Source organism: Rhinopithecus roxellana, chromosome 2 (assembly GCF_007565055.1).
Source record: "Rhinopithecus roxellana isolate Shanxi Qingling chromosome 2, ASM756505v1, whole genome shotgun sequence".
Taxonomy (NCBI): Eukaryota; Metazoa; Chordata; class Mammalia; order Primates; family Cercopithecidae; genus Rhinopithecus; species Rhinopithecus roxellana.
The window spans coordinates 31168985-31457342 of NC_044550.1; the positions used below are offsets into that span (position 1 = coordinate 31168985).

Sequence of the window (288358 nt, forward strand, 5' to 3'; positions counted from 1 at the left end):
TCTCTCTTTCTCTTCATTCTATATGATATTTAAAGTAAAGAATATGAATTTACTTTGTTTATAAAACATCAATAAAAGCTTTTTATTCATAAGTGTATTTTTATAAGTATAGCCCATAGTATAGAATTTTATATTTATAATTCAAAAGAAAATATTGGCATCAAAATAATTTATTAATAAATATATAATCGAGCTACTTATATGATGATAGTGTATTAAACTCGGCAATCTTCACAGGATCTATCATCCATGAATGCTGTAACCCTTTTCCAAACATTAAAAAAAAAAATACAGGTAAGTGTTTATTCTCTTATTTTCTGTATTGAAGGCACTGAATAATTTAACAAAGAAGTGCAAAAGAAAAACTAAATGTGGGAAAATTCTTCATTTTGGGAAGTTATTAGTAGTAGGGTATATCCAGCCACATACAGCAATCCAATTCCCCAGGAAACTTCAAAAAATGATAACCATATTACTCTGAGGACAGGACAACCTAGCATCAAGAATGGACCCAGAGAATATGTTAGACATATTGTCTAACATATAAATAAATGATAACCTCAAAGGCTAGCAAAGACACTGTAAATTAATAGTAGATGGATTACATTTGTCAGTAAAAGCCTTTGATGAAAAAATTTCTATACTTGCCAGTAAAGAACCACACAGAGCATATGGTTCACTGAAACAAGATAGAATTTTAAAAAAAAAATCAAACCATGAGTAATCTGTGAAATTACTAACATTTAAAGTTTCTTCACAGATTAACATAACATGAAAATTAGTTAAAAGAAAAGCTCTGAAATTCACTGTAAAGTTTAAGTTTGTACTTAATTTCCAATAGAGTAGACTGCTGTCATACTAAGAGGGATCATGTAGATTTTTCTAGAAGCATCATTTATTTGAATAGCTTTGACCATTTAGATACATTTAGAGTATTTTTATTTATTATAAGGAAAGTGAATGGCTTTTTAAAGGGGATTCTTAGGCTATTTTTACACAAAATAATTTTGGTAAAAATAGTACACGGTGAGATTGTAGGAATCAAGAAGTGTTGGTCATACCTTGTTCAGCTTGCATTTCTCTTGTTCACATGCACTTTCTGCTTTCGTGTTATTGAAAACCACAGGGCTTTCTGGCCATTAAGTTCTCAGGGTCCATTCCTGATGCTAGGTTGGTTCTGTTTATATTCCTTTCTTCCCTGCTATACAGGCCTTGGGGCTGTAGCCTCCTTTATGATGTTACCATCTTCTCTAATGCCATCTTCTCTAATGCTTGCTGGCCTTTAGCTAATTCTGGGTATGTAACAGGGAAGATAGGGTCTCTCCACCTCCCCACTTCCTTGCTGCCCTGAAAACAAGTATATTAGACACTTTTCATTTAAGTTTTCCTGTTATTTATTGTGAGGGAGTCTTGATAAAAATAATCAGACTAAGAAATTTATAAATTTGAAGAGAACTTTCAACATTTTAATGCATGTTATCATCTTACAATTTCTGATATGGCTAGCAGGCCTAGAAACGCTGATGGATTCCTGTTTTGTTCTTTTATTTTGGTGGCAGATTTTATGTGTTTCTAGCCTTCTGTGTCTAAGCCTAAAAATCCCTTTCTCTATGAAGGCCTGCCTCTCCATTATGTAGACCTGAAGACACAGAACAATAGGGGTAAATCAGGGCCAGTGTGAGGGCACCTGTCTCAGGACTTTCCATTCTTCCCTCCTTTTTCAATGGCCTCACAACTCACCATAGGACAGTTTCCCCTATGATATTACCACACCTAGAAGCTTTCTTTGAATAGCCATGTTTCCTGGATGACTTGAGGATAATATAAAATATAAAAAATCTAGAATGAGCAAATGTTAATTTTATTATTGCAAAATGCCTACTGCATCTGAGACAAAGGTTATGGGTGTCCTTATTTTAGTCCAAAGTGCTTACTTCATCCAAGTTAATATTATATGTAAGTCACTAAATCACCCTTTCTCGCCCAACCTTTCAAACTTCTCCCAGTTTTATATCCATCCTGCCCACACACCATAACCACCCACATACCATGATAAGTAGCAGAGGCATTATCTGGAAGCATGGGAGGGTGAACTTGGCTTCCAATGAAGTCTTAGAGGCCAAGTCTTAAAGTTTTGGCATCTTATAACATGGACACATCCATGAGCATGGAAAGATTCCAGATGCGTCTAGGCTTTTATCGACACCAAAGATAATGTTAGATTCTTTATCCATGTTTAATATCAATGTGCTAAATCAACAGCAAATTTCCATACATCCTTCGTGTTAACTAGAGGAAAAGTAAACTCAAAAATGTTCTAAGATAAAAGCAAGTTACATTATTTTTAAAATTTTTTAAATTAAACCTTTAATTTTTAATTTTTGTGGGTACATAATAGGTGTATATATGTATGGGTTATATGAGATATTTTGATATAGGCATGTAATGCATAATAATCACATCAGGGTAAATGGGGTATCTATCACCTCAAGCATTTATCCTTTGTGTTTCAAATGATCTAATTCTACTCTTTTAGTTATTTTTAAAAGTACAACTAAATTATTTTTTACTATAGTCACCCTGTCATACTAGCAAATAACAGGTCTTATTCATTCTGTCTATTATTTTGTACCCGTTACCCATCCCCACCTCCAGCCAACCCCCTGCCACTACCCTTCCCAGCCTCTGGTAACCATCCTTCTACTCTTTATCTCCATTAGCTCAATTGTTTTGAGTTTTAGCTCCCACAGATAAGTGATAACATGCAATGTTTATCTTTCTGTGCCTGGCTTATTTCATGACCTCCATTTCCATCCATGTTGTTGCGAATGACCGGATCTCATTCTTTTCTATGGCTGAATAGTACTCCATTGTGTATACATACCTCATTTTTTAATCCATTTATCTGTTGATGCACTCTTCAAACATTGCTTCCAAATCTTGGCTATTGTGAATAGCGCTGCAATAAACATGTGAGTGCAAATCTCTCTTTGATATACTGATTTCCTTTCTTTTGGGTATATACCTAGGAGTGAAATTGCTAGATCATGTAGTAGCTGTATTTTTAGTTTTATGAGGACCTCCAAACTGTTCTCAATAGTGGTTGTACTAATTGCGTTCCCACCAACAGTGTACAAGGGTTTCCTTTTCTCCATATCCTTGTCAGCATTTGTTACTGCCTGTCTTTTGGATAACAGCCATTTTAACTGGTGTGAAATGATATTGTAGTTTTGATATGCATTTCTCTGATGATCAATAACATTAAACACCTTTTCATATACCCATTTGCCATTTGTATGTCTTCTTTTGAGCAATTTCTATTCATATCTTTTGTGTACAACGCCCCCACTTTTTGTTGAAGCAGGTCTCACTCTGTCTCCCAGGCTGGAGTGTAGTGGCATGATCACAGCTCACTGCACCCTCGACCTCCCAGGTTCCAGTGAGCTTCTCACCTCAGCCTCCTGAATAATTGGGACTACAGGTGTGCACCACCATGCCTGGCTAATTTTTGTGTTTTTTGAAGAGATGGGGTTTTGCCATGTTGCCCAGAGTGGTCTCAAACTCCTGGGCTCAAAAGATGCACTTGCCTTGGTCTCCTGATGTTCTGGGATTACAGGTGTGAGCCACACCGCCTGACCTCTTTTGCTTTTTTTTTTTTTTTTTTGAGATGGAGTCTTGCTCTGTTGCCAGGCTGGAATGCAGTGGCGTGATACTGACTGGCTCACTGCAACCTCTGCCTCCTAGGTTTAAGCTATCCCCATGCCTCAACCACCCTCCATGCCACCACACCCAGCTAATTTTTTGTATTTGTAGTAGAGACAGGTTTCACCATGTTGGTCAGGATGGTCTTGATCTCTTGACCTTGTGATCCACTTGTGTCAGCCTCCCAAAGTGCTGGGATTACAGACGTGAGGCACCGTGCCCGGTCTGCCTATTTTTAAAATCAGATTATTCTATTTTTTTTACTATAGAGTTGTTTTAGCTTCTAACATGTTCTGGTTATTAATCCCTTGTCAGATGGGTAGTTAGCAAATATTTTCTTCCATTCCGTAGGCTATCTCTTCAGTTTGTTGGTTGTTTCCTTTGCTGTGCAGTAGCTTTTTAACTTATGTGATCTAATTTGTCCATTTTTGCTTTGGTTTCCTGTGCCTGCCAGGCATTACTTAAGAAGTCTTTGCCCACTCCAATGTCCTGGAGAGTTTCCCCAATGTTTTCTTTAAACAGTTTCATAATCTGAGCTCTTTAATTTTTTTTTTTTTTTTAAGATGGAGTCTCACTCTGTCACCCAGGCTGGAGTGTGATCTCGACTCACTGCAACCTCTACCTCCCAGATTCAAGCAATTCTCCTGCCTCAGCCTCCCAGGTAGCTGGGACTACAGGTGCCCGCCACCATGCCTGGCTAATTTTTGTGTGTGTGTGTGTATTTTTAGTAGAGACAAGGTTTCACCATGTTAGCCAGGATGGTCTTGATCTCCTGACTTTGAGATCTGCCCACCTTAGCCTCCCAAAGTGCTGGGATTACAGGTGTGAGCCACTGCACCCAGCCAAACTCTTAGATTTAAGTCTTTAAAATTCATTTTGATTTGATTTGGGTATAAGGTGAGAGATAGGGGTCTAGTTTCTTTCTTCTGCATATGGATATCCAGTTTCCCCAGCACCATTTATTGAAGAGTCTGTCCTTTCCCCAGTGTATGCTCTTGACACCTTTGTCAAAAATGAGTTCACTGTAGATGTATGGATTTATTTATGTCTTCTCTGTTATATTCTACTGGTGTTTGTGTCTATTTTTATGCCAATACCATGCTGTTATGATTACTATAGCTCTATAGTGTAATTTGAAGTCAGGTAATGTGATTCCTCCAGTTTTGTTCTTTCTGCTCAAGATAGCTTTGGCTATTCTGGGTCTTTTGTGGTTCCACATAAATTTTAGGATTTATTTTTTTCTTTTTGAGAGCAAGCCCCATAAAATCTGGCCATAAACTGGCCCCAAGACTGGCCATAAACAAAATCTCTGCAGCACTGTAACATGTTCATAATGGCCCTAACACCATCACTGGAAGGTTGTGGGTTTACGAGAATGAGGGCAAGGAACACCTGGCCCATCCAGGGTGGAAAACCACTTAAAGGCATTCTTAAGCCACAAACAATAGCATGAGCGATCTGTACCTTAAGGACATGCTCCTGCTGCAGTTAACTAGCCCAACCTATTCCTTTAATTCAGCCCATGCCTTCGTTTCCCATAAGGGATACTTTTAGTTAATGTAATGTCTATAGAAACAATGCTAATGACTGGTTTGCTGTTAATAAATACGTGAGTAAATCTCTGTTCAGGGCTCTCAGCTCTGAAAGCTGTGAGACCCCTGATTTCCCACCTCACACCTCTGTATTTCTGTGTGTGTGTCTTTTATTCCTCTAGCGCTGCTGGGTTAGTGTCTCCCCAACAGAGCTGGTCTCAGCATCTTCCATTTCTGTGAAGAATGTTATTGGTATTTGATAGCAATTACATTAAATCTGTAGATTGCTTTGGGCAGTATGGACATTTTAACCATATTGATTCTTCCAATCCATGAACATGGAATATCTTTCCATTTTTTTGCTGTGTCCTCTTCAATTTCTTGCATCAATGTCTTATAGTTTTCACTGCAGAGATCTTTCACTTTTTTGGTTGATTGCTAGGTATTTTATTTGTAGCTATTGTAAATGGGATTATTTTCTTGATTTCTTTTTCAGATTGTTTGCTGTTGGCATATAAAATGCTACTGATATTTGTATATTGATTTTGTATCCTCCAACTTTACCAAATTTGTTTAACAGTTCTAATAGTTTTTTGGTGGAGTCTAGGTTTTTCCAAGTATAAGATCATATCATCTGAAACAAGGATAATTTGACTTCTTCCCTTCCAGTATGGATGCTCTTTATTTCTCTTGTCTGATTACTCTAGCTAGGGCTTCCAATACTACGTTGAATAACAGTGGTGACAGTGGGCATCCTTGTGGTGTTCCAGATCTTAGAGGAAAGGACTTCAATTTTTCCCCATTCAGTATGATACTAGCTGTGGATCTATCATACATAGTGTGTCCAGAATTGGTGGGTTCTTGGTCTCGCTGATTTCAAGAATGAAGCCGCGGATCCTCGTGGTGAATGTTACAGTTCTTAAAGATGGTGTGTCCGGAGTTTGTTCCTTCAGATATTCAGATGTGTCCAAAGTTTCTTCATTCTGGTGGGTTCGTGGTCTCGCTGACTTCAGGAGTGAAGCCACAGACCTTTGCAGTGGTCTTACAGCTCTTAAAGGCAGCGTGTCCAGAGTTGTTCACTCCTCCCAGTGGGTTCGTGGTCTCGCTGACATCAGGAGTGAAGCCACAGACCTTCAAGGTGAGTGTTACAGCTCATAAAGGCGATGTGGACACAAAGAGTGAGCAGCAGCAAGATTTATTGTGAAGAGCAAAAGAACAAAGCTTCCACAGCGTGGAAGGGGACCCAAGTAGGTTGTCGCTGCTGGCTCAGGTGGTCAGTTTTTATTCCCTTATTTGCCCCCACCCACATCCTGCTGATTGGTCCATTTTACAGAGAGCTGATTGTCCATTTTACAAAGAGCCAATTGGTTCATTTTTACAGAGTGCTGATTGGCACTTTAACAAACCTTTAGCTAGACACAGATCACTGATTGGTGCGTTTTTACAGAGTGCTGATTGGTATGTTTACAAACCTTTAGCTAGACACAGAGCACTGATTGGTGCATCTGCAATCCTTTAGCTAGACAGAAAAGTTCTCCAAGTCCCACCAAACCCAGAAGCCCAGCCGGCTTCACCTCTCAATCCTGCCTCTAAACAGGACACCCTAGCTGCTATTGGGAATTGGCCGATGACTGCTCTAGCTACTTCCTGCTGGATAGGGGCAAAGAAGGGGCCCTGCAGTTGTAGTGTCCTCCAGAGGGGAACTCTTTAGGCCAGTGAAAGGGCCAGTGGGTTGCTCCAGGGGTCCTCAGTAGAAGTTGTTAGTTGAGCTTATTTGGGGTTCCATTTGTAAGACCATCTGTAGTTTGATGGCCTGCATCCTAGAGGAAACAAATTTGACAAGGAGGTAAAAAATACAGGGCCTGAAGGCAAGTAATAGCAAGATGGCTGCCATGGGACCTAGAAAGGGGACAAGCCATGTTGCCCAACTCCAGAGGTTGGTATAAGAGTTTGAAAGTCGTCTGATTTCAGAAGCCTTTTCCTGTGAATGCTGGGCAGCATCTCGTACTATCCCTGACTGGTTAGTGGAAAAAAACAACACTCTTCCCCTAAGAAGGTGCAGGGTCCTCCTTTCTCAGCAGCGAGGAGGTCTAGGCCTCGGCAGTTTTGGAGAGTCACTGCTGCCAAAGAGTCTATTTGGGATTGTAGAGTAATGATAGATTTCGTTATTTCTTGCAAATTGTCTGAGAAATCCTTTGAGAGTATGTGGTAGTAGGATAATATATGTTACACCGTTAACTTTTAGTAAACTTTACTTTTGTTGAAAACCTTGTAAGTTTGGGGTTTTAATTTTTCTTTGCTATTAATAAAACCTCATTCAGTCCATATTAACTTAGAAACGGTATAGATGACTCCTTCCTGATTCTGTAAGTACTTTAAGGTTTGGCTGAGTGCAGATAGCTCGCAGGTTTGAGCAGACCAATTATTAGGCAATTTTCCAAACTGCTTCTACAAGAGTTTCGTTATCACTTACTGAATACCCATTGTATCTTTTTTCCTTAATGATGGAGGAACCATCTATCATCCTGTCCTGAAGGGAGTTCCTCCTATGTCTGGTCAGACCTTTGTATGGTAATTAAGATTTAGATCCCCTGTTAGGAAACCTGCTGGGTTAAGGATTTTTGATAGGAAAGCTAGGGGATGTCAGTGGCCTCAGTGATTTCGGGCTATGCCCTTGTTCGCACTGACAACAAGGTGGTATTGGAGTGTTATAGGGTCACGGAAAACACCTTCAATTACAAATTATAGGTTTTATTTATTTATTTATTTATTTATTTTTATTATACTTTAAGTTCTAGGGTACATGTGCATAACGTGCAGGTTTGTTACATATGTATACTTGTGCCATGTTGGTGTGCTGCACCCATCAACTCGTCAGCACCCATCAATTCGTCATTTATATCAGGTATAACTCCCAATGCAATCCCCCCCATCCCCCCTCCCCATGATAGGCCCTGATGTGTGATGTTCCCCTTCCCGAGTCCAAGTGATGTCATTGTTCAGTTCCCACCTATCAGTGAGAACATGCGGTGTTTGGTTTTCTCTTCTTGTGATAGTTTGCTAAGAATGATGGTTTCCAGCTGCATCCATGTCCCTACAAAGGACGCAAACTCATCCCTTTTTATGGCTGCATAATATTCCATGGTGTATATGTGCCACATTTTCTTAATCCAGTCTGTCACAGATGGACATTTGGGTTGATTCCAAGTCTTTGCTATTGTGAATAGTGCCGCAATAAACATACGTGTGCATGTGTCTTTATAGCAGTATGATTTATAATCCTTTGGGTATATACCCAGTAGTGGGATGGCTGGGTCATATGGTACATCTAGTTCTAGATCCTTGAGGAATTGCCATACTGTTTTCCATAATGGTTGAACTAGTTTACAATCCCACCAACAGTGTAAAAGTGTTCCTATTTCTCCACATTCTCTCCAGCACCTGTTGTTTCCTGACTTTTCAATGATTGCCATTCTAACTGGTGTGAGATGGTATCTCATTGTGGTTTTGATTTGCATCTCTCTGATGGCCAGTGATGATGAGCATTTTTTCATGTGTCTGTTGGCTGTATGAATGTCATCTTTTAAGAAATGTCTGTTCATATCTTTTGCCCACTTTTTGATGGGGTTGTTTGTTTTTTTCTTGTAAATTTGTTTGAGTTCTTTGTAGATTCTGGATATTAGCCCTTTGTCAGATGAGTAGATTGCAAAAATTTTCTCCCATTCTGTAGGTTGCATGTTCACTCTGATGGTAGTTTCTTTTGCTATGCAGAAGCTCTTTAGTTTAATTAGATCCCATTTGTCAATTTTGGCTTTTGTTGCCATTGCTTTTGGTGTTTTAGACATGAAGTCCTTGCCCATGCCTATGTCCTGAATGGTACTACCTAGGTTTTCTTCTAGGGTTTTTATGGTTTTAGGTCTAACATTTAAGTCTCTAATCCATCTTGAATTAATTTTCGTATAAGGAGTAAGGAAAGGATCCAGTTTCAGCTTTCTACTTATGGCTAGCCAAGTTTCGCAGCACCATTTATTAAATAGGGAATCCTTTCCCCATTTCTTGTTTCTCTCAGGTTTGTCAAAGATCAGATGGCTGTAGATGTGTGGTATTATTTCTGAGGGCTCTGTTCTGTTCCATTGGTCTATATCTCTGTTTTGGTACCAGTACCATGCTGTTTTGGTTACTGTAGCCTTGTAGTATAGTTTGAAGTCAGGTAGCGTGATGCCTCCAGCTTTGTTCTTTTGACTTAGGATTGTCTTGGCAATGCGGGCTCTTTTTTGGTTCCATATGAACTTTAAAGCTAGTTTTTCCAATTCTGTGAAGAAACTCATTGGTAGCTTGATGGGGATGGCATTGAATCTATAAATCACCTTGGGCAGTATGACCATTTTCACGATATTGATTCTTCCTATCCATGAGCATGGTATGTTCTTCCATTTGTTTGTGTCCTCTTTTATTTCACTGAGCAGTGGTTTGTAGTTCTCCTTGAAGAGGTCCTTTACATCCCTTGTAAGTTGGATTCCTAGGTATTTTATTGTCTTTGAAGCAATTGTGAATGGAAGTTCATTCATGATTTGGCTCTCTGTTTGTCTGTTACTGGTGTATAAGAATGCTTGTGATTTTTGCACATTAATTTTGTATCCTGAGACTTTGCTGAAGTTGCTTATCAGCTTAAGGAGATTTTGGGCTGAGACAATGGGGTTTTCTAAATATACAATCATGTCATCTGCAAACAGGGACAATTTGACTTCTTCTTTTCCTAACTGGATACCCTTGATTTCTTTCTCTTGCCTGATTGCCCTAGCCAGAACTTCCAACACTATGTTGAATAGGAGTAGTGAGAGAGGGCATCCCTGTTTTGTGCCAGTTTTCAAAGGGAATTTTTCCAGTTTTTGCCCATTCAGTATGATATTGGCTGTGGGTCTGTCATAAATAGCTCTTATTATTTTGAGGTACGTTCCATCAATACCGAATTTATTGAGTGTTGTTAGCATGAAGGGCTGTTGAATTTTGTCAAAAGCCTTTTCTGCATCTATTGAGATACTCATGTGTTTTTTGTCTTTGGTTCTGTTTATATGCTGGATTACGTTTATTGATTTGCATATGTTGAACCAGCCTTGCATCCAAGGGATGAAGCCCACTTGATCATGGTGGATAAGCTTTTTCATGTGCTGCTGAATCCGGTTTGCCAGTATTTTATTGAGGATTTTTGCATCGATGTTCATCAGGGATATTGGTCTAAAATTCCCTTTTTTTTGTTGTGTCTCTGCCAGGCTTTGGTATCAGGATGATGTTGGCCTCATAAAAAGAGTTAGGGAGGATTCCCTCTTTTTCTATTGATTGGAATAGTTTCAGAAGGAATGGTACCAGCTCCTCCTTGTACCTCTGGTAGAATTCAGCTGTGAATCCATCTGGTCCTGGACTTTTTTTGGTTGGTAGGCTATTAATAATTGCCTCAATTTCAGAGCCTGCTATTGGTCTATTCAGGGATTCAACTTCTTCCTGGTTTAGTCTTGGATGAGTGTAAGTGCCCAGGAAATTATCTATTTCTTCTAGATTTTCTAGTTTATTTGCGTAGAGGTGTTTATAGTATTCTCTGATGGGAGTTTGTATTTCTGTGGGGTCGATGGTGATATCCCCTTTATCTTTTTTTATTGTGTCTATTTGATTCGTCTCTCTTTTCTTTTTTATTAGTCTTCCTAGCGGTCTGTCAATTTTGTTGATTTTTTCAAAAAACCAACTCTTGGATTCATTGATTTTTTGGAGGGTTTTTTTGTGTCTCTATCTCCTTCAGTTCTGCTCTGATCTTAGTTATTTCTTGCCTTCTGCTAGCTTTTGAATGTGTTTGCTCTTGCTTCTCCAGTTCTTTTAATTGTGATGTTAGAGTGTCAATTTTAGATCTTTCCAGCTTTCTCTTGTGGGCATTTAGTGCTATAAATTTCCCTCTACACACTGCTTTAAATGTGTCCCAGAGATTCTGGTATGTTGTATCTTTGTTCTCATTGGTTTCAAAGAACATCTTTATTTCTGCCTTCATTTCGTTATGTACCCAGTAGTCATTCAGGAGCAGGTTGTTCAGTTTCCATGTAGTTGAGCGGTTTTGGTTGAGTTTCTTAGGCCTGAGTTCTAGTTTGATTTCACTGTGGTCTGATAGACAGTTTGTTATAATTTCTGTTCTTGTACATTTGCTAAGGAGTGCTTTACTTCCAATTATGTGGTCAATTTTGGAATAAGTGCGATGTGGTGCTGAGAAGAATGTATATTCTGTTGATTTGGGGTGGAGAGTTCTATAGATGTCTAGTAGGTCTGCTTGGTGCAGAAATCTTGTTCTCCATTTGCTTGGTAGATCTTCCTCCATCCCTTTATTTTGAGCTTATGTATGTCTCTGCATGTGAGATGGGTCTCCTGAATACAGCAGACTGATGGGTCTTGACTCTTTATCCAGTTTGCCAGTCTGTGTCTTTTAATTGGAGCATTTAGTCCATTAACATTTAAGGTAATATTGTTATGTGTGAACTTGATCCTGCCATTATGATATTAACTGGTTATTTTGCTCATTATTTGATGCAGTTTCCAATACAGGAGCACCCAAATTCATAAAGCAAGTCCTTAGAGACTGACAAAAAGACTTAGACTCCCATACAATAATACTGGGAGACTTCAACACTCCACTGTCAACATTAGACAGATTAACAAGACAGAAAGTTAACAAGGATATCCAGGAATTGGACTGTAATTTGTTGGCAGTCATGCTCGATTGGTTCCCCATCCTCTGGGAGAAAAGTGGCAGGGTTGAGGGCCACACACATACGTATTTGAAGCACCAGTCCCTTAAGGAGTAGCACCTGGTATTTAAGTAGGTGGTTGTCTGATAGCCGTAAACTTCCTTTGGCACCTAGTGTGCCATTTACATCATGAGTAGTCCAGACAGTGAGATCCTTCCCTTGTATTATTTTGATAGCCTCTGACACTAAGACAGTCACTGCCACAACTACCTGTAAACAGTGAGGCCAGCCTTTTGCTACGACATCAGTTTCCTTACTTAGGTATGCCACTGGTTGTGGGGTTGTCCCACGAGTCTGACCTGCTGTAAGCAAAGCTGGGCCTTCGATCTAGACATATTATACCCTTGATTAGGTAGAAAGTTCAAGAGATCTAGAGTAGCCTGCTGGCATGAGGCTTCCAAACTGGTAGCCAAAAGTAAATCATCCACATACTGAAGGACCAGAGTGCCTGGACTTGAGAAGTGGCCTAGATCTTGGGCCAGTACCTGACCAAACAGATGAGGGCTATCCCTAAACCCTCGGGGCAAGACCATCCACGTAAGTTGGGACATGTGGTCTGTGGGATCCTCAAAGGCAAAGAAAAACTGGGAGTCAGAGGGCAGGGAAATACAGAAGAAGGAATCCTTGAGGTCCAGAATAGTGAACCATTCTGCTTCCTCCTGTATTTGAGAGAGCAGGGTATAGGGGTTGGGTACAACTGGATATAGAGGAATTACTGCCTCATTGATGAGTCTAAGATCTTGCACTAGTCTCCACTGACTGTTTGGTTTTTGTACTCCTAGAATTGGGGTGTTGCAGGGACTGCTGCATTTCCTTACTAAGCCTTGAGCTTTTAAATGTTTAACAATATCCTGTAATCCTTTATGAACTTCAGGCCTTAAGGGATATTGCCTTTGATATGGAAAAGTGGTGGGATGTTTTAGCCTCATTTGGACTGGGCGGGCATTTTTTGCCCTTCCAAATTGTACTTCCAATGCCCAGACTTCAGGGTTGATTCCCTCCTCAAGTAGGGGACAACAAATGAGTAATTTGTTCCCCATATTCATGTAGATAATAGCTCCAGCTTTGGCTAATATATCCCTCCCTAATAAGGGTCTGGGACTTTCAGGCATAACAAGAAAGGCATGTGAAAACAGCAAAGTCTCCCAATTACAACTGAAGAAGTGGGAGAAATACCTGGTTACAGGCTGTCCCAGGATTCCTCGGATGGTAACAGACCTTGAGGACAGTCGTCCAGGACAGGAGATTGTCACTGAGAAGGCCATGCCAATGTCCAGGAGGAAGTCAATTTCCTGGCCCTCAATGGTTAAACATACCTAGGGCTCAGTGAGGGTGATGACATGAGCTGGCGCTTGCCCTGGGCACCCTCAGTCCTGTTGTTGGATCATCTGGTTGGGGGCTTATGGCCCAGAGAACCTTTGTCCTCTGGGGCAGTGTGCCTTCCAGTAATTGCCTTGGCATAGTGGACATGGACGAGGGGACGGCCTGTTTCTCATTGGACAATCTTTTTTAAAGTGTCCTTGAAAACCCACACTGATAACAAGCCCTACCGGGTGATTGGCCTGCTCCATTTTCTGTTCTCTCTGAACCACCAAGGTTTGTTTGTCTGAGGGCCATGACTAAGGCTGCGGCCTTTCTCAGATCTTGCTTTTTCCTTTTGGGCCTGTTCTTCTTGGTCCCTATTACAGAGCACCGAGGTTGCCAGGTTTAATAATGCCTCCAGATTTTGTTTAGGGCCCAGGGCTTGCTTTTGGAGCTTTCTCCTGATACCTGTGACTGATTGGGTGATAAACTTATCTTTTAGAATCAATTGACCCTCTAGTGAGTTGGGTGACAGGGCAGTATATTTTCTTAAGGCCTCCCATAGCCACTTGAGGAAGGCAGAAGGATTTTCTTCCTTTCCCTGAGTTATGGTGGACATCATTTAATAATTCATGGGCTTTTTCCTAATTCTCCTTAGTCCTTCTAAAACACAGGTCAACAGATGTTTACTACTCCAGTCCCCATGATCTGAGTCGAGGTCCCAAGTGAGGACAACTTGCTAACCAGTAGGGAATTTGTCCCTTTCTTCAGCTGTCATTCTATCATTTACTTGACTAAGATACCAGGTAATTCCAAACTCTTGGGCTGCAGCTAAAGCTGCATTCTTTTCATTAAAGGCCAGGGTTTGATCTAACAGTAGCATGACATCTCTCCAAGTGAGATTGAAGGTCTGCCCTAGACCCTGTAGGACATCTATGTACCTATCAGGATCATCTGAAAACTTCCCCAGGTCTGCCTTGATCTGCTTTAAATGACAGAGGGAGAAGGGGACATGCACCCGGGTTGGGCCAAATTCCCCTCCCCCTACAGCTTCAAGGGGACATAACCAATAGCCTGAGGTGTTTTTTTGTGGTCCTTTGGAGATTTCTTTGCTTATTTCCTTCTGGGCAAGGAAGATTAGAGGAGGCTTATCATTAATAGGAAGGGGAGCTATAGGGAGGCTAGGATATGGGGGTAAGCTGAGAGGTCCTCCTGTGGGATGTAAATTGCAAGCTTTGCATATTTTTGTATTCTCCTTCAATGAAAAGAAAGCTTGGACATAAGGTATTTCATTGCATTTGCCTTCCCTCTTACAGAAAAGGTCAAGTTGCAGGATAGTGTTGTAATTTATACTTCCCTCAGGTGGCCATTTTTCCCCATTAGAGAGAGCATACTGGGGCCAGGCCATAGTGTGGAAAACAATGAGCTGCCTCTTTTTCAGGGTTTGCAGATCAAATTGGTCCCAATGGCTTAGGATGCATTTCAAGGGTGAGCCTGTTGATGCCTGAGTGTTTCCCATCTGAAAGACAAAATTGCCTGTGGTTTTGGTTTGTTTGTTTCTCCCCCTGCCCAAGAACCTGCAACGGTCCCTGGACCCTGCTGATCAGAATAGTTGCACTCACCGATGCAGCAGCAGAAACACCTTTTGCCCAAAAACCTGCAACAGTCCCTGAACCCTGCTGATTGGAATAGTTGTGCTCACCGACGCAGCAGCAGAAACACTAGTTTTCCCACTAGACCACAAGGAGGACCATGGAAAGTCAGATTTAGAGGCCCTCACCAACGCATTCTCAAAAACCTGCACCCTTGCCTGTCCTCCTAGACCACAAAGAGGACCGAGAAAAATCGGATTTAGTAGCCCTTACCAGCACATTCTTAAAAACCTGTTAGAGTCCTAAGCGTTCTCCTGTTAGTATTGGGACTTTACCTCCGTCCTATAAAGACATTATGCCCCAAAAATGAAGTGGAGGGCCATACCCTGAGGGAGGGAAGGGATCTCCAGGGTTGAAAGAGTGACGCCTTTTGTCTTCACTTCTCATCATATGAATAGGAAGGATGTTGTTTCTGAGGCTCCCCATACCCTAGCTTCAGGAATAGCTTTTGTTAGGCCTGCTAGTCTGAGGAGGGGTCCTAAAATTACAGATAGTCCCCATTACAACAGGGCTTTGGGCAAAAATTATGTCTTCTGATTGGCAAGTCCAGGTGCCTAAAGAAGGGAATAGAGTCCTGGAGTTTATACTAGAAATCATTCCTACAGGAGAAACTAGAAAAACATCAGAGACAGGGAGTGGTTTTTAGAAGCAGGACTAGCCTCAGAGAAGAGAGGCAAGAGGAAGTTTGTCTGACAGGCATTAGGACCCAGGAGGCAAGGATCAGGACAGATAGGATAGATGGACGAGTCCCACTTGGGCGATATGACTTTGAGAATTCCACTCATGGCCACAGGGTCAACCAACTTATTGTCGGGACCCTGGAGCTGAATGGCTTTCCTCTGTGTCGACCCTCAGCTCAGCCCAGAAGTACAGGAAAAGTGGAAGCTGGTTCCAGGCAAACCAATGCTCCCAACTCTGAAGAGTTGGGGGTTGTTAGAGAGCCCATTCCCAGAAAGCCTGACCCCATGTTTTTAGTCCAGTGGCTGTGCTAGTCACTTTTAACTGGCCAACAGATGCCCTGTATTTAGCCCCTGAATTCTATGGAAAAATTGGACACAATAGCAAGCAAAAGGGGTTCGATGGTACTCACCACTTGGCAATAGGCGATAGTCCCTTTGTGGTCACCAAAATGTGTCCCATCTGGGTCGCCAAAATGTGTCCAATGTTCAGATGTGTCTGGAGTTTCTTCCTTCTGATGGGTTCATGGTCTCACTAACTTCAGGAATGAAGCAGCAGCAGACCTTTGCAATGAGTGTTACAGCTCTTAAAGGCAGCGTGTCCAGAGTTGTTCATTCCTCCCAGTGGGTTCGTGGTCTTGCTGGCTTCAGGAGTGAAGCTGCAGACCTTCATGGTGAGTGTTACAGCTCATAAAGGCAGTGTGGACACAAAGAGTGAGAAGCAGCAAGATTTATTGTGAAGAGCAAAAGAACAAAGCTTCCACAGCGTGGAAAGGGACCCAAGCAGGTTGCCACTGCTGGCTTGGGTGACCAGCTTTTATCCCCTTATTTGACCCCACCCACATCCTGCTGATTGGTCCATTTTACAGAGAGCTGATTGGTCCATTTTACAGAGAGCTGATTGGTCCATTTTTACAGAGTGCTGATTGGTGCCTCTACAAAACTTTAACTAGACACAGAGTGCTGATTGGTGCATTTACAATCCTTTAGCTAGACAGAAAACTTCTCCAGGTCCCCACCCAATTAGCTAGACACAGAGCGCTGATTGGTGTGTTTTTACAGTGTTGATTGGTGTGTTTATAAACCTTTAGCTAGACACAGATTGCTGATTGGTGCATTTACAATCCTTTAGCTAGACAGAAAATTTCAAGTCCCCACCCAACCCAGAAGCCCAGCCAGCTTCACTTCTTAATAGCTTTTATTATGTTGAGGTATGTACCTCCTATCCCAGTTTTTTGAGAGTTTTTATCATGAAGAGATGTTGAATTCTATCAAATGCTTTTTCAGCATCAATTGAAATGATCATATGATTTTTATCCTTCATTCTGTTGATATGATGTACCGCATTCATTGATTTGTATATGTTGAACCACTCCTTGCATCCTTGGGATAAATCCCGTTTGGTCATGATGAATGATCTTTTTAATGTGTGTTTGAATTGAGTTTGCTAGTATTTTGTTGGGAATTTTTGCACCAGTATTCATCAGTGATACTGGCTTGTAGTTTTCTTTTCTTTCTTTTGTTTTTCTTTTGCTTTTTTGAGATGGAATCTTGCTCTGTCACCCAGGCTAGAGTGCAGTGGTGTGATCTCAGCTTACTGCAACCTCTGCATCCTGGGTTCAAGTAATTCCCCTGTCTCAGCCTCTTGAGTAGCTGGGATTACAGGCACTGGCCACCACACCTGGCTAATTCTTGTATTTTTCGTAGAGACGGGGTTTCACCATCTTGGCCCGGCTGGTCTGGAACTCCTGACCTGTGACCCACCCAACTCAGCCTCCCAAAATGATGGGATTATAGGTGTGAGCCACTGTACCTGGCCTTTTTCTTTTTCTCTTTCTTTTTTTTTTTTAATGTGTATTTGTCTGGTTTGATATCAGGGCAATAGTGGCCTCATAGATTGATTGTGGAAGTACTCCCTTCTCTATTTTTTGAATTAGTTTGAGTAGGATTTGTATTTTTCCTTTAAATGTTTGGTAGACTTCAGCAGTGAAGCCTTCAGGCCCCAGGCTTTTGTTTCCTGGAGGACTTTTTTTTTATGGCTTCAATCTCATTATTTGTTATTGGTCTGTTCAGGGTTTGGATTTCTTCCTGGTTCAATCTTGGTAGGTTGTATGTGTCTAGGAAATTATCCATTTTTTATAGATTTTCCAATTTATTGTCATATAGTTGCTTACAGTAGTCACTAATAATCCTTTGAATTTCTGCAGTATCATTTGATAATGTCTCCTTTTTCATCTTTGATTTTATTTATTTGGGTCTTGTGTCTTTTTTCGTAATCTGGCTGTTTGTCAATTTTGCTTAACTTTTCAAAAAATCAAATTTTTGTTTCATTGATTTTTTTTTTTTTTTTTTTGATGGCGCCTTGCTCCGTCACCCAGGCTGGAGTGCAGTGGCATGATCTTGGCTCACTGCAACCTCCACCTCCCAGGTTCAAGCAATTCTCCTGCCTCAGTCTTTCTAGTAGCTGGGAATACAGGCGCAAGCCACTATACCTGGTTAATATTTGCATTTTTAGTAGAGAAGGGGTTTTGCCATTTTGACCAGGCTGGTCTCAAACTTCTGACCTCAGGTAGTCCACCCGCCTCAGCCTCCCAAAGTGCTGGGATTGCAGGCGTGAGCCACTGTGCCCATCTTTGCTTCATTGATCTTTTGTATTGTTTTCTTCATTTCAATTTTATTTATGCTCTGATCTTTATTATTTCTTTTCTTCTACTAATTTGGGGTTTGGTTTGCTCTTGTTTTTCCAGTTATTTAAGATGCATCACTAGCTTGTTTATTTGAAGTTTTTCTTCTTTTTTGATGTAGGCAGTTATAGTTATAAACTTTCCGCTTAGTGCTGCTTTTGCTGTATTCCATAGATTTTGGAATGTTGCACTTCCATTATTATTTGTTTCAAGAAATTTTTTAATTTCCTTCTTAATTTCTTTATTGACCCACCAATTTTTCAGGAGCGTATTGTGTAATTTCCATGTGTTTGTACAATTTCCAAAATTCCTCTTATTATTGATTTTATTCCATTGTGGTCAGAGAAGATGCTTGATATTATTTTAAATTTTTTTAAGACTTGTTTTATAACCTAACATATGATCTATCCTTGAGAATGATCCATGTGCTGAGGAAAAGAATGTGTATTCTGCAGCCATTGGATGAAATGTTCTGTAAATATCTATTAGGTCCATTTAGCCTATGGTGCAGATTAATTCTGGTGTTTCTTTGTTGATTTTCTGTCTGAAAGATCTGTCCAATGCTGAAAATGGGGTGTTGAAATCTCCAGCTATTATTGTATTTTGATCTATCTCTCTCGTTAGCTCTAAAAATATTTGCTTTATATATCTGGGTGCGTTCTCCGGTGTTGGGTGTTTATTTATTTACAATTGTTTCAGCCTCCTGCTGAATTTACCACTTTATCATTATATAGTGATCTTCTTTGTCTCTTCTTATAGTATTTGTCTTGAAATCTGTTTTGTCTGGTATAAATATAACTAATCCTGCTCTTTTTTTGTGTGTGACTTTCATTAGCTTGGAATATCTTTTTTCATTCCTTCATTTTCAGTCTATGTGTGTCTTTATAGATGAAATGTGTTTTTTGCAGGCCAAATTACAATAATATCCTGTTGAATAAGTAAGATATTGATAGCTACAATATATATATTTCTATTTATTACTGGCTCTATTAGTAAATAATTGAAAAGCAAATAGGAACATCAAGGCATCATAAAGGCAGAAACTCAAAGAAGCAGCTCCCCCTAACCTTGCCCCCAGAGGTCTGAGGGAACAAAAAGAATATGTCGGAATTAGTAAAACTTGGAAATTTGAAGGTGGGAATTTGTGGGGCCAGGTCAGACGTCTTAGGAGGAGGATGCCGCTCAGCTATTGCTGGAGTCTTGGAGGAGGCTAGAGGGGACTGGTTCTGCAAGTGTTGGAATAGCTACGCACCGGAATGAGCAGCGGCCAGTGGAACTAACTGCAGTAGGAACTGGAAGCAGGTAGGAGCAAGTCCCCTCTCTCTTTTCTGGCAATGCAGTCTCTCTGTCTAGTGCCCTCTATTGACAGACATGACATAGAGCAGGCAAAGCAGAAAGGTGATTTGAGATTTTGCGCTGAAGCACCATAAAGATGAATATGGAGGAGTGGGTTTGAAACAGACACCGTTTAATAACTGAAACAAGAAACATTAAAATCTTGTGGAGCATATCTGGTGGGTGGCATGGTGAAGGGACAACAAAAGATGACAGAATCAGGTTGGTAAGTGTCAGAGAAGGACACAGGAAGTTTTAAACAGTGTCAAGTGTTATGACTGAAGAAAGATCTTTGTTTTATGGTTGAGATTTGGCTGAGAATGTTTATACAGTCACTGAAACAGATGCTAGGATATAATCAAGTAGATGGAGTACTTATTGACTACTCTTTCAAAACTTGGAAACAGGAGGAAGGAGGGAGAGGAAAGAACAACCTGAAAAAGCAGGGTTAAAAAAAAGTGATTTTTATTTGAATAGGAGAAAGAGAACTGATAAAGCATTTCCTTAATAAAGAAGAGATGCTCTTTTATAATTAAGGAAAGCAATGGGTGAAGTTACGAGGAAAATAAGAAAGTAGAAAGAGGGTTTGTAGGATAATTGTAACCAAATCATAAGGTAAATGATAAAGTGTTCTGCTGAGAATGAATGTGGCTGGTGTGGGATTGGAACCCAGGAGAGTGAAGCTGATTCACAACACTTCATGTGTAGAATTTAATAGGGACAGAAACATTTCACACCAGAGACTGTAAGAATCTAACAAAATGATTCGAGAAACATCTGAGCCAAAGTCAGGAGTAAGAATTATAAACCCTTTGATGCGTGTGCATGTTTCTGTCTCCCGTTTTGTCTTTCTAGCCCGTAGTTTTCCAATTGCAGTATTATTGACATTTTGGACCAAATAATTCATTATTTGCGGTGTGAGGCCATTGTGTGCATTGTAGGATGTTTAGCTGCATCCCTGTCCTCTACTCATTAAATCCCAGTAGGAATGCCCTCCCACTCCCCAACCCCCATACTATACTGGCCATCAAAAATGTCTCCAAACATTGTCAGATATGCCGTGGAGGAAAAATTACCCTTGGTTGAGAATAACCGCTCCAACACCACAAGAATCTCCAAGGCTTTGCTGATTTCTTTGCTCCCAGCACAGTTCTATCTCTAAGCAAAGCCCATATTCTCAGTCTCTTGCCCTTCTTTGGAATCTTGGCACCGCCTGGCCCTAGTTGATTGAGCACTTCTTAGCTTTACTAGTACTCCTTTGTGGGAGCTTTTATTTCTGCTGAAAAATATCCCCTTTGATATGGTTTGGTTCTGTGTCCCCACACAAATCTCATATTGAATCGCAAGGTGAGAGGTCATCGAATCATGGGAGTGGACCTCCCTCTTGCTGTTCTCATGATAGAGTTCCCACAAGATCTGGTTGTTTGAAACTGTGCAGCACTTCCCCCTTCACTCTTTGTCTCTCCCCTGCCACCATGTGAAGATGTGCTTGCTCCCCCTTCACCTTCAGCCATGACTGTAGATTTCCTGAGGCCTCCCCAGCCATGTGGAGCTGTAAGCCAATTAAACCTTTATCTTCATAAATCACTCAGTCTCAGCTAGTTCTTTATAGCTGTGTGAGAATGGACTAATACACCCTAATATCCAGAAACAAAATTTCAAAGAACTTTTTAAAGTTACTCATTTCTTTAGTTCTCCTTTTTTTTTTTTTTTTTTTTTTTTTTTTTTTAAATCTAACTGAGGGGTTAGCCAACTGCAAGCTAGGGGCCAAATACAGCTGTTACCTCTTTTTGAAATAACGTTTTATTGCAATACATTTACACCCATTCATTCACATATTACTTATGGCAACTTTTGCACTAAGACCACAGAATAGTTTCCATGGAGACCATATGACCCCTGGGCCATAGTTTTCAAACGTTTGCTCTAGACCTTAGACACTTTAAAAGAACCAAGAATTTGTATCTACAGAATCTAATATATTGACTTCATATTTAAATTTTCTTAGATTTATCTAAAAATATATATTTAACTTAATTGTTTTCTTTCAAATGACTAGATACAATGAAAGATCTTACTGTATCTGCCTGTATTATTGTGTTTTGGGTGAGCCAAATGCTGTGGTTAAAAAATAATGCCAAAGGGTTTAGTTTTACGATTATAGAGATAATTCCTTGTGGTTCATATGAGTTTCTTTCTTTCTTTTTATTTTTCAGTCTTAGACTGCCCCTCTAACCTTTACTACCTTGTTGCAAAAGTGTAATTATTTGTTACAAAGAGAATAGGACATAGTGAATGAATCCTTCAGTACAAATCAGTCATGCCTACTGATTTAAAAACTCAGTATATTTATTAAAAGTGGTTACTTATTCATCTTTTCCCATGTATCTTTTTTACATTAAACATGTTACATGTTGTTTGACCTTCTTCTGAAAAAATGTAATTTATAATTTATATTTGATATCTTTGATAATTTTGTGCTTGACAATGAGAATTTTTTCTATTTAGCTTCTTTCAGAAGTAGATAGCCTTCAAATTGTTACCCTTTTCTACTCCTTTATTCATAGGCAAAAATGAGGTAGAGGCAATTAGTATAATTGTATGTCACAAATAGGCTCAAAAACCAAGGAAAATAAATTATTTATTAGCTCACAGTTGCTGAGATTAGTTGTCCTTGTGCTAAAGTAATATTTGTGTACCTGTCTGCCAATACAATACAGGGGTTGTCTGTCTACTTCCACTTCAAAATCTTAGAATTTTTTTTTTTGATGAGTAATCAAACTGGAAACATCTTATAAATTTTAATAATGATTTGTTCTACTAATCTTTAATGATGAACATCATTAGTCAGACATTATCCTGAACACATCTGTATCTTGAATGTTATGTGTGTATATTTGTCATTCCATTAATTCTGTGACAAAAGCACATTTAGCATGCTATAAATCCTACTAGTGTTTAAATAAAAATTACTTGAAACTCTGAAACAGTGTTATTTTTTGGTTTTGGGTTGCCACTGTACCTGGGTAGTCTCCATTATTTATTTATTTGTCTCCTGAAGGCTATTGGTAATCCTTAATAATTTATATGCCAGGAGTTCCTTGGTCAAAACAGTTTTCTCAAATACCTAGTTTGTTTTTCAGATGAACACTGTTCTTAGTAGAAAGCATGCCTCTGCTTTATTAGATCTAAAGCAAAGTACCTTGCATCATTCCAACATCTGGAGTTCATTTATTATTAAGGCAGGATAAGATGGATTTGGAAAATATGAAGTAAAATCAGTTTCAATGATCATTATCTGATTGTGTTTTTGGACTGAACATTTCCCTCCAGTCAGTCTCTGTCATGTTTAACTTTAAATAAAGACATGTACTTCATAGGAAAAGAAGTTGCAGTGACCTAATCTACTCCTCCCCTCCTTTCATTAAAAAAAAAAAAAAAAAAAAAAAAAACACTACGTAGTTAATGAAAAATATTGGAGTAAGGAACAAAATCTTATTTAAATTTTTTGCGCAATCGTTCTGTTGAATTTTACATATTAAAAAAATTAGATACTCTTGTTAAAACATTGTATTTCTCCAAAACTATAACACACCTGGTCTAGATTTTATTGTTTTTCAAATTGATTTTCTAAATTTGGGTGATTATTGGATTTTTAAACATGCATTCATAAATCATATATATAAGAAACAATGTATCTCACATATTTCACCTGTGAATTAAATTTTCTTATAATAATAACATTACATTTTAAAATTGTCAATTTGTGCAAATTTTCATGTAGGTTAATGTATGCCTTTCAAAAAATTTTTATTTTTTTTTGAAATTTTATAAATATTTGGCAGAGCAGATTACTTTTTCAATAAAAATAGTAATAGAAAGTCTATAACTAGAAATAATGAAATGAGATCTGGAAGCTGTACTTTGAATGACAGGCAAACTTTTCCTTTTAGATGCTGGTGTAATTACCCAAGTTAGAAAGAAGGAAAATGGAAGGAAATACTTTATTTAAGGCCAGATTCGGCAAAGTGCTAGAAAACAAAATACAGGAAAATACCCTGAATATGTTGCTAGGAAAATGGCCTAAGTGACCTCCTTTTACCTTTTCCTATGTGCCACTGATGTGGACAGGGGGGCTTAAGAGTCTGGCTTGCTTTCCCACTGATTCCAGCATGACATCAGGAGATGTGCTTGCCTGGCTGTCTGTTGTCGTGTCTTCCCAGAAAGTTTAGCAAATGACACTTGGTGGGGCTTAATGTTTATAAGCACTTTAGGATTGCAAAAAGAAAATTATTGTTACTATTATTATTATTTTTGAGACAGAGTTAAGCTCTTGTTGCCCAGGCTGGAGTGCAATGGTGCTATCTCAGCTCACCGCATCCTCTGCCTCCCAGGTTCAAGCGATTCTCCTGCCTTAGACTCCTGAGTAGCTGGTACTACAGGAACAGCCACCATACCCAGCTAATTTTTGTATTTTTAGTAGAGAAGGGGTTTCTCCTTGTTGGTCAGGCTGGTCTCGAACTCCTGACCTCAGGTGATCCGCCCACCTTGGCCTCCCAAAGTACTGGGATTACATGAGCCACAGCACCTGGCCTAAGAAAATTATTTTTAGAAGTGTAAGAATTATTGTTTTTTGTCACTCTACTTGTTAGTCAATAAAAGTTGAAATCTGGAAATACAAAATTTAAACCAGATTTAATATGTTCATTTAAGCCTGCATTTAGTGTTTCCATTTAATTCAATTTGATTCTACGCAATTTCATTTCATGCATATTCACTGAGGGGCCATGATTGCATTCAGTTAACTCAAAACCTGAGGCCTATAAAATTGGTTCACTGGCCATGTTGGAAGTTCAAGAGGTTCCTCTACTTGAAGGGCAGGAAAAAAAACTCCCAAGTTCTTATCTGGTTTAGCAATTTCATTAAGCCTGGATATACAATACAGTGGAAAAAAACTTACAACTGGGAGATAGGGCAGCTGATTTTTCAGCAAATATTTTTGCGCTCCTAGTAGGTTTCAGACACCATTCTAAATGCTGGGGATTAAGAGAGCTGAAACAAAATCCCAGCCATGGTTACCTTGCTCATTTCATAATTCTGTTCAAAGGTATGATGATGTTTCTACAAATTCTTGGTTCTGTGAGAAACATACGAGTGAATGAGAAACATTCTGCTTCAAAAAGTGTTATCACTACAAATAACAACAACAATAACAACAGAAATAAACGGAATACCTCCAGTATTCCAGCAGGGTGTGAGCATTGACTTTCCTGATCTATTGGCAGACTCAGGCCTAATTCCCAAGCCTGCTACAGAGTTGTGAGGAGTAATGAAACCTGGTCAGCTGAACACTTACTCTTCAAACTCAGTGGTGGCTGATTTACTCTGCCTGCTCAGTGCCTGCTGGCTGCCTTGTAATAATTAGCAATTTTCTAGGAAATTCCTCACTTTTGGGGGAAGCCTGCAGCACTAACCCACAAGGAAAAGTCATTTCCTTCCAGAAACTCTCAGCTGCTAGCTTGGAATCCTTCCCCCTTCAGAGGCAGCTTTGTTTCTATCCAGAGAGGACCATTGTAGATAGCAAAGGGAGGGTTTAAGGAAAGATTTATGAAGCAGTTGTTATACGTCAGGCACTTGTTTAAAAAGCAGATGTTCCACATTTTCTTTATCCAGTCTATCGCTGATGGGCATTTCGGTTGGTTCCAAGTCTTTGCTATTGTGAATAGTGCTGCAATGAACATACACGTCCATGTGTCTTTATAGTAGAATGATTTATATTCCTTTGGGTATATACCCAGTAATGGGATTGCTGGGTCAAATGGCATTTCTGGTTCTAGATCTCTGAGGTATTGCCACACTGTCTTCCACAATGGTTGAACTCATTTACATTCCCACCAACAGTGTGAAAGCATTCTTATTTCTCCACAGCCTTGCCAGCATCTGTTGTTTCTTGACTTTTTAATAATCACCATTCTGGCTGTAGGGCCTATGGGGGAGGGAGAGTATCAGGAAAAACAGCTAATGATGCAGGCCTTAATACCTAGGTGGTAGGTTGATAGGTGCAGCAAACCACCATGGCACATGTTTACTAATGTAGCAAACCTGCACATCCTGAGCAAGTATCCCAAAACTTAAAATAAAACTTTTTTAAAAAAGCAGATGTTTAAAAAATCTTATTTATCACTCACAGCAAGCTCAAAAGAGGAGAATACCAAGGTTCAGAAGACAAGTGACAACCAGGACTGTGCAGAAATTAGCAGCAGAGCTAGGGTTTGAATTCATGCCAAGCCTTGGCTCTCACACCTACCTGTCTTACCTCTGGAAAGAATATATACTCAGCATCTTGTTTGGTCAAAATATTTTTATGATTTAAATTTATAACAACCACTAATAGTGCATCAACACCAAACAGGTCAAATGTCACCTCCACATGACAGAGAGCTTTTCTTGGAGTAGTCAACCTTCCTCTACCACATCCCTCCCCACAACTTCGTATCTTTCTTTTTCTTTTCCTTTTTTTTTTTTTTTTTTGACGGAGTCTTGCTCTGTCACCCAAAGTGCTGGAATTACGGGTGTGACCCACAGTGCCCAGCCTCTTTTTTTTAAAATAATTTTTTCCAGATCCTGCACATACCATGTCTTTATTTTTCTTCACAGCATTTGCCACCATGTGACAAAACATAGGGTTATTTGTATTTCTCGTCTGCTCTGCCTACTGGAATATGTGCTTATAGGAAATTTGGACCTTGTCTCACTTGTTAATTTCTACATCCCTTGTGCCTAGGACAGTGCCTGAAATAAATAATAAACAATTGTTAGGTGAATGACTGGGTCAAAGCAGGTTTCTGAAGGCAGAGTAAATAGCAAGCCTATGACCCGTTGAGAGCACAGTATGGTTTAGTCTGGAAAACATCTTTCAGTGCAACAAATGTAGCAATTTGTATCATGCTTTTGCCTTAATCAGCTAAAAGTGATTCCCAATTTAAGAAATTTGGCTGTGATATAAAGCTTACTTAGGAATGCATTGGCATCATTTATTTTACTTATTGGGCATTTTTTTTTCTTTGCATAAATGAATGGGGTACAAGTGTAATTTTTTTATATGCAGAGACTATGCAGTGGCAAAGTCAGGGGTTTTTAAGGTATCCATCATCTGAATAACATACATTGTACCTGTTAGAGAAACAGGAACATAAGAGAGCCAGGGTGACACTATTTTAAAATCAACTTTGTCTTAAAACAAGCAAGGCACATTCCTTGCCAGTCACAACCCATGGTCATAAGATGTTTATGGCTTAAGAAGCAGCTTAAAAATACCTGCAAGGACAAACTCCTATGACAACAAAAAAAGTATACAGATGCCCTGATATTGCATAATAATGCATGTTTTTAAAATGACTACAGTCATGATTTGATGTACTTACTCATTAAAATGGCATTAATAGTTTTTTTTAAGTTAGCAAAATAATAAATTTTGGCATGCTGTCAGCCCACCCACACGCAGAAGTAGCATAGCTTTTACGTAGATGTAAGAAAAACTTAAAACAAAGACCAGGCATTCCTCCTCTTGCTTTCTGAGGATGCCCTACTCTGTATCTGAGTACCTTTCAGTGAACTATCTTTCCTCATTGCGCTCTGAGACACCTTGAATTCCTTCCTTCATGAGATCCAAGAACTCTCTCTTGCGATCCGGATCATACCCCTTTTTCTGGTGACATACCCATTAAGTAATTTCTCATCATCCACCCCCTCTCACGCACTACCCCTTTTGAGTCTCCATTATCTATCATTCCACACTCTATGTCCATGTGTACACATTATTTAGCTCCCACCTATAAGTAAGAACATGCAGTATTTGTCTTTCTGTCTGAGTTGTTTTACTTGAGATAATGGCCTCCAGTTCCATTCATGTTGCTGTAAAATACATAATTTCACTCTTTTTTATGGCTCAATAGTATTTCATCGTGTGTGTATACACACACACATACACACACATTTTCTTTCTCCAGTCATTCCAATCATCCATGAAAGGACATTTAGGTTGATTCCATACGCTTGCTATTGTGAATAGTGCTGCAATAAACACACAGGTGCAGGTATCTTTTTGATATAATAATTTCTTTTCCTTTGGGCAGATAGTAGTGGGACTGCTGGATCAAACAGTAGTTCTAATTTTAGTTCTTTGAGAAATCTCCATACTGTTTTTCATAGAGGTTGTACTAATTTACATTTTCACCAACAGTGTATAAGTGTTTCCTGTTCTCCACATTCTTCCAATACCTGTATTTTTTTTTTTTTTTTGTCTTCTTTTTTCGGATTCATGTAAGATGATATCTTATTGTGGCTTTAATTTGCATTTCCCTGATTATCAGTGATGTGTAGCATATTTCATATGCCTATTGGGTATTTGTATGTCTTCTTTTGAAAAATGTCTATTCATACCCTTTGCCCATTTTTAAATGGGATTATTATTATTATTTGATATTGTTTTTGAGTTGTGTTCCTTGTAGATTCTAAATATTAGTCCTTTGTTGGATATATGGTTTGCCAATATTTTCTCCTATTCTGCAGGTTGTCTGTTCACTTTATTTCTTTTACTGTGCAGAAGCTTTTTAGTTGAATTAAGTCCCATTTGTCTATTTTTGTTTTTGTTGCCTGTGCTTTTGAGGTCTCAGTCGTGAATTCTTTGCCTAGTTTAATATTCAGAAGAGTTTTTTTCTAGGGTTTCTTCTGCATTTTTATAGTTTCAGGTCTTTAATTCATCTTGAGTTGATTTTCATATATGGTAAGAGAGTCCAGTCTCATTCTTCTGCATATGGCAATCCAATTTTCCCACCACCATTTATTAAAAAGAGTGTCCTGGGGGGCAGAGCAAGATGGCCAAATAGAAACAGCTCCAGTCTCCAGCTCCCAGTGCGAGCCACACGGAAGACAGGTGATTTCTGCATTTTCAACTGAGGTACTAGGTACATCTCACCAATTGTACAGCACAGACAATTGGTGCTGGTCAGCTGCTGCAGCCTGACCAGCGAGAGCTGAAGCAGGGCAAGGCATCGCCTCACCTGGGAAGTGCAAGGGGGAAGGGAATCCCTTTTCCTAGCCAGGGGAACTGAGACACACGACACCTGGAAAATCGGGTAACTCCCACCCCAATACTGCGCTTTACCAAGGGTCTTAGCAAATGGGCACACCAGGAGATTATAGCCCACATCTGGCCGGGAGAGTCCCACACCCACAGAGCCTCCCTCACTGCTAGCACAGCAGTCTGCCATCTAACGGCAAGACAGCAGCCAGGCTGGGGGAGGGGCGCCCACCATTGCTGAGGTTGAAGTAGGTAAACAAAGCCGCTGGGAAGCTCGAACTGGGTGGAGCTCACAGCAGCTCAAAGAGGCCTGCCTGTCTCTGTAGACTCCACCTCTGGGACAGGGCACAGCTAAACAACAACAACAACAACAAAAGCAGCAGAAATCTCTGCAGACGCAAACGACTCTGTCTGACAGCTTTGATGAGCGCAGTGGATCTCCCAACATGGAGGTTGAGATCTGAGAACGGACAGACTGCCTGCTCAAGTGGGTCCCTGATCCCTGAGTAGCCTAACTGGGAGGCATCCCCCACTAGGGGCAGACCAACACCCCACACCTCACAGGGTGGAGTATACCCCTGAGAGGAAGCTTCCAAAGCAAGAATCAGACAGGTACACTTGCTGTTCAGCAATATTCTATCTTCTGCAGCCTCTGCTGCTGACACCCAGGCAAACAGAATCTGGAGTGGACCTCAAGCAATCTCTAACAGACCTACAGCTGAGGGTCCTGACTGTTAGAAGGAAAACTAACAAACAAGAAGGACACCCAAACCAAAACCCCATCAGTACGTCACCATCATCAAAGACCAGAGACAGATAAAACCACAAAGATGGGGAAAAAGCAGGGCAGAAAAGCTGGAAATTCAAGAAATAAGAGCGCATCTCCCCCTCCAAAGGAATGCAGCTCATCGCCAGCAACGGATCAAAGCTGGACGGAGAATGACTTTGACGAGATGAGAGAAGAAGGCTTCAGTCCATCAAACTTCTCAGAGCTAAAAGAGGAATTTCGTACCCAGCGCAAAGAAACTAAAAATCTTGAAAAAAGAGTGGAAATATTGATAACTAGAATAATTAATGCAGAGAAGGCCATAAACGAAATGACAGAGATGAAAACCATGACACGAGAAGTACATGACAAATGCACAAGCTTCGGTAACCGACTCGATCAACTGGAAGAAAGAGTATCAGCGATTGAGGATCAAATGAATGAAATGAAGCGAGAAGAGAAACCTAAAGAAAAAATAAGAAAAAGAAATGAACAAAGCCTGCAAGAAGTATGGGATTATGTAAAAAGACCAAATCTGCGTCTGATTGGGGTGCCTGAAAGTGAGGGAGAAAATGGAACCAAGTTGGAAAACACTCTTCAGGATATCATCCAGAACTTCCCCAACCTAGTAGGGCAGGCCAACATTCAAATTCAGGAAATACAGAGAACGCCATAAAGATACTCCTTGAGAAGAGCAACTCCAAGACACATAATTGCCAGATTCACCAAAGTTGAAATGAAGGAAAAAATCTTAAGGGCAGCCAGAGAGAAAGGTTGGGTTACCCACAAAGGGAATCCCATCAGACTAACAGCAGATCTCTCAGCAGAAACTCTACAAGCCAGAAGAGAGTGGGTGCCAATATCAACATTCTTAAAGAAAAGAATTTTCAATCCAGAATTTCATATCCAGCCAAACTAAGTTTCATAAGTGAAGGAGAAATAAAATCCTTTACAGATAAGCAAATGCTTAGAGATTTTGTCACCACCAGGCCTGCCTTATAAGAGACCCTGAAGGAAGCACTAAACATGGAAAGGAAAAACCAGTACCAGCCATTTGAAAAACATGCCAAAATGTAAAGACCATCGAGGCTAGGAAGAAACTGCATCATCTAACGAGCAAAATAACCAGTTAATATCATAATGGCAGGATCAAGTTCACACATAACAATATTAACCTTAAATGTAAATGGACTAAATGCTCCAATTAAAAGACACAGACTGGCAAACTGGATAAAGAGTCAAGACCCATCAGTCTGCTGTATTCAGGAGACCCATCTCACATGCAGAGACATACATAGGCTCAAAATAAAGGGATGGAGGAAGATCTACCAAGCAAATGGAGAACAAAAAAAAAAGCAGGGGTTGCGATACTAGTCTCTGATAAAACAGACTTTAAACCATCAAAGATCAAAAGAGACAAAGAAGGCCATTACATAATGGTAAAGGGATCAATTCAACAGGAAGAGCTAACTCTCCTAAATATATATGCACCCAATACAGGAGCACCCAGATTGATAAATCAAGTCCTTAGAGACTTACAAAGAGACTTAGACTCCCATACAATAATAATGGGAGACTTCAACGCCCCACTGTCAACATTAGACAGATCAACGAGACAGAAAGTTAACAAGGATATCCAGGAATTGAACTCATCTCTGCAGCAAGCAGACCTAATAGACATCTACAGAACTCTCCACCCCAAATCAACAGAATATACATTCTTCTCAGCACCACATCACACTTATTCCAAAATTAACCACAAAATTGGAAGTAAAGCACTCCTTAGCAAATGTACAAGAACAGAAATTATAACAAACTGTCTATCAGACCACAGTGCAATCAAACTAGAACTCAGGACTAAGAAACTCAATCAAAACTGCTCAACTACATGGAAACTGAACAACCTGCTCCTGAATGACTACTGGGTACATAATGAAATGAAGGCAGAAATAAAAATGTTCTTTGAAACCAATGAGAACAAAGATACAACATACCAGAATCTCTGGGACACATTTAAAGCAGTGTGTAGAGGGAAATTTATAGCACTAAATGCCCACAAGAGAAAGCTGGAAAGATCTAAAATTGACACTCTAACATCACAATTAAAAGAACTAGAGAAGCAAGAGCAAACACATTCAAAAGCTAGCAGAAGGCAAGAAATAATTAAGATCAGAGCAGAACTGAAGGAAATAGAGACACAAAAAACCCTCCAAAAAATCAATGAATCCAGGAGTTGGTTTTTTGAAAAGATCCACAAAATTGATAGACCGCTAGCAAGACAAATAAAGAAGAAAAGAGAGAAGAATCAAATAGATGCAATAAAAAATGATAAAGGGGATATCACCATCGACCCCACAGAAATACAAACTACCATCAGAGAATACTATAAACACCTCTATGCAAATCAACTAGAAAATCCAGAAAAAATGGATAATTTCCTGAACACTTACACTCTCCCAAGACTAAACCAGGAAGAAGCTGAATCCCTGAATAGACCAATAGCAGGCTCTGAAATTGAGGCAATAATTAATAGCCTACCCACCAAAAAAGTCCAGGACCAGATGGATTCACAGCTGAATTCTACCAGAGGTACAAGGAGGAGCTGGGACCATTCCTTCTGAAACTATTCCAATCAATAGAAAAAGATGGAATCCTCCCTAACTCATTTTATGAGGCCAACATCATCCTGATACCAAAGCCTGGCAGAGACACAACAAAAAAAGGGAATTTTAGACCAATATCCCTGATGAACATCGATGCAAAAATCCTCAGCAAAATACTGGCAAACCGGATTCAGCAGCACATCAAAAAGCTTATCCACCATGATCAAGTGGGCTTCATCCCTGGGATGCAAGGCTGGTTCAACGTATGCAAATCAATAAATGTAATCCAGCATATAAACAGAACCAAAGACAAAAACCACATGATTTTCTCAATAGATGCAGAAAAGGCCTTTGACAAAATTCAACAGCCCTTCATGCTAAAAACGCTCAATAAATTCGGTATTGATGGAATGTATCTCAAAATAATAAGAGCTGTTTATGACAAACCCACAGCCAATATCATACTGAATGGACAAAAACTGAAAAAATTCCCTTTGAAAACTGGTACAAGACAGGGATGCCCTCTCTCACCACCCCTATTCAACATAGTGTTGGAAGTTCTGGCTAGGGCAATCAGGCAGGAGAAAGAAATAAAGGGTATTCAGTTAGGAAAAGAAGAAGTCAAATTGTCCCTGTTTGCAGATGACATGATTGTATATTTAGAAAATCCCATTGTCTCAGCCCAAAATCTCCTTAAGCTGATAAGCAACTTCAGCAAAGTCTCAGGATACAAAATTAATGTGCAAAAATCACAAGCATTCTTATACATCAATAACAGACAAACAGAGAGCCAAATCAGGAATGAACTTCCATTCACAATTGCTTCAAAGAGAATAAAATATCTAGGAATCCAACTTACAAGGGATGTAAAGGACCTCTTCAAGGAGAACTACAAACCACTGCGCAGTGAAATAAAAGAGGACACAAACAAATGGAAGAACATACCATGCTCATGGATAGGAAGAATCAATATCATGAAAATGGCCATACTGCCCAAGGTCATTTATATATTGAATGCCATCCCCATCAAGCAACCAATGAGTTTCTTCACAGAATTGGAAAAAACTGCTTTAAAGTTCATGTGGAACCAAAAAAGAGCCCGCATTGCCAAGATAATCCTAAGTCAAAAGAACAAAGCTGCAGGCATCATGCTACCTGACTTCAAACTATACTACAAGGCTACAGTAACCAAAACAGCATGGTACTGGTACCAAAACAGAGATATAGACCAATGGAACAGAACAGAGCCCTCAGAAATAATACCACACGTCTACAGCCATCTGATCTTTGACAAACCTGAGAGAAACAAGAAATGGGGAAAGGATTCCCTATTTAATAAATGGTGCTGGGAAAATTGGCTAGCCATAAGTAGAAAGCTGAAACTAGATCCTTTCCTTACTCCTTATACAAAAATTAATTCAAGATGGATTAGAGACTTAAATGTTAGACCTAATACCATAAAAATCCTAGAAGAAAATCTAGGTAATACCATTCAGGACATAGGCATGGGAAAAGACTTCATGTCTAAAACACCAAAAGCAACAGCAACAAAAGCAAAAATTGACAAATGGGATCTAATTAAACTAAAAAGCTTCTGCACAGCAAAAGAAACCACCATCAGAGTGAACAAGCAACCCACAGAATGGGAGAAAATTTTTGCAATCTACTCATCTGACAAAGGGCTAATATCCAGAACCTACAAAGAACTCAAACAAATTTACAAGAAAAAAACAAACAACCCCATCAAAAAGTGGGCAAAGGATATGTACAGACATTTCTCAAAAGAAGACATTCATACAGCCAACAGACACATGAAAAAATGCTCATCATCACTCGCCATCAGAGAAATGCAAATCAAAACCACAATGAGATACCATCTCACACCAGTTAGAATGGCAATCATTGAAAAGTCAGGAAACAACAGGTGCTGGAGAGGATGTGGAGAAATAGGAACACTTTTACACTGTTGGTGGGATTGTAAACTAGTTCAACCATTGTGGAAAACAGTATGGCGATTCCTCAAGGATCTAGAACTAGAAGTACCATATGACCCAGCCATCCCATTACTGGGTATATACCCAAAGGATTATAAATCATACTGCTATAAAGACACATGCACACGTATGTTTATTGTGGCACTATTCACAATAGCAAAGACTTGGAATCAACCCAAATGTCCATCAGTGACAGACTGGATTAAGAAACTGTGGCACATATACACCGTGGAATACTATGCAGCCATAAAAAAGGATGAGTTTGTGTCCTTTGTAGGGACATGGATGCAGCTGGAAACCATCATTCTCAGCAAACTATCGCAAGAACAGAAAACCAAACACCGCATGTTCTCACTCATAGGTGGGAATTGAACAATGAGATCACTTGGACTTGGGAAGGGGAACATCACACACCGGAGCCTATCATGGGGAGGGGGGAGGGGGGAGGGATTGCACTGGGAGTTATACCTGATGTAAATGATGAGTTGATGGGTACTGACGAGTTGATGGGTGCTGACGGGTTGATGGGTGCGGCACACCAACATGGCACAAGTATACATATGTAACAAACCTGCACGTTATGCACATGTACCCTAGAACTTAAAGTATAATAATAATAAAATAAAATAAAATAAAAAAGAGTGTCCTTTTCCCCTGTGTATGTTCTTGTTTATTTGGTCAAATATCAGTCAGCTATAAATATGTAGCTTTATTTCTGGGTTCTCTATTCTGTTCTATCGATCTATGTGTCTGGTTTTATACCAGTACCATGCTGTTTTGGCTACTATAGACTTGTAGTATAATTTGAAGTCAGGTAATGTTATGTTACTAGGCATTTTAAATACTACTATTGCAGCTGTTTAAATATTCATTTGATATTATAAATGTAAATGTTATTTATATTTAATATTACTGGCTTCCAGAAGCCTAAAGGCAAAGCAGACATTTTAATTCACCTTGTAAAGCTATGAAGGAAGAGATGGGATAGGAAGAATGATGTGGGAAATTAAATGGTCAGAAGAGGGCCAAATAAATAATAACAATCTAAAGACTGTTGATTTTATCTATGGAAAAATTACACAAATTAATCCCTGTTAAAAGGCAAGATTCTCTCCTAATTTGTGTGACTTTTTTTTTTTTTCTTTTGAGATGGAGTCTTGCTCTCGCCCAGGCTGGAGTGCAGTGGCCTGATCTCAGCTCACTGCAAGCTCCGCCTCCCGGGTTCAGGCCATTTTCCTGCCTCAGCCTCCAGAGTAGCTGGGACTGCAGGCGCCTACCACCTGGCCCGGCTAGTTTTTCTGTATTTTTTAGTAGAGACCGGGTTTCACCGTGTTCGCCAGGATGGTCTCGATCTCCTGACCTCGTGATCCGCCCGTCTTGGCCTCCCAAAGTGCTGGGATTACAGGCTTGAGCCACCGCGCCCAGCCGACATCTTTTTAAAAAATCAAAATAAACTAGAACTAAAACCAGTGGACACTATGTGATACAACTATGCATCTGATATATCTGAAACTAGCCCTGTGACTGAACCATGGCTCTTTTTATAGCTGGGTAAGTTTTGTTGCGTTTTCTCCCTGCTGTGGACCTCCTTGCTGTAAGTAAACTGGGAAAGAGTAGATAGAGGCTTTGTGGGGTCTAAACTGTTACAATTCAATGGTGGTGTGGAGGGCTTTTAAGAAAAAGAATACAAATTATAATTATAAAATTAGACATGAAACTGGATATTTATTTAAAATGAGAAAAAAAAACCAAAAATGTCAAGTTTTTAAAAAGATAATAGATACCACAAACACACAGCTGCAAAAGTACACAAAATTCAGATAAATGACTGTATTTTTTTCCAACTTTTAGTTTAACTTTGGGGGTACATGTGCAGGATGTGAAGGTTTGTTACATATGTAAACGTGCGCCATGGTAGTTTGCTGTATAGATCATTCTATCACCCAGGTATTAAGCCCAGCATCCATTAGCTCTTCTTCCTGATGCTCTCCCCACCTGACAGGCCCCAGTGTGTGTTGTTCCCCCACCATGTGTCCATGTGTTCTCATCATTCAGCTCCCACTTATAAGTAAGAACATGCGGTATTTGGTTTTCTGTTCCTGTGTTAGTTTGCTGAGAATGATGGCTTCCAGCTCCATCCATGTCCCTGCAAAGCACATGATATTATTCCTTTTTATAGCTGCATAGTATTCTGTGGTGTATATGCACCACATATTCTTTATCCAGTCTATTATTGATGGGCATGTAGATTGGAATAACAGTATTTTTATTAACCATTTGACATACTTTTTTTCTCTATTTTTTTGGTTGAGTATTCTGATATTTTATATGACAATAATTTTGTAATATCATATTTTACATTAACCTCTAGCATGGTTTATCAAAATTGGTTTTTTATTATTGATCATAGGATTGTACGCAACATGCAACTTCCTATACAGATGTCATCACTGTAACATGGCTGCAGGTTTGTGCCCCAAAACACAGGAATTCCAATAAATTATATTTCTCATGATAGCCATAAAAATGTATGATGTGATTATGATTGTGTGTGCTTGCATTATCTAGCATGTTCCTGAAAAGGGAGTCCTTTGTATGTGACTACGCCTTAATAAGAAATGAATCCTTCACTGACATTTTTTATTTTTGATGATTAGAAGCGTTTTCCAAAGATTACCTTCTGGCTCTGTACATGTCAACCTTTATTTCTCCTCCACTACCCAAATACTTACAGTGTCAGCATCTCACAATGTGTTGGTGTTGTGGTAAACCTCTGCCCTTTAATGTTTCCACGCTGGGTGAATTGGCACATGATAGAAGTATGACTGGAAGCTGTTCATTTCTTCAATGGGCAGTGGCAATAACTTTACATGAATGCAATTTCAAACCACATACATATATTCCACTAAACCCAGACTGAACAAATCCTCAACTCATCTTCCCTTTAGCTTGGATTCCAAAAATGCTCGCGGCTACTCCAGTACCATAAGACGGGGAAGTTAGAGTTGACAACAATCTTAACCAAATTTGGTTTAAATATTTTACTTTGGCAGATTTTACAAAGGCATACGAACATGTGAGTACATGCTGGGGTCCTTCAGATTCTTGAAGGGATTCTGAAAGTGAGGGCCCAAGAGGCTCAGCTTCATCAGCGTCCTATTAAATTGTTCTCTGGTAATAGGTAGGAATCCACCACACTTCAATTGCACTAGTCTATCTGTTCTTTGTGTTGACAAAGCATGTTTTTGCCCTGCCTCCCACTCTTCCGCTTTTCAAGTTCCTATCTCCTTGTCAGTTTGTGTCTCAGCTATTTGTGTCCCAGCTCAGGGAGGGTTTTTTGATCACATTATGTGTTATATTACTCTCATCACGCTCTGCCATATCACACTGCTTTATTTCTTTGTTAACCCTCATTTCTCTCTGAAACTCTTTTGTTTACTTATTTACTGTCTGGCTTCTCCAGTAAAATGCAGTCTCCAAGGGAGGAGGCATCTTTCCTTTGTGGTTCATAGGTATGTCACCTGAATTTAGAAGAGCACCCAGCATTTATTTGTTCAGATATTTTCCTACCTTCCTTCCTTCCTTCCTTCCTTCCTTCCTTCCTTCCTTCCTTCCTTCCTTCCTTCCTTCCTTCCTTCCTTCCTCCCTTCCTCCCTCCCTCCTCCTCCTCCCCCTTCTTTTCTTCTCTTTCTGTTCTTTGTCTCTTTTTCTTCGGTCCCTCCTCCCTCTTTTCTTCGTTCCTGCCTCCTCCCTCCCCTTTTTCCTTCCTTCTCCCTCCCTCCCTCCTTTCTCTCTCTCTCTTTTCCTTTCCTTCTCTTTCCTCCTCTTCTTTCTTCTTTCTGTGTTCTTTTTCTTTCTCTTTTTCTTTTGTTCTTTTTTACTGTTCTTTTTTATTTTTTTCTTTTTCTTTCTTTCTTTCTTTTCTTTTTCTTTCTCTTTCTTTCTTTTTTCTTTCTCTTTCTTTCTTTCTTTCTTTCTTTCTCTCTCTCTCTTTCTCTTTTCTTTTCTTTTCTTTTCTTTTCTTTTCTTTTCTTTTCTTTTGTCTTCCTTCTTTTTTTTGAGACAGGATCTTGCTCTGTTGCACTGGAGTGCAGTGGCATGATCATGGTTCACTGCAACCTTGACCTCCCAGGCTCAAGTAATCCTCCAACCTCAGCCTCCTGAGTAGCTGGGACTACAGGTACATGCCACTATGCCCAGCTAATTAAAAAAAAAAAAATTTTTTTTTGTTGTAGAGACAACGTGTCTCTATGTTGCCTAGGCTGGTCTTGAAATCCTGGGCCCAAGCGACCCTCCTGCCTCAGCCTCCAGAAATGCTGGGATTACAGGGAGCCACTGCACCTCACCTTCAGACGCTTTTCAAATGAATGAATGAACTATAAACCTAAAAGCACATAAATGTGTTTTGTGTTTTTAGTTTGCTCAAGAATATTATTTTACCCCTTCTTTACACCATAAACAAAAAATCAACTCAAGATGGATTAAATATCAAACCCGAAACTATAAAAACCCTGGAAGATAACCTAGGAAATACCTTTCTGGATATAGAACCAGGCAAATTTCATGAGGAAGACACCAAAAGCAATTTTTACAAAAACAGAAATTGACAAATGGGACCTAATTAAACTAAAGAGCTTCTGCACAGCAAAAGAGACTATTAAGAGAGTAAATACACAACCTACAGAATGGGAGAAAATATTTGCAAACTATGCATCTGAAAAAGGTCTAATAAGAATCCGTAAGGAACTTAAACAAATTTACAAGCAAAAACTGAACAACCCCGTTAAAAAGTGGGCAGAGGACGTGAACACTTTTCAAAAGAAGACATACACGTGGCCAACAAGCATATGAAAAGAAGATCAACATCATCAATCATTACAGACATGCAAATCAGCAACACAATGAAATACCATCTCGCACCAGTCAGAATGGCTATTATTAAAAAGTCAAAAAATAACAGATCCTGGTGAGGTTGTGGAGAAAAGGGAACACCTACACACTGCTGGTGGGAGTGTAAATTAGTCCAGACATTGTGAAGAGCAGTGTGGCAATTCCTCAAAAAACTTAAAACAGAATTACCATTCAGCCCAGCAATTCCATTATTGGGTATATATCCAAAGGAATATAAATTGTTCTACCATAAAGACACGTACATGTGAATGTTCATTGCAGCACTGTTCACAATAGCAAAGACATGGAATCAATCTAAATGTCCGTCAACATTAGACTGGATTTAAAAATATGATACATACACAAAAAGGAATACTATCCAGCCATAAAAAGAAGGAGATTATGTCCTTTGTAGCAACATGGATGGAGCTGGAGGCCATTATCCTCAGCAAACTAACGCAGGAACAGAAAACCAAATATCACATGTTCTCATTTGTAAGTGGGAGCTAAACTTTGAGTACATATTGACACAAAAAGGGGAACAATAGATATCAGGGCCTACTTGAGAGTGGAGGGTAGGGGGAGGGTTAGGACTGAAAAACCACCTATGCACTATACTTATTACCTGGGTGACAAAATAATCTATGCACAAACTCCTATGATATGCAATTTACCTGTATAACAAATAAATAACTAAAATGAAATAAAACAAAAGAATATTATTTTATCACTTAAATCAATTTACTTCAGCCCTAGTTCTCCATCTCACTGAGTAGGTGGGAATGCCAATTCAGACATGGTTAGGGCCCCCAGTCCCCAGGCTCTATGAACTGAACTTTTTTGTCTCCTCCAAAATTCATATGTTGAATCCTAAATCCCCAGTATATATTTGGAAGTGGGGCCTTTGGAAGGTAATAAGCTCATGAGGATAGAGCCCTTGTGAATGGATTAGTGTAAGAAGAGAGATACAAGAGAGATGATCTTTCTCTATGTTTCTGCTATGTGAGGACACAATGAGAAGACAGTCATCTACAAACCAGGAAGAGAGCCCTCAACAGACACTGGCTCTAGCAGCACTTTGATCTTGGACTTCCCAGCTGCCAGACCTGTGGGAAATACATTTCTGTGGTTTAAATCGCCCAGTGTATGATACTCTGTTATGGCAGTCTGAACAGACTAAAACACCAGCGGCTGCAAAGGTCTTGGGGTTCAATAGAGCAGCAGGTAATCAATCATTTGCCCTCACTGGTCACTGAACTGTCAGTGGTTCTGGCTGGCAGTCAGGTACCTAACTGCAGCTTTTGTGACATGCGTGTGGCTGAAGAATGTTGGCGGGGTTGGCAGCCCTGCCCTTGATGTCCACCTTCTCCCGAGACCCTGCAGCCGTTTGCCTCTGAGGCCTGTCGTCTGTCAGCAGCATGGAGGTCTGCACTACTCGAGAGGCCCAGGTGCAGCAGACCATCCCTGTTAGGACGGAATCCTTCCTTCCTTCTCTCAGTGATGCTCCCCTTTCTTTCCTCTCCTTCTGAGACTCCTCACATTATCATTTCATGAAGGCTAGGCCTTACAAAACTGGGAATCACTGTTACCACCTTCTTTTCCTGCTCAGCAAAAGTCCCTGAGGTAAGGAAATTGTAAGGGTCTGACTACTTGCTCGGAATAGAAGGACCAACAAAATGATCGAAATCTGAAAAATTATTCTGTCATGCTCATTTTATATACTTTGTGCATTGGAAATAAACTAATAGGCAGTTTGGCTATTTGTATGCTGTGCCTTCCTGTTATGGGGGGAATTATGTCCCTCTAAGTTCATATGTTGAAGACCTAATCCCCAGTACCTTAAAGCTCCAGATTTTAACACTGATTTTGAGGGGTAAAATTTAGTGGCAGTTCCAAATAATCATGACCCATGAAAAAAATGATTTTGTTCATTTAAAATCATAGAAGCTGGCTGGGTGTGGTGGCTCACGCCTATAATCCCAGCACTTTGGGAGGCCAAGGCAGGTGGATCATGAGGTCAGGAGTTCAAGACCAGCCTGGCCAAGATGGTGAAACAACATCTCTACTAAAAATACAAAAATTAGCTGGGCATGGTGGCAGGCGCCTGTAATCCCAGCTACTCAGGAGGCTGAGGCAGGGAATTGCTTGAATCCGGGAGGTGGAGGTTGCAGTGGGCTGAGATTGTGCCACTGCACTCCAGCCTGGGCAACACAGCAAGACTCTATCTCAAAAAAATAAAAAATAAAAATTATGAAAGCCACTATTTAAATTTTATTTTCAGTAATTCATTGACATTACATTTTTCCTTAAAAATTATCTTTACTCTTTCTGATATTTCAGGTAATTCAGTATTACTTAAAATATAAAATATGCAACATTTATTAGTAAAAACAGAACATGACTGTGTTTGTGAAAGGGTCTTTAAATAGATAATTAAATTAAAATGAGGTCTTTAGGGTGGGCCCTAATCCAATATGAATGGTGTTCTTATAAGAAGAAGAGGTTAAGATATAGACCTGTCCAGAGGGAAGACCATATGAAGACAGAGGGAAGTGACCATCTGCAAGTCAAGGAGAAAGACTTCAGAAGGAACCAGCCTGCTGACACCTTGACCTCAGATTTCTAGCCCCCCAAATGTGAAAGAATAAACTTCTGTTGCTTAGGCCACCTAATCAGTGGTGTTTGTTATAGAGCCCTAGCACAGTAATACACTGTCTTATGCCCTGAGGGGGAGCAAGGCTACAGTCCTGGGCTTTGTGTAAAAGTAAAGCCTCTATGGCAGAACTTTAAATCACTGGCAGTAGTAGCAGTAGTAGTTTTTCCCTAAGCCACCTTCGGCCTCCAAGTGAGAGAGGGCACACAGATCACAGGGAAAATGTTTTGGGGAGGGCCTGAGGGCGTCTTCTTTCACACTGCTCATTCCCTCATTGGAATGCTACAGAGCACCACCCCACCTGCTCAGATGGCTTTTCATGGAGGGGCGCGTGTTTCATTCCTGGAAACCACACAAGTATTCCAGTTGCATCAGCCCCTAGTGTGCCCAGCCCATGATAAATGCGTGATTCTCCAATAATCAGAGTTGCATAATTATTAAATATAGGCCCTCAAGTGTTTATCCATCCTGTTGATGATCTATTTATCTATCTGGCACTTATGATAAAGTTCTGTTATGTGCAATTAATTCCAACCAGCATGTTTCTTTCAGAGGTTAACAACGAGCATTTAAAGACCTTGCTGTCTTTGTCTTGGATATTAATTTCTTTCCCTATACATAATTTTACCTCTTATTGTTGTTGGTCACTTTTTATTGGGGGGAAATAAAATGAAACAACAACAAAATACATTATTTCAAAGCTCCAAATTTTAACACTGATTTTGGGGGGTATAATTTAGCAGCTGTTCCAAATAATCACAACCCATGAGAAAATGATTTGATTGCTTAAAAAATATAGAGGCTATTGTTTAAATTTCATTTTCAGTAATTCATTGACATTACATTTTTCCCTAAAAATTATCTTTACTCTTTCTGATGTTTCAGATAATTCAGTATTTCTTAAAATGTAAAACATGCAATATTTATTAGTAAAAACATAAAGTAGCAAAATTATAGTCAATAGACATTGAGTCAACATTGTCATTTCATTCCTTGACATTACAGACAAATGCCCTTCAATCTTTTGGAAAAATAAAATGCCTAATATGTTTATTTATCTCATCTTCATTATCCTAAAATATGTGCTCTCTCTCTCACACACACAACACCCCCCACCCACCTTTATAAAGCATACTTTTTGAAAATGAAGCTTTTAATAGACATGTATCCTAAGGGGGCTTTAATATGTGGGGTTTTTACTTGTTGAGCCATTCAAACCATACTCACATAAATATATTAGCTAATGCTGTAAGATGCCTGCTAGTTTTCTGTTTTTTGGTTTTTTTTTTTTTAAGGCCTTTTAATAAGCAGGAAGATTTGATGGCCTAAAAGGACAGGAAGACTTAGGCTTGCTTTAGATATTAAAATCATGATGCATCTTTCCCGGTTTTGCCATTTTAAATTTCACATAATTTTATAATAATGTTTACTTCCTTGCTGTAATGCTTTATTTTTCTCCAAAACTTTTACCATTTTATTCATAATGAAGAGTAACTTCTAGTTCTTCGGATAATTAGGAAGCAGTCATAGACATTAGCTCAAAATGGAAAGTAATGATGTTTTTTGAATGAAAATTGAATTAGGAAAAAAAAAAAAAGAGGCACAAGCCAGGCATAGGTAGCCAATATGAAATTATTGTAAAATAAGTCATTCCTAATGGAATATATGTGCTTCATAATGTGCTCTCTCAGTTCATGTTAGGCCCAGAAATCTTACAGTACTATCAAAATGGGGAAAGATAGAATAGGTATTATTTGTTAAATAAATAATTACTCGACTGAATGAATAAATGGTAGTATAAAACAAAGTATCTGATACATTGTTAAATCATTAAAATGGCATAGAATTAGAGTTAGTCCCAGAAGACCATTGTCAACACGACTTTAGCCTTTTTTTTTTTAAGAAAATAGATTTTTTTTTTTTTTTTTTTTTTTTTTTTGCTCTTGCTTTTATTCCTAAAACCCAAATAAAATAAAAGGAGGCAGGCTTGTGTGCCCTTTGATCAGGGCTCTGGTTTCATTTTTCTACTCATTTCTCAGTTTCACCCTGTTGGGTCTGGGATTTGATTTTACTGTCCTTACAGGCTACGAAATTAGCTTGTTACTGTTTCATAGGTGCTGGAAGAACATATGAAACTTCTGGGTCAGAGACAAAAAACTTTATTACTCAGAGCTCTGCAAGCAGCAGAAACATCAGCATGTTTGCAACAGTTCACCTTGCCCTAAGTCCCATAAGCGTGACACAATATGACCCGGATGGATGCTACACACACAATGGGTTTGTATCACAGCTAGGGGGCACTGAGCTTAGATAATTCATTGCTTTTATAATAATGAGTTAGCAAATCTGCTCTTTGTTTCAGATTGAGTTATTATCTGTTTTCTCAAGTTGCTTGCTGTAAACATAATCCTGAGAAATGGCTCAGGAAAAAAGGCATCAGGACTTTGCATTCTGGCATACCCAGGAAGACATATAGAAGCACTAGAGACCCATGAAGGACTGTCTCTCCAAACATACCTTGTGGTGGTTTTGTCCTCACATTGACTTTCTCCATTGGCTGCTAATCAATATTCATGGACAAGGGGCCTTGCCCTGACAACTATCCAGAAAAGTCTTGAGCTTGCCTGTGATTGGCACATACATGAATTAATCACTCAGGCCAAGGGAATCTCCTTGTTTTGGCCTAGGTTTTGTATCCATCTCTGTGTTAAGGAGGAAGAATTACTCTGATTGCCTTAGATCAACCACACTGCTGGGGTGGGAGGATCGATTATACCTAAACCAATAGCTACTAAGGAATGGGAAATAGAATGTTAGGGAGGTGGCCACTACCTATTCCGCAGGTCTCTAAGGAGTATAATTGAGGAATTTTGGTCTATTTAAAATGTTCCAAGTCTAACAAAGTAAAGAAAAAAATAGGCCGGGCGCGGTGGCTCAAGCCTGTAATCCCAGCACTTTGGGAGGCTGAGACGGACGGATCATGAGGTCAGGAGATGGAGACCATCCTGGCTAACACGGTGAAACTCCGTCTCTACTAAAAAATACAAAAAACTAGCCGGGCGAGGTGGCGGGCGCCTGTAGTCCCAGCTACTCGGGAGGCTGAGTTAGGAGAATGGCGTGAACCCGGGAGGCGGAGCTTGCAGTGAGCTGAGATCTGACCACTGCACTCCAGCCTGTACGACAGAGCGAGACTCCGTCTCAAAAAAAGAAAAAAAAAAAAATTAGAAAACTTTGTATCTCTTTTCTATGTCTTTATTCTAGGAACTCTTATTTAACTGTTTTACTCATATTAATTAGGCACCAATCATTCATCAGGAACTATTAGGCTTGGGGATAGAATTCTGAATAAGTCAACAATGACCCTTAATCTCACAGGGTTAATAACCTAGCATAGGATTCGGACGATTTAAGAGACCATTAGACTGAGGGAAAGTACAGAGTGATAGTAGCACGTGGAAGGAACACCTAACCTGGACACCGGGAAGGTCGGGAAAGGCTTCCTGGAGAATGTGATCTCTAATCTGAGGCCAGAGAATGAGGAGGAATTATTAGGTGATTTATGTGTGGGCAAGGACTGAATAGCTTGGAAAAATGCCTAAGCAGGTGAAACAACAAAGCAAGTTTGAGAAAAGAACAGTACTTCTGTGGGTCTGAGTCATAAAATTCAAGGTAGGGGTAGGAAACAACAAGGTGGAAGAAGTAGGGAGTGGGAGGCAGAAAGTGTTTCCATGTAAGAAAGTTCAGACTTTATTCTGGGAGCCCTTTGATGATTTGAACCATTAGGAAAAATAACATAGACATTATATTTCAAAATTTCACCCTGGCTTTAGAGTAAAAAATGAATTGAGGGTGGAAACAAGCCTGGAATAGAGATAGCAGTTAGGAGACTGTTGAAGTCCAGGTCAGAGATAGATGTGGTCTCGGGAGAAGGAAACGAAGGAAGGAGCAGATTTCTAAACTATTTAGAAGTTAGATCCATAGGTCTTTTTTTCCCCCCTCAGATGGAGTCTCGCTCTATTGCCCAGGCTAGAGTGCAATGGTGCTATCTCAGCTCACTGCAACCTCTGCCTCCCAGGTTCAAGTGATCCTCCTGCCTCAGCCTCCCGAGTAGCTGGGATTACAAGTGTGCCCCACCACACCCAGCTAATTTTTGTACTTTTAATAAAGACAAGGTTTCACCATGTTGGCCAGACTGGTCTTGAACTCCTGACCTCAAGCGATCTGTCCACTTTGTCTTCCCAAAATGCTGGGATTACAGGCATGAGGCACTGCACATGGCCAGATCCATAGGTCTTAATGGATAACTGGATGCATGAGATGAGCATCAGGGAATACATAAGACCTGGAGGCAGAATAGCAATGATTAAGAATAGGTATTAGGAGGCCAGGCGCGGTGGCTCACGCCTGTAATCCAGCACTTTGGGAGGCCAAGAGGGGCGGATCATGAGGTCAGGAGATTGAGACCATCCTGGCTAACACGTTGAAACCCCGTATCTACTAAAAATACAAAAAATTAGCCGGGCGTGGTGGCGGGCACCTGTAGTCCCAGCTACTCAGGAGGCTGAGGCAGGAGAATGACATGAACCTGAGAGGCGGAGCTTGCAGTGAGCTGAAGCTGAGATCACCCCACTGCACCACACTCCAGCCTGGGCAACAGAGTGAGACTCCATCTAAAAAAAAAAAAAAAAAAAAAAAGAATAGGTATTAGGGCAGACAAATTTGGGCAGACAAAAGTTCAAACCCTGGCTCTATCCCTCAGGATTTAAAGCATAGTTAATTACCAGTAAAAGAGGAACACTAATACCTATCTAGCATGGTTGCTTTGAAAATAAATACAATATTATATTTCGAGTTCCTGGCACAGAGTAAATCTTTGATAAGAGTGGCTAGAGAGGCAAGAGGAAAGCCTAGAGCTTGCTGGGTCCCAGAAGCCTAAGAGAGAAATGATTTAAGGAGGACACTGTCATTAATTTCAGGCTAGACTTAAGTGGGTTGAGGAGCAGAAGGGCCATGAAAAAGGGAAAAGAACAAATACGAAAGTGTTTTTTTTTTCTTTGTTCTCAGAACTCATTTAAAAAAATTTTTACTTTAAGTTCTGACATACATGTGCGGAATGTGCAGGTTTGTTACATAGGTATACATGTACCATGGTGGTTTGCTACACCTATCAACCTGTCATCTAGGTTTTAAACCCCGCATGCATTATGTGTCCAAATGCTCTCCCTCCCCTTGCACCCCACCCTCCAACAGGCCCCAGTGTGTGATGTTCCCTTCCTTGTGTCCATGTGTTCTCATTGTTCAACTCCCACTTATGAATGAGAACATGCAGTGTTTGGTTAACTGTTCCTGTGTTAATCTGCTGAGGATGATGGCTTCCAGCTTCATCCATGTCCCTGCAAAGGACATTAACACACTCTTGTTTTTATGGCTGAATAGTATTCCATGGTGTATATGTGCCACATTTTCTTTGTCCAGTCTATCACTGATGGGCATTTGGGTTGGTTTCAAGTCTTAGATATTGTAATTAGTGTCATATGATGTCCCTTGTAACTATTGTTTAAAGGAAAGTCTGGGAAAGTCAATTCGTGTTTCTGAAGAGAATCAAACTGGGGATGAGTATCTGGCCCTCATGATCTTCGAAGGGTCTCTTCCAGTGCCACAATTTCTGATTTCATTGTCCTTACTCCAGTGATGAGCCACAGATAAAATCACTTGATGCCTTTGACTTCGGGGGAGCATGGGCTGCACAAAATGTTCATTGTACCACAGGTCCTTGAATAATGACATTTTATTCAACATTGTTTCATGACAACATTGATGAGAAAAAAAATGTATTTTCAGCTGGGGCCACTGTTTGTATGGAGTTTGAAAGTTCTCCCCATGTCTATATGGGTTTTCTCCAGGTCCTCTGGTTTCCTGCTACATCCCAAAGCTGTGCTCATGAGATGAACTAGTGTGTCTAAATGGTCCCTGTCTGAGTGAGAGAGAGAGAGAGAGAGAGAGAGAGAGAGAGAGAGAGAGTGTGTGTGTGTGTGTGTGTGTGTGTGTGTGCGCCCTCTGATGGGATGGTCAGAGCTGTCCAGGGCTGGTTCCTGCCTTGCGCCCTAAGCTGCAGGGAGAGGCTCAAGCCACTGGAGACCCTGAGTTGGAATAAGTGGGTTGCAGGAGGAATGAATGTATGGATGCAAACTATTGTCAAATAAAAATGCATAAAATATATTATAATCACACAAATGAATGACAATAAATGATTCTGTATGGAATTGCTCAGTGAGCCTGCTATATTTGTGATGGTTTTGAACTGCATTGTGATAGGAAGTGCTCCTTGTAATTTTCCCTTTGCAAACATTTGTTCCTTGATTGAATCCACCACTACTACAGCTGCCCTCACTCACTGATTCACCAAAAATTGGGTCAATGATTGTCTTGTTTTTGTTAATCTTTCTTAAATGCACGTGTAGCTGACATTTCCATGTTTAATATTAGAAGTGTTTTAATCTTATTTAGAAGTTTGGTGATGTCTTTGTGACCAGAAATAGACTGTAGGCACTTAACCTTGTTTTTATCAATCAGTCTATGGTAAAATTGGTTTTAAAGTCACAGTTTCCATGAACCTATCTGTGATGTTTTAAGTGAGAACTTACTATATATAGTGTTTCTTAGTGCTGAAACAGGCAGTGTGTCTGGAAATCACATTTGTTTGGTACCACAAGTAACACAAACTAACTTTCCCAGGCTCTTCCTTATTTAGTATGCTTTTATGTGGATGAATGTTATGGAAAACAAAAGTATTGTGGGAAAATTAAAATGTCCCATTGTACATTTTTGGCAGATTGTATTCAGATTTAAAACATTTAAATATTTGGAATATACAAAATCCACTTTTATATTGGACCACCCAGATTCATGATATGGGATGACAAACTATAAAAATAAGAAACCTGTAGGTGACATTGTACATTTTATGCAGTTGACTAACTGTTGGGTTTAGGTTTAGGAAGATCAGCAGGAAGAAAGAAAACAAAACACGTTAAAACTTAACATACCCAAAACTATGCAACAGATGTAGTTATAAGAATGTAGTCTCCAGGAGAAAAATTCATATTCATTCTCTCTCTTTCTCTCTCCCTCTCTGTCTCTTCTCTTCCCCCTTCTCTAAATATATGGTTCAGAAAAGTACTTTTCAGAGTTGGAGGTTTATTAAAAAAAAGTTTATGCTTTCTTTTGTTTCCTCTTATAGGAATAATTCAGGACGTTGCAGACAGAAAAGTAGTAATTTAACTCACTTTAACTCTTTTTTTTCTATTCCATTCATAAATGTGACAATTCTCAAAACATTTATTTGAGAGAATCTAATTCTCTAGTAGTTGAATTCCCAAAGCTCATACTTCATGACGTCATTCACGGCGTGGAGATTAGACCTTCATGTGTCCTTTACTATTTACAGAATTATTAAATGTAAGTGTTTCAATCATATTTGTACCTTTAACCGCTTGAATTTGATCTGTTAGTGCAAGAGAACTTTGGCTCTCCCGTCCTCCTTTCCCTTACCTCGCCCCACGTGGGGACATCCTCCTGTGTGTGAGGCTGCTTTCCTTTCCCTGAAGGTGGGCCGAGCAAAGGAGAGTGACGCAAGAGTGGGCTGTGTCCTGGATGCTGCGAGCGCCTCTGCCTCCTTGAGAATGAGCCCATTAGCTGCACAAATTCGCAGCGGGCGGCCGGGGCAGCGGCTGCAGCAGCGGCGGCGGAGGCTCTGCGTTACCCAGTCCTGCGTCCTCTGCAGGCGCCCGAAGCTGAGTGCGCATCCTCTGCCGCACCCAAGCTTCGTCTCTCATTTCAAGCTCTTCATGCTGCCCAACTAAAAGGAAAACATGGGCACGGGGGATTTTATCTGCATTTCCATGACTGGAGGGGCGCCCTGGGGGTTCAGATTGCAAGGTGGCAAGGAGCAGAAGCAGCCCTTACAAGTTGCAAAGGTAGGACCTGAACGAAGTGTCACGGCTCTGTGCTAGGAAGGAAGGAATGAAAGCAACCTGTTGATGGTGTTTTCAAGTTCTGATGCAGAAGTCTAAGTATTAGTTTGATTTTGCGGCGGACATTGATTTTTCTAGGATGTGAGTTGTTTTCTAAGAAACTCTGGAGAGTAATGGACCACATCCTATGTAATAAACTTGCGATCGATGAGGGGTAGGTGGGAAGAATGCCATATTTATCAGCAGAGGAAAAGGCCTAGTTAACCATGTTCTTCTGACAACCAGCGAGACACTGGGGAGCGTTTCTTCCAGGCAATTTTAGAACGTTCAGTTGAGTTATTGTTTCATGTCACTTCACTTGGCTCTGGCAGAGGAGAAACGCTCAGTTCAGCATAACTACTTTGCTTGGCTATTTTGGGGACTCATATAGAGCGTTGGTAGTGACATTTATTATGCAGCATTCATGAAAAGGCCAATTTTGGGCAATAATTTTAAAAATATGATGAAATGGCATAAAATCTATTTAAAAGAATACCGTTTTAAGGATTTGACAAATAAATGCAAAAATCCAAGTGCTGTATTCCTTCTTATGTACTCTTTTATTCAAGATCTCAAAAATAAACTTAGAAGATAATCTAAATATATTATAATTAACTAAGAGGTAACTTTGTAACACATTAATAAAAGTGCTTTATGCTTTTATTGCCATTAGATTGCCTGCATTACCAGTTAGCCAGAGGGGATCTGGTATTCTCTAATTGGCATTCAGCTAAAATAAAACTTAAAATGCACAAAACTAAGCAAACTTTTACCTAACTTCATCATCAAATTGCAAATTATAGTATTGTATTGAAGAACATGCAAGAGCATGGGATTAATTTCCTACTTTATGCTTATGTTAAAAATGGGTACAGATCTTTATGAAATACATGGGCCATTGCCTTTGTAGTTATTGCTTCCCTCTGGCTTTTACTTTTTTTTTTTTTTTTTAAGTGTCCCTTGTGAAGAAAGAAGTTTCTTTGAAACTTCTTTTTGCTTCCAGGCATCCATCTGAAAATCCTTTCGTAATGTGATGGTGGAATCCTGCCACCTAGTGAAAATTGCGAACATCAAGAATGAAGCATAAAACAGTAGATGAAAAGCAGAGTTTTTATAACTGGAAAGTTCCTCCGAGGTCTGCAGTTCAACACATGAAGTTTAGATGAGGAAAGAGCCCAGGGATGTTAAGTAACTTGCCTTGAGTTTTCAGCTTGGAACTGGTAGAGTGATTAAAGGCTCAGAAAGGTGGTTTTGTTGGGTTCCTTTAGGAGTCAATAGCAGGCAACCTCAGATAAAATATGAATGCCCAATTTAGCATATGTAGAATTCATGACACTGAAGCAGATTCGTCCTGAGTCTAGAATAGCAGTTGGCTGGCTCTAGGTATGAGATTTGGGTTCTAATTCCAGCTCTGATCTAACTTGCCGCCTGGCCTTAGGAAAATCTCTCACCCTTCCTGTCTCATCTGTTCTCTCTCTCTCTCTCTCTCTCTCTGTGTATGTAGGGAGAGAGAGACAGTTTTAACTTAGGTAGTAAAGAAGTAAGGAAGAAATTGGACTGTGCAGTCTATGAAGCTCTGTCTTGCCCAAGTATTCTACGATCCTTCTAGTGTACAGTTTTAGAATCACTTGCCTGCTAATTGAAATATGGGGACAGAGTGGCTGAGTGCTGTTGTTCTCTGGTGGCTCTTTGGCAGTCAGGCCTGAAGAGTAGAGTGGGTAGTGGGTTTCTTCTGAGTTCTCCATGTGCGATTTCAATGTGGAACCTCCTTGTGGTGACTCACTGAAGAGCTGAAGCAGATTGCTAGGAAAGGGTGCTGTGGAGGAGATTCTCTGCTAATGACATCTCTATTGCCAGGATTCAGTAAGGTTGTTAGGCTATGTCAGAATCCAGTCCTACACTCCCCCCAAATCATCCTTCTTAAAATATCCAGCAATACATTTGTGATTTTCAAAAGATCATTATTGAAGCTTTATTTATTTATTGAAGATTTATTTATTTATTGAAGATCATTATTGAAAACTACAAAAGCTTTGCTTTTGTAGTTTGTGATACTATAGTTAGAGGTATAAATTTTAAAATATCCTTATGAAAGTATCTGGAAGTTTGCCTTAATTCTTGTGTGTTTGTGTGTGTAAGAGAGAGGGAGAGAGAGAGAAGAGAGAGAGAGAGAGAGAGAGAGAGAGAGAGAGAGAGAGAGAGAGAGCGAGCAAGAGACAAACTGTAGTCTACAGCCTACCTTTTGTCCGTATGTTAAAAAGACTAAAGAGCTATCTATAGAAGATGTTAAGTTCTAAATTACCATGGCAAGGCATATTTTTGTTGATCTTTTTCTTTTTTTAGTTCAAATGATTATATTCGATTTCTTATACTAGCATTATTTGTGGGAGAAATTCCTTGGAACAAAGTGCTTATCACTTTCTCTGTTATACAGCTATTGCCTCACTATGATAACTGTATTTTATTTTAAACATTAAGTCAATTCAGATCTAGTCATGGTATCTCACTGAGTTCAAGGCAAAGTGAATGTTGCTTGGGCATACACTTTCTCTTCTCGTAAGGACTGGTGATAGCTTGTTAGGACTGGATGCAAGGAAAGAGACAGAAAGGCTAGAGAGATGGTTGCTGTCAAATCAAATGTTCACAGTTTTGAATAACATGCACAGAATTAATTTGGGAGTTGAAGGAAAACTTAAATTTTCAAAGAAAAGAAAATTTCAGCAAGTGCTTGAACCATGCTCCTTAAAATGGGAATGCTACAAAGCAGTTCTGTAGACAATAACACATTTTGGCTTGCTGTGAAATATCTACATATTTAGGTTTTTCATAATTCTATATAGAGTAAAAATCTAACAGGCTGAAATAGTGTGAAAAAACTCGTCTAATGTTATTAAGAACAATAAAAATTGAATAACTTTATAATTCCCAATAAATACCTTTATAGTGACATATTTAGTCACTTCTGAAATATGTCCAAACATGTTTAGTATTTGGTTAGCTGGTTGAACTATATACAAACCCCCAATTTTAAAGATAAATAACAGGAATATTGATTATCAAAACCTGTCATTGACATTTAAGCTCAATGCCACGAAAATCTGTTTTGTTTTAAAAAATAAACTGAATTTTTATAAGGCCCAAATAATCAGTAACATAAGCTTGTTTTTAAAATGTTTATATATCTTTTAATTTATATTCTAAATATATGTGATGGGAGGCAAACATTTCTAACACTGAGTTATAGCATAATACTCTGCAAAGTATATTTTCAAGAGATTATAAACAGAAACAAATTTATCCAAACAGAAAACCACACTGTGTGTGCAGATGGCTTTACAAAAAGAATGTGAGCACTTCTTCTTTACAGAACTCTCTCTTTTGGGACATATACTTATCTGGCTCTGTCTCAGGACATACTTTTGGCAAATCACTTTGAAAAATCCTCATATAAAGGAGTGGGGAGAAATTTTTGTTTTATAAAAAAATCTTATCTGCAATTGAAAAATTACTCACATTTTGAAAATAATTAAGAAAAAAATGTTCAGACTGTTTATCCGTTATATGTTTTAATATAGTTAGAAATTTATTTTTTCTTCAAATCTTATATACCACTGTAGTATGCATTTTTCTGAATTTAGTTCAAAATTTCAAATAATTGTTCATTAAAATTGAGGTGACAGAGTATAATCCTTCATTTAATAAGGCCAACATGGATTTAATAATTCTTATCTATTATTGTATATGTGTTCTTTAAGATTTTGAATAAAAATGTATTATTTACACAAAACACCTTTCAGATAATATAATTCTTTTCCCTTAGTGCCATCAGTAAGGTTTTTAAAATGTTTCAAATAGAAGAATTCCAGAAACATAGGTATTTCTAAAGGGGGTAAAAGATTTTAATGTGTTCGAGTGTGTATACTTGAAAATAAATGCTCCTTCCTATATATGAAAACTAGTAATATCTTTATGAAAATATGCTTAATCACTTAATTTTTAAATTGATTTTTTTTTTTTTTTTTTTGAGACGGAGTCTCTCTCTGTGGCCCAGGCTGGAGTGCAATGGCCGGATCTCAGCTCACTGCAAGCTCCGCCTCCCGGGTTTACGCCATTCTCCTGACTCAGCCTCCCGAGTAGCTGGGACTACAGGCGCCTGCCACCTCGCCCGGCTAGTTTTTTGTATTTTTTAGTACAGACAGGGTTTCACCGTGTTAGCCAGGATGGTCTTGATCTCCTGACCTCGTGATCCGCCCGTCTCAGCCTCCCAAAGTGCTGGGATTACAGGCTTGAGCCACCGCGCCCGGCTTAAATTGATTTTTAAGCCCTTTCCAGGAATTTTAAAGCCAGACATGCTTATAGAAGTTAATGTGCTCTAGGTAAATCTATTAAGTAGGTGATATTTAAAAATCCTTATTTTGGAATAATATATTTTAAGAGAGAGTTCTGAAAGATGACAATGAGATAAAATATTCACTATGCATGAACTTTGCCATTAGCTGGACATAGCACATATGTAGCTTACATGTATCAAGCCCTTGCCATGTGCCAGGAAAAGTTGCAAGTGCTTTGCTGGTATTATCTCTTCAAATGTTCCTCAAAACCTAAACAGTAGGTATGAGAAAGGCTACATTGCTTGCCAGTGGTTAAGCTACAAAAAATGATGAGATCTGATTTTTCTTCTTCCTCATTGGTGGCAACAGGTGCCTGAGAGGATAAAAGTAGGTTAAATCGGTCCCAAAAGGAAAGATTATTTAAAAGAAATGCCATAGTTTGTGTACAACCCTGATTTAATTGATCTGGGGTTCACCCTGGACATCAGGATTTATAAACACTCCAAAGGGAATTGTGATGTGTGGTCAAGATTCACAAAAGCTGCTATAGAAAGTTGAGGCCAAAAAAAAATCTGATGTTCTACCGCACAGCACGGTGACTATAGTTGATAATAATGTATTGTATATTTCAAAATAGCTAAAAAAGAGGAGTTTAAATGTCCCCATCACAAAGAAATGATAAATATTTGAGGTCATGGATATGCTAATTAGCCTGATTTGATCATTCCGCAATGTATACATGTTTTGCTACATCACGTTGTACCCCATAATACATGCAACTATTATTTGTCCATTAAAAATAAAATAAAACTTAAAAAAGAAGATATATATGTATATGAATATATATTATATATATTTTGCTGGTTCATGAAATCATCATCATCAGTCATCTAAGATTCTTTACTGCTCTGATGTTCTATAATTGTCATGAAAATTCAAGAAAAGGTTAAAAAAAAACAAAGTGAGGCCAGATAGGTCCCCACAGGACTTACTGACGGGTGGTGGCACGTTATGTCCCTTCCGCCCTTCCCCACTGCCTCTCTCCTAGTCAACTTAAGAGGAAGACCAGAGAGAGGTTAATCATTATCTGGGTTTTTGGCACTGTGAGCAGGTCATAATAGTGGTGGGAGGATTTTCCCTTTCTGAAGCCAGAATGGATGGGCTGCCCGGGTCAGCAGGAGTGGGGAAGAGGAGGTATTGGGAAGCTCCAAAATGATTACTGTAAAGATCAGAGGAACTGGCAAGAAGGGGAGACTAGCAGTTTATTCCCTGGTAGTTTGTCTTCTCCGTCCATGGACTTGCTAGCCTCCCTAGTGCCTTCATAAGTGGGAGTGGGTGCAGAGTGTTGGGGGAAAGTCGGGGGAATAAAACTGCAGAAAGATGCAGGGGGAAGGAGAGTAGGAGAAAAAGGAAGAAGGAGAGAGAGAGATAATATGATTTGCTTTAAAAACAATTACCTTTGTTTAATACTCAATAAAAGTTCAGAGTTTTTATTTCTAAGCTGAGAGTTCTATACTCTGACAGTAACATTCAAGAAACACTTCTCTAGGCTAACTGAAACTACACATCTGCCTAATACCGAAATGCATCCCAGGTTACTAAAGTACTGATTCACATTTAACAAAAAGAGAAGAAAAAGGAAGAGGGAGAGTATACAGCTCTTGTCATGCCCAGTCAAATTTTCATTCATTCTGCCTAGAAATATTAGTTTCAACATGATCATCAATGGAAGTCACATGAGTTGGTGATAAGTTTTCAGGACTAACATACATAAAGAACACGTGATTGATATGAACCTATGTGATGTAACTGATTTTTTTTAAGGAGCGTCAACTCATTCCGTTATAAATATATATTTCTTCCAGTAACTGCTTTTGACATGATAAAGATGAATCCCTTTGTTAGTAATATTTTGGGCAGATCTCATCATTCCTGGTGGCTTTTAGTTATTAAAACACTCAACTTTAATTAAAGCTTCAGTCAACTATCTGACTCTAAACTCTCTCCCTAGTCACGGTGGCCAGGCTTGTGGCTCCAGGGTGTGGCATGGAAAGGAGGGTGTCTGCTGTTTACCCATATCCCTCTAGTCCCTCCATGGTTGAAGGAAAGAGGAAAGATTTGAAGAGGAAAGGGGCAGATAGATGTATTTATTCATAACTGAATGAGGTGGCGTTTCTCTCTTCTTTGGGTGTTGTGCTTTTCTGGTTAATGTGAATGGCCATTAATGTCCTCTCTGAGGCTGGTGTCCAAATTCTGGAGCATGTGTATGGTTTCTTCCGGGAGAGCTAGAGGGCCTCATTAGTGTACAGCCCCTAATACAGGAAATCAGGCTTCTGACAATCTCTTCTGTACCTCCTACAATCCCACTGTTTCATCAAGATACCAGCTTGCTCCTGCTAGACTCTGGTTGAGTTTGGCCTTTCTGGGTAGGGCCTTGGCAAGATGGTTCAAATCTAGCTACCTTTTATGATAGTCACTCACCCACAGGAAATGCAAGGATCCTTGCCTTGCCAAATGGGGAAGTCACTATGCAGTGTCATTATAACATACACATTATGCCTAACTGGATATTTTGCATATTTTTCATAGCAATCATCTTAATGTAGCTTCCAAAATAACTTCTGTCAGTTAATTAGTGTTTAAGAATATAAACTAATTTATATATTTGGCTAAAAATATTTCACATGTGTATATCTTATAATTTCTGAAGTGTCTTAATATATGATATCTCTTTTAACATTAATTCGGTTGATAAAGTTTTGTAATTCTCAGTTTATAGATTAAAAAAACTGATCCTGAAAAATAAATTAATTGCGAAAACATTATATAAAGAAGCCCAAAGTTAAATATAATTCTTTCTGTCTATTAGGGGCGTCATGCTACTCCACTGCCTCTACCTGGATAAAAAGAACAGGCTGTCACTTAGTACTGGTGAAAAGTGCAATGACTTCAGTACAGGGTTTCTATGAAATAGAATCTCACCAAATTTAACCTTATTCCTTAAAAACATTGATAAGAAACTACTCTTTGTTTAATGGGCCGGAGGAAGAGGATTATAGGTAATGTGCAATGGGAGAAAGACTGAAAATGGAACCAGTCTGCTTATCAATAAATCTGAATAATATATAGACTCCAAGTTTATTACGTCTTTTCTAAGAAATTCATGATGAAACTGAATGCAGTGAGGTTCTTATAAAAGGAAATGGAGAATTTCTGAAACAGGTTCATTAAACAATTCTGAAGAGTAAACGCCTTCATGAAGTTAAAAGACTCGTCTAAGAAAGAAAATAACATCTGCTCTTTTGAGGGATATTTTTGACAACCTCAATGAGAACATGTTTATGATTTTGGATTACTTTAGGCACTTAATGTTTCTGAATTGTCTATCATTCTTTTCTGTTTTTCAAAAGCAGGGATGGCCAGAGTCTCAACAAACTGTATCTTCAAGTCTTTGTGAAATTGTTTGCATGTGGCAGATTACTGGATGTCGTTTCCTTTAACTAACATATAAATCTGGTGTGTTTCAGATAAATGAACAGCGAAATGTGGTGGATTTACCATTTGGAACATTGTGAATGAAAATTTGTGTCTCTAGATTATGTAACAAATAACTATTTCCTAACCATTGGTCTTTGGATTTTTATAATCCTACTCACCAATAACTAGCTTCTCCTCTTGTATTTCGAAGCAGTGTGGGTACTGGATTGATTTAAAAAAAATGAAGGATGAGCTTTCCGGAACAGAATTATGGATTTATGTCTGTATTAGTTCATTTTCACACTGCTACAAAGAACTATTTGAGACTGGGTAATTTATAAAGGAAAGAGGTTTAATTGACTCACGTTTCACATGGCTGGGGAGAACTCAGGAAACTTACAGTCACGGCAGAAAGTGAAGGGGAAGCAAGGCACATCTTACATGACATCAGGAGAGAGATAGAGAGTGAGTGGGGGACTGCGAAACACTTTCAAACCGTCAGATCTCATGAGAGCTCACTCACTATCATGAGAACAGCATGGGGGAAACCATCCCCACGATCCAATCACCTCCCACCAGTTCCCTCCCTCAACATGTGGGGATTATAATTTGAGATGAGATTTCAGTGGGGACACAGAGCAAACTATACCAATATTTTATCTGATTTGACCTATAGATACGCCCCCTTCCTTCACCCTTCTTCCTTCATCCGGTTTAACAAAATTTACCTTCTTAAATTTCACCTTTTCAGGACATGTTATTTTTATCCTAGGAAATCTGTAATCATGACCAATGACTGCCATTTAACCCCAAATATCTTCTTGTCTTTAACAGTATCTTCTGGAGAAATTTTTATTTAAGAAACTCATATATGACGTTTACTAGGTGCCAGGCGCTTCTTGAATAACCGTTTAAATATAATGACAGAACTCTGAGGTTACCCTTAGTTAAGATCCCCATTACAGGGGCACAAAGAGGTTAAGTAACTTCTCCAGGTCACATGGGTAGTTTAGACCAGAGCTGGGGTTCACATCTAAAGAGCCTGGATCCAGGGCTCGTGTTCTAAGCTCATACACATGTCACTTTTGGATCTAGTGTAGTTTGAACAGCCAGTTAAGACAGGAAGACGGCATCTCAACAAGAGCATGCTGGAGAGATTTTTGTGACCCCTTAAACCAAACCTGCTTTTCTTGTTCTGACATTAAGTATAATCTCAATTATTTAATGTTAAATCATTTTATTTGAAACTTTTATTTCCAAAATGAATAATTTAGGAAATAAAACAGAAATAGGCTAGAAACATTCATAATTCTGTCTTCTGAAGGATAATTTTCTTTTATTTTCTTAGCAAGATTTTCCATGTCTTCTTGAAAACTATGGCATGATACCTTGTTTTTGAAGCAAAAACTTTCAAGCAGCTGACCATTTTTGAGAATTTTGTTATGCAGTTCAAGACATATCAGAGGTGAAATTATTAAGAGGATATAAATCCAGGGTGTTTTGCTGGCAGTCTAGATACTGATTTTCTACCTCCTCAGTAACCTCTACTCCATTTCCTGCTCTGTATTCCTGCTCCCACCACCTCGGCTCAGGTCCTTATTTTTGTCTCTTAGATAATTACATTGGCCCTGTAACTGGTCTCCTTGTTTCTGGTTTCACATTCCTTGAGTTCATGCTACACAGAGCTGCCAGAGAGATTTTTCTAAATCACCTGTTATATCACTTCTTAAAATACTTCAAAGGCTCCCCATCTCTGTCATCAAGATAACCATAACATTGGTTTATCTTATGTGCAGACATGGGTTAAGCACTTTAGGAATTATTTTGTTCCTAATATTCCTACAATCCTTTTTGTTTTTTTTAACAGTGGAGGAAACTGAGGCTTAGATAAGTTAAGTAAAAAACTGAATATCATATAGTTAGCAAATGGCAAAACGAGGACAGAAGCCAGTTTGATGACAAAGCCCATGCTCTTAGCTGCCACCCTGCAGTGGGGCTTGTTCACAGACCGATGGCCCCGCTGTGGCACACGAAGCTCTCTGTGATCTGGATGCTGACAAACTGTCCAGCCCCATCACCTGTCACCCTCCCAGAAGTGCATTTAGCATTTGAAAATACCACGATTCTCTCAAACACTGTTCCTCCCTGGTTGCTTCATCCCTGCTGTGTCCTTGGCTGGAATACTTGTCCACCCCATCTCCTGGCGCCTTCCCTAAAATGCTTGGAGAAATTTTACTTACCCTGGACATCTCTGTTAAAGTCAGTTCTCTGAGAGGTTTGACTCAATTGTCTAGTCAGAGGGGAGCACTTGCTCTTCCGTGTTCCTGTGATCACACACTGCTTTCACCTTGAGCTCCCACATGCAGCCTGATGCTGAAGCTTTTGTTCACAAGTCTGTTTCCTCCATTAGACCAGTGGTAGCCAAAAGGTTTGATTGTGCCTCTTAAAACAATTTTGAGCATATCCCATATACAGGGTGAATGTACATATATATGAAATATAGTATATATGCACATGTACTGATGGGCTATATTTTATCTATAGTGTAAAACATACCAAAAAGAAAACTTTAAAACATGAGATAAAAGGTGAAATAAACAATATTTCAAAACTATTTTTATTTTATTTTCTTGACAATAGAAAATGTCTTTTTATTCTCGCTGACCAGACTTTTTTTTAAAGTGAGAACAATGTTATTGACAGACTTTTTCAGATTTTGAAAATCTTGATGTGACCCCATGGGGTACAATGATTCAAAGGTCTAGTGAAACTTTAATTTATTTCAGTTCTTGAGTTTAAAGATTGTCTTAGCTGAAATGATAATCTCTTAATATATGCAGGTGTACACTGAATAAATTAATCATTACCTGATAATCATTTTTCATTTTCATCAACAAATAATGCAACTATTTTTGTTGCAATTTGACCAGTAGATTTTTCATTTTCTCTGATGTCTACCCTTTGTTCTTACAAACTAATTGGAATAGGTTACATTTTTATTTTTGTATTAAACCCTGACTGTACTTTTTTTTTTTTTTTTTTTTTTTTGAGACTCAGCCTCGCTCTTGTCGCCCAGCCTGGAGTTCAATGGTGCCATCTTGGCTTACTGCAACTTTTGCCTCCCAGGTTCAAGAGGTTCTCCTGCCTCAGCCTCCTGAGTAGCTGGGATTACAGGCACCCACCACCACCCCCGGCTAATTTTTGTAGTTTTAGTAGAGATGAGGTTTCACCATATCGGCCAGGCTGTTCTAAAACTCCTGACCTCTGGTGATCTGCTTGCCTTGGCCTCCCAAAGTGTTGGAATTACAGGCGTGAGCCACCGCACCCAGCCTGCTGTACTTTTTATTTGAAAAATATGAAATCAGGTTAGAAATTCTTCTTCCTAGTTAAATGTGCTATTATGGCGTTTTAAAGAATAATACATTTAAGTGATTTCCAGCCCCAAATCACTTAATTATAGAAATATTTTCAACAATTCTGTTTCATTTCTTTTTGAAGTTGCTTTCAAAGCAATTCATGTTAGGGAATGTATCATGCTTATTATCCTAAAATGTGTGTCAGGTGACCAGCAACTAAAAGCCACTTGTCATCACAGAAAACATCAACAAATTTGGAATATTCATTTATCTGTTAAATAAAACTGAAATATCCTTAGGTTCCACAAGTATTTTAAGGATTTGTAAGACATACCATTGGAACCTCAGTGGTACAAATTTCTGTATGATATAAAACTTTTCCTAGTCACTCCCTATATAATTGGTACGTTTGAAAGATTCCAGTGTGGTTTAAATGTGAGTTTCTATAAAATTACTCATATTTATGACCTCCTGTAGCACTTTTCCACTTCTATTATTTTGCTGCATGAACTTGCCTACAAGTAATGCATTGAATGAATTTGATTTAAGGCACCTCTGTAATCTTACCCTAGAATCTCTCTATATATAGGTAGGTAGGTAGGTAGGTAGGTAGGTAGGTAGGTAGATAGATAGATAGATAGATAGATATTTGTCAATTCATCAATGATTATCAGTGTACATAGTTTTTCTACAAAATATTCATTTTCTTGAGTTAAAGACTTCATTTACTTTTGAGAATTTATCTCCAGTATCTTTCTTTCTTGGATCCCCAAAGAAGTAATTTTTTATTTCAATATTGAGATATAACTTAGAAAATGCCATAAGCCGAGGTATACCAGCAACATTTTTTTTAATCAACCATACAGCAAACTTCCGCCAATATGTAGTTTGTTTCAGTATTATTCATACTAATTTTCTGGTATTTTGTTTTCTTTGCATCTTCAACAGTACTTGCAAAAAAATACATTTTGTTGCCATATTGTATTATTTTAGCCATTTTTAATTTGTACCCATGAAGATCTTTCTAAACATTACACTTGGCTTAAATTCTGTTAAGTTTTAAATTGAGTATTGCCTTTGCTGAAAAAACAAATCCAGAAGTTTTTCCTGCTCAGATGTTAGTTTTTAAATAGCTTCCTAATCCCAATTGCTTCACAGTAACATTAACTAAACTAACATCATAGGACACAATAAGGCAAAGTTCCTCTGTCACATATTCCAAATAACCCATATTCCAAATTATCTTCTTGATAATTTTGAATATTTTCCCTACCTGTCACATAGGATTAAGCAGTAATGGTATTAATCTCATAATATGATGAAGAGTATCCATAGGAGCAGAGCGGAAGAGTCAGCTCTGGCTCTGCTGTATTCTTGTTGTTCTGTTGTGCTTGAAATGTGTTATTTTTAATTAACAACTTCCTTTCAGAAATATTTTAATAGGAATCATTTTGTGAGAGTCGATTTCCTTGAAACTAAATAATTATGTGGAAAATCACTTAATCAGACACAGTAAAACATAATATGTTGCAAAATACTGAAAGAGAATGAGCTGACGAGAAACCCTCCACCCTTCTGGGAGGTGAGTCCCCTTTTTGGTGAGGTCACCGAAGCACTGTGGGAAGTACATAACTGTCTGGCCCACAGACCAGACTGGACCAGGATACCACTGTCAATTCACATTGTAAAGTAGATTCAATGTTAGTTGGTGCTCATTTCCTTTTCATTTTGTAGATGAAAATAAATGTGCATAAGAATCCAGTGGGCTTGTTAGATAGTTGGGGGAAGAGCCTTCCAGGCACAGGGTTCTAAAGGTACAGGAGCCCTGAGACAGAAGTGTGCTTGATAAGGTCAAGGAACAGTAAATGTGCCAATGTAGCTGGCACATATTTCCATGACAAATTGTTATGAGAAGTCCAGTCTTTCACAGTGGTAAAAATGAAAAAGTCTCTCTCCTGGGAACTCTGGCCATGTGGTTATTTTCCCATCATTAAATAATTAACACACTGGTCTTATAAGAACAACTTTGCAATTAGATCTTTGAATTTCCTCTTTATCCGTTTCGGCTTCTCATGATGTAGCAGCCTACTGACCTGTCTCTAGAGCACCTGTATTAGTCCATTTCACACTGCTGATAAAGACATACCTGAGACTAAGTAATTTATAAAGGAAAAGAGGTTTAATGAACTCACAGTTCCATGTGGCTGGGGAGGCCTCACAATCATGGTGGAAGGCAAAATGGCAGCAGACAAGAGAGAATGAGAGCCAAGCAAAAGGGGTTTCCCCTTATAAAACCATCAGATCTGGTGAGACTTACTTATTTACTACCATGAGAACAGTATGGGGGAAACCGCCCCCATGATTTAATTTTCTCCCACCGGGTCCCTCCCATAATACGTGGGAATTATGGGAGCTACAATTCAAGATGAGATTTGGGTGGGGACACAGCCAAACCACATCAAGCACTTATTTAAGTGAATAATCACTACAACCTTTTATGTAACAATTCTGATAAAAATAATATTAAAGTAATATTTTCTCTTCATCTGAAGTGCATTCTCCCAGTGTGAGAAGAGGAATTTAAGTAGTATTGAGGAGAATTTTAATACTTAGATCCTGTTTGTTTTAACCTTGACACCATATCTAGAGCAAAGTAGAGTTTTGCTGTATTTTCTAATGTGTCTTAATTTCAGTTCTCCTTAAAAAAGAGATAACCCTATTTGGATATTGTTTGGAAACAAGCCCATGGAAAGGATAAAAATATTTCAGTGCTGGTTACGACTTAATGTGTAAATTTAAAGACATTTTTCAGAGCTTCAGTTTCCTCATCTGTAGAATAAGGTACTATGTAATGAAATTGCTGCCTTTGTAGGTAAAAAATATTGGAATATTACTCAGTTTTATAGGTGAGAAATCTGAGACCCAAATAGCCAGTCAATAATATAACTCAAAAGGCTTTTTAAAGACTGTATATTAAGATGATTTCCTTGAAACTAGATAATTATATGGAAATTCACTTAATCAGGCACAGTAAAACATAATATATTGCAAAATGCTGAAAGAGAATGAGCTCATGAGAAAGCGACTTTCTCTTTCTGTGTACCTGGCACACAGTAATCATGCAGTAAAGGGGTTTGTCTTTAGTATTGTTATTCTAGTTAAAGGAGGAAGTAACTGTCTTCTAAACAAGTTTTATTTATTCAAAAATTAAGAAAAGCAGTAGTCCAATTCACTGAACTCCGGATATACACATAAAATCTGTAGCACAAAAGCCAGTTAGAACAATTTGTGATGACACTTTCACCCAGTGCAAGTTTTCATTTTTGATAAATATGACATTTCAGAAAATGTTTGCGGTATCAGTTACTAATCAAGGTTACTTTGTTATGCAGTTTAATCAGTTTAAGACACAGGATCCTAAAATTATGTATTTTATGTGGCCAAATACAATCAAATGATTGTCCCACTTAAAAATGGTGCATTTTTTTTTTTTTTTTTTTTTTTTTAGGCAGAGTCTAGCTCTGTCACCAGGCTGGAGTGCAGGGGTGTGATCTCGGCTCACTGCAACCTCTGACTCCCTGGTTCAAGCAATTCTCCTGCCTCAGCCTTCCGAGTAGCTGGGATTTACAGGCACACGTCACCATGCCCAGCTAATTTTTGAATTTTCGGTAGAGATGGGGTTTCACTATGTTGGTCAGGATGGTCTCGATCTCCCGACCTCATGATCCACCCACCTTGGCCTCCCAAAGTGCTGGGATTATAGGCATGAGCCACCGCGCCCAGTCAATGGTACAAATTTTTGAAAGGAAATATCTCAAGCTATAATTAATCGCATATAATTCTGTTGAGCTCTATTTAGAGCAAATGGACTTTCTTTCAATATATTAGTCTTTGTGCCTCAGTTTCTTCATTTGTAACACGGCGATAGTTATAACGCTCATTTCCAAGGATTGTTTTCAGGATTAGAAATTATACATTCAAATCACTTAGTACTTAGAAAACATTCAAGAGTTTAAAAATTATTATTAGCATGTTTGCAGTTATTCTAATTTTATCTCAGTAACTTTTATGAAATTAAGGCATATCTGCTGTCTTCTCTTCAGTGATTTTTGAGACCCGAATGTCATTGGAAGGGCTCCTGTAGTCCTTGAAGTCCCACCTTGTGAAGTGGCATTTAATAGTTTTAGAATGCTGCCTCACATTTGCTGAATAACCTATTGCCCTTTAATTGGAAACAGCATATGGAAATCATCACGAAGAGAAGAAATCATTTCAAGTGCTTTGAAAATATAAAAGAAAATAAATTGTTCTTGGTAAGTAAATATAGGACACTGATCTCCGAATAGTCAGGAAAATTCTGTGCCAGGGCCTTTGGCAAAGGCTAATGAGGATTTTGTTCCCTCCCCCACCTCCACCCCCACATGCTTGTCTTCTAAATTACAAGACCTTATTACTATATAAGGCTGCTTTTTCTAAGTAAATGATAATACATTCAACTCCTTGGAGTTTTTAGCTTTTCAAACAGTGGTGAGTTATTTTCATCAGTCAAGACCAAGCTAAAATGAAAACCAAAATCTGTGAGAGTCAGATAATACCATAGAAGTTACCTTTATTTTATTTTTTTTTCTTTCATGAAAAACATAGCGTTTTCCACTGGATGGTGCTCAGCATGATTGCTATTAGATTGACTTGTGTAAATATTATATTACATTTATCGGTTGCTGTAGGGAGTCAAAATGTAATGATCCATTTTCAGATCTCCAATCTTTTGGCTGCCGGCCTGCCAGATGGGGAAATGTTGATCAGAACAATTGTATCTCAGTGCAGAGCTGTGGTCAGGGAGAGGAAGCTCATTACTCCATCCTACCCCCATGCCACAATGACCAGATAGCTTCATGTTGACTAGGTTACTGTGGATCCCTTCAGCTGCAGGCACAGGACTGAGAGTAGACACAAATTCAACTAAGGATCCCATCATGTTATTTATTCCGTTATGTTCTTCATGATATCCAATTACCCTGACCTTTCTTATTTGAGCTGGAAAATTCCTTCTTCTTTCTATTCATGGCTCCCATTCTCTTAATTCCCATTCTTTCTTTATCTAGATTTTTGAAGTCTCTTCTCCCTGTAGCTGCCTGAGCAAATTGAGACATTGAACCTAATATTGCCTTACCTGCAGAAGAAACAGAAGTGATACCTGATGTGTGTGTGTGTGTGTGTGTGTGTGTGTGAGAGAGAGAGAGAGAGAGAAAGAACACAGGAAGTCTGGCATATGTCTGTCTTAATTGATTTTCATGGAACGGTAACAACATAGTATGGAAAATTGTTTCATCCTAATAGGCATTGTGTGATTTTCCAGGAGTGCATTTCAACAGTCCAGCACATCTCTCATAGAAAATCCCTTTTCAGGTTTGTAAGACCCTTTACTTCCTTTCATTGTACGTGTCCTCCTCCCTTTCCCCAGCCAACCGCGCAACTTTCCTATCAGACAAGCTTGTTTTGTCTAGTGAGGCTGTTCTCATGTTCTCCTGCATGTGTCATCCTCATTCGTCACTCGAGTCTCGAATTCTCACCTGGGCTCAGTGTCCTGGAGCCAAGGTGGCAAGGGAGACTGCAATCATTGGAATGCGTACCTATTTGATACTTAAACAAATATTATTGTTTTGATATAGCTAATGTTATGATATAGGGGCTTGTTCCTCATTGGTATTTTTAGTTAAATGGCTTGCATTTTTTGCACTTACATTGTCACCCTGCTCTTTGAAAGTAGGAACCACATCTTTTCATAGTTCTTGGCATTTTCCAAAATAATGCTCTTCAAGGTGAATGATTAACATATGTCACATACATGTGTAACTAGATACTTAAGGCAGGCTGATATACCTGTTGAAAGGTTGTTGAATAAATGAATGAATGACTATATATCTTTTACTGTTTGTTCAAGAGTGGTAACTATTGAAAAGTCTGATTTTGCTGAAGTTTTATCTGATGCTTTTTTTTTAAATAGGCAACTTATATAAAGAGTAATTAGAAGAGTGATATGTATGTTGTACATATGTGTGTTCAGATTTTTCATGTAATAGTATGTAGCAACAAGATGCAAATCCAAGAGCTTCAGTGAAAAGACTGTTGGTTGAACTGAGAATCAGGAGACCTGAATTCTAGGTATGAGTCTAATTTCCCTCGTGTCCATTACTTTAACTGTATCACTGACACTAAGTGGCTCTCAGTTGCTCTATTTATAAAATAAAAAAAATTTAGAGTTAATGATTTTAAGGTTCTTTTTGGTTAGAGCTATTTTAAATCAAGACAATAATGAGAGAAAGAAAATGCCAATGAATGGTCATATTTTCTCAGTGAATTTGAAAAATAAAGAAATGTTTTCTGGAAATGATAATTATTTATACAGTATTGTATGGGGATTTTATTTGAATTTCTCCAAATTATAATTTGCATCTTAGTTTAAAAAAAAGAAAAACTCTCAAAATGCTACCAATTTAATGTGTACCTTACTAGATCTTTTTTTATGCCTAAAGTGGTATTTCAGCAAATTACTATTGAATTCAGCATTTTCCAATGCAGCTCCTTTCTAATTATTTTGTTATTTTTATTTTGCTTAGGAAACAGGTTGCCCAGGCTGGACTGTAGTGGCACCATCATAGCTCATTCCAGCCTCCAACTCCAAGTGTTCCTCCCACCTCAGCCTCCTAAGTAGCTAGGACCACAGGTGTGTGCCACCACACCCAGCTAATTTTTTTTTTTTCTATTTTTTGTAGAGACAGGGTCTCGCTTTGTTGCCAGCGCTGGTCTTGAACTCCTAGTTTCAAGCTATTCTCCCACCTCAGCCTCACGAAGTGCTGGATTACAGGTGTGAGACACTAAGCCTGGCCCTTTTGAAAAATAAATGCTTAATTCTTTTCTTTTCCTTATAACTTTTAAAAATAATGAAGCAGTTCCCCAGCATATGAAAATGTAATCAATTTTTTTTTTAAAAAAATCATTAACAGTGCATGGACTTAAACACAATTGATGTTTTTATAAATCTAACTTCTTTACTCAAACTTTGGATCCAATATGATTTATAGCTTTTATGTTTTGTTTCCCTTCCCCCACTAGAAATCCCAAAGAAACAATTGATACAGACCGTCTTGTAGAGTTAAAACCATTCATTTCCATTATTAAAACTGCTACAATACTCTGACCTGGCTGTCTACTTCTATGAAGTATTCAAATTTGATGGAAATGGGAGAAGAGAGGATGTGCTGATTCCTTAAACCCCTCATTTGGGCAAATATGTCAAAGAGAAAAAGGAGTCATTGGTATACTTGGACTTGATTAGTCTAGTGCCACATCTTAAAATGCACTATTGTAATCAAACCATGGCTGTGTCCCACAAATGACTTCTTTACAGTCTATACTATAAACCCCTAAAATAACTAGAATTGAAAATGGCTTTAATTTTTGGAACATAAAAATGACATATTGTCATTATAAAAGTAAATCAAACATTACAGAAAAGGATAAAAATAAGTAAAAACTATACCAGCCAGAAATACCACATTATTAACACTTTGGGGAGCCACTTTTCAGACCCCTCTGTACACACAGCAACTCACAATCACTCTTACTTTCCATTCCATGAAAAAGAATGGTACTTAATGTGCTTTGTTATTAAATGACACATCATGGACATCTTTCCATGCCCATGAATTCTGATTTACATCATAATTTTTTTTTTTTTTTTTTTTTTTTGACACAGAGTCTGGCTCTGTCGCCCAGGCTGGAGTGCGGTGGCCGGATCTCAACTCACTGCAAGCTCCGCCTCCCGGGTTTACGCCATTCTCCTGCCTCAGCCTCCCAAGTAGCTGGGACTACAGGCGCCCGCCTCGTCGCCCGGCTAGTTTTTTGTATTCTTTAGTAGAGACGGGGTTTCACCGTATTAGCCAGGGTGGTCTCGATCTCCTGACCTTGTGATCCGCCCGTCTCGGCCTCCCAAAGTGCTGGGATTACAGGCTTGAGCCACCGCGCCCGGCCTATATCATAATTTTTAATGGCTGTGTAGTATTACATTATATAGATTGACCATTATTGACTTAACAAATTCCCTATTGAACATGTAATTTATTTCTAAGTTTTAACCATTACAGATAGTGCTGAGATTAATACTTTTGTATATGTAAAATATATTTGTGCACTTTTCTGATCATCCCTCTAGAACAAATTCCTAAATGTGGAGTTGCTTAGTATGAGAATATGATAAATGATGGCTTTCTTAAAATTATTTCCTTTCTTTTATTTTATATTTTTGTAAAAATTAAGAATATGTGAATTAATTTGAAGGCTGTTTTATACATAAAGAGAACTTCTCTTGTCATGTACTTGTTACTCATTATATTGGCCAATACAGATTTCTTTTGGTTGATAAAATAAGTGTATGTCAATGTTAAATAATCTAGGTAATATACTTCCATTTCTAAACATTTAAAAAATATTTATAGTGATTTGTAACTTTAAAAAATGACTTGAAAAAATTTTTGATAGAAAAAATTTCTCACATTTTAGTTTGATTAGATTTCCAGATCGTTTCAGGATAAAAAACATCCGTAAGTATGATCAGTGTTCTAAAAGCAATGGGCAGGAAGGTATTAAAGCTTAGGAAGTCTGGGTTTGCAGCTTTTCATGGAATTATCACGACAGGATAAATCAAATAAAAAAATCTATCCTAAAAGTAATTAAATTCTGATATGTCTGTTTTGGGAGATATGTGAAAACAGGTTGCGCACATGATAAAGCCTTATAGAACAGGAGTTACAAATGCCATCATATCACTGTCCTACTAAGGTTATAGAATCCGTTTCAAGAGAAGGCCATTGAAATTTGGATCTTGTAATTATTTTTTTGTTCTAATTCACAAAAATATTATAAAAAGTTTTATTTTGTTTTTAATATAGTTTACATAATTTAGTTTTAGCATCGTTTAAAGGTTCCTGACCTATCTGGTTGTTAGAAAAAGGAACTAAATAATTTGTTTCTTAAAAGATTGGGCCCCCATAACATAAAGCCATAGAGGAATGACCATCTTCTGATCCATTGTTCAATTATCTGGCACTGCAGACGTACCCCTCAACATGCCCAGCAGCCTGACCTGGAGTACTGATCCATGGGAGTGACCCTGCAATGAAATATGGACACGTGGCTCATCTGTACCCTCAAACATCCTTGTGACATTAACAAAAATACCTGTGACTGCAAATTCACACTGAGGGATGCCTAGTATGGCAGATAAATCTCCTTTCAGGGTTGTGAAACATCCGGGGAATGAGAACTGACATACATGTAGACATCTCTTCCATTTACATGGCTCTTAATTGAGTTTTGAATTGGTAGTGGGGCTGGTCCTGGGTAAGCCTAGGCTAAAAAGATGTCCCTGCGGGTATTGACCTACAGGAATTGATATGTTTGGGGGTGTGGGAGAAGGGAGAGCATGTGTGGGATATGAAGATGCCTGTTCCCTGGACTTGCTCAGGGACACTCGGGAGAGAGTAAGTGGAGAGAGAGTAAGTGGGAATTTAGGAACTGTTTTCCATTAAACTCAGGACACTAATTGTGCCAGAGTCCACGTGATAATGTGGGACACAGCACTGTGGAAGGGTGTTTTCTCATTCTTTTTTCTCATACAGTTTTGATAGGGGCAGATGTAGAATAAATTGTGGGCCCTGCTCACGCCTGGGAAGGCTGGAGTATAGGATGTGAGTGAACTTATTCCTGTGCATGGAGGAGGAGCAGAGGGAGATGCTGCATCTGTTGCCGGAGCTCTTGAGGCAGCAAACTTGCAATTACTAGTGTCCCAGAGGCATTGCCGTTACACTTATATCTGTGTGATTTCCAGGGCCCAGCCTGAGTCCATATCTCTGACTCTTGACAGAAGTTGGTATCCACATACCAAAGGTTATCTATAAACTAAAATAATTACAAATAAGACAACACCACAATTGTACCGTGGCATTTACTGATCACTCACAATGTGATCCTGATCTCTCCCGTTTGTTGAAAACAGATGACCTAAACATAATTCCACCTCCTTCCCCATTATTTTTTGTTTTCCATTTTCAACGACTGTTTTACTATGACTCCCAAACCATTTATCTAGCTGAAGTATTGACGGCTCACCAGTCCCTTATGGATTGTTGTGTTCCATCTTAGATTTCTGTCTTTGCAGAAACACATGTGGCTATTTCTCACTGTCGTTTTATCTAAAAGATTTTCCAGGTGCGGAGTTTGATATGATGCTTCTCCTCTCCTAAACCCTGACTTGTAGCCTCCTTATGACAGGAGACATTATGAAAAAGATGTCAGTGGAGAATGAAGTGAGAATGAGATCAACTTTGTTTTTCCTTTCTATGCTGTGATTGTTTTTCCCTCTCTCTGAATTTGCTTTTGACCTTGCATAACACGCCTATACTCGTATCTGAAAGGGGTGCGTTGCACCGGGAATTTCCGTTTTTACAGCTTTCAAAAATCCCTTAATTTTTATGAGCACAAATGTTTAGAAGTTACTTGTGTAATTATGTGTGTGCATGTGTTTATGAGAAATATGGTGCACTTAAGTATTGCAAGTTTCTGCTAATTGATAGGATAGGCTCGGAAAACCAGTGTGCTGATTTCCAAACAAAGAGAATAGTGCTTTTAGGGACTGGTGGCTTCAGAGAATTTTCACCAACTACCTTCGGCATTTCATAGAAAAGCTATATTGTTTAAAAGTTTAGCATGTGGGTGGATGAGTGTGATTCTGTGTGTGTGTGTGTGAGTGTGCAGTCCAATTCAATAGTTCATTTTGAGTTAGCTTCAAAAGAACGCAGCACCAGAACAAATTCTTGTTTCTTATTTATGTATCCAACTACTTTTCTTTTACTTTCTTTTTCTTTTTTTTGAGAATCATCCTTTAAAGTCCAGTTGTTTTCATGACCCCTCTCCAAACAAAACATGAGTACTTTATTTTCTAAAATCGTCAAAGCCTTGTGCTGTCAATGCCTGTGCACTTGGTGCTTAATCATATAGTGTTAATTTATTTCGACTTTTCACAAGTGTATGTACTTTTCCCCCAAAGAAAATGGACAGTCTCTTACAGACAGGGAATAAACTTTATATTTCTTTTATCTGATGATTTCTCACACATAAAAGATCTTTAATAAGTATCTAAGAGATCTATCCTGGATTTTCCTATTTATTGTCTGTCCTTTAGTCCTCGGATGAAGGAAAGATAAAAAAATTTTTTGGTTTAAGAAAATCTAATTGGTATGAGGATGAAATGTTGAAGCTAATGCATCTTTGAGTTGAGATATCAAATCATTTTATGCTATGCCTAAGTCCATTATCAGGGATAATTGGGAATTGCCTGCATTATAACTGCATGAACTGCCTTGGTTATCTATTAATATGGATCAGTCACAAGGAATTTCTCTGCTTCTCTCTTATAAACTCCAGATGTATGTCTGAGATTAATTCAATCTTTGTTTTCCCCACTTGACCATTTGTTTTTCTATTGAATCTAGTCACTTTTCAAGCAGCTGGAGTGGAAATACCAGAATGTTCTTCTCTGATGCCTGATCCTTTCATTCGTTCTTTTATTGTTTTATTTTCTTTGTGCATGCAGAAAAGTTTTTTGGCATGTTCCTATGATAGCATTAAAAACTCTATTGTCTCTATAGTTTGCATGAAGTCTCTGTGTAAGAGTCAAAGGAAAACTATGCGTGAAAGATCATAGGGAAGGTTTTGCCATTTCACCATCATGGGAAGAAATAAGAGATACCAACATTTGGAAGCTCTTTAGATCATTGATTCTAGGAGTTGAGATGAGATGTGAAGTAAAAATTATTTTGTTTACAAATCCCATTTTCATTTAGCAACTCCCCTCCAACCCCATATTGTATTTAGCTTCATTGTAGAGCTATTGTATTTAGCTTCATTGTAGAGGTAAATACAATGAACACACAGATTTATATGGTAAAGAGAAATTTCCCTCAAGGCACAGAGATGAATCACAGGTTAAGCCAATTGACAGGATTAAGTCTAGGTGCAAAATAAGATTGATTGAAAAATGCCAATGAGTGAAAATTATGGAAAGCATTAACGGGCTCATAAAATCTTAGAATTTGATATAACCTGCCTCTAGATAGAGGACGTCTTTTTACAACATCACTGATAAATAAACCACTAGCCTTTAAAAAATTAGTTCTGATCACGAGATCCAATGAAATATAAACAATTAATTGTTGGTCATCATTAAACAAAGAAATTTGTTTGTTTGTTTGTTTGTTTGAGGCAGGATCTCACTCTGGTTGCCCAGGCTGGAGTGCAGTAGAGTGACTATGGCTCACTGCAGCCTCAACTTCCTGGGCTCAGGTGATCCTCTCATTTCAGCCTCCCTAGTAGCTGGGACTACAGGTGCGTGCCACCAGACCCAGCTAATTTTTGTATTTTTAGTAGACACAGGGTTTCACCATGTTGCCCAGGCTGGTCTCAAACTCCTGGACTCAAGTAATCCACTTGCTTTAGCCTCCTAAAGTGCTGGGATTATAGGCATGAGCCACAGTGCCTGGCCAAAAGGAAAAAAAATGTTTAAAAATTTAGGTAAAATCTTCCTCCTTATAATTTCTTATTGATTTAAGTTCTGCCTTTAGTAAAAACTTGATTATATACTCCTTTCTATGACAGCTGTTCAAATAAAGACTTTTCTATAAATTCTAATCATTAATTTCCTCTAATTATCCTTCGAATGGAACTATCTACCTGAAAGCCCTAGATAGAACAGTACATGCAAAATCCACGTTTAATTTAAAGAATTATTTTTTAAGGTAGTACCAACAAGATAGTAGTTCAGAAAAAAATAGGACTTTAGGGTTTTAGTTGGGCAAGGGATTCAGCAGTTATAAAACAATCTCAGACATAATTAATAGAAAAACTTTTAGCTAAACACATGGTTATTATTTTTGTTTGTAGCTTCAACTTCATTGTAAGAATCATTTTTTCAAGTAATTTTCCAAGTTAGGTCTATGACCTTTAGAAGAGTTATTTCAAGGCAAAATCAACCATACTTCCCAGGTTTATGGATTCCCACTAATTGTTAGCATCAGCTTTTGATATTCATTTTAATTCAGTAGCATATACTTACTGTTTGCTTTGTGCAACAGTACTATGCTAGGTTCTGGGGTGAATAAGACATTATTCTTGCTCTTAAGAAATTTTCATGGAAAAGGCAGATTTATAACTATTATACAAGATGACAAGGCTTTAGGGAGAGGAATATATTAATATAATGTATTATGAAATACAAATCATGAAAAAAATTAGTTCTGCATAGTATCATCAGGGAGCAATAAAGAGAAGCGTTAACATTCAAACCAGACCGTGATGTCTGTATTGGACAAAGAACTTCCAGACCTAGGGAGTACCTGGAGCAACGACACAGAAGGCTTGCAAGATCATGGCATGTCAGTGAATGGCAAGATGTCTGTAGAGACTAGACTCTTTCAAGAACATTTTCAGTTCTGGTGCTATAGTTTCAGATTCAGTATTGTGAGAAAGGTTAGTGAATTATGCATAAAACAGAATTCAAATAGCTAGAATTCAAAATGCCTATCTTGAGCCTTCTTTCATGTATTGTTTTGTTTTTTTGTGTGTGCACACATAAAAATTCATTGGTGTGTTCCTGTAATAACGTTCAAAGCTCTACACTCATTTTCCATAGTTTGTGTGAGGTCTTTATTTCAGGGTCAAAGGAAAACATTGTGAGAAAAGCCATAATGAAGATCTTGCTACCTCATCATCATGGAAAGGATTAAAAGACACTTTTACAACTTGTGAGTTTATTAACTCAAAGAACCAGGTTTAAAAGTCTCTGTCTTCTTCCTTTCAAATGCATCATCTTATTCATTAAAATTGTTTCTCCCAAATTCTTACTAAAGATTTCTAAACAGGGAGGTGACATCATCTGATGCATACTTGAGTAGATGACTGATGGCAATGTGGAAATGGATCCAAGGGTGGAGCTTGGAGAATGGTGATTACCATACGTTATGTGAGAATTACTAGGATTCTAGATCACCATAGCACCAGGGCTGAAAAGGAAGAAACACAGACAAATTAGAAGAATATAGGATATGGATGGTGGGGTCAGGAGAGGAGTGGACAGTAATTTGATTGTTTTATCTTGGATGACAAAGGGATGGATGTTGGGTTTATTGAGAGATTGTATTAGAGGAAAATGAGCAATTATAGAAAAAGAAAATAAATTTAACTTTAGATTAAATTGAATTTAAGTTATCTATAGAACATACAGAAGGAGCTGTTTAATGCAGAAATAAGAGTATCAGTCTGGGCTCAGGAGAATGGCCAGGGCTGGAGGAAATCTAGGGATAATAGCTGAAATACATGAGGTAAGAAGCCAAGAGAACAGAGTATGTACAGAAACTTGGAGAAGACCAATGATTAAAGTATGGACAGAGAAAGAAGAGTCAATGGAAAGAAGTTAAAAGAAGTCACTAGAAAGATAGAAAGAAGATAAGTATTTCTGGTAAGTTTAAAAAGGAGAGTATTTCAAGGAATGAGTTATTAGTGACAAATATTGTGGTTCAATGAAGAGGATGGTAAGAAGACTATACATTTGATATCTAGGAGGTTTTTTGTGATCTTTCTCAATAAAATGATAGGGATGGAAGCCACATAATAGTTGGCTGAGAAATGAGAATTAGAAGAGAGCAAGTGGAGACATAGAGTCTAGACAATTATATTTAAAGTTTGGCAGTGAAGGAAAGACAGCAAATACAATGTAATTGGTGAGGAAACAAGGAGAGTGAAGATGGCACCTACTTGAGGGAAAAGATGGCCCAGGAAAGTGTTTCTTAGAATATTGGTAGGAGAGGGAGAAAGAAAGACTGAGTAAAACAGGGTAGTTACTCTTGTAGCAAAACTAGTGGAGTTAGAAAGGATTAGAATCCACTGAACTTTGTACTTAATATGTTTATATTTTATATACTTCATTTTGATATTTGGAAGTATTCATTATATGATGAAAAATACTGGATGCAAAATAGTTCTACAAAAAAACAGAAAAATCAATGAATAAGGTCATTGCCTGAAAGCCTTCTAAAGCATTTGAGCCATGGATCGTGAATTTTTAGTTATTTAAATTTATTTTTTAAATTTTACTTTGGATAACAGGAATATAGAGCTGAAAAATCATAATTCTTAGTACATATCATGCTTCTTAAATTATTTCTAATAATATCATAAACGTATGTAATACCAGCTCCCCAAATAAAAACTGAGATAATACCTGATGTCTGACATTAAGGACCTCAACCCCAATATTATCACCCTGCCTCTCCCCACCTGAGGTAACTGTCATTCTGAATTCTGTTCCATTACTTACCTTTCTTTTTATATAGTTTTACTGAATACATATTCCTAGGAAGTAGATATTTTTATTTTAGTTGGTTTTAGCTTTGTAAAAAGGGTACCATGCTGTATGTAATCTTCGGGACTTGCTTTTCCAGTTAAGATATTACCATTAGGATTTATCCATATGGCTGTAACTCTGGTTAATTTATTTTTTCTAACGTGTAATATGTCATTGTGTGACTATCCCACAGTCCGCTCACCATTCTCTCGTTGATGGGCATCCGGGTTGCTCCAGGTTTTTGCTATTGTGAACATGTGTTACTAGAACATGTTTCCTGTTCTACATGAGCAAAGACTTCTTTTAGTTGTATACCCAGGAATGGAATTGCTGGGTCATAGGTTTGTGAATGATCAGGCTTAGGAGAAAAAGCCAAACTCTTGTTCAAGTTGATGCATGATTTTACATTTCCACCAACAACATATAAGGCATCCTGTGGCTCTACAGCTTCTTAACACTTCATTAATTTATTAGACTTTTTATTTTTAATTTTTTGCCATTTTGCTGGATATAAAATGGTACCTCATTGTGGTCTTGATTTCTGTTTCTATGACTACCAAGTAAATTAAATATCTCTTCATACATTTATTGGCTGTATGTTCTTTAGAACATTTTTGTATTAAATTGTTTGTGTTCTTATTGATTAGTACAAGTACTTTATATAATTTTCACATTACACTTTTTCATTGTATATATGGTGAATGACCTTTCTACATTATAACTCATATTTTCACATTATTTAAGTCTTCTTTTGATGAATTACGATTTTAATATGTCAAACTTAGGGTTTTGGTGGGTTTTTTTCTGAGACAGAATCTTGCTCTGTTATCCAGGCTGGAGTGCAGTGGTACAATCTTAGCTCACTGCAGCCTCAATCTGCTGGGCTCAAGTGATCCTCCCACCTCAGTCTCCTAAGTAGCTGGGAATAAAGGCACGCACGACCACGCTGAGGTAATTTTTGTATTTTTCGTAGAAACGAGGTTTCACCATGTTGGCCAGGCTGGTCCGACCTCCTGGGCTCAAATGATCCACCCCCCTCAGTCTCCCAAAGTGCTGGGACTACAGGTTGAGTCACAGAGCCTGGCCTATTTTTTTTTCTTTTACAGTTGATGTTTTCGGGTTTTGTTAGAGAAATCTTTTACTACTCCAAGTCTAAGAAACATAAACCTATTATTTACTATTAGATCTTGAGTTTTAAAATAATTATTTAAAAATTTTTTAAACATGTTTTACCATATATTTTTATAATAAACTTTTTATTATTAGATATAATACTGTTTTTGAAGTTTCAGAGCAGTTCTGCTTTCTTTTTCTTCTTCTTCTTCCTCTTTTTTTTCTTCTTCTTTCTTTTTTTTTTTTTTTTATTCTGGAAACAGGATCTTACTCTGTCCCCCAGGCTGGAGTGCAGTGGTGCAGTCATAGCTCACTGTAGCCTTGAACTCCTTGGTTCAAGTAATCCTTCCATTTAAGCCTCCTAAGTAGCAAGGACTATAAAGATGCATGCCACCATGCCTGGCTAATTTTTTTTATTTTTAATAGAGACAGGGTCTTGCTCTGTTGCCCAGACTGGTCTCCATCCCCTGGCCACAAGTATTGCTCTTGCCTCAGCCTCTCAAAGTGTTGGGATTACAGGCCTGAGACACCATGCCGTGCCCTTCTGTTGTTTTCAAAAAATTTGTTTTAATCGTCTTGGAGATTTAAAGTCGTTTGATTAAAAAACAAAGAAACAGGCCAGGCACAGTGGTTCACGCCTGAAATCCCAGCACTTTGGGAGGCCGAGGCGGTGGATCACCTGAGGTCAGGAGTTCAAGATCAGCTTGGCCAACATGATGAAACCCCATCTCTACAAAAATACAAAAAATTAGCTGGATGTGGTGGTGGGCACCTGTAATCCCAGCTACTCGGAAGACTGAGACAGAAGAATAGCTTAAACCCAGGAGGCGGAGGTTGCAGTGAGCCAAGATTGTACCACTGGACTCCAGCCTGGGCATTAAGAGTGAAACTCTGTCTCAAACAAAAAACCAACCAACGAACAACAACAACAAAAAAAACCAGAGAAACAAACAAACAAACAAACAAAAATCACCTTAAATTCAGAGAATTCAACCACAGTAATCTCTTGAATGAATAATAGTGTTTTGCGATTTAATACATGAAAATCTAGCTTTTTAATTTTTGAATTCTTCAGCTATAGCTTTGCTGCTAGAAATAGAAACAATTTAGTCAAAACCAAAACGTGATTTCATGCTATGTAAATACATGTGCATAGATGAATATGTTTGTCCCTTATTATATGTGACTTCCAGGCAGCAATGCTAATACAATATTTCAATTTGTGAGAATGATTTTGTGTTACTAAATAGGCATAATCACTTATGCTTTTAAAAAGAGATTTTTTATTATGCCATGACTCATTTCTCTAGTCCATCCTGAGACACTGACAAAAAAGATTTGTGATAGAAATACTTTGGTATAATGAAAGGAGAATAACATGATTGTAAAGTATTTGAAAAATAGCTAAATATATAGTGGTAGGCCCTATATACTGAATTTTTACCTTCTGTCACTTTACAAATTCAAAGAATACAAAAGAGTTTGAAATACAAACTGAATTGGCAGTTTTCCCATCAAATTGTTGAGTTAGGTAGAAGATAAATTAACTGAAGAGTGCCTGCTGCATGAGCTTACCTTTAGCAATCCTTCCCATTCAGCTTTTTATACAAATTATTTGCCATACAAATTCCACATTACAAAACTTTTCTAGGAACTGAAAGTTATTTTTTTAAACTTTAAAAAATCAGTTTTTTAAACAACGTTTGCCGACATATAATTCCAAACTGAAAACAGATGTCTTAATGTTTGCTGAAAAAATTCTTTTATTTTACCATTTCACATGTACCCAGGTGTGTATATTTATACAATTTGTTTATATGTAATAGATTATGGTATGTGAAAAACATTAAACAAACCTACAGATGTATTCGGCCAAGTGGTTCATCCAATAGGTAATGTGTTTTACACATTATTTCGTAGTATTCTGTTCGTTGGTTGTTAAAACTATGTTCAAATATAAATGGAAAGGGGTTTATCACTAGAAACAGGTTTGATTTCCTTAAAAGGCAGTTGTTTCTTTTTTCCTTTGCTTCTCTGGAGAATTGGCTGCAAACTGGGAATAGTTCTCCTCTGACTCATTTGCAGAGCAGCACTAGAGCATATAGAGTTCAGATAAAATTATAATGAAACATTCTATTTTGATGATGTGGAACAGAAGAGTAGTTTCTAAAAGAAAGTTTTACAGATTGTATTTGCTTAAATCTACTTTGCAGATAAAGTAAGTGGTTCCTTAAAAACAACTTAGTCCAAACAATGGGATAAGATTTTCATTTGCCTTTCAAACTCAATAATGCTAGTTTGCCAGAAGACATGACATATACAGTTATATTAGGTAGTAATAATTTAATTCTTCATCAAGTATTTTGAAGATAATGCAATGACTATTTTAGATTTCCAAGTCCATCAAAATACAGATTAAATAGTTTTAAAATATTTTTTAAAATATTATTAATTGTACAAACCAGACAGAATCGGCTAAAATTAAGACTATTATAAAACTAAATATACATTTTAAAACTTCTATGGCAGCACCAGCAGAAATATTCTTCGCCATTTTTAGCATGGTGTTCCTAATGAATATATGCTTTGAATACAGACACTGACTCACTCATGTGCACGAGTATTCAAAAATACTCATTGAATACTTAATCAAAAAGGCTTGCTTATTGAATACTTACATAATGTGAGGGAGAGCAAATATTAGGCATTAGTATGACAGGAAGTGCTAGTCGATCATTGCACTCATTCTTCTGAGTTTGAATTGAGCCTCCCTGTCTCTCAAGCTTGTTTCCTTGTCAGTCATTTGGAATTGATGAGAATTGGACTTTGGGCTGAAACCTCTTTGTAGTCACTGTACCTCGCCATACTCTCCTCTCATAATTTGGCTACTTTTTGTATACTGAAGTAATTGAATGAAAAAATAAAAGTTTATTCATCTGGGCATCAACTTTTAAAACTGTTTTGATGTCAGTAAACACCAGTTAAGGGCCCACCATAAATCAAACTGGGCTCTAGGGATGCTAGGATGAATATTATAAAGTTCTTCTCTTCAAAAAGTTTACACTATTATAGAGGGAGTCAAATATGTGACCCAATTAGTGTAATATGATTTTGCAAGTGTTATTGTAGAAGATAGTATAGTGAACAGTGGAGGCACAAAAGAGGATGGAGAGAGATCGGAAAGTTTTCTAGAAGGTGGAATATATAGCTGAAGCTTGAAATATGAGAAGGTATCTGTCAGGATGGAGGAGAGGATCATGGAAAGTGTTCAAGGCAACAGCCTTAAGGCGTAAACCAACATGATCTGTTAAGAGACTGAGTACAGGAGTTGGCTGCAACCAGAGGCTCACTATGTAGCAAACAAGATGTAGTGGACAGTTAGGCGGGAGCCTCCGCGTGCAGGGACTTGTGCTCCCTGCTAAGAAGCTGGAATTTGATAATGGCAATGGGAATCCACCACAGATATTTAAATCATGGGAATAATATGATAACTGATGGAGCAATTATTGGATGGATGAGAGACTGAAGGCTGGGAGAGCAGTTATAAAATTATCATTTTAGTATACGTGGCAGGAATTAGTGGTAGAGAAGAGGAGATAGATACCATTGATGCAAAATAATTGGATCCTATAGGATAAGGTGGTTGAAGAGTTGTGGGAGGTAATGAAGGTGAAAGAGGAATCCGGGATGACTTGGGTATTTGAGTAGATTTTAGAGTCATTTGTGAAAACAGTGACTATGGGAGAAGGAATAGGTATATTAAAAAGATAAGGAGTTTACTTTTATGTATTTGTAAAGTGAGTGAGTTTGCTGAAGGACAGCCAGGGTGCCTAGTAAGCAATTTTACATAAGAACTCAGAGCTCAGGAAAAGGAAAGACCAGAATTCATCTGTGTACAGCTGGTGGTTGAAGTCATTGGAGTGGGTGAGATCATCCATGTCATAAAAAACAACTTTTATCTAAGTGATTCAACTGTGCACGTATTAGAGTAAATACAAGAACACTTGGCACCCACAGTAGGCACAGCACCAGATACTTGTTCTGTCTTGGACAGAACTCTAAGAACAAAATAATCCACCATGGAACAGAGGAAAGGCAATAATTTTCTCAGTCTTTCTCTAAACTGTAAAGTAATTTAGCCATCAAAAGAACTCTTTGTAGTTTGAGTGTAATATAAGAAATATGTATTCCATACTCCAGATTTATTAAAGTTGCATATTGGAACAATTTTGCTGAGGTTAAAATAAATCTTAAAACAAATAAATATTTTCACAGTACACATATGTAACCATTTTTTTTTTTGGATGCCAATCATATAATAACCAGGCAACAGGTAGGCAAACTGGCCCAATCAAGAATGATGTCTGGCCGGGAAAGATTGTTATTAAGATCCACCTGAGTTCTTTTCTTTTCTTTTTTTCTTGTTAGAGAGAGGGTCTAGCCTTATCACTTAGGCTTGAGTGCAATGGTGCCATCATAGCTCACTGTGATATCAGACTCCTGGGATCTGGCATCAAGTGATCCTCCCTCCTCAGCTTCCCTAGTAGCTGGGACTACAAGCGCGCATCACCAAGCATGGCTGTTTTTTACTTTTATTTTGTAGAGACAGAGTCTCGCTATGTTGTCCAGGCTGGTCTTGAACTCCTGGCCTCAACAGATCCTCCCACCTTGGCCTCCCAAAGTGCTGATATCACAGATGTGAGCCACCACACCTGGCCCAACCTGAGTTCTTTACCTAGTCCTTAAATGTTGGTATTCTGTAGGGTTTCATGGTCAGTCCACTGTCTTCTCACTCTACATGCTATCCCTTAGAGGTTGTTTCATTCTCATAAGTACTACTACCATCATTATATTCATGATACCATCTATGTCTTTAGTCTGGATCTTGCCTTCAAACCCTTCTTGTACACAACAGCCAAGCTGATGTATCTAGAACATATATCTGCCCATGCCACTATCTTGATTAAAATCCTTTGGAAGCTACACACAGTAGTTTGTGCCTTTCATCTGCTTGGGAGGCTGAGTTGGGAGAATCACTTGAGACCAGGACTTCGAGCTCAGCCTGGGAAACATAGTAAGACTCCATCTCTAAAACAAAATAATAGTACTAATAATAAAACCCTTCGATGCTTCCCCACCCCCTCCATAGAAAAGCCAAAGCTCTTTAATTTGGAAAAATAGATCCTTCATTAATGATGTCCTGTCTAAATCTCCGCCTTATCTTTCTGTTGCCACTTAAGCTTTAAATTCCTACAACATCAAGTTGCTTATGGTCACTTTTCATACACACACACACACACACACACTTTTTTGACATCTTGTCTTCACTCTTGCTTCTCCCTCAATATGCAGCCCTTTCCTTCTTCCACTTGATTAACTTTTGTCACCTCTCCAGATAGCCAGTTTTGGCCCTAAAGTAATTACCTCATCTCAGTGTTTTTATAATACTCTGTGCATATCTTTGTCACTTAACACATTGTTCCGCAATTATCTTTCTATGGGACTGTTTTCCTCATTACTGGGAGTACCCTGAGGGTTAGGACTGTATCCTGTTCATCTTTATATCCTTAGTGACTAGCATGTGCTTATAAATGGTTAAATAAATGAGGAGGGAGTGAATGTCAAAGGCAAGCTTACATTAAAAAAATGCCTCCTTGTACTTGAGTGTAATTTTTTAGCCATTGAGTAATTCCAGTGAACCATATGTAGATTTGTTCCTCTGGAGTTGTTTCTGTTACCCTGTTTAATTATCGGATTCTAATCAGGTGTTGTCTAAAGTAGATGTACATCTGCATGATAGTGTTATTTCTTTCCCTCAAGAAATCCTTCAGGCTTAGAGAAAGAAAAAGGTTGGCTTTCTGTAATATAAGAATATGTATTATAAAAATATAAGACCTATAGGTAGATGATGCCTTTTGGAAGTAAAATGTTGTATTTGTGGTGCTCCTTACGTTATCCTTCTAAAGAATTTCCTGAGAAAACTCTAATGATTTACTTACTAGCTTGATAGTGTAGTCACATAGGTTTTGCTCTTCACTCTTTTTTTTTTTTTTTTTGAACCTTCTTTTCTACCTGCATATTCACAGGATGTAGATACTTTCTACTTATATATTCTACTGGAACCTACATGTTTATAAAAAGAGACACAGAGACACATATCGTCTTTGTTCATGTAACCAAAGAGGGTTAAGGTAACAGCCTTTTTGTTTTTAGAAGATCAACTGGCATTTTCTGATTTCTGTTAGTTATGAATATAAGGCTTTTATTATAATGGGATAAAGAGACTTAGTGTTGTCTTAAATTTTAAACTCCAGGGAAAAGTGTCTGGTATTTTTCACATTACATTTAGAGATCCCAGACAGATATTAGGCTCAGTCTGTTAAAAAATAAAATCTTTTTATTAGAGTATCATCTATATAGCATAGCTTAGCCATATTTGGGCTAGCTGGACTTATCTGTAAGTATATCTTTAATTATATATCTGTACTTATAGAACAAAGTAAATCTTTAAAATAAGATAATGAATTCCATAGATATCTATTAAAGGAACTGTGGTTTCTTGCATATATTTTGGAAAACAAAATATTCTCTGCCATACACACAACATGATGGCAGCTTCAGAAAATTGGTGTTTCCTGGCAGAGTCATGGAATCAACCTAAATGCCCATCAACAGTAGATTGGATAAAGAAAATATGGTACATATACACCATGGAATACTGTGTAGCCATGAAAAAGAACAAGATCATGACCTTTTCAGCCACATGGATGGAGCTGGAAGCCATAATCCTAAGCAAACTCATGCAGGAACAGAAAACCAAATATCATATGCTCTCACTTATAAGTGGGAGCTAAACATTGAGTACACATGAACACAAAGAAGGAAACAACAGACACCAGGGCCTATTTGAGGATGGAGTGGAGAGGAGAGAGAGAATCAAAAAACTACCTATCGGATACTATGCTTATTACCTGGGTGATGAAATAATCTGTACACCAAACCTCTGTGACATGCAATTTACCCATGTAACAAACCTGCACAATTAAACCCAAAATAAGTTTAAAAATCATAATAGAAAATTGGTGTTTCTGCCGTATTGCACAAGTAACATATAGTTTAAGAACCCAAATGTTGAACTTTGAGTTTGCTTCTTAGCTCGAAATATAAACAGGATGTTAGCTGACCTGTATCATCTCCTCTAGAATATAGATCCTGGCTATTGAGTCCAGCTGAGAAATTGCCTGCAGAATGCAGGTCTACTTGGGAGAGATATTGGCTCTTAACATTGCTGTAGCCTTTGTGCTACCCCTATATTGAAGCTCCTTCTCAGCTTCCCGAACCTCTCCTTATGGAAAATTCTTGCATGAGGAAAGGATAGACATCTCAATAGACTGCACTCAAAAAACCTGAGTTCATGCGGCAACATGTTTTTTAAGAAAGTCTTGAATGAATTGTTATTCTAAGTTTCAATTAATGATGATCTCAGCTGGAATAATTTGCACTTTTATGTAATTTGTGTTTCAATACATATGTAGTTGACAGGAGCTGTCTAGATGCATCAGATTTTGCACATCTGTCAGTAAATCAAAGATTTAAATGTGAAAGGCAGTACCCAGGTGCTCCATGTGGGTGTATAGCATTCCCCAGCAGATTAAAGACCAGCAAGTCAATACAAAGTTACAGATATATCAAAAAACAATCTCTTATGTTACAGGTATATCCTTACTCCAGGACTACACATGTCTGCAGAAATCCTTTGCCCATTTTTCCTGAACATAGGAATCTACAATTGGCAGGAAAGGGTCAAATGTTAACAGTGTGTCTTACAAGAAAAATACAGAAATTTTTAATTTGGTATAGGCCATTGCCTTTTAGGTGTTATCATTGGAGATGAACAAAATTATGAGCATTCTGAGTAATAATGTGGCTCCTAAGAGGTGGAAATATTTCCCCAAACATACATTCTGTGCATGGTAACACAGAAGTAACTAGGGGACTCAGAGCAAAGAAGGCCAGGCCCTTGGTCAGTGTGGTTGGATGGTCATGGACATTGGCATTTCCCTTCCTACCTCTGCCCACATATGCCCATCTTTTCAGACACTTGACAGGCACTTGGCCTTTGGCCCTATCCTGAGATATATGGCACACTTCCTATGTGGACATGTTGGAGGGTTGTAGAATCTCCAAAATGATATGGAGAAAGTTTCTTTCCAATTGTCTTCTCTGACCAGACAAAGCTCAGTATTTGGAAATTGGGCAATCTATCCTGTTGGTGTATCTGTTGTTTTAAAGGAAGATTTTTCTTCAGGCCACTCTGTAGGCAACTCCTCTTTAATTCTATTTCTGTCAGTCTTTCAGTTGCAAAAGCCAAAATAGTGTGCATTTGAGTTGAGTAGCTAACATATTACTGGTTTATAGAAAATTATTCTACACATTTTTGCCCTAGGCACATAAAGTCTAACACATCACCTCCGTAGCTGCATTACTGCAATCACTAAATTCTTGGTGTGAGGGATAGGCTCGTTTTCCTTGCATGGGATGTACACAGAAATGCACTGTTAATTTTATTGTGTGGCAAGATGTAGCACTTTGCTAGAATCTGTGTTTGCAGTTTAATTATTTTGGTGGAGGGCACCAAAGTTTTAAGAATGTGATCATTTCAGTGCCTTGGTTATTAAAAAAAAAAAAAGTATTTTAGGGAGACATGAGGATGGCACATATTCCTAACATAAGAGAACCCAAGAAAATACAATTTAATTACCTGGACTTACTAACATGTGAAGCCCTTCAGATGTGATTTGCTATGTACACTCATCAGCCAGTAATATGCCAGTTTTAAAGCAGATGGCTGTTGGCTTCAAAAACCCAGCTGACTTGAAAGTAACACATTGTCTTTTTTTTTTCTATCTCCAAATCCCACTCCAGTTGCATGTTTTTCTAGTCATAGTTTATTATCATCACCTATGTCTCGGGCTCTCCATCTTAGTATAAGCCCCAGGTCTACAGAGTTTGTGATCTTTGTTATTTTTTCCCCTTGTCCTTCAAGACTGGTCTATGAGGACAGAGGCCTTGATATCCTGAGCTCTGCAGCTTTCCCAGAACAACATTCATTACCTTTAGACTTATTAAAATCTAATCTTTAGGGTTCCTGAAGTAGCTGTATTCAATTAGTAAAATCAATGTATCAGTTTAATTCTGTCCCCAGTATATTTATAAGAAAAGGAAATGGGAACTATTTTAAGGATTAACAAGTGATGTATGCCTTCCTGCACATACTTATGGGTGGGGTGTGTATAATTGTATAATTATAATTATAGAATTATAATTCTGCTCGGTGAGTCTGGGTAACAACTGTAGATATCCCAGCATAGAGTTTGTGCTCTGAAATCTCAGTGTGACAATACCCCAACCTTGACATTTCAGAATTTCAAGATATTTAAAATAACTGTCCAAGAAGTACCATGATTTTTGCTAGGTACTTGGCAAACAAAGATGAATTAGACATGGATCCTGTCTCCAAAATGTGCACAGTAGTCGGTGGGATGGTGGTAGATTATCTACCAGGCAGATGAGTAGGAGAAATATGGTTGCAGGAGATGGAGCATGCCAACTTGCAGTGACAATGGTGTAGTGTGGTGTGTTTGCAGAAACGTAAGCGCTTCCATGTGAATGGAGAACACAACTGGGGATTATAGGAGGTGAGCTAGAGAGGCAGGCAGAGGCCAGATTAGGAAGGCTATTGCGAGCTATGATACAACTCTTCCTCCTGTGAGTAGGTGATAGGGAGCTATTCAAAGCATTAGCAAAAATGAATTTTTTTCACATGATTCTTGAGTCCTGGTGAGAGAGGAAAAATACTTTTACTTTTTGATATATATATGGAGCTGCTGGGAAGCTATTTCAACTATGGAACATAAAGATATGAATTATGGCAGCTGGAGTGGGCTGAGGTAAATAGGACATTGTTAAGAAAAATGTTTAGGTAATGCAGTAGAAAGGTTTTGATGATCAGTTAGAGATAAGGAAAAGAATAATAAAAGTGGTTAAATATTCTTTCTGCCATGGTTAAAGGGTAATGGCACATAATTAAAAGGTAATACATAGCACTTCCTGGAGTCATGTGATGCAAATCTATACAAAAACACACAGCAACCCTGAGAGCAGGGTTGCAGTTTGGTCTCTGAACTTTCTATCAGTTAAAGCAAAGAAAATAATATGATCAGTTAAAAGAGACACCTTGTTAAATGGTGTGATGAAACAAAAACTAAAAATGCTATAAGTTATAAAATGTAATAAATGTAGATTATGATTATTATAGTCAAATAGACTTTTCTCTAGAGGAGCAGAGTGCTGTTGTCCGGCTCCCTTAAGTCTGTCAAATCCCCGCAGCACACAAGCAGATCCCCTTCTTCCAGACCTTTCATCCATAAGGAATGAGAATGCTTCTACTCTGTGTGGGATGCCACTTGGTTAACAGGATACTGAAGCAGCATTGATTTACTCTCTGTTGGTGCCTGCCTAGGGCACCCCTGCTCATCAATTGAAACCTATTTCTTAGTGACAAACACAGGGAGACACTGAACTGTCCTCCTGTATCACCGTCACTCTTCTTCTAGAGTCTTCTCCCTCTCCTTTTTTCTTTTCAAGCAACACCCAAAACTTTCATGCAAGTAAACTGTCTTGGTCTGTCTCGCTAGTTTGCCCAACATGCACAGCTTTGCCTGGATCCTAGTAGGTTCTGGGCAGAAAGGTAAGATGAAATTCCTACCATTGATAGTTTCTGCATTTAAAAAATCCATAATTTGACATTATTCAGGTATTCACTCTTCATTTCCTTCATTCACTGTAGCTGCTGAATTCTCTTTATTTTTTATTATTGATAAGAGATAATGTTGGGATCAGAAAGGGCCCTAAAGATGACCTTGACCAGTCCTGTACTTTGGCAGATGAGTAAACCGAGGCCCGGAAAAGTAAAGTGAATCATTAGAGGCTATACAACCGGGTGGTATCTGAGCCGAGTCTATAGCACAAGTCCTCTGACTCTCAGACAAGTATTTATTCCATTACCATGCCATTTCCCAGGGCTTTCTTGAAATTGCATGTGAGAAAGAGAGAGAAAGAGGTATGTGCTTGAGTTTCAAAACTCTGGAGAGTGTTGAATATGTAATGTCCTGACTACAGAGTTTGCAAAGGCTGTGCTGCTACCTAGTAACTGTTATTAGACAATTAGATAGAGAGATAGATAGATAGATAGATAGATAGATAGATAGATAGATAGATAGATAGATAATCATTTGAATTTTTATAAAATTTACCTGGCTATCAGCTTTGGAAAAATGCATTCTGCCTGTATATGTTGTACTGGTATTATACAGAAATTGGTCAGGAAACTGTGTTGATCTACAAAGATTAAGCTTTGTCTTTATAATGCAAATGTATTAAATATGTACATTTGTGAATTGAACTCCATTCTGGGAGAAGGAGGTTGTCTGCAGGGTACTCAGGATCTGCAGAGGCCAGGCTGCTTGGCTCCCATCACAGGAGGTTTGCTAGGCAACCCAGAAGGAGCTTTCAAACAAGCCTAGATATTCCTGCCTGGCCTGCTGCCATTCTCCAACAAGGCAAGAAGGCACAATAAATTAGAACTGGACTGTAACAGTTCACATGTTGCCCTTTAAGAAGTGTTAATATTTTATGGCAAGAGGTTTGTTTGTACAGAACTGATCAGTCCATGTAGGGGTTTATTAGCTAATTGGTCAGAATCAAAACTTATAAAAAGCATTCGGAAAACAGTCATCTGTGATTACACTGAAGGAAAAAACCCTTAGATGAAGTTAGAAGTGTTGATCTTTAAGAAAGCTTGCCAACCTGCATATAAATTTGTGTGGGAAGAAATAAATTTAAAATAAGTCCTTCTATGCTAAACTTTAAAACTTCTCCATGCAAGGAAAAAAAAAAAAACCAGATGGCATACGTTTTATGAGGTCATGACTAATACTTTGAGACTTGAAATTCCAGACCAGCTCCAGTGGCACCCACATTTTTGCAGTGACATTTATGTAGAAAGATTAGACATTACCGAAAGTCTCAGGCCATCCCCATGCAGATACAAAAAGATGCTTTTTCTTTAAACCTCTTTTATTTAATCCTTTATTTTATAAATGCCTGGTGAAGGAGGTTGTTAACTTGTTTATTAGAGTGAATCAAAATGCTTAAACCTAGTTATCTTGGGATACTGTGAGACAAAGTTTGATTATGTTGTATTTTTGTATTTATATACTGATATATAAACACATGTGTAGTAAGATGTAAAGCAGCTTCAGAAACCTTGGGTAATAAATTTTTTCTTGTTCATGAACTAAGCCACATTCCACAGCCATGTACTTTTGTTCTATACTTGCTTGACTGTAGTACTTATGATCTTATAATAGACACATTTGTTTAATTAACAGTTTTCCATAGAAGTTTGTGAGCTCTGTGAGGAAGGAACTGTGTCTATTTAATTCACTGTATCTTTGCCAGCGTTTAGGAAAGTACCTGGTCTTTGGCCATATAAAGAAAACAAAAAAGAAAAAGAAAGGAAGATGTACAGAAAGAAATAAAGGAAAAAAGGAGGTAGGAAGGATGGAGGAAAGAAAGGTAAATGAGAAAGAGAAAAGGTTGGTGGGAAAGAAAGAGAAAGGAAGAGGAGAAAGAAGAGGAAGTGGAAGAGCAGAAGAAAATAATAATCAGAGTTATAAAGCCAGTTTAGTGGCTACTTTTTATTTGCCATAAAAATAAGGAACTGGCCAACTCTTTGCATCTTTTCAAATGGAATGTTTTTAAGTTTGCATGAGTAACTGAGTTGTATGTATCTCTAAATTTATATCAACATAAAGAATTCAGAGTATCCTATAAGAAAATAAAATAGCCTATCAAAGTTTTAAAACCATAATGTTTCTAATCTAATTTTGACTAATCATATAGAAAAAAATTTAAAAATATATTTTGCTACATTTTCCTAAGTAAAGTGAAGATCTGGCTTTTAGTTTTTAATAGAAGAACTTGTACTTCATTTCTTCTTCAATGGAATCCCACCCCTCCCTTTAGCCAAATGATTTCTCCAAATCCTCATTTTTGTTGTTGTTGTACAAATAGAGTCCTTCAATTATCTCCCAAGGCTCTAGAAAATTGAAATCACTTTTTCCTAAACTAATTATGATGGAAAGCTCCAAAAAGTACACGTATACTTTTTCTAATAAAAATGTACAGTGATTATCATAGATAGATCAATCTGGTTTAAGCCAAATTCCATTAATCAAAACCTTCAATCAACTGATTTGTCGCAGATGCATACATTTGGTTTCTAATTTATTTATTGTTTACATTCTGCTTTTAGAAGAAAAGGGAAAAGGACCAATAAGCATGTGGTTAGCATTAATTTAGTAAATAAAAAGTACATCTTCAGTATTATATTTGGGAATAGATGGTTATAATGATAAACATCTTTAAATTAATGTTCATAATAATGACCAGATAGAACTCTAAGAATTTGCAGAGAATCTGCTGTTTAAGTAACATTGTATTAGGTACTCAAGCAGAGATAATATAGATGTGCCATATATGTTAGCAATAATGAAACTTCTGATCATTTATTATGTGCCAGGTACAATGCTAATGCTTTATCTACACTTGCCTCATTTAATCCTCACAAAAGTCCTATGAGAATTTTTTTTTCCATTTTACAGACCTAGAAGCTAATAGAGAAAGAAAGTAGCTTGGAAAAGATCACACAGTTAGAATTTTAACATAAATTTGATCCTGACTTTTTGTCAGTTGTTCTAGTTATTGTATTTTAGTGCTTTTTACCATCTTCTTCATTGCTTCCTTCCCACTCTTACTTAAACTGTGTGGTGCATACTTCTGTATAGCATTTGCATATTGTGCGGGAATAATTTGCAGCTTAAAAAAAACTGCCTTTTTTATGAGAACACCAGCTCTTTGAAGTCATGGTACAGGGTTTTTCCTATTTGTAGCAAAGGGCCTAGGGCAGTGCTTGTAATCTAGCAGAATCCGTAAATGCTTGTGGAATAAATGAGGGGTTACATCTGGGTGTATTTCCTCCATTAGATTACAAATAGCATATGCTGGGTGAGGTGGCTCATGCCTGTAATCCCAGCACTTTGGGAGCCCAAAGTGGAAGGATTGCTTGAGCCCAGGAGTTCAAGACCAGCCTAGGGAACATAGGGAGACCCCATCTCTGAAAAAAAAAAAAAAGTCAGTCAGGCATTGTGGCACAGCTATAGTCCCAGCTACTTGGGAAGCTGAGGTGGGGGGATCACTTGAGCCCGGGAGGTTGAGGCTGCAGTGAGTGTTAGTGCCACTGCACTCCAGCCTGGGCATCGCAACAATACCTTGCCTCAAAAAAAAAAAAAAAAAAAATTGTAAGTACCTTGAGGAGAGGGAAATATCTCACTTGTGAATTCTTTACCCACAGGGATGACTCAAATTAAGGTTTATTGAATTGAATTAAGGATTTAAATGATTACTATACAATAAACATTATATTAATATTAAGTTATATTTATTATGTTAAGATGTGAAAATACTATCATATGTTAGATACATGTTCAATAAAGATAGATAAACTACCTTACAGGACTTTTCAATGAAAAAAGAATATATTTTGTTGGATTCTCACAATAAACCTCAGAAATTAAGGATTCATAAGTAAAACAAAAAATCATGATTGAGGGGTCTATGACTTGTCCACATTCACAGAGCTGTAAGTAGGAGAGCTGGGATGAGAACATAAGTCTCTGACTATTAGTTTGGGTGCATGGTATGATATTTAAACTATTATACTACTGGCATTTCAATTTGTGAAAACACTTAATTCCCCAAATATCTAAAGTTATGCTATTATCGTTATTAATATTTTCTGAAAAATTACAAATTGATAGGCTCTTTTGTGAAAAAAATTACACAGTATAGCTATGATATGCTCCCAAGGAGCTTTACTCCTCCAGGAAAGGCAGGAAAAACCAATCCTGTGTTCAAATAAATCCATAGCACTCCTTTTCTTTATAATCTGAACTGTATGAAGAGTTTATCTCTGCTGTATAGATCAGGAATATCCTGGAGTGAGGCATAGAAAATTATGTAAGCAAATCAGTGGGATCCCAGATTCTCAGAAACCAGCTCCACACCCAATCCATTACTACCCACCTGTATACAATTAATCTCTTTCCATTCCTTTGGCTAAATTGAATCAAGAGCTCTTTGGTTGGGATTGCCAACAAATGCCTCAGGCTTTTATGGAATGCCTTGTATAGGGCCAACCTTACACATCATAAAAAATCAGTAAATATTTGTCTATTTCCTGGGTGAAAACTCCTGACTATGTGAGTCAGTAATTTGAATTTGGTGAGTTACAGTTTTTGTTCTGAATACCTGTCACTGCTTGAAATTTCTACTTGTTTTAAACTCTGTTCCTTTTACTCATTTTGCAAGCTGTGAATCTAGCACAATGAAGTATAAGCAGTATACCTGCTGCTATAAGTAAGCCATTGGATTTTGTGGTTATCCACATACTTGTCATCTTTTCTCTCAGAAGGCATCTTTTTTTCTGACTGAAATAAGATCATTTCCAAGCAGACTTCTATTCATATATTTCTTATTACTTACAAGAATTTTCAGTTTGAGGATCCCAGGATGTTCAAAAATAGATGAGAGCATTTTCTTTGGCCTACCTGTATTCTGAGATAGAGGCACCACTGACCCCACAAGAAGTAAGGCACCATTTAAGGTGGAATTCAAAAGAAGATACCAGCTTAGAAAAATAAATACTTTGAAAAGCTTCCCATCCTTTCCTTCAGAGTTACAGCAGAGTTTTGAGCTTGTAAACTTGTTTGCATCTGACGTGTTATTGTTAATAAAATATTTTATCTTATGAAAGTGAGCATCTTGAAATAATTTATCTTCCGCTAGTTATAAACTTAAATTGCTTAGACTGGTTCTGATTTACGTTGGCCAAAAATACCTATATTTAATATTTTGTAGATAATAAATTTTTTTATCATGGTTAAACAAGAGACCTTCATAGAAGCTGAGCACAGACTAAATTTATGGTTAGTGTTTGGCAGAAAATGGTTTTCTCTGTGTCAACATTAAGTTGAAATGTAAGAACACCTGTGTAAGAATTTGTTTTCTGTAATTTGAAACTGATAACCTTAAATAACCACTGTTAATAAAAGTGATAGAAAAGTGGTCGATAGTTCATTGGGATCATTGTATTGAAACAAGAACCCGGCCGGGCGCGGTGGCTCAAGCCTGTAATCCCAGCACTTTGGGAGGCCGAGACGGGCGGATCACGAGGTCAGGAGATCGAGACCATCCTGGCTAACCCGGTGAAACCCCCTCTCTACTAAAAAATACAAAAAATTAGCCAGGCGAGATGGCGGGCGCCTGTAGTCCCAGCTACTCGGGAGGCTGAGGCAGGAGAATGGCATAAACCCGGGAGGCGGAGCTTGCAGTGAGCCGAGATCGCGCTACTGCACTCCAGCCTGGGCGACAGAGCCAGACTCCGTCTCAAAAAAAAAAAAAAAAAAAAAAAGAAACAAGAACCCGTCTTTATGGAGTGTCCCTTACAAATCTTCCAAGGACTATGTGTGGTCCCTACAACAAAATTTCTCACTTCTCTGTAGCTGTATGAATCTTGCCCATGAATAACAATGCTGCTAGGAAACATGAACTGTAACATGCTCCACTCTGAAAATTCACAATTTTATTTTAAACCAGAACTCGCTAAAAATCAATTTTTCTAGGAGGAGCACTAAGAAAAAGGCCATAAAAATAAATAATGTTCAAAGGGAAAAGACAAGTGAAAACATTTTATGTCAATGACGAAAAAGAAAATAAGTTTGGGGTTTTCTTAAATTATTTGAATTCAAATTCAAAGGAAAGCCTTAAGTTTCCTTTACAAATATGCTGGCAAAATAATATTTATTATAGGTTTCCAAAGTTGGACTATATCAAGTTCGATAAGAAAAGGAACAAGGTAGAATTTTAAGTCATGTTATTTCGGGTAGTGCATCCTGGAATTTTTATTGCAGTGCCATATGTAGGAAATGAAAATATTTCTGCAGCATTTTGGGCAAACAGGCAAGGCTACTCCTGACCAGAGGCTACTGATGTGGGATCTTGGTCTGTCTCTGGCCCTGGCCAGATGCCCTGAGGACTGAGGGAAAACATCAATACCTTCAGCATATCAACGGGCCACAAGTCAGCACCCAGGAAAGTTCTATCCTGGAGGCAAGGTTGATATTAATACTTAGCCTCAGTATATGTTTGTAGTTTTCACTTTTTATTTTTAATCACATATAAACACAGATAAGTAATGATGGTAACATTTGAACCCAGCTAAGGATGACCTACTCATGTGGGTCAAAACCCAAATTCTTTGGAACCAAGATTAAGGAGGATTGAAAAACAGCATGCAGAGTAGTTTATGGGTCTTATAGTTCTAGTTTTGAGAAGTTACCAAAACCTTAATCAAATCAAGAAATTATTTACCCAGTTAATATAATCTGTTCACAAGGTCATTAACACTAGGATTTCTAAATTGGTCATAGCTGGTTTTTTTTGTTTGTTTGTTGTTTGTTTGTTTGTTTGTTTTTTTTTTTTTTTTTTTTTTGACAGTAACCTTGCAAGGAGAGAAAAGGATTGAGTTTATACATGTAAGATGAAAAGTTTTCTGTAAAACTGCTTTAGATCTTTCAATTCTTATTAATTTTTCAGTTGCAATGCTAGTTAACATGGTTTATTCTGAAAAATATACTGATGGTTACAGAGACCAGCTTTTTGGATAAACTAGGATTTACATGATTCAGAGATCAGTTTTAGAGCCATCTCTTGATTGCTATGTGGACCCTTGTATGCAAAGTGCAGCTGGTCTCTTTTCACTTTCTAAGAATGGGATACTACTTTACACATAGTTGGATAAGAATCAGAAATAATTTATTTGCATGTGTCAAAAATACACTCAAACAGCTTAAATCAAAAGGAGACTCCACTGACCCACATAATTGAAAAGTCCATTGGGACACCTGGCTTAGAAAAGGCTGGATCTACTGCTCTCATGATGTGACCAGGTCTGAGTCTTTCTCCCTTCAATTCTTTGCTTAGTTTCCTTGTTATTAAGTTTATTCTAGGTAAAGATCTCTCCTGTGGTTCTAAGACGACTACCAGTTATTGTAGAGACTACATACTTCTCAATCCATAACTCATTGGAAGAAACCATGTTAGTCCCAGAATTCTCAAGACATCAGAACTGGATTAAATTACATGCTCACCCCGATCCAATCACTGTAGCCAGAGAAATGAAATGCACCAAATACTTAGCCTAGCTTCAGACCCCTTCCCAGCACTCCACAAAGTGATGCCGGTGAACTACGCAAGTCATCAAATGGAAATTTATGGCTTTTAGAATGGTGAGAATGGATGCTGGAGACATAATCAACTCTACAATGGAATCTTAGAAATAGAACGATGCTTTAGAATCTTCAGCCAAATGCTTACTGACTGATCAAACTTTATAAAACATTAAGCAAAAATGGTCATGTTGTCTCTAAAGATACCACTTATGCCAATGAACCAGCTACTACCTTCTGAGACTGTTGGAGTTTTGAACTGTTTAATTTGGCAAGGCCTGTCTTATATTGAACATAAATTTGCTTCCCTTTGTCCTTTATTCATTGGTCTTTATTTTGCCCTTTCTAGCCGCAGAAGTAAACTCAATCCTTCCACATTACAGCTTTTCTAGTATATGTTAAAATACTAATAGTTAAGATAGTTATCCTAAGCCGCTTTCTCCAGGCTCAATATCCCCCATTCTTTCATCTGTTCTTAATGTTAAAAGGTTTAGAATACCCTCACTATTTTGGCCACTCTTCTTTGTATAAATTCTAGTTAATCAGTTCCAAACTCAGACACATAGTTCCATGATACGGACATAGAGACTCCCAGTGAGGCCACTGGGAAGTAGTTTATTGCTGTATGTGTGAGTAGAAAGAGACTGAGTCTAAATCTTTTGCAAAATAGCTTTAATAGCAGCTTGCTGAATAAACCAGTCTCAAAAATGATTACCTCTAAGTAAAATATACACAGCCAGAATGTGTGCCAAAAATACGTTTTGGAACATGATCTCTCTAATCTGTAATCGTTAATACTGGGCTTAATTGCTTAATTTTTTGTTGTTGTGGACCTGATATTTGATTTTAAAATTTTTATAAATTATTAGTATTTAAATCAATATATATAATAATACAGTTATGTGCTACATGTGATAGTAAACAAAGGACCACACAATGGTGGTCATAGAAGATTATAATACCATATTTTCACTGTACTTTTTCTATGTTTAGATGTATTTAGATACAGAAATAAGTTGGCCCTTGAAAAATGCAGGCACTGGTGTGCCAACCCCCATCATAGCTTAAAATGTGCGTATAACTTTTGACTCCCCCTAAACTTAACTATTAATAACCTACTGTTGGCTGGAACCAATAACATTGTTAACCAATAACATTGTTATTAATATGTGTCGATTAACACATATTAATATCTTGTACACCATATATATTATAAACTGTATTTTTACAATAAAGTAAGTTAGAGAAAAGAAAATCACAAGGAAAAGGTATTTACTATTCATTAAGTGGAAGTGAATCATTATAAAGGTTTTCACCCTGTCATCTTCATGTTGAGCAGGCTGAGGAGGAGGAGGAAGAGGAGGAGTTGATTTTGCTGTCTTAGGGGCGGCAGAGGCAGAAGAAGGGAGGAGATAGAAGGGGAAGCAGGAGAGGCAGGAACATGTGGTATAACTATAATTGAAAACAAATGTGCATAAGTGAACCCATATAGTTCAAACCTGTGTTGCTCAAGGGTCAACTGTACTTATCATCATCCTACAGTTGCCTAGGGTATTCAGTACAGTAATATGCTGTGTAGGTTTCTGCCCTAGGAGCAGCAATTGGCTTTGCCATAATAACATAGGTGTGTAGTAGGCTCTACCATCTAGGTTTGTTTAAGTACACTCTCTGATGTTCGCCTAAGGATGCATTTCTCAAACATACCTCCATCGTTAAGCAATGCATGACTGTATATGTATGAACTCTTCAATTTAATGTATTTAATATTTATTTATTTATTTATTTATTTATTTATTTATTTATTTATTTTGAGACAGGGTCTTGCTATGTTGCCCAGGTTGATCTTGAACTCCTGGACTCCAGTGATCCTCTTGCCTTAGCCTCCTGAAATACTCTTTATTTTTAAAGATAATTCTTTTTATTTTCTCTTATAAAAATGAAAGAGAAAGTATTCCATCAAAATGACTGTGTCCAGATACTATTTGTAAACTGAACTCTCAGGTCATTAACATTACTGTTAATGTTCTCCAGCAGAGTGATAACCACCCAGGGTATACAGCTTGGAGCATTTTGTATGGGAAATTTGACAAACAGATGGTCCCACAGCTGTTCTATGGGAGTAGACAGCTTTCTTCCATCTCTTTCTCCATTTCCCCCATCCTATCTGTCACTACTATCTACTTAAACATAAGATCACTAACAATTAACTATTAAGCCTGTGGTATCCTCCTCTCTTTCATGAAATGCTTAACACTGGTGTTAACTCTGAAAAGGACTGGTCCCCATCAGACACATGAGAAGTGGGAGGAAATTGAGCAGTGGTTTAAGGAAAGCCTGTAATGAGGTGTCTGGAGTGCCTCTCTCTTCATCCAGTCCACCTCCAAGTCTTGTAAATCAAATCTACTTCCATATTATACTTCACATACATTCTCTTTCTCCCAATTTTACTGCCACCGGTAGTCTAATCATCATCATCAGCCACTTGGGACTCCTGTAATAACCCCTGAACTTGTCTCTTCTCCAGTCTGTTTTCCAAACAGCAACTCAAAGACTTTAAAATGCAAACAGGACCATGTTTGTCTTTACTAAAACTCTCCAGTTACTTTTCACTGCACTTAGGATGAAATGCAAAATTCCTCATAAGTTGTGCAAGGCCCTGCCTACATGTCCGAGTACATCTCCCTTCATTCTCTCTATTGCTTAGTACATTTCAGATACACTCATTTCCTTTCATTTCCGTTACTAGAACAAACTCTTTTCTGCCTTGGGACCTTTGCACATACCCTCTCCTCGGCTTGAAACACTCTCTGTCTCTTTGCCTGGCAAACTCCTACTCATCATTAATTCTCAGCCAGTGTCATTTAGTCTCCATTCTTCCCTAACAGCTCATTTTAGGACTCCATGTTATATTCTTCAAAGATATCCTCAAATTTTCCTTTGGAGCACCTGCGTGTGTACTGCTTAAGTGTGTAAAGTCTGCCTCGGACAGTAGACCATAAACTACAGGAAAAGTGGCTTGGCCTACTGCTGGATCTCCAGGGTGTAATCAGATTGCTTGGGTTTGAATCCTTGTGCCCTCACTTGGCAGTTATAGGACTTTGACTACCCAGCCTCAGTTTCTTCACCTGCACAACAGAGAAAAAAAATATAACTTTTAAAAAAGGATTATTGCAAGAATCAATCACAAAATCCATGTAAAATACTAGAGTGCCTGGCACATAGTAGGTGTTCAATCTATAATGGTTATTAGTAGAGTTGTCCCTTGGTATCTGTGGAAATTTGGTTCCAGGTCCCTGCTTGGATACCAAAATCTGAGGATGCTCAAGTCCCTGGTATGAAATGGCATAGTATTTTCATATAACCAGTATGTATCCTCCCATATACTTAAATCATTTCTACTTACTTATATTACCCAATGCAGTGTAAATGCTATATAAATAGTTGTTATACTGTATTTTATTTTTAAAATATTATTTTGGGCCAGGCACAGTGGCTCACACCTGTAACCCCAGCACTTTGGGAGGCCAAGGCAGGCAGATCACCTGAGGTCAGGAGTTCGAGCACAGCCTGGCCAACATGGTGAAACCTCATCTCTAGTAAAAAATACAAAAAAATTAGACAGGCATGGTGGCAGGAGCCTGTTGTCCCGGCTACTTGGGAGGCTGAGGCACAAGAATCACTTGAACCCAGGAAGCGGAGGTTGGCAGTGAGCTGAGATCGCCCCATTGTACTCCTGTCTGGGTGACAGAGCAAGATTCCGTTTCAATTAAAAAAAATATATATGTATATATATATATAGAGAGAGAGAGATGTACGTTATTTTGAATTGTTATATTGTTATTTTTTATTGTTGTTGGGTTTTTCCCAAATATTTTTGATCTTCGTTTCATTGAATCCATGGATGCAGAAACTGGAAATATGGAAGATCAACTCTATATTATTATTGTTTAAGATGTTTACATATTGTAGGCAAAAGTCAGTAGGAAATAATACCAGTTTCTTGAATAATTCTAAGAAGTCTCTAAAAAGTTATTGTTATTCAAGTTAGAACAGTGCTACAAAAATTGTTTTCACTGATAGCTTCCCTGTGTTTTTCCCTCAGTACTTTTTAAAACTGTCAGATATTTCAGGTTAGCTATCCTAATACATAACTTAGTCTCCGTTTCAGAGGTTGTCTTAAAATATTTGAGTTTTTAACTTTTACTGAGTGCTTACTATGTACCAAGCATTGTAAATCCCTAAGAACTTCCTGAATAGTATGGATTCCCAATCTGTAAAATCCTATAATAACCGTATTATTTTCTTCACAATGCAAACAAGAAAACTGAAGTACAGTGAAATTAAGTAATTTGGCCAAAGTCACTTAACTAAAAATGTAGTAGGGCCAGGATGAAAAGACAATTATTTTAGTGTAAGGAGGTAGGGTTTCTTAATCCCAACACTTTATCACTTTTGCTTAGGCACTTAGGCTGCCTCCGTAAAATGATGCAAGAATTATAATGTGTAAAAAAGAATAAAATAGTGAAGAGAGTGTGGTTTCTGGAAAACCAGATTGTTCGGTTTGTTTCATTAGCTAAAGGTTTATAAAGCAATGTTTGATCCCACATGGCTGTCCCAAATATTGCTTTCATGGTGGCATTCTTCTGTGCAAAAATTTTATAATGTCCTATAGAAATAAGTCCACAAACCTACCTCAGCCTAGCTTTCAAAGTTGATCATATTTTAGCTTTCCTGCCTTGTCTACCTATTGTTTTGTTTAATATGTAAAAATTCACCTTTCTAGTCAACATCCTCCACTTTCCCACTCATTACATCCTCTATACCTTTTCACATGCCATTCTCTCTCTGCCTGGGATGTTGTCCTCAAGCAAAATCCAAACTACCTAACAATGTCCTTGAAACCACACTATCTCTTTAGGGTGCAATGATTACTTTCCATTGAAAGTACTATTGCAGCAGGAAAAATAGATTTACTTATTATTGTATAATTTTATTTAAATATTCTTCTCTAAAGGCACATTGTCTCTTTAATCATGTTAACTTTGACATTTCTTGTATAATTTTTGTGTTTTCCTGCAGCATTTATGTATAATGGTATGCAGTCAGCAGGTATTCAATAAATAAATATTGTTGAACTGAAAAAAAAAATTTGAGTTTTTAAACAATTTGTAAGAGATATGTACATACTTACTCTCAGATGCATTCAAAAATAATTCACCATTACTTTCTATTTTTTCCACTGAGATTGCTGAGCTGAGCATATTTCATATGCAGGGCACTCTGTTTGGGCTTATATTATATAAGAATGAAAATAAATTTTATTTTTATAAATTTTACCTTCTGGAGATAATAATAACCTTTCCTTTTTTTACTCTCTATATTCACTGTCTTCTTAATGGTATTTCCATGGAGGAGCTTTTTATACCTTCATCAGGGTGCAGTAAAAATGCTGCTCTGTGTAAAAGGATTATGATGGTGTACAGACTTCCACTGTCAGACACCTTCCTTTGGGTAAATATTTATGTGAAATGAGGCACCGAATTTAAAATAGTCCTAAAGAAGCTGCATACTCTCCTTGACAACAACAACAAAGAAGTTTGTGTGTGCACAGTTGGTTTAGCAGTGTCTGGCATAGAGAAATAAAGACGAAAATACACTTTGGTCTTGTAATATTTATAGCATTGCCAGTTTAACCATCGTGCCCTATTTAGGAATATTTTTTGAGTGAGATTTATTTTAATATCTAAGAACACAGTCTTAAGTTGCTGAGCGACGCTGGTGCTAACTGGAGAGGATAGCGAAGTACTTGCGTGCTGTTCCGTGAAGGATGAAGAGGCAACTTGCATTGGTAGAATCTTCCTAAATTCTTGCTCACCCCAACAAAGAAGACATTGCTAACAATGAGGTAGCCACTTGGAAATGCTGTGTTAGGCTTTGTAGGCTTTTGTAGGCTTTTGTAAGAAACATTGTCTTTATGAGTTTATAACTGAGAAAGGCAAGAGATTCCATTTTGTAATTCTGAGTAGTGCCTATCCACGTACGGCAGCAACTTGTGTGTGTGGTGCTCCTATTATGAGAGAGTGAGCCAGTCCGCATAGTGCTTATATTCCAGGCGACTGCACGTGAAGCTAAAATGCATCATGACTGTAAAATTTTGAATCTTTCTAAAATGCACATAACCTTCACTTTAAAAACTAAAAATAATTGCCATTGCATTATAAATCTATTCAAACTTTATATACACTGACTGACTTCCCTAATAGAGTTACCTGTCATGGCTTGAGCTCCTTAGAGACTCCGTGTTTTCACATGAGCATCACTTTTTGAACTGTGTTGTGTTAAACTGTGTGAATGTGCTGGCCTTGGCACTAAAGGGCATTAGAGTGCCACACACAAGGCATTATAGCCTTTTCTCTCTTCTTCTTCTTCTTTTTTTTTTTTTTTTTTTTTTTTTTTTGAGGTGGATTCTTGTTCTGTCGCCCAAGCTGGAGTGCAGTGACACGATCTCGGCTCACTGCAACCTCCGCCTCCCGGGTTCAAGCGATTCTCCTGCCTCAACCTCCAGAGTAGCTGGAACTACAGGTGCACGCCACCACGCACAGTTAATTTTTGTATTTTTAGTAGAGACGGGATTTCACCATGTTGGCCAGTCTGGTGTCGGTCTCTTGACTTCATGATCTGCCCACCATGGCCTCCTAAAGTGGTGGGATTACAGGTGTGTCACTGCGCCCAGCCGCCTTTTCTCTCTTTTGAGCTCTCAGTATTTCTGTCAGTGTGTGTGAGCATGTGCTCTTCTAGCTCTGTCTTCCCTCCCCTCTAATTTTCTATTTCTAAATGTCTGTGGGTTAGAAAACATACTAGAATTACTTCTGAAATAAGAGTAAACTGTTTTCAGCTAATTACCCAACGGACTGCCTTACAACTCATGAAAGCATGCAAACTTTTATTTTTTTTCATTCATTTGACACATATGTATTGAATACCCGCTATGTGCTCGTTATTGGACTGAGAACACTGTGGTGAGAAAACTGGTCCCTGCCATTGAAGGAGACATTAGTATGATGAGGTCGGTGCTGTTTCTGAGGATGGAACCCCACCCCTAGCCCTACCTGGAAGTAGTCAGGGAAAGCACCCAAAAGAAGCAATGCTCGGGGCTGGATCTTCAACAAAGATGCTAGACAGGATGATTTTTCAGATGATGAAGGGGACGCTGACTGTGAGTGAGGCTGGGAGGAAGTGGAGGAGTGAGGAGTGAGGGCGTTCCAGGCAATGCTTTTCTTCCCGCCTCCCACCTCTCTCCTGTCACCCCCATCTCGCTCTGCTTTGAGGACTCCTCTTGTTCCTGTTGATTCATGTTGGTGCTTCTCCGGGTTCTGCCCTGGATTTTCCCTTCTCATTCAGCTCTCTCTTTCAGGGTCATCTCATAGCTGCTGTTACTGTTCCTTGTAAGTGAGTCTGAAATCATTGGGAGCTAATTTGTAAATGTTCCACCTGTAGAGAGTCTCTCTTCCCTGCTCCAGAGCAGCACATCCAACTGAGTATTGGACATGTCGATTTTCATGTCTAACAGACACCGCAAGTTCAGCCTTCCCTCCAGATTGGATTCTCTTCCTGGGTTCTTTGTCTCAATGAAAGACACTACCAGACAAATCTAGTCAGGTTTTTGAGCCAGAAACCTCGACTTCTTCCTTTCTCCTCCTCCCTTTCAATTCATCAGCTCTGCTTAGTTCCTTGCCTTGAAAATCTTTCCAGTTTGTCACGTTCTGTTGATTCCCAGTCACCAACTTCATTCAGGACACTGTCAATGTTTTCCCACATTGCTTCACTAGTCCACAACTGGCATCTGTCCTGCTCTTTTCCCACAATGCAACCAGAAGGATCTTCCTAATAAGACAGATCAAACCTGACCCCCTGAATCAAATACTTAATGGCTTCCAATTGCCTTCAAGATAAACACTCTAAATGAATCCACCCTCCCAGTCTCCTACTGCAACTTGCCTATAGCAGACCATTTATACATTTTTTTATCCCTGGATGAAATTTATTTCCCATTGTATTCACCTTACTGACTCTAATCCTTCCTCAGGGAAGCTTTTCTGGCCCCTCTGACTGGAATAGGGTCCCCTTTCTGTATGCTTCTTGTCTCAGTGATTTTAATTTGTAGAGGTGACTGAGTGATAACATGGAGAGGCAGAGGCTCATGTCACTAAGCTTTTTATGACTTACATTTCCTGAAAGGAGGAGGCAGCCCCACTATGCAGACCACACGGGGAAACACCAGTGCCATTCAGCAAGCAAAAAAAAAAAAACAAGGGGAAGGCAGAGGCCGCTGCCTTTATTGTGTTTTCCATAGGAAAGGCAAGGCGAGGTAGGGGAAACAGTTTGGGGTTGGCCAGTTTGAACAATTCTGGCAGGCTTTGGGACACAGGAGCTATCCCTTGTTGGCTGGGTTTCTAGTCCTGTGTTGATTTAGGGCAGGAAATATTGGCTTACTGTGTGAGAGATAAAGGAACTGGTTTGGGAAGATAGACTCACTAATGCTTGGTTTAATATGAAAGGAGTACTGGATGGCAAGTTGTTTACCATATTAGGAATTAACTAGCTCTGGGAGGGACAGTCTCTCCCCAGCCCTCAAGCCTTTCTATTCCATCAAAATATCAAAACATCATAAAATACAGAAAATAAAAAACATGATTAATAAATGCATTACTCTACCACCTATAGTGGCAAGGTACATATCTCACTATATTGTAACACATGTCCCAAACTTGCTATGTTGTTTCTTGAGAGCAGGCATCTGTCTATCTTGTTCACCACTGTAACCCCAGTGCCCAGCATGGGGTCTCTGGCACTTGGTATTAGCTCAGTAAATATTGACGGAATTAAAAAATGAATGGACAGCTTTCTCTCTTGTATACATAGTTTGTGTTTTACCTGGAAAGCATAACTTTTTTTCTAAATTTAGATTTTGCTATATCAGTTACTATATGAATTAATTAATTAAACGTTTTATTTACTTTAAATGTGAGGCGATTTTTTTTTCCTTTAAAAGTTTAATCTGGCTCAGCAGTATAATGTATTACTTAAAACCCTATAAAGAGAATGACCCATCTCTATATCCCTATGTCAGCCAGTAGTTCTTTATTGGGGATAATGTTGCCACAGGGGACTTTTGGCAATGACTGGAGACATTTTGGTTGTCACGACTGGCATCTAGTGGATAGAGGTCAGAGATACTGCTAAACTTCCTACAATACACAAGACAGCTCCCCTAACAACAAAAAATTATCTAATCTAAAATGTCAGTTGGTTGGGTGCAGTGGCTCACACCTATAATCCCAGCACTTTGGGAGGCTGAGGTGGGCATATCACTTGAGGTCAGGAGTTCGAGACCAGCCTGGCCAATATAGTGAAACCCTGTCTCTACTACAAATACAAAAATTAGCTGGGCATGGTGGCGTGCTCCTGTAATCCCAGCTACTTGGGAGGCTGAGGCAGGAGAAACTCTTGATCCTGGGAGGCAGAGGTTGCAGGGAACCAAGATTGTGCCACTACACTCCAGCTTGGGCGACAGAGCAAGACTCCATCTCAAAAAAACAAACAAACAGCAAAAAAAAGTAAATAGTGGTGAGGTTGAAAAACCCTTTATTAAAGGATGGTGTGTGGACAAGTTTACCTAAAAAGACCTCAAACAACCAACCATGCCCATGAAGCAATTACAAGGTAACTTGCTGTTATCTTAGAAGTAAAGACAGCAGCCCCAAGGGGAAAAGTAATTTTCGGAAGAGGACATATGGCAAGCTACAAGAGAGGGGCTCAGTATAAGAGCAAATAACTAAGTGGATTGAGACATGGAATGACAATGCTGAAGTCAGGGCTTAGCATGAGAACAAAAATCTTAGGCTTTTAGCTGACAGTTAAAAGATATGACTAAATTAACATAAGTGATGTGGGGGAAGGGAACAATTATATAGAATTGATAACTTCAAATTTGCTCTCTTTAAAATTTGAGTTGTTTTCTCATGCTAACATGCTCCCGTTGATCAAAGAGATGCTGTCACATCTTTTTAGAACTGTCTTCATGTGTCATGCTCTTTTGAATATCATCAGTGGTGGTAAACATTGCTCTCTGAGGCAGGAATTTGGTTTTAGGAAAAAATTAAGTTACTTGAACCTATATAAGGTGAACAAGGAAAGTCATCCATGCTCCCAATGCCATTTTCATAAAAATTGAGGACAGGCTATAAATTAAGTAAATCTGACTCTAAAAGGCAATTTTAAAATGAGTGTTAGAAATGTCTTATGCCAAATCAACATCATTGTGCCAAGTATGTACCTCTCAAGGTGACTGTTTCAGGAGAAACACTCATATTGAGGTGTGTATGTTAGCAAAACATTACTTGACAGTCATGTTGCTTTCAGTGCTACATACCTACGTGGAAGTAACACCACGTTTGTGTACAACCAAATTTCTGTTAAGATGTTTACTAAAGATATTACTGTGCTTTTTATATGTTAAAGTTTAATTTCTAAGCTGTGATACTACTCTTCAAAATCTGGGAATTCCTAGATTAGGCAAGAATTTTATCCTTACGTTCTTTTCTTTGATGTCAGCTTTACTTTGGCCACATAGTAAAGGCCAGGCTTTTTAGTGTCTAGGATGGCTTTTTAGTGTCAAATCAAGCGCACACATTAAGTGTACTTGAGATAGATTAGTGTAATAAAAGGAGAATTAATAAAATAATGCTGCCAGTCTACTCCCAGTAGACTACCAATTCATTGCAGTTTGCCTGGAACTGTCCTGGTGCTAAAACTGAAAGTCATACTTCTTGGGAAACTCTTTAGTCCTGGGGAAGTCAAGTTACCCCAACCCCAGCTTCTTAACTAACTCCTTAATTATTTTTGGTATATCTACAGTGAAAAGAAAGCAATGGCTCTTCCAAAATAAATAAAAGAAATGGACATATCCATATTGGGAGGAGCAGAACAACTTGAGTCAAATAGCAACAAATACCAGACAAAACTAAGCTAAGCCACTCACTGATTCTTAATGCTGATTCAAACTAGAGTTAGATGTTTTATATTATGGTGATGGTTCAGGCCATGTTTTACTAACTAATAATAATAACAAAAAACCCAATAATAACGTAACTTTTAAAACTTCATCATGCTCAGAATGTTTGTTTCAGTTCTCTTAGGAGAAATATTTTGACAATTAATGTCTTTGCACAAGGAAATAATTGCCTTATGTAGTTTTTCAATGGCTTTGTATGATGTATCTAACAATTTTATATGATGCCTGAAAAATACTCAGTGGTGGAGTTTAGCTGAAAGTTAACATTTAAAATATACCATCAATCAGGGTAGTGTTATACAGATAGGAGAATGGTGTGGTGGTTAAGCACTGCAGTCAGGATCTTTGTTGACATCCTACCTTACCACTGACTTGTGCATGACCTTGGACTAGTTGTTGGCCTCTCTACACCTCAGCTCCTTAGTAAAACTTGCAACATGCATAATTACAGTATTTATCTTCTGGTATTGCTGTTTATTAAATGGTAATGAAGTACAGTACTTAATGCTGTGCCAAGCGTAAACACTCAATAAATGTGAACCATTATTATTTGCACCTACCAAAAGTTCCTAGAATAGTATTTTCTGACAATATTTCAGAGTCATATTGTCTTTTTAACTTATTTCCTATCCTCTAGTACTCTTTGCAGAGGATCATGTTTTAAAAAATATACAAAGAACACAAAGAATTTTGATATGAGATGTGTAACTATATCAGTCTAATTGCCAAAGATCAATACAGTATTACTTTAAGAAAATAGTTTCAGGAAAAAAATTATCCATGACATATAACCCTTTGCAAATGCCCCCAAATAGGAATGAGTTAAAGAAAAAAACACACTAAGCATATCTTAGAGCAGGTGACACTGAAACATATCTTACTTGGAACAAGAAAGTGAGATGTATTTGTTATATCTATTAAGATAAAAATGCTAGAAACCAAGACATGACATCCCAGAATAATTGGTGTGCATGTTTGAAAATGCCAGATGATTTGCCCGGATTTGTCCTATATATTTATTTTCCAGTTTCATAACACAATATACCTACCTCAAAACTAGGATACTACATACATGTAGTCAAAATAGCCAACAATTTGTTCCTCAAAAGTATTTCTTATAGCTGTCTTGATGGTAGCTATTTGACTAAACACTATTTATTTATTTATTTATTTATTTATTTATTTATTTATATTGAGACGGAGTCTTGCTCTGTCACCAGGATGGAGTGCAGTGGCACAATCTCGGCCTACTGCAAACTCTGCCTCCTGGGTTCAAGCGATTCTCCTGCCTCAGCCTCCCGAGTAGCCGGGAGTACAGGCGTGCACCACCATGCCCAGCTAATTTTTGTATTTTTAGTAGAGACGGGGTTTCACCATGTCGGTCAGGATGGTCTCCATCTCTTGACCTCGTGATCTGCCCATCTTGGCCTCCCAAAGTGTGGGGATTACAGGTGTGAGCCACCACACCCAGCCAATAACACTTTCTTTAACACTATTAGGAAAATACCTGGAAAAAGCAAGATGATATAAGTGTAGGGCATTGTGGATCAAGGAATGTCAGCATCACATGATCATATAACTAGAGGCAGACTGAAAGGAAAAAAAAAGGAAGAGGACTTTTATCTAAGAAGTTCCCCACATAAAATACTATAAGTCGGTCCAGATGCCATAACCTTAAAAATGTGTATCCTACTGTAATGTATATGGTTTTATTTTCTGTATGAGACATGACTTTAACGTTTAGGAAGAAAGGTAAGGAAGGCATCAGTCAAAAGCAACACTCTTGCCAAAATAAGGGCTGAAGATGTGCTGTTTTGTGACCTCCCGTGCTATTTGGAATACAGCTGGCTGATGACTAGGAAAGGTCAGTGATTTTCTTGCTCTTTCTGTAACCCAGTTTTAGAAATCTGCCACCCAAAAAGAATGGAACAACTCTTGAAGGCTTCCACAGTCCAGCGATCAGACCATGGTCAGCCTCTGCTTTCCTATGAAAGCCCTACACATCGTTAGCTCGTTCTCTGCTGTATTCTAAATATAACATGAAAGCAGTAACTGATGATCCCTTTTATGTTCTTTATTTTTTAGAATTGGTACATTTATGTCCTAGAAAGTTACAATAAAGTACTTTAGTCTCCTTATGATTTCACTCTAACATTTCAAATCCAAGATAAAATAATTTAGCATGCCCTCTTTTCTAAACACCTTATATAAAGTGCATGTGTTAAGAGTGAAATTAATAAAGGTTTTTTTTTCCCTGTAGAAATTAGTGTCATTAAAAGAAATATATTTAGGCTTGGACTTTCAGGTCAAGCCCTTTGAGTCGACAAGTTGTTTCTCTGAACTTATTAGTTGTGTTGCTTTCAGGAAGTCACCGTTGCTTTCGTGTGACTTTGTGAAGTCACAGCTGAAATTTTTGAACCCAATCCTCTTCCTAATCTGTTCTATCAAAGTGAATATTTTATTAGTGTTTTATGTTTCACAAGGGATTACATTGTTGCTTGGCTTTGAGTCAGCTGAGTTCATCTTAAAGCATATAGAATTCTGTGAACTTCAGAATTTCTCATGATTTCAGATGAATTTCTCTGTCATCTCTGTACTATCTCTTTTACAGCCTGATAGGGAAATGGTTTACATCAGACACAATGTATGCTTGAACAATGGTTTGTGAGCAGAGTTATATTACCTTTTATGGGCAATGATACACATAACGTGGCACAGCCTTTCCCTTAAGCTACATAGCAAATAGGACACAACACTTTGTTTTTATGCCTGGATTCCCATACAATATTATTTTCGAAGTATGTTCATGTCAACAGCCTGAGCCTTATTTAAAGCAGCATTTCCTCTTGAAGTGCAGAGGAGGAGAATGACCTTCAGTTCCAGTCCTCTTAAGTTTGATTAAAGCCACCTGCAATAAGTTTGTTGCCTTGAACTCTGCTGTTTAACCTCTATCATCTTCAGCCCTCTTCCTGTCCCTGTCAGGGCAGAATTGGTATAATACTAATAAAACCTAGCCCAGGAGAAGTAAGCATCACACTTCTGCTTTAGAATTGATTCTCTTGTTAAAAGGCTATTTCGAACCATATGTAAAATTAAATCAACAATGAGAACAACTTAAGAAAATGGGGCAGTTTAATTCTGGCATATGCTTTCATAGCACTGTGCGTGTGAGTGTGTTTGTGTCTATATAATATGTGTATGTACATATAAATAATATATGCCTATATATTAACTTTTAGGACAATGTAGCTCAAAACTGACATGATTTAAATAATAATGAGTAGACTGGATACCATTAGTATTGTCCAAATGACTCTCATTGCTTAATGCCACCTTATTTTTGGGGATCTGATTAATGTTTGATATTTCCAGGAAAGCAGAAATAATATTAAATGTCCATAAAGGTCCAAAAGGAAACTTCTTTGGTTAGTTAATTCTGTAAGCAAAAGAAAAAAAAAACCCCTTCTTTTCCTTCTCTAGAATTTTTGTAAATAGAGGTTCAAAATGTTTGGTGTTGGTTGTGCTCTGTCTGATTTCATATTTCCAATAGTGGTTTTTAAAAGATGAAATTTTTTAATTAGTTGATTGCACTAATTAGGTCCGGTTTGTTAACATTTTGGTTCATAGGAACAGAATGAAGAACTAAGTAACCAGGTATAGGATAAAAATCAGCAGTAGGACTAAATGTCCATTTTTTTAAGGAAGAAAAGAAGCAGACGCTCAAGAATCATGTTTTTACTGCAGTGTTTCTCAAACTTCAGTATGCACTAGAACCGCCTGGTGGGCGTCTTATCAAGTCACACATCACTGCCCCCACCCTGCATTTCGGATTCATCAGGTCTGGGCGAAGGTTCAATAATTTACATTTTTGATACTATGGGCCAGGAACCACTCTTTGAGAACTACTGTTTGACCAAAACTAACCCTCCCCGGATCAGAGTACAAACTGAAGGTTATTGTCAGTGTGCTTAACGCCAACTGCAAAATGAAAAGGGGCTCTTTCTTCTTCCAACACCATGGTCCTGGAATCATGATCTTTGCTCACTTTCTCTTTTTATTCCAGAAATATTTTCTACACAACCATTTTCTGAGTCTACATGGGGAATCCATATAAATACACAAGTTTTTATTGTAGTGTGAAAGAATTGATGCCTATCAATTTATGTTACTTAATGAAGGTAAATTCCAAACCCAGCATTTCATTTTTTTGGGTGTCTTTCTTTTATGTTGCTATAAAGGGATATCTGAGGCTGGATAATTTATAAAGAAAAGAGGTTTTATTTGGCTCATAGTTCTGCAGGCTGTGCAAGAAGCGTGGCACCAGCATCTGCTTCTGGTGAGGACCTCAGGAAGCTTTCAAACACGATGGAAGGGGAAGGGGAGCAGGCATCAATTGCGAGACAAAAAGAGGGAGGAAAGAGGTGTCGCACTCTTTTAAACAACCAGCTCTTATGTGAACTAATAGAGCGAGAACGGACTCGTGACTGTGGAGAGGGCACCAAGCCATTCATGAGTGATTCCTTCCCATGATCCAGACACCTCCCACTAGGCCCCACCTCCAACTGGGGACTAAATTTCAATATGAGATTTGGAGAGGACAAATACTCCAATTATATCACTCAGTTAACTTGCATGGGTTTAAAGCATTAGCTGCAGTGACAGTTGCTCCTCTGTGCTCAGTGGTGAAGGATCTTTCTTGATCTAACCCATTGGAGGGTTTTAGAATAAGAAAGCCTGGGTCTCCTTGCAGACAAATAAAAATCTTTGAGTAGGGCCTTGGAATTTAAAAGCTTTCCAGGTAGTTCTAATGTGTCACCAAGAACCATTGGCAAGCCTAAGGATGCTTTGTCAATGGGAGTGATATGTCCCCCCAAGAGCATGAAATTTGATGAGGTGGTGGTGAAAAAATTGTAGCAATGACAATGGTTCGTGGATCTCTAAAGAGCCACAGTAGATAAACAGGTATATGGCAGATCTGAAGCATTTGCATTTCATGGTGGGGTGGGGGCAGGATATTATTAGATAAACAAATATCTAAAAGGACTCCCTAGGAAGTAATAATGAAAAAAAGTTGAAAAACACTACCCTAACCCTATGAAATTGCTGCTATGGTTTTTAGTAGTCCAACTTCCTTCCAAAATGCAAATCTAGTTGAATGCTGTTGTAGGTGTTGGTAGAGAAAAATAGCATCTTTAAATTCTGTTGCAGCTAGGTGTGGTGGCTCACTCCTGTAATCCCAGCACTTTGGGAAGCCCAGATGGGTGGATCACTTGAGGTCAGGAGTTCGAGACCAGCCTGGCCAACATGGTGAAACCCCGTCTCTACTTAAAAAAAAATACAAAAATTAGCTGGGCATGGTGACACATTCCTATAATCCCAGCTACTCGGGAGGCTGAGGCAGGAGTCACTTGAACCCAGGAAGTGGAGGTTGCAGTGAGCCAAGATCAAGCCACTGCACTCCAGCCTGGGAGACAGAGCAAGACTCTGTCTCAAAAAATAAAATAAATAAAATAAAATAAAATAAAATATTCTATTACATGTTGATCACTGAACTAGGGGCTTCTACACATGTTTTCAAGTCAATCCTCATTACCCTGCACTTTTTCTTCAGAATACAAATCACAAATATAGTTAGTTTTACTTGATTTTTGTTTCAACTCTACTTTCAAAATAATTTATAATGAAAGTTACTGTCATTATGAAGCTTACAAAAAATTCCATTTGAAGCTGTGAGGCCACCAGGTAGCTTTAAATTGCTTTCACTTTAAATAATTGTCAGATGCGTTTAACCAAGTTTGAAAAAGATGACATTCTGTTAAAAGAAATCACAATAGAAAACAACTGCCACATTTCATTCTCAATAATATTGTTTTTCTAAAGAATTTTAGAAAATCATCATTTCATTAATTTGTAATAAGTTTTAGTGTATAACAGCCACAAAAGGCAGGTACATTAAAATACCAGTGGTTGCATATAATCTTTTGCAAGGATATAGGTTTGTTTTAAAATATATCTGGGATTTTATTTTGTTCAGTTATAGTGAGGCCAACAGATCAGGAGATAATTACCATTGAAAAGATAGCTTGCTACTCACAGTTTCCAAGGTTAGGGCCATACAGGACAGCCCAGGGAAGCACCAGCATCAGTCAGAAGCAGAACCAGAGAGCGGAAGGCATGGGCAAGAGCCTGTATTGTGGTTTCTACAGGAATGAATGGACCAGACAAGGCAAGTAGCTGAGTAGGCTTAGGATTTGATAACTTAAATAATTTTGGCAGGTTCTAGATTATAAGAATGGTCCCCAACTGTCTGTTACCTGGTGCTAGGGTGACTAGGACAGAGGAATATTGCTTCTTGGAGTGTCAGAGCCAGGTAGAGGAGACAGTGGGAGTGTGGACTCAGGATTGGTTGGTTTACTTATGAAAATGTGCTCAAAGGCAAGTGGACTATCTCTAGGAATTAGCTAAGCCTTGGAAGCCCAGTCTCTCCTTGGTTAGCGAGATCCCACATGCCAGAGCATAAGAATACGGAAAATAATACTGTCAAAATAGGGTTTTATAGTTGATACAAGGTTGAGTCTCAGAAATTCAGATCCATAAACTCGGTTGGTTGTGAAAAAAGAGAAAGCTATCCAAATGTCATGAAAAAATATAACTGTGAAGTCTGGCCCATTTCTTTACAACCAGTATAAAGATAATGAAGTCTTAATGCCATTGTATACATAAGTCAAGAGAAATCACCTATCCTAAATGGTGAAACTTGTTGGGAGGAGGCAAGTGGAGGCAGGATTTTATTGACATTGTGGTCTTAGTATTTATATCTCCTGTCTTATTTCTCTGTGTGCTTGGTCTATACAGACACAGTGTGTAACTGATGGGAGTTTAGATACTTTCTATTACCTCAAATCTTAGTTTGTCTGTGCTGCTAAAAATACCACAGTTCTGGAGGCTATGAAGTCCAAGATCACGGTGCCAGCAAGTATCTGTCTGGGGAGGGCACAGTCTCTGCTTCCAAGATGCTGCCTTGTTGCTGCATCCTCTGGAGAGGGAGAATGCTGTGTCCTCATATGGGATTGAAAAAGAAAACTGGTCCCCTCTAGCCCTTTATATAAGGTCACTAATCCCATTCATGAGAGCTCTGTCCTCATGACTTAGTCACTGCCTAAAGGCCCCACCTCTTAATACAGTCACACCGGCAATTAAGTTTTGACACATGAATTTCGGAAGACATTCAGACCATAGCACCAGACAATGCCAGTACATGAAGAAACAGCAAGTTTGTTGGGACCCAAGGGCAAAAATCTATAGTTTCAAAAAGTACAAAGAGTTTTATGATTGTTGTAGTTGTTATTTTTACTGCTCATCAAAATGAATACAGCATTGTATCAAAAAAATCTAAATTTTATAGTAATATAGGCCACAGCTGAAAATCTAACCCAGTTATTTAGTAATAGCATGTTACCTTTCCAAACATGAATTTTTTCATAATAAAATTCATGTTGTAATATCACTCTTGAGGCTAGAAACAAATTGAAAAAAACATAGGAAACAGATGAAGATTAAGATATAAACTTTTTTAAAAAGCTAAAGTTGAATTTGAGGATGTTGCTAAGATGTGCAACCACAATGAACTTACTAATATTTCATCCCAGAATTAAACTTCTCCCCCCAGTCTCAGGCAAAGGAGAGAGCCCACTCTTCTAAATATAGCTGAGAATACATCCCAAGTAAGGGGTCTTAAAAAGGATTGACCTGCACTAGGCTTTCTCAGTCCCTTCTCTTAGTCTCAACAATCAGGCAAGACAATCATCCTCTGTCTTGAAGAGTGAGTGAAGGGTGATAACAGAAGTACATAGTCCCCAACCTCCCAGCTCTGGAATAATTAGACGCAGGTACTGGAATTCCCCTTATACTACTTTGAAGATTATTGTGAAGATCGATTACAGATGACATATGCAATCTGTCTATCCACAGCAATAGGCATTTTCAGTGGAAAGAGATAGTTAAACTCATCAAGACTTCATTTACCACATAGAGGATTGTTCCTTCTTCTGATAATGAAATTTAGTAAAATCACTTCTTTTTTTATTTTAATTTTTTTCATATCTTAGAGTAAACGTTTTAATTCATGAGAAAAGGAGATGTTCTATATGAATTCAAGTTACTTGTAATTATGTATTTTGAATTGACTCTAATTAATTTTATATATGATTCTCAAATTTCATTCTAGTAAGACAGGTAAAATTGGTGAAAATACCAGAAATAATGTAATACCAAACTGCAAACATGAATATTATATTTTACTATTTCAATTGTTATTGTTGGTATTTTAGTTGATCACATTGGATGGTAGATACTTCATCTTTCTAGATAGAACAGTTTAGCACATTTGTTCAAAAATGAGGATTTGCTGTCTCAGCAATGATACTAATATATATTATTTATTAAGAGCTTTATGCATCAGACAGTGTGCTGGTGCTTTACAAAACTTTATTTCTAATAGTATAACAACCTTGGAAGGAATTATTATGATAACAATTTTCTAAAGGAGAAAACTGAAGGTCAGAGAGATAATTTTTAAAAAATTATACAGAATCAGAGTAGTGAAGTCAGGATTCTAACCCTGAATCCTGCAAATTCCTTCCTTTAAGTATGTCTTTCTGCCTTTCTGTAGGAGAATTTAACGTGTAAAGGAAGAACACAAGGTTGTAGTTCCATCAGTGTAACTAACAGCAGTGACCTTGGAACTTCACTTGATTAAAGTATATAAGGGACAGGAAGGCAGCCCTTTTTTAAAGGCTCAGTATGAGTTTAAACACATTGGTCATCTTCACATTGTTTGGCTGATTTATCCAAACTATGTTGAGAGCTTAGAGAACAATAGCACAGGTTTTCCTGCACTGCACACCATTGTTTTCATGGTTTTATGATACCCTGAACTTCTCCCTTCATAGGATTCATCACCATTGTAAACTCTTTGCTGAAGTTTGTGTCAGATTCTAGCCCCTGAGCGGGGCAGTGATGACTTTGTCTTATCACTCTATCCCCCATTGCCCAGCGCAGAGGATAGGATAGGTGCTCATTACATATCCATTGGCTGTTTGAATGAGTTAATGACTAATGGCTGTTCCTGCAGGTCCTTGTCTATCTCCGCCCTCCTGATATTTAGCATATGTCTGCCTACATGGAACTGCTCTCTCCTCAAGTTTTGCACCTAATTTCTCCTTAACATTGGCAATTACTTATGCTCTTCTTCACATATAGTTTCATGATACAGTACAGTTCTCAGAAATGAGTGGCAGAGGTATTATGAACTTCAGGCAAAAAAAAAGAGAGACTCTGTAGGACTCAATCTTCCTTGAACTGTAGACTTTTTTTTTTGATAATTAAAAATTACTCAGAATTGCACACACCTTGAGTCTTTCAACACTTTGTACCATATGGAAATATCTGTTATATTTTCATAATTTGCATGTATAACTGAAAAATCACAATGCTTATTTTAGATTCCTAGGAATTACTGTAGATTGCCAAAGATCACCAGTGTGAAACTCATGAGCCAGCATAACATTAGGTATTGATGAGCTCCAGGGAGAATAAAAGATATTGATCTCTGTTGGTTCTCTCCAGTGAACTCCTCTCTAACAAACTGGACCCTCTGGGCTTGGTGAGGAATGGATCAGAATGCAAAAAAGGTGGAACAAAATCTATGTTATGCACGTTCTCTTCCTCTCACCCAGAAGGCCATGATTCCTGCAGGTCCTTGTCTATCTCCGCCCTCCTGATATTTAGCATATGTCTGCCTACATGGAACTGCTCTCTCCTCAAGTTTTGCACCTAATTTCTCCTTAAAATTGGCAATTACTTATGCTCTTCTTCACATATAGTTTCATGATACAGTACAGTTATTATATTACAAAGCTGTACTTTCATTTCAGTTTTTAAAAAGATTAAATATATGGGTTTTCATGTAATCATATTTTGTAGTCTGTATCTTTAAAACAAAAAGTCACTTAAAACACTGACAATTTGCCTCCAAATGTGCCTTAAATATCTTCATTATTTAAGAGCGCTTTTTCTTTTTTCTCTCTCTCTCTCTTTTTTTCCCTAACTCCAGAAAGATTATTCATGGGAAAAGTCCTAGAGCCTGCTTCCAAACTGCACACAAATGGTAATACAAAGTGCCCTTTCATATAGGCTCAGCATTGCCATCTAGGGACTATGTAGGTCTCAAATGTGAAAGGATATTCAACCAAAAATGGGCATTTCAGTTTTAGGCAAAGTCTTGACTGAAAATAAGTCTGCTGCTCATGCTGAAGCCACAGTAGGGATAATTCAGGCATAAAACTGAGCCACAAGGGGAAACTACTTATTTGTATTCTTGAAATAGATGATATTTTTTACATTCTCCAAATCAACTGGTTAGTTGATCAAATATCCTTCTGTAGATATAGATTTATCTGAAAAACCATTGTCTAATATGGTTTTATCTTTCTCTCTCTTTCTGTCTATATAGCTATATACAAGGGAGTCTGTGAGAGAGAATAATAGCTGGCATTTACAAAGTACTTTATGTGCGAACCCTGTTCTAAGCACTTTACACATATTAACTCATTTAATCATCACAATAAGTATATGAGGGAGGTATAATATTATTCCCATTTTTACAAATTAGGAAATTTAGGCATAGTAAAATACATTGCCCAAGCCCATACAGGTAGTAAGCAATGACTTGCACCAGACAGTCTGACTCCAGATTCTGTGCTTTTTTTTTTTTTTTTCAGACAGAATCTCACTCTGTCACCTAGGCTAGAGAGCAGTGGTGCGATCTTGGCTCACTGCAATCTCTGCCTCCCGGGTTCAAGTGATTCTCCTGCCTCAACCACCTAAGTATCTGGGATTACAGACACTCGCCACCACGCCTGGGTAACGTTTGCATTTTTAGTAGAGATGGGGTTTTGCCATGTTGGCCAGGCTGGTCTCGAACTCCTGGTCTCAAGTAATTCACCCTCCTGGGTCTCCCAAAGTGCTGGGATCACAGGTGTGAGCCAGATTCAGATTCCATGCTTTTTAACAACATGCCAAACTGCTGCTAGCCTCAGAGAAAGTGAAACATAATGGGAAATCTAAATAGAACTGATAATTCAGCAATATGAACTGTCCCACGAGATTATGTACTTACATGGCACATGGCCTCTAAGATAGCAATAGCTGCAGATATAGAGTATGTATTTCCCCTGACTGTTTTACTGTGGATTGGGGTAATCAGGGAAGCTTCTTAGGAAGAAAACTATTGAACTGGGACTTCTAAAGTGGCAGAATCGGATGAGAGAAGTAGCGTATAGAAAGCATTCTCAGCAGGAAGAAAGGTTTGAGCCGAAATGTACAAAGCATTATTATAGGGGATAGTGGGAAGGCCAGTTTGCCCAGAGCAATAGTCTCAAGTAGAGAAAGCAGATATATTTAGAAAAGTTGCTTAAATCCAGATGTTACAATGATGTGACTCTCACACGAAGAATGTGGACTTCATTTCATAGACAAAGCAGGGTTGTCTTAAGAGGTCAAGAACAAGAGTGGGAAAATGAAAAAAATGTTTGAGGGAATATTAATCTGGCAACCGAGTGCAAGAGAAATAAAGGATAACAAAAAGGAAGCAGAGCCTTACCTGGAAGTTGGTGCATTTTTCAAGATGAGGGCCTAGAATTTAATAGACATGGGTTAAATAAATAAAAGGAAGGCATCAATCCTAGAAATATTACTAAGGGAAAATTAGTAGGAATTGTCTGAATGGTTATGAAACCCTAAGGGAAAACATCAAAGATTATTTCAAAAATTTTAAGCCTGGGTAACAGTAAGATGGAATCCAAATAAAAAGTAGATGCAAACTGGAAATGAGAGGAGAGATTGGGGTTTTGAAGACGCTGATTTAGAAGTCATCATCATAAATAAGAACTGATTTTAAAGAGAAACTGGGGGACTGACATAACCTTAGGTAATGTCCATGTGTGAAGGGCAGAAAGAAAAGTCTACAGAAGTAACCAGAAAGACACTAAAACTAGAGGCTGTGGGGAACCAGGACAGCATAAGCTTCATGGGTGTCAATGGAGGAAATGGTTTCAAGGTAAAACTATTGTGGTCAACAGTTCCAAAAGTTGCAGGAAATAAAAGGAAAATGAGAACACGGAAAAAGAGAATTGAATCTACAAACTCACATTGCATAGCATATACATAAGTAGACTTAACTTTACTCTTTTAACTGTAATTATTTTTATTTTGTCAAAATCAAAATTATTTCCTATTGGGTAAATCAATTATTCCTTATTCTTAGCCAGCCAATTAATCAGCAATACTTATTGAGCAGTCACTATATTCAGAACACAAGAGGAAGAAAGCTTGGTGGGAGTGGGGGAGGTAAGTGTAACTCACAGTAAAATCAAATGGTCTCTGAACTGCAGAGTTTGGGTGACTTTCACTCTGATATGCTTTTCTTTAGGCACATGGAGAATAGAGGCAAAAAGGTGACATGGTGGCTGGACATGGTGGCTCATGCCTGTAATCCCAGCACTTCGGGAGGGTGAGGTGGGCAGATCACTTGAGGTCAGGAGTTTGAGACCAGCCTGGGCAACATGGTGAAACCCCGTCTCTACTAAAAATACAAAAATTAGCCTGGCGTGGTGGTGGGTGCCTATAATCCCAGCTACTCAGGAGACTGAGGCAGGAGAATCACTTGAACCTGGGAGGCGGAGGTTGCAGTGAGCCGAGATTGCACCACTATACTCCAGCCTGGGTGACAGAGTGAGACTCCATCTAAAAAGAATTTAAAAAGGTGACATGGTGATAAGAAGCTATGGACTTGCATTATAAACCCCAAGGGTGTACTGGCAAATCTCATCCATTTAATGGATCTTTGAAACTTGGGTTTTTATTTGGAAAAGTTATTCCCCACAAACACAGGAGGTTCCTCCCCAGGGACGTTCTCTCTGATCTTCCATGGCAGGGACCTCCTGAATGCTTCTAATTTGAAAGATCTATTGAGGATTAGTTAAGAGAAGAGGTAGGCTGGGAAATGTCAACACACCCACCCATGCAACTGGGGGCTATGTTGCACATCTCACTGGTCTTTGGCTAGTGTGGCTACTGTGTAAGAGTATGTGCTTTGGAATCAGATCTGGATATAGCCTCCCTCCCTCTCCATTTACCAGAATTGTGATTTGGAAAGTCACGTAACCTCTTCAGACTTTTTTTTTTTTTAATCTGTAAAGGTGGACATAATAACCATAAATAAAAGATTATTGTTAAATGCTCTGTTCATGAGATACACTAAACACCTGGTAGCTACTCTAATTATTGTTTTAGGAGTTGAAAGAATGTTGATTGTCCTAGCTGATTATGGGGCCTTAAATAGTGTCACAAGGTCTCCATCCTGATGCCTTTCACTATGTAATAAAATGACTTGCATCTTCAAACTTCTGCAAAGCCCTTCCATCTCCACTAATACATGTTATCCTCACAACAAACCTGTAAATGACTCAGCATGTCTGTTACTACTCCTGTCTTGCAGATGGAGAGAGAGGGCCTTAGAGAGAGGCAAAGACTTGTTTCAGTCACAACATGAAAAGGTCACAGAGTCTGAACTGGAACCCATGGCTACTCACTCCCATCAGAGCTTGATGGGAATAATCAAGAATATGCAGCCACTTTTCTCGCCAAAATCCCCCTCCACTTTTGTGGAGAACACAATGCCGAGATGACCTAATTCTCTAGACACATAAAAGAGCTGCTTGTTGAACTTTTGACTGTTGGCAAGTTGTGCTCATTTCTTAGCCTCAGCAATGCCTTGACACTTCTTCTGCTTTAACCTTTTATCTTTCAAAGGACTTTACTCTTAGCATTTTTGAAGAGTGGGCATTGTTTTCATCCTTCTCACATCTCAAAAAATATGTATCTTATGTTCCATTAGTCCATCCACATACTTACTTAAGTCAGAATATTAGTTTGGATGCCGTGGTGCGTGTATGTTGGGGTTGGCGGTGGGGTGATTTAGCCTGAGGAAAGTGCATGAAACTTAACCTCAAATATTTTGAGATATGTAATATTACTTTAAGTCTTCTCATTTCACGTATGAAATATGCTTTTCTTCAGCTTTGTACACCAAGTTAATTAATTAAATAGTCCATGATTTAACAAATTTCATACTTGCTTGGGAGGCTTAAGTACCTAGACAAGCAGGCCTTGGTCTTAAGTTATTGGGTTTACTCGTTGGGATCTTGCGGCAGGTAGGTGTGAGGGTGGGCAATAGGAGGAGCGGGGTCAAAAGCACAACACTGCAACCCCCGAATCCATTTCCAGTGGATGGGATGACGATCCTGAGTAACTCTGCCTTACAATGTATCCACAGTTGTGTGAGCAGAGGGAAACCCTGGAAAATTCTTTGCACCTCCTCCTATAGTCTTCAGCCATCTCAGGGAACAGACTGCTTTGGTCATCATGTTTCTTCTAGGAGCAATGTGATACGATTAGGAGAAATGTTGAAAATTTCCCTCAGATTGCTCCCTATAGAGATTTTGAGGGTTAAATTCTACGGTGCCCTTCTAGCCACTAAGGAACCACTTCTGATTTTTTGGTGGGGAGGGAGGGAAGACGAATGTTTCTGCATTTTGGGTCCATAAATCCAATGTTACTTTGATTGAAAATGTGTTTCTCTAAGGTATCAATGTTTACATGATAAGACAGATGGCATTTTGACCCTACATGGTGTATTTCTATTCAAAGGATTTTAGGATCTGTTTATTCGTCAATTAGTAAAGGCAAAATATATTGACTACAAAGTTATTGGGAACACTCAATCTATTATTTTTACAGAAAGACAATGAACTTATTTTCCCCAAGAGTGAAGTATATTAATTGCATCAAGATATATTCCTGATTACCATATCAGGACATCAAAGGAAAGCAGGTTCCTTGAATCATTACTCCCCACCTCTTTCACTTCACTGACCAATCACGGAGGTTTGGATCCTAAATTTAACTTTGAACGTTTGCTGCCAGTTACAAAGAATTTGCTAAATAGGTTTCAAATGTTCACCCTTTGTAGGCTTGAGAATGAAGAATTAAAAGAAGAGTGATGGTTACCATTATAGTAAAAACTTGGCACAAAATAAAAAAGGGCTTTTTTTCTCTCACTTTTTCCAGGTGCTCACCTAAAGCAATAAATATGTGGGTAATTACCCATGAGTTTTTCCAATCCTAAGGCAGTTAAATGGCATGAACAATGTGCTTTTTAAAAAGATCACTCTAAACATTTATTTCAATTCAAGGAGTATTTGTGTACTTACTCTGGAGCAAATCCAAGGAACCTAGGAGATTCAGAAGAAACATGAACTAGAGGCTCGCTCTCCCTGGTATCTGTGACCACTGCATTGCCTGGCCATACTTTCCTCATTCATTCCTCCTCTATCACCTTTTTTTTCTTCTTCTTCTTTTTTCCACTTAGCCCAGCGCAAAGCTATCTATCAACTTCTATCCGTTGGCATTTCCGAGCCTCTATCCTTTGTCTTTTCTATCTATACTCTCTCCCTAGGTATAGTACATTGACTGGTGACCCACAAAAAGATTTGTTCGTGTCCTAATTCCTGGAACCCGTGAGTGCTATCTTATTTGGGAATGAGGCCTTTGCAGATGTAATTAATTAAGGAACTTGAGCTGGAGAGGGCCTAGATTATACAGGTGGGTTCTATCCTACTAAGAGACACTAGGAAAGACATGATAGAAGAGGAGGAGGCAATGTGACCACAGAGGTAGAACTTGGAATGATGTGGCCACAACGGCACAAGTCAAGGATTGCTGACAGTCACCAGAAGTGGGAAGAAGCAAGAAGTGCATGTTCTCCTAGTCCCCAGAGGGATGCAGCCCTGCTGACACCTTGATTTTGGATTTCTGGACTCCAGAATTGTGAATGAAAAATTTTTCTGTTGTTTTTAGCCACCAGTTTATAGTCGTTTGTTATTTTCCATCCTGGTGGAAAATAAACAGATCTAAATTATATTCAACATCATTAGCCATTAGAGAAATGCAAATTAAAATAATGACAATATCACTATATACATATCAGAATTGCTAAAGTAAAAAATAGTGACAACACCAAATACTGACAAGAATATGAAGAAACTAGCTCATATTGCTGGTGGGAATGTAAAATGGTAAAATTGTAAATAGAACGTAAAATTGTAAAATTAGATTCACGTGGCAGGAAACTAATATATTAGGTACATTTATCTAATCTCTCATCTTCAAATTCCATCTTTAGGGGACTCATTAATGTAAATCTCCAGTCCTGACTTCTCAGCGCACCCTACTCAGACATCTAATTGCCTACTGGACATCTCCGCTTGAATACCTAATGGGTATCTCAAACTTAATATGGCTAAGAGAATGTTTTTATTTCTAACCCCTATGCTCACAAATCTCCTTGCAAGTCTTCCCCACCAGTAAATGACATTAACATCTCAGGCTTAGGGATTAGGCCCCAAGTACTTCATGGCTCCAGGAGAGGGCCTAAGCAGCATGCTTGATTCTTTCCTTCCTCTTACCACCCTCCACCTAATTCCTAGATGAATCCTTTTGGCTACCACCTTAGTTCATCGTTTCTGATTTGGGCTGTTATAGTCACCTTCTAATTTCCTCCCTGCCTTTAGTCTTATTTTTCTCCACAGAAGTTAGCATAAGTTTAACTCAGTTCTTATCCTTCCATGCCTAAGATGTTCTAATAGCTTCCTATCACCCCTAATAATATTCAAATTTCTTACCTTTGCCTGCAACAGTGGTTCTCAACTGGGGGCTATTTACCACCCCCCTCCCCCACCTCCAGGGACACTTGGCAATGTCTTCTGTAGACAATTTTGTTTGTCACCACTAGAGAGAACCTACTGACATCTAGTGAGTAGAGTCCAGGAATGCTACGGAACATCTTATATTGCACAGAATATCCCCCCGCAACAGAGAATGAGATGTCACTAGTGCTGAGGATGAGAAACCCCAGCCTACAGACTCCACAGGAGCTGAGCTCTGCCTTGTTCTGCTGCCACATCTCCGGCTTTTTCCCTCGCTCACCACTGTCCAGACACGCTGGCTTTTATTTCATTCTTTAGGCATGCTAAGCTTGCACACCTCTCAGAGCCTTATGTTCTCACTTTGGGTTGAAACATACTTTTCCAAAATCTTTGCATCTCTGTGTCTTCATTACTCAGGTGTCAATTCAAATAGTGTCTCCTAAGAGAGGCGTTCTCCAACAACCTTTACTAGAGCAACCTCCACCATCCTACTCCCACTGCTCTATCACGTTAGTCTATTTTTACCTCCTATATAGCTCTAATTTATCTTATTTTTTGTGTTTATTGTTAGAATTTTCTCTCTAAATTCATAAGGCTCTCTAAGATCTTTCACGTTCACTGCTGCCTGCCTACATCTGGACTACTACCTGGCCCAGAGTAAGTGTTCAATAAACATTTGTCAAATCACTGACATACAAATGTAAAGCAATAGAAGATAACCAAGTATTCCTAAAATGTTTGGTGCCAAGAGTGATGCAGTGTATCGCCAGGAAGGTAGGGTTTTTCTTCTAGAATCTTATCAATTTCCAGTATATGGCTCTTTAGTGGATGTTACCTCCATTTAAATCTTGACTCTACTGACAGAATGAGGCTTTGGAATGTTCAGCCCATCTCATTGGCCAGAAAGATGAAATTTTTGTCTTTGAACCTAGTGTTCTGAAGACACACATAAGAGCAATCACCCTGTGTTCCCTTTTGCTCCCTTTCATCAGGTAGTAGATGGCTGGCAACTGATTGTTCATACGGTTAAACTTGGAAGCATCCGCACAGCAGCAATGGATGAATCCCTGAGAGCGGATGAGCTCACTGAGGGACTGCTTTTTGAAGAGGAGCTGTCAAAGGAAGTAGAGAAAAATGATTAGAAAAGCAATAGGAAACAAGATGAAACTAAGTCTCTGTAGCCCCAGAGTGATAGAAAATAGCCAATTTATAAAGGAAGTCTTGTTAACGTATCTTTGACATATTATGCTTTTTTAATAGGGGCAGATGTTCCTTTCATTAATCAGTGAATAGCTAAAAATGTTCCTGCAAAGCAAAATATAAACTTAGTGATAACAGGAACCTACAGAGAAGGCAAAGTTGGGAGCACTTCGAATAATATAATAATAATTAAAGTATTCAGTTCTTACTTTCTAAAAACATTAACCCTGCTAGGACATTTTCCTAATTATAAAGGGTTTTAGAATAGTCCTAAAATCCCTAATTTTTCTAATATTTTTATTAGGAGAACTTTGACTATTTTTAATAGCTCCAAAGTGTTGGAAATAGAGGTCTTTTTTGTTCCCTTTCATCCTGTGTTGAGTGATTGAGAAATCAGTTAGGGAGACTGGCAAAATCAAGAACTGGGAAAAGCTTCCATCTGCCCCAATCTGATCCAGTCCTGTTTCCATGTTTGGAAATGTTTCCTTGAGCTTATCCACATTTTGTTGGCAGGTTATATTTTTGGAGAATGACAAGGGCTTTTCTCCTTGCCACCCATTACCCATAATCTTGGCCTTGGGGAATGCACACTGCCTGTAATGTTCAGAATCTGAGGGCAAGTAAGCTGAAGGCCGGGTTGAATTGTGGATGCAGCCATGATATATGAACTACACTGCAGCCACACACTGAGCTTGCCTGGTGGCGGTATATTGTGTCCCATAATATGAAGAGAGAAGGGAGGAATATAGAGAATAAGAGTTAAACACCTGAGAGTGAACTCAATTTGTAAAACATTTTATTCTAAGAAAAAGGCACTTCTATAACACCTTTAGTGAGAGTAAATTTTTGTGCCCAAAGGCATCCTAGGCAACTGTCTATCCTATTAGAGCATTATGGTGAGTATACAGACCAGTAGTCTCTGCCCTACTGAAATGTGTTTTCATCTAGGAAAAATATACTTTAATCATATTTGTAATTTCAAAGTGGATGAATTTAATAGCACATTCATACAGACCACCAGACTAAGAAATCATTTTACCCGACTTATTGATCTATATTACTAGTAATTAATTGCTACTTCAATACTAAATAAATCTGAAATAATAAGGAAAACTTATGACATTTAGATTTTTTATGTATTTAGACTGGACTGAAAAACTTATTTTTAAGTCTTGCATCTTTAACTTTTTTTAGAAGATGGAGTCTTGTGATGTTGCCCAGGCTGGCCTGGAACTCCTTGGCCTTCCAAGTAGCTGAGACTACAGGTGTGTGCCACCGTGCCCAGCTCACATCTTTACATTTTTTTAAAAAATCAGATTTTATTATACTTATTTATTTTACCAGTTGATCAAATTCTCAGGGAAATGAGGATAAACTGATTTTTAAAAATTAATATTAGTACATGCTGTTATTATTTATTTCCATAGTCTGTAAAACTTTTATTGCAGAGGTACAACCTCAGATCCTTTAACCAAACAATTTGCATTAAGCTTTTTGAACAAAGGCCTAGGAGACTTATTACTCATATTTAACCATTGCCTCTAGGAAAACTCATAGTAGCATGGAGGCCACAGCTGTACTGGATACATTCTGTCCTCAAAATGCAATCAATCAATCAATCAGTCAACCTTCCAATCAAATACTGGCCAGGTGATGCACAGTTCTCACTGAGATGGGATTGCATCCTATTGGGATGTCCATGGGTTTTGCATGAGAGGGACCACCCATTAAGATTGTCCACCAGGCTTTTCACTCCATTTAACCTCATTCTAGCATATGGAGCAGGTGCCAAGGAAGTTTTGGAGGATAAAGATAAATGATAGATTCTTCAAAATGAGAGATATGGCTGTGCCTGGTGGCTCACGCCTGCAATCCCAGCACTTTGGGAGGTTGAGGTGGGCAGATTAGGAGTTTGAAACCAGCCAGGGCAGCAGGCAAAACCCTGTCTCTACAAAACACACACACACGTACACGCACACACACACACATTAGCTGGGTGTGGTGGTATGCGCCTGTGGTCCCCGCTACTTGGGAGGCTGAGGTGGGAGGATTGCCTAAGCCTGGGAGGTGGAGGCTGCAGTGAGCTGAGATTGTACCACTTTACTCCAGTCTGGGTGACAGGGTGAGAACCTGTCTCAAAAATAAATAAAAAATAAAAACAATTAAAAAATGAGAGATATGGAAAAAATATTATCTGAAAAAACCATCAGGCTTTATTTATTAGGGTGCCATACTATTTCTCTCTCCCTCTCGCTCTGCCTCTCCACTTCCACCTGTATCTCCATCTTTCTCTCCCTTCTTCCCTCCCACTCTTTTATTTGATTATTTTTTTCTCATTAATCTTAGGTAATTTCCAAGGAAGAAGGTTTACAGTAAAGTCATTCATATGTTTATTCAATAAATAGTAACTACTATGTGTTAGACATCATGCTGGAGATGTAGATGTTCTTACAAACAAGAAAACCCCTGCTATCAAGGAATTCAGTCCAAAGGACAAAAAAAGGCAAGAAAATTAACCTTTGTGTAGAATACATAGTGTGTCCCAGGTGTTAGCTGGGACCTCCTGGCCCCTTGAGATCTGACTGAAATCAGCACAAAACTTCCATTTTATGTCCTTTTGAGGCCCAAAGGCTGCTCCCAAGATTTCTGCTGCATTCACAGTCAGTTCTGCTCTGACTTCCTGCTTTCTAATGTACTGTGCATCTTGTAGCTGTTCTTTTATCTCTGTCTTGGCATAAACTCAAGCTTGGGAGACAACTCTTTCTCATCTATCCTCCCTCCCCTACACCACACACAAAGTAATCATAAAATCCAGGCTGATAATGTATTGCAAAAACTTGAACTGAGAGTTTTTGGGTCATGGGAGAGCACAGCAATAAACTTCAAATGACAGAGTGCACATTCCTGTTATAATAAGTCCATTTGCCAGCACCCCCTAATCCCAGGGCCTTCTCACTGTCTACTTTACCCCACACAACAGCCATACTCCTGCCAATCTTCTCATCCATCTCCCACTTTTACTCCTCATATCATCCCTCCTGCACTGCATTCTACCCTCCTCCAAACTCCAGCTCCAGGAAGTTCTTGCTGTCTGTTGTACAGAGTAATTGTGTTCTTTTCATGCATCCCCAAAATTCAAATCCAGGCCCACTTTCTTCATACTTAAATCCATCCTGGTGCTCAGGCATGGGGACTTTTATCTTCCAGGATCTACTCTTTAGCCTCCATAGAAGGCAATTATGGTTACATAGTATTGTGTTTTTTTCCTTCTTTACGTATATATGATTCATTGATTCAGTCATTCGACAATATTTACTGGATGTCCGCTATGTATCAGGCACTGTTCTAGGTGCTGGAAATAAAACTGTGTACAAGATGGCATAGGTCCTGTCCTCATGGATTTATATTCTGGGAAGTACGTACAAGATGATATCAAAAAGTAGAGGGGGCTGGGTATGGTGGCTCACATCTGTAATATTAGAACTTTGGGAGGCTGAGATGGGAGGATCACTTGAGCCCAGGAGTTCAAGACCAGACTGGACAAAATATGAGGCCCTGTCACTACAAGATTTTTTTTTTTTTTTTAAATAATTAGCTGGATGGAGACTGAGGTGGGAGGATTGCTTGAGCCCAGGAGGTTAAAGTTGCAGTGAGCCATAATTGCGCCACTGCATTCCAGCCTGGGTGACAGAGTGAGACCCTGTCTAAATAAATAAATAAGCCCATACCTCATTCTGGGATGGGAGACTATTGTGGATTGTGGAAAGCTAAGTCTGATAGGACAACCAGGATTAATCTAGGTGGATTCGAGGGGTTCAAAGGCAAAAGTTGGCAGCAAAGTTCTCAGCCATTCATTTGCATGGATAGAAAGAAACAGGAAATAGAAAAAGTGTTTTATTTGAGAAGGCATTCATCATCGCTCCCTCCGACTTCTATGCCTCAATGCTCAAGCAATACCTTTAAAGCAGAATTGAGGTATGAGCTCTCTAGGGAGAAAGAAAAGGCAGTCTCCCTCCCCATTTCAGCTTCTGGGTAGAGCTGATAGATAGAATAGGCTTGTTTGAGCTGGTTTGTCTTTCCCAGAAACCCTGGAGCACAGCTCCCCACCCTTACCCTTGTAAACCCCAAGGGAGGACTTCCTCTATATAATATTGCCTGAAGAAGGAAAGCCAAGGTATGGCAGAGGGTTTGGTCAAGATCCTAAATTGCTGTGGGATTTAGGATTGGACCTCAGGGCTGCTGCTAGTTCGTATGAAGCATTTATACAAATTTAAATTATATATATATCATATATATATATATACACATAACATATATAGACACACATGCTGGGATGATATAACCCAAAGCTACTGTTTTACAGGGCTTGGCAAGTGAAAGGCCCCCTCCCCCAAGTCCCCTTGTATTGGGTATTACCTGAACAAATGGTGGCCTAGTTTGTCCCAGATTGTATAGATTTTACAAATGTAGGTTGAACAGATTGATGAAGTTTTTAAAGTATCTGAATTCACTGATGTACTTGAAGAGCAGGTCCTTCCTTACAAAGCTCTGAATGATTAGTTAATAACATGGTAGTGTTTAAGGAACTGTACCTCACAGTAAGTACATCTTTTTCCTCTTTATCCAGTTACCTAAAATAACAGTAATAATAGTTAACCATTATTCAGCATAATGGATATGTTCCAGACATGCACTAAATAGTTTACAAATATTAATTCTATGAATTCTTTATTTTTATTTATTTATTTATTTTTTTTTTTTTTGAGACGGAGTCTCGCTGTGTCGCCCAGGCTGGAGTGCAGTGGCGCGATCTCGGCTCACTGCAAGCTCCGCCTCCCGGGTTCCCGCCATTCTCCCGCCTCAGCTTCCGAGTAACTGGGACTACAGGCGCCCGCCACCGCGCCCGGCTAGTTTTTTGTATTTTTAGTAGAGACGGGGTTTCACCGTGTTAGCCAGGAGGGTCTCGATCTCCTGACCTCGTGATCCACCCACCTCGGCCTCCCAAAGTGCTGGGATTACAGGCTTGAGCCACCGCGCCCGGCCAATTCTATGAATTCTTATAACAACCTTATAACACAGGAGGGTACTATTATTCCCATCTAATATTTCAGAAAACAAAGGTTTCAGTGGTTGAACTCAGCTACTGAGTTAATTTCAAGCCCATTTTAGCTCCCACTCTATACTGCACATTTTCTTTTCTCCCTCCCACCCTTCTTCTTTCTCTCTTCTACCTCTGTCTCCCTATAGGAAATAACATTCTGCAGAGGAACCATGTAAATATGGTTTTGGTTGAGCTACCTGATAACTCTACAATTGACCTTTTAGCTCTGACATTCTCTGAGACTGGGTTTTCCAAACAAACAACTTCTCTTTGTTGTTTGGGTTATACTTAAGAGCCAGCATTCTGAAAATCCTGGCTTCAGGTTTCCAAACCAGCAGGTTGTGCTCAGAGCCTAATCCTTGCTGGATGGTAGCACATTTCATCACACAAAAACCATAGCTCCTCTTGGCCCTTGGCCTGATGCTCTGCAGCTTCTTTGGCCAACTCAACTAAAAGTGCAGTGGGGAAGCCCCATTCATGGTCATTTCCATAGAACCATTTGCCTCGCTGGGGGAAAGGGGTATAGCACAATCCCTGATAGTTTCTGGACAAAGAGGGTCCATGTTTTCCCCTATGCTTTTGGCATGCCTTGGATAATTCCCTTTGGTATTAGTCATCTCCTTAAGAAATCGTAAAATATACAGACAGCATTTAACTAAAGTTTGTAACACCAGATTCTCTCCAGAAGGTGTTTTCCTTGATTTGGCTTTTTAATTCTTCTTGATTTGAAAAATCTTTATACCTTAAAAAAAAAAAAAAAAAAAAAAAAAAAAAAAAAAAAAAAAGTCAACTTAAAACCTGGACCTATCCATGCAACTTTAAACTTTATTAGAGAATGTCATATAATGAAGATATACAGCTATTCCATAAAATGTCTAACTGTGGTGAAAAAATACGTGACATTCAATGTATTCACTTTCAAATAAGATAACTTACTGCTCTTGGTTATTGGTTTCCAAAGACTTGCTGAGCATTTCCTTGTTTGGCCTTGGAAGAATTTGCTCTGGGATTTCAGCCTGGCCCTTGACTCGCTGAAAAACCACAAGATGTAGAACAAAGGGAGCAGGCTGAGAAGCCAGCTAGTGAAAATGAAAGCAAGAGGTCCTAGCCTGAGGCTTAGTGTGTGTTCTTGAAAGAAGGAAGTGGCTGCAGGGTCAGGAGAATGTCACTGGAGGCCCTTGAACTTGCTAATGCCAATCAGACCTCATGGGCTCCAGGCAAATCAACAAAGTCTGGAGACAAAATGTTTGAATGTAACCGTTAGAGCAATGCCCTGGCTCCACAGAGATGTCTTTTCTCCCAGAGGTTACTGTTTCACCATTAACTATTTAACCATTTTCCCAGCCACTCCTCAGCTCCAGTTCACTCTCCTAACTCAGCAGGGAAAGTGAGTAACAGATTTTCTAAATTAGAGCCCAGACTTCAAAAGGTCACAGCTAAGAAAGCACCCATAGGCATTTGCCTCACCATTTAGTAAAATTTCTGACCATGATACAGTGATGGGACAATCTAAGAAGGAAAGGGGACTGGATTTGTGTGGGTTTGCAGAGGTTAAAAGAGTAGTGTCTTCTAGGAGGCCTGGGTGGAGGAGTGATGGGTCTTTTGTCTTTTGAAAGAACTTGAAGTATATACTGACTTGCAATGGGTAGAGAAATTTTTTAAATTTCAAATGAATGGCATAACCCCCTTGTGGAGTCCTCTCTTTTCAAAGTTGAAAACAAATTTTTGCAGAAGCAAGCTCATACTGATTTTTGAGCCCTCCTGCATTTTCCAGGTGGAAATTCCTTGACCTTTGAACCCTGACTAAAACATCAGCAATTATAAATCTAACTGCTAAGTATTATGAAATACAGCGTGGCAAAACAAAAACGAAAACAAAACAGAACAAGAAGCTCTACAGAACGAGAGGAGTGAGGAGACCACTGTCTTAGTCTCTCTCTAGTTGAGCAAGTCCAGTAGCCTTTCCAGGTCAGTTCAAAGGAGGGACACGAGTCATTAGTTAACCTCAAGAGGCCCTTGCAGCTCCTAAATTCTATACTCTCATAAACACAACACTCTGTCTCTGGTGGGTTACCACTGTTTTATGATCTCCTACACTGTACAGTTAAGTTTTAGACCAAGTTTACAAGGTAGCATTACTCTAAAACATTTTTCTGATATATTAAATTGAACTCTAAGTCCCAGAAATGCTCCGTAGAAATACATTGCACTTTGTAAAAGTTCTATATGTCTCCAAAACTGCATTAGAGACTAAAAATATATTTCCAAACTCTTACATGCATGGTGTTAGTTTAAAATGGAAAATGTACTTGTAAAAAAATACGATGTTTCTCTCCTGATGGTAATACTGGGTTTATATTATCCATTACCAGTGCTTTCACTGCCCTCTGCTGCTCTGAGGGGGTGTGGAAAGCTAGTCTTTTATATCTCATTGGAGAAGGCCAGCTTTTCATTTATGGTCATGATTATTAATGTTCACTGGCATATTCCAAGTGTAATACTATCTGACTTGGAAAATCCCAACAATGAAGTAGCCAATGGCCTGAAACCAAATAAGCACTGTGTTCCTGTGAATCAGGACTTTTTTTTTTTTTTTTTTTTTTTTTTTTTGAGATGGAGTCTCGCTCTGTCGCCCAGGCTGGAGTGCAGTGGCCGGATCTCAGCTCACTGCAAGCTCCGCCTCCCGGGTTTACGCCATTCTCCTGCCTCAGCCTCCCGAGTAGCTGGGACTACAGGCGCCCGCCACCTCGCCCGGCTAGTTTTTTGTATTTTTTTAGTAGAGACGGGGTTTCACCGTGTTAGCCAGGATGGTCTCGATCTCCTGACCTCGTGATCCGCCCGTCTCGGCCTCCCAAAGTGCTGGGATTACAGGCTTGAGCCACCGCGCCCGGTCGAATCAGGACTTTCTAAAGTCTTCTGAGGTTTTATTAAGTTCTGGGCATTCTTTCTATAAGGTCACTAATATATGAAAATAGCTGTTATTTCGGAAGTTGATTACAAGAGTTTTTTTTTGGTAAAATACCAGTTATTGTTTAAAACATGAAAAATTAGTAGAAATGTCAACAAAAATGATTTGAGACGAGAACCTGGCCTCTTTAAAAAGTAGATTGAAGTGTAATAGAATTTAATTGTGGGAATGTTCTATTGTTTGCATTTAACTATTAGAGATTAGCATAAGGAAAATACTGAGTACTTTCATTGTTTCAATTATATTTATCTATTATTAATTAACAGCATTAGGTAAAATTTCTGTTCATCGTCTAGGACTTCTGTTTAATAATGATAACAAAAATTAATAACTGACATATATGAGCCTTCTTGGAAATGTAATTTGTACTCACTCTCCACCTAGCAAAAGCTTTATCTGAAATCTATTTTACTCTTGAATTATAAATTATCAACAGATTTCATTCTCTTAACAATTATCTGTTATATGCTTACCATGTACCAGACATAAGCATGTAAATGAATAAACTGCACTTCTGCCCTAAGGTGCTCACAATTTATTCAGAACAAAATATATATAAATAAATGTTTTATTGAGAAATTTCCAAAGGTCTTGCTACCATATGTGCCAATCAAGAGCCTCAGAAGTTTGATTGCTTCTGATCAAGATCTATGACACAGTCACTAGTGAATAATTCTGTCCCTTAGTACTCTTTAATATTCACTAAATAAAACAAGAAGTTTGTATCCCTCCAATTTTTTTACTATATACCCTTTAATAACTTGATACCTCCCTTGGACAAGATGCATGAATGCTTTTACCTTAACCACCCCACATATTATTTACAAATTTGTTTGTAAATAATAGGAAGATAAATATACTTCCCATAGGAGGTAACCTCATTTCATTGTTATAAAGGGACTGTAATAGAAAACTAGCCTTGCTATATCAAATTACTGCCAAAATAGAGAATGCTATGAAAGAACACTCTAGAACCAAGGTGGGTGGGTTTGGCCTATGACCACATTAGGCTTTCTAAAGCTTCCCTTCATCTCAGAAGCGTTTGCACATGCAGAGAAGAAGTCCTCACTTAGCAGGGGACTAGAACACGGTGTGTGCTTTATAACTCATTGTCAATAAATAAATGAATAAAGTAATCAATCAAAGAGATCACTTTTGTTTTTTCTCAGAGAAATGTCAACATAACTTCCAGGGGACATGGAATCTTTTCATTTGTTTTGACCCCCCGATGATACTTTGTCTCCTTAAACTGGCCTGTTGTTAGCCCCACACTCTCTGGGGTGGCAAAAAGCTGGGGTCGCTTTGGGACTGAGCACATTCTGGAGCTAGTGAAAGATCCCATCGGCACCTTCCCTCCTTCTCTCCCTCCGTGTTAAAATGCAATATGTTATTCTTTGATGTGAAGATGAATTTATGTTATATTTGATTTCTGAGATTTGCTCAATGTCTTAAGTTAGCTGTTTTGGCTACTGTTTAGTAAATTACTCTAAACAATAAGCAGATAATTAGTATGCATCTTTTAAACTGAAAACAAAGCAAACCCACAACTCTTAAGAACAAGGAGCCAGAATCCGTGGATGGTTATGTTATACCAGTGTTTTCAAGACAGTAGAGGCCTGGGCGACTATCTCAGAGGTCCCAAATGTTGAAGGCTTAGAGTAGCTCTCATACATCCCACCATCCTTTTAGGCTTTAATTTGAAATGATCAGTTTTACTCACAACGAAGATGGACTGGACAATGCGTCTTAGACCTAAGGCTAGAATGGCACTTCCCTATCTTTTAGGAATTAATGGTTTTACTTTAAAGTCAATGGGTCTCCAGTGAAAGGGTAGCCTGACTTATTCATTCATAGACAGCAAAGCTGGCATGGAGAACAGAAGCTAGCTGGGCCTGCTAGGGCAGGGTTTGCCTACTTTCCGGGTCCTGAATCACAAGTGAGTGCACCGTCTGTGAACACAGTGGTCTGAGGCAGTAAGAGAAAGACCTGGCCAGCTCTTCTTTTTCAAGGCAGTAACCATAGTCTCTGAAAAATAATGGCTCAATGACTTTCAGGCTCTCTATTAATCCAATTAGCTACTCTTCCTATGGCAAGAAGTGACGGGAGAGATCCAGAAGTGTTATGCTGTCCCCTCCACAAGAGGAGTGGACTTCCCTCTTTTGAGAAAGTATAAGCCTGATGCGGTGGCTCAAGCCTGTAATCCTAGCACTTTGGGAGGCCGAGGCGGGAGGATCACGAGGTCAGGAGATCATAGCCATCCTGACTAATACGGTGAAACCCATCTCTACTAAAAATACAAAAAGAAATTAGCCGGGCGTGGTGGCGGGCGCCTGTAGTCCCAGCTACTCGGGAGGCTGAGGCAGGAGAATGGCCTGAACCCAGGAGGCGGAGCTTGCAGTGAGCCAAGATCGCGCCACTGCACCCCAGTCTGGGCGACAGAGTGAGACTCCGTCAAAAAAAGAAAAAAAAAAGAGAGAAAGTATAAGAAGGAAAATAATGGTTTCTTCAACATCACATGATTCTACAGGGATAGACCTCATAGCGTGGTCCCAGTGAGCTTCACAGTACTCTGGAGTGGTCCTGAACAGCTTCGTAGGCTTACATGTAGAACTCTGTTTAATCTCCACAGAAATTCTACGTAGGAATTATCCCCACTTCTGATAAGAACTTCATCAGAACATAAAGGAAAGAGAGGAGACAGAATAATATTTAACTGTACTTATAAAAACAGTTCTGAGGCCAAGTGCAGAGGCTCATGCATGCCTGTACACTTTGGGAGACAGAGGTGGGAGGATCACTTGAGCCCAGGAGTTTGAGGCCAACCTGGGCAGCATAGGGAGACCCCGTCTCTATAAAAGAAGAAAAGAAAAAAAATAGCTGGGTGTAGTGGTGTGTGTCTGTAGTCCCAGCTACTTAGGAAGCTGAGGTGGAAGGATGGCTTCAGTACAAGAGGTGGAAGCTGCAGTGAGCCGTGATTATGCCACTGCATTCCAGCCTAGCTGACAAAGTGAGAGAACCTGTCTCCAAAAAAAAAAAAAAAAAAAAAAAAAAGCGGGGGGGGAACTCTGAGCTTCCAAGCAGAATCTGATTCCCTTACATTTCCCCAAATGGGAAAATAAAACACTTTTTGTGTATTTTTTTTTCTTTTCCTCCACGCCTTCCAAACTGCAAGAGCAGTTTTTCTAAACCAACTCAGAAGGGAAACTAGCAAATTTGTCTTTTTGGTACTGGCTTTATTTTTTTCTCCATCACTTCTAGCATTGTCCTCTTAGGATTGTTGTCAAGTTTACAGAGACAGCAAGGGTGAAACTGTTTTGCCCACTGCCTACAATTTTAAGTTACACATCTCTAAGTTTAAATCTAGTTCTGTGACCTTGGGCAAGCTACAAAAATCTCCTCAAAGTTCAGTTTACTTTTCATCACAGAGTGGGTGCTTAATAATTTCAGTGTCTTTCATTTGAAAATTGGAATCAAATTAGATATTACAGAATCAGAAATATATATTTTGTAAGCTGGCTGTCCCCGCTTGCTTACCTGTTTTTTCTCCCCACTCAGACCACTTTTTCTGCAGGCAGCAAGTACCAATGGTCCCCACTTATGATAGCTCAACTTACGATGTTTCAACTTTATAATGGGCTTATCCAGACATTAAATGCATTTTTGACTTTTTTTTTTTTTTATTTATGATGGGTTTTATGGGACATAGTCCCATTGTAAGTTGAGGAGCATCTGCAGAGTGAAAAACATTTGAATTTTTGAATAAATCAGAATTATAGAATTAGTAATTCTATATTATTATGTGAATTCTGTTAATTATTATATGAATTCCATCAATTATATAATTAATAATTCAAGTTTTCTATTATACTATTAATAATAAAATTATAGTACCTCAAATATAAGATTTTCTCAGCATTTTAAAAAGTAGTTTTTATTATACATATATATATAAATATATAATGATTCTAGTAAGGCGTACACTTGCACTGTGTGCACACAGAGGTCAGCTTCCTTTCATGGTGGTGCTGATATTTAAGAGAAAGCCACAGGATAGTGCGTATGATATGATACGGGCAGTTTTTGTTTCTGTGATGAGTGAGGATGAATTAATCCCTGTGCATGTCAGGTTTGGCTAACCACCATAAAAATTTCCCTTCACCAAATGTAAATATGTATCTTGCCAAGTACTTTCCACTTACTTGTTAAGCTTCATGTTTTTCATTGGAAATTTAACCCGTGCATGTTGAGTTATTTACTGAACTCAGAATACTGTTGGGCAAATGCCAGTTCATAGCCAAAAAATTCCCTCCCCACAAAAGAGTCCACCAGAAATAGCCACATTTTTTTCTCCTTCCCCTTCATTTTCTTAACTGCAATTTTGGATATTAATTAGTATCAGAACTAAAAGAAGCTTAGTTTGGTCCAGAAGTTACATAAAAGCTATATAGGTTACCCCAATCAGTAGCCATGGTACATAAAAGCTAAACAAACCCCACTGAAATAAGCAATCTAACATCACTCAGAACATAGTTTAACACATGTAAATTTCTTCATTGATCTGTTTTAAGATTCTTCTTTCTTCACGAAAGGAGGAGTCAGGTATTATTGTTCCCATTTTACAGCTGAGGACGCTGACTTAAATCATTAACCAGTTTATCTTGGTCATATGATTTTAATTTTTGAAAAGAGAGTTGAGAATGAGATTTAAACATAGCTGAATATTAAACCTGGACAATAATTACATTTGATCTAAGAAAAGAGGCATTTCTACAACACCTTTAGTGGGAGAATAAATTTTAGTGCCCAAAGGGAATCAGCCATAGCAAGTGGCATCTGTAGCTTTTCTCAGTGGGATGAGATAGAAAATCTCACACAGGTGTTATATTATTGAGGTTCTCAGGCCGTAGAGATCCCATATCTAATTGTAGTGGTGGCTCTTTTTAGAGCCAAGTTATATAACAGGCTTTCTTGTTTGTGAATATATAGTCCATCCTTGACTCCCTTGCCCATCCTTGGCCACTGGCCCAGCAGAGGCCTAGACCCAGAATATTGTGGAAAACTGTGGACTTCTTGCCAGATTAGGTTTGACTTCCCTCACAGTTCACTTGTCCACATCTGTGACTTCTCCCACATCTATCCCTAACTGATATGTTTAGCCTTGATTGTTCATTTGTCTTCTAGTCTTAACTCAACAATTCTATTGACTTTAACACATCCCTTTGCCTGGATACTTGCTAGCAATGTTCTCACATACAATCAGTGTTAATACTGAAAATTTTGAAAAGACAGCTGAGATTTTAGGGTTTCTTCCCCCAGATTTTGATTCCTTCCCTAGGTTTCTTTCTTCTACCAATAGCATCACCATTATTAGGACTTCAGATTCATCCTTCACTTCTGCTTCTCTACATACCCTATCTCTCACTAAGCCTGCAGTTTTGCCTCAAATGTTGTCTCTTATCTCCTTCCTGGGGTTATTGCAGGTAACACTAATCCAGGCTCTCATCATGTTGTGTTTGCAGAACTTTAATGGTTTCCTTGTTTCTCTGTCTTCAATCATCTCCTGTCTAGTCCATGCTACACACTGACTAATCTCCCTAGAGTGCTTACAAACCAATAATAATTTCTCATCACTACTGGATGACAGCCAAATGTTATATTCTGGCATTCAAAACTGTTTTCAATATGGTTCCACCCCAGTAATCCACCCTCGCTTTCAACAACCTGTCACACACACCTTCCACCCATGTGAGGCTACCCTTTGCACCTCCAGGAATACACGGGATTCTTTCCCACCACTGTTCTGCCATAGTTACCTTGTGGGCCACACATCACTCAGTCACTGGGCTAAAGGAGCTAGACAAAGACCAGCACACAGAGTAATAAATAATTTGGGTGACAGATCCCAAAATCTATGTAGTGCTAGTGCTAGAAGGAAGACAAATCAACAAGTAGAATAGAGATTGGGCAAGTATGGCAACAGAAAATTTGGGGTTGTCTGGGCAAGGAGTTCCTTTCAGAAAAAAGCCAAGCTTTAAGAGTGGGAATGGGCTGGCATATGAATGACAAACAGAGATGAAGGATCCAATACAACCATTATGAGGAACTTAAGGATACACACAGACAGCACTTGGGATATCTACTAACAAGTGGTAGCAGAGTCCAAGAAATCAGGTGAAATTCAAGAGCAGGACTTTCACCCCTGGGAAGGAGGAGGAGATGCAAGGGGAAATTCCTGTCATAGAAGAGCTGGGTTACCACCCAATTTATTAAGGGCACAATTAAGTCACAAACAGTAAGACACACAGGGATATAGTTACAGGATTAGTTCCCTAGCACAAGGCAGAAGCCTAATCATCAAAACTTGGACTCTGGATCAGAGCCAACCAGCATTAAGTGACACAGTCTCATACCCCAAAAAACACAGGGCTAAGAATATGTGCTCCAGAGCCTGAGAAGGAATCTACCATAGTAAATGCCTTTGAACTTGAATTTCATTCTCCTGCCACTAGCTGTATGATCAGACACAAGTCCTTTAACTTTTGTGAGCCTTGCTTTCCTCATATATAAAAGTGAGGAGAATAATAAATACTTTACAGATTTGGTGCAAAAATAGAAAAGTGCCTGCTATGGAGCCTGCCATTTATTAATAGACTCTTGTCCTCTACCAGAGCTTTTGAAATCTTTCCTGCCCCATAACTGGATTGAACTGGATTGACTCTAGTGACTTGAGGAGGTAGTAGCCTTGTGGGTGGGATCCAGCCATTCTACTGAAGGCAGGGAAGAGCTCCAGAGGCTAGAAATCAGGCATGTCTGGATCATAATCCTACCTTGTCTGTGGACATCAACTCTGCTCTATAGAAATTTCTCCATTCTGTAGGCCTCCTTTGAACATACATCATGCTGGTTAGTGCTTGACCTTGTACGGTGTTAGCAATCCCAATTTTGACATCTCTAAAGCAACCCTGTAGGTCGATGGCATTGCCACTTATAATCTTGCAAAGACATAACTTCCATTCAGGAGTTCTGCAAACCTGGTTCCAGGTAGTAGGTTACTAGCGAGGTGAGTGAACCCAGCAAATATGACCTCATATAAAGTCCAACATAGTTTTGTTGATGTCAATTTGCTGTTGCGTAATATTTTATGAGGAAATTATATGCTACTGTAGAATTTGTGGATTGGGAATTTTCTAAGATCTTTAGGTGAATTCCTTGAAAACGTCAATGGCTTATGATATCATAACTTATTGATTTTCTAGTTGCACCTTGCTTCTTGGCCAGATTTGCCCATCTAATTTCAGGCTTCTCTAGGAACAAGCCAAGTCTCATCTTTCCCTTTGCTCCCCACAATTTAGCACAAAGTTGCCCTCAAAACAAGCATTTAACCTGCAGTTGCTGATTGACTGAATTACTGTATCCTGTTGACACTTTACTTACTTTTTAGAATTCTAGATAATTGTTTTCTCTAATTGTTCAGTTGCATCAAAAATAAAATATGGCATTTTCCCTAGCATGGTAAAAAGTGAAGTAAAACACAAAAATGTTGGGTCTAGCATTAATTTTTTGACAAGAAAAACATGACAAACCATTTGCAGGGAAATTTTGGCTATACCTTATCCTTGTCACCAGTTGGCTTATGAATAATCAGGGTAATTTATATTACCTTGCTCTGTTTACTGTATATATATGTATGTATTCCAGTGGATTTTCCACTTGTCCCAATGATTTGCTGAAATGGAAAAACATTCAACCTCATTTACAAGATAATGATTATCAGTGCCCAGTCAAATCTCCCTGTTTCCAGATTTTTTTAAAAAGTTCTTTATTTTGAAAAATTATGCCAGGACTTTATGACTAATAGGTACAAGTATACCTGTGTATTTCATGTGAAATACTCCTGACACACACACACACACACACACACACACACACACACACACAGACACACACACACATACTTAGCCCATTTGTTGAAAAGTGCCTGTAACCTTTTTATGTGTAGGACTCTAATCCCCTCGTCCAACTTATTGTTTTATCCTATGTAGTGCCCTTGAATTGAATTCTGCTTTTCAATAACACTGCCCCACACACATATGCGCATTCATACATAGTTTCTGGTGCCATTGCTCTAGTTCAAATCTTTATTGTTTAACACCTGGACTGATGCGATATACTCCAGAGGTGATTTTGGATCGGTCTCTTTCCCTTTCCAATCATTCTGTGCATTTTGCTTGCTGGCTTGCAGCTCCATGGCACCTCTCATCTCCTTAGCACAAAACACAGACACCCCTAGAATATGGCTCTGACCTTCCTGTCCAGACTTGCCTTCTACTATTCTTCCTTACCGGCCACACCCTCTCCTGCTCAGCTATCTCTTGAACCGTGGCTATGCTTTCCTACTTATAGTGTTGTTGTGCCGTTCCTGCTTAGCATGTTCTCTCTTCCTATGGAAAGAAAGAATTTTGTCACCTACAAAAGTCTTTGCATGCTGTAGGGCCCGGTCTCAATGCAATTTACTTTGTAAACCCCTTTCCTGTGTCAGTGATCTAAAATCCCACCCTCAACTCTAAGTCAGAATCACATACTACCATCTTGTCTATCAAGTATTTACTATTGGCTGCCTTATTTTCTAGTTGCTTACACATGCAACTTTTTACTAGATTACATGCACTTTGTGGGCAAGGCCTATGCCTGGCCTTTGTATTTCCATATTGTTTATGACAATGTCTTGCCAATAATATATGCTCAGTAAATATTTGTTCACTGGATGGATATCCTTTCATTGTCTATACTATATTTTCAGCACAATGACAGGGTAGCAATAGAGGCATCTATTGCAGGAGGCCATACAAATTGTACCTCAGAAATTCATATAACCAGGAATTATAGTCTGAGCAACTACTTTAATAAGTTATAACCTGTCTATAATTATAGGTTACCAATGGTGACATAAAAACACAAAGAGGTCAGGAAGTTTGCATACTCCACTCAGTATACTTGAACTAAAAAGAGTGGACGTTTCATAATTCTGAGCACCTTTGTCTGTTGCTTGGTCTGTGCCCTGTGTTATTCTCAAGAAAGGAGACTGGAGCTCAACCATCATTCATCCACACTTGTATTATCTTTTTTTTTTTTTTTTTTTTGAGACGGAGTCTCGCTCTATCGCCCAGGCTGGAGTGCAGTGGCCGGATCTCAGCTCACTGCAAGCTCCGCTTCCTGGGTTCACGCCATTCTCCTGCCTCAGCCTCCGGAGTAGCTGGGACTACAGGCGCCCGCCACCTCGCCTGGCTAGTTTTTTGTATTTTTTAGTAGAGACGGGGTTTCACCGTGTTAGCCAGGATGGTCTCGATCTCCTGACCTCGTGATCCACCCGTCTCGGCCTCCCAAAGTGCTGGGATTACAGGCTTGAACTTGTATTATCTTTAAGCACTATAGAGGAAAAACCTGTTTTGGGGCTTGAAAAGTAAAGTTGGATACATTGCATAGTATATGTTGTTTTTAAGCTAACTTAAAGGGAAAACTTCCTGAATGAAAATAAATCATGCTAGTTTAATTAATGATGACTGCTATTAATAATGACATATATACCCATATATAGTATAGTTTAGTAAAACTTTTTCCTCTGTTTTGTGGAAATCTTGATTTTCAACTCTTTCTAATGTATTTTTCTTTTGGGGGCCTACTCAGACCTTCTAATATGTCTTCTGGAGGCAGAGTGAAAAGCCTTGTTAGTCTGCCAGTGTGCCTTTGGAGCTTCTCCAGAGTATTCCTTGACTAGAACCATCAATTTTCTGGCTGGCTTTTCTGGTAAAGTCTATCCACACTCCTAGAACTGTCTACTGTTGGCTTGGCAAGGTCTACCTAGATCCTTCCTTGACCTGCATCCTCCTGGAAGCTGTGGGACCACAGTGAGCCTTGTTACCTCTCTCTTTCCCCCCTTCCCCAGCACACACCCACACATGCCATCATTTCACCGGTTGGACTAATTTTATCGGAAACTAGACTTGTAAATTAACAGAGACATATATGATTTCACTTACAATTTGAAAAAATAAAAGAACTTGATCAATAAATGTCAACATCACCATTCAGAGTACCTATAACTATCACAGCATAAAGTAGCTGGGAAAGAAGCACATATATGGAATCCAGTGGTTTTCAGATTCCAATTTATAAAATGAATAAAAGTGAACCTGGTGTAGTTAAAGAGGGGAGGGAAAGGGAACACTGCCTTTAGGCCTCATCCTGGTGGTGGTCTGTGTGGCATACCATCTCCACATAAGCCTATGAACCCCTAATCTGAGTTAGATGAAACACTTTGCCTATTTGGAAACTGAGCCTGGAATGCTCAAGCAACTTGCTCACAGTTACATACCCAGTTTGTGGCAGAGCTGATTCTCAATCTCAAGTTACTAAGCACAGTTTCCTTTTTCAGGGCTTTCCCCACGGCACCAAATAACCGCTAGATAAAGCACTCTTTTCTGCTCATTGGGCTGGTCTAGTTTATCTCTGTGCCCAAGAGCAATTTAGAGGAACTAGCATTTTCCATGCAAAAATCTTTGTTGAAGGAGATTCGTGATTAACTGAAATCACCCAAAGTACCAGAAACAATGCAACAAACCATGAAGGACAGCACAGCGTGTGTTTTTATCTGACTCGTTTGTTCCAGGATGGGCTCTCTAGCTGAGCAGGCTAACAGCCCTGCAACCAACCTGTCTCACAAGCCCTGCACAGAACAACCCAGCATAATTCCTAAGCCTGCTCACGTAAACAACCAGAGAAGTTAATCATAGGCATGAGAGACTTTTGCTGGTGGCCAATTAGAGCAGACCCCCCACAGAGCTTCATCATAGAGTAGCCACGTCAGTATCCTCCTCTGTGCAGCAATCCTTGTGATTAATGTAATCACCATAATTACTGACCACTCTTCTGAGAGTCTTGGTCGCATGGAAGAGTTGAATGTTTTCCCTGAATGTGTTGTCTCCAAGCAATGTATGTCCTTAATTATAGAACATGATGTCATAAGTTCTGATTAGGGGGTTGCCCTAGAGGAGCTGAGGATTGGCCCTAAAGACACAAGGGGGCCAGTTCAACTCATAGCCCACCCTAGTCCTCATGGTCACATACAGGTAGCCAGTTACTTGATAATTAACAAAACAAGCTTGTGGTTGTTGCTGTCGTCCATTTTACTCCTATGTCTTTTGGGGTCATCTGGGGAAATAAAGGCTTCCTTTTTCCTCATGTACCTCATAATTATTGTGCCCCAGAACTGGCACGTAATTAATTATTATTTTTCCATTCAGGAGTTAATGCTTCAGACAAACAGGTCTGGATGGAAACCCAGTTTGCATTCAGAGGAAAATAGTTGACTGTTCTCAGACTAGACCACTTGAGGGCGGCATCGCCTTAGGAGAGTGTGTTTTGACCAACTAATACATAATCTAAGGAGGAAATATGCAGCGTGGGTGCCACAGACACATCACTGTAATTCAGGGAATAAAACCACAAAAAATGACAACATACTCCCAAGGAGTCAACTCACATTTAGGAATGAAGGAATAAATGTCTCATTTTAAACGTGATTGCAAAGTTTTGTGTTTTTTTTTTTTTTTTTTTACATAACAATTGCTTGAGGCAGGCATGCTGTAAACCATTTTTATGGGGAAGGATTTATTCTGTGAAATGAAGTGCTATTGAAAAAAAGGATAATGTCCAGTGCAATATAGAAAGAAAAAAAGCAAGCTAAAATATATTGCGCAATGAAGCCTGGGGACAAAATCATGAGTATGTTTGCAGGTCTTTATAATCCTCTCGGGTGCACATAGTTCTTCACAATGGACATGTCCCCATTATAACCTCTTTTAATTTAGCAGGGAGCTGCTCCTTTGCCTTTCCTTCATATTTGGGGAGTCAATTTAGATGGATGAGAGAAAATAAAAGAGGGGGAAGAGAAGAGAAGGAGGATGGTATGCCCCTCTGTGCTTGTAGAATCACTAGTGGTGGTCTCAGTCACAGGGAGACATACTGGTTCCACTCATCTCTGATTCTGACCCAATAAATTATTTGCAGATATCTTTTTGGTAGTTTTGACAGGATGCTGATAAATTACAACTGATCAGTCTAGTGTGCTAGAGATATTTAAGTTCTCTTTCCAAATATCACTGCATACGTACCTAAATAGCAGACCAATCATTGATTTCCAGAAACCTGTCTAGAAGGCATTTTACATTCCTTTCTTTGCTTCTTTTTATGTGCCACAGAAAGAATCTGATAGTTCTTGAATACATTTCCCAGATTGTCCAAAGAGGTCAAACTCTTAATGTTAAGCACAGTTCTTTTGAGACTGTGGCTGTGGGGGAGAAATTAAAGAAGGATCTGGAAGATAATGGAAGCTACTCACATGAGTAGCTTCTTTAGTGCAACCTCAGTTGGAACGTCAGTGACTCTTGAAAATTCTTTCTTTTCTCCCAAGTCAATATCCTATCAAATTGCTTTCTGTGTGTGTGCGTGTTTTTTTTTTTTTTTTTTTTTTTTTTTTTTTTGCAAATCTCCAAACAGAAACTCATGCCTCCTGGAACACAGAGGTAATCTTGGCTAGTTTGCAGAGATGGCTAAGAAGATTAGGTGTGACCTTCTCCGGTTTTCTTCCCTTCATTGTTAATTTTGCCCTTATTCATCCCCTTCTGTCTTTTCCAGGATCTTGTTCCATCAAACATCTCCCTACCTCTACCCTTTCCTTTTCAACCTTTTCGTCTGCACTTATGGGGAAATTTCTTTACCTCATTTCTCTTTCCAGCATCTATCCTCTCTGCCTCCATTCACACTAGATTCCTTGAAAAAGGTCTACACAGGACACCCCCATACTCTGGCATTCCTTTACTATTTCCTTGCATTATTTTCTCCAGAAACTACCCTTTAAACTCCACCAGTGAGCTACTCATCCCCAGGTGGCCCAGGGGTTTCTTCTCAGCCCTTCTCCTTAGTGCATCGCATTCCTATTACCATGATGGCAGCATTGACCTGAAATCCCCCACCTCTCTCCCTTTGAAATACTTCTCCCCTTCATCAGAATTTAATAACATGCCTACTCACTCGCTGAACATCTCTCCTTAGTCTCTCTTGGCCCCACTTCTACTTCCTCCTTTATGTAAGAATTTTTCACTACTCAGCCCCTTTGTCTGCTATGTGTTCTTTACTGAACTCATAGAATCCTACAACTTTAACTACCACCTCTTTGCTCATAACTCCTCAGTAGTATTTCTAACAATCTCTCTCCCAAGCTATGTGCCTGCCCTTCCAACAGGATATTTGTCATTTCCACATCTATGTCCTATATCTCAGGCAAACATTTTCAAAATAGAACCCATCTTTCCTGCTCAGCCTCCCCATATCCTGGTCCCAAACTGAGTTCCCCTCTTTACCTTTCCTCAACTCTCAGGTCAAAATCTCAACTATCCTTGACTTCCCTTTTGTCATTTGTAAGTTTGTAAGTTGATTGGACATGGGGAGCACAGGATTATGAAATGTCTTTTCAGAATCCCCCTTCTATATGCACTGAGAGTACTCTATTTCAAGCCTTCATTTCATCACCTAGACTTCTGAAAAGATCACCAAACTGGTGTTTCTGTCATGAGTCCCCTCTTCCTCATTCCAGCCCAACCAATATTTGGCTATTAGCTATTTTTCAAGACAGTCTTTTCCATACAAAATAAACTGATAACATTAGTTGCTTCCAAAATAGGTGACTGGGAGACACAGATGTAAGACAGAGAAAATATACACTATGTACCATCTTGTTCCTTTAAAATGCTGTGCCTTATAAATACATTAGCTCTTTAGAATAATAATGTTTAGGTTAAACATTAGATATTATCTGTTTAATTTTAAAAATCCTCTTCAGTTATTCTTCTGATCAAAATCCTACACGCATTGCCTTTGGAACAAAATCAAATTTCATCATATCGTTCTAAGCCCCTAAAATGGCCCTTCTAGTTTTACCTTTACTCTGCTTTCAGTCTGCCCTCTGACACACTCCACAGGCCAGGCACAGGCCAGCACTCTGGATTCTTAGGCTTCCAAACCTTTGTTTAAACCATTCCCTCTGCCAGTGGTGTCTTTCTTCCTCTCAAATTGAAGTCCTACCTTCCTTCCAGCTTCACCTCAGACGGCACCAATTCCAAAGTACTTTTCCAGATTCCAGCATTTAGACGTACTCCTTCCCTTCTGTAAGTTTCCTGGCCTAAGCACTTGATGATTCTATCGAAGTCAGCCTGGTTTTGTAGTTATTTATGCACATGACTGTTCTTATCTTTGCATATTTTGCACTGCTTAGTTCAATACATTTCACATGATGGATACTTGGGAAATGTTTCTGAATGTCATTGGTCCTCGAGACACTGAGAAATCCAAAATTAGAACTGTTTGGATATGAGACCCAGTGGCATCTTTGTGTCATTTACTATTGTTCGTCATTGACATTAAGAAGTACAAAGCTCAGTGGGTTCCCTTTAGGTCAATGCTTCTTGTAGTGTGGTCCTAGACCTGGAGCACTTGCTAATGTGAAGATTCCTGGGCTCCAAGAAACCTACTGGTTCAGAGTCTCTGGGGTAGGATATGGCAATCTGTAGATTAAATACGTATCCCAAGTGCTCCTTATGTACACTGAAGCTTGAGAGCCACTGCTCTAATAGGATGTAACAGGGTTTAGGGGGAAGGTTTTAGAGGCAGATAATCCTTGAGGTTTGATCCTGCTTGTCTGCTCAATGCTCCTTAGCTACTGCCAGTCCTTCAGCCCTGCTGCTCAGCTGGTTTCATGCGCCTGGCTGTGCCTCGTGCTCCTGGAACGTAATTTGCCCTCTGTCTCTCCTTTCGGGAGACAGCTGAGCTGTCAAGCTCTGACTCCCTGTGGAAGCTGTCTGGTGCTGGCACATTTTGATGGGAGAGGGATGCCTCAGACTTCAACAATAATCTCATCTTTTTTCAATCTTATCTTCTCCCCTAAAACTGCTATAGGCAAGTGACTATCCTCTGTGTTGTAGACAGGAGGATCCTGTGTCAAGAAAACATTGAGACTTGCCTAAGCCACTGACATATTAATAGAGTTAATGTCAAAAGCCTTGTCATCCAACTGGGCATTCTCAGTGACACTGTGTCAATCAGTAAGTCAATCAATTTATCAACAAGTGTTTAATGAATGCCAATTAGGCATCCAGAAGTGTCTTGTTTAACATCCGCTGGCTGGGCTGGGCCCTGTACAGAACTTGGTTCGGTGTCCTTACCTTATCCCTGATCGAGGATCTAATTCTGTACCATGTCATCCACAGTTGGCTGCCTTTGTGGTCACACCAGTTTGCTGGGCTATATTTCATGTGAACACCACCATTTACTACACTATTCTGTAGGCCCTAATGAAGTTAAGAGGAGCAGGGTATGGGGGCCAGCTATTTAGCCCTCCTATGTGAACAACTGTTCAGCAGTCTTAGCTTGATGTTGTACTTCTCACTCTGTTAGGTTTGCCTTGCACTTCCATTGAATTAAAATTAGAAATTCTGTGGACAGGGATGTGACTCTATGAAAGCAACCTTCTTCCCCTCTGCCAATCCATCTGCATGTAAAATCCCCAACCCTCAGCACAAATGACCTTTGTTCTCCAATTTCCAATCCTTTTATAGGTTACAATTATTATTGAAACCCACCCTATGGTCCCCAAACCTTTCTAAAAGTAATCAGCCCATAGGATGCCCTCATGCAAAAGGCTACATTTTCTACATTTACATTTTCATTTATTTTCTAATCGTCACAGTGGAAACTGTAACCATGAATGTACAACTCAGAAATCCAGTTAAGACTTGCTTTTTTCTGCCAACTTACTCTTTTATGAACCAGAGACAGTAAAATAAATCCAACATGTTTAAAAATGCCAATTCGAACTTCAATTTCTATGGCAAGAACGTTCTGTGGGTTAGTATGCATTCTTCTAGGTCACTCGGAGTACTACAAACCAAATTTCACGTGGTTTTCAAAGTAGCCCCAAAACTCGACCTTCATCTCAATTGGCATTGGTGATACCAAAGGTATCTATGAGAACATCACTGGCCCATCTCAAGTTTGAGAGATGACAATAGGCACATGTGGCCATTTCCACTATATCTAGTCTAGGATTTAGTCTATGATTGAGACTCCCCAGCTGTATTTAAAACTATTCCAAGCCACCACTGGCCGCAGGGAGCATAGACCTTTTCTGAGAGGAATTTTAGCTAATAATTTTACTTCCACATTGTTCCATCCTCTATTTCAGGATGCATGATGTACACACTCTTCCTTTTTCCATCTCATTTCACCATTAAATACATGCCCTGACTGGGTCAGAGGAACAAGGAAATAGACTATTATTCAGTGTGCTATTGATATGGCCTCCCAAAGCCTCCAACAACTTCCCTACGGACATCACAGAATGGAACAGAAAATTCCAGTGGATCAGCGTTGTCCATTCATAGGCACTGCAAATGTGTTAGTATGTCTCACTCAATAAACCAACACAGCTTTGCTGAATTATGCTAAGTCAAAGTCTTCTTTAAATCCCATTATCCTTATCATTGTTCTAGGTGAAATTGCAAATAAATAAAACCTCTAATGAGTTATCTTTAGATATCTAAATGGACACAGGAAAATGTTAATTGACTCCTCAAGTTTACAAAACAAGTTAATAAAGGTAGAATAAAAGAAGAACTAGTTTAATAACTTTCTTCTAAGACTACAATGAAATTTATTTTATCTCATAACATAGAATGTTCCGTCTAAGGAACATCAAGGAGAAATTGGATGCTTTTCATTCTATAGAATTTTACTTTGATACAGATAATGTTGCATTAGTTATTCTTAATTTTACTTTCTTCACTTATTAAAATGCGTAATATGGGCCAGGCATGGTGGGTCACGCCTCTAAATCCCAGCACTTTGGAAGGCTGAGGCAGGAGGATTGCTCGAGCCCAGGAGTTTGAGATCAGCCTGGGCAACACAGTCTGACCTATAAAAAATAAAACAAAATTCGCTGGCTGTGGCGGTGAACGCCTGTGGTCCCAGATATTTGGGAGGCTATTTGGGAGGATCACTTGAGCCCTGGAGTTTGAGGCTGCAGTGAGCAGAGATCACTGCACTAGATATTGACTGTGTCCATTTAGATATCTAATGGACCTCTGCACTGCAGCCCATCAAAAAAAAAAAAAAAAAAAAAAAAAAAACCACAACCCTAATGTGAACTCAAATCACTGCTTCTAGATTATTTTCTTCACTTAGTACTGATGCTTCTGAAAGTAGAATGAGAATTGTATTGCTATTTAAGTATATTAGCAGTGTTATTACTACATTCCATTTTTGTTTTTAAAACATCCATTTTTATAATCACCTACTCTATGGCTAGGTCTTTAACATATCTTTTCTATATTCTTCATAACATATAAGGTGTGTATAATCATCATAACCCTACAGAAAAGGAAAGGGACTTGGAAATATTCTGTACCGTGTGACGTACTTTAGTTCAGAGTCTGGCAGGTAATAATTCTCAATAAACATTAAAGTAATTATTATTTTTCCCAAAGCCACAGAGCTATTAGATGGGAGAATTTGAGCTCAGACTCAAATATAACAACATGTTTTTGCTAATCTGCACATGTACTGCCTCAATTTTCACACTTGATTTCATGATCAGAAAAGTTATTTTAGTCCTGTTTATTTGAACAGCTAGAGCAAATATTGCATAAACTATTATTTGCCAGTATCTCTAACATTAATTTATGTGAATGTACACCTGTGTATCTTGTATTTGTTCTATTTTGGTCTGGTTTTTAGGTTGCAATATTGTACACTGTCATGTTTCTATGAAAACCAACAATTTAGTTTTTGGGTTTTTTTTTCCTGGGGATGAGAAAAAGGTGTTAATGGAGAAGCAAATAAATGTGAAATGAAACAGTTCTGCTCCAGGGAACAGAAGGAAACTTTCCTAAAAGCAGAGGCTCCTAGCACAAGCTTATAAAGCAGGTTTAGCAAAACCTAACTCTAAAAATGGTACTTGCTTTCAACTACAGGACAGGACATTTGGATTCTGTTTAGTTTCCAACTGAAGTTTTGGAAAGTACATCCAGCATTTCCTTTAGAAAAGCTCCAAGGAGTTTCTTTACCTACAAGTTATTCTGAAAAACATTTGTGAAAATGTGGGCTTTTATTTTTATTAATAAATGGCCACAGCTTTCATTTTGGGAGGAATTCAATTGACATTATGATGGAGACTTTCAGGTCCAGACATTCTCTGTAAGCACAGCTGTGAGAGCTACAGGAGCCTCACACTTGGCTCTGCCCAAGCACAGTGCAGGAATCTCTGTGAAGGCTGGTGGCCAAGGAGCCTCCACAGGAAACATGTACCTCCCCCCACCCCAAAGTCATCAAATCGCTTCAGTCTTAAGGTCACCACATCTTGACAGAAGGCTCAACTTTGATGAAAACTTCTCTGGAAGAACACTCAACTGGTACTTATGGTGACCAAGCAGGTCTTACAGTTCCCTTCCTCAATTAAAACAATAAAAACAGAACAAGGTTGTCACATACAAAACAAGAGTCATTGAATTAGGCCAGAGCTAGGCTTTGGAAATTGAATTTAAAGGCCTGGAACCAGGGATCTTAACTGCATACTTTAATGTTTAAACACAGAGCAGTTGAATTGGGAAAGCATCTGAGCTTGGTTTCGGCTGCACTCAGCTGCTTTAGCCTGCTGCCCTTGCCAGAAGACCCTGAATACATTTGAAAGCATCAGGCCCTGGCTCATGATTATGCCTGTGGGATGTTGTGCCCATAGCTTGAGAGGAGATGTTCATCTTCTGGGGGAGTAAACAGCATGTGAAGAGGTTTCTGGAGTGTAACTGGGCATAGCTAAGGCTTTGGCAAGCTTAAGACTGAGTGAGAGTCAGAGCCTCAAACTGTGACTCAAATTGGCATATGATTCTGAACTTGTTTGCACCATTCTCTAATTGTTTCATGTGTGATCATATCTCCCTAGCAAGCCTGAGAGCATCTGAAGACAGAGAGCATGCTATTTTTGTTTTCCCAAAAGAATCTGGCAGAGTCACGGACTCATCTTATTGACTGACAGTCACTGCTAGCAGTGACTTCAGCCGCAAGTAAAAAAAAAAACAGTTTGTGCTCTGAGTAATAAAGGAATGTGTCATGTAGTCATGCTTCCATGGTGTATCATTGATTCATCATGATAGAAACATCCTGTGAAGTAAACATAAGCCAAATGCACACAGTATCTGGGAATCTTGTGGCACAGACAGAAGAAATAAGTGGATGTATTTAGAGTTAGGGACTTGGTGGAGGAGGCCTATCTTGTGTTCAGGCAGGGACACAGACAGAAGCTCTCCGAGGAGACAACACCAAGAGTCCTGAGAGTAAGCTCTGAGACTGTGAAGACCGCTGTCCATCAGTAGACCGATCCACTTCACTCATTCATGTATTCTCTAATTCAGATGTTAAATCTTTCATGAATACAGAGATGAATACACATGACCTCTGCCCCTAAAGTTAGATATATTTGCAAACAGATGCATTAAAACATCAAACACAATACCATATGGCAGTGTGATTTAATGAGAAAGGGTTTCACACAAGAAGGAAACAGATGGTTTTGCATACAGGTTTTGTGATCTATTATTGGCTGTATGACTTGGATTTTTTTTAGCCTGTTTTCTCCTCTGCAAGTGTGGGTAATAATACCTACCATATTGGATTATTGAAAGAATGAAAGGAGAAACACAGAACTGACAGCTCACATGGTGTACAGGATAGACCCTCAGGAAATGTTCTATTCCTTCCTCTCACAAAGAAATGTGCAGTGCTGTGGTTGCTCAGAGGCAAGAGCCACAGCTGCCTGAGAAAAGGAGGAGAGCCTTCACCCAGGAAATACATCTTTGCTTGACCCTGAAGAATCAATAAGTTCCTTATTCAATTATTTATTCAGCAAATGTTTACAGAGCTTATACACCAAATATTGTGCCAGATGCTAGGGATAAGATGGTGAACAAAACAGATATGGTCCTGGTTCTCATGGATCTTACCTTCCAGACAGAGTGCAGACCAGACTAAACAAATAGACACAGCAATTCTGAGCAGGGAGACTAAGCTGGATAATTGGTTTTTGTTTGTTTGTTTGTTTGTTTGTTTTTGAGACGGAGTCTGGCTCGGTCACCCAGGCAGGAGTGCAGTGGTGCAATCTCAGCTGACTGCAATCTCTGCCTCCTGGGTTCAAGCGATTCTCGTGCCACAGCCTCCTGAATAGCTGGGACTACAGGTGCGCACCACCATACCCAACTACTTTTTGTATTCTTAGTAGAGATGAGGTTTCACCGTGTTGCCCAGGCTGGTCTCTGTTTTCCTGACCTCAAGTCATCTGCCTGCCTCGGCCTCCCAAAGTACTGGGATTACAGGTGTGAGCCACCAAGTCCGGCCTAAGTTGGATAATCGTAACCCACAGGTGCATTCAGGGGCTTCTGGCAAGAGCACCAGGTGAAAGCAGCTCGACATGCCACCTGAACTGGGCCAGTAGGCCCTTCCAAGTCAACTCCTTTGGGTTTAAACATAAAATTGTGCAGCTAAGATTGTCAGTTCCAGGACTTTAAATTCAACTTCCCGGGCCTAGTTCTGGCCTAATTAAATGACTCTTTTTAGTGTGTGACCACCTTTTTATTTATTTATTATTGTTTTTTTAGACGGAGTCTTGCTCTGTCACCCAGGTGGGAGTGCAGTAGTGCCAGGTTGACTCACTGCAACCTCTGCCTCACAGGTTCAAGCAATTCTCCCGCCTCAGCCTCTTGAGTAGCTGCGATTACAGGCACACACCACCAAACCTGGCTAATTTTTGTATTTTTAATAGAGATGGGGTTTTGCCATGTTGGACAGGCTGGTCTTGAGCTCCTGACCTCAGGTGATCTGCCCACCTCAGCCTCCCAAAGTGTTGGGATTACAGGCATGAGCCACCGCATCCAGCCTGTTTTTGTTTTTTTGATTAAGGAAAGGAACTGCATGACCTACTGCTCATCATAAATACCAGTAGAATGCTCTTCAAGAGAAGTTTCCATCAAAGTTGAGCCTTCTATCAAAGTCTGAGATTGAAGTGATTATACTTTGGGAGACAGAGCAGGGGGAGGGGGGAAGAAGAGAAAGAAGAAAGAGGTGTATGTTGCCTACTGAAGCCCCTTAAGCACTGACTTTTGCAGAGATGCCTGAATGGTGCTTGGAGCAGAACCAAGTAGAGACTCCTGTAGTTCTTACAATTGTACTTAGAGGGAAAGGGGCTGGGAGGACTTCTGGCATCATATCATCAAAGAATCAAAGGATGAGAAAGAGCAAGCAATGCAAGGATGAGAGGAGGAGCATCGTAAGCAGAAACAGTACACAGAAATGCCCCGAAGCAGAGAAGGGCTTGGCTGAGGAAGTGAAAGTATAGAACAAAACAGGGAGAGGATAGTGCTTAATGGAGTTCGACTGAAAAGGATTCAGGGGAGTTCATTCCAGAGTTAACAGCATGTGCAAAGGTGTAGAGTCTTAAAAGAGTCTGACACAGTCTAAGAATAAGGAGAACTTCATTGTGGCCTCACTCTAGCCTGGAGGAAAAAGAGGGCGGCAGGAGATGAAGCTAGGGAGGTAGGTGGAGGTCAGATTGTGGGGGATCTTGCTTGTATCGTAAGTGAAGACATTTACATTTTGTTCTGTTTATAGACAAGACTCTACACAGGTTTTTTATGTGGAAGAGTGGATGCATGATTTGACTGTAGTAGTGTAGAGGATGGATTAAAAGTGAAGAGATTTGAGGGGAGTTTAAACGCCAGGCTGCTGAAACAGTCTGAGGAAGGACTGAAATAAAACAGTGACAAGGAAGACTGGATTCAAGGGACAATCCTGAGGTAGAAGCAACATGATGTAAGAAGTAATGGAGTGAGGGAGTGATGAATCAAGGATGACAATGAGGTTTCCAATTTCGGAAGCACACATTCCATGAGCCATCACAGTGATGGTGCCATCACCTGTCAGGTAGCCTCTGGAAAGTTCCCTTGTATACTCGTAAAAGTGAAAATGACAAATAATGCCTTACTATTACTAGGAAATAGTTTTGACCCCAAAGACCCTCTGAAAGAATCTCAGAGATGCCTCCAAGGTCCTTGGTCCACACCATGGGACCTGCTGTTATAAGCAGTGAGTTAGGACTCCTGTCACCATCCCTGAGCCCTCTCCATGACCTACTCACCCACCAACAACCTCACAAATGCACATGATCTGGAATTATTTGCACTTCGACTTGCTATTGCATCTTAGGTTTGGAGATCCTGACCCAGCTCAGCAAACCCTCTAAGCTTGCCTCTACTTCCATTTAGAGTACTTTTGTAAGCACCCACCAATTTTAGGACCCTGACTTCTCTGCATGGCTTCACCTCTTGCTACTTAGATGTGGGGCATCTTCTGTTGTCTACAAGACAGTTCCACACTGGCTCTGCGCAAAGAGAAAATACTGTCTCCTCTGGACCCTGGGTAGGTGATTAGGCAAAGCTAGATTCATCTTCTTAAGAAAACTACTCAAACCAAGCAGAGTCAACCTGCAAGATAATAGGAGTAGATATGTGAGTTAATGGGAAACCAGTGTTAGTCCTTGGAAAATAAAGCAGCATAAGAGAATTACTTACATTGTCAATGAAATTTTTAAATTAAATTCTGATTTTCAGAATCAAAGAAGGAAGAGAGAGAAGACAAGAAACAAAATGTGTATTTGTGTGTGTTTGTGTACATGTGTGTGTGTTTGTAGGTATTCTCTTTAAAAAAAAATAGTGCCTTACAAAGTAGAAATTAAATAGTAAGCTTGATGGACTGTGTAGGATTAGCCATTGTAGAGAAACATAATTTTAGTGGATTGAAATTTATTTGGAAACCTTTTCCTAAAGACAAAAGTATCTCGTTTTATGAGGCCTCCATGATTTAGTTTGGTTTAAAAGTCAAAGGAAAAATATATTCCATTTGATCAAATTGTCAAGCACAGCTTGTCAATGTGTCTGCGTGAGTTTCAACATCTCACCACTAAAGTGTTGGATTTGTCCTTGTGTGTAAGCCACAGCCATGTCCCTCCTTCCTTCTCCACTTTCCTTTTCAAGCACAAGTCTCCTGGCCTACAAGTTTCTAGGCCGACAGACTCCTATGACAGATGTTTTCCCCCTGTGTGACCTACAGCTTAGTACAGTATTTCCAGATGTTTGTATGAGAACCTGTTTAACTGATTTCAGAGTCTTTTCTCTCTTCCCATATTTTCCCCCCAATTACTTTTTACTTTGTATTTGAAATATTTTTTCTGAATTTTCTAAATTTTAAAGGACTCTTGAATGTTTACTTATATTCTGACATATTGAAAATATATTCCATTATCATGTTTAATCCCTGGACTTATGATGCTGGAAGCACGGAGTTATTTAATGCTTTGCCTAGTCTTACCTAGCAAGCCGGAAGAGATAGGCTTAAGCCAGACCAGGTGATTGTCAGTCCTATGCACTGCCCCTGAGCTGATTAATATTTCCTTTTATTACTGTTGAATATTTGGTTCTTCTAGGGGGCCTCTGGATCAGTCACTACCACCATATTAGGCCACACTCTGACAAGTAGTTTTGTTCCTACAAAGAATCTAATTTCTTTCTCCTACGTGTGGCCTCCTAAGACCACTGTGCTCTGCTGGTGATGCTTGAATTGCTCAGGGGAAGAGGCAGATAGCCAAAAATTCAACAATTTTAGCAGAAAACCCTGCCATCAGTGACAGCTGGAGCACCACAAAATCTATAAACGCACTTGTTACTCATCTGCTGTGCCTGTAGGGCAAGCCAGGTATGTGACCACTGAATATCTTGTAGAGGAGAGGTTTCCTAGGCGGGTTTCCTGACAGAACCTGAGATGAGAAGAATCAAATGAGCTTGGCATTCAGAACATTGTGTGTTATTAGTTTAGCCCTGATTTGAAAGAGGAGACCTACCACCTAAATGTGATTTAAAGAATTGAGGGGTGGAGTGACAATTGGATTAGATGCATCAATATGAGCACTGTTAATTCAATATATGAGCTAGGGAATCGTCAGTTTGAGTACTAATTGGTTACAGAGCAATTTTCTTTAAAAACTCTTGAAAGGCTTTGTACCTAGCATCTTATCACCTAGAAAAAGGCAAAGATTTAGTAAAATGCAATCCTAATGACAGAGTAAATTTACATCACATAACCACAAGCTTGGTAGAAAGTGGCATGTTATTCCCGTAAATATTTTGGAAATCTAAAGTTAAAAATCCTAGGGGTTATAGAAAAATATCTTTGTTTCTAGTTTTGGGGTATTTATTTTTTAAAATTTTGGCATTTATTTTCTTATCCAAATGCCTGCCCATGCAAGAATTAGATTATCTGAATAGGAGATAAGACGTACCTAGCCCCTATGATTAAATTTTCTTGGATTTTAGGCATATAACCATAGATCCTTGATGAATAATTTTTATTTATTATTTTTCAAATCACAAACTAATGAAAGGACATACAAACAAACATGCTCTCATAATTCAGTTCATTCTTTTAGACTCCTTGAATGTAAGAGCAAGTTTCATATATTTTACTTCTAGTGCAATTCTCTATAATATCTAAGTGCCATGAACACTCAACAGTGCTGTCTCATGAGCTAATGATTATTTGCGCTATTGACTTAGGATGATCCCAGCCTGTAGCTCTCATTTGCAAGTTCTTTAAACATATGCCTTTGTGATGAATCAAAGTCATTTCTTGAAAAAATAGAGCTCTGACCAGATACTATGTTAGATATTTGATGGAAATATATATTCCAACTTGGATATATATTGAGCTCCAAGCCTAATATATGTGATAATAGCAACTATTATTTACTATTTATGGTATACCTATCACTGTGATGGGCATTTTATATACATTATGTCAGTTATTCCTCTCAAAAACCCCATAAGATAAGCATATTATTTCCAATTTTACAAATGAGAAAAACCAAAGTTTGTTAATTAAATAACTTGCTCCAAGTTACGCAGTTAGTAAGTGAAGGAGGAGTTATTTGAACTCAGGTTGTCTGATTTCACAGGCTTTGCATTCAGAGTGGCAGCATAATGTCTTTTGTAAGCATCAGAGTCAAATTATAAGCTTTGACTCTGAAGCTAGACTACCCAGGTTTAAATCTTAGCTCTGCCCCTTAATAACCAATAATTTATGAGACCTGTGACAAATGACTACAAGAAAGTTTAAAATTGAACATGTGGCTTACATTTGAGGTCCATGTTATATTTCTATTGGACAGTGCTAGGTCTTAGTCTTTTCCAAATGCTGTCTTTCATTCTTTATCTATGTATCTATTTATCTCTATCTATCTATCTATCTATCTATCTATCTATCTATCTATCTCTGTCTCTCTCTCTATCATCTGTCTAATATTGCTTTTTTCTGTCTTGCCTCTTTTTATATTTCTTTGTCCACATTGATGCTCAAGATGTCTTACTAAACACAATCCAATCCAGGCTCTTTTGTACTGAAAAACCTTTGCTAGCTCCTATCACCTACAATGGAAAGCCTGAACTCCATTATGCGGCATACTCAAACTTTTCATCCTCTTTCTACCTACCCAGCCTCGTCTCTCTCATGACTCTCTTCCTTGCACTTCACATCTTGGAAACACTAAGCTGTGCTTTGGTTCCCAGGTCAGTTCACACTTTTACCTTTGCACTTGTTGTTCCCTTTGCTTTGAATGTTCCTCCCCTTCCTGGTTGCAGTGACTGAAGTTTTATTCATCTCCCAAAATCTAACTCAGACATCGCCTCCTCTAGAAAGGTTTCCCAATATGGTCAGCCACCCCCTTCCCCCACCGCTTTTGCAATGCTTGTGTTCTTTATACATAATTTTATTACCTTTGCCAGATGTATAACTTGTTTTTCTGTCTGCACCCCTACCAGCCTGAGTATATGGAGAATATAATTGTATATCATTTTCATATTGATAAAAAAAGTGACTGAATAAACAAAACAATACCTTCTCTCAAGGAGAGAAATACACTTTTGTACAATAAAAATCAATATAGCACAAGATATAAGATATGTCATAAGGCCGGGTGCGATGGCTCACGCCTGTAATCCCTCCTTTGGGAGGCCAAGGCGGGTGGATCATGAGGTCAGGAGATTGAGACAATCCTGGCAAACACGGTGAAACCGCATTTCTACTAAAAATACAAAAAATAAGCCGGGCATGGTGGCACATGCCTGTAGTCCTAGCTACTTGGGAGGCTGAGGCAGGAGAATCGCTCGAACCCGGGAGGTGGAGGTTGCAGTGAGCTGAGATTGCGCCACCGCACTCCAGCCTGGGCGACAGAGTGAGACTTTGTCTCAAAAAAAAAAAAAAAAAAGTCGTAAGACAGAGCAATCAATAAACGTCTATTTGCAGGCAGAGAAGAATTCAATTAATTTTGACAAAAGTGTAAAAGATGTAATGAGGTAAGGAAACATTGACTGACTGGCTGATATAAGGTCTCTCAAGATGGCCTTACCTTTGTCAGTGTAGCATAGTCCAGGGCTGACTCTCAAACATGCAGGTTCTAAACCAGTCTTGTTACTGCTCAAATAGTATCTAGGGATACTATACTCATGCTACCTGAAGACACAGAACACTGAGGCTAAACTAGAACTCTGGTTTGTTGCTTCAGAGAGAGGGAAAAAACGTATTGATAAGACTGAATACCTGCGTCTTCTAGCCAGTATGATAGTTTCCCTTAGGAACCAAATTTATTAGTAAAGCTAGATTTGTGAGTGTGGAATCAGAACAAAGTCTGTGAGTTGAAAGATTCAGTAGTGGATGCCTGCTCTGCTTACCTCTGCAGTTGAATGCACCTGTTACTTGCACCAGGCAGAGCAAATCTTTGGTCTGGCTGCCTTCCTTTCTGGGCAGTACTTTTATGGGCACTGTTTGTCTATGACTCTTTTCTAATTTCTATTTCTGGACAACCCATTCAGAAAGACACATTCTTTCTTTAGATATGTTAATACCTCCCATTAGTCAGCTCTGTTCTGTGCTCAGTCCACTTATGAGGCAACTTTAAACATTTCTGTTCTCATAGGCAACCTGTTGATTTAGGGTTAATCCTCCAAGGCAAGCCCTGTTCCCTTATTTACAAGATCTTAGATGTCCCTGACTCCTGACAGTACAATAGCTTTGGGGGAATTGAGAAGGAAGGAGAGGGGGGCTTCCTGGAGGAGACAGTGTTAGGATTCTGACGGGAGTGGTAAGGATGGGAGACTAGGACTTGGTTAACTGTGCTGCTTGATAATCACATTTTTCAAAAAGCATGTATCAGTTATTTGAGCAAAATTACAAGGCCTTGAATTATGTAAATATATATTTTAATATGCACACTTCACTAGCTTGGTCACATTCTAAATTTTGCAGCCTTTTTGCTGTTTGAAAGTTTGAATTTAAGAGAGTGCTCAAGGATGGAGCATTATTTGTATTGCTAGGAGTTAAGCAGTGAAACACACTTCTTTTTTTTTTTTTTTTTTTTGGAGATGGAGTCTTGCTCTGTTACCCAGCCTGGAGCGCAGTGGCCGGATCTCGGCTCACTGCAAGCTCCGCCTCCCGGGTTTACGCCATTCTCCTGCCTCAGCCTCCCGAGTAGCTGGGACTACAGGCGCCCGCCACCTCACCCGGCTAGTTTTTTGTATTTTTTAGTAGAGACAGGGTTTCACCATGTTAGCCAGGATGGTCTCGATCTCCTGACCTCGTGATCCGCCTGTCTCGGCCTCCCAAAGTGCTGGGATTACAGGCTTGAGCCACCGCGCCCAGCCGAAACATACTTTAAGGGCAAAGTTTCCTTTCTGGTGAATAAACAAAAGAGAATTATATTATCGTGTATGTTTTAGGTATTTTCTATGTGTCTGATGACGAGAAAATTAATTATGAAAACTTCTAAAAATTGTAGTTCTTGCTTCTTAGGAGCCAGAGAACTTCAGTAAACCAGAGTTTAAACGAGCAAGTTTACATGTCTATTAGTTGCCTTCCTGTTTTAAATGAGTATTAATATCTTAGTGCCTGGTTCAAAATTTACATCTCACAGAGAAAGGCACCTTAGAGTGTGACTCAAGATCACTGAGGTCTGTGCTAGTTTCAGCTGTGTCAGTAGCTATGCAATCTTTAACAGGGATCTTAACCTCTCTGGGTCTCAGTTGTTATGTCTGTGAAAAATAGAGGGTAGGTGTGTTAATGTTTTCAATCTTTCACAACTCTGCAGCTTTGTGAGTCTGTGAAGTATTACTCCAATAAATGGATCAAAGTTTGAGATTAAATCTTCTTCCTCTCCATCCCTCCTCCCTGCTCCCTCCCTCTCTCTCTTATTCTGTTTTTTTCTTTTTTCTTTTTTTCTAACTTGTGCTGGAATGTGCAGAGCACAGGATGTCCTTTAAACATCAGCAGAGCTAGATACTTGTTGACCTTGTGATCTTGGGCAAGCCATGTAACATCTCAAAGGCTTAGTTTTGTCTTCTGGAAAATGGATTTAACAGCCTTTATCTCTCAGGGTTATTGTGAGGATTAGAGATAATGTATGTAAAGTGAAATGTTTAGCTGTTATTATTACTCATTTACCATGAAGGATACGACTTTTTTTGTTTTTTGAGTCAGGGTCTCACTCTGTCACCCCAGGCTGGAGTGCAGTGGCACCATCATGGCTCACCACAGTCTCAACCTCCCAGGATCAGGTGACCCTCCCACCTCAGCCTCCCAAATAGCTCAGACTACAGGCACGCACCACTATGCCCAGCTAATTTTTTGTGTGTTTTTTGTAGAGATGGGGTTTCATCATGTTGTCCAGGCTGGTCTCAAGCTCCTGGGTTCAAACAATCCTCCTGTTTCAGCCTCCCAAAGTGCTGGAATTACAGGCGTGAACCATGGTGCCCAGCCTGGATAATAAGATTAAATATTATCTTATTATATTAAAATAAGGTTTCTGCTTTTGTAAAGATAGTAGAGATAACACATTATCCAATAATTACAATATAAAGTACTGGAAAAGAGATACAGACGCATACCACCGCACCCAGCTAGTTTGTATGTATGTATGCATGTATTTATTTATGTAGAGATGGGATCTTGCTATGTTGCCAAGGCTGCAAAGTATTTTTTACTGAGTTCATAGACTAATAATACCTCTTCCTAGGGAGTACAGGAGAATAAGCAGGCAAAGGGCTTCATTGATCTGGGCTTTGCAGGATAAATCATATTTGAAGACAGAAGGACGTTCTGGGGCACATAGGGTAGATTCTGAACACAGAGAACAGTTTCCTTCTAATCTACTACCATCTTCAGGGTTTGGCTCTATTGCCTGGTACTTTTTAAAGGTTTTGAAGTAGAGATGTTCAACACCACTGTGTATTTGCCCAAGAAGTCATGTGTCCTCTGAAGGAGCTGGCAAAGGAAAGGTTGAAGGAGCTTTAGGGAAAGGCCCTTTAAACAGAAAGGAGCTCCTGACCATGGGTTTACCTGGGAGAAAAGCAAGCCTCCTTTAGTAAGCAAATGAGAGTCTCATTCTGTCACCCAGGCTGGAGTGCAGTGGCACCATCATGGTTCAATGTGAGCCACTCTCTCTGCTGCAATGTGAGCAAGAGAGCCTTCCTGTTATCACCCTATTAATCTTTCTCCACCAGGTAGCAAGGTTTGGTGACTTAATGAGGTAATAAAAAGCAAGACACTGACACAGGTAGGGGATGTGAGATGTGAGGCATTGTTTCCTTGTGAAGGAAAAAGACCACTTGTAACCCACTGAGATAACCTGTCCTTCATTTTCCTGGGTCAGAGAGGGTCATTCTCCTTTCACCTTTTCTTTGCTTTCAATGTGAAAGACCTTGCTAATAATAGGTGAGAGCCCCCCTCCCTTTGATATGTCCAAGCTGAGGAAGACTTCCTGATGACTGTCATATAAAACAGCAGAAGACACCCACAGACACACACATGAGTAATGCAACCCCAGGGATCACCACCCAGGATTAATAAAACAGCATGAGCTATAGTTGCTCACATTACACAGGCTTCCTTCTCGGCAGTGTGGCGTGGTGCTGAAATGCTGTTCAAAAATTTGTGCTGCCACCTTCATACCATGGCCATATTTTGGAGCCCATGAGCTCATTACTGTCTGAGTTGCCAGGGCTGGATTCCAGTAGAAAGGGGAAGGGAGGTGGACAGGAGAGAGAGGAAGCAAAGATTAGTAAGTTGAAATAACTAAAACATTTAATTCCACTTCTTTGAATTCAATTATATCATTTGCAGAGAGGGTCCATGTTTTCCTGCTGTTCTTTCTTTCTGTCTTTTCTTTTTTTCTCTCTCTCAACATCTGCTGAGACATAAGCAGAAAATCCGTAACCACCTGAAAGCATTCACTGGGGCACAAATCTCTTAGGTCTAGAGTTTCATATGAGTGCAGTGAAATTGTATTTGAGCTCTCCATCGTAGAATTTCTATTCCACATGGCTGTTCTTTCTACCCTCACACTTCCCCCTCAAGAGGTAAAAAGTCTCTCCATTTTCATACCCACTGCTTATTTTCTCCTTGGCTTTGTGCCCCATAGGGGGTGCCATTAACATGTGTCTAATGTGGTCATGCCCCCTTGAACCTGTGCAGTGTCCTAGCCCTATGGCCCTTCCATACATAGTTAAAAGAAGAATGGATCAATTGACAGAAAAAAAAAGGGAAGAGAGAAAGGAAAATTGCTTCTCCACCTCAAAATCTTAAATCAAACATAGCATTGCACACAAGACACAGATACATTTATATATATTTATATTTACATACTGACTTCTAGACTAAGGACAGACACTGAAATAAAAACAGCACTTTAATATTGTCCTTAAGTGGATACTCATTGCTAACTGAAGAAATAGGCAAGTAGCTATTTAACCCTTCATGTCCATAGCACACAGATTATTTAATATTCTGCAGCAGAACTTTTAGAAAGTCAAGGCAACTTTCATTTGTACAGCGTTTAAGTTTAAATTCACAGGTCACTCAAATCCAGTATACTGGAAAGCCAAAATATCAAAAATGCAAGGATTTGGTGAAAAGCCATGATGCTTTTTAAAATTTAGTTCTTATTCTTTATCAAAGTTACACATACCTAGTTTAAAGAGTCAAACAATTCTAGAATACTTGCTATGAAAAACCATCAATTTTAGATTTCCCAAAGGCAAAACATTTTCTTTTTACCTTTGTCTAATTTTCTTATTTCCAAAATATACATCTGTGTGATTTCTTGATTTTTCTCAGTTGTAAAAATTATTCATTATTCATCGTTACGCCACAATGGAAGATGAAGATATATAGTTCTGCTACCCTTCTCCAGGCCCTCCTTCAAGCTCGTATGATTACCTAGTACCCCCTATCCTCCCAATTTAATTATGTTTTGACTGAAACACTGTTCAGTGCTTAGATTATTAAGCTTAGCCAGGTAGCATGTTAATAATACTTTTTCCTTTCTCGCACAAATTATTTTCTCCTTATAATTAACAACTGTCTTTTTAAGATTTTAGTTTTCTAAGTATTTGTCGTTAATTCATCCTCAAACTCACTCCATCTAACTGTCCTCCGGGATATTTTAAAATATATCAGGAGTGCTATCAATGTCATTTTTTTTTTTTTTTTCTGAGATGGAGTCTTACTCTGTCACCCAGGCTGGAGTGCAATGGCATGATCTCAGCTCACTGCAACCTCTGCCTCCCCGGTTCAAGCAATTCTCCTGCCTCAGCCTCCTGAGTAGCTGGAACTACAGGTGCTCACCACCATGACTGGCTAATTTTTGTATTGTTAGTAGAGATGAGGTTTCACCATGTTGGCCAGGCTGGTCTCGAACTCCTAACCTCGTGATCCGCCTGCCTCGGCCTCCCAAAGTGCTGAGATTACAGGCGTGAGCCACTGTGTGTGGCCAATGTCATTGGTTTTGTAGTCATCTTTCCTGGAGTCTTCTATTCTCCTCTAATTTAAGTTGGTGACTCTCTTTGCTAGGCGCACAGCTGTCTTCCCGGAGTCTCTTCTTAATCATCCTGGGGATTTCTCTTTCTCTCTCAAGTTGGATTCCCTGTTTCTTTGGCTTTTCTTCCTCATTTTTGTGGTTCACTTCCTCCAGTTGCTTCCTAAGAACGACTGAAGAGAGCTGAATTTTTGAGACTGGGTATATTTGATACCATCTTTATTCTACCCTCGCACCTAATTGATAATTTATCTGGGTATAGCATTATAGGCTATATTCTAGGCTATTGATTTGAGTATATTTTCATCTACTGTATAGGCCTTTTATATACAGCAATGCTTGCCTTCAATTATAAGAAATTTTCTTGAATTATTTGATGACTTACTGGTTTTATTTTCTGTTTTCTCATTCTGGAATTTCTGTTATTTAGATGTTGAATTATTTGTATGCATCCTCTCTAATTTTCTTAGTTTTTTCATTTTATTTTTATCTTTTTGTCTTGCTGTATTAGTCCACTGCTCACACTACTATAAAATACCCGAGACTGGATAATTTATGAAGGAAAGAGATTTAATGGACTCACAGTTCCACATGGCTGGAGAGGCCTCAGGAAACTTACAATCATGATGGAAGGCAAAGGGGAAGCAAGCACTTACTTCACAGGGTGGCAGGAGAGAGAAGTGCTGTGAAGGAGGAACTGCCAAACACATGAAACCATCAGATCTCGTGAGAACTCACTATCATGAGAACAGCATGGGGGAAACCGCCCCCATGGTCCAATCACCTCCCTCCCTTGACACGTGGGGATTACAATTCGAGATGAGATTTGGGTGGGAACATAGAGCCAAACCATATCACTGCTATTCAAACTTGTTAGGTTTCAGGAGACTCTAGAAAATGTTCTCAATATTGTCTTCCAAATTCTCTACTCAGCTATTCACTTCTGCTAAGAGAGTTTTAATTGCCAAAAGTCCTTCTCATTCTTTTTTGTATCATTCTGTCTCTGTTCTATGATTTGATATCATTCTGGAGACATTAATCATAACATTTTTTGACATTTTCCTCTCCCAATATAGTCTCTATGTTTGCATTCTGACTTTTTAGTATCTGTCTTTTAGAGTAGAGGCTTTCCTTTAGATTAGAACTGATGTCCTTGGCTCTCTGCTTACTCTAGGGGAGTCAGGCTGGGCTGTTTCTTGGCGAAGTCCTAATATCACTATTTTAATTGACTGGCTAATCAAAATCTTCCATTCTCCTCCTAGAAAGGTATAAAGTCCAGCTGCCAGAGTTCTGGGAGCCCAGATAGGACATGGCTTTAAGTGGGAATTTCAGGATCCAGTAGTTAATCGTTCATTTCACCCCTTATTTTCCACCCTAAACTGTGCCTGGTGTCCTGTAGGGTAAATAAAGGATATTTGCATGGCTGTGGGGAACAGAAAATGGCATTGAGAGCGTCTACTGTGTTCTTAGACTTTCAACAAGGCTTCCTGTTTTCAGCCCTACATTCACTTTTGCTGTTCCCACAAATTCCTAATTCTTCAAGGAATTCTGCAGAACAAATTGTATTGTTTGTTTGGCTTTCTCTATCTCTAACTTAGGGTTTGCCATTCCCAAGTCTGTCCATTTGTGGAAATTGTTCAAAATTACCTTTTCTTATAACTGAGAAAAGTTTTAAAATGGCAAATAAATATCTACCTTTAGAAAACAGTATGTGCAAACAGTTGCCAAGAACAACTAAATGATTGTTTTGAAGTAGCATTAACACTAAGCTAGTCTAGGAACATTAAAATCCAGTTGGAGCACTCAGTAACTATAATTATTACATTCTACAAAGATAATAAATGGTTTCCTATTGAACCACTGTGTGTCCATGCGGAGAAACTGAGGTATCTGAGCTCCAGTCGGAGGAACCTGGGCAACAGAAAGACAAAGATGTCTGCCTCCTTAGCAAAAGGAAGCTGCAGCTCACCCAGGCCACACTCACCCTGACACCATCAGCAGTAAACAATACAAAACAACTACTTACAGATAAACCTGAACATGAAGGTGTGAGAGTTGGTGTCCTAACCCTGGCTTTTCTTATACTTTTTATAATGCATGAAGCCAAAAAGACACGCTGATGAAGTTGTTCAAGATGGAATCAGTGTGTTCAAGGAAAAGAAAGCACAACTAACACTCTTAGGGACAGAAGTGGACTATTCTTTTACAAGAACACAAAGTATCCAGTAAGTTTGTGTACATAACCCAGACACCAAGGAATCTTCTAGCTGTGGAGAAAGACCCTAAAACTATTTCCTTGGCTGTCAGACCCAGAAATATGATCATGGAAACCTTGGGGATTACTAAAAGAAATTATGTGACTATTAAATCCTCAGGATTTATAAACTACAGCTGCCTTATAAAGAAAATAAAGGAATGCATTTTGGGAACAAAAATATGACACACTCACAATTTGTGGTACTTATCCCATTTAAAAATGTCAATATCAAAAGAGGAAACTAATAAAGATCTGGTAAGCATCACTAATAATTGTATATAAAATAATGAATTAAAGTTAGGTAATCCCCAAAGAAGCATGCAGGTTGTTTATTTCTTTATTTTCTTTGTAACACTTACAATATTTTATTTTTATATGGATATATCTGGAAGTAGCTGCTCTAATTCAGCTCTTGAGAGCAAGGATTATCTGCATAGCTAGGGTATCACAACATGCTGACATGGTCTGTCTCATTACATTTACCTTTCAAGCTATATTTATTGTCAACCAAGTTTTTCTTTGTTTCATGCTTGCAACAATTTTTGTGACCATCCTAAATTACCTCATATTTCTTCAGGTACACTTAATTTCTTGGTTTGTTGCATTTTTATTTTACTGTTGTTTTCATTACATTTTGGGACTTCTAAGGGTTATGGACATCACATGAGGCAATGTACTTGGCTCTTTGTACCAGGTAGAAAGACATGATCTCTAACGTCAAGAGGCTTACAAACAATTCTCTCCCCTCCCCTTCTCTTTCTCTCTTCTCTCTCTCTTTTTCTCTCACTCTCTCTCTCTCTCACACACACACACACAGACACATACACACACAGAAGGAGCCTGAAAATCCCCAAAACAAAAAAGAACAAAGGTGTGTGTGTGTGTATATATATATATATACACACACACATACACACACACATACTGTCTATTTTACAACTAACTTTTTTAAAAACTGGAAGGCATGGGAGAAAAAGATCATCCTGAAATGTTAAAAAAAAAAAAAAAAAACATGAAACAAAATGATTTCATCTGGTAGTTTGACTTTAAAATTATTGAGCTAGAGGCACATAAAGTACTTACTTAGATTTATGTCTATAAGCCTTTTATATGGCATGGTCATATGCTTATATGGCATAAATCAAAATCTATATTTCAGGATACTCTGTTCATCATTTATCAGCCAACAGCTTCACTCTTGGGAACCAAATCCACATTGCACTCATCAGCGGCACCAGAGTGAAGCCACGCTGGCCTTGGTCTTCATGTTTATGTCTTAGCTCCTAGTGCTAGGAGTGTCACTCCATGTTTGCTACAATCACACCCTTTCCTATTTTAATATAGATTTTAATTTTTTTTTAACCACTGATATTGGGGGACTGACAAAACATTTATTTGTACACTTATATGTGAACATCATCTCATACTTCTGCTGCAGGTATTTTGTTTTAAGGAATATGAACATGTCAAGTATATATGTGTTAATAGAGGAATATATGAGAATGGATCACACATGTAGACCCATGAAGAATTTGTAAGATACATTATTATTTTCCAGAGGAGGAGGAAGGGAATAGAGACAAATGAAACACACATGGGAGACTAAATTTTGCAGCAGAGAATGCAACAGCTTTCCATTTCTGAGAGGCTTTGTTCAGGAACTCGGCCATATTCATCTTCATAGATTTCATAGTACAGTACCTTGCACATATTAGGTGCTTAATACTTACTTGTTGGATTAAGTCAATCTTGATGAGTTTAGTGCCCCTCTCACTGTGGGTACTGGTGATTATCTGTGATGATCAAGGCATGTCATATATCCAGTCTTTTAAGATGGGACTCCAATTGCCAGTTCTTCCTGGGTCTATCCTGGGAAAAGCAAGCCTAGAACACTACCTACTGCTGGAGGTACTCAGTACTTAGTGAATGAATGAACACCTTCCAAACTGAGGGGAAATGAGCGGTGGAAATTTGCGAGCACACTGGTTTAAATTGCACAGGCTTTTTTTTTTTTCTTGGCAAAGCAAGCTTTGAATGAAGTGTCTTAGCAAATATAAATGAGATTAAATAGTAACAGAAATTATGATGTTATTATAAAAGATGGATGCCAAAACATTTATTTGAAAAGAAAAAGTAGGTATTTAATGTTTTCATTGAAATCCAAATTGCTTGGTAGCAAGATAAGGAGACTCAACATTACTTACATTTTATTTTACAAACAATTTTTAAGATTATAAAAGTTCATCACAAGAAATTAATGTTTATTTCCTTTAAAAGCATAATTTATATATGATGCTGTGTAGTTGCTTGGGTTAAGTAATTTTTTTTGCTGAACTTTAACTCTTATTAAATATTTTAATATATTTATGTGCCATTTAATTGCTCCATTTCCTTCAAATATTAAAAATGCCATATTATTTACAACTAATTTAACTAATGTGGAGATCATTTTTTCTATAAAACAAGCACTTAGTAATTTCATCTCTTTGCTTCAGGTTTATGTAATAATAGAGAGGAAATGGAAATTTCATCATATTTAGTTTCAAATGAAAATCAAGAACAAATGAAAAGCCCTTGTCTTCAGCATGTTAAATTTTGTGATCAGGTAGAGACTTAATAAAAATTATAGTCATTGTACATCTAGCACAAATATTATCACATGCTTCATAAAGATTGTTGCATGCTTGCAGTTGATACAAAATATTTTTGTAGAGCTAGTTATTGGCAAGCATGATCTGTAGGGATAAAATTTGGGCTATAGTTTTTACACATGGGTAGTCAGTCTTCAGCAGCACACCAGCTTACATTAAGTTTGCCACTTCTAACCCAGAGAGTCTTGGCTTTAGAACACCTTTGCTTTCAAAACAATAAGAAGCATATAGTTTAAATAAAAGAACATGCCAAAAAATCTTAAAGTAATGATCATAGACTTATCTTCTAGTCTCCCTGAAAAATATGATTATTTGAAGCTCAATAGAGTTAATAATATGGTTCCTTGTAGAAAAGTCACTCAGACATTCAAAGATTTGCCTATTTCACACACACAAACACACACACACACACACACACACACATTAACATAATTGATTGGCCCCCAAAATATTTCCCTGAAGTATTTTATAGAAAATAACGCCATGTTCTGTCAAATAATGGACCTCAGAATCACCCAGGGAAGCTCATTAAAAATGCAGATACCCAGGTTCCCGCTTCTAAGAATCGGCTTCCATGGAAGGCAGGGGAATAAAAGCGGGGTTCTGTACTTTGAAAGTCCTCTCCAGGAAAGCCTGATATTTGCCAGAAGTTATTAACCACTATCTTATAATAGAAGGCCATTAATGGTTTATGAGTCTTTAGTATAGCCCAGTCTCAAACACTAGTGTGTATAGAAATCACCTGGGAATCTTGTTAAAATGCAGATGTTGATTTGGTAAGTCTGGGTTGCGGGCTGAGATTCTGTGCTTCTCACAAGCCTCCAGGTGATTCCAGTGTTGATGGTCTATGAGCCTCACCTTGAATAGCAAGGATGGGTTTTTCTCCATAACCATTTTGTAGGGTTACACCTGTCAGCTCACCTACAGAGTAATTGTTCTGAGTACTCTATTAGATACTATAGTATTCACAGAAGGTGGTATTGTGTTGTGAAAAAATAGGTCATCCAGTAAGCACTGACTGAGCGTTTACTATGTGTTAGGCTCTATGCCTTTGCCTCACTGACTTCCCTTGCCCCTCTGCATGAAGCTAACATTAATTTGTCTTTTAGGAGTGTATTAGTCCGTTTTCACACTGCTGATAAAGACATACTCGAGACTGGGAAGAAAAAGAGGTTTAACTGGACTTACAGTTCTACATGGCTAGGGAGGCCTCCGAATCATGGTGGGAGGCAAAAGGCACTTCTTATACAGCAGCGGCAAGAGAAAATGAGGAAGATGCAAAAGTGGAAACTCCTGATAAAACCATCAGATCTAGTGAGACTTATTCACTACCCTCAGAACAATATGGGGGAACCGCCCCTGACTCAAATTATCTCCCACCAGGTCCCTCCCACAACATGTGGGAATTATGGGAGTACAATTCAAGATGAGATTTGGGTGGGGACACAGAGCCAAACCATGTCAAGGAGAAACTGTCTCCTTTGAGAAGCCTTGCCTGCTGTGTGCTATGTGCTGTGCGCTTCCATTGTGTACTGTGTTCACTTTGATCATATAAATTATCACGTTGAGTTGTAGTTATCTACTCTCTTACACATTTTAGAATATGAGACTCTCGAAGGCATTATTCGTTATTTTAGTTCGGAGCCCATAACACTGTTTGTCACATTAAAGACAATCGGCTAATATGTAGTACAATAAACTAATTAACCAAATGAGGTAACATAAGCAAAGTTTTAAGCTACAACTCCATTTCCTTACATAAGTTCAACACAGACCCCTGGCTGAGTAAATAGAGAGAGTAGCTGAGGGTTCTTGCCTGCCTCTGCAAGGCTCTCCTTAGCTAGCTCTGGCCCAGGATCTTTTTGGCAAGATGGTGACATTCATGCAGGCTCTCCTCAATCTGAAATAAATAGGAGAACTATTAGTCAATCGCAGCAGGCAGCATGACTGGTTTTAAAACGCATTAACAGAACACTTACATGGACACTAAGGGCACTTGGCATGACCCTGGTTTCCCTTCTTGAAGTACAGGATTTGGAAATCACTGCCACAGCCCAGTTCAGCTCACGTGGACCTGCCAAGACCAGCAGAGTGCACAGGAGGTCCAGCAGAGTGCACAGGAGGTGCAGCAGCACCTGGGGTAGTGCCTTTGCTCCAGCACCTCACTCTGCTTCGATGCATATATTTATCTCCATAAATTGCAACCAAGCCGACACAGTGATCATTTTTAAGTTTTACTGATTGCCTTGTGACCTTACCTCTCTCATGGGGCCAGAATAATGATGGCGAAATACAGTGATTGGCAGGTACAGCTGTGGAGTTGCTTATTGAGTCATGGTGGGACTGTTGCCTTTGCTGGGGAAGACTCAGGTATCTCTGATGTCCAACATTCAATAGGAGCAAATCTTTTGCACAAATGCACTGGGAATTCCCTATGTATTACAATACTTTTGTAATAATCTCATACCCTAAAGAGACTATGAAAAAAGAATAAATAGAAAGTAATAGGTTTAGGAGTGCCTGTTGACCCAGGCCTTAAGAAAAGTTGAGACAGACTTTTGGGTAAAATTCAATCTTCCCATATTGTCATTTATTCAGCACATATTTATTGCAGTCTACTATGTGCAAGACACATGTCAGGTTGTGGGAGATACAGAGATCTTTGTGTTGCAATCTTAGCTCTCAAGGAATTTCGACCAGCCAATAGTTTGGAAGCTAAATGGGAGCTATTTCCAAAATAACCTTGATGTGGTAGCTTGGCAAAGATTTTCTTCTCCCCTTCCTCTCCTTTCTATAGACTTTTTTTTTTAAATTATTTTTTTGAGATGGAATCTCACTCTGTCACCCAGGTTGGAATGTAGTGGTGCCATCTTGGCTCACTGCAACCTCCGTGTCCCAGGTTCAAGTAATTCTCCTGCATTAGCCTCCCGAGTAGCTGAGATTACAGGTACCTGCCACCACGCCTGGCTAATTTTTGTATTTTCAGTAGAGATGTGGTTTCACCATGTTGGCCAGGTTGGTCTTGAACTCCTGACCTCAAGTGATCTGCCTGCCTCAGTCTCCCAAAGTTCTGGGATTACAGGCATGAACCACCATGCCCAGCCACCTCTCTAGAGACTGAATCTACAGAACTGGGCTGAAACTGTTTGCCTCTCCATTCCTCCTGCCAGCATTGCCAGAGTGATCTTTAGCCTGAATTGGTTGTTGGTTTTAGTCTTGTTCTTTTAGCATATGGTTCTTTTTTTTTTTTTTTTTTTTTTTTTAATTTTACTTTAAGTTCTGGGATACATGTGAAGAACGTGCAGGTTTGTTACATAGCTATACATGTGTCATGGTGGTTTGCTGCACCTATCAACCTGTCATCTAGGCTGTAAGCCCTGCATGGATTAGGTATTTGTCCTCATGCTCTCCCTCCCCTTGCCCACTTGACCCTGACAGGTTCCGGTGTGTGATGTTTCCCCTCCTGTGTCCATGTGTTCTCATTGTTCAACTCCCACTTATGAGTGAGAACATGTGATTTTGGTTTTCTGTTCCTATATTAGTTTGCTGACAATGATGGTTTCCAGCTTCATCCACGTCCCTTCAAAGGACATTAACTCCTTCTTTTTTAGAGCTGCACAGTATTCCATGGTGTATATGTAGCACATGGTTCTTAAAAGGCAGCGTTTTCTGGTTTCTGTCAGCCTATCTTCCCTAGATCAGACCTTACTTCTACTTACTCTTGCATTGTCTTCAGTGGAACTTCCTCCTGTCCAACTCAGATACTCAAAAATGCTTACACATGGAATCCCTGTCCCTTTAGACTAGTTATTCTCAAAGTGTCATCTGCAGACCTCTGGTGGTCTCTGAGATACTTTCAGGCCATAACAATTTTTGTAATAATACTAAGGTGTTATTTGTCCTTTTCACCATGTTGACATTTGCCTGGATGGTACAAAAACAATGGGCCTGAAACCACTTGCACCTTGGCCCTTAGCATTCAAGACAGCGACACATAAATGTACCAGGGGCCTTTGTGTTCCTCACTATCATACATTTGGCTTAAAAAACATGATGCCAGTTTCAAATAAGGATATCCTCTTTTATATATATATATATATATATATATATATATATATATATATATATTTTTTTTTTTTTTTTTTAATTATGCTTCAAGTTCTAGGGTACATGTGCACAATGTGCAGGTTTGTTACATATGTATACATGTGTCATGTTGGTGTGCTGCACATATTAACTCGTCATTTACATTAGGTATATCTCCTAATGCTATCCCTCCTCCCTCCTCCCACCCCACAAAAGGCCCCAGTGTGTGATGTTCCCCTTCCTGTGTCCAAGTGATCTCATTGTTCAATTCCCACCTATGACTGAGAACATGCACTCTTTGGGTTTTTGTCCTGTGATAGTTTGCTGAGAATGATGGTTTCCAGCTTCATCCATGTCCCTGCAAAGGACATAAACTCATCCTTTTTTATGGCTGCATAGTATTCCATGGTGTATATGTGCCACATTTTCTTAATCCAGTCTATCATTGTTGGACATTTGGGTTGGTTCCAAGTCTTTGCTATTGTGAATAGTGTCACAATAAACATACGTGTGCATGTGTCTTTATAGCAGCATGATTTATAATCCTTTGGGTATATACCCAGTAATGGGATGGCTGGGTCAAATGGTATTTCTAGTTCTAGATCCTTGAGGAATCGCCACACTGTCTTCCACAATGGTTGAACTAGTTTACAGTCCCACCAGCAGTGTAAAAGTGTTCCTATTTCTCCACATCCTCTCCAGCACCTGTTGTTTCCTGACTTTTGAATGATTGCCATTCTAACTGGTGTGAGATGGTATCTCATTATGGTTTTCATTTGCATTTCTCCGATGGCCAGTGATGATGAGCATTTTTTCATGTGTCTGTTGGCTGCATAAATGTCTTCTTTTGAAAACTGTCTGTTCATATCCTTTGCCCACTGTTAATGGGGTTGTTTTTTTCTTGTAAATTTTTTTGAGTTCCTTTGTAGATTCTAGATATTAGCCCTTTGTCAGATGAGTAGATTGCAAAAATTTTCTCCCATTCTGTAGGTTGCCTGTTCACTCTGATGGTAGTTTCTTTTGCCGTGCAGAAGCTCTTTAGTTTAATTAGATCCCATTTGTCAATTTTGGCTTTTGTTGCCATTGCTTTTGGTGTTTTTAGACATGAAGTCCTTGCCCATGCCTATGTCCTGAATGGTGTTGCCTATCTTTTCTTCTAGGGTTTTTATGGTTTTAGGTCTAACATTTAAGTCTTTAATCCATCTTGAATTAATTTTTGTATAAGGTGTAAGGAAGGCATCCAGTTTCAGCTTTCTACATATGGCTAGCCAGTTTTCCCAGCACCATTTGTTAAATAGGGAATCCTTTCCCCATTTCATTTTTTTGTCAGGTTTGTCAAAGATCAGATAGTTGTAGATGTGTGGTGTTATTTCTGAGGGCTCTGTTCTGTTCCATTGGTCTATCTCTATTTTGGTATCAGGACCATGCTGTTTTGGTTAATGTAGCCTTGTAGTATAGTTTGAAGTCAGGTAGCGTGATGCCTCTAGCTTTGTTCTTTTGGCTTAGGATTGACTTGGCAATGCGGGCTCTTTTTTGGTTCCATATGAAGTTTAAAGTAGTTTTTTCCAATTCTGTGAAGAAAGTCATTGGTAGCTTAATGGGGATGGCATTGAATCTATAAATTACCTTGGGCAGTATGGCCATTTTCACGATATTGATTCTTCCTATCCATGAGCATGGAATGTTCTTCCATTTGTTTGTATCCTCTTTTATTTCATTGAGCAGTGGTTTGTAGTTCTCCTTGAAGAGGTCCTTCACAACCCTTGTAAGTTGGATTCCTAGGTATTTTATTCTGTTTGAAGCAATTGTGAATGGGAGTTCACTCATGATTTGGCTCTCTGTTTGTCTGTTATTGGTGTATAAGAATGCTTGTGACTTTTGCACATTGATTTTGTATCCTGAGATTTTGCTGAAGTTGCTTATCAGCTTAAGGAGATTTTGGGCTGAGACGGTGGGGTTTTCTAGATATAAATCATGTCATCTGCAAACAGGGACAATTTGACTTCCTCTTTTCCTAATTGAATACCCTTTATTTCTTTCTCCTACCTGATTGCCGTGGCCAGAACTTCCAACTCTATGTTGAATACAAGTGGTGAGAGAGGGCATCCCTGTATTGTGCCAGTTTTCAAAGGGAATGCTTCCAGTTTTTGCCCATTCACTATGATATTGGCTGTGGGTTTGTCATAAATAGCTCATACTATTTTGAGATACATCCCGTCAATACCGAATTTATTGAGAGTTTTTAGCATGAAGGGCTGTTGAATTTTGTCAAAGGCCTTTTCTGCATCCATTGAGATAATCATGTGGTTTTTGTCATTGGTTCTGTTTATATGCTGGATTGCGTTTATTCATTTGAGTGTGTTGAACCAGCCTTGCATCCCAGGGATGAAGTCCACTTGATCGTGGTGGATAAACTTTTTGATGTGCTGCTGGATTCAGTTTGCCAGTATTTTATTGAGGATTTTTGCATCGATGTTCATCAGGGATATTGGTCTAAAGTTCCCTTTTTTTGTTGTGTCTCTGCCAGGCTTTGGTATCAGGATGATGCTGGCCTCATAAAATGAGTTAGGGAGGATTCCCTCTTTTCCTGTTGATTGGAATAGTTTCAGAAGGAATGGTCCCAGCTCCTCCTTGTACCTCTGTTAGAATTCGGCTGTGAATCTGTCTGGTCCTGGACCTTTTTTTGGTTGGTAGGCTATTAATTATTGCCTCAATTTCAGAGTCTGTTATTGGTCTATTCAGAGATTCAGCTGCTTCCTGGATTATTCTTGGGAGGGTGTATGTGTCGAGGAATTTATCAATTTCTTCTAGATTTTTTAGTTTATTTGTGTAGAGGTGTTTATAGTATTCTGTGATGGTAGTTTGTATTTCTGTGCGATCGGTGGTGATATCCCCTTTATCATTTTTTATTGCATCTATTTGATTCTTCTCTCTTTTCTTCTTTATTAGTCTTGCTAGTGGTCTATCAATTTTGTTGATCTTTTCAAAAAAACCAGCTCCCAGTTTCATTGATTTTTTGAAGGATTTTTTGCATCTCTATCTCCTTCAGTTCTGCTCTGATCTTAGTTATTTCTTGCCTTCTGCTAGCTTTTGAATGTGTTTGCTCTTGCTTCTCTAGTTCTTTTAATTGTGCTGTTAGGGTGTCAATTTTAGATCTTTCCTGCTTTCTCTTGTGGGCATTTAGTACTATAAAATTCCCTTTACATACTGCTTTAAATGTGTCCCAGAGATTCCGGTAGGTTGTGTCTTTGTTCTTGTAGGTTTCAAAGAACATCTTTATTTCTGCCTTCACTTCATTATGTACCCAGTAGTCATTCAGGAGCCGGTTGTTCAGTTTCCATGTAGTTGAGCAGTTTTGAGTGAGTTTCTTAATCCTGAGTTCTAGTTTGATTTCACTGTGGTCTGAGAGACAGTTGGTTAAAATTGCTGTTCTTTTGCATTTGCTGAGGAGTGCTTTACTTCCAACTATGTGGTCAGTTTTGGAAAAAGTGTGGTGTGGTGCTGAGAAGAATGTATATTCTGTTGATTTGGGGTGGAGAGTTCTGTAGATGTCTATTAGGTCTGCTTGGTGCAGAACTGAGTTCAATTCCTGGATATCCTTGTTAACTTTCTGTCTCATTGTTCTGTCTAATGTTGACAGTGGGGTGTTAAAGTCTCCCATTATTATTGTGTGGGAGTCTAAGTCTCTTTGTAGGTCTCTAAGGACTTGCTTTATGAATCTGGGTGCTCCTGTATTGGGTGCACACATAAGGATATCCTAATGAAGCAATTAAAGTTTGATTTTTATTCAATCTTGAGTGCACATCTTTTTAATATTCTGCATGACAAAATGAAAAGTACATATAAAGCACTTTGGCTGGACACTGAAATGCAATGTTTACCTCAAGGGAGAATTTGTAGGAAATTGTTTGAATCGCAAGCCATACTAGCCCTTTTTAAAATTTATGGGACATCATTTTTATTTTAAAGAATGACAGAGAAAATATGGTTATTCAGACTTTGATATTCAGCAGATATTTTCTAGAAAATAAGCAAAGTCATCCTGCTCATTTAAGAAAAATGACTGACAATATTTGAACTTTCAAAGGAAAATTAAAATTTTGAGAAACTCTCATCTGTCACTGTGAATTTGACAGCATCCCAATATTTAAAGACTTCTCTGATGAGATCATTGGTGATATTGAGAATGATTGTTTGATATTGTACAAGGAAATGTGTCAGCATTTGAACGATGTGCATAACTCAATGAATTGATATTTTCCAAATGATCAATCCAAATGTAACAAAGTCACGCATGCATAAAAGATGCATTCAAAATGCAAAATGGACCAATAGATTTTTTTAATTAATAGAGTATGAAAAATGTATTCCTATGGTTTCAGATTCTGCACTGCAACTTTAGAAACTACTGCTTGTTGAGTTCAATGTGATATCAAAGAAGAATATCCAAAATTACCCTATAAGACTATTAATGTACTCCTCCTTTTCCAACTATATAACTGTGTGAGGCTCAATTTTCTTCATGCATTTCAATCAACACATCACAACAGATTGAATGCAGAAGCACATCTGAGAATCCAGCTGTCTTCTATTGAGCTCAGACATTAAAGAGATTTACAGACCAGGCACGGTGGCTCACTCCTGTAATCCCAGCACTTTGGGAGACCAAGGCGGGTGGATCATTTGAGGTCAGGAGTTCAAGACCAGCCTGACCAACATGGTGAAACCTTGTCTCTACTAAAAATGCAAAAATTAGCGGGGCGTGGCAGCGCATGCCTGGAATCCCAGCTGCTCGAGAAGCTGAGGCAGGAGAATTGCTTGAAGCTGGGAGGCGGAGGTTGCAGTGAGCCTAGATCATGCCACTACCCTCCAGCCTGGGCAACAAAGCAAGACTCCATCTCAAAAATGAATAAATAAATAAATAAATAAATAAATAGATTTACAGAAGTGGGAAATGATACCACTATTCTCACTACAATACCTGTTTTCTACAATATGGTTTATTTTTCATAAAAATGTACTTATGTTAGCATGCAGTGGGTTTGTTGTTTTTCTAATTTAATAAAAATTTACAATTTCTCATTTTTGATATCTAACATGGTAAATACCAATAGAGATAACTTAAAACAGAGTATCTTTGAAGTTCTTAATTATTTTTAAGAGTCTAAATTGTTCCTAAGACCAAAATGTTTAAGAATTTCTTCTGTAGATCGCATACTCTTAAACACCAATGATAGCCTAAATGAAATTCCAGTTAAGGCTTTGAAAGTGATCATTTAAACCAGCTCTTCCCTGAAAGGGCAGTCTTTCTGATGTGATTAAATCCCCCTGGCTCCAGCACAGTCAGTTTTTTTGTCAATCAAACCTCTCAGTATGTGCTGTGGCTGGGGAGGTAGATGTTATATCAGTCATGTGAAGACATTATTGGCCCTGTCTTTTCCCCCAGTACTCTACTACAGTAAATGTTCAGTGCAGTCAACTTAGCTTTCTTGAATTAAAACTATGAAAAATATTTATAAATTTGTACAGTTACTTTTTAAATTAAAACTTCAATGACAATTTGATGTGATTCTTTCCAAAATGGAAGCACCCTAATATATCTTATATGTATTATAGTTTGACAAAGTATAGAATTAGGAATCTGGAGGGAATTCCTTCATTCTCCAAATGTTGAAAATGATTCCCTAATAACTTAAATGCTTTGCTCAAAATCACATGAGTTAGTGGCAGAATTAAGACAAGATCTCTAGTTTACTAATAACTGCAAGTCCGCAGCAAAATAATAGAACTTATAAATTTTTAAAAGTCTCTACTCCTGTCATTTGGAGAAAAAGTTTCATTTTACCTATGTCTCCTTCACTATAGTATTATTTATGAGAAAACTAGAAGAATAAACTGATTCATCTAGTTGAGACAAATACAGGAAAACTTCGTATGTCTAGAGCTGTAGAAAAACAGGGCGCTCCAGACAGGTATGTTTGTTGAGTACATGAGACGTTTATCTCTGAAACTAAACAGTTTCAGAAAAAATAGCAATACAAGCAAGGTATCTGGGACCTTACATTATGGATTCTAATCCATTTCCTTCACTTTATTAATGCAGAAATGCCTCAGGTTCAATTATACCTTCTGATATCAGAAACTCTTTTAACTATTTGGGATGTACTCTTTCCTAAAGGTATCACATGTTTTTCTGTATCTAATCAGTCTGCTAAAAATGATATAAACATTTTAAATGTCTTAGGATCATTATTATTAATGCTCATTCTTTTACTCGAATAGAGCAGAGGCATTAAGTCCTATTGAGCATATGAGAGTTTTTTACACCTTCAGTGAGTGGCCCAATCTCCTGAGCCTTTTTGTTGTTGTTAAGATTTTCGTGTGTTTTTAAATTTGGCTTTTACTCCCGAACTTTGGCGTTTGTATTAACTTTGCCATTTTCCTTTATACAACATACATGATTTTCTCCCCACTTCAAAATCAAATAACGATGGTAAATAGAATTGTATAAAATTGATGAAATAGACTGAGGATAGGATCCATACACTTTCAGTAATGTTCAGAAGTTTTAGTGAACTTTATTTTTAACTGTATTTTGACCATTCAAAAGACTGTAGGGAGCTTACTTGTAAGTTCTTTAGCTAACTAATTCTTATTAGCATGTTAATTTCTCAGTTAAAAGTTGTATGTCCGGTTAATAAATATGAACTGAGGCCAGACACGGTGGCTCACACCTGTAATTCCAGCACTCTGGGAGGCTGATGTGGGTGGATCACGAAGTCAGGAGTTCGAGACCAGCCTGGCCAACACGGCGAAACCCTGTCACTACTAAAAATACAAAAATTAGCTGTGCATGGTGGCGGGAGTCTCCCAGCTACTCAGGAGGCTGAGGCAGGAGAATTGCTTGAACCCGGGAGGCAGAGGTTACAGTGAGCAGAGATCGTGCCATTGCACTCAAGCCTGGGCAATAAGAGCAAGACTCCATCTCCAAAAAAAAAAAAAAAAAAAAATCAACTAAAATTTAGGAAACCCAAATAGTAAGTTCTAGTTCTGCTCTCTTTTCTTAGTAATTCTTATTAAAAAGAGCATTTACATAGAGTCTTTTAAATTTTACATGTGCTTTTATTATGAGTTCTTTAAAAAATTTTTTTTTGTATTCTGTACAAATGTTTATAAAAATAATCTGCCTGTAGTTCAGAGACCTCTGTGCAATCTTTCATGATTTATCCAACAAAAAGTAGACAGGCACATGTCCTGCTAGGTTCTGATCTATCAGTGTTTGCCTGAAAGAGCTAGGATGTTTACATTCTTAGGAAAGAAAGAAAAGCAGAGAATACCATTCCATATTTGTACTTAGTTTTCTAGCATCGTGATGGCTGCTTTATAACAGCTCATAGCAGTTATATTGCAGCATCGTTTCTGCCTGTGGAATCACTTTGGTATGAAGATTCTTAAGTATGCAGCCCCACAAATTAGGGCTCTCATTCCTGTCAAAGATACTTATTACTCCAGGAAGCTTTCCAAGGTTGCTACCATGAATACTTTTTACTTTTATGGTGACTTGGTCTCTGAGGGTAAAGACAATCATCCAAAAGAAAACGTTTTTGTCTGGACATATCTTGGTGACAAGAGGAGGAAAGGTCATGATCTTCAAAACAAAACCCAAAATGAGAGCAGGTTATGAGCTTGAACTGAGGTACTGAGTGTAGATTTGAATTGTAGTGTCTATTTGAATTTATACCTGTCACCTGATTTGAATATACAGTTTTAACTTTATTTTCATTATTTAGACACATGATGTGTAGAACTGAATCCCAAGGGCTGAGGTTGGTGTTTAGGATCTGGATAGCAAGCCCTCTGAAAGTGGAATTATGAACTTATTTCTAAGACCTTAGCTGCTATCATCTTGCTCTGCCTCCTCTGACCATTCCTCTGGTATTAGTTGAAGAATACAGACCTACCTAAGGTTTTGATTTAAGAGCCAGTTGGGGTAAGGGAATGCTTACTAAACCTTGTCTTACAGGTATGAGGCAGTTTTGCAAAATGCCTGAAGTGGAAAATTGAGGAAAGGCGGGAGCTTCCAAAAGAGCTACTAGAACATGTATATTACATTTTCTGTCAAAAAAAAAAACAAATCTCTGAAACTTTAATTGTTGCCTGAGATCACGATCATCTTTTTCATCCTCTCTTAGTTATTGCCAGGTCCCTGAGACTTCATCATGTGGATTGAGAATAGCCCCACATGTGATAGGCAAATTTATGCTAATTTTCTCTTTTTCCATCGATTTCAATAGATTATAATAGTGGATTTAAGGAAGAGATTGTCTTGTTTCTATCACTCACTCTGACATTTTCCAACAGGACTTGTCAATGAATTATACATGAAAATGCAGCTCCTGAGATAAAATTTAGTTCTCCTGACAGCAAGCTGGCATGATTGACAGGCCATATACACAACGTAAAATAATTTATGTAGTAGGTCGATGAGAAATCAAATCTGATACCTGCTTTCTAGTCAGTCTTGGAAAACCTGGAAATGAAGAGAGAACAACAGAAGAGAAAAATTAGGTTTCTTTTTTATTTGCAAGGAATTATTTATTCATAAAACTAAATTAGCATAGCCAAAAGTCTTCTCAGATTTAGTCTATGAAATATAAATAATGTCGTTAAATTTCCCAGAGAAGTCTTAACTTTCCAATTTCACTTGGTGTTGGTAAAATAAATCTTTCCTGGCATGGATCAAGAAATGGAAATCTCCACAAGTAAGTGAGAATGAGCAATATTTGTCTTTCTGCACATGGCTTGTTTCATTTAAGATAATGCCCTCTAGCTCCATCCGTGTTGTTGCAGAGGACAGGATTTCATTTTTTATGACTGAATAATATTCCACTGTGTTTATTTCCACTTTTTCTTTATCCATTCATCCACTGATGGACACTTAGGTTGATTCCATATCTTGACTATTGTAAATAGTGCTGCAATAAACTTGGGAGTACAGATATCTCTTTAATATACTGATTTCCTTTATATTCAATATATAACCAGCAATGGGACTGCTGGCTAGTTCTAGTTTTAATTCTCTGAGGAACCTCCATGTGGTTCTCCATAGTGACTATACTAATTTGTATTCCCACCAACAGGGTATGTGGATTCCCCTTTCTCCACATCCTTGCCAGCATTCATTATTAGCTCTCTTTTCGATAAAAGAGATAGAGAGTAGAATGATGGTTACCAGAGACTGGGAAGGGTAGTAGAGAAGAGAGGGGGATAAACTGCAGATGGCTGATGGGTACAAAAATACAGTTAGAAGAAATAGGATCTGGTGTTTTGTGGCATAAGATTACTATAGTTAACAGTAATTTATTGTATACTTCAAGATAACTAAAACAGTGCAATTGAAATGTTCCTAGCACAAAGAAATGATAAATATTTGAGGTGATGGATACCCTAATTACCCTGGTTTGATCATTAGCTTGTATCAAAATATCACACATACCCTATAAATATGTATAACAATTATGTATCCGTAATAATTTTAAATAAAAAGTTTTTAAAGGTGGTAAGCTGCATGTTCTCACTTATAAATGGGAGCTAAATGATAAGAACTTATGAACACAAAGAAGGAAACAACAGGCACAGGGGTTTACTTGATGGGGGAGGCTGGCAGGAGGGAAAAGAGGAGAAAAGATAACTTTTGGGTACTGGGCTTAGTTCCTGGGTGATGAAATAATATGCACAACAACCCCCCGTGACATGTGTTTACCTCTGTAACAAACCTTCACGTGTATCCCCAAGCCTAAAATAAAAATTAACAAAACAAAACAAAAAGGTGGTAAGCAATGAAACACAGTACTGTATTTGGCAACTACCGACATTACCAATATCTCTTAGTTATGTGATGTGATTAAATCGGGAGACACTGAAAAAGAATCCAATATTTTCGGGATAAGAACTCCCTCAGGGTCTAATATATTATGTGTGGAATGAGGTCTCTAAAGGAATGTTTTCAAGGGAAAGGAATTCCATCATGTGCTCACACAGGTATTTTGTGTCAAATTACAGTTTATGAAAGATAATTATACTCAATTTTGAATTTGTAACACATTGAGTCATAATATTGTCTATTTTTTAATTTTTAAAAATATTTTACATATAACTCTGTGTGTGTAGTAAGCCAACAGGTCTGAATTCACCAATCCCTTCTTGAGCACCTCTTTGAGCTGTAGGTACATCATGGAACTTTACACACGTTATTTCTAATCCTAATTAAACATCTAGACTGATAAAATTTATTAGCACCATTTTACACTTTAGAAAACTAAAGCTCAGGGTGGTAGCGTAACTCACCTAAGTTCAGACAGGTAGTAAGCATAGGAGCAACAAGCATAGGAGCAACAAAGTTGAAACCCATGTCTTGTTCCCTCGGAGTTGGTACCCTTTCCCACTACTACATGTATTTTATGAATCCAAGACTAATGGCTTAAGGAGACTGGTTGATAAGTTCACTGATAGATAATTGGTATCAACAGTACTAATAATTTGTGTGTCTAAATTTAGTTTTGTGATGCACAATGTCTTTCGTTTTCACAAATAAGAACGTTTCCAAGTGTTAGAATCTTTATTCACATAAACATGCACAATTATACAATTATAAAAATACATAATTATGCACAATAGAAGGTAAGGATCTTAGGTACACTAATACATGTTTATCCTTCTTGATACTATGAGACCCTGTCATACCATATTTATTTGGTTGAATAGTTCCATAAAAAATGGAAAAAGAGTAGTCCTTCAGAAAAACTTAAGTGACAAGAAAAGTCCTCATCATATGTAACAAAGTTCTTGAGGGAAAAAGATTCCTTGTTGTTCAGATCAATGTGAAAGGTCAGTGAAACGCAATCACAGCAGTTGATTGTGAATGTTGACCTCAGAATGTTTTCTCTGAAGGAATGCTAATGACTCTTACCATGATGCACTGGCTTATTTAGATACCATTAAAAGCTCCAACTTGACAAGCAGGATGATGAACTGCACTTTTCCTATCAAGCAACACATGTTTGGATAACAGGCAGCTCTGTTAAGTTGGGAGATTATTTATTTTTGAAGAATCAATTTTTCATCTTCTTCCGCAATCCCAGTTTAAAACTCAGACAACTCATGGCTGATAAAGAGAACTTCTACCTAAGATTGGATCTTGGGGTGTACAGAGTATAATGACACCTCTGTTTTATCAACATAAAACCTCCTTGGTCCTCCAAAGGGTGAATTTTCTGTTCGAATCCTGGTATATCTGACTCCATTTAATGAATGATTTTATGCCTCAAAAATATGCCCTATTATTTACCTAATTTTTTTAATAAATAAATTTCTGTAACTGAAATGTGAATAACTCTAACCCTGACACAGATGTTCGTTGTTGGATATTGTTCTATCCTTTACTTATTAAAAATTTTCTTGTGATCTTTCAGTTTAAATATTTCATACAAGACAAAACAAAACAAATATATTTAACAGCTAAATGGATATTTTCAAAATTCGGTGAAATCCTCTTTCTCATTGCTTTTGTGACTTTCTTGTAGTCTTGGAATATTGAGTTCATTTAATATTTTCCAATAAATTAGTATTTTCCAATAAATTAGTATATTCCAAAAATAAATTATATTTTCCAATAAATTAGTATATTCTTCTGCAAGAGGTAATGATATTGATTTGTCAGAAATGGGGAAGGCTTTCTATAGATTATAATTTATGACAATAGAAAGATGAGCTCTCCAAGAACGAAACTAATTGAATCACTTCAAATTTCAATAATGCCATTGCTTTGGCTCTTAAAGGTAATATTATATTGCTTTCAAGAGTGTCATTTAAAATGAACTTGTAGATGTAAACGTTAAACCTATATGAGTTAATATATGAATTATCATTTAAGACTTTAGCAGGAATTAGTGGGCAGCTTTTAGAGATAAATTGAAATACATTTTGTGCCCAGTCAGAAATAAGTCTAGCCATGAAAACATTCTTCAAGAAGTGCCGCCTACCTGGTTTTCACCTCTCTAGGCTCAGAAGCTTTATTTTAATAAAAAGGAATAATGCTTGGTAGAAAAAATCTGGAAAAGTATCTTATTCTTGAATTTGAGACTGTATGGTCATCATACATGGTTCATTGAGAACAATTGCACTCATAAAATGAAATCTAAGCACGTTAGTATCACTTAGGGCTCCAGCAGGAAATAGATGGCATGCTCAAAGAAGAATTCAAGATAATGTAATGCAGAGACTAAAAGTAGTCTTAAGGGAACCGACAAATGATAATGAAGCACCCAGAAACCCAGAGATTGAGAGCAGGAAGCTATTATCACCTGTAGGCACAATGGTACAAGGAGATAATGTGTGTTGTTGGAACCTAACAAGAGTTAAGGCAATGATAGAGGGGCAGGCTGACAGGAGCTGCGACTCTCTAGACTGAAGAACAGAGCCACTGCCTAGCCATGGCCCAGCACTCCACCAAGGAGAGCATAGACCTGATCTCTCATTTTCCTTGGTCTTTGATCTCTTACTGGAATAAGAATATTCCAGTAGAATATGACACAATGCTTATGGCAGGGCTGCTGCTTTTGCTTTCTGCAAAGTAATCTCCTTTTTCTTCCTTTTTTTTTTTTTTTTTTTTTTTTTTTTGGCTAAAGTTTGCTTAGTACCATGCCTGGAGTAGCTGATTTCAAGGAAGCATTTCTCTCTTTGACATACTCCCTAATATCCAGGCTCCCTGGTGCCCCACTATACTGGGATGGTTTTTATCAGTCCATTTAGCTGTACAGCTCTCTCCTCAAACAAGTTGCCCTGTCCTGTACCTCCTTCTTATAGTCATGGCATTTCATTCACCTTGGCAATGGGAAGGATTTTAAAATTTATTTTAATGCAGGAGATCACTTTCTCACTGGAGTGAAAAATTATGTTTTAAGACAGGGTCTTGCTCTGTCCTCCAGACTGGAGTGCAGTGGCGTGATCTGGGCTCACTGCAACCTCCACCTCCTGGCTCGAGCAGTCCTCCCACTTCAGCCTCCTGGCTAGGATCACAGGCATGCACCACCAAGCTGGGCTAATTTTTGCATTATTTGTAATTTTCTTTTTTTGTAGGGAGAGGGTCTTGCCATGTTGAACAGACTGGTCTCAAACTGCTGAACTCAAGAGATCCACCTGCCTCAGCCTCCCAAAGTGCTGGGATTATAGGTGTCAGCCACTGTGCCTGGCCTGAATTATTTTATTTTATTTTATTTTATTTTATTTTATTTCTGAGATGGAGTCTTGCTTTGTTGCCCAGTTTAGAGTGCAATGGTGCAATCTTGACTCACTGCAACCTCCACCTCCTGGGTTCATGCAATTCTCCTGCCTCAGCCTCCTGAGTAGCTGGGACTACAGGTGCATGCCACCATGCCCAGCTAATTTTTGTACTTTTTAGTAGAGACGGGGTTTCACCATGTTGGCCAGGCTGGTCTCAAACTCTTGCCATCGTGATCCACCCACCTTGGCTTCCCAAAGTGCTGGGATTACAGGCATGAGCCACCATGCCTGACCTGAATAATTATTTTTAATGTCATCAATGTAAGCGTTGAACATCTTTTGTCATTCTGCTCTATTTTTTATTTCTTTTATTCTGTCTGGTTCCTTTACATTGATTTACTTTCTTTTTCCCTGTTTGCTTACAATGCTATGAATTAAATGTTGATATTAACGGTAAATGTTGATACATGATAAAGTGTGTGTCTGTGTGTGTGTTCATAGTGTGGCAAGAAGTGTTCAAATGGTCTTACAGGTTAACAGGTGAATTAAAAATCAGGGCTGGTGTTACAATTGACAGACTTGTTTCTCAGAGATGGTGGCTTGCTTTTTACAAATTATATCATTCTGCTATGTCTCCTTTTCTACTCCACTCAGATTCGAAATCAGAGCAAAGCCTCCGGGTCTGGGCTCTGTGAGGGAGATGAAGTGGTTTCCATCAATGGCAACCCTTGTGCAGATCTCACCTACCCTGAAGTCATCAAGCTCATGGAAAGCATAACAGACTCTCTCCAAATGCTCATCAAAAGGTACAATGGATTTGCTGGAATATGTATTTTCTCTTGAAGCTACATGGGAATGACTATAGCTTTTACTACATTTATAATTTGTCATTTATGGAGAAATTAGGGGTGCTTTGTACAAGGTTAGTACAGTTAAACAGAAACACCACTGTGTTTGAAAAATAGTCAATTCTATTCAACCAAACTTTCTGGTTAATTGAGAATTAAGTTGAAAATCCTTGTTTCAAGCACTTTGTTGAAAATCTTAGGTATTTTAGCCTCCTTCCTTAGAAAGCTCAGTATATTGAACATAACTTAAAATTTCTTTGATAGGTCAAGATTTTGTGATGGATCGGAATCACTCAATTGTAATTATCAGATGGACAGATGAATTTAAAATGTTTAAATATTAGACCATTAAACTGTACAATTTTTCGTTAAAAGAGGATGACTAAGAAACAGAAAAGAGAAACAACAACAAAAACTTACAAGCAGCCAGATTTCTCCAGTAAAACCAATATTTGGGAATGGACAAAAGCAAATGATTAGAACAAGGTTTTTGCACTACCAACACGAGTCATTTGGGAATTCAATCTCTTCAAATACCACTATCCCCACGTAGTTGTATAACAATATAAAAGAAACCAATGAAGACAATAACAAAAAAAACTACAGCACTGAGATTTTTATGGTGTACAAATCAGTACAGTCCGTACTGATTTTGCAACAGAAACCCTGACTATTGCATTATAATGAATCCAGAAAGGAAAGCTTTGACTTCCTGGAGAGCAGCTTTTAGGAAGATGTCAGAGGACATCTCAAGATGAACCTCAAAGTCCTCCAGGTTTTTCCTCAACTCTGCAGAAGCACTACATACAGTTCCCCCTCTGCTGATCATTCAGTATGATTCTGTTCTGGGATAAAAATGAACTCACTATGGCCAAAATCTTGAGACAGCAATGGAAATCTAGTATTATTCTTGTAATCTAAATATTTACCCATCAAACCAGTGTTTAAGGCCTGAGAATCCTTCCTTCATATTACGAAGAGAAAATAAGTTTATAAAATACATAATTTGCTAATACATAATTAAATTTATAAAATAAAAAATTTACAAAATAAGTAACTAGTTGGTAGGATTCAAAGTGGAATCGCAATTGAAAATCAAGTCAAAAGCAATTATTTTTATCACCACCACTACCACTATTTTAAATATCTGAATATTGTTTCCTGCAATAAATATTTCTCTCACTCATATCACTGTCATCTATCAGTGGAGGACAAGTGTTTTTACTTTTCCTGAACTATTGCCCAGAGATAGCTAGGTAAGACTCTTTTAAAATAACTCCTTTAGCATTCTGTCTCTATTATCTTAAATGTTATTAAAATAAGATTTTTAAAATTCTATAATTATGACACATAAATTGTGGACTTGATGAGTACGTATGTAGACTGATGGGAAATGATTGTTTTAAGGCATAAAGCTTTACTCTCTCATGCTTTTATGATATTTACTCATGTCTATGTATTTTACTTCAGCTGCTGATAAATGTTAATATTTATCTGGCCATTTGTCTGTATTCCAGTCTACAAGGCTGGCATGAATTGAAACTATTCTCTTCTCAGCTTCACAATTGATTGCTAACATAATTCAAAGTGAATTAATCTATTTCCATCCCAAGGTCTTCCTAAATTAAAACTCTCTGACCTTTTGGTACCCTCAAATTCAGTTTAACAGTGTATTGAACATTTTCTACATAATAATGATCTAATTTGCTAACATCATGCTTTTTAAATAGTATATTATAATGCTGTATAAATACTGTATTACCAGGAAGCTTTTCCAATTACTTGCATATAGAGAAAGGTGCATTTTGTTTAACTGTTAGTTTGTTTGTATTTGGTTTAGCTTTGTTTTGCCAAATGCAGTTGAAAGCAAAGTTAGGAGTAAGTATTTTGAGCATTGGTCTGAAATTGCACTACCACATAAATTCTAAGGTAAATTCCTTTGAGTAGAATACAAGTAGAAGCTCATGTCCTTCAACTGATGTTCCCTGCATTAGTCATAACTATCTTTTAAGGAAGGAGGAAAGGGGCAAAGATAATTATGCTGCTTCTAAAATTAAAAAAAAAAAATACGAATACAAAAATTGAAGGCATTTCCTACAGCTGTTCTGTGAATGATACTTCTAAAAACATTTACAGTTTAAATTAGAGTTTCAGAAAGAAGTTATTTAACTCTTAAACTGACATGGCTTCTTCTCACAAACCCAAATTTGCACAAACCACAAGGAAGATCAAATCAAAGAAATGTGGTGTGCAGCTCTAGGCTCCTTAGCTGAAAGATAAAGGAACAGTTTGACTTCAGATATCCTAAAAAGAAAATGCTCCAAGAAACAGGTTCAAATAGAAGAAAGGGAGACATTTCAGATTATAAATACTCTATGACTTAATGATTCATTGCGGCATGGAAAGGATTTCTCTTTACACAAGAGTACTGGGCTGGGTCCACTTATTACAAAACACATGCTCACTGGAGCTTAAAAAACAGCTTCTATTTCATTCCTTTCAAGAAAGCACGGCCTCAAAAAGGCCTTCTTGAGTTATCTGTAAGTTAAGATTGATCTGAAGGTGCTAGATATGTTTATCTGACTTCATAATGTCTAGACCAAAACTTAGTCAATAAGACATTGAAATGCTTTGTCACATTCTAGCAGACTCATTATAGGAAATACCCAGATTCCAAGTACTTACAGATAAAGGGGATCCATTTTTTTTTTTTTTTTTTTTTTTTTTTTACAAATAAAAGCTGAATTTAGGATGGATTCAGGTTTCATAATCTTGTGTAAGTGTTTTGTCGTGCTTTTAAAAAAGTTTATTTGGTATCTCTTTAAGTAATAATATGAACATGTTGTCACCTTCTGTTTTCAAATATGTTGCAATTGACATTTAGAAGAAAATATTTTGACTATATCATGTATTAGACATCACAAAAGTGTCAGGAAGTTCTTTGGCAGATGTAACATAGTCTGATTTAAGTGTCTGGAATGATTTTTCTGTGTGCAGATCATCCAGTGGAATAAGTGAGGCTTTGATATCTGAAAATGAAAACAAAAACCTCGAGCATCTCACACATGGGGGTTATGTGGAAAGTACCACCCTGCAGATTCGACCAGCCACAAAGACCCAGTGCACAGAGTTCTTCCTCGCCCCGGTCAAGACTGAAGTTCCCCTAGCTGAGGATCAAAGAAGTGGTCCCGATTGTGCAGGGAGCTTGAAAGAAGAAACAGGCCTGAGCTACCAGAAGGCTCCCCAAATGCCTGACTCCCAAAGAGGACGCGTGGCAGAAGAGCTGATCTTAAGGGAGAAGATAGAAGCGGAACAGCCTGGCCCTGTGGTTGAGCTGCAACTGTCCCTTTCACAGGAGAGACATAAGGGCGCTTGTGGCCCTGTAGTGGCTCTCCCGGGACCTGAAAAATCTAAGTCTCCTGACCCAGACCCTAACTTGTCACATGACAAGATTGTCCACATAAATTCTATCCCCACTAATGAGAAAGCAGACCCTTTCCTGAGGTCCAGCAAGATAATCCAGATCTCCAGTGGCAGAGAGTTGAGAGTGATCCAGGAAAGTGAAGCAGGAGATGCGAGACTGCCCCGGGTGGAAGTGATCCTCGACTGCTCTGACAGGCAGAAGACAGAAGGGTGCAGGCTTCAGGCAGGAAAGGGGTGTGTGGATTCTCCAGTGGAAGGAGGGCAGTCAGAAGCACCTCCTTCTCTGGTATCCTTTGCCGTCTCATCAGAAGGCACAGAGCAGGGAGAAGATCCACGCTCGGAAAAGGATCACAGCAGACCTCACAAGCACCGAGCGCGGCATGCACGTAAGTTCTGCCTGGGCTGTCAGAAGGAGCTTGGGAGTTGGGGGCATTTTGCTGCTTCTTTACTTGCATGAGTTTTTCAGCAAGATTTTTCTTGTTTCTCACTGGCTTAAAGAAATATTTAATTAATGCACAAAATCACACATGTGAAATTATGGAGAATGCCAGTTTCTAAATGGGAAGCAATAAGTCTGAACTTCATATAGATTTAAACATTTTTCATGAATTTATTTTTATCCCCAAAGGCACAGGAACTGTTAAAGAAAATAATATTGTCAATGTGCCTATTCATTTTGTTTCAGAAAGTTGAAATATTTCATGTTAAAATAGCATAAGAAAGCACTTGAAGTCATGTGGACTCAGTTTAAATGTCAGAAACTGTTGAGTCTGCTACTGAGAGGTGTCTTTAAAATAAAAGCTGTACCACTGATATCAAAAGCAGATCCTCGTTTTGAAAAAAATCATTGTGCAGCTTGATGATGCTTGCAGAAGTGAGTTTGACAGACAAGGACATATGTATAGTGAGGAGTTACATGATCCTCTCCGTTTTGTAAGTCTTCATTAGACTGCAAAGTGTTTCATCTACCTTCTAGATGCAGAAGTCAGTCTCCAGGGCCATGTGGAGGTGTTTAAATGTCTCCAAACATAAAATATATTTAAATTCAGTGCTTTGTATGGCATTTTGTTTTACCCAGGGGAGAGAAGACAGAAAGGAGACTAGGGATAAGAATTGCAGTTAGGTTTTAGGATTTCTGTTGTTTTATTTCATGGTTTTTTTTTTTTCTTTTTCTTTCTTTTTTTTTTTTTTTTTTTTTTTTTACTAATTTTGGAATTTTATTTGAGGATGTAAAGGCTGACAGGCAAAGGCACTTGACTGTATATATGATACACAACGGCAACGAATTCGGTTATTCAAAGTAGAATCTTAAGTCTTCTAACCTATTGTTATTCCTTTCAAAGCATATTTTTAGCACAACCATTTGTAGCTTTATTGGCAAGTGCTGTTAATCATTCCTTATACTTTAAGCATCTGTAGGCCATCTTCACATTTATAGCATATTAAACAAGAGTATTGAGACACCATTCACATACTTTACATGTTGGCAGTGAAGTTAGCAGCAACTGTGCAATTGTGACTGTCAGTTTAATAAGTTGTATAACACTAGTCAAAAAAGGAATTATATTTAGTAATAACCTCAGTTTCAACTATTTTTTCTCTAGAAAATTTGATCACCAGTAAATGCCTGTAATCATATTATAAAATTATTTCCTTGGATTATATTTTATTTTTTTTAAAACTTAACCATTAAGTCTGTGACAAAAAGAGCTAATTTTCAATCATAAAATAGTCAAAAATTTTTCTTAATTTTCCACTTAACTATTTTGAGGAATTAAAAAATTTAGGGGACTCATACTCATTATCATTGAAAACATGATGTAATTATAAATTATAAATGATAGATGCTATATGTTTAGTTACTATACATTAATTTGCCACCAATTTATTTTTTATAATAGTAATAATGAAAGAAAATTTTAAATATTTTTATTTTATAACCATCATATTCTTGTTTTAAATGACTTGATTTCTGCATCAGTTTTTACACAGTTAAGTGGGTCACAAGTCAATTTTTAAATTTCTCCAAGATTCATTCTTGCTGCAAGGAAAGTAATATTGTATTTCCAAAATAGCAATACATTTACAAACAAATCTGCCTAGAAAATTTGTAGCTAGAGCTTCTTATATGTATTTACAATAATGTCATATTTTGAATTTTAACTAATTATTGATTCAGTACCTTCAATGATTAATTCAGTGTTTCAAATTTATATTAATCCAGTAGCTGGGAATGGAAAGATTTGGGGCAGTTGTCAGAGTAAAAAAAGAAAAAAGAGAAAGAAGAAAACCTAAATAGCTAAATTCATTACATTAAAACTTTTAGAAAATTTTGAAACATCTTCTTGGGACACTCCTCCCTTTTTAAGATTTCTGGAAACAGTTTTATATTGACACTTTATTTTAAAATATGGAAGTATGAGATATGTCTCATCTTGTTTTTCAGAAAATATTATGTCTTTATGTCCTTCTTAATTCTAATTTTATCCTATTAATTGGCATTTACTAACCAGTTTTTATTATTAAAGTGGAAGGATCGCTAGAGAAACAAATGTATGAAACATATATTCTAATCAGTGTATATAAAATGTTTTTATGTAAACAAAGAGAACAGTATATTATTGTAGAAGGAAATACGTTAAGAGAAATAAGAAAAAGAAATGTGTTGGATTCTTTCAAAATTCAGTACTCAATGGTAATTTTATACATATTTATTTTCCCCCAGGAGAGTTCATTTCTGAGTTGCTGTGGTGTCTTCCTTGAACTCATCAGCTCAATATAATTTTTTTTTTTTTTTTTACTCTCCCTAGGGCTCAGGAGGAGTGAAAGCCTGTCAGAAAAACAAGTGAAGGAAGCAAAATCTAAATGCAAAAGCATTGCCCTTCTTCTAACAGATGCTCCCAACCCCAACTCCAAGGGAGTGTTGATGTTTAAGAAGCGACGTCGGAGGGCCAGGAAATACACCCTAGTTAGCTACGGTACTGGCGAGCTTGAACGAGAGGCGGACGAAGAGGAAGAAGGTGACAAGGAGGATACATGTGAAGTAGCATTTCTTGGTGCAAGCGAATCAGAGGTGGATGAAGAGTTATTGTCTGACGTTGACGACAACACACAAGTTGTGAACTTTGACTGGGATTCTGGACTGGTGGACATTGAAAAGAAACTGAACAGAGGGGACAAGATGGAGATGTTACCAGACACCACAGGCAAGGGAGCCCTCATGTTTGCCAAGAGGAGGGAGAGAATGGATCAGATCACAGCCCAAAAAGAAGAGGACAAGGTAGGTGGAATGCCAAGCAGAGAACAAGATGCTGCCCAGACGGATGGCCTGAGAACTACGACTTCTTACCAAAGAAGGGAGGAAGAGTCAGTGAGAACGCAGAGCTCTGTGAGCAAAAGCTACATCGAGGTGAGTCATGGTCTTGGCCATGTTCCTCAACAGAATGGCTTCAGTGGGGCATCTGAGACAGCAAACATCCAGAGGATGGCCCCCATGAATAGAACGGCCAAACCCTTCCCAGGGTCTGTGAATCAGCCAGCCACCCCCTACTCGCCAACCCAAAATATGACGAGTCCCATTGCTGACTTTCCTGCACCTCCACCTTACTCTGCAGTCACTCCACCCCCTGACGCCTTCTCCAGAGGGGTATCAAGTCCAATTGCTGGCCCAGCACAGCCCCCTCCATGGCCCCAGGCTGCCCCCTGGTCCCAGCCAGCCTTTTACGATTCATCTGAGCGAATAGCTTCCCGAGATGAGAGGATCTCAGTGCCAGCAAAAAGAACAGGAATATTGCAGGAGGCCAAAAGAAGAAGCACGACAAAACCCATGTTTACTTTTAAAGAGCCCAAAGTAAGCCCAAATCCTGAACTCTTGTCACTACTTCAAAATTCAGAAGGCAAACGGGGCACTGGAGCTGGAGGTGATTCCGGACCGGAAGAAGACTATCTCAGCTTGGGGGCAGAGGCTTGTAATTTCATGCAGAGCTCCTCTGCCAAACAAAAGACCCCTCCTCCTGTTGCTCCAAAACCTGCCGTCAAGTCCTCATCCTCCCAACCAGTAACTCCAGTTTCCCCAGTCTGGTCTCCAGGAGTGGCTCCCACCCAACCTCCTGCCTTCCCCACATCCAACCCATCAAAGGGCACCGTTGTCTCCTCCATCAAAATAGCCCAGCCTTCTTACCCTCCTGCTCGGCCTGCAAGTTCTTTGAATGTGGCTGGTCCCTTCAAAGGACCACAAGCAGCAGTAGCCAGTCAGAATTACACACCCAAACCAACAGTTTCCACAGCAGCAGTCAATGCTGCTCAGCCTGGTGCAGTGGGACCATCCAATGAGCTTCCAGGAATGAGCGGTAGAGGAGCTCAGCTCTTTGCTAAGAGGCAGTCGAGAATGGAGAAGTATGTGGTGGATTCAGACACGGTGCAGGCCCACGCTGCTCGAGCTCAGTCTCCCACTCCATCTCTCCCCGCCAGTTGGAAGTACTCCTCCAATGTCCGAGCACCTCCTCCTGTGGCCTATAACCCTATCCACTCCCCCTCTTACCCACTGGCTGCTCTCAAGTCTCAGCCATCAGCCGCACAGGCCTCCAAACCAGGCAAGAAAAAGGGGAAGAAACCCCTTAATGCATTAGATGTCATGAAGCACCAACCGTATCAGCTCAATGCATCCTTGTTTACTTTCCAACCTCCAGATGCAAAGGATGGCCTCCCCCAAAAGTCATCAGTCAAGGTCAGTTCAGCCCTGGCCATGAAGCAAGCTCTTCCTCCCCGGCCAGTGAATGCTGCCTCACCTACGAATGTGCAGGCTTCGTCAGTGTACTCGGTACCAGCCTATACCTCTCCTCCTTCCTTCTTTGCAGAGGCCTCCTCACCAGTCAGTGCATCCCCAGTGCCTGTGGGCATTCCCACCTCGCCAAAGCAAGAATCAGCATCATCATCTTATTTTGTGGCACCAAGGCCAAAGTTCTCAGCCAAGAAAAGTGGTGTCACAATTCAGGTGTGGAAACCATCTGTTGCGGAAGAGTAATCTTGTAGCTGAAGCTGAGTGTCCACTTTGCTTGAAATGAATTGTTTGCAGTGTTTCTTGAGTCCCTGAGAATGCCTAGCAAAGTCCTCAACTTACTTAATTTCAGATATGTCACCTCCTATTCTGGGTCCAAGGAGTATAATATTTTTAATGAGTCAAAAATCCAACTCAGATTGACCTAAAATATATTTATCTTCTTTGCACACTTAAAAAATCCAGGAGCACCCAAAAATAGACGTGTACCATTATATTAAGTAAGCAGGATACTTAGGATTTGTGCTGTAGCCACAAGAAAGACAGTGATCAGTGATATCAAACATCAGGAATCAACCTTTACGTAACATAACAGTTGTGCTCCTATGCTGAAAGGTTCAAATGTAGTGAAGGTATAACCTATATTGACTGAGATTTCCCTTTTAGGTAGTGCCTTATCTCTATTACTAGTGTTAAAGGAATAAATAATCTATCAAGGACAGGGAGCAGCTCTGGTCTGTCAATCTCAGCCACCTGTTTGATATCACAGAGAAGGTACTCGGAGGGCTGTTGGAATGTATATAGTTTAGTAAGAAGTGGGTAAGAAAGAGGGTCTTAATAATTACTGAGCACTTGTTATGTATTAGGTTCTTTGCCAGATGTTTTCACATACATAAACTCATTTCAGAAGACTTATTTAAAGTAAATGGGGCGGGCATGGTGGTTCGTGCCTGGAATCCTAGCACTTTAGGAGGCTGAGGTAGGAGGACTGCTTGAGGCCGGGAGTTGGAGATCAGCCTGGGCAACAGTGAGACTTTGTCTCAATAATAGTAATAATAATAATAATAATAATAATAATGAAGTAAATGGGATAAGTAAAGAAGGATAATTATCTTTAAAGATGGATTCCTACCCTCCCTCTCCGGTTACTTAAGGAACTAAGTGATTAGATCTCCAGTTGCCCATGAAAGCATAAGTTTGTTTTCCTCAGCTGAGGCAAGTGGTGGAGTACACAAGATAATGAAGTAACATGTAAAAAGCAGGACGCACATAAAGGTATGCATGGCTATTGTTTTACCTGGAGAAACCACATGATTGGGACCTGAAGGTTTACTGACTGACTACAGGGGCTGATTGTGAAGCACGAGGAACCCCATGTGTGTGGAGATGTAGGGGTGAGAACACACAATTATTAGCATCATTTCTGAGTGATCTCACAGATTTTTTTCTTGTGTTCGTTTTGCTTTTTGACAACTGCTTCTCCCATGTTCCTTGTAATTCTATTCTCTCACCTTCACTTTATTATTTGTATTCGATGGACCAGGATAATTCAGGCAAGGTTACCTTGTAAACTTGAATTGGCCACACACCATGTCGTCACCCAGCTGGCTATGAAGTGAATAATGGTACTGAAAGTAAACCTGAAGACCTTTCTCAGATCTATTTTAAGTCTGAGTCTGACCAACCATGGAAAATATTTGACATGAATTAATGTAGAGAACTATAAAGCATTTATGACAGCTCCAAGGAAAATCATCTGCTCTATGCAGGAGATATGTTTAGAGACCTCTCAGAAAAACTTGCCTGGTTTGAGGGTACACAGTACCATTTTAATCCTCTGAAAATATCTGTATTCCTGTTCTTTTTCTGCTGTCACTGTCAATCTGCTGTATTTTTCACTATCCTATTAAAATATTACTGTCTTCTTTATCTGTTCAATGTCTATATTTTAAAAAAAATCTTTCTTGTATGAAGCTATTCTGATCTAAGTAATTTCTCTGATATTTCTCTGTATGGCTCCCACAACAATTTCATTGTTGTTAGCATATCTATTTCTCCATACATTGTAAAACTGTAATCATTAGGTATTTCTAAAACATAAAGAGGAGAATTAAGTCAGCTGCAGAACAATGGGGCTGATTCTTCTGCTTTTTCTCTGGAAAATCTTTCATTGCTTTTGGCGGAAATTTACCTAGAGGTTACAACCACAGGCTGTAGCTTGGTCTCTTATTTGCCTTTTTGGGAAACCAATTAAGATTAATACAGGATAAAGGAAAAAAGCAATCTATTCATTATATAACACAGTTGTTTGTATTACTTGTTCCCTGCAAAGGAAATCTGTTGAATGCTTGCATTTTGAATTCTTTTGTAATAGAGCAACCAAAAAAGGCTTCGTATGGTGCAGCAGGAAAAAAGATCATTTTTATAGCTTTGCATTCTTAACATAGCATTTAAAGAACGGCATGAGTTAGAGGAAAGACATGGAACACACAGGTAGTCAGTTTGAGATCATCGGCTTAAAAGTATCCTATGATGGTAATGACCCAGAAGTATTTCCAGTTGTCTAGTGGTGTGGTATGCAGGAATGAGAAGTGTTTTCTTTCCATTTCCTGTTGGACAGGTGGCAATCTTAGCAGAGCCATTATTTGGAGTTGATAACTAAAGACGCAAATAACATGACTATGTCTTCTGGTCATCCTGGGACTATTTGGAGTTCCCCAAAACCTTGTAAGAGGCATGTCAGGCATGCAGTAAAAGCATCTACAACTTCAGCTGGGCACTGGCAGCATAGGTCTCATCTTGGACCATACAGTCCCACTTTATAGAAGAGGGTGGAAGTTCTCCAAAACCAGATCCACAATAAAGTCTGACCTCACTCTGAGGGAGATGGGAAGTGGGAGGGAGAAGGACTAACCAGCTCCCTGGAGTAAGAGGAATTTGCTTTCCCTATTTCCCCACCAGGGGGCTGTATGTGCCACCTTTCAGGTTGGGGCCAAGGAAGTGATGTCAGTGTGACAGAAGGGAGAGTTAGACCTCCAGACGTCAGCCTCCTTCCCAGGGGGTACATTTTCAATCTGAGTGTTATTGGCTTAGCTGTGTTGGTATTAGTTTGATTGGTTGCTCCGCTGGTTACAAGGTGTAGGCAGGCAGTTTTTGTTTGGTTTTTAGGACTTTGCTTCTTCCTTTGTCCTTAGCATAATTTCTAGACAGAGCATCCACGAAGTCGGTTTTCATTGCCAGCTCAAGAGTGACAATCATTTACTGAGTTCCTATGTTATGTTAGGTGCCTTATGTATATCATTCCAAATCCACTGCACGGTTTAAATACAGGCACTAGAATATAAACGAACAAGGTCATCACAGTCACTGATTTTCTGCAGGACCTTAAACATTTCTCTTTCCACAAGTTTCCCCTTAATCATGTGTCAACCTCTCTTCCTGACCGGAATATTGTGCTGTAGTGAATCTGCATAACACTTGGGATTCTAGGAGGAAGAAAGGTTCCATGGACATGTAAGTACAGCATATTCCCCTCAGTCTTCTAGGAGGGCAGAGTGAATCCCAGAACTGGTAAGAGTGGGAATCTGAGCATTGCCACTTTAATCTTACAACATTTGTCATTTTGACACATCCTGTTTTTTAGAGAGGAAAAAATACACAGTTTCTGCATTGGTAGTGTAAAGCATACCTTGTTAGGAATATGTTTTATAAGACACATTTGGGTTGTCATTCTAGAGCATGTCAAACTTTGTACTTCAAAATATGTTTAGTATGATTGTTAGTGGTAATGTGTATAAAGCCTTTGAATTGACTGTTTTATTTAATTTTCACAAGAAGCACTTATTTTAACCATAGGAAAACCAATCTGAGTTACAAACAATGCTTTAAAATAAGCCCGGGTTATTTAGCTATTCTGGAAAGTGTCGACTTCTTTCAAGAAGCAGGCATCGTAGGACAGCTGAGAATTATCACACAGCCTAAATTCTAGCCTGGCAGCACGAGTCACATCTGAGATGTCAAAAACACATGGTCTACATTGAAAGGGGGTGGACTAACGTATGTGAGACCATTTTCCTATTTGCAGTTACAAGGTTAAAGAACTTTGAAAGTCATTTGACTGCTGAGTGGCATGTCGAACACTCTGTGTGGCTCTTTCACAGTAAACCCTCTTAAGAGCAGAAGACACATGGCTGTTAGTGTCTGCGTTTAGATTTAATCTATCAAATAAAGGCCCTTTGCTGTGTATGATTTCGTCCAGTTACAAACTAGGGCTCCTGCAAGCACCCACATTCTAAGGGTAAGTTATTGAAATCAGTTGCTGTTTGATGAGTCACCACTGGCCCAGCAGGCATGGCATTTGAAGTCATGGTCATCAAAAAGAAATGATTGTTTTTTGAAAATCTAAATGCTTGAAATGCTTCTAGAGGGAAGTCGTGGGGCGTGTGCTCATTCCCTTTTAACATCAGAGTTGTTGAGTTTGTTTTTAAACATTTTTATAAGTTCATGAGAAAAAATATATAAATTCTAAGAGCCAACATTGTATTCCCAGAAACATGACCCTCGCTGGTCTTGGTTCCACATATCATTGGACTCTGGGGGACACAAAGACGCCTGTGACACTTTGGTGCTGCTGAGTTAGTCAACAATTATTCTGGGAAAAAGCAGAATTGAATTCTTCTCTAGATGTCCCACCAGGGATGGCCAAGGGCCACAAAGCAAGCTAATAAATTCCCACAGGATCCAGACACCAGGCAAAATTGCTCTAAGAAGCCAGTGACTGTCATCCCTCTATGGCTCTAGAAAAAATAGTACAAAAACAACAGGTCATCCTACGAGCGTCATGCCAATGAAACCCCATCTTCTGGAGAAGCCCTTGAATCAGAATTATCTTTTTTCTTGATGTTGTCAGGTGCAGCCAGTTTCTTAATTTTTTTAAAAAACTGTATGTTTCTGTGGTATGTATATTTGTACACCAAACTACCTGGCACTTGGAAATCACAGCACTACTCAATGGCAATTGAATAAAGAGAAATTTAATTTTAAGTATCAAATCTTGTCAGACATTTCTCAGACTTCTGATGTTATCAAAGGTTTTGCCAGCCAATAAAGTGCATCCCAAGTGTACAGGGGAGAAAGCTAGACTTCTACAGAGTCCTAGAGTTTAAGTAATTTTTTGTTAATATAGGTAATAATTTTTCTAATTTTTATTTTTTGGTTCCACATGTAAAGCTCCTCGTGTTTAACTCTGTTTATGTCATTCTTGACATGTTTATCTAAATTACATGTGCTCTGTGACTGCTGAAATGTAAATCTGGGATCTGTAGTCAAGATATCATAAGGATCTACTTCCCAGCCTACCTTTCTTCCTCTACCTGATAATGATAATACTCAAAATAACAACATTCAAAGGTAACATGAAGAAATCCTGCTTTCACAGCTCCTATTTCTTCAGCTCCTTAATAACTAGTGATGGTTTGTTCATGAAAAAAAAATTTTAAATCAAAAGATTGTACTTGGCCCAGAGTTGAAAACAATTTTAAAACCAAAAGGTTATACTTGGCCCTGAGTTGAAAAAAAAATGCACATTCTAAGAATAAACAGAAAAATGTTCTTCTTGGAAGTAAATAACAAAAGCCATAGTGTTTTGATTTGTCTTTTCTTCAGGATACACGGTAGAAGTCAGATAATCTTTGATACTTTTATTTGGCACAATAATCAAGACCATGCAACAACCCAGAATGAAGCATTTTGGTTCAAGTTAGGATGACATGGGTGGGGACAGAAGCTGTAGCAGTCATTCAAATAATCTCATGAGTCCTGAGGAAAAGATAGGAGTTAATGTATTAAGTTTCTACTATACGCAGGAAGTGTGTTAAATATTTTACATAAGTTTTGATAATAGCTAACATTAGCTGAGCACAAAATTTGGGCCCTGACTTGTGCTGAGTATCTTTCACAGATTACTGCTTTTAATCAGCAGTCCTCGTGAGCTAGGTATGAACATTATCCCCATTTTACAGATTACAGATGAGATTCTGAGGCACAAAGGGGTTGAGTAACTTGCCAAAGATCATACAATGTTAAGTAATGGCCCCTGGATTCATTCTGCAGCCTGAATTCTTAACCAGTTATACTGTGATTTCATTTATTCTTCAGTATTACACTGAAAAAGAAGATATTATTCCCGTTTTACAGACGAGGTATCTAAACTCAGAGAAGCTAAACAACTTGTGCAACAATCACTAAGCTTATAAATAGTGGATTAGGGTTAGACTTAGATATTTGTCTAGCATCCAAACCTGTGCACTCCCTACAGTACCACGTGGTTTCCACAGTCTCATCAGACCCCAGAATTTCACTCCCTGAGACTGCTTAATTGTGAATTTCCCAAACTGATTCACCAAGAGCCTACTGTCTATGCTTCGTAGATGGCTTTGACCACATTCAGTGATATTAGGAAAGACTCCATTTCCCAAGATGGCTCAGAAAATCAGATGCTATGATGCATGTTGAAAGTGAAAACCCATCTCTGAAAAAGAAGCATCTGTTTTATTAGTTTAAAAAAAAGTGAAATTGACAGCAATGTTGTGTGACTTCTCAAAATTCTTTCATTTTCTTATTTCAGAATGAATAGGTGTTGTTCATCGGCTGGGAACGGGGAAGAATGTGATTTTTTAAAATAAACCATAATCAAAGTCTCTGCATAAAAGGAAGTGCTCCCTTTGGCTTTCTGCCATTTTAACTAAATGTAATTCAGGAACTTGCTTATTAAGTAGTGAATCAGCACCTAGCATGGCTTGCTACTAAATCAATAATAACTTAAGGCATTTCAACAAGAATAATTCTAAACAGAATAATACCGAGGGAGTCACAAGTTTTCAGTATTTCAGACTACACTCTGAAAAATAGTTACCCCTGGAATCTTAGAGTGTCACGGTGCCAATCCCAGTCAGGCTAGCAGTCAAGTGTATGAGGCAGCAAACCCTTCCTGCCTCAAAGATTCCTCAGTGGAAGATTTCTCAACAGTTATTTCTGTCAAAGTCTTCCCTGCAAGGACACTTTTAAACCTTATATTTTTTCCAGTAGTTTTTTTTTTTCCTTTTATATATCATCGTTATTTTGAAAACATCTCCTGAGGAACTAGTGTAATAGATTCTAAACATGGGTTTTGAATAGTCCCATCACCAACTTCAAAAAAAGAAGATGTGAGCTTCTAGGTTAATTGTAAAAACTCATTACATTTGCAGAGCTTTATTGCCTTAATTTAAAATCATAGAGCCACTAATAAGGTAACAATTATGAGGGCTTATGATGTGCTAGGTAGCATTCTAAGCACTTTTTTTGTCACCACAAAATGAAGAAAGTATGATGTAGGTACTATTATCATCTCACTTTAAGATGAGGAAATTGAGGTAAAGAAAAGTTAAGGAACTTGTATAACATGGTAGGGCTAAGCCTCAGGACCCAACAGTCAAAATCCATGGCTGTCTTCTAACCACAAGGCTATATTATCTTCCTTAATTGCAAGAAGACTCAGGTCACAGATAAAAGGAACTGCTCATCAGAATTGATGAGTTTTACATGTCTCAGAGATAACTCCAAAGTTACACTAAACCTTCTAAATCAAAGTAAGAAATACTGAAACATCTTAGAGTGTGGTAGCTCCAAGCGATAAACATTTTTAAACAGGGTACATGGGGAAAAGCTGTAGTTTTTATTTCCATCAGCCTAATTGCTTATTATAACTCAGTAACGGCAAAGGGAAGCTCAACATTTTGCTGGTTTTCATTGAACAAATTCTCACAATGCACTAGACCAAATGCCTCAAACACCTACTGCTTCCAGCCAACTAGCATCATATATTACCAGAGTTATGGTAATTTATACCTGTGCCAAAGGAAGAACAGAATAGTGATGAGAGAAACCCTCAAATTTCAGTAACAATAATTCAGAGAATAAGATTCCTTCCAATTTTTAAATTAAACAGAAGACATGATTTTTTTTAATTTAGGAAAAGCAAAAAGTAATCACGTATTAAATGAACTTCACATACTATTAGATGAGATAAGATGTGTAAACCTTGAGCCCACAAGAAATACACTTGTAGTGGTTAAGAGTGTGGGCTCTAGGGCCACACTGCCTGCCTCTGAGTCTCAGGCCTGCCTCCTGCTGGTTGGGAGACTTTAGATAAAAGATTCAGTCGCCCTGTGCTTCAGTACCTCAGCAGTGAAATGGAAACAATAATAGGTGTACTTCACAAGTTATTATGAAGGTTAAATGAAACAATATGCATTATGTATATAAAGCAGTGCCTGACACAGAGAAAGTATTCAACACATGTTAGCTATTGTTATTATTCTAAGGGGCACTCAATAAACAATAGCTACTATTTCAAAAACTTCCAATGAGGAAAACACAATTAAAGAAGTTCTTTTGTGTTCTCTGTTAATATGAATCCCAGTTTGAGACCCACAACTAAAATAGAAAAGGTAGAAGTAGTGTCGCTATCAATCTCACATTGACACAAGAAATCTATTCCCAGGAGTTGTTAATTGAGAGATCTTTGTTTTTTCTCTTTTTTCTTCTTACTGAAGTTTATATGTTTACATTCCTCTGTATTCAGCTTGTTTGTCCATTTTTTCCTGCTTTGCATTCATCTATTGTGCTAGCATTCTTTTCGTGGTATACAAAGATGAGACCAGATTCAAAAAGACTGGTTCAATATTTTTATAAAATAAACTTAACATCATCTTTGAGCCTCTACTATAAAGACACTGTTTCAGTTCAAAGTACCAATATTAAATAGAATGAATGTAGTGGACTTGGCAATATGAAGAGAGTTCTTCTGGGGAAATGTTTGTAAACCAAACATATTCTCTAAACAGGATAGTTGGTATCCTGAGTAACCTGGTAGCACAGTTGAAGCTTAAATAGGCCTATTACACTGAAAGTGGAGCAGTTGGCAACTCTATCCCTGAGACTACCCCACTTCAGACCTGCAACAGGTGGGCTGACCTAGGAGGGCGCAGCTCACAGCTGTCCTTATCCCTCCTTTCCACACTGTCCTAGGACAAAGGGTCAGCAACCTGGCCTTTTTAGAGTAATTGATCCCCTTGCCTGAGAAGCATGATCACTTTCCAAAAACAGAAAGAGTGAAACCTTGGCCTGAACAGAGCAAACTCCCAGCTCAGGGCAAGTGATGAAAAACAGTTCTAAGAAGCTGAGCCACTGACATAGGGAGGAACTTAATATTCCAGCTGCCTTTCAAACCCAGGGAATTTTTGTGGGTTTTCTGGTACTTCTAGAATCCTTCTGAGTCAGAAGCAGAAGTCAAGACTCATCTTGAAGAAAAAAATCAAAGCAAGCTAAGATTCTGAACATTGTATCTGAATCCAGAATAGCTTTTGTTTCAAAAACAACTAAATTGATTTAGTTTTATTCTCCTTTTGTGCCATTTAATTACATTTGAAAATAAAGCAAAACTAGATCTCTTTCTGCACTAAAAACCCGTTAGTTCTTTTTTCACCTAGCATATCTAATACTGATAAAGAAATGTTCACAAAACCATTTTCTAGAGCTAAGAATCTCTAAGGAATTGGTTGCAGTAATATAAAGTACTAATTTAAGGTTTCATTCCAATCCTTCCACAATTAGATCTTTGGTTTGGAGTTTTGTTTTTGTTTTTTTTTTTTTAATCCACACTCATAGTCTGCTGGTTGTGGTTGGATTACTTATTACTGTTTATCAAGTGGTGCAGATCATAATTCTTCACGTAAGTCCAATATGGGCTAGATTTTGAATTCTACATTATGAAATACTCACTGAAATGTCACAACTAATTGTGGGTGGTATTACTGAAATAAAGAGCAATGTTAAATATACTACTTAGAACTTTTAATTTTAATTTTACATTGAATGGACTATTATGATTTCCTTTATATACAGCACTTTAGTATGAGCAAACTATTCCCTTCATGGTGTTGCAACATATAACTTTCCAATTTTTGCTCCTAGTGTAAAATTAAGATTTCCCCACCTTAGAGATAGCCCCACCTTAGAGATTCTGATTTACTAGGTCTGGGTGGGGCCTAGGAATTTGTTTTTGTAACATTCAACCTAGGTGATTCTGATGCTAATGGGCTGTGAACTACACTTTGAAAAACACTTTTCTAACATGCGAACCACTTAAGTCAACTTTATTCTTTAAAACCCATAAATAGTTTTCCTGTTTATCCAGTCAGGGACAGCCAGACTTGTAAACTGCACCTGCTGCCACAGTCTTAGTGCCCTGTCTAAAAGGAACAGGCGCTGAAGCACTCATCCTGCGGATTTTATTTCAAACGTCCAGGAGGTGGCAGCAAACTCTCCTTCCCTCTCAGGGCTTCACAGGCAGCCATTCTAAAACTCGTTGCATTGCAATTTGCTTTGAATATTCTTTAAAAAAAAAAAAAAAAAGACTAAACGGGGTCTTGAGATGTGATTTTTATCTGACCCCCTGCCTCTAATCAAGAATGAGTATAAATATTTCTAGGAATAGAATAGAATGATACAATTTTATCATCTAGCAAAGAGATTGAATTTCCTTGGCTGTTTTTTCTTATCTCTGGGGAAAAGGATGGTATGACTTCCCTTGGCTGTTGGGCCCTAGACTCTGTTATCTCCAAATCCAAAATGTTCTTACTAATAACTAGCTTAAGTATATCTGGCAGTAATCTAAACATTCTTATTTTGGGATCTAGGCTAAAGGAAAATTTTGAAGCACTTTGAATGCATATTAGCTTTTTAAAATGAAAATAAATATGATTATAAAATTTTCAAAAGAAAAAGGAAGTTCATGCACTTTATGCCTCATAGGGAAAGAGCCCAATATTTTTGTTTAACTTTAACATTAATCTTGGCAAATACAGTAGTATGTCAACAAAATGCAAAATCAGTCAGAGGCTGCTTACATGTTACAAGAGTATACAGAACAAAGAAACAGGCAGGCCCACTTGGTGACGGCTTTGATCCTAACGAGCACATTGTTTTCAAAACTTTGAGGCACTAAAGTTTATTTCTAAAGCAAAAAAGATGGTGACGTATTTGGAAGTTCTGTGATGTGAAATATATGTTTGTACATTTACCAGGAGGAGAAAAGACTAATGGGAGAGCTGGATATTATAAATGACGGGTTAATGCTGGATCCTAGGTCACTTCACAGGCTTGATGCCATGTGGTCAGTGAACGACTGATCTGTTCGTTGTATTTTTTTTTTATTGTTTGTTTGGTTGTTTGTTTTTTTTTCCTTTTTTGTTTTGTTTTGTTTTGTTTTGTTGTTAGACAGTCTCGCTCTGTCACCCAGGCTAGAGTGCAGTGGCACGATCTCGGTTTACTGCCAGATTTTTTATTTTTTTAATGGATAATTGCTTAAGAATTTAGACATACATACTACTAAAGGATCTCTCTCTTCCTCTCTTTCTCTCAAATGTGTATTGATGAGGGCCTAGCCATTTTAGTATCTCCAGAAGTTACTTTTTATCTTAGGCTAAGATTATATATCCATAGCAGTTAAGAAGGCTGATGTAGTATTTTAGTTAATTCATAATATTTTCGTAAATTCATCAATGCATTTGTATGAATCAATACTAAAAGTGAAAAAAATTATTTAACAATTGTAGTAGTTAATAAATACCTAAAATCAAATCAAAATGAAGGCAAACTTTGGGATGGGGAGAAGTCAGGAGAATACTAAAGAATGAGATCCTTTTAATAAATGTGTGGTCTACATAGCAAAATTTGCTGTAGTATTAACATGCAATGCTATCTCTAGACAATTATACATTACAGCTTCATGAATGCATTAAGAAAGCTGTGCCAGCCAGGCGTGGTCGTTCACGCCTGTAATCCCAGCACTTTGGGAAGCCGAGGTGGGTGGATCACTTGAGGTCAGGAGTTTAAGACCAGTCTGGTCAACATGGCAAAACCCCACCTCTATTAAAAACACAAAAATTAGCTGGGCGTGGTGGCACATGCCTGTAATCCCAGCTGCTCAGGAGGGTGAGGCAGGAGAATCGCTTGAACCCAGGGAGTGGAGGTTGCAGTGAGTCCATATCATACTACTGCAGTCCAGCCTGGGCGACAGAGCCAGACTCCATCTCAAAAAAAAAAAAAAAAAGCTATGCCAATAAAAACCAGCTGTAATAGCAGCTAAAGCCATGGGCAAAATTAAGTATTTGGTCTCTAATTTCAAATGTTTAATAAGTAGACATGCATTCCAATACCTCCCGAGACATCCTTTCAACCATTAATGACAGACTACAAATATATCTGGAATTAGTGTTTTCAGTGGAAGTAAATGCTGCTTATTCTGAAGAAATGTAACCGGGATACTTCTGATAAAAGATTTATCCTAAGTTTCCCATTTGTATTTGAAAAGCACATGATCGTGACCATCATATTTCGCTTTAACTCATGTTTCTCCTCCAGCAAAACAATCATACATTTGAAAATCCCACATAGTTTGTGGCATCTCCATGTCTCTAAAATGAAATGACATACATGAAATTATTGTGCAAATTCCCTCAAACAGGAAAGATATCATTAAATAAAACTTACCATTTGGACCAGAGATGTGATAAGGGAATTGAGCATAATTTTTTTCTACTCTGTGCTTAAGAAAACAAGCTGTTGATGCCTTTCCTGATGAAGAGCTGGATTTATGATTCCTAATTTTATTTTTATGTATTTATTTTATTTTTGAGATGGAGTCTCACTCTGTCGCCCAGGCTGGAGTGCAGTGGCGTGATCTCGGCTCACTGCAACCAACCTCCGCCTCCCGGGTTCAAGTGATTATGATCCCTAATTTTAAACCTCACCCTGGGGTCATGTTTTTGACCAGGAAAACATAAATATGATAGGGAGTAAATCTTACATGTCTCAAAGAACAGTAGGTTAAACAGTTTCCCCAGGGCCCAGGATATTAATCAAAGGTTCCATTTAATAAGCTTAGAAACATAGTGGACAGAAAAACAGTTACAAAGGTCAAGTCAGTCATTTTCCTCATCCTGTATTCTCCATATCTTTGTGAAACTATGTTGTCACACACTGTATAGTTGCTGATGTGTCTTCGTCATTGCCATTAGCTAGCTTTGAATTGTCAGAGATTTTTAAAGTAATTAGAAGTTGGAACAGAGGATGCTTCTAAATACATCAGTGGGAAGTTTGGGGAATGTTATTGTGCAAAAGCCAAATCAAGGTTGTTACATGGTATGTACACATTTCTTAAGAGTCCTTGTTTTTAAAGTCATAACTGATAAAATTTTCCTCTAAAAAAGCAAAAGGCATTTTAGTTGGGAAATAATTTTTCTTACGGGCTTTTAGCTCCACTTCAAATAGCAGTCACATAATTATAACTGAATACAATATAAAACATGTTAGTTTTTTATAGTGATAATCATGACTCTCATATCAAATTAAGTGCTTACCATGTGCCAGGTACCAACATTTTTCTCTACAAAAACTTCCCACATGCTCGGTGCAGTGGCTCACTGCAAGCAGCTTGAGAGGCTGAGGTGAGAGGGTGTCTTGAGCCTGGGAGGTTAAGGCTGCAGTGAGCTATGATAGCCCCACTGCTCTCCAGCCTGGGTGATAGAGCAAGACCCTGTCTCAAAAAAGCAAAAACCCTAAAAAACTCCCACAAGGTCAAAAGATTATTTATTTTAAACAAGATCAACATCCTTTGTTTATTGTGAAAATTACTTTTTTCTCCATAGAAACTGATGAAATCTGAACTTTTTATATATATTATTCACTTTTTCTACCGTGGGAATCTAAATGAATGACGTTTACTATTTAAATCTTTTGAGGAAAGAGAAAACTTCAGAAAATATTTTGAAATGTGTTTAACAGATTTATTCTTTACATTTGAACCCATTAAACTAGACTTTTATGAAAATAAACTTAAATAAGGCTGTTCCCCAAGAATTATAAAAAATTAAAACAGCAATCCCAGCTACTTAAATAGAACACAGTTTATATTAATACAAGTATTTTCACAGGCTCTAACTTGTAGAGTGACATACTTCTTTTCTGAGAATAAAGAAAGAGGGTAAAACTTGCTGGTATAGTAGTTTTTTTCTGTAAACAGAGTTAACGCCTTAACATACATTATTTAAATAAAATTTTATTACCTATAGCTTTACTTCTCCAACTTCCCTATACAAGCACATACTGGCTTATATAGGGAAAATTACCTAATTTAGGGTAATATTAGGGTAAATTACCTAATTTATATGCCTCACTTTCCTTATTTTCAAAATGGAGGCTATAAGGCTGTTGAGAGGATTAACTGAGGTAACAAATACAGTGTTTAGAACTGTAGCTAGTACATAGTAAAAGTTTTATACATTTTAGTTATTATTATCATTGCTTCAAAGATGAAAGAGACAACAAAATTATATGCATACATTCCTCCCTCATGTTGGTCTTCTCGACCTTAAACTGAGCATCGTTATTTTTATTCTTTTATAACAGAAGGTTTAAAAAAAATCAAGAAGTGTATATTTTGGCCCACTTAGACCTAGCAGGGAGATGAGGTCAGTGGCAATGTTTCTGGCCAGCCCAGCTGCCTGCGTTCTGATGACAGGAGGGCAGCAGGGGTTGGCACCGCAGCCTCGGAGGCGTGCACTGCTAATGCCACTTCAAAGGCAAGTCTCCCTCCTATTTTTATCCTGGGTCAGCAGCCTGCCTTTGCAGTTGCCTCTTGAACAAAAGGTCCTGCCAGGTCTCTGACACCTTTAGGGCCACACAGTCTCTTCCCACAATAACAAAAATAATCACCATTTGTTGGGCTACGTGGCATTCCATTTATAAACACAATCTTTTTTTTTTTTTTTTTTTTTTTTTTTGAGACGGAGTCTTGCTCTGCCGCCCAGGCTGGAGTGCAGTGGCCAGCTCTCAGCTCACTGCAAGCTCCGCCTCCCGGGTTCACGCCATTCTCCTGTCTCAGCCTCCCCAGTAGCTGGGACTACAGGCGCCCGCCTCGTCGCCCGGCTAGTTTTTTGTATTTTTTAGTAGAGACGGGGTTTCACCATATTAGCCAGGATGGTCTCGATCTCCTGACCTCGTGATCCGCCCGTCTCGGCCTCCCAAAGTGCTGGGATTACAGGCTTGAGCCACCGCGCCCGGCCATAAACACAATCTTTACTCTGCTCATAATCTTGAAATTGTAGCCAGCAATACTCCCATCTTACAATTAAGGAAAGTAAGATTGGGAGAAGTTGAATCGCATGGATAACAAGAGACAAAGGCAGAACTTTCAGGTCAGTGTGACGTCCAAGTTTCCATTCTTTCCAATATAAGATGCTGGCCTCCATTGTCATTTACAAGCCTTACACTTTCTCACAAAGAGATTTCCTTGAAGCAGGAAGTAAAACTTTTTATTTACAAGTCTATTGTTTTGGAAGAGAAAATTTAATCTAAAAGTTAATCTAAGATGACCAGTCAGTAACAGAACCAAGATGATATGCTACGTACAAGACCCTATCTCTTGTTTTGATGTCAGAGTATGTCCATTGCATTCATGAAACTATTTATTTTATTTTATTTTATTTTATTTTATTTTATTTTATTTTATTTTATTTTATTTTATTTTATTTTATTTTAGATGACGTTTCACTCTTGGTGCCCAGGCTGGAGTGCAATGGCACAATCTCAGCTCACTGCAACCTCTGCCTCCTGGGTTCTAGCGATTCTCTTGCTTTAGCTTCTCAAGCAGCTGGGATTAGAGGCATGAGCCACCACGCCCTACTAATTTTGTATTTTTAGCAGAGACGGGGTTTCACCATGTTGGCCAGGCTGGTCATGAACTCCTTACCTCAGATGATCCACCCACTCGGCCTCTCAAAGTGCTGGGATTACAGGCATGAACCACTGAGCCTGGCCCATGAAACTATTTAAACGACGTGATTACCTGGCCACTTTTCTATTCAAAAATATGGTTTATTAGTCCTGATTCTCTGCCCTTCTTGGCAGGCAGAATAATACTGTGAACTTCTGCTGAAAGAAATAGAAACTCTCTTTCATTTTCTAGATAAGAGAGTCCTACAACAGAATTCCCAAAAACTTCAGTTGGTAGAAGTAAACTTAAAATCCACTTTAAGAAGGCAAGTGTTAGGGAAGGAGGAAAAGACTATTTTATAGAGACTAAAATAAAATGACCTTAAAAGTGTTTTTATCCTCTGACTTCAAGCTTGGTTGTATCTAAATCATCTCAAAGGAGCATTTGTTTTATATTTAAAGACCTTTAGGTAAAGGGATTCTATATCTCTATGCAGAAATTTTTTCCAGTGTTGAACACTTTCTACTGTCAAGAAAATTGTCACTGAGAGCTCATTAGAGCTGGGAGTGACTCTAAGAGATTAGTTAGCAGAGGCTGCCATTGCCTAACATCTCCTTGCAGTCTCATGATAAATGGTAAATCGACTTTCAGCTTGCTCTTCTTCAACCCTAACTAATTCCAATCTCCTTTATCTTTTTCTTCTTAGATCTTATTTATTTAATCTAGCAAATGTATTTCAGGTTCTCTTTAGGGTTCATGCACAAGTTTCTAAGACTTTTCTCAATTGTGAAATCAAAACCGTTTGAAACTCTTAAACTTCCACTGACCTGAATGCAAATCATTTATTTAAACGTTAAAAATCTTCCACCTGTTTAGAAAAATTGATTTGTTCATAAATATTGGCGAATCCTGTCTGTCTTGTTGAACGTGACTTGGGGTGCATATTGGTTTGCATATATTTAAGGTGGTGGGGATAGTTCTGTTTGTGTCCCTTGTCACTTGTAACATGTGTGAGAGGGGCTGCATCTTGTGAACTGACCTAAAATTCTGGTGAAGATAACCAAATTTTCAGTTTAGGACAGCCTGATGTACAAATTATCATTCATTCATTCAACAAATACCTACTAAGCACCTACTATTCTGGTGCCAAGTACTGTTCTAGGGAAGCCTTAAGGAAACAAAAACCTTTACCCTTAGATGGACCTTAATTTCTGGTGGAGAGAGAAAAATAAAATGATTAAGTAGAATATTTATTACGTTAGATGAGTATAAGTCTAAGGGAAGGATTAAAGCAGGGGAGAAAGGTAAGGAATTTTGAGAGAGGGAGGGAATTGCCAAGCTGAGTGATCATGTAATATTTGAGCAAGGCCTGAAGAAAACAAGATAGGAGTCATGCTGGTACACGGGGAGAGCAAGTACAAAAATCCAGAGGATTGGCAAGTACAAAAATCCTGAGGCATGAGTGTACCTGGTGTGTTCAAGGTTCAAGGCCAATGTGGCTGGAGCAAAGGGAAAGGAAGATGAAGTCAGATAATGCAAGGAGCCAGTTGGCAGATTTTGTGGGGTCTTGTAGGTCAATGAACAGACTTTGGTGTTTCCTTTTTTGAAATGAAAAGCCATGGGAGGTTTTTAATCAGTGGACTGAATAACATAATCTGACTTGAGTTTTAGCTGGATTGTTTTGGCTAGCATATTAAGAATAAATTAAAGGAAGCGAGAATGCAACTAGGGAAATCAATTAGGAGACAGTAGCAATAATCCAGGTGAGACTTTTTAGTGGCTTAGTCCAGGATGCCACCAGTGAAGGCTGATAAGACTCGGTCGGATAGTGGATGTATTTTGAAGTCAGTGCTGACAGATCAGGTCTGGAGTGTGAGATGGAGAGCAGTCAACATTGATTCCCAAAATTTCAACTTGAGCAAATGGAAAAATGGAGAATACCTCGTGCTTTCTGCATGGTTTCTTCTATTTGTGTATCCCTTCTAGGACCTCTGCTTTTCAGAAATTCTAATCAATGATAAAAAAGTCAAAAGAAATACCTTTTATTCCTCTTTGCTTTTCTTGGACCTCCCAGAATCTGTGTATGATAAAGTATATGTTTGTGATGAATATTTACTGATCATGTGTTTAAGAGAGAAGAGAGTCAAAGGAATTGAAATCATATCAGTTGAAGCCCCTTTCTCTACAGTGTATGTGTAAGCAGGGTTTCAGCCAAGAGAATTTTATCGCTTTCAAGGTTTATGGTATAAAATAGTTTAAACTTTGAAACATACATCACATTTATCTTCTTTGGCTTCTAGGACTGTTTACATTGCTTTAAAATTCACCTCTTTGTGCTCAGATCACACTTTCTTTTTACATGTCAAGTGTTCCCTGCCAGTTAAATTGGTTACTATACAGTTTAACAAGGACTCTAACTAAGCTGTTTTATTAACAAGATGTGTGGATAAATCAACATTTAATTAACATGAGAAGATGGTTTATGTTAAGCTGAGAAAGGCCCTCAGATCCTCTGAGCATTTCTCCTGCATGCAGAGCCCCAGCTCTCTCACCTTCATGCAGCAGAAGTGCATCTAAATGCGATGCTCTGTATTCCCTACGGCCTGGTTACCTGCCTGTTCTTGTGACAAATGCCAAGACACCAGTAGTCATTAATCCAAATTTAATCAAAATTTAAATGACCTTTTCCAAAATTTCTATGATCTCACTCCATTTAGTTTGCATGGTTTTGAATCTTTTTTTAAAAAAAGATATTCTCAGACTGGGCACAGTGACTTATACCTGTAATCCCAGCACTTTGGGAGGTCGAGGCGGGCAGATCACCTGAGGTCAGAAGTTTGAGGCCAGCCTGGCTAACATGGCGAAACCCCGTCTCTACTAAAAGTACAAAAATTAGCTGGGCGTAGTGGTGGGCGCCTGTAATCCCAGCTACTCAGGAGGCTGAGGCAGAAGAATCGCTTGTACCTGGGAGGCGGAGATTGCAGTGAGCCAAGATTGCCCCACTGTACTCCAGCCTGGGCAACAAGAGCAAGACTCTGTCTCAAAAAAAAAAAAAAAAAAAAAAAAAATTCTCTCAAAACAATATCGTCGCAAGTATAGTCCAATTAGATTTAGGAACTCTGGTATAAGACTGCCTGCCTGGGTTCAATTTTCCACCCCAACTCTTACTAGCTTTTACCCTTGGGGAAATTACTACCTTCTTCAAGTCTCACTGTCCTCTGGAAAAATAGGGATAATAATAGTGTCTCTACTTCATGGGGTTGTGACAATTACATGAAACACTCCACATAAAGCAATTAGCCCCCACTGCCTGGCACAAAGTAAGCAGTCTATTAATGTTGGCTATTTTTAAAGACAGAGGTAGAAAAATGCCTCGTTAGCGTTAAGCCCTTTTGTGGGACTGTATAACACCCAGTGACTAATGAGTTCAGTGGGAACCTTGCATGCATTATATTGGGCCAGCTAAAGATTGGCGTGTGCTCTCATGGGTTGAACAATTAAAGAACAGAATGCTCTAAATGCACACAGATTGAATGTTCCACATGCAGTATTAACTATACCATCTGCCAGATGACACCGTCCCTCAGTCATTTTGAATGATGTCTTCACTCAGCACATGGCCTTGTGTTTATGTACACACATCAACATAAGAAGATCAAGGTATTATACCTGCATTAGCCTTGCCTAACAAACTGGAGGAAGAAGGATGTGGAGAACTTGAGGGAATGAATGACAGGGATATTATTTCTCCTTAGTTTGAAAAATAACAGATAGCAACAGGATAGTGAAGATACTCAAGGAAGGTGGAAGAAACTGGGAATGTATGAAGGAATGGCTGCATAGAAGTAGAAGCAGATGTAATCCATGTTAGCAGAATCACTGGGGTAAAGCCATGGGAAGCAATGTTTGATTCAATGTAATAAAGAAGTTCCCAAAATCTAGAGCCTAAGGATTGACCAAGATGCTCTGGAAACAAGTACCCCTCTTCTCTAGTGAAAGGCCTCAGTGAGGTATAAGGTTTCAACTTTATTTGAAGTTATTAGAGAAATTTCTTGGAACTGATTTGTAGAAAAAATATTTCCAATTTTAGCTTACATTTTACTTTAAAAAGAAAAATAAGAGAGAGGGAGCTTTGTACTGTACTGAAAATGAGATGACAGGATATTGAAGTTTTACCCAAGGCCCCCAGATAGAAGAGATGCTGTCCACTGAAGTGACATTCCAGATTCAAATACAGACTTTACGAAGAAAATAGTAGCAAATGACTTCCACAATTCTTGAACCCTTCAGCCAGGTCCAAGTGATTAAAAGGGGTTTGATTATGGCAAGGAGAGGGGATTCTGTGAGAAGGAATTCCAGAGTGCTGAAGATGTGTGTGTTTGGAGTAGGTGGCGTGGAGGTGGTTTCACCTTTTTACCTCAAGCTGTGTGCTAGAAGAGTTTCAAAGTGTCTTCCTAGAGAACTTCATGGGAGACACTTGCATGAGGCTGGGTAGGAGGTCAGAGTGGGGTCTGAGTGCCACTCAGGAAATTTGGAGGGCAAGGGACAGGCCGAGAAACTGCTCTGGCAAAGAAGCAGGAAATTTTCTTCTACATCCCCACAGGCAAATGATGTGAGTGTTCCACACGGACCAGGCCAGCCCAAGCCAGGAGCAAGGGAGAGCTGGATGGGGTCAACCTGGGGCCTCTCCAAGGGGGCAGATGAATCCTAGTAGCTACGCACTGTAGGTAGACAGCTGCCTAAGGGAGCACACAGGATGAGTCCAAAGTCACCCCCTAGAAGAGAGAAGAATTAGCATGAATCAAGGACCAGAGGTAAGATGTCCCCAGTGATGGGAATCTTTCAATATCCCATAAAAATGTCCCTCTCTGGACCTGTCTGGCCCCAAAAGTAAGAGGCCAGAATATCATGTTGCCAAATCAAGTAAAAATTTCCTTCTGCTCTTTTATTTCTACTCCTTTTTTTCCTCCAACCTCAGGGGACCAAAAGGCAGAGTTAGCGACCTGAGAGAAGAAGTGGAAGTAGAGTGAAGAAGTCAATCAAACTCCTTCCCTGAAGGAAGACAGGCTTTCTGAAGTGGGCCCCAGCTGGGGAAGGAGAGGAGATTTAACTTTAATAAAGTTGAAATCGGAGTTTGTTATTCCAGGAGACGGAATCTTCTATTTCAAAATAAAACTGGTTTGAGTAACTTAAGGCAACCATTGAACTATTCCTAAAAGTAAGCTAAATGCCCCAGAATCTGCTAAGTTTTCTTCCAGTGGCAGCAGAAAACTTTTTTTATTAAATAATGTTTAAAAGGTAGTGGGAGACAAAAAGAAAGAAGCATTTGATGACACATCATGGGTAAAGCTAATTTAACATCTTGGTTACAGTTAAGTGCTCTCATATAAAAAAAAATTAAATTCCCTTGATAATGATACAACCCATGGTTGAAAGGACAACCCAGGACCTAATCCATGCTATGCTAGGATTCCAGCCTTAGACATTCAAACTCCAAAACAAAAGAAACACCTCTGCTACTTTCAGGTTCCTTTGGTCATTTCTGGCTCAGGGTATATCACATGGCTTCATTCAGCAAGCCAAGCAGAGAACAGCCTGAGCCTTGGAACTGTGATGGACAGAAGCAAACAGCACCAAAAAAAACACTGTGAAAATTGCTTTGGGGAAATACATTAAAATTAGAAGTATGGGTGCAGGTGGATGCTAGAGGCTTGCAGTATTTTGGGCACAAACAGAAACTACATTGTACCAATGGAATGATTTATTTATATCCCAGTTGGATCTCTAACCTAAAATGGTCTATCATTTTATTCTCTATTACTAGCACGTGAAAGAATATGGAGGCATGTTCGTCAGTCTAGGGAAATGCAGAAGAGCAATGGTCATTTTGCTCATTGAGCTGATCGCTCCTTTTTCCTCACAACTGACCTTGCTCTTACATTTGTCATATGCATGTTTGGCATGAGATTTTTGCTTTCAGCTTCAATCCTAGGTTTTAATTTCCTTTCAGAAAGCCTTGGCTTACTCTTTCCATCCCATACTTCAATATTTTAGTTTTCTCCCTGCACATTCATCTTTGTTAATAGGATATCACTGAACGATATTTCGAACTTTCTAAATTCTGTCAAATTTCAATTCTCCTGGATATTTTCAAACTCAGTGCATGAGAGAAATACCAAAAAATAATTTCTCTCTTTCATGCAATGTTTTGGATGTCTTATCACTGCAATGTATGCTTTCACATAGTACTTAATACTCCCAAGTATATTGATAATTATTTCTTTTTCCAGTTATTAGTCAGTGAATTAAACACCTGTATATATGTTCAGGGGCCTCACTGAGATTTCTGTAAAGTCTTAGCTCCCTCAGCCTTCTATCTTTTAAAATACCTAAATAATTGACTAAAGCAGTCCCTCAAGGTGTACATCTAATTGATGCAGGATTTTTTTTAACCTCTTTACCAGACTTGCAACAGGGGTGCCCTGTTTACTCAGCCCACTGCGCTCAAACCCTTGAGGGAGGGAGCACATGAGTGAGCGAGTGTGGGATCTGGCTGGCCACTCTGGGCACTGACAGGAGCAAACTTCATTTGGGGCCCATGGCGGTGCCCAGGTGGGGGTGCCTGCAATCTCAAAGCCCCAGAGGGAGCGTTACAGTGCTCTCTTAGTTCTGCTGTCCGCAGACGGTAGTTAGCAGCTCAGCTGGGCTCTTGCCTCATTGTGTGGGGTGGTTGCCCTTCATCAATGAGGGCAAAGGGCTGGTGTGATGGCCTTTCTGGGTATCTGCACTTGGTGAGTTCCAAGCTCTTGGCCAGCATCCAAGAAGAATGAGGTCACACAGACAATTGAAGGGCAGAGAATTTTATTAAGTTATGAAAACGGCTGTCAGTGGAGAGAGGAGCTGGAGAGGGAAGGGGATGGGCAGGCTGTCTTCCCCTGAAGTCAGGTCATCTCTTCTGTAGTCTGGCCATCTCCCTCAAAGTTCAGCTGTCTCTCTGAAGTCTTGCCATCTCCTCTAAGGTCCGGCCATCTCTCCCCTCTAGTGACTGAGTCTGGGGTCTTTATAGGCACGGGATGTGGGTGGAGTGGGCCATAGGTAGTTTTGGAAAACATTCGACTGGTAAAAAGCCACTATTCAGCTGGGCATGGTGGTTCATGCCTGTAATCCCAGCACACTGGGAGGCCGAGGTGGGTGAATCACAAGGTCAGGAGATCGAGACCATCCTGGCTCAATGTTGAAACCCTGTCTCTACTAAAAATACAAAAAATTAGCCGAGCGTGGTGGCAGGCACCTGTAGTCCCAGCTACTTGGGAGGCTGAGGCAGGAGAATGGCGTGAACCCAGGAGGTGGAGCTTGCAGTGAGCCAAGATCATGCCACTGCACTCCAACCTGGGGGACAGAGCGAGACTCCGTCTCAAAAAAAAAAAAAAAAAAAAGACACTATTCACAAAGAACCAATCAGGAGAGAATGGGCAAACAGGAATAGAAGTTCTCACTTTGGGCTGTGAGTTTCAGACTATTTTGGCTTGAAGGTGGGGTTTCAGCAGGGACCCACCTCTGTCTTCCTGGAATTTCTCTGCTGCCTGCCTCTACCATAATCAAAGACCACACAAAGCAAAATCATGGGACTCTGAAAACTCTCCCAGGGATGCTGTAGACCAGTGTTGTTCTAACTTTTCTACAGAAAGGACAAAAGTGAGATATAGACACACACCACAGGAGAGAGCTACATTTCCCTTTATCACAGTGAGACTTACCACTTCTCACAGTTTGGAAAACTTCCTATTTTTTCCTGTCAAGATAGTTAAAGAGCCTCTTCTCTATCTTCTCTAATCTTTTATTTATTTGTTTGTTTGTTTATTTTATTTATTTATTTATTTTGAGACAGAGTCTTGCTCTGTCACCCAGGCTGGAGTGCAGTAGCTTGATCTCGGCTCACTGCAACTTCTGCCTCCTGGGTTCAAGTAATTCTTTTGCCTCAGTCTCCCCAGTAGTTGGGATTACAGACCTATGCCATCACACCTTGGAGGATTATTTTGTATTTTTAGTAGAGATGGGGTTTCACCATGTTGGCTAGGCTGGTCTTAAACTCCTGATCTCAAGTGATCCATCTACCTTAGCCTCCCCAAGTGTTGGGATTACAGGCGTGAGCCACTGCACTGGCCCAAACTGGTCTTCTATATTTGATTTAATTCAGCTACTGTGGGGCTAAGACTAGTACTGGATTGTGTGCTTATTGAGGGCAAGGACTTTATCATCTTTAAGTCTTCAGCTTATAAAAGAGTACCTGGAAATATTAGGTGTGCAATATGTTAATTTATGTTAAATGAGTTTATGAAATGAACACATACATTATGTGAAATAGAAACTAAGACCTTGAAGGTGACTAAAAGTCAGGATTCCCTACACCTCACCCAAATATATAGTAAAGAGAATTATGAGTGGTTCTGAATTAAGACAGGATTAGTGAAAGCAAGTTTTTGCTAAGATTCAACCGTTGTAAGTAAAATTTAAGTGATTAAAAAGAGAGAATCAAGATTCATTATATTGACCCCCTTATTCTTCAGATAGAAACCAAGAATGAACCATCTGCCTTCTTTGTGTGCCTAATAAAAAAAACAAAAACGAAACATTTGAATCTGAGATATTTTGCCTAAATCCAGGTATTGATATTCACTTTAAAGTTAAGAACTTGATTAACAGAAAAGCTGTTGAAACTGTTTATGAAATTAGAGCAATTTTTAAGCATAGTAATGTTTTTTGTTAGGAAACAGGATGTTTTGATCCTTTCAAAGTTGATACTCCTGTCCCCTAGGTGTACCCTTTCTGCGGTTTTGCCAAGAGATTATCTCAGGTAGTCTCACGCATACTGGAATGTGTGAAGATGTAATGTAGATAGCCAGCCATCAGCATTCCTAGAAATGCAGAGGAGTAAAAGGAGAGAATGAGAACACAAGAGCTTTCATTAAATTATATTGCTGTAGCCGGGCCCTGGGGCTCATGTCTGTAAGCCCAACAACTTGGGAGGCTGAGGTGGGAGGATGGCTTGAGGCCAGGAGTCTAATACCACCAGCCTGGGCAACAGGGAGATCCTGTCTCTAAAAAAGATTTTTAAAAATTTAGCCAGGCATAGTGGTGTGCACCTGTAGTCCCAATTACCTGGAAGGCTGAGGCAGGAGGATTTCTTGAGCCCAGGAGTTTGAGACTGCAATGAGCCATGATCATGCCCTGCACTCCAGCCTGGGCAACAGAGTGAAATCCCCACTCTAAATAATAATAATAATAATTAATAATATCTCTGTGTTATTAGTCAAGCAGAATATTTAGTATAGACAGAGGAATGTTGCAGGGATACAAACTCTCCAAGAAATAGGAATGTAATACACATGAAAGGAAGCAAAATGCAAATTAAACAAGAGGCAGGAGTAATTCCCTCAGAGACAAAGGCAATACACTCCACTTAGGAAATAAAAATCCATGTGATCTTCACCATATAAATAGATTTTGAGAGGAAAAGGGCCAGTCATTTAATACCAGTAATGTTAACTACATCTACAGAGCTCTTGTTTGTTTTTGCTATATTCATTCACTAGACCAAAATTAGATAACGGATTAAAAGTCACCTGGGAAGAGTAAAAAACTTGGTAATTTATAGCTTGTTTCTGAGGTTATCAATAGGTTTTGTTTATTTTGTACCAGGAAAGCAGGATAGGAATGAGGTTGGGATGTGAGTGCACATATGCCTATGTAGAGGGCAGAGAGAAGGAAAGGTGGTTCCTAGTGATGACAGAGCCCCTGCCCTGCCCCTAGTGACTATGCCTAAGAAAGATGACAGCAATTGGGGCTATGCGTTCACAGATGGGGAGCAACTAGGAGGGCCAAGTGCAAAAGGTGGGGTGGGGTCAAGTGGCAGCCCACCATTTGCCCTTGGCCCACTTTTGCAAAGGTGGGGACAGGGAGGACAGGCAGCCTGTCCTGGCTTTAAGACTAAGCATTCTAGGGGGTTAATTTTTTTTTTTTTTTTTTTTTTTGCAGTGCTTGGTAATGATGCTAGGAATACTTTGGAGTAACAATCAGCACAAACCAAAATGAATTAGATATATTAATATTTTCATTGTTTTTAGGAGAGTGGGCGCTCCCTTTCTCTTCCCGGAAGATCAGTCCCACCCACCATTTCTGCATCTCCTTGGGTATACCAGCCTACTTATAGTTACTCTAGCAAACCAACCGATGGACTAGAGAAAACAAACAAGAGACCAACTCCTTGGGAAGCAGCAGCAAAATCTCCTCTTGGTCTAGTGGATGATGCTTTCAGACCCAGAAACATCCAGGAATCCATTGTGGCAAATGTGGTCTCAGCAGCTCGGAGGAAAGTGCTACCAGGGCCTCCAGAGGATTGGAAGGAAAGACTGTCCTATATTCCTCAAAGCCAGAAGGCCTATATGGGCTCATGTGGAAGGCAAGAGTATAATGTCACAGCCAATAATAATATGTCCACCAACTCCCAATATGGTTCACAGTTGCCATATGCATATTATAGGCAGGCTTCAAGAAATGATTCCACAATCATGTCCATGGAAACCAGGTCTGATTACTGTCTTCCAGTATCTGATTACAACTACAACCCACATCCAAGGGGATGGAGACGCCAAACCTGAAAGTTAGACGAATGGATCATGTGCCAACTGTGGTTTTTTAAAAAACGCTCCTTTGTAGGGTTTTAAACTTTTCTAATAGATTTAATTTCACTTTTGGTCTTGGCTTGTTCTCGTAAGTCATTTATCTAAGTTTGTGTTTCTATGTGTGTGTGTGTGTATATATGTGTGTGTATACACACACACACACACACACAAGTAAGTGTGAATACTTCCTTGTGGGCTGATGCATAGAGAATTCCTTTGAAGAAAATTTCACTATCTGCATTGATGTACCAGCACTTATATGCAATTCATAATTTTGATTCCATTTGTAGGTATTCTATGCAACTAAACTCTACACAATTAAAGTAAAACTAACTATTTCTTCATTGCACCTTAGTCCAGGAAGAAATTAATGGAATATGGTGTGCTAATTATCACTACCTATAACAGCAAGGAATATAACATTGCAGAAATTTCTTATAGGGGCATGCCAGTGAAAATTATTTATTATTTTATTATTTTATTTTTTATTTTTTTGAGACAGTCTTGCTCTGTCACCCAGGCTAGAGTGCAGTTGCGCGATCTCAGCTCACTGCACTGCAAGCTCCGCCTCCCGGGTTCACGCCATTCTCCTGCCTCAGCCTCCCGAGTAACTGGGACTACAGGCGCCCACCACCACACCCCAATAATTTTTGTATTTTTAGTAGAGACGGGGTTTCACCATCTTGGCCAGGCTGGTCTTGAACTCCTGACCTCGTGATCCACCTGCCTCAGCCTCCCAAAGTGCTGGGATTACAGGCGTGAGCCACCGTGCCTGGCACCAGTGAGCAATTGTTTTATAAAAATATTTTCCTTGGTGTTAAGTATTTCTCTGCAACTTTTTTGTTTGTTTGTTTGTTTTTGTTTTTAGACAGAGTCTTGCTCTGTCCTGCCCAGGCTGGAGTGCAATGGTACAATCTTGGCTCACTGCAACCTGCGCCTCCAGGGTTCAAGCAATTCTCCTGCCTCAGCCTCCTGAGTAGCTGGGATTACAGGCACGCACCACGACACCAGGCTAATTTGTGTATTTTTAGCAGAGATGAAGTTTCACCATGTTGGTCAGACTGGTCTCAAATTCCTGGCCTTGTGATCTGCCCGCTTCAGCCTCCCAAAGTTCTGGGATTACAGGCGTGAGCCACCACACCTGGCCTTTTTGCAACATTCTTTAAAAAATCTAATAAATTTTAGATTAAAAAAAAAGAATTAAAATGTGGGAGTTCTCAGAAAGAAATAAATACATAACAATAAGATTATTATACATTTTAGAAGGGCTTTTGAGGAATGTTGTGATGTGTGGAGAAAAGAAAGATTTAGATATATGCCTATGTCAGGAATAGACTCTGGGTTCAGGTGTCCCCATTTGTCAAATGAGAAGATTGGATTATCTAATCTTTTAGATCTTTAACAACTCTGATATTCTGAGATTCTCTCATCTGTAGAATGCCCTCTGATGCATTGTTTATTTTTATTGCTCATTATATAAATATCAGATTATGTTTAGGAGTGGATTAGGTAATTAGTGTCACTACATGTGTCATTAAATGTCTTAAAAGGAATTGTTAGGCGGCAGGCTTTGTGTTACGTGTTACATGGAGTGAGGGTAGATGTGAAGATTTAAAATGATTAATGGATTTAAGGAAGTGGTACATAAATATGTCTGTTATTATGCAATTGTAGGTCATGATCATTTATTCAGTTATAGAAAACATGCCACAGAAGCCGATGTAACAAGTGGTGCTTCTTTAGAAAGTTGTCATTAAGATGTTCAGAGGAAGTTAAGCAGCTGCTTCATCAATCCCATGACACTTGCCTTGTTAGCATGCCCATCAAATAATCAGATCAAACACCTGCTCCTTATTGCCATGCCCACGAAGTGTCAAATAAAAAAAAAAAAAAAAAAAAAACCAAAGTATTTGACATCTTAAGCAAATATCCAGAATATTTTTAAGTAAAAAACCATCTTGAGGATTCAAAATTTCCTTAGCTTTTTAAAGGTGATAATTTTGCTTTGTGTTACTTTTTAGCTCTTGAATGTATCACAATGATGGTCTCTTATAATATTTCACAGAATAAAAATTAAAAATAATGCCAGGGTGCAAGTGACCAAGGCCTTATCTTGAAAGTTAAAAAAAAAAAAGTGAAGAAATCACAGTAAGTTCCATTAGTGATGATAGAACCAGATACAAAATTGTTCAGTGATGGAGAAAAGAAATGATAAATACTTTCCAAGGTTATATTATTAAATTATGTTAAATTATCAAGGTGTAAGACGTAATTATTGACTCCCAAGAGTTTTTATAGAATCCTAAAAAATAATGCCTGATGTACAGATTAGTTAGCAAATTCTCAGAAATCCCCCACATAAAGCCTTACTTGGTTCAAAATTTACTATAGTGGTTTAATCATTTTAGATTAGAATGTTTTAAGATAGGAGAGACTCAGCAGAAAATATTTTGCTTGCCAGGGTCGTGTTCTACTTCATTGCTTTCTTTTATAAGCGCTGGGAGTTATTTACATCAGTTGACATAGATATTATTCACTAAAATTTTCAGCAGACTCGAAATAGAGAGGAAATGTTTTAAACTTACATATTGGTATAAAACAGACTTCTCTCTCATTGCATGTACTAGATCAATATTATCATCTGTATTAAGCTATCTGAATTTATTCTAGACATTAAGAGAAAGACAGTACGTGGCAGGAAAGTTGCACATTTCTCACTCACAAGGAGAAAAACATTCTGTATTTGTAGCAGAAATCAGTAGTTTGAAAAGTCATACTTTACAGATATGAACCTGAAAAGTCAAAGTGCCATTGTTAAATCATCCTAAAGTGTACTGTGAGTATTCTTCTCCAGTATACTTGAAAATGAATAAAATTAGATTGCTCACATTGAAGCTAATGGTTGAGACAGGACACCTGCCACGGTGAAGTTTGATTCCTATGGGTGAGAAGATGTAGATGACTATTGTTCTCACAAAAGTAAAGTGAGTTAGTCCTATCTTCTAAATAATAGCATGTGTAGAGAAGAGCTGTTGCTTTGAAAATACATACCACATTTGTTATAAAACATTTGTTTGTTAGTAGCAATCAGATAGGTAGAAAGAGTTTGAGTTATACTGTGGATTAAAAAGCCTTCCCTAAAAGGCGAATATGCCAGTCATAGAGACACTAATTTGGTATTTTTCCTCCTTCTTAAGTTTAAATGTCATACCAATGCATGTGTTTGAAGTATACATTAAGATGATTTAAAATTTGTCTTGTATTTTGAGTTTCTTAAATGCATGGATTCTTGTTCATTTATCTCTATGTCTCTTTTATATTTTGGCACCATTATACACATTGGAAAGGACCAACCTATTAGAGCTTAAGTATATATATGCATTAGTGACTTGAAATTTTGGATAAAAAGTTATATCAAAGAGGAGCAGTTATTACAATTAGAGATAAATTGCAGAAATTTTTTTTAAGAGAAAGTAGATTTTCACATTTGATTTCCATTGAAAGTACTAATATCTACATGGTCCACACTTTTCTATTTTAAAAAATTGTGTTCTCCTGTTAAATAGATTGACATTTCAACTTCTGTTTATCACAAAAGACTGTATTTGAAAGATGCATACTGAAAATTGAAATTATAGTAGTAATAAATGTAACTTGAAAAATCAAGTTTAGGAGCCTTTTCATTTTTTTCTTAGAAAAAATTGTTCTGAATTACTCTTTACCACAAAGATTTACTCTTACCTACTATGTATTTTTCCATTTTATTTTCTGTGATAGCTTCTATACACATCAAAATAATTTCATGCTAAGTGGGGCAACATTTTAACTGTAACATTTAAAAACTTTTGAAAAAATTCCTGAAAATACAATTAATTTCACACGTAAGTTAAGAACTTTAGGATCCAAATGTATTTTAATACTATTTTTAACTAATTCTTTCCTTCATAGTATATTGAAAATCAGTTTTAAGCACAAGCATAGCCAATGGTAATATGACTTGCCAACATGTTGATTGAATGTCTGCAACCACTCTGGGCTCTGTATCTAATCTGCCTTGTTTGTCTGTCCAGTTCTTCCAATTATTTGTCCTCTTTTGACTGGCCCAAGACTGACCTATGTTAAACTGAAGCCCTCATTACAATAAGTCATATTTAAGTAAAACTTTTTAAAAAATGACTTTGGCTCTTTCTACACAATATTAAAACTATCAGCTGAAATGTGAACTCCCTGGTCAATTGGTATCAGGTAGCACACCTTTCAGACACTTTTTTTCCTGGTAATTTCTAAATAAAATAACATGCTGATGAAAAAATATTTTTTAAAGACTAGTACTTGAAAACTTTAAGAATGAGGTTGGGGGCGTGGTTCACACCTGTAATTCCAGCACTTTGGGAGGCCAAGGTGGGTGGATCACTTGAGGTCAGGAATTCAAGACCAGCCTGGCCAACATGGTGAAACCCCCTCTCTATTAAAAATATAAAAATTAGCCAGGCATGGTGGTGTGTACCTGTAATCCCAGCTATTCAGGAGGCTGAGGCACAAGAATCACTTGAACCCGGGAGGTGGAGGTTGCAGTGAACTGAGATTGCACCACTGCACTCCAGCCTGCGGTAGAGTGAGACTCTATTGAAGAAAAAAAAAAAAAAAAAAAAAAAAGAATGAAGAGTGTTTTAAAGATTTAAATGACTTAAGAGTACTAGACTATCTTAAGATGCTAATACTATATAAACAGCCTGTTTTTTATAAGGAATCCTAGTGCTTACTAAACAATAAACTTCAAAACATACTGAGAGGTAGGTGATGTCATCTTCACACAGAGCCAATAGGCAGCCTGAGGCAAGGACAGTTCAATTCCCTGGCTTGTCTCCCAGGAAGACAGCAACAGAAATACCTCAAGATTAGTCAGTGTTTCCTAAATCTACATAATAACAGAAGCATTTAGCACAAAATGCTCCTTCTCCACAATTCTGGAAAATCAGAAGATCTGTGACTTCTCAAATTTAACAGAACAGGACTTACCATGAAGGGGCATTTCATTTTTTATGGCCCTATAAAATATGACAGTTTATATTTTTAGAAAGCATCTGGCCATTTCCTCCCTCCCCCAATAAAAATCAAGTAATTTTATGAAGGGCAATAAAAGAGGAAATGCCTCCAACGTATTTTGCTCTGATACATTTTTTCTCTTTCTGAAGTTGTAGTAAAGATTTGCTATGTTGTACTTTTCTTCTTGACTTTTCTGTCCCCCTTCTTCATAAACTTTACTCCTGCCACTCTCCAAGAGGAAAAAGCTTCACTGACTCCCCAAAATTTCACAATTGATTTGTCTTACTGAGGGTCTGAAAAGGCTTTATGAAATAAGGCAGGACTGTCTCGTCATGATCGTTTGAATAAGTATGAGGTTTGTTCTAAATTACCAAACAAAGCATAATAGGTCATACGTAGGGAAAGGCACAATCTTATTTTAGGCTAAACTCCCCCTGAAGAGACTTATCTATAGTACTATGAACATACAGAGGTAGAGATAGGATTTCCTGCTTAGCCTTTTCTCAGCATCACCTTTTCTAGAAAAAAATTGCTGATTTGGATAGTTGAGCTATAAGTGTATTCTTCAGGGATAGTTCTTCAACGCAGAGTGCATGTGTCAGAAAGTAAAGGGACATCCTTGGTACTGCCCCTGCCCCCACTTGGATGAAGCAGTCATTGTTGAAACAATGTAGAAAACCAAATCACAGGATTCTGCAGAAGTTTTGCAGCACCCAGAGCTGATCCTTCACCTGTCAGGACTAGCCTCATTTTAAGAGGTTGGCTTGGTAGTTTTTCTTGTTGATTTACCTGTCATTCATACCACAGCTTTCTGCCAGACCAGTACATAGGACAGAGAAGAATAATAGTTTAAAAATAAATTAAAGGAGTATATTTTTTCCTTAACTTTTTATTATTTGGACCTTTATGGCAACTAGATGCCTCTTTATCCTTGAATTCAAATATTCTCTCTCTCTCTCTGGTTTTATCTATAGTAACTATGGCTACGATTAGTAGCAATACAAAATGCCTGTGATTTATTGAAGTTGACGTTTAATAAAAGGTTGATGAAAGGAAAAAGAATCCTGATTTTGTAATAAAACCACCAAAACTCAATGCCCAGCTAAGCTAAATCCTATGTTCAGCATGAACTTGATACAGAAAATCACAAAAAAGAGGGGCAAAAGTTTCATGTCCAGCAGTGTTCTCTGGTTGTGATGTTTAAAATTTTCATATTTCGAATGAAACTCAACTGGTTCTTCTACAATATGTTTGAATAAGCAATGTATCTGAATTTCTCGTTTTGCATATAAAGGAAGACTGAGAAATGAATAAAAATTCATGGTTCAAGTTCTAAAATGTTATCACATAGGAAAAAATCAGAGATATGAACAAATTTTATAGATACTTTGCCTGAGGAGGTTGCAAACAAACAATACGTTTAGCTTTCACTTTTTACAGTATGAATAAATACTTTTTTCTCAAAAATAAGTCTTACATGAATTTGTAACATGTTTGTATTTTATCATTACCCTGCTATAGAATTGTCTTAGTCTGTTCCCGCTGCTGTAACAAAATACCTGAGACTGGATTATCTATGAAGAACAGAAACATGTTTTCTGAGTTCTAGAGTTGGAGTCCAAGATCAAGGCTCTAGGAAACTTGGTATCTCATAAGAGCTGCACTCTGTTTCCAATATGGCACCTCTAGCTGCATCCACACATGGCAGAAGGAATGGAAGAATTGAACTCCCCTCCTCAAGCTTTCTTATAAGACACTAATCCCATCAATGAGGGTGAACCCTCATGACCTAATCACTTCCTAAAGGTTCCACTTCTTGATATTGTTACATTGAGGATTAAGTTTCACATGAATTTTGGAGGGGACAAACTTCTAAACCAAAGCAATGGAAAAACTTAAAAACTATTCTTAAAACAAAACACATTTAAAAATAACTAATACAAACATACAGTTAGATAAAAGAAATAAGATGTAGTGTTAGGTAGATCAACAGGGTGGCTATATTTACAATAATCTATTGTAAATTTCAAAATAGCTAGAGAGAATAATTTGAATGTTTCTAGCAAAAAGAAATAACAAATATTTAAGGTGATGAATATGCAAAGCACACTGATTTGATCCTTACAAATTATTTGAATGTATTAAATTATCACATGTACCCCCAAACTATGTGCATCTATCATGCATCATTTAAAAACTTCAAAAAATTTAAAAATAGTCATTCCAGAATTTAAAAAAGGTGTGGAGTGCAGTGAGGAGTTCTGAGGAACAGTGAATTTTAGCCATAAGTATAAAACAGATGTTTTTACTAATATGAAGTGATTGGTATTTATTTTACAAATATTTCAATAAAACATGTATTACATTCACTGTAAAAAGTTTCTCTTCAGTCATAAATTACCCCAATTTAACATTTTCTCCAAGTTATTATCATTTGAAGTTATCAATGGCAAGATTTTATTTTAATCCAAGAAAATTGGAGTTTTTGTCAGTATAATTAAAGTTCACCAGGTAAAGCTCATGATGACTTTTAAGTTCTCTGACAAAGGGAAACATGAAATTTCATCAGCATGAATGGTCAGCAGATATAATAACATTAATTATTTCTGTTTCTGCCCTCAACTTTTTAACAGAGAATACCAAATTCTACTTTTGCATCAATGTACTACTAAAACCAATTTCTAATAAAACTTTATAACAAATCTGTCCAATCTCAGTCAGCTTTAACTAAACAAGACAAGATTTTCACAATTCTTTTGCAACTCCTTTAATTTTTTTTCACTTAAGCAATTAAGCAATTTGTATGAATTCAAAAAACCATTTGGGTAAGCTTCTATTTTTCTGAGAGTTTTATGAATACTTAATTTGTTTGAGTGCTCATTTACTCCTAAGCCAATTTGGGTATTTCAGTTTTGTCATGTCATTGGATGTAGAAAAATATCATGTATATCTATCATACCAACCCGGATATATACATGTACACCATACATAAACATACAGACAGATACAACCAGATCTTATGGCATTTTATTTTTAAAAAATTTAGTCGGCTGGGCGCGGTGGCTCAAGCCTGTAATCCCAGCCCTTTGGGAGGCCGAGACGGGCGGATCACGAGGTCAGGAGATCGAGACCATCCTGGCTAACACGGTGAAACCCCGTCTCTACTAAAAAAATACAAAAAACTAGCCGGGCGAGGTGGCAGGCGCCTGTAGTCCCAGCTACTCCGGAGGCTGAGGCAGGAGAATGGCGTGAACCCGGGAGGCGGAGCTTGCAGTGAGCCGAGATCCGGCCATTGCACCCCAGCCTGGGCGACAGAGCGAGACTCCGTCTCAAAAAAAAAAAAAAAAAAAAAAAAAAAAAAAAAAAAAATTTAGTCCTAGAATAAATGACCGATGCTGATGAGAATACAGAGAAAAGGGAACACTTATACACTATTGGTGGGAATATAAATTAGTACAGCCATTACAAAAAAACAGTATGGAGTTTCCTCATAAAATGAAAACTGAAACTACCTTATGATCCAGACAATCCCACTGTTGGGTCTATAGTCAAAAGAAAGGAAATCAGTATACAGAAGAGATAACTGTACTCCCATGTTCATTGCAGCACTATTTACAGTAGCCAAGAAATGACATCAACCTAAGTTTTCATCAAAGGATGACTAAATAAAGACAATGTAGTTTATATACACAATGGAGTACTATTATTCAACTGTTAAAAATAATCCTTTCATTTGTAGCAACATGGATGAGCCTAGAAGACATTATGTTAAATGAAATAAGCCAGGCACAGAAAGAAAAATATTGCATGTTCTCACTTATATGTAGGAGCTATAAAAAAGTTGATCCCTTGGAGGCAGAGAAAAAAATGGTGATTGCCAGAAGTCGGGAAGGAAAAGGGGAAGAAGTGTACAAAGCATATGGTTAATGAGCACAAAAATACAGTTAGATAGAAGGAATAAATTCTAGTGTTCAATACCATAGTAGGGTGAATACAGGTGTTAATAATTTATTGCATACTTCAAAATAGCTAGAAGAGAATATCTACAATGTTCTTAACACAAAGAAATAATAAATGGGGTGATGGATGTCCCAATTACTCCGTTTGATCATTACACATTGTCAGCATGTATCAAAATATCTAATGCACTCCATAAATATTTACAATTATTATGTATTAATTTAAAAATGTAAAAATTTTAGTCATGAAGTAGTAAAACAAAGTAATACAAACTCACTGGTTTATCTCTATATTTTTAACCAAATTGTATTTCTGACAAAAATGGCACAAGTTGAGCTTACCTACTCAATAGGGGCTAAAGCTTTTTACCAATCTTTGTGGAGAAGGATTTAAATTTTTTTCATTTACCCAGTTTCCAAATAGTTCCTTTTCAAATTCTCTTTTCAACATCAAGTACTTGCTTTTGAGGGAACTCTGAATCCCTTGAGCGACCCCAGTGGAGGGTAGGGTGCCTAAAGTTCCAGTGACTGAGGAGCTGGAGTGGGAAGGGAAAGGGACTGGCAGGAGTAGACAGAGCTGGCAGAGTGGATTGTCAGCGGAGGTTCAAGAAGAGGGATGACAGATGACAGAGAAGTTCCCATGGGACCCAATAGAAAGAACAGAGGAAACAGAAGAGAAAGGTCTTACAAGCCAGGAAAAGGACTTCCAGCTTGTAGTCAGGGAATCATCCCCACTCAGGAAAAGAAAGCCAGGAAGAAGAGATTTCTAGCCCAGGGAATTGGGGAATAATTCCCACTCCTAAAGAGGAGGCAGGAAGAAGAGCTTCCAGTGCAGGAGGTACCTTTCAAAAGAAGCCTGGGCACTCTAACCCAGCCGCAGAAAGTATACTTATACCTTTAGAATCAACATCTGTCCTTGCCAGCTTCAAGGAATGTTTGTCTGGAACAGTAGTTAATAAGTCTGAGTCACCAGTGGATCCTCAATCAGTCAGTCAAGAGTGAAGACAAAGGAAAGGCACACATTCAGTGTCCTGGGTGAGAGACCTGGGGGTCCAATGATAAGTCTAATCCTATCTGAGTTACAGTACCATAACTGTTAAAGAAAAAATTATTTCATAATATTCATTAAAGCAACTCAGGACCATTGCAATAGGTATAGGGACCATCGCAGTGGGGACGTGCAGTGGGGAGAGAGAATGGGTTCAACCATGAATACGACATAGGCTAGTGGGAATTCACAGCCAAGGAGCAGTAAGAGGATGCTGGCTAAACCAACTAAATGGGATTCTTGATCAGACAACACCTTGGGGATGATGGAAGATAAAGAACCTGCTCATACCAAGTATGACCAGATATGGAGGATAAGAGTTCTTACTAAACTAACTTAGCAGGATTCTTTGCTAAAACTGTGTTTTACAAGGAAGTACACAAATGGATCTAGCAGAAGACTCAGCAGCTTGACTAACGTTTAGCCAAGCAAAGAATCTTTGATGTTAGTCACCAATTATTTACCTACTTGGCTTATGCAGTGTTTGATGTTAGGAGTACACTAGTGAATAAAATGTGACCTCTGTCCCCAGGGAGCTGACAGTTCTAGGGAGGGTACAATGTAAAGAGACAAGAACAATGATGGGATTACGCACAGAGTATAATGAGAACACAGCAAGAAAAAAAGAAAAAAGAAAAAATCCAAACTTTAATGTGGAAAGATTGGTGCATGAGGAGTGGAGGAAGGATTCTCACAGCAGATTCCTGGAGGGATTTATGGCAGAGTCTTAGAGGCTGAAGAGTAGTAACTGGTAGAGGTGAGAATAGCCTAGAGGCAGGCCATTCCAGACAGAGGGAACAGCACAGTGCTGGAAAATTCCAGGCATCTCTGTGTTAGTCTTGAATAATAAAGTGAGAATCAGAAAGCAGTGGATTTTTTTCCCCATAGGGCAGAGTAAACTTTTTCTGTAAAGGGCCAGATTGTAAACACTTTAGGCTTAAGTAACCCTTGAGTCTGAATTCAACTCTGCCTTTATAGTGCAAAGCAACCATGTCCAATATAAAAGTGAATGAGCATGGCTCAATAAACTTTATTTGCAGTCACTGAAATTGGAATTATATATAATTTGCACAAGTCATGGAATAGAACACTTGTTTTTGTTTTTGTTGTTTTCTAACCACTTAAAAATGTAAAAACCATTTGTAATTTGCTATCCATACAGAATAGTGTTTGACCAAATTTGGCTCATTGGCTATAGTTTGCCTCTTCCTGCTACAGAGCAACCATGGGGCCATTAAAGGATTTTAAACAAGAAGTTGGCATGATCAAGCCTGTGTTGTAGGAAGTTCATTCTGGCAGCACTGAGGGAGATAGATTTGAAAGGGCAGGACAAGAGGAAGGCAGAACACACAGACTGTCCAATCTTTCCACATGGAAAGGCAGGCAGTAAGAACACTCTGTAGTAAATCTGTCAACAGCAGAATATTCCAAATGCATTCCTTCCCTCCCCACTACTGCCCACCATTCTCTGACACTGTGCTTCTTCCTCTTATCTCACCATCCTCCCCATCTCAAACACACACTATCGCTGCCAGCTGCCACCTCTTTAAAATTCTTTCAACGGAATAGAGAATAGACGGTGGTGCTGGGTGACCTCCAGCAGCATGCTTCCTTAGTTCCTGGGAAGATGGTGATGGCTTAGTGAGCACTAGGATGACCCGACCTTCCTCCAGGCCATCAATATATGCCAGAGATGTAGTTACAGTCTTTGGAACATTTATTTTTCAGTTGACAAAATAAGTATTTTTTTAAATTTTCATTTGGCAGATCAAGTCATGTAGTCTCAAAAACAAGGAATGATTAGTTCCTTTTGCTATAGCGTAATCCAAGACTTTGCTAAATATCTTCAATCTTGATTCAAAAATATTTAAAATTAAATATGCCACAAAAATGCTTAGATACCAAAATTATTTTTTAAAGATTAGAACTAAAACAGGAATATCGTTGGTAAGTCCTCAAAACTCACAGACTACAAAAACAACAGACCATGTAATGAAATCCAGGAGGAATTTTAAAAGGCAGAATGAGAACAGTTTCTCTTTCCTTTCAATGCTGAGTTCTTTCTTCAAAGAATTTATTGCAGAGCTTTTTTCACTCACATCTGCTAGATTTAAGATGGCAATATTATCCTACCTTTGGTAGAATGCCATTTTCAAACATTGCTGTTGCTGTACTATAGAGTCCATTTTAAGCTTTTAAGGTACTTATGTATAGACCTGAACAAAGGTTGTTCCAGACATGGCCTGTGTTAACATCCCTCCTCCTTTCCTGTTGTACAGACAGAGGTGAGGTCACTGTCAATTGAGGGGATAATTTTAGGTGACACTATATTATTATCATCATTCTGAAATTCTCCCAAAATGGAGAAACATAAAATGAAGGAGAACATAGTAATGCAAGATGTATAATAACGTGTGCTTCTAAAAGAGTGAAACAGAAAAAGCCAGAGTTGACTACAATAGTAACTCATTCTAACAAAAGTAGCTCTGGAATCTGATAATTGCCAATTTTTATACCCACACAAATAGTAAAAGCTCAAGAATTATATAAAAATCTTTCAATAAATTATGTGTGAAAATCTTTGACAAAAAATTTACAAGAATTTAATTATTATGGATTTCCAAAATCAAACAGAAATAATTGGAAAATGTGTCACAAAACCCAGGCAATTCTTCCACACGTTCTTATGATCTACTCTAATTTCATTGCATATGTCATTCCAAATGAAGCTTCCTAAATATGGCAAGGTGAAGATTTACACTGGAGATTTAGCTGTTGACTATATATTTTCATATAATTAACAAAAATCATATTCAAATAATCAAAGGAAAAACTTAAGTAGAGATTTATTTGGCGTAATTTACCTGAATTAATATCCTCTTTTACTGCATTCATCCAATCACTCATCAGGAATGCATTAAGTATTTTCTAGGTGTTAAGCACTCTCCTAGGTAGAGTGATGATGATTATGATGATGGTAATGATAACAATGATGACAATGAGATGATGATAGTAACGATGACAGTGATGAGGATAGTGATGATAGATACCTTTATAGACACCCACAATGTAACAAGCCCTACACTAAATAATTTAGCTCTGTTGTCTCATTTAATGTCCTTAGCTTTTTGAGGTTGGTACTGCTATCCCAATTTTACAGATGAAGGAACTGAGGCACAGAATGCATAAATTAGTGACAGGGTCATACCACTAGAAATTAATATGGGATTTGAATTTGAACCTTTCTGTTCCATAGCCTATATACACTTGTCTATATATACGTGATAGAAAGATGTAGATGACATATCTTCCCATGTTTGGGAGACTAGACAGATACATTTATAGCAAAAGAAAAATTCTAAGGCATATAAGAGATCCTCATGCTGAAAGGAATCACAGACATTATCTAGTCAAAACTCATTTTACAGAAAGGAAATGGAGATTTAGCTAGAACAAAATACCCAAGGTCTCCTAATGGAGTGCAGAAATACTTTTCTCTACTCCTTGTACTACTACTCAACTCCAGGCCCCCATCATCTGTCACTTGAGCTATTACAATAGCATCTGGACCCCTGTCTCTCATTCTATACAAAAATTAACTCAAGATGGATTAAAGACTTGAATGTAAGACCTGAAACTTCAAAATATTAGAAGAAAATGCAGGAAAAACTCTTCTGGACATTGGCCTAGGTAAATAATTCATGACGAAGACCTCAAAAGCAAATGCAACAAAACAAAAAATAGACAAATGGGACCTATTAAACTAAAACACTTCTGCACAGCAAAAGAAATAATCAACAGAGTTAACAGACAATGTGCAGAATGGGAGAAAATATTTGCAAACCATGCATCTGACAAAAGAAGGACTAATATCCAGAATCTGTAAGGAACTCAAACAACAACAAAACAAATAACTTCATTGAAAAGTGCACAAAGGACATCGATAGACATTTTTCAAAAGAAGACATACAAATGTCCATGAAGCATGTGAAAAAATACTCCACATAGCTAATCATCAGAGAAATGCAAAGTAAAACCACAACGAGATGCTCTCTTACATCAGTCAGAATGGCTATTATTAGAAAGTCAAAAAACAGCAGATGTTGGTGAGGATGTGGAGAAAAGGGAATGCTTATACACGGTGGGAATGTAAATTAATACAATGTCTATGGAAAACAGCATGGAGATTTCTCCTAGAACTAAAAATAGGTCTAATATTCAATCTACCAAGCAATGCCACTACTGGTGTATATACCCAAAAGAAAAGAAATCATTTTATCAAAAAGATACCTGCACCTGTATGTTTATCACAGCACTATTCACAATAGCAAAGATAAGGAATCAACCTAAGTGTCCATCGACAGATGATTAGATAAAGAAAATGTGAAATACATATATAAATGTGTGTGTGTGTGTGTGTGTGTGTGTGTAGGAATAATACTCAGCCATAAAAAAGACTGAAATTATGTCTTTTGCAGCAACGTGGCTGGAACTGGAGGCCATTATCTTGAGTGAAACAACTCAGAAACAGAAAGTCAAATACCGCATGTTCTCATTCACAAGTGGGAGCTAACTAGTAGGTACACATGGACATAAAGAGTGCAATAATAGACATTGGAGACAGAAGGGTGGGAGGGTATGAGAGGGGTGAGGGATAAAAAATTACTTGCTGGATACAATGTACACTATTTGGGTGAGGGTTAAGCCCAGATCTCTTTGCTATGTAATATATCCATGTAACAAAATGACATTTTTTATCTTCTAAATGTATTTTTAAAATTTAAAAATAAAAATAGCATCATCTATATCTCCCTGCCTCCAATTTTATTCTTTTGTCTGTAATAATTGTATTTCTGAAACTTAGATCTGTTAATATTGAACTATTTAAACTCTCAAAATTGTTTCCTTTTCCTTCCTGAAAAGCCCAGTACTGCCTTATCAAGCACAAGTCTGTCTTCCCAGTTCCCGTTTGAACCACTACTACAACCAGCCAATCTATTTCCCCAATTCTACTGTTTATGTTTCCTTCTTTATATGTTTGAGCATGCTCTTCTCTCTGTCTAAAGTATTCTTTTTTCCCAGCCTGTGGCCCTGTTCATCCGTCAAGAAGCAACTCAAGGGCTGGGTGCAGTGTCTGACACCCGTAATCCCAGCCCTTTGGGAGCCTGAGGCAGGTGGATCACATGAAGCCAGGAGTTCAAGACCAGCCTGGGCAAGAGGGCGAAGCCCTGCCTCTAACAAAAATGCAAACATTGGCTGGGCATGGTGATGCACACCTGTAATCCCAGCTACTCAGGAGGCTGAGGCAAGAGAGTTGCTCAAACCCAGGAGGTAGAGGTTGTAGTGAGCCAAGATCGCACTACTGCACTCCAGCCTGGTGACAGAGTGAGAATCTATGTCAAAAATAAATAAATAAATAAATAAATAAATAAAATTTAAAAAGAAGCAACTCAAATATTACTCATTAAAGTATTTCATTCTCTAAGCAGTTAGTCACTCCCTCCTCAGCATTTCCATAATTCTTCATTTCTAGTCAATGTTAGAGATGACGACTTGCTCACCTTTTATTTTTCAACACCTAAAGAATACATGAATGACTTATAGGAGGTCCGTAATACATGCTTGTCGAATAGATGAATAAACTGAGAGTGCTACGGTTTCTTGATCTCCAAATCAATATTTGCCACAATAGATTTCATTCAGTCTTTTAGTTCTTCCAACAAATATTTATTATATTTCTATTTTGTACCAGGTTCTCTGTTAGCCAAAAGGGTAACAGTGGTGAAAAGGTAGATAAGGTTTCTGCCCTCATGGAGGTGCTTCTAGCAAGAAATACAGATAATAAAAATAACAAATAAATAATAAGTTCCAGGAAAGTAATAAGCAGTGGATAAAAGAGAGAGTAAATAAGAAAGGCCATCTTAGAAAAAGCAATGGGAAAGAAACCCTTCTCCAAGCACTTAATATTTTAACTACGATCTCAGGGATAATATGCTCAGTCTTGTAAGGAGTTGAGGAAGAGTATTTCAGGCAGAGAGAACAGCAAGTCTTGTTGACAAGAAAGGGTTTGCTGTGGACGAGAAACAGAAAGGCTCACGTGGTCATGGCCCTAGCAGTTGATGGTGAAAAATTTGGCAACAAAAGGTTTGAGAAGTAGGCAAACCCACAGTTCTTGAGTGGCTTGGTATGCTTTGTAGGTTACAAGCAATTTGAATTTTATCTTAAAAACAATGGGATGTCGGAAGCTTCCTAGCTGGAAGTAAACTGATTTGATCTATGCATTTACAAATTGGGGCAATGAACTGAAGAAGGTCAAAGGCAAAAGCAAAAAGACCAGTTAGGAAGTTCCTGAAGCAGGTCCAGGCAAACAGTGGTTAATGTGGAGTAATCAGAGATGGAACAAACACAGATTTTAATCAAATTTGAGACTTAGATTTAGCAGGCCTTGGAAATGTAGCTGATGTGGGCTGTGGAAGACATGGAGGTGTTACCGTTGATTTTTAGATTTTTATAATTTGAACCATTAGAAGGTTGGTATACTTTTTACTGAGATGAAAACGACCAAGGTAAGAGATAAATTTAGGAGGGACTTAATAAATTAAGTATGGACACTTTAAGCTTTGATTGTGGAAAACCACTGCTACAGTAAAAGAACCACTAGATGGCAATAATAATAGTTAATTATTGGGAGTGCCTAGCATGTGTCAGACTTTTCTTACATATTAACTTCTTTAATCCCCACAGTCATTCTATAAGGAAGTTACTACTGTAAACTCCATTTTACAGATAAGGAAAGTAAGGTACAGAATTGTCACCTTACCTCCCCAAGAGCTCACATTTGTATTAATAAGTGGAAGATTCAGGATTCAAATCCAGGCAGTCTGACTCCAGAGCCTGGCCTTTTAATCTGTGTACCACAAAAAAATTAAGGATGTGGTGCCAGGACAGTTATTAGACACTTCTCATTTATATATAACACCAACAGGAAGCAAACATAGCTCTCCACACTTTACATGACTGAACTTACTAAACATTAGCTTTAATAAATGCCAATTCTGTGGCTGAAAGATCACTTTTCTTAACATTGATGCCATCACAGAACCACATTATGTACCGGGCTCCAAGTAGGCGGCAAATAGTATAATAGTCTGCTTCTGCCTAAGTATTTATCGCTCAGCAGCAACTTCTCCCAGGGGAATTTTGATCGCTATTTAGTTTTCTTGCCTGGAGGAAATCACCTACAGAAACCCACTTAATCCACAATTATCACATCAGAAATGATGGATTGACTGTATAATGCAGCAGACACTGGGATAGACATGGGAACTACAACTCTCTGCCTTTGTAGAGCTTCCGAGTAGTGAAGGAGACAAAAAAAGTAAATGAAATAGCAAAATAAACTGTGATATGTGCTGAATGTAGTACCCATCCCAGGGGCACCCAGTCCTTTATGGAGAAAGTTACGTTTGAGCTGAGACCCGAAAAGGGAGGTAGGACTTAACCTAGAGGCAGCCCAATATTTAGTTGCTACAGAAGAAACTTACAGAGCACAATATTTAGTTACTACAGAAGAAACTTACAGAACACTTGGAAGTGGCACAGGAGCTTTTGTGCCATTTGACATAGAAAGCTGGTGTCCCAAACTCCCAGAGGTGCAAATACCGAAATTGCCTTCACCTGTTCTTGGTGTCAGTGCTCCACCTCCAACCCCTTCTTTTTTTAACTTTTAAGTTCAAGGAAGGGGTACAAGTGCAACTTTGTTACACAGGTAAACTTTGTCACGGGGGTTTGTTGTGCAGATTATTTCATCACCCAGGTATTAAACCTAGTGCCCATTAGTTACTTCTCCTGATCCTCTCCCTCCTCCCTCCCACCATCCTCCGATAGGTCCCTGTGTGCATTGTTCCTCTTTCTGCGTTCATGTATTCTCATCATTTAGCTCCTACTTATAAGTGAGAACATGTGGTGCTTGATTTTCTGTTCCTGTGTTAGTTTGCTAAGGATAATGGCCTATAGCTGCATCCATGTCCCTGCAGAAGACATAGTCTCATTCCTTTTTATGGCTGCATAGTATTCCATGGTGTATATGTACCATGTTTTCTTTACCCAATCTGTCATCAATGGACATTTAGGTTGCCCATTGCTCATCAACGGGCATTAGATTGCTCCTTGGTTTTTTGGAATAGTTTCAGTAGCAATGGTACCTTGTCTTTGCTGTTGTGAGTAGTGCTGCAATGAACATACACATGCATGTGTCTTTATAATAGAATGATTTATATTTGTTTGGGTATACACCAAGTAATAGGATTGCTAGGTAGAATGGTATTTCTGTCTTTAGGTCTTTGAGAATTTGCCACACTGTCTTCCACAATGACTGAACTAATTTACACTTCCACCAACAGTGTATAGGTGTTCTTTTTTTTCTACAACCTCGCTAGCATGTTATTTTTTGACTTTTTAGTAATAGTCATTCTGACTGGTGTGAGATGGTAACTCATTGTGGTTCTGATTTGCACTTCTCTAATGATTAGTGATGTTGAGCTTTTCTTCATATGATTGTTGGCTGCATGTATGTTTTCTTTTGAAAAGCGTTCATGTCCTTTGCCCATTTTTTTTTTTTTTTTTTTTTGAGACGGAGTTTCGCTCTGCCACCCAGGCTGGAGTGCAGTGGCCGGATCTCAGCTCACTGCAAGTTCCACCTCCCGGGTTCACGCCATTCTCCTGCCTCAGCCTCCCGAGTAGCTGGGACTACAGGTGCCCGCCACGTCGCCCGGCTAGTTTTTTGTATTTTTAGTAGAGACAGGGTTTCACCATGTTAGCCAGGATGGTCTCGATCTCCTGACCTCGTGATCCGCCCGTCTCGGCCTCCCAAAGTGCTGGGATTATAGGCTTGAGCCACCGCACCCAGCCTTCTTTGCCCATTTTTTAATGGGTTTTTTTTTTTTTTTTTTTGTAAATTTGTTTAAGTTCCTTGTACATGCTGGATATTAGACCTTTGTCAGATGTATATTTTGCAAAAATTTTCTCCCATTTGGTAGATTGTCTTTTTACTCTGTTGATAGTTTCTTTTGCTTTTCAGAAGCTCTTTAATTTAATTAGCTCAAACTTATCAATTTTTGCTTTTGTTGTAATTGCTTTTGGCATCTTCATCATGAAATCTTTGCCTGTGCCTATGTCCTGAAAAGTATTGCCTAGGTTGCTTCCAGTGTTTTTATAGTATTAGGTTTTATGTTTAAGTCTTTAATCCACCTTGATTTAATTTTTGTATATGGTATAAAGACAGGGTCCTTTTTTAATTTTCTGCATGTGGCTAGCTAGTTATCCCAGCACCATTTATTGAATAGGGAATCTTTTCCCCATTGCTTGTTGTTGTCAGGTTTGTCAAAGATCAGATAGGTGTAGGTGTGTGGCTTTATTTTTGGGTTCTCTATTCTGTTCCATTGGTCTATGTATCTCTGTTTTTGTACCTGTACCATGCTGTTTTGGTTACTGTAGCCCTGTAGTATAGTTCGAAGTCAGGTAGTGTGATGCCTCCAGCTTTGTTCTTTTTGTTTAGGATTGACTTGGCTATGCGGGCTCTTTTTTGGTTCCATATGAATTCTAAAATAATTTTTTCTAGTTCTGCGAAGAATCTCAATGGTAGTTTAACAGGAAGAGCATTGAATCTATAAATTGCTTTGTGTAGTATGCCCATTTTAACACTATTGATTCTTCCTATCCATGACCATGGAATATTTTTCCATTTGTTTGTGTCATCTCTGAGTTCTTTGAGCAGTGTTTTGTAGTTCTCCTTCTAGAGATGGTTCACCTTCCTAGTTAGCTGTATTCCTAGGTATTTTACTCTTTTTGTGGCTACTGTGAATGGGATTCTGTTCCTGATTTGTTTTTGGCTTGACTGTTGTTGGTGTATAGGAATGCTAGTGATTTTTGAGCATTGACTTTGTATCCTGAGACTTTGCTGAAGTTGTTTATCAATTTAAGGTTTTGGGCTGAGACTGTGAGATTTTCTACATATTGGATCCTGTTGTCTACAAACAAGGATAGTCTGACTTCCTCTCTTCTTATCTGGATGGGCTTTATTTCTTTCTTTTGCCTGATTGCCCTGGCCAGGACTTCTATTACTGTGTTGAACAGGAGTGGTGAGTGAGGGCATTTTTGTCTTGTGCGAGTTTTCAAGGGGAATGCTTCCAGCTTTTGACCATTCAGTATGACGGTGACTGTGGGTTTGTCATATATGGCTTATTACTTTGAGGTATATTCTTCCAATACCTAGTTTATTGAGGATTAAAAAAAAAAAAAACAAGAAAGTATATTGAATTCTGTCAGAAGTTTTTCTGCATCTATTGAGATAATCATATAGTTTTTGTCATTAGCTCTGTTTATGTGATGAATCACATTTATTGATTTGCATATGTTAAACCAATCTTGCATCCCAGGGATAAAGCCTATTTGATTGTGGTAGATAAGCTTTTTGATGTACTGCTGGATTTGGTTTGCCAGTATTTTGTGTAAAATTTTGCCATCAATGTTCATCAAGGATATTGGCCTGAATTTTTCTTTTATTGTTGTATCTCTGCCAGGTTTCAGTATTAGGATGATGCTGGCTTCATACAATGAGTTAGAGAGGGGTCTCTCCTTCTTAATTTTTTGGAATAGTTTCAGTAGGCATGGTACCAGCTCTTCTTTGAGCATCTGGTAGAATTCAGCTATGAATCTGTCTGGTCCTGGGCTTTTTTTTTAGTTGGTAGGCTATTTATTACTGCCTCAATTTCAGAACTTGTTATTAGTCTGTTCAGGGATTCAATTTCTTCCTGGTTCAGTCTTGGGAGGGTGTATGTGTCCAAGGATTTATCCATTTTTTCTAGATTTTCTAGTGTATATGCATAGAGATGTTCATAATATCCTCTGACGGTTGTTTGTATTCCTGTGGGGTCAGTGGTAATATCCCCCTTGTCGTTTCTAATTGTGTTTATTTGAATCTTCTCTCTTTTCTTCCTTGTTAGTCTAACTAGTGGTCTATCTATCTTACTAATTTTTAAAAAATAAACAGCTTCTAGAGGCATTGATCTTTTGAAAGATTTTTCATGTCTCTATCTCCTTCAGTTAAGCTATGATTTGGGTTATTTCTTATTTTCTGCTAGCTTTGTCAACCTGTGCTTTGATGGCCCTCCCTGGGTAATCTAATGAACAATTACCTAAGTTGCTACCACTTACAGGGTGGTGACAGATAATTAATGTCCAAACCCAATTTCAAATATCTTTTCAGCTCCAGCCCTGAATCTATTACTCACTAGTCCTTACCACTTGAGTGATTCTCAGACACCTTAGATCCAACACTTTCAGATGAGACCCTTTCCCACAGAGCCTGCTCCTTCTCCTATGGTCTCCACTGAGTGACTGGTACCACCACCCACCCAACCAACTGCTTATGTCAGGACTGGAAGCATTACCCTAGTTTCTCCCTAACCCCGTTCCTTATTCAATGCATCAATCACCAATCCCTGTGAACTTCATCTTCTTAGCTTCTCTCATCTCAGAATACCTGGCCCTGCTTACCACCATTGTCACAGCATTTGATCAGGCCCTTACCACCTTTCCCTGAGACAACTGCAATAGGGTCAAAAGGTCTCACTGCCTGCATCTCCAGTCAGTTCTTCATGTTGAGGCTGGAATAATATTATAAAAATGCACATTATTTTATACCCTTGCTTTAAAGTCATCAATGGCTCCCATGGTTCACAGGCTAAAGTTCAAACTCCTGTGAAGCCATCTTTCTGCCTTTCAGCTTTACCTCTTGCTAGTTGTCCCTCTTTATCAGGGGAACCCACCCCCGATAATTCAACATAGGTTCTTTTCTGTTTTCCTTAAGTGTCAACTGGCCTGAGAAATAAAGGGAAAGAGTACAAAAGAATGAAATTTTAAAGCTGGGTCTACGGGGGAGATATCACATGTCGGCAGGTTCCGTGGTACCCCCTGAGCCGTAAAACCAGGAAGTTTTTATTAGCAATTTTCAAAGGGGAGGGAGTGTACGAATAGGGTGTGGGTCACAGAGATCACACTCTTCAAGGGCAACAAAAGATCACAAGGCAGAAGGTCAGGGCAAGATCACAAGGTCAGGGCAAAACTAGAATTACTAATGAACTTCCCTGTTAATGAACTTCCATGTCCCGTTGTGCACGCATTGTCACTGATAAACATCTTAACAGGGTTCAAGAGCAGAGAACCGGTCTGACTAGAATTTGCCCAGCTGGAATTTCCTAATCCTAGCAAGCCTGGGGGTGCTGCAGGAGGCCAGGGCGTGTTTCATCCCTTATCTGCAGCTGCATAAGGCAGACACCCCCAGGGTGGCCACTTTAGAGGCTCCCCCCAAGGAATGCATTCTTTTCCCAGGGCTGTTAATTATTAATATTCCTTACCAGGGAAAGAATTCAGTGATATTTCTCTTACCCATTCTCGGTAATAAGAGAAATAAAGTCTCTGTCCTGCCCGGCCCAGAGGCAGCCAGACTTTAAGGTTATCTCCCTTGTTCCCTGAAAATCGCTGTTATCCTGTTCTTAAGGTGCCCAGATTTCATATTGTTCAAACACACATGCTTTATGAACAATTTGTGCAGTTTACACAATCATCACAGGGTCCTGAGGCGACATACATCCTCAGTTTACGAAGATGATGGGATTAAGAGATTAAAGTAAAGACATGCACAGGAAATCACAAGAGTATTGATTGGGGAAGTGATAAATATCCATGAAATGTTCACAATTTATGTTCAGAGATTGTAGTAAAGACAAGCGTAAGAAATTATAAAAGTATTGGCAGGGTGTGGTGGCTCACACCTGTAATCCCAGCACTTTGGGAGGCTGAGACGGGCGGATCATGAGGTCAGGAGATCAAGACCATCCTGGCTAACACGGTGAAACCCTGTCTCTACTAAAAATACAAAAAAAAAACTAGCCTGGAGCAGTGGCGGGTGCCTGTAGTCCCAGCTACTAGGGAGACTGAGGCAGGAGAATGGCATGAACCTGGGAGGCAGAGCTTGCAGTGAGCCGAGATCACGCCACTGCACTCCAACCTAGGCGACTGAGCAAGACTCTGTCTCAAAACAAAAAAAAAAAGAAAAAAAAAGTATTAATTTGGAGAATTAATAAATGTCCATGAAATCTTTATGATTTATGTTGTTCTGTCAGGGCTTCAGCTGGTCCCTCCCTTTGGGGTCCCTGACTTCCCACAACACCTCTTCCTCTTGTGCTTCATACCTCACCCATACCAAACTACCTACAATCCTACAATCTCCTTATGTGGTTTCAACCTCCATGCTTTACCTCATGTTCTCACTGCTTGAGATGCCTTTCAACACCACCCCACACCTTCACTCCTCGTGCAAGTCTCAATTTATGGGTTAACTTGTCTTTGAAGTTCTTTTTTACTCATCACCCTTCCTCTGCCCCAAATAGAACTGACTTTTTTCCCTTTATGTCCCTACTACTTCCAATACAGGCTATTTTCAAAGCCCTTTTAGTATAATAAGCCCACAAGTCTAGCACAATGCTTGCCTATCTGATCCTTTGATAGACACAAACATAATTCATGGACCATGAATTATGGACCATGAGAGGCTGTGGTTAAATGCTGGAAAAGAGGAAAGGGTTATCTCTGCCCTCATAGCTTATGCATAGTCACGAAAGAAAAACTTGCAGTCCAAAAGTCAAAAGCACTCCCAAGCCCACTCTGTGTCACAGATGTCACAGATGATATGGGTTTGCCCTGAAACTGACATAGTTTAAGCCAGTTTAATATAGTTTAAGGGATCTGATTTATAGACCTTCTAAAGTCCTGTGCTCATTTAATATTTTCAAATACAAAATTATATTTATATATATATTTTTTCTTAAAGAGGGCCCCTAAATTGTATGCATTTCAAGCCCTACAAAACCTGATTCCAGGAGTTGTACCATTTATCTGTGGTCATGAATTTTGTAAACAAAACTAAGGAAAAGTCAACAGTGATTCAGAACAGATTGGTGGCTACATAACTTCCTCCTGGGCTGGCCTGGCTGGACTGAGTGTTGAGTGGCGGCGGGTCAACACCACTCCTTCAGTGGTCCCCTAAAGTAAAATACGAGTGTTCTATGTCTCTCTGCTATCCTTCACAACCCCTAAAAAGAGAAGTAAATTAGCATGCAAGGAAGGAAAAGAAAGATGAGAAATACTTCATGAGTAGCAGAATACCATGGTTCTGAGCTACCAATAGAAAATGCATTGCATTGGCTTACTCCATGTCATCAGGTTCACAGTGATCCTGCAACATGATTGAAATTCCAGGGTAAAATGTCTGTAGTAGTCAGAAATGGGAGGAAGAGGGAAGTTAGAAGCTAGAGAAAAAGGGAGGAAGGACATGTGACAAAGGCAGTGAATATGATTGATGAGTCCAATTCTTCCTTATGTCACCTGTGGCTTACCTGAGCATCAAAAAGAAATAATGGGCTGGGATCTGGTCATCCACATTCCTTCTTCCTACCCCACCCCTTCCTCAGCATTTCCTTGGTATGTCAGGACCTGGTCCAATAGCTCTACGTGGCAAAAAGGGAGGAAGACAACAGGCAGTCAGAGGCAGGGCTGAGTTCAGTTCCTGGTTCTGGCCAGGGCAGAATTCAGATTTTCAGGGCCTCAAGCAAAGAAGAGACTATGGAGCCACCATACTCCCAAACATATATGCTGAAATTAGGAGAATTGTTTCTGGGTTTTGTGATTTTTACATTTGAAAAAAGCTGGTTGGAACTGAACTTCCAACTTTCTCTCTCTCTCTCTCTCTCTCTCTCTCTCTCTCTCTCTCTCTCTCTCTCTCTTTCTTTCTCTCCCCCACCCCCCGCCCCCGTCTCTCAATTTGCCTACACTAGCACCTTTCTGGCCCTTACTGATGTTGTGACCTTAGGAGAGTCCCTTACCACTATGAGTCTGTTTGCTCATCTATAAAGGTGTTGTGTCATGATTCTCTAATTTCTGTGAGTCTATTAGCAATCATTAGGTTTCATCTTCTAAAGCAAAACAATTTTAAATACCCCTGCTCTGGCTTTGCATTCTACTGACTTGTACAGTGTTGAGAATTCTAGTCCGAATTAGTGAGGACATCCTATGTATGTGGTGATATATCTGATTTTACTTATTCTACAAACATTCACTGAAAACCTACCAGGTAACAGCTGCTGAGTGTACGGTGATGAAAGAAGCAGAAATTCTCCTCGCCTTGTCTGGTAGAATACGTCAGTGGAGCTTGCAGTCTATTAACTGTAATGGTGGAGCCTGAGATCAGCCCAGGTGTCTGGTTCTAATAGCTAGTCTCTTAGTCACAATCCAGGTTCTGACTCTGCAGTTAGGCAGCCTGGGTTCAAATCTCAGTTGTGTCACTTCCTTCCTTAGTGACCCTGAGCAACTTTCTTAACCTCTCTGTACTGATATTTTCTTGTTTTTAAAACCAGGCTAAAAATGGCAAATCCAAACACCCAAAGTGGATGTCCCAAAAAGCTCAGGATAGAGGCACAACTCTTCTGCCAGAGCTTGTGCTATGGCTTGCTGTGCAAGGGACCATGGTGAGTTTGCTCCACAATGCATGCCTAATGTTTGGCCAGAGGGAAGAATGATTCTCTCCCCAGTTTGTGTCTTAATTGGGCATCTAGGTTAAGCAGTTCTATCCTGATGTCCCATTGAGATTTTAGAGAAAATACCCATTTCAGTTTTAACTCAAGGGCCATTTTAACTTCACCATTCTCTCCCCAGATTTGTAAAAATATCCTTGGTGACTTAAGAGATCCTTGGGGGCTACTGGAGGCCCAGCAGGTCATCGGCAAGGATGATCCAGATTTTTCCTGTCCCCTTGTCCTTCTGTTTGAGCTTTCCAACATCTGCTTTGCCCTCAAAATAATTAATCCACTTCACAAAAAGATATTACCAAGAAACGTGGAATTTACATAAGATTTTATGGGAACAAAAGACAAGAAAGTTAACAACCCATATCCCACAGATGACCACTTGAAAATTCCTGTTGGACATTTCACCATTTCTCTTCTCCAGACTCCTCTTTCCTGTCACATTACTCCCAAAGGTCTCCCTCTTTCCCCTCTAGGGTGCCCTGCTTCATTGCTCCTCTCCTCCTGTTCCCAAAGGCCGGCCTCTTTAGAAGGCAGTGGGCATTACAAATACCAACAAAAATTTCAGTTACACAAGTAACAGATGCCTCCCCATATTAAAAAAAAACCCACCAGCCTATGATCCCTAGAGCTTTAAAACTGGGAAAACCTTGTCTACCTGTTCTCTTAGGATCCATTCTTCACTAAGACACTCTTGGCATCTCACGTAATTAGTCTCCCGTGAGGCCAGCCCCCTTCCCACCAAACGTTATCTGAACACTAGTGGGGAGCAAGTTATGCCCTTGTTGAAATAAAGATGCTGGGTAATGGGTTCCATTTTCTTCCATCTTATCTCTTCAAAGCAGCCTTGCAACACAAAGCTGTGCTAGGAACATTTAATTTTCACCACTCTCCTTCAGGCTTCAAGCCTTCTCTGAACATGCCTTCCCACTTCCCACCCCCAACAAAACTATCTGCTTTCTACATGTTTTCCACAGTACCCCCACTTGCCTCTACCTAACATTCAACATCTTGTAATTTCTTATTTGCTGATCCATGTCCCCTAGTAGACTGTCTATGAAAGGAGGCATGCAGTTCTTAACCCAACTGGGAGTTTAGTATATACATTTGCTGAATTAAGGGATGAATAAAAAGCATAGGCTTTACTATTAACTATCCTCATTACAAAGTAATATATGTCATTGCCTTTGCGGCTAACCTCATATGTCAGAAACCTACAATGCTAAATCTGTCATACTAAGAATGCTCTGCGCTTTTGTTAAGTTTATCCAGGATATGGTTAACTTCAGAATTCTCTCCTTCCCAGTGACTGCTAGGCCCTCATAAAAGATGCTACAGTGAATATCTTTCTTTATTTCATTTGCTTGCTTATTACTCTTATGCCTTCTACATAAACCAAACCAAACCAAACAAAACAAAACAAAAACACAAGCTCTGGTGGCAAATAGACATGGATGTGAAACCCAATTTCACCACTGCTAGCTTTACGATTGTGAAAAATTAGTCTTTTAGTTTCAGTTTCTTACCTATAATACTTACATCCATATAATAGGATTGTCAAAAATTGATTGGTACATATCAAGGTCTCCTGGTACATAGTAGGATGTTGGTAAATATGAAACCTATTGAATCTCTTTTTTCTCTTACCCCTTTCTCATAACTCCCATTATTACAGCCTCAATATGCTTACTACCTGATTCTTCAGTACACTTTATAACTTATGATTCTCCCCCTAGAGCTGCTTCTCATATTTTCTTTTTATCTTGGTATTCTACAGTTTCACAATGATATAGTTAGGTATAGATTTGTTCTATAGATTTAGTCATCCTGTTTGGGCTTCTGTAAGCATCCTGATTTTGTAGATTGGTGTCTTTTATTAGATCAGACATTATCTTTTTAGAAACTGCTGCTGTCTATTGTCTCTGTCTTCTTCTGCAACACTGATTAGATTTATGTTAGTGGCTCTTCATCCTAGTCTCCAAGTCTCTCAACCTCTCCTTTATTCTTTCCTTTTCTTTTATTCACCGAACTTCATTTTGGATAGTATCTTCAGAGCTACTATACTCTTTTGTGAGCTGTGTCTAACCCACTATTCAATCCATACATATATTGTGTGTGTGTGCGTGTGTGTGTGTGTGTATGCAATGAGCTGCTCATTTTGGGAGGGCTCTGCTAATGAAAACTCTTTAAGACCTGGGAAAAAGACGGGTTCCAATAGAATGGATTTTCATTTGTTTCTGTCATGTGTCTTTATATTATCAGCCTAAGATCACTTGAAACTAACTCTTGGCTTAAGATTTTTCAAGCCACCACAGGTAATGGTAATTCTGTCTTCAAATACATATGAAAGCTAGTTTACGGTTAGACATTCTCAGGGGATTTTTTTTCTCAACTCTGTTTATTGCCAAGATTTAATACGGGCAGTTTTCCTTGAAATACCTAGAGAGGAGCAATGTGCACAGGACATGCATGTTTATTTGTAGTTCACCCTTACACTGAGGATATAGTTCTCTAGTGCCTTTACTTTATAGAGGGTGTGTCTCTTATTAAGCTTCCCATACTAGGCAAGCCCTAGACTTTGTTTTCCATCCCCATAAAACTGCAAAGATATACAGACTAAAGTTCAAGTTCATTCTGGTGCAGGAAATACTCTCAGAAGATGTATTCTGATATTTGGCTTACCCCTCTAGGTCCCCACCTTCATTTAATTTATAGCCTACAGGTTCTAGCTCAGGGACACAATTCATTTTTTTTTAATTTGCATTTTAAGTTGTTTTTAGCAATAGGCTTAGTTTGAGCACCCAGTACACCAGGTTACCCTTTGTAGTTTGTGCAGTCTGATATTGGGTCAAGTTGCCTGATCACATTGCTTGGTGATCAGCCTACTATAAAGTCACAGTATTTAAATCATTATGCTGAGATTTATATGTCAATGAGGTAGTTGCATTATCTTTCTCCACTTCTTTTCTGTAACATTGCTGTACATTATAACATTGTAAACATTGCTGTAGAAGAAAGAGAAATAAAGAAACTAAAGTTAACAAAGAATCCAAACTTGGATCTCTTAAAGGCTGGACTGTTTTCTTTGCGCCTTGCCCTGATTAGGACTCTGCTGAGTTGGCCTTCACATTAGGAAAATTGATTATTTACAAATGTTTGAACATTTTCTCACTGACTCCATGGTTGGGTGTGCCTTTGGATAACAAAAGATGAACAAGCTAAATAAATGTAATTTTATCCTTCTTTTGAAGGAAATGTTGTAAGTAAGCAATAAAAAAGAGAAGTAGGAATTTATACTTGGATTTCAGCATGTGAATTTGTTTCCATACACACACTCCAGAGGCCTAAAATAGAGTGTGAGACAATTAATGCTGGAAGGGAAAAGAGATTCCCCAATGCAACCCTGTCCTCTTACTGATGAGGAAACCAAGTCTCAGAGAAGTTATATGACCTGTTTAACATCACAAAACAGAATGATTTTTCAGGACTGGATCTCCTGATTCCAAGGACCTGATTTCTTTCAATGATATCATGCTGTCAGGTAAAATGCAGGTTCCATTTCACCAAAAAATAATGAATATATTTAATAAAGTTAGTAGATTTGGTAGATTTAGTTATTTTGTGTACTATACAGAAAATTATGCAAAATACGCATAAAGAATTTATTGGAACTCAAAAACAAAACAAAAACAACTGTAAAAATTAATCCTTTCCATTATGTGGTGTGGGATTAATCTTTTAACTCTTCAGTATCTTAGTTGTCTTTGCCAGCTCGGTAATTAGAAAACTAAGCTACATCAATGGCACTTCGGGCTGCTATAATTAGTAAAGACAAAACTTTTATTATTTACATATACTGCATTTTAAAATAAACTAAGAAATTTGTTTAGACATTTGGAAATAAGCATCCTCATCCTGAATCTCTTCTCTGCTATCATCTCTAATTATAAGACCCAAGTATATTATCACTAAGGAGCTATAGCACTGTATCAGTGAGGCTGAAGGTTGAATGTGAACTGGAGACCTGTTAGGGATAAACCTCAGAATTCAGTGAAATAAATGAAGTCAGAACTAGTGACAGAGAGAAGAGTCAAGTATCGTCTTCATTACTCATGATAAAGCAGCAGCAAATCACATTGACCTAAGAACCATTAAGTTCTCTTGGTATTAAAACCAAATCATAAAAATGACCTTGTCAGGACATCTCTGACAGGTCAGCGTTGATGCATCCACTTATAGTACAGGAATAATTACATATTCAGAGCCACATGTTTTTATTTTTATCTGATATTATGCAATTTTGAATTTCCCTCAAAGGGAGCAGTAATAACCCATGCTTGAGATTATTTTTGGACACATTAGAGCTTTAACCTCCTATTTTAAAAACAGAATCCAAGATTTCAATAGATAACCCAGGCTCTCTGTTGCCAGTACATTCCAGTCTCCACAGGTTCACAGAATTTTTAGTCACCTAGGAATAATCAGATCCAGTTGAGATTTTTATTTATTTTCTTTTGTTTTAAGTAAGGACATTGAAAGTTCACTTACTTAGTACAGGGTTTTGTTTCACATCTGCAAGAGATCAAAGTTAGTATGGGAAGTATCTATGGCATGGGTAAGTTGTGAAATCAAAAGAACTGCATGTGCTAGTAGAGTTTAGTTTATGGATAGTCTCATGAGCAAAAACTGTAGATACAGTAAGCATATTATATATCAATAATAAAAAGTGCCAATCAACAAAACATAAAAGGGGATTACTCTACAGAAATCAAACTTCATGTGGTAAAAGAAATGCTAAAATTATTAACAAAAATTGCCAAGAGTACCTATTAAAAGAAATATCATTTCTCTCTTGACAGTTTTCTCTCCAAAATGAACTCAATGATGCAGGTACTAGTGAAGAAAAAATGAACACTTTTTAAAAAATTATACTTTAGGTTCTGGGATACATGTGCAGAACATGCAGGTTTGTTACATAGGTATACACATGCCATGGTGTTTTGCTGCACCCATCAACCTGTCATCTACATTAGGTACTTCTCCTAATGCTATCCCTCCCCCAGCCCCCAACCCCTCACAGACCCCAGTATGTGATGTTCCCCTCCCTATGTCCATGTGTTCTCACTGATGAACACATTTTTATTACTATTGCCGAAGGAAAAATTTCTCTAACTTAAGCATCATATTTCCAAAATTTGTTTAGCTATTTTTAGGACTTATCCTCCTATTGGAAATTTGATGAGAATGAAGAAAAAGCTTAATGGAAGAAACAAATTCGAGGAGAGATTTTATGGAAAATGGAGAAAGGACAGTGAGAATCAAGAAAGACTAAATAAGAGAGAGTAAAGAACAAGATGGTGACATAGACTACTTATTCATTTTTTCTTTTTTCCTTTCTGCAGCAAGTATTTGTTAAGCTTTGCTAAGTGCCAGGTAGTCTTCTAGGCCCTAGAGATACAGCAGGGAACAAAACAAAGCACTTTCCTTTGTAAGATTTATATTTTAGTATAGGGACTGGCCAACTTTTTCTGTAACAAGCCAAATAGTAAGTATTTTAGGCTTTGAGGGCCATGCAGTCCCCATTAGGGCGGCTGAACTCTGCCATTGTAATGCAAAAGTTGTCACAGAAAGACAAACACGTGGCCATGACTGTGTTCCAATAAAACTTTACTTACTGAAACACATGACAGGCCAATGTGTCCTGCAAGTCATAGCTTGCAGAGTGCAAGGGAAAGAAGGAAGTCCAGGATGACTTTGAAGAGTCTTGCTTAAGCAACTTAGTGACCATGACAAGAAATGGTTTCCATGGAGCAGTAGAGAGAAACTGAAGAAAGCAAGTGTAGACAAATTTTTATGTTAAAAGGGAGCAAAGAAAAGGACCACAGAAGGTGTTTTATTGTGCTTGTCTCTATTTGCAAGGTATTTTGCTTTTGTTTGAGGTGAGAAAAATAGTATAGCATGTTTCTATGATGATGGAAAAACTCCAGTAGAAAACAGGGCTGGGTGCAGTGGCTCATGCCTGTAATCCTAACACTTTGGGAGGATGAGGCAGGCAGATCAACTGAGGTCAGGAGTTCAAGATCAGCCTGGCCAACATGGTGAACCCCCTATCTCTACTAAAAATACATAAATTAGCCCGGCATGGTGGTGGGTGCCTGTAGTCCCAGTTACTCGGGAGTTTGAGACAGGAGAATCACTTACCCAGGAGGTGGAGGTTGCAGCCTGGGATACACAGTGAGACTCCATCAGAAACAAGAAAGAAAGAAAAGAAAGGAAAGAAAGGAAAGAAAAGAAAGAAAGGAAAGAAAGAAAGAAGGAAAGAAGGAAAGAAAGGAAGAAAGGAAGAAAGAAAGAAAGAGAGAGAGAGAGAGAGGGAGGGAGGGAGGGAGGGTGGAAGGAAAGAAGGGAGGGAGGGAAGTGAAAACAATAGCAATGGAGAAAAAGAGGGTATAACTGCAGGAAGAAAGTCTTTGAACTTTAAATAGAGAAGGGAGGATGAGGTCTATGCACAAGTCCTTGACTCTAAATAAGAACATGGGCCTAGAGCAGTGGCTCACACCCATAATCCTAGCACTTTGGAAGGCCCAGGTGGGCAGATTGCTTGAACCCAGGAGTTTGAGACCAGCCTGGGTAACATAGGGAGACCCCATCTCTACAAAAAATACAAAAATTAGCCAGGTGTGGTGGCACATACCTGTAGTCTCCCCTACTTAGGAGGCTGAGGTGGGAGGATCACTTGAGCCCAGGAGATCGCAACTGCAGTGAGCCATAATTGTGCCATTTCATTCCAGCCTGGGTAACGGAGTGAGACCCTGTCTCAAAAAAAGAAGAAAGAAATGTACAATTCACCTCTCGTAATAGGAAAGAGGGCAAAATATAAAGTTACAGATGAAAGTAAGGTGTCATGTATGGTTGGGAGAACATGGATCGCTGACGGAAAGTGATGATGAGACAGAACTAAACTGACTACAGCTACCCCCTTGGTCTTCTTCTGTTTTCTACTTTCTGAAGACAATAAATATAATAACTATCACGGGCAGATGAGAACACCACAGCAGAAAATGATTTTTAGAGGAGGCGAGAGATGTCATTGGAATTGGGGGGCGGACGTATATTCCAAGAATGACTAGTAGAGGGAGCAGCCACTTTGAGGAATATCATATGACCTGAGCATAGGAACGAAAATCACATTGCTGGACTGAGGGCCTGTATTCTGATGTGCAATGGCTGTCATTATGTAAGGAAAGTAGGAAGTGATCAGAAGAATTTAGACAATGTTATTAAAAGTTTAAATTTTATTTAATAAGCAATATTGTTGATCCATGGGGTCCCTGTAAGGTTCTGTGAAGCAGAAGCAAAAGGAGATACTTAAGAAAGGTAAATCTTCCTATTAGTATTGGCTGTATTAAGAGATACCAACAAAGTGGTCTGCTGTTCCAGTCCAACTGGGGTCATCGCTGGTTTGTCTCAAGAAAGACATTGAAGTATAGGTCAGCAAGGCTAATTTTATGTATTCACAGTTCATGGAAAAAATTGTGATGGAAACAACTACTATACAGAAATTACATGGTAGATAGAATTAGGAACAGACAGAGAAAAACAAAGTTGACAAAAGAATCATCAATGTATAATGTAGAATTAATTTCGAAGTTCTAAAGCCCTGCAAATAAAAACACATTTCATGAGACATGAACTCTAGAAATCATTCACGTCCAGACAACAGTGATACCTGTGTGAGTCAGAGCTAACAGTGCCTGTCCTGAAATACTACATCATACCAAGTGAATGGGTAATGGTTGTAAACTATGTTTCAAAACAAGAGAGCAGTGGGGCACATTGTCTCCACTCCTTATACCCACACCTTAACTCATGACTGCCTGAAGTTCAAAGACTTTGTCCTTCAGGAACAATAAACTTTGTTTGTTTTTTGAGATGGAGTCTGGCTCTGCCGCACAGGCTGGAGTGCAGTGGCACAATCTTGGCTCACCGCAACTTCCGCCTCCTGCCTCAACCTCCTGAGTAGCTGGGATTATAGGCGCCCACCACCATGCCCGGTTAATTTTTACAATAAACTTTTAGGGCAAAATTTGTTCAAAGAAATTAGCAATCAACACGTAATCTTCATTTTTAGATTTAACATCTCAAAATAAAACTCTGAGGCTTATATGCCAACCATCAAAACAAATCCTCATTCAAGTTGATGCATCTCAGAGCAGAGTGGTGGTCACACTCAAGAGCAAACCCACCTGGCCTTCACAAAAAAGCCCATAGTTTTGAAGAGGCAGCAATAAAGAAAGGGCAGGTGGAGCTGCCAGCACATACCACGCTTGTATCCAGGAAGTTCCTTGCTCTCTTTTTGGCTGAGTAAATGACTCACTGCTGTAATCTTGAGTAAGTCACTTAAATTCCAAGCATTCAACTTCCTTCCATCCACTAACAATGACCTACTACTAAACATGCTGGAAAATGATGTAAGACCATTTCCTCTCCATTACCAGCAGCTAAGAGTAACAGGTGACTAAGGAGAAAAAAAAAAAAAAGGAATGATACATAAAACAAAAGTAATTCACCCTTTATCATAAGACCACTCCCACTAAGTTAGGAGTATTTCTCCTAGGAATGTTTTTGAGCTATTTCAACATGGGTACTGGGATAGCTAATTCAAGAGCTAGGGTTCAATTTTTTTCACAAAAACAGATTTTCAAACTATGATCTGTTGTCTAGGTGAGAATGCGTGTGCCAGTGTCTTTTAAAAAGTGTTTTATACTGTGTGTTCATGAACTTGTATCCTAATCTTCTAGTTTAATTAAAAAATGCTCACCAAATGTAAGAAAAGTTTATAGCTTTAGTTCAGAAGCAAGTAGTAATTAGAAAGAATGAAGGCTTTAGCCAGTTCACTTTTATAAGATATAAAATGCAGATTTAAATTTTTTTTTTTCAAAAAAACCCCACAAAGGAAAAACTATAATATGAGGGTTAGGTATGTAGATTTAGCCAACACACCCAGCTTCAAATCCTGGCTCTGTTTACTAGCTCTAGGTTGAGGGAAAGCTTCTTAATTGCTCTAAGTTCTACACTTTTCATTTGCAAAATGTGGATAGTAATGCCTAATCCATGCATATTGCTGTGAAGCTTAAGCAAGAAAAAATATACATATTAAAATTATGCATAAGGTATATATGTAACAATTAATGCAATTTGATGCATAATTAATACTTGGGTTTTATAAGTGAGGAAAAAATTGACCTGTGTAATACAGTAGTTTAATTTTATTCATTGAGTTTTCAGCTCTTCAGAGCCTTTATTAAGTTCTTTAGAAAGAAGTGATTTCTCAAATTCTTCAAAATCATCCACTAAGTTTACAGTAGATATTACACACAATGTTTTGCTTCTCTTTGGTGACCAATGTGACTTCTACAACAAATTCTATTTCTTATCTCTATGTGTTATTTCAGATATTTAAGTAATTTAATATTTCAAATATACTTAAAATTTCTAGTTATTCTTGGGATTATTTGCATGTCAGACATCAACATGTAGATCATTGCTTTGTTAAGTAATATCTTGAAATCTAACTGTTTAGCAAAGCAGAAGGCCCTAGGAAAAATAATAATAAAAAAACAGAGGGACTAATCCTTCCCTTCCTTAGCCCTAGAGTATAAATGATTAAGCATCATAATTGCAGGGTTTCTTATGCCTTATACAGTAAAAATAACAGAGAACAAGGGAAACAAATACGGTTCTCTTTGAGTCAGTGGCATGCTTCCCTGCCTACCACATGTCCTAAGCCAAGACTTGAGAAATAGGTGATTTGGCAAAGAAAAAGAAATAGCATATACTCATAGAAAGCCCATAAACCAGAGCGGATATGTAACTTGAAAACCCAAGCAAGGGCCTACTGCCCTTTTATTAGTTTTGCCTCTTGCCTCTATTGCCTTGTATTACCTCTGTTGGTGGCAATCAAGGCTGTGAACATGGTAAGGAAAAAAAGAAAGACTGCTAAAACCAGCTTGGCACTGAATCCCATCACACAGCATTACAGGTCCATGAGCACACAAGCAGAATTTGACTTGCCCTTTCACATATCTTCACTATAACCTTGTCACTTTCTTAACTGAATTTATGGATCTCCGCTTGGTTTGGTCTTTACTATTCTTTACTGAAAATTTACATCATGTGGGTATTTGTTACTGTCATTATTTTATTGTTGTTTTGACAATTTGTTCAATGAAAATGGCCACAGCCAAATGACCAAGAAAAACTATGCAGAAATATTTGCTTGTCATAAATCATATATCCTAATAATATGTTAATGATATGCAACTGTTGAGTGCATTATATAACCTTTTATAAATGAATTCCTTCACTTCCAATTTGAATAGAGTTAAAAACTTATCAATCACAAAGTTATTATGAAGAAGATAATCAGAATTACCCAGCTTGAAGAAAGTGATTTAATTCAGTGTCTTATTTCTACGCAAAAAACCTCACAACTTATTAAAGACAAAGTTTATATTAAGTTACACATAATATACACATTGCATGTATATAAACACGTGAATACTTTCACAATGGAAATCTACACTTAAGTACTGTTATTTAGGAATAAAGAGTTAAGATCAAGGATTCTATAATATTGAAATAACCAAGCTGTTCTATCAAACAAATAGATGAATTAGAGAAAGATTTTGAAAGAGGTTGGAATAGATTATGCAACAGTCGCTTATGTGTGTATTCAGAAAAATGAAAAACCATTTCCTGTCATTCAGGAAGAAGGGGTCATCTTATTCTAGTGACTAAAGGGAGCAAAGGATTAAACCAAAATGAACTGGCTATATTTCTAAAATCAACTCTTCCATGAGACCGTCAAAATCCATGTTTGAAAAAAATCCTTCATATTTTCACTTATTTTGCTTTGATTACTCAAAGAGAGAAAAGCTGGTATCTGAGATATAAAAGCAGATAAAAAACAAATTCCAAATGTTCAAATCTGAGCAACATACTTAATTCCAAACTTAGCTAATCCTGAGTCTACCTGGACATTTGCCTTTTTAATTTAATTTTTTTTTAACCAGAAATACTGGTCTAGAATAATCAGGAAGCATAAATCATGAGAGCCAAGAGGGAAAGCCAGAAACTTGCAGCTGGCACAACTGATCTGGTCTTGTCAGTATAAATGACCATGACATGTAGGACCTGAGGCCCCCAGAGCAGAGGCGTGATGGAAATTGTGCTTTGGTGGAAATAGCGTGGAAATTCAGGTAAGTGAATTCACTTGAATTCAGTTTCTGCCTCTTTCCAGTTGTGTTAGTCATGACTCCTAATGGAAGTTCCAGAAATCCAACTAGAACTAGCCTAGGCAAAGGAAAATGAGACATTTATTGGCTGAGGAAAGCAAACTGGCAGAAAGACAAAAATACAGTTGTCACCAAGGACAACTGGCCCTGGGGTAGGAATGCTGCCGGGTTCCTCTCTTCCATTGCCATTTTTGCCTGTATGTCAGCTTCCTTCTCTAGGACCAGAGCTCTCAAGCTACATATCACAACAATCTTCAGTGGCCCCTGCCTCCCCTGTGAACAACTTCCCAACCAGCAAAGAGGGGTCTCTGAACTCTCTGAACTCCCTACATCACCATCCTCCATCCTTCTTCTCATCTTAGTAAAAATGTGAGGAAAGATTCCCAATGACTAGGCTCCCCTCTTTCATTCAAGTCCTGGGACGGCAGGGTTGCCGCCATTAGTCCAGCTTCTGTCAGACGGCCACTCTGAGGTCAGTGTAGCCCAGGAGATTAAGGTCACACAACATGAGGCAGTTTCCAACCAGTCCAAATATTGGAGGTTGGGATTGGGGAGAAGTTGCTTACAATAAAGGGGTTAGTACAGGTAAGATTTCTGTGAGCAAGGCAGCCCTGGTGATTTAACTCTGCTACAGTAGCTGCTGGCCTGAGGCCAAGTTACCTTAACCTCCTTAGTTTCCTAAACTATACAATGGGTAAATTATAATATTTAACTCAGAATCATTGTGAGGAGTTATTAAATTAATACATGATAAAGTACTTAAAAACACAAAATGCTTACAAATGAATACATTTTCAGTTTTTTCCTCAGATTAGATTCAGATATATTTCTGGAATCTGGTGTAAGCCAGTGAAGAACTGCCTTTCCCTCAGCCTCATTTTAAGCATTAGATGCTGGCCAGTGAATTTATCAGTTAATAATTCTTAGGGAAAGGTTCTAATAATTAGCAGGTTATTTGTAGCAAGTATACCAGATCAAATGTAAGAAGATATGCTAGCAAGAATTAGGTCTAGCAATTTAAAATATCAAGCCTAAAAGAACAAGAGTTTCCTAGCTAACACTGTGAAACCCCGTCTCTACTAAAAATACAAAAAATTAACCAGGCGTGGTAGTGGGCACCTGTAGTCCCAGCTACTCTGGAGGCTGAGGCAGGAGAATGGCGTGAACCCAGGAGGTGGAGGTTGCAGTGAGCCGAGATCGTGCCGCTGAACTCCAGCCTGGGCGACAGAGCGAGACCCCGTCTCCGAAAAAAAACCAAGAGTTTATTCTGTCTCATCAGAAAAACAGCCATTTCTGCTCCATAATCTGATATCTAAATTATGGACTACTCCAAAGAAATGTGTTTTCCAGAGAATGTAGCTGAATACTTAGGGAAGTAAATTTTACTTAGTGTTCCTTACTCGTAGCATTCTGAGTCCTTTCCTTAATACTGATTTACATATCATGTGGGAGGCTGGCAACACAAATTCCATGCTGTTGAAAAGGAAATGAGGGTGGAAATATTTAGCAGCTCACCTGCAGTGGTTAGTGACATCACTCAAGTAATGACACCAAGTGAAAAATTCTTCTCTTCCATCCCCAAATTCAGGACTTCACTATTTCTTGAATTAATTGACTGTTCTTAATTCCATAGCATTCGACTTTGGAATTGAAATATGTGGTATTTGATGCAGTTCATAAAGCAGGCAGTTAGCTCTCCCTGTGTGTAAGTCCTCCTTAAACTACTAGCTTTTGTTGTATTTCCCTGCCTCGAGCAACTTTTCTCTGGTGGGAGAAGGCCAGGGTTGACACTGAATTTCTCAGTGTCAATCCCACCTACTTTATCCCACCCAAAACTATTCTAAAGAAAATAAAGCAATTCTGCCTCAGTTTAGTGGCACACTAAACACAAATTCCAATCTCATCTCCTCTGGGATCACCTCTCTGAACTCTCAAGCCTGGTCAGATGATCCTCCTTTGGGTCTCAAAGTACACTGGGCATGTCCCTTGTCTATTTTCTTCAGCATGTATGTATCTTCAGTGCCTAACAATGTGCGTACTATTTATTAAATAACAAATATTTATTGGGCATCCACAATATGTCAGGCTTTATTCTAGTAGTTGTAGAAGTTGATACTTAAAACATGAATGAATGAATAAGATTTCCAATTTCATCTGTAGATGGGATTAGGAACCAGTCGTATACCATAAGTTTGGGCTCTCCCAGGCCCATTAGGTTATAATAGTTTCCGTTAACCCCCACTGTCCTTGTCCAGCCATTACAACTGGGCCTTTCCAAAATTTTCTACTAGTTCCTTAAGCGCTTGTATATGGCTAGAATTCTGCACCCTGATCCACTTGGCAAGAAAAGAGCTTTGGCTTTTTTATTGATAGTCTCCTTCTCCTAGGGGCTGTGTCTAGCACAAGTGTTATGAGCCACCTGAACCATGATGTCTCTACCCATTGAACTTCAACATAGCCTCACCCATTGTCTACAGTGGCCATTTCAATGTCCATTATTCCTACACCTCCTGGGTCACCACTGCCACCTCTCTCTCAAGAGATGATCTCAACTTCTATCATGTAGAGTAAATGGAAGATATTAGGTAAAAACATCCTCAAATTTATATCTGTACATCTTCAAAATTATCTGCCCATATACCTGTTGTGTCCTTATTTCCTCTTTTCATTATGGAAAATGTCTCTCCTCTGCTGGAAAAAAATTAAGCCCCCAACCTTAGTTGTGGATCCCATTCCCTCCCACTGTCTCTGACTTTGAAACACAACTTTTATTTGAATGTATAAGTTCCTTATACATCAGACCTATTAACTTTTCATATAGTACCTAAAAATTCTCTGTAGTAGTTGAAAAGGTAACAAAGCAATGTTCCCAGTAAAGGTTTTTATAAACCAGGGTTTCCCCACCTCAGCACCGTTGACATTTTGTATGGGATAATGAGGAAGCCGGGGTGGGTTGTGGAGCTGTCCTATGCATTTAGCATCTCTGGTCTCTACTCACTACATGCCAGTAGCACCTTACTCCTCAGGTTGTAACAACCAAAAATGTCTCCAGACATTGTCAAATGTCCCTTGGGGGGCAAAATTACTCCTGATCGACTGAGAACCACTATTATAAGCAATTAGAAAGCAAAATATAGGATTTGAGAGCAAGATCAGAGGCTTCAGGTATCTGGATACAGAATCAACCTGAGTTGTGATTTTGAGTTTGAATGCCATTAGCGATAAAACTTTAAGGGTCAAAAATATACTACACAGTGAAATTGTGGCAAAGAATCAAATGATTAAAAATTCAGCTAGGGGTCTAAGATAAAGTTATGAGTGCTAATGAAATAGTAGATTGAGCATAGAAAGACCTTCATTTTGAAAGATAACAATGATTAAGAGTTTGATCTTCTCTATTCTTTGTATAGGAAGCTTTATTGTAAGAAAAGGGACATTGCACAAAGCTGTGAAGTGATCCAATGTTTCACAAAATTCTCCAGATAAATGCCTATAAATATCCTCCTAAAACATTTATGAATTCCATATTCCTGATACAAATGATCACCTCCTACTCCGATTTGTAGAAAATTAAGGCACAGAAAAAGAAGACAGGAACTTTCAAATAGTATAATAAAATAGCATATGTTTCTTATAATTTAAAATGGTTCATGACTGTGTTGCCCCGCTTACTTCATTTACACATACTGATACTTGCTTTGTATACTAATCAATAAGTTAAATATATTAGTGGTCACTCCTACTAAAAGTTAGGCAAAGGGTCATTAAAAATACATATAAAATAACCCTCACATTAATCTTATTTCCATGAAAAAGTTCAATCTCTTGTTTAACACGTCAATTCATTAATTTTTCCCAGAAAGGGAAACAACTTGATAATAACAGAATATGTTGTGGTTAAGAGTGAGGGACAGAGTCAAACTGTGGGGGTTCGAATGCCAGGCTCCCTCTCTTCTGGCTGTGTGACCTTGGGAGAGTCATTTACCTTCTCTGGGCCTACACCACACAATTAGAAGAAACAATCGTGTGGAAAGTATAGTGTCCAGCATGTCCATAACTATCACCATCATCATCATTATCATCATCATAGGTAACCAACCCTACCCACCAGCCACTGCATAGAGGCTAACCAACATACCAGTCAAGGACAGGGCTTCCGGATCTAGCCAGACCTTGCCACTGAGAACGACGACCAATAAATATCAGCTTCCTTCCAGACGCGCATCTGAGACTCACTATTATCTGTTTCTGGCAGAGTTTTAAAAGTCTCTCAGGAGCTTGCTGATAGTTGATTACTATACTCATTGTCAAAAAAGGAATTATCCAGAAATTAGCATATTCTTCTTCAAATAATATGATCTCTTTTTTTTTTTTTTTTTTTTTTTTGAGACAATGTTCTAGCTCTGTCACCCAGGCTGGAGTGCAGCGGCGCGATCTCCGCTCACTGCAAGCTCCGCCTCCCGGGTTCACGCCATTCTCCTACCTCAGCCTCCTGAGTTGCTGGGACTACAGGCGCCCGCCACCACATCCATCTAATTTTTTTTTTTTTTTTTTTTTTTTGTATTTTTGGTAGAGACAGGGTTTCACTGTGTTAGCCAGGATGGTCTCGATCTGCTCACCTCGTGATCCGCCCACCTCGGCTTCCCAAAGTGCTGGGATTACAGGCGTGAGCCACCACGCCCAGGCTTTGATCTCATTTTTTAATTAAAAAACTAATATATAAGAAAATATGCATTGTAAAAAGAGGTAAAGAAAAATATATGGAAATAATGATCTCATTAATTCATTTTACATTGATTGGATATCTACCATATGCAAGGAGGGATTTTGTTAGGTGTTAGAAGAAAAAGAAAAAGATGAATATAATACAGCACTGACTATCAAGCAGTAGAGACATAAAACATATATTAGATATCAAATTCCACATCAGGAGTATGAAATAAAAGCTATAAAAACACAAAGAAGAAAGAGAAAATTAAATAAAATATAGGAAAATGGAGAATTTCCTTGGTTTTTAGGAAGGCATATATAGGACTACTAATGGGAGAATACGGATGAGAAAGAGTGAGTTTCCAATCACACTCAGCTAAAAGTCCTCTTCCCCAACCTCCCTTAACAACCACAATTTTTGTATAGGAGATACAGTAAATATCAAAGAAAGCCATTAGAATAACCAAAAAAAAAAAAAAAAATTGCAAAAGGCAGCATCCTGAGAAACACATGTGAAAACGAAGATTGGCCCATTCACTTTACAAAGCGAAGGATTTTATGGGATGACTGTATACATGGGACCATAATAGCAACCAGAAAAGCCACTGTCACCCTTATGCTACAGTGCCAACCACTTACCACATGAATGAATGTGGTCCCAAACTCAAGGCCCAAACTTTGTTTTCTATAAGACCACTGAGGTTCTCATTATGCTTGGAATAGCTCCAAGGTAATTAAGGTAAAAAATAAATAGACCAAGTTTATGTAATTTCATGAATCTACCTTCTCTTCATTTTGTGGTCTGCTTCACTGTAGTCAAAATTCAAATCAAGAATAAAGAGCAGCGAATGTTTTCACAGTGTGTCTACCCCTGTTTGCCAGTCAGAGTCATGTTTTCAAGCCCTGTGAGAGTGTAATAATTTGACTTTCTTCAGAAAGAGAAAATCAGCAAAATACTTCTAGTTTTGTAGCTACTCTCCAATCCCCACCTTCACTTATTTGCCTTTCTGTACATCTCATTTATCCGTTTTCTCCAATACTTATTTTTCAGATTTCTAAAACAACCTCGAACATATCTATTGTCCTCTCATTCAGAGTAACCTCTGGAAAAGCACCATGCCTGGAGGGAACGTGGCCCACTGAACCTAAGTAGCAACTTGGAAAGGCTGGTTCTGGAAAAAAGTAAATCTAGAATTTGATTAATAGACTGTGTATAGCAGAGCAAAGTGATGAACTTCTGAAAGATATTATAAATATGGAAAAAAAAAGCAGAAGGGATAAATTGTCCTAGTTTATATATTACCACAAGTAGTTGTAGTGTTATGAAAATTAAAACTATTCTCATTGAATAATAACAGATACAAACAACTAGGGATCAGTTTCTGGAATGGCCTCTAATAAACTCAAACATAATTTTCCATTCTTCTCAGAATCACATTTAAATTTATTCAGGAAGATTAACAACAACAACAACAACAACAGTAATGGTGAATGAAGAGAAGAGTCTAATTTCCAAAATATTCATTTTGAAGAACTTCAGTTTTTGAAACTGATCTGGTAAGACTGGATCTTTTAGTTCCTGCCTAAAAATAAAATCAAATGATCCAACAACTCCTCACTCAAAAGTCAGGTTTGGGATCAAATACAATACGAATAGTAAGTGTCCACCTTAGTTTGCACTTTTCCATGATTCAGTACAAATTCATTAAAAAAAAAAAAGTCACATTTCGTTTCTTGCCTCCTCTACCCTGTGAAGGCACTATAAATAGTAACTGTTACTATTTATAGAAGTAGGAAGATAGTCTTATGGAAAGAATGCTGGACAGATCTAGATTTTTATCCCAACTTTACACTGCAAACTTAAACAAATAATTTAATCTTGTTGAATCTAATTTTCTCATTTTAAAATGGGGACAAAAGGATTTTTCCTTGCTTTACTTATAAGGTTTTCATGAGTATCAAATGAGATAACATATATAAAGTGCTTTTAAAAAGCATAATGCTCTTGTACACTCTTTAGTAAAGATACGTAATGAGGCACTTATTATATTTTATTTATATATATTTTTCAAGCTATTTAAGAACACATACATATGCTTAATTATCATAATATACTATTTTATCAATTCTTTTAAAGTAACCAGCATACACTAAAGCATCGAGGTTAAGCTCATGGACTTTTAAGTCAAACTGCTGCTTACCAGAGCAAATCGCTTAGTCTACTTCTGAGTTACTTAATCTACAAAAGGGTATATAATAATAATACCTACTGTTAGGACTAATTGGACTGTTGTGCATTTTAAATACATTAAAATCTGTAAGGTACCTGGAACAAGGACTGTTGCACAGTAAACACTGAAAAATTAGTTTTTGTAAGAATAATAAGAATCTGAAAAGAGATGTGAATCAGCTGGCATCTTTATCACTACAGGAGGTAGATATTTACATATCAGACCATGTGATACATTTACTCTCTCGGTGGGGACAGTGGGGAGATGTAGTCACCTGTTTCTCTTAAATCCACTTATATTTTTTATCTAGAAAGAAAAGATCACAAAACCCTTGAAATCCTAACTACCTTTTTTTTTTTTTTTTTTTTTTGCAGTTCTCAAGAAATTAAAAGGATATAAACAATATGACTCACTAGCAAGTGAGAGGATGTAGCCAAACTCCGTATTCCAGGCTTCTACTTCCTGTAAGTGGCTAACTTTTTGATCTCACTATACTTAGTAATAAGAAAATGGAAGCAACGGTTAAAGACATTAAATGAGAAATGTGTCCTCATAGTACCTAGTCCAGAGATCCAAAATAATTTATTATGCCTGGAAAAGAGCAAAACAGTCTCATGGTCCTCATAGACACAATAGAGTCCTGTCTTTTCAAAGAGCAAACATTATAAGTTTGCTCTTTATCTTATCAACCTGTGTTTCAACAACTGTCAGCTAAGTTCTGAAGACATGACTGGGATATCAGTTATACCTCTTATTGGAAACTCTTAATTGTTTTGCATCATTTTTATCCCTGGATCAAAACACAATAAAAAGTTACCTTCTCTACGGTAACTAAGCAACAAAGACTTTTTTTTCCTTCTTAAGGGTTTCATGAAGTTACATTTTTTATCATTTAAGACTAAAATCCTTTCATTTTTCCTAAATAATCCAAATAATAACTAACACTAATTATTCTCTGGATATTACTTTTAGTGCCCTTCAGAAACTATCTCATTTAATCCTCACAACAACCTTATGGGTTAAGAACTGATATTAATTCTATTATACAGATAGGAAAACTGAGAATCATAGATGTTAAATAATTTGCTCATGGGGATGCACTCAGCAAATGTGAAAGCTGGGATTTGAACCCAGGTAATCTAGATTAAGAGTTCATGCAGATGTATGTATGAGTATGAACCTCATGAAAGAGATAAAGAGCTAAAAAAATCAGTAAGGCTTGGTGACTGTTTAGATGTGGTTGGAGTGGATAGCTATGAAACATTCAAATAAAAGATAAAGAATAAGAGAAAGTTTGGAAAGGAGTGAAATAATGAATTTGACCTTGAACATGTAATAAATGATTGAACAACTATGTAACAGAGTGATTGAATCAAGAACTATTAATCTGTCATCTCGTTAGAGTCCTGGAGGAAAAATCATATATTTTTTTAATTATAAAAATTTAAAAATATGTTCTATCTATTTTATAGACACTTTTAAAAAGTAATAATATGTAATAAAGAAAAGCAAAAGTATTTATATTTCTTAGACAAAGAGAATACTATTATGTAAAAAATATTTCTTGTATTCATATATATGCATGCAAACACACACACACACACACACTACATAATTGTATTCATCTTAGGAAGTTCACGATTTTTGTTATTTTCTAACAGCTAGCATAGGGCTCAGTATGCATGAAATAGTAACAAATATTTGTTGAGTCAATGAATGATCCCAAATCTATCCCCTTTTCCTCCATTTCCCCAGCCACTATGTTAAAATCATTCTTCCACGCTATTCTAATAATCTTCAGTTGGTGTCATTGCCTCTAGTTTCATTTCTCTTGAATTCATTCCTTGCATTGCTGTCACAGTTATATTATTATTTATTTATTATTAATTATTATTATTATTTTTGAGACAGAGTCTCACTCTGTCTCCCAGGCTGGAGTGCAGTGGCGTGATCTCAGCTCACTGTAAGCTCCGCCTTACGCCATTGCCCTGCCTCAGCCTCCCCAGTAGCTGGGACTACGGGCGCCTGCCACCATGCCTGGCTAATTTTTTTTTTGATTTTTAGTAGAGACGGGGTTTCACCGTGTTAGCCAGGATGGTCTCGATCTCTGGATCTCATGATCTGCCTGCCTCAGCCTCCCAAAGTGCTGGGATTACAGGCATGAGCCACTGTGCCCTGCCCAGAGTTATATTATGAAATGAAAATCTTCCTACATTTTAATCATGAATCTTTGATGGCTTTTATTGCCTATGAAATAAAATGCAATTCTTTATCACTCAAGAGTTTTCCCAATTCAGTCCTAATCTGCTTTTCAGACCCACCTTCTGTGATTCCTATCTCCACCCCCATCTTGTATCAGGCATCAACCTAGTCACATTAGACCATTTACAGCTCTCAGAATATGCCACGGAGCCTCACTCTTGCACCTCTACTCATGGCACTTCTTCGGATTGAAATATCCTGTCCGAGTCTTCCCCATCAGCCAATTATTTGATTCATCCTTCAAAGAAAACTAAACAAAAACAAAAACTGTTTTGTAACGTCTTCTTCAAACCCTTTCCCTATTTTCCAGACAAATTAATTGCTCTTTCTCGTATTTCCAGAGAAATAGTCCCTACAGTTAAAACTACAGCTTTGTAAAACTGCAGATCCCCTGACCTCTTGCTTATAGAGGTTCAGATTCATTAGGACTTGGGTGGAGACAGAAATCTGCTTTTTAAACAGCACACAACATCCCTGCCTAAGCAATGCTACTTCAGAGCCAGACTGAACTCTCTGGGTTGCTGAGCATTAAGCATTCTCCTTAAACCTGATTCAGAATCATGCTAGTAACAATCAGAAGTAGAGCATGTTGGGATCCATACTTTCAGGTATTAGCAAAGCCAGTCAAAAAGCCAACAAAGCAATTGTTTTCGATATGTTCTATGGGTACGCATCCTGGGGAAGTAAAATCAAGCTCTGCTTCTTCACGTTGTTCAAACCAGCAGGGAAACAGAGGGATGGAAAACATAAAGCAAGACAAAAGTGCACTGTTAAATGTAAGAAAAAAAAAGAAAGGAAAGGACATGAGGCACTTAAGTTGACTTCTAAGTTGCCTCTAGAATATTGTGCTCATGGAAAACAAGTGAGGAGATGAACAAACACAATGGAAGTAGTTACGAGCAAATAGGATTTGGAGATATAAAGGGCCTTGGCTGGTTCAAATCATCACAACCATTTTCCTAGAATGGCATCAGTAGCTCTAACCAAGTCATTTTGAACCAAATTCTTAAGATTTTTCTCACTGACAAAGATATGTGACTCCTTTTGAAGATTTCAGTTCAAAGCAACTCGGTAAAATCCATCTGCTTCTCTCTTGGATACAATATGCTCATTCAATGAATAAGTGCCCAGAGAAGAAAAGTGCATTAATAGTTAATCTTTGGAATCAACAGCTTTAGAGACAGAAAGACTGTTAAAAGATCTGCTAGACCATTCTTCTTAATCTTTTTTATGAGAGTACATGTGGAAAATGATATTAGTATGGCATATTGGGGTAATGACATGAGACTGCTAGAAACTCAAAGGGACTGGCAGGAGCTCAAGTAGCCCCAGAGAATACCTAGGGATCAAAAAGGTTAATACATCCTAGAGCATCTATAACACATATTCCTTGGGAAGATATAGTTGATAAACTAAAGCAATTCGAGATGAGAAAAATCAAGCTCTACAGAATGGCATGACACCCCAGAGGCTAACAGCGTCACTTAGCAGAAGGGCTAGCTTTGAGTTTTCACATGTCTCATAACAGTGATACCAACCAATCTGCCATTCAAAGTTTATCCATTCTGACAATTGTTGGAATCATTTCAAGAGATCCACAATTCATTAAGGCACTCAACATTGGCAACAAACTGAAAAAAAAATGATATCTCCTACAAATATCTGTACCATTTTTCAACTGTATTTAAATGCAAGTTGGAAAAATAAAAGAAAAATTCATGTCTTAGGTTATTGAAAAAAATGTTAGAAAAAATATCAAAAACTCTTAAAATGAATGGAAGAGGCTCTCAGGAATTAAGAAAGAATCTGAATTTAGGGAAATAAGTGAGCACTGCAGCAATTGCTTTCCCTGGGAGTACCTCTACATCCAGGCTGCCAGGAACTTTGCATTTTCAGAGAGCAGAGAGTTTTGTTAGTGACTACCAAGCACAGAAGCCAGCATATGGAAAAGAGTTCACTAGAACAACATAAGTAAACAAACGACCCCTCACACAGAAAGTCAGCAAGCAAAATTGTCTGGCAGAGATTTGACTGTAGGAGAAAAGGCTCTCCTGAGAATCTGTACCACTGGAAAGTCCAGACATGAATTTAGGATCAAAATTTGCACTGTTTACACGGTAAGGAAAATTACAAGCTGAAACTTTTCCTTTCTGGACTCATTTTAAACTAGTTCCAGACCTGTAATGTCCGCAGACATGTGGCAAAAAGAAACACAGATTCTCCCTAGAGAAATGAATCCACAAGCTTAGTATTAGAAAAGTGCAAAGGATTGTATTTTACTGAGAATATAACTTCAGAATCAATTTTAAAAATTCACAAAACATATATGAACTAAGCCATTGTATGCAAGTGTCACAGAAATAATAAACAACAGAAACTTGAATACTGGAAATGTACAAATATAGGGAATATATTATAAATTTTTTAGATAAATTATATTTATATGTTTAAGGAAAAAAATTTTTAAAAAGAAAGGAGGTAAAAATATGACTGATCAGCAATAAATCAGGCAGAATTTGAGGACAAAGTTCTCTTAGAGGTAAAAAGTATAACAAAAGTAAAAATTCAACATAAAGCTTAAATAACATAGATACAATGGAGTAGAGAATTAATAAAATGGAATGTTCTTATGCAAAAGAAGAAACAGAATAAAGCAATAGAGATAAAAAGGTGGAAAATATTTTAAAAGAGTTGAAGACACAAGAAGAATAGAGTGAGAAAGTCCAAAATATCTAATCAAAGTTTCAGAAGGAGAACCAGGCAAATTTAACCAAAAAAAAAAAAAAGTAATATGGTCATAATTAATATCAGTCAAAATATTATTTAAAGGAAAAAATACTAATAAGAGAACTCTATAAAAATAAAGAATATAATAAAAAGAGATCACATTTGTAAATTTACATTGTTTAATATCATAGCCTCAAAATAAATTGCATTTTAAAATCTATGGAGAAATGGCCAAATCCACCAACACTGTGGGAAATTTTTAATACATATCTCTTAGTTATTAATGCATAAAGTAGGTAAGGAAAACCAATAGGATGCAAATAATTTGAACAATAAAATCAACAACTTTGATTTAGTTGATATACAGACACTTGCATATACATTATTTTCCAACACACAAAATAACACTTGCAAAAATGGGCTGTGTCTTAAACTTTTCAAAGAATTGGTATCATACAGAACACATGTTATGACCATAATGTAGTTACATCAGAAAATGTGGCAGGGATTCTGATTCTCCTTTCTGTGCTAGGCATACAGTTAAATCACATTTTCACCCTCGTTGTGTTTATGAGACTTAGCTCTGTCCTTATGAATGTGGGCAGAAGTGACGCATGTACTTGCAGGCCTGACCACAGAATATCCTGTGAAATCTTCCACACTGTTCCTTCCTCTTCATCAAAAACACACAGGGATACTTATTGAGAATGTTGGCAAGCTCAAAGGGAAGGAACTTGCTTTTTGTGTCATATAGAGAAACATTTATGTTGGACTTCGAATGAATAAGAAACTTGTATTGTGTTCAGCCCTCTCAAATTTGTTTTTTTTTTGCAGCTGAGAGCTTATCATCAAAACACATAAATTAAAATACAGCTAAAAATAATTATTTCTGTTTGCAAATTTTTAAACACAATTCTGGTGATTCAGGAGTTAAAGAGAAAGGTATCATAAAAAAAGTTTTAACTACCACAACTAAACAATAAATGAACCCAATGAAAGTTGGAAAAGAAATATCGAAAAGAACAGAAAGTTATGAAATAAAAACAAATGTCAAACAGAGAAGCAATAAAATGAAATGTTGGTATTTAGAAACACTAACAAACTGAACAAACCTCTGGTAACACTGAATAAGGGAAAAAGTGACGAAGTAAAAATAAGCTACTAGGAATGAAAAGTGGGAGTACTGCAGGTATAACAGAGATTTTTAAAGTAATAAGTGAATACTTTAAAAATTAAAAGATAAGAGAAACACTGATTGACCTTTGTTCTGGACTGTCTTATCCAGGGATGTCTGTATAGTGAACAGCTTTAGACAATATGGTATCTTCCTCTGCAGCAAAGGGAAGTTTAACTTATTGTCTAATATAAAGAAGATAGTGTCTCTTTCCAGAGCAAAAGGCAGGTATACTTACTGCCCAATATAAACAATTCAGTTTCCCCAAGTTCAGGGTTCTCCTATAATGCAACCCATTATAGTGTATATGCAGGCATCCATCTGAATCACCCCCATGGGACTTAAGAGACAAGAACCGATGCTAATACAAAACTCATGCTGCTTGCTTTTCCTTAAGTAAAGTCCTTTATCTCTGACCCAGGAGTTCATGTCTTCTTCCAGCATCATGGAACTCCATCCACAGAGCTAACTCGTTGGCTTCCTAAGTAGGGTAAAAATCTCAGCATCTTCACAGTTCTTGACCTGGACAACATGATTCTAAAATGTATATGGAAGAGCCAAGATAAACCAAGATCTTCTTAAAGAGGAAGAACAAGTGCTAGAAAAGATGGACAATTCAATAATTAAGCTAGGACAAGTGTTATCCATGTGAGTATAAAATTAAATTGGATCACCAGGTGCGGTGGCTCACACCTGTAGTCCCAGCACTTCAGGAGACCGAGGCAGGTGTATCATGAGGTCAAGAGATCGAGAACATCCTGGCCAACATGGTAAAACCTTGTCTCAACTAAAAATACAAAAATTAGCTGGGCGTGTTGGCGGGCGCCTGTGGTCCCAGCTACTTGGGAGGCTGAGGCAGGAAAATTGCTTGAATTCGGAAGGCAGAGGTTGCAGTGATCCAAAATCACGTCATTGCACTCCAGCCAGCGACAGAGGGAAATTCCATCTCAAAAAAAAAAAAAAAAAAAAAAAATTAAATGACATTGGATCGCTACTTCATACCCCATATGAAATTAATTTCAGATGAAGTAGAATCTTGAATGTGAAAGAGGAAAACTTTGTAAGTTTTGGAAGAAAATAGAATACAATATATCTATGACTTCAGGTTAGCAAAGAGAAAAAGCATCAACCATAAAGTAAAAGATTGATATACTCAAACATATAAAAGGTTAAACCTTTGTTTCACCCAGGGATTGTTTTTAAGTGTTAAAACAAAGTTGAAAAAGCAAACTAGAATCCAAAGGAAGATTTTTGCCACACAAATAACTAACAAAGGATCAGTAACCAGACTATTCATCAATTCCTTAAAAAATCAAGATGAAGATGGCAAATAACCCAATAGAAAAATAGACAAAAATAGGAACAGCTATATTTTAGTAGAGAAAATATGAATGAATGTCCCAATAAACATTGGAAAAGAACATGATGTCACTTTAGTAACCAGAGAGATACAAATGAAACCACAATATACCAGTTTATGCCCACATGGTTGGGTTAGACAACACTAGAGTCTAACCTACTCTCCAGGTGAGAAAATAAATTGGTACAATCATTACTATGATTTTAACTCCTAGGTTAATTCTCTAGAAAAGCTTTTGCACAAGTTTCCAAGAGACATGTACAAGAGTGTTGGTAGCAGCATTGCTTGCAAAGGCAAAAACCAAATGTCTGTCAATAAGATACTGGATTATTAAATGTGATACAGCATATTCCTACAATGGAGAACTAAACTGTAGTGAAAAATGAGTAAACAACAGCTACATATTACATGGATGGATTTTAAGTATTTTTCAGTGAAAAAAAGTTGCTGAAGAATACTTAAAATATGTATCAGTGGGTATTTCTGGGGAGAGACAAGGAAACAATAGAGATGCAAGGGGACAGATAAGGGTCTTCAATAGCATTGATAATATTCTATGTCTTAAGTTGAGCAATGCTTTCAAAAGTATTCATTTTAAAATTATGTTTGTAACTTACATGTAAGTCTCACATTTTCATAATAAAATGGTGAAAAGAGACCATTAGAAGAGAAAACTGTTTTTAAATACATAGGCTATTTACTAAACAAGCAACTTTTTAACTTCTGTAATTGCTTAGTAAAAACTTGGTAAAGGACAAACTCTTAAGTGAAAAATTCTTCTATTTCTGTTGTCTGAGGGGCAGAGTTAAATTTATCTGGGCCTTTCTTCACACAGAGGGCATTTTCTTTTCTGTTTTTTTTTTTGTTTGGTTTTTTTTTTTTTGAGACGGAGTCTCGCTCTGTCGCCCAGGCTGGAGTGCAGTGGTGCGATCTCGGCTCACTGCAAACTCCGCCTCCCGGGTTCACGCCATTCTCCTGCCTCAGCCTCCCGAGTAGCTGGGACTACAGGCGCCTGCCACCACGCCCGGTTAATTTTTTGTATTTTTAGTAGAGACAGGGTTTCATCGTGTTAACCAGGATCGTCTTGATCTCCGGACCTCGTGATCCGCCCGCCTCGGCTTCCCTCCCGCCTCGGCTTCCCAAAATGCTGGGATTATAGGCGTGAGCCCCCGCGCACGGTCACAGAGGGCATTTTCAGTTACTGTACCCTGTTGCAGGCGTGGGCATGCATAAGGAAAGACTTGGCTGTTGGGAGGGGCCTGTCTTACACCTTAGGAAGAATCCTTAGCTTTACTTTCCTGTCTCCCCCTGAGCTCCCTCCTACCCCCTAGCTGAGTAGGCCAGCTTTTGGTGCAAAATCTCCCACATTGGCAAAGTTCCTGCATATGCTGTGCAGTATGTGCCTTGAATAAAAATCCTGAAGATTAGGTGGCTCAGGCTGCATCATCCCAAAGCAAAGAGCACCTTTTTGAAGATCACCTGTCCTGAGAGAGGCCTTTTGACTAGTGATAGTATCTGTACTTTCTTGATACTTGATACTTGATACTTGATACTTGATACTACAGATACTTGATAGTATCTGTACTTTCTTTACCATAGCTCCAATTACAGGATATTGTAATTTATGAGATAACTGATCTGTATTGTTTTCTAAAATTAATCTGTATCCCTGATTTGCAAGAGATCAGAGACTGGATGTTATTCACTTTTGTGTGCCCAGTGTGTATAGTGTCAGGCAAAGAGTATGTAAAGAATTTTTGTCCAGAGGAATGAAGAGACAGTACTTACGGATTTTATACTTCAATCCTAGGTTTCCAGAATGGTTCCAGAGACTCATGGTTTCTTTGTAAATTTTCTGTACACAGGAAGTAGAATCTGCCTCAGAATCAGCGAAATTTGTTATTCAGGTCGTTCTCTTTCCTTTGCTAATGGCTTCATTCTTAAAACATATTCATTTGTTTTCACAGCAAATACAAACTTCACACCCAGTGTGCATAAGGCAACAGGCATTCCAGTCGGAATAAGAGACATGTCTGCCTTCAAGGAGTTTTAAATTTAATGGAGAAATATTAATTCCACAGTAATATTAATATGAAGTGTAGACCCTCATTACCATTAGAGGTAGTGTAAAGGGCAGATACTGTAAAGCCAGACTATCTGGGTTTGAGTAGTGGCAACATCGCTCATGAACTGTGTAACCTAAGGCAAGGAAAATTACTTTATTTTGTTTGTCTCTGTTTCCTTACCTATAAAATGTAGATGATAACAGTGTTTACCTGGAGTGTTATGAAAATGAAACAAGTCAATGTACATGAAACATCAAGAACAGTCCATGACACATCATAAGTGGTATAGAAATAATAGCTGCTACAATGAAGAAAACAGCTTGATGGGAATGGTGATGGTGGTGATGGTGATGGTGGTGGTGATGATGATGCTTCCCTCTATAGTCATCCTTCAGTATCCACAGGGAGGATTCCAGGACTCCTTCCCCCACTTGTATGATAAATCCATATATGTTCAAGTCTCTTATGGTGTACTATTTGCATATAACTTATGCACATTCTCTTGTATACTTCCAATTATCTCTAGATTACTTATATCACCTAATACAATGTTAATACTTATAGACAGTTGTTATATTGTATTGGTTTTATGTGTTTTTTTAAATCTTTATATTGCTTTTTTTTATTTTTAAAATGCATTTTTGATCTAGGTTTGGTTGTGCATTTGTGGATATTAAACCCACAAATTCAGAGGGTCAACTGCATACATAGTTCCCTGTCCTTAGAATCAACCAGGATCTTCTGATTATTTGCACAATAGTCCCAGAGCTCTAGTATTCTCATCAATAAATTATCAGAATGAATTGGGGAGATTTTTTATAACATATCCTCACCCACCAATTTGTTCAATATAAATCCACTCATGGTTACAGAAATCCCAAACTCAGAATTCCCTTGAGCTGTCTCATCAGTTAGCTAATGGGTCCTTACACAAAAGGATGAAAAGTAAAAAGGGAAAGACACAAGATATTAATAACATTTTACAATTGTTATGGTATAAAAATACCATAACATCAAGTTTAAGCCAAAAAATAAAATAAAAAGGAAAATAGCAAAAGGGAAAAAGAGGGAAGAAAGTATTAGAGTAATTAATGAAAGTACAATGCAATACCTACAAGATGTAAGTTTCATGTATAAATAGATTCACAGATTTCATTTGTAAAAGTGCTGGATACAATTCATCCCTTCACAAACATTCTCCTCTAGCTGATGACACAGTTTGATTAAAACCAGGAACAGTTTTTAGCCCCCTGATCTTTGCTGCTTATAGTCATAAGGAATTGCAACCTAACTTGGTACCTAAATAAACTGAAAGCCTAATTTAGTAGTATATTCTTTTGTAACAAATGACTGAGTCTCAGCCAATCACAGAAGCTGAGCTCCAACCAATCACAGATTGATACCTGATCAGACCATGCTCAAATTCGGCAAATTGAGAGCTGTAACTAATATAACTATTTCTGTACCTCACTTCTGTTTCTCCACTGTAACTACTGCCTGTCCACATTGTCGAGCAGAGTTCTCTGAACCTTTTCTGATTCTGAGTGTTTTCCTATTAGAGAATCGTTCTTTGCTCAATTAAACTCTGTTAAATGTATTTTGTTAACAGAATGGACTACTGTATAGTAAACAGGTAAAAGTGAAATTATCCTTTTGAAAGAAGACATTTTCCAACAGTTAAAGAGCAATACTAAATTCATTCAGGTTCTTAGAGGTACATTTGCAATCAAGGAATTTAGATGCTTTCGAAAAGAAAAAAGTAATCTTAAAACTGAGATATTTTAAGAAGAATAAAAGGACAATTCCTTTGCCTCACTCAGTTTTCTCTAATCCTTATGGAAGCTTATTTTCTTCCCCACTCCCCTGCCACCCCATGCACCTTATTTCCAAAATGTCAGTGCATACTTATTTGTTAATCATACTCCTTCCTCTTACTAATACCACCCAGTTCCTTCCTTTCCCATCTGGCCTTGCTTCTTCAAGAAGAAAAACTTTCTTGAGACATTCCTCCCCCTTTCTAATGTAAATCAATCAAACTTGCCCAGCTTCTTTGAAATCTGCAGTTCTCCTCATTACCCTTATTAGATCAACGAAAACCACAGGCTTTTTTGTCAGCTGCCCAAGGCTCACAAAACTCCAATCTCTTTAAGAACTGGCAGTCAGAGGGAAAGTTGTGAATACTTAAAATGTTTTCTTTTAACGCAAGTCTCATGCTTTTACACAACTGTATTCTCAATTGGACTATGAATTTCTTGAACACAGGAACCATATTTTCCTCATTTTTATAAATGCCCACCATAGGTATGCCCTAAAGAGGCCTCTTGAGCCCCAACTGCATGTACTCCCTACTGTACCATCTATGAGCATTTCAGCATTTTATGTAAAAGGAGCCTAGAGGGAAATTTGAGGGAAGAGGGTCTAGGTAGGAAACTAGTCTTGAAGCAACGTTCATATGGCAAGCAGACTATATTCTCTTAGATTGTATGTTTATTCCATTTATTCATTCTTCCATTTGTTAAAAAATATTGGCCAGGCACAGTGGCTCACGCCTGTAATCCCAGCAGTTTGGGAGGCCAAGATGGGCAGATCACGAGGTCAAGAGACCGAGATCATCCTGGCCAACATGGTGAAACCCCATCTCTACTAAAAATATAAAAATAAGCTGGGTGTGGTGGTGCACGGCTGTAGTCCCAGCTACTCGGGAGGCTGAGGCAGGAGAATCACTTGAACTTGGGAGTCAGAGGTTGCAGTGAGCAGAGAGTGCACCACTGCACTCCAGCCTGGCGACAGAGCGAGACTCTCTCAAAAAACAAAAACAAAAACAAAAGACAATTACGTGTCAACTATGTGTCAGACACTATTCTTGGTGCTAGGGAATTCAGCAGAGAACAAAACAGGCAATGATCCATACTTTCATTAATAGGACATTAATATGTTAGATAGTGATAAGTATTATGAAGAAAAATAATTCAGGGAAGAATAGTGAGTTCTGGGGTGGAGGTTTTTGATTTTTTAAAACAGGAAGTCAAGATAATGCACCTCGGAGAAGGTGGCATTTAGTGAAAACCTCAAAGTGGTTGAGAGAGTGATGCAGATATGTGGACAGTGTTTCAGGCAGAGAAAATAACCTGGGATGTCTGAGAAAGGCAAAGAAGTTGGGGCTACAGCAGTAAGAGCAAGAGAGTTAAGTATAGGTGTAGCTAGAGAGTTATCAGAATATAAGATTGCATAGGGCATTTTTAGGCCAATATGAGGACTGGCATTTTTAGGTCATGATGAGAACTGGCATTTACTCTGGCTAAAATAGGAAACCACTGGAGCATTTTGAGCAGAGGAATTGAACTGTCTGATTTAAAAATTTTAAAAGGTTCTGGCTACCTTGTGAGAAGAGACTGAAGTAAGATATCCATGGAAGTAGAAGACCAGTTATTAGGTTATTGCAATAATTTAGGCGAGAGAAATGGATCAGGGTAATAACAGTAAACTTCGTGAGAACAGGTCAGTTGCAAATATATTCCAGATTTTCTTACCAGATTTGATAAGGAATATAGAAAAAGAGGAAAGGACAAGGGATGACAGAGTGTAGGCAGAAAAGAGAAAAGGTTCAAAGACTGAGCCCTGCAGTATTTCAACATTAAGAGCTTGAATTGCAGAATAGGAATCATCTCAAGGCTTTAAATATAAGTGCTGAACAATCTCAAATTTATATTTCTATCCCAGACTTCTCTAAAATTCAAGTTCTAAAATCCAGTTGGTTACTTTATGTCTCCACTTGGAAACAAGTCTTGACTCAGTACTTGTATAGCAAGCAGACTATGTTCTCTTATATTGTATATTTTTCCATTTATTCATTTCTCAATGATGTCCCATTTAGACATCTCAAAATTAATGTTCAAATTTGAACTTCTGACATTCTCTCCAAAACTCAATCTCTTTAGAGCCTTCCAAATCTGAGAGAAGAGCAACTCTGTCATTTCCATTGCTCAAGTCCCCAAACTTGCAGTCATCCTCCCTCTCACATCCTAATATCCAATCCATCAGCAAATCCCATTAGTTCTGCCTTCCAGAATCTGACCATATCTCACCACCTACACACGCACCTGTGCACGTTGAACCAAGCCATCCTCTGTCTTTCCTAGATTATCACATAGCCTTCTAAATGGTCTCCTTGCTTCTCTCCTTGTCTCACTGTGATCCGTTCTCCACAAAGCAAGCACAGTGGTCCTGTTAGGATAGGAAGTTGCATTATCTTTTCTCTGTACAAAACTCTCTCACAGCTTCCTATCTCAGGTAGAACAAAAGCAAAGTACTTATGACTGATGGGCCTGTGCTACCTCCTAACTACTCTCTCCCTTACATGGCTCTAGTTACACTAGCCTCTTCACTTGCCTCAAATATACCCAAATATATCCCCACCTCAAGGCCTTTGTATCTGCTGCTTCTGCCTGGGGTGTTCTTTCCTTAATAAATCTTCATGGCTTGCTTCTGCATTTCCTTCAGGTCTTTACTTACATGTCACCTTCTAAACGAGGCCTTTCTTGGTCATCCTATCTAAATCACAATCTCTCCCCAAATAATGCTGCCTATTTTCTTAATATAATACTTCTTATTCTCTAACATACAGTACACTTTACTAGTTTACCTTGTCCATGCCTGTCTCTCCCACTAGAATATAAGCTCCATTAGAATGGGAAGTTTTAAAATTGTACTTACTTTTTTTTTTTTTTTTTTTTTTTTGAGACGGAGTTTCACGTTTCACTCTTGTTGCCCAGGCTGGAGTGCAACGGCGCGATCTTGACTCATCGCAACATTCGCCTCCTGGGTTTAAGCGATTCTCCTGCCTCACCCTCTTGAGTAGCTGGGATTACAGGCATGCGCCACCACGCCAGGCTAATTTTGTACTTTTAGTAGAGGCGAGGTTTCTCTGTGTTGGTCAGGCTGGTCTCAAACTCCCTACGTCAGGTAATCCGCCTGCCTTGGCCTCCCAAAGTGCTGGGATTACAGGCATGAGCCACCGTGCCCAGCTCAAAATTGTACTTACCTCTCAACACCTAGAGCTGTCATATACCTGGTATATGACCATTACTTAACAAATACTTATTGAATGAATAAACTGATAAAAAGCAGAGGAGAAAAACCAGGAGTATTTTTTTTTTTGGACTCAAGGAATAAAATGTTTCAAGTAAAATGAAATATTGATGATGCATTTTTAACTTAAAATGTTCGTGTTTATTTTGAGAGGTAATGAAGCTTTGCTTTTAAAGCATGTATGCCATTTCAGTATCAAGACAACTAATATAAAATAAGGGAGCTAAAGGTCCCCAAACCACCATCCCTTCTTGCCCTACCACTGCAGATCATGGAATCAGGTGATAAGAATGAAGAATGGATGATTGAACCAAGAGTGAGAGAAAAAACTAATATACATTGCATTCCTGCTATATGCCAAACATTATGCTGCATTATCTAACAAATATTGCCACATGCCTACCATATGCCAGAACTATTTTAAGTACTGGGGTTACAAAGTGACTCCACCTACTAAAGAATAAAACATTAGAGCACTGGTTCTCTCCACTAATCAACCATCATAGCCTTGGAAATGAACTACCCCAAATATCGCATCGTCAGAATTATTACTGTTTTATACACCAGTGTTTGTTTCTCTTTTATCTCTAAGTATGTTCAAGTTTCTGCTTCTGAAACACACACACACACACACACACACACACACTTTCTCTCTCTCTCTCATACGCTTGTAGAACTTGCTTTCCCTTCTAGAGATTGAACTCTCTCTCTCTCCTCAGTTCACAGCAGTCCTTTCAAATACATAGTTGCCATTTGCCGCATACACTTCCTATCCACTCATTCTTATCTTAAATCCCTTCTATTTGGATTCTGTTACCACCACGTTACAGAAGTGTCTCCAAATTCTGCCGATGACCTACTTCTTGCCAAATCAAGTGACCTTTTCTCATGTGTCATTCTCTGTGGCTTTTTTGCAGACCTTGGCAGTATCTTAAAATTCTCTTTTCTTTTGAATTTTGCTCTTCTGTTTCTTCCAGTGTCTTTCTTTTTCGTATTCATTCATTCATTTATTCAACAAACTTACTAGGTACTGAATGTTTTGCTCTCGAATTGCAGCATACTTTAATGAGAAAAAGCAGGGGGGTTTGGATTCTAGCAAACTACATGGAAAACCAATGGATTAGTGGAAGTTTGGATGGTAAGCATAAAATTAGAATAAAGAGATTTATACAACTCATATTTTGTAAATGATATCTGGTTCTAATTCATCAATATATCATGTCCATATAGTATATGCTTATCAAATATTCCGGGCTCTTCACTGTTTATTGCTGGGTGCCTTGTTTCTCAGCAATCTCTCCTCTGAGCTACACAAGCTTTGTTTAAATTAATAACATCACAAATCAAGTTACATCAATATCTTTCTCAATTAAGGAACCATTCTATTTGTTCTCTCTGTGTGACCTTTAACAAATGACTTAATCTCTTGCTGCCTCATCTGCAAATGGGGTTTCAGCCATTTTTATTTAAGGTGACTGATGGGGTTTGGCTGTGTCCCCACCCAAATCTCATCTTGAATTGTAGCTCCCATAATTCTCATGTGTTGTGGGAGGGACCTGGTGGCAAATAACTGAATCATGGGGACAGCTTTCCCCATACTGTTCTCATGGTAGTGAATACATCTCATGAGATCTAATGATTTTATAAGGGGTTTCCCCTTCTGTGTGGCTCCCATTCTCTCTTGCCCACCACCATGTAAGACGTCCCTTGCTCTTCTACCATGATTGTGAGGTCTCCCCAGCCACATGGAACTGTGAGTCCATTAAACCTCTTTTTCTTTATAAATTACCCAGTCTCGGATATGTCTTTATCAGCAGCATGAGAACAGACTAATACAGTGACTTTGCATATGTTGATAACATCTTTTCATAAGTTTATGTGAAAGTTCAAGTTTTTCACGCTAATAACAATAATGGCTAACATTTATTACTCACTTAATATATGCCAGGCATTATGATAAGTACTATGCAGTGCAACAGCCTTGGACTCTTAATAATGTGCTCGTCCCTCTTTTATAGTCATGCTGCAGAAGCTCTGGCATGTGATACACTGCTGTGAGATCTAGGCTCTGTCACTAAATTTCTTGACTATATACTCTTTTTTATTGTTTTTATTTTTTTGAGAGGGAGTCTCACTGTGTCACCTAGGCTGGAGTGCTGTGGTGCAATCTTGGCTGACTGCAACCTCCAACTCCCGGGTTCAAGCGATTCTCCTGCCTCAGACTCCCGAGTAGCTGAGATTATGGCCCCTGCCACCATGCCTGGCTAATTTTGGTATTTTAGTAGAGACAGGGTTTCACCATGTTGGTCAGGCTGGCCTTGAACTCCTGACCTCAAATGATCCACCCGCCTCAGCCTCCCAAGGTGTTGGGATTGCAGGCGTGAGCCACTGCACCCAGCTGTATATACTCTTTTTTGAACAAACAGCTTCATGTTTTCTTTATTGAACTTTAAGTTTAATTAGGTCATGCTAAATTTGTATGTAGGAGAAGGAGGAGATTTTCTTGCAGGTGAGAAAACTTAAAACAAAAAGTTTCAGTATTTTGAATCTGTGCTATATAGGAAAACTACAGTCTGGCTCTAGTTGTGAAAGGAAATATGACAAAGTTCTGGATAAGTGCTGGGATTACGCAAGCAAAGGAAAAAAGTGATTTGCGGGTTTGCTTTGGCAACTTGTTTCCTAATATTCCTGTATTTGAAACTTTCTTTCCAAGTTCCCAACCCTATTAGGTTAGCTTGTGTCCTCGACGAGCTGGTCATTAGCCTCTGCTTATCCCTTCTTCTCCCCAGCTTACCTTAAGGCTTAAGAGCTTAGAAGGAAACACTTTGGTAAAAGAAATAAATTTACAAAGAAAGAAGGTATAACAAGGGGCTTCCATATGAACAAATTATTTGGATGGAGTTAGATTTAATTCTCATTATTGGCAGTGATGGTGGTAAGTGTGTTTGTGATGGTGTGGTACATGGGCCAAGAAAGGAAGGAGAGGTCTGCACAGCAAATGGCTTCCATTTGTTTATGTTAGGCATTTTAATCACTTTAGTATTTGCACAGCTGAAGGAAAGGAAAGCACCCTGAGAATAGACACCATGAGGAACTCTAGAAGTTTGCAAACAAGAAAAACATGAGTTGGAAAACAGCCACAAATGTTATAAGGAAAAAGCACCTCACCCCAAATAAACCTAATATTAGGATGTTAAATTCAAGAGGAAATTAGTAAGGAGCACACTGCAATAATTTTTCTGAAAACTCTCAACTCTGCTTCATTTTTGTTACATAGATATCAATGCAGAGGTATTTAGAGAAGATGAGGAAAACAGAGATGTCTGCACAGTATGGTGAGAAAAAAACAAAAGCCTTTGGATCAGACAGAACGATTTTGTAATTCCATCTTTGTAACATACAGGTACCACGCTTTGGGGGTTTTACTTACTCTCTCAGAATTTCAGTTTTCTTATCTGTAAAACAGGGCTAACCGTGCCTAGCAAACATTAACTGAATAATGGTTGGAATTTTTCCTCTTAACACTCTCGTTACCCTTAGGCCTTTATTGTAATGAGACTAGTTGAAAACTCATCTATCTTTTTTGTGCTGTCCCACATTGGCTGGTAGAATGATTACCCTGTCAATGCCTATTCCTATTCTGCCCTTGTGATGGCCTTCTCAGGAGGTCAGTTATAGGCTGGATCCTCCTCAGTATAGGAAAATAGAAACCATGGAAGACATAGCAGACCAATTAAGCATCAAGAAGAAAGCACAGGATATTTTACACAAACCAAAGGCCATGCTTCCATAGACAACTTCACCGAGGGTGTGTTGTTTACGCCACCTTTGTTATATTTTCAAACAGATTCTTCCCTCCCAGAGTTAGCACTGTAACTGAGGCCCTGAAGGCTGGTAAAGAACCGATTGTCCCTTCAGACTAGTCACTCAACACTGGTCTGGCAGCTGTCCTGTTTGGGTTATGTGTGCCTCAGTCCAGAGCCGAGTCTCAATAATGGCAATGTTTTGTCTGCCCACCTAGCAAACAGTGAGTTCCCACATTCTGCCTACCTCCCCAATCCTCCCCTAATCTCTAACTGCCCACAGCCACCTAATATAGACTGTCAACGGGACAAGAGAAACACAGAATTAAAAAACAAGTGTTCAGTTAGAGGCAGGTCGATGTAGACTTTGTTTACCAGTTGGCTAAAGTGCTCATGTTTACCACTGGCTGAATAAGGTTGCCTTTCATGAGTCCTCATGGTGTGGATTTTTGTTAGGTATAGCAATAAAAGTCACTTTACTTAATCTTTTTTTCTCTTTTGGCAATTGGTGAAGGAGTTGGAAATGCAACTGTGGCCAGCCCCAGCAGTGGAAATAGTTTGATTACAGAGGTGTTGAAAATCTCTGTCAAAAACGTGTTTCTCACTAGCCTCCCAAGACACAAATTTCTACCATTAAAATCCTATTATTTTGCCTGTAAGAAAAGATCGTATCGTCTATCTTTAGTACCAGTTAGTTTAAAATACTTTGGGCCTTGAAAGAAAGATAAAGTACTACTCTGCTTAAACTGGGGTGAAGGAGAAGCTTCAAGGGAAGAAATGAGTAGTAGGGCAAGGGTAGGAATCGAGTCTCTGGGAGTAGGAGACATCCTTTTCTAGTCTATAGTGTGTGTGTGTGTGTGGTCATGGGGTAGGAGGGTGTGAGCTGAGGACAAAAGATGATCTCAGTATGACGAATTTGGGCTGAATTTTAATTTTATCTAGTACCAGATCTCTGTGCAGATGAAACAGAAATCGATTAAATGTGGCTTGATTTAAACTTAGAAGGCATTGGCTTTCAGTATGGACCACCTGAAAATGCTTTGTAGTAACCATTAAAGTTCTGCTTAAAGTTCACCATTTGTGCCATGAAGCACATGGATAGCGTATCCTGTCTTAAGACTGCAACACCAGTGATTTGTTCTTTCTTCTTTTTCAGAACAGGTGATAACTCAGAGACCAGAAAGTTAGATATGTATAAATGAACTTACAAAACAAGGCAAGAGACTTTTAAGTAGAATATATTTGAAAAATAGATAAAAAGGTGTAAGACCTTATATTCAGTAAAACTTTTACAATCTTTTAAAATAGAGTATCTATTTTCATTTTGGAAACCAAAATTAATATAACAATGATTATCCGTTGAGGACAGCATTTCAACCTTTAGAATTGTACATAACATAAAGTTGGGAACATATGAAGATGATCAAACAGGAAAACCAGAACTCTCTTAATCTATGTTTTTTTAACTGAATAGTGCAGTTGATTGCTCTAAAATTCTAAATCCTACCATATTGCAGAAATAATAGCAAAAGGAAAAAAATCATTTATTAAACTTTTACTAAGTATAAGGAATTTCTAAATTATCCCATGTAAAATGTCCATGACTTTATGTGATAGATACTGTAATCACCATTTTATAGATGAGAAAACAGTTTTAAAGACTTGTCTAATAGCACACTATGGTAAAGGCTACAGCCAAGAACACATGGGCACTCAAAGGATTTTGAGAGGGAATTTAAATTTATTTTCTTTGGCAAAATAGTTTCTCATTTGATACCTAATTATAATTTCAGTGCAAATGTTTGCTTAGAAGCAATTGCAATAGGTTAACTAGATTAGCTTAAACCTGCTATCTACAACCTTTAGCTTTCTCTTTTTTTTTTTTTTTTTTTAAAACAAGGTCTCGTCTCGCCCGGGCTGGAGTATGGTGGCTTGATCATGGATTACCGCAACTCCTACCTCCTGGACTCAAGCAATCTTCCCACCCCAGCTTTTGGAGTAGCTAAGATTACAGGTGCATGCCACTCACTTGGCTAATTTTTGGGTTTTTTGTTTTTGTTTTTTGGTAGAGACAGAGTTTTGCTAGCTGGCCTAGGCTGGTCTCAAACTCCTGGACTCAAGCGATCCACCCACCTTGGCCTCCCAAAGTGCTATGATTTACAACCTCAAATTTTCAGTCCTATGATCGGGCACCAAAATGTATAACCTATTTCAATCTTATAAAATACAACTCCTCCCACAAATAGCCACCACCTTTGTATATTCAAGCAACTGTTCATTTGAATTTCAAACTCATGCCAAATCTCTAATGCATTCTGCAGTTAATCATCAACCTACTCATTCATTCATTCATTCATTCAATGAATATTGAGTGCTTGCCATATGCCAGATACAATTCCAACTGCTGAAGATACAAAGCCCAAGCCATTACAGGATTCATAGTTTAGTGGAAAAAAGAGATATCACATAGATAGATGCAACTTCTACCTCCTGGACTCAAGCAATCTTCCCACCCCAGCCTTCGGAGTAGCTAGGATTATAGGTGCTAGTAAAACTGTTGAGGACACCATTTCAACCTTTAGAATGGTACATAACATAAACTTTTGCTAGACAGATAGATAGATAGATAGATAGATAGATAGATAGATAGATAGATAGATAGATTAGATAGATAGAATAATGTTGACATGTTCTTAGTGAAAAAACTGAGTTGTCACTCAGCAACAATTATTTCCTTTGTTAGTAAGTTATGTATGAATTTTAATTGGGCTCATGACCACCTAGAATAGAAGCTACACTTCCCAACCTTTCTTGAGTTATGCACGGCTATACGGCTAAGATCTGCCCAATGGGATGTAAACGGAAGTATGAACAATATCAGACATGTTCTGAAAAGAAGACAGTGTTCCCTTCTCATTATTTGCTCTTTTTCCTGATGGTTGAAATATATGCATGCTGACTGGAGCTGGGGCAGCCAATTAGGCCCAAGGGGCCTGCATTTTAGGGATAGTGGAGCAAAACGTTAGAGGGTAACTGAGCCCTTGATAATTATGTCAATCATGCAAACCCTCAATTACTTACCT

General features: G+C 38.5%; 1 protein-coding gene across 2 annotated transcripts; it reads left to right on the top strand.

Moving 5' to 3' along the window:
- Nucleotides 1-49342: 49342 nt before the first annotated feature.
- Nucleotides 49343-223391, top strand: SYNPO2 (synaptopodin 2). Of its 2 annotated transcripts, XM_010364860.2 has the most exons (5): nucleotides 49343-49630; nucleotides 187971-188122; nucleotides 191162-191973; nucleotides 194398-196580; nucleotides 222306-223391. In XM_010364860.2, the coding sequence occupies exons 1-5, from the start codon at nucleotides 49526-49528 to the stop codon at nucleotides 222837-222839; spliced, it is 3786 nt and encodes a 1261-aa protein (XP_010363162.2). In that variant the 5' UTR covers nucleotides 49343-49525; the 3' UTR covers nucleotides 222840-223391. The 2 variants fall into 2 exon arrangements, with proteins under 2 accessions (XP_010363162.2, XP_010363161.2); XM_010364859.2 differs by lacking the exons at nucleotides 191162-191973; nucleotides 194398-196580 and having other exon boundaries at nucleotides 49345-49630; nucleotides 222306-222420.
- Nucleotides 223392-288358: the final 64967 nt, after the last annotated feature.

What these genes read in the sequence shown, in the direction of transcription:
- SYNPO2 (XM_010364860.2), top strand. Translation starts at nt 49,526, where the DNA reads ATGGGCACGGGGGATTTTATCTGCATTTCCATGACTGGAGGGGCGCCC. An exon ending in AGCCCTTACAAGTTGCAAAG is followed by an intron (nt 49,631 to 187,970) that starts GTAGGACCTGAA and finishes TACTCCACTCAG; the next exon opens with ATTCGAAATCAGAGCAAAGC. An exon ending in CTCCAAATGCTCATCAAAAG is followed by an intron (nt 188,123 to 191,161) that starts GTACAATGGATT and finishes TTCTGTGTGCAG; the next exon opens with ATCATCCAGTGGAATAAGTG.